This window comes from Stegostoma tigrinum, chromosome 1 (genome assembly GCF_030684315.1).
Source record: "Stegostoma tigrinum isolate sSteTig4 chromosome 1, sSteTig4.hap1, whole genome shotgun sequence".
Classification (NCBI taxonomy): Eukaryota; Metazoa; Chordata; class Chondrichthyes; order Orectolobiformes; family Stegostomatidae; genus Stegostoma; species Stegostoma tigrinum.
This window is the reverse complement of record NC_081354.1, coordinates 151523992-151767822: the sequence shown is the minus strand read 5'-3', so window position 1 is coordinate 151767822 and position 243831 is coordinate 151523992. Positions and strand designations below refer to the sequence as shown.

At 42.3% G+C, this 243831-nt stretch overlaps 2 protein-coding genes and 1 long non-coding RNA gene across 9 annotated transcripts; 2 read left to right on the top strand and 1 right to left on the bottom strand.

The window, feature by feature from the left end:
• The first annotated feature begins 22949 nt into the window (after positions 1-22949).
• LOC132210104 (uncharacterized) lies at positions 22950-29366 on the top strand. The gene is made up of 3 exons (XR_009446306.1): positions 22950-23056; positions 27002-27177; positions 29186-29366. It is a non-coding gene; the product is annotated as an uncharacterized LOC132210104 (long non-coding RNA).
• Positions 23646-102795, bottom strand: alpk2 (alpha-kinase 2). 7 transcript variants are annotated; one of them, XM_048545875.2, is made up of 13 exons: positions 102686-102795; positions 88286-88405; positions 75511-75628; positions 53908-57436; positions 50651-50798; positions 45837-45964; positions 45703-45738; positions 45339-45401; positions 38926-39197; positions 35506-35594; positions 32748-32965; positions 32060-32108; positions 23646-24563 (listed from the first exon to the last, which is right to left on the bottom strand). In XM_048545875.2, the coding sequence occupies exons 4-13, from the start codon at positions 57428-57430 to the stop codon at positions 24305-24307; spliced, it is 4785 nt and encodes a 1594-aa protein (XP_048401832.1). In that variant the 5' UTR covers positions 57431-57436; positions 75511-75628; positions 88286-88405; positions 102686-102795; the 3' UTR covers positions 23646-24304. The 7 variants fall into 7 exon arrangements, with proteins under 7 accessions (XP_048401832.1, XP_048401482.1, XP_048401573.1 ...); XM_048545525.1 differs by lacking the exons at positions 75511-75628; positions 88286-88405; positions 102686-102795 and adding an exon at positions 69720-70398; XM_048545616.1 differs by lacking the exons at positions 75511-75628; positions 88286-88405; positions 102686-102795 and adding an exon at positions 69720-70398 and having other exon boundaries at positions 32844-32965.
• Positions 102796-107494: 4699 nt separating this feature from the next.
• On the top strand, positions 107495-201020 carry malt1 (MALT paracaspase 1). Its single transcript, XM_048545836.2, has 16 exons — positions 107495-108074; positions 121757-121923; positions 124732-124856; positions 127533-127680; positions 148747-148925; positions 151236-151332; positions 155719-155745; positions 156282-156335; positions 159533-159736; positions 170599-170776; positions 171555-171629; positions 173190-173317; positions 177908-178057; positions 182472-182629; positions 187356-187481; positions 195909-201020. Exons 1-16 carry the CDS (start codon positions 107923-107925, stop codon positions 196410-196412), a joined length of 2472 nt encoding a protein of 823 aa, XP_048401793.1. The 5' UTR covers positions 107495-107922; the 3' UTR covers positions 196413-201020.
• Positions 201021-243831: the final 42811 nt, after the last annotated feature.

Here is a 243831-nt window from a genome sequence, read left to right as displayed (position 1 = left end):
TTCTGTTACGTGTTTTGAAATGTTCCACTGTTACATTTTTAATAGTTGACTCAAATATTTTGCCAACATCAGTGTTAAGCTAAGTGTGTAGCATTGGTAGTTTTCCAATCCCGTAGGATTTTTCCAGATTCTGAATATTCTTGGACAATTACTACCCTTGCATCTACTTTCTCCATAGCCACTTCCTTTAAAATCCTAAGATGCAACCCTTCAGATCCAGGTGACTTATAGGCCTTTAGCCTCATTAATTTCCCTAGAACTTTTTTATCTGATGGTTATTCTGTTTAATTCCTCCCACATTTTAGCCCTTTGATTACATAATATTTTTGAATTGCTTTTAGTGTCCCCTACCATGGAGACTGATGCAAAATATTTAATCTAACTGAGCTAACTATGCCATTTCCTGGTTCCCCATTATTATTTTCCAGCCTCATTCTCTAAGGAGATTATGTTTACTTAGGCCTCACTCTCTCTCTCCTATATCTCAGCCTTCCTTAAAGGAATGTTACCAACTGACTCTGCATATAAATCTCAAGAGAATCCTGAACTCAGACTGCTAAATCCCTTTGTGCTGCAGATTTCTGATGGCTTTGCCCATTTAGAAAATAGTCTATGCCTCTATTCCTTGGAGCATAACTTCTCACTTCCATGCATTGTATGCAAGGAATAGAATGGCATAATTAACAGATCATCTGTTTTAATGGTGTTAATTGAGGAATAAATGTTGGCTAGAAAAATACTGGAGAAAATCTCCTAGTCTTCTTTGAACTTCCATAGAAACATCCATGGGTTCCTGTTTAAGGATTCCTTCAAAAGACATCCCCTTGCACAGCAAAGCACTAGAAGTGCAAACTCGCACTGATTAAAAATTCATTGAAATGTTCCCTGCAAAATTTTGACTTGTGATCTCCTGTTTTCCAACCCAAGTGGAAATAATCTGGATGCTGATGCCCATGCAGACACCATTTTGAGGCCTTCAATGAAAACAGTTACAGTTCCCCTCATCCTCAAAATCCTGAATGTTCTCAGTGAGCCTACTTGACAAATGACAGTTTTAGCCAGAGATAACAAGGAGTGGAGCTGGATGAACCCAGCAGGCCAAGCAGCATCAGAGGAGCAGGAAAGTTGACGTTTTGGGCCTAGACCCTTCGTCAGCTTTTCTGCAGATGTTGGAGAATCCATTATCTCAGATTCTCCAACATCTGCAGTTTCTACTATCTCTGAGACATTTTTAATCAGTCAGTTTATTGGCACAGGATAAAGAATAAACAATAGAATTATTTTTGCCTAGGGGAAGCCATCCGGCCCATTGTGCCTACAGCAGCTCTCCAAATGAGCAACACTATCCTATTAACATTGCACGTTAATCTCCATTTCCTTACAGTGATAAAAATGCCTGTAGTATGGAAATGGAGTTCTCCACCATACACATTTGTAACTTGTATAGTAATTTGGTTCAATTGTTCCAAGGCTAGTTTAATATCACACAAATGGGAACTGAAGCAGGTGTGAGCTGGCCTTTTGAACAGAATTTCCACAGGCAAGGCTAGGAAGGTGGACCTATTTGAGGATTATCAAGCACTAGGAGAAATATTAAGGAACAGGTCCTCAAGGGTTATAATCACCAGATTACTACCTGAGCCACATGCAAATTGGCAGATGGGTATGAAAATTAGGGAAGTAAATATGCGGCTAAACAGAATAGAATATCCTTTATCATCACTTATACTCCAGTGTAAAAATACAGCTAATAATTCAAAAAGAAGGTATAAAATCTACCATAAAGACACTTTATCTGAATGCTTGTAGCATTCAAAATGTGATAGACAAGCTAACAGCACAAATCATTGCGAATGAGTACGATTTAGTAGCCATTACAGAGACATCAGGGTGGTAGTGAGAGATGATATAGGTTCTATAGAGAATAAGGTCGAATCTATTTGGGTGTAAATTAGAAATTCTAAGAAGAGAATGTCACTGATAGGTGTAGTCTATAGGCTGCAAAATAATATCACATTGGGACAGGCAATAAACAAAGAAGTAACTAATGCCTGTAAAAATGGTATGGCAATTATCATGGAGGATTTTAATCTACATGTCAACTGGTCAAAGCAGGCTGGTCAAGGCAGCCTTGAGGAGGAGTTAATTGAATGTATCCGCAACTGTTTTCTTAAACAGTATATAATGGAACTGATAAGGGAGCAAGCTATCCTGGATCTAGTCCTGTGTAATGACAGGAATAATTAACAATCTCACATTTAGGTATCCTCTTGGAAGGAGCAATCACACTATGGTTGAATTTAGAATACAGATGGAAAGGGTCAAGATAAAATTCAATACCAGGGTCCTGTGCTTAAATAAAGGAGACTACAATAAGATGAGGAAGGATTTGGCTAAAGTAGACTGGAAGCAATGATTTTATGGTGGGACAGTTGAGAAACAGTGGAGGACTTTCAAAGCAATTTTCCAAAACGCTCAGTGAAAGTATATACCAGTGAAAAGGAAGGACTGTAGGAAAAGGGATAATCAGCCATGGATGTCTAAGGAAATAAGGGAGGTTATCTGATTGAAAGGTAAGTGGCAAAGACCAGTGGGAAACTAAAAGATTGGGAAAACTTTAAATGTCAACAGAAAGCCACAGGAAAAGCTATAAAGGAAAGTAAGACAGATTACGAGAGTATACTAGCTCAGAATATAAGGACAGATATCAAAAGTTTCTACAAACATATAAAACGAAAAAGAGTGGCTCAGGTAAACATTGGTCCCTTAGAGGATGAGAAGGGGGATTTAATAATGGGAGATGAGGAAATAGCTGAGGCATTGAACAGGTATCTTCACAGTGGAGGATGTGAATAACATACCAGTAATTGATGACAAGGAGGCTAAGGTAGGTGAGGACCCAGACCCAATTATTATCATGAAAGGGGTAGCGTTGGAGCTAAAGGGAGACAAGTCTCCTGTCCCAATAGAATGCATCCCGAGGTATTAAAAGAGATGGCGGGAGAAAAAGCAAATGTACTTGTGGTAATTTTACAAAATTCGCTGGATTCTGGGGTGGTTCTAGCAGATTGGAAAACAGCAAACGTGATGCCATGGTTTAAAAAAGGAGATAGACAAAAGATAGAGAATTATACACCAGTTAGCTTAACTTCTGTAGTGAGTAAAATGCTTGAATCTATCATTAAGGAAGAAATAACAAGGTATCTAGATAGAAATTGTTCCATTAGGCAGATGCTGCATGGATTCATAAAAAGCAGGAGATGCTTAACCAACTTACTAGAATTCTATGAAGGCACTACTAGTGTGTTGGACAATGGGCACCCAGTAGATGTGGTGTATCTGGATTTCCAAAAGCCATTCAACAAGGTGCTGTACAAAAGCCTGCAGCATAAGATTAAAAATTGCATAGTAATACATGCAATGCATTAGTGAGGACAGAGGATTGGGTAACTAACAGGAAACAAAGAGTGGGGATAAATAAATGTTTTTCAGCTTGGCAATCAGTAGTGTGTCTAAGGGAACAGTGCTGGGATTACAATTGTTTACAATTTACATAAGTGATTTGGAATAGCAGATCATGTGTAAGTGTGTCAAAGTTTATAGATGACACTAAGATGAGTAGTAGAACAAAGTCTGCAGAAGACTCAAAGTTTGTAGAGGCATATGGATAGTTTAAAAGAGCGGGCAATGGTCTGGCAGGTGGATTACAATGTTGATCAGTGTGATGTCATCCATTTTGGTAGGTATTACAGTAAAAAAGGACTATTAATTAAACAGTAAAAAAAATTACAGCATGCTGCTGTGCAGAGGGACCTGAATGTCCTTTAATTGCAGAAGGTTGGCTTGCAGGTACAACACGTAATTAAGAAGGCAAATGGAATGTTGTCCTTCATTGCGAGACTGATTGAGTTTAAAAACGGGGAAGTTATTTTAGAGCTGTACAGGATGCTGGTGAAGCCACATCTGAATACTGCATGCAGTTTTGGTCCCCTTACTTGAACAGGGATGTAATGGCACTGGAAGGGGTCCCGAGGAAATTCACAAGGTTGATTCTAGAGTTGAGATGGTTAACATATGAGGAGAGACTGAGTAGACTAAGATTTATATGAAGTTATGAAGGCAATAGATCAGATAGAAGCAGAGAGGATTTTTTTCATTGGCAGGTGAAACTGGAACAAGAGGGCATAGACTCAAAATTATGGGAGCAGATTTAGGACTAAACTAAGGTGGAACTTCTTCACCCAAAGTGTTGTGAACTTGAGGAATTCGCTGCCCAAAGAAGCAGTTGAAGCTGCCTCATTGAATGTTTTTAAATCTAAGATAGATAATTTTTTGAACAGTAAAGAAATTAAGGGTTAGTGTGAGAGGGTGGGTATGGGGAACTGAGGCCATGAAAAGATCAAGACGTGATCTTATTGAATGGCAGAGTGGGTCAGAAGGGCCAGATGGCCCACTCCTGCTCCTGGTTCTTATGTTCACATGATCCCTCCTCCAGGTTGGTGTAGCACTTCCATGAAACTAGAATGAGGGTAAAGTGGTATGACAGGTCGGCACAACATCGAGGGCCGAAGGGCCTGTACTGTGCTGTAATGTTCTATGTTCTCTATGTTCTATAGTAGGAACTGCAGATGCTGGAGAATCCTAGATAACAAGGTGTGGAGCTGGATGAACACAGCGGGCTAAGCAGCATCTTAGGAGCAGGAAAGCTGACGTTTTGGGCCCACACCCTTCATCAGAAAAGCGGTTGATGTGGTGTATATGGATTTCAGTAAAGTGTTTGATAAGGCTCCCCATGGTAGGCTATTGCAGAAAATTCAGAGGCATGGGATTGAGGATGACTTATCGGTTTGGATCAGAAATTGGCTAGCTCTAGGAAGACAGAGGGTGTTGGTTGATGGGAAATGTTCATCCTGGAGCTCAGTTACTGGTGGTGTACCGCAAGGATCTGTTTTGGGGCCACTGCTGTTGGTCATTTTCATAACTGACCTGGATGAGGGCATAGAAGGACGGGTTAATAAATTTGTGGATGATACTAAAGTTGGTGGAGGTGTGGATAGTGCAGAAGGATGTTGCAGGTTACAGAGGGACATAGATAAGCTGCAGAGCTGAGCTGAGAGATGGCAAATGGAGCTTAATGTGGAAAAGTGTGAGGTGATTCACTTTGGAAGGAGTAACAGGAATACAGAGTACTGGGCTAATGGTAAGATTCTTGGTAGTGTGGACGAACAGAGAGATCTTGGTGTCCACGTACATAGATCCCTGAAAATTGCCTCCCAGGTTGATAGGGTTGTTAAGAAGGTGTACAGAGTGTTAGGTTTTATTGGTAGAGGGATTGAGTTATGGAGCCATGAGGTCATGTTGCAGCTGTACAAAACTCTGGTGCGGCCGCACTTGGAGTATTGCGTACAGTTCTGGTCGCCACATTATAGGAAGGATGTGGAAGCTTTGGAAAAGGTGCAGAGGAGATTTACTAGGATGTTGACTGGTATGGAGGGAAGGTCTTAATGAGGAATGGCTGAGGGACTTGAGGCTGCTTTCGTTAGAGAGAAGAAGGGTAAGAGGTGACTTAAAAGAGACATACAAGATGGTCAGAGGATTAGGTAGGGTGGACAGTGAGAGTCTTTTTCCTTGGAATGGTGATGGCTAGCATGAGGGGACATAGTTTTAAATTGAGGGGTGACAGATATAGACAGAGGTCAGAGGCAGGTTCTTTACTCAGAGAGTAGCAAAGGCATGGAATGCCCTGCCTGCAACAGTAGTAGATTCGACAACTTTAAGTGCATTTAAATGGTCATTGGATAAACATATGGATGCTAATGGAATAGTGTAGGTTAGATGGGCTTCAGATTGATTTCACAGGTTGGCGCAACAGAGGGCTGAAGGGCCTGTACTGCGCTGTAGTGTTCTATGTTCCATAACAACCTGTCACAGAATCACAAAACTGTCAGGGTGCAGAACAAGGCTACCTGGCCATGTCTGCACCAGCTCTCTGAACATTTTAACTTGGCGCCAGTCTCTTGCTTTTCCCCATACTTCCACATATTGTTTTGATTTACATAATGCCCCGTTGAATGCCTCAATTGAACTTGCCTCCATGGCACTTCCAGGCAATGCTTCCACAGTGACACAGTGTGACAAAGTCTTTTTTCTCACCTTGCATTTGCTATTTATGCAACACCTTTTAAAATGGTGTCCTTTGGTTCTTCATTCTTTTGTGTGTGGGAGCAGTTTCTCCCTATATACTTTGGCCAGACCCTTCATGAAATTGAAAACTTCCATCAGGGTTCCTCTGAACCTTTACTTCCTCAAGGAAAACAGTCCCAAATACTCCATTCTATCATCATTTCTCAAATTTCTTTTCCTGAAACCATTTTCATAAACCTTGTTTGCATTATCTGCACCCATCACATGCTTTCTGATGTGTGATGCATTAAACTGTACACAATACTCCAGCTAATGTCTAACTGGAATCTTATACATGTTCAGCATCATCTCCTTTCTCTTATATTCTATGCACCTATTACTGAATTCTACGATACTGTATGCCTCATTAACTGCTCACTATACCTGTCCTGCCACCATTAATGGCTTATGCATATATACATTCAGGTCTCTCTGGTTCTGCGCAAGAACTTTTAAGAATTTTTTTGCACTGTCTCTCCATTGTCTTTTTCTTATATGGTATAACTTCACACTCTTCCACATTGAACCTCGTCTGCCTACCCACCCACCGATTTGTCAACATCCTTCTGAACTTCTATTTTATCAATACAAACATGGCATGTGTAATTAGTCTAAAATATTTTGGCAGATATGGAAGCATACCCCACACAGGAGCTGAAAACACTGTGGTGTTATTAGTTATAAAGTGTAATCTCATCCTGACATGCACCAGGTATTGTGCACAGATTGTTCATAGTTTTAGTTGCAACGCTAGAAGTCGACTTTTTGCTCCATCCTTGAACCTTTAAAGCCAACTGGATCATTTATAGCGCCGATTAATTCTGATTGACACGGGAAACAATAGTTTAATGCAATTTAACTGATATTGATGTGATTAGAGAAAGTTGTCATTGTATAGCTTTACATAATCGATCCTTGCAATGTTTGCACTCCATCAACACTTTTCTAACGTCAAAACTTTAATGAAAGAATTCATTCATAAAAACAGAGAAATGTATTCACACGCTTGGTTTTCTGGGAGCGCCAAATGAATAAGAAGTGGCAGTTTTAGTTGTCGAGTGTTTTATTTATATATATATAATATATATATATAAAAAACTTCCCTAAATTCCCATCCACTCCGCCAGGGTGGGGCCCAATTCAATTTGAGGATAGAACTGCAGCTTTCTAAAAGAATGTCAACGTTATAAATCCTAAAGGGTCAGCAACACAGTTCGCAGGTCCAATAGAAATGCCAACATTGAGGTGGGGGGAGAATTGAGGCTAAATGATCTGGGGGAAATTTCAGGAAGTTTCACAAAAACAAGAATAACTTCAGTACCGAGTTAGCAGCCTCTATCTAGTGCAGGATTGTTTGATTAAAAGTAACTCAATCCCAAACATGACAAGTTGATCAATACTCCAACGTGACGCACTCGCGAGGGAACAAACCGTTTAAAGCAGCCGGCCACGTAAAGAGGAGACGGAGTTCAGTCTGCAAACTGGGACAAACAGATTTAAATACCGGCACCCGTTTCTTTCAATGCACAGAACAATTGCATTTTGTAACGCGGAATTGGAATAACTGCATGTCAGAAGAGAACAACTTTAAATATTACAACACGAACTAAGTGCTCCTTTGCACAGGTGAGTTTTTCTAAACAATACGAAAGTTTTTTTTTAAAAAGTGAAGATTCTGGTCGGAGCAAAGAAAGTCCGTAATGAAGAGAACTGGTTTTGGAAATGAGCGATTTACCTCTCCTTAGGGTGACGAAGGGGCAAAATTTCTAAACTAAACTCACACCCTTGACGATAAATGGAGCAAATCTGACATAGATGTTACAACTAAACATAGTTGCATTTTCTCACTGGTGCACGTTTTGGTGTATAAGGGGAAATTTGTGCTGCAAACAATTCGTCAACTATATTTCCATTCCTATTTAATCGTAAAAGTCAGTTGAAAAACTTTAATGTTTTCTGATGTGATTTGTGTTTTGTACCTTTTTTTGTTGAACTCTTTAGCTGTTTTAAACTAATGGTCCAAGTACTCTTAGAGAAGAAAAAATAAACACATTTAGTCTTTTGTGCCTATGACAATTTTTTTGCTTAATTTTATCAGGGACTTTTCCTCAAGGATTGAAGAGAGAAAACCACGTGGACCTGATGCCGTTGGGACTAGCCGTCAGTTCTGCCGTTGGCTCTGGAGTGTGACAATGGTGTTTGTGTAAAGTGAAATCAAACGCCATTATCACACTAAATAGCTCGGGTGGGAATCAGCTGCACACAGGCCTATTCTGCACAAAATCTCCCCAATCCCACCTATTCGGGCGCTTTGATCCGACGCGGGAATGTTAATTTTTCACCAAACAATGAAACAGAAGCGTGCTGTTCAGCAAAGCAATTACACCCTGGATACTGATAAGAAGACCTGCTTAGTCTTGTATTTAAACAAAGCCCTCCGTTATTACTCGTTTACCCTCGTCAATTTTGTAAATGATTCTAAAACCACAGCTTACTTTCAGAGTTTAAGGTGCTTCAATCTATGGCGAGAAATAAATTGATGTAATTACGGAAAATGATCGGTAAAACCAAATAACTTCGTTGCCATTACGTCTAATGGCACGTGAATGTTTTCTAATTATCTACACTAGCAAAACTATCCACACTGGCTGAAGTATCTTCACACAGCCTGCTAGGCATGGATATTGAAAAGTGGCAGACTCAGGATGGGATCACCCCACAATATCCAACAGGCTTTTGATGTCCTTCTGCCTACATGCACAGAGTCATACAGCATAGAAACAGACCCTTTGGTCCAAATCATCCGTGCCCACCAAGCTTCCCAAACTAAACTACTCCCATTTGCCTGTAATGTAAAAATTGCAGATGTTGTAAATCAGGAACAAAAGCAAAGTTGCTGGAGAAGCTCAGCAGGTCTGGCAACATCTGTGAAGGAGAAAACAGCTAACGTTTCTGGTCTGGTGACCCTCAAAACAGAGACCTGCTGATCTTCTTTGTTTTTGTTCCCATTTGACTGTGTTTGGCCCATATTCCTATTCATGTATTTGTCCAAATGTGTTTTAAACGTTGTACCTGGCAGTACATTCCACTTGTAAGCCACCCTCTGTGTGGAAAAGCCCCTCAGGTGCCTTTTAAATCTCTCTCTCTCTCTCTCTCTCTCTCTCTCCCTTCTAACCTTAAAAATATGCCTTTTAGTTTTGAACTCCCCTTCCCTGGAGAAAAGACCTTTGCTATTCAAATTGCCAATGCCTCTCATGATTTTATAAACCTCCTACACACCAGGCAGGAAAAAAAACACTTGTGTTGCAGAAGGTATCATTTGAAAAGGAAGTTTATAAGCCTATCCAATCAACAAGGTTTGTGTGGAATACCAGGAAGGCCTCAAATATGTGAATTTAGTTCAGCTCTACCTTGGGAGATTGCATTTAGTCAGAGTATGGACAATGAGCAAAGTGTGTGCAAGAATATCTGCTGCTGATGATAGGAATAGCCAGACTACAGACAGCCCACAATAGGCTGGCTTAGAAGTTTGGATCACAGCAGTATCATGGAGGAAAGCTGTAACTATGAAACTGTAGCCTGGGAGTCAGCATTATTAGGAAAATGGAAGGCACAATGGGTAGAATTTAAAAGTAATGTGATGGCCGTCTGTGTGTGTGCGTACAAACTGTCAGGTGTCTGGCCCAGCTGTTTGACAGTTGAGGTCCTATGTCAATTTTATCACCTATTGGATTGCTACTGATCTACTCCAGTTGTTTTCTAAAACCTACTTTTCCTCATGGCTTCCCCCACCCACCTCCTCATAGCCCAACACACGTTGTGCAATGTTCATGGACTTTTGTCTCTGACATTGAAAGGTCAACCTAATTACTTATGCTATATTACCCCATTTCCTCAGTTCACCAAGATTTTGCTTGTCCTTGTCCTCAGCTCTCTGTTTCTCTCCAGTATGACCTCCCTATCTGGTCCGTGAGATTTCCCTCAAGCTCCAATTTGTCACCCAACTGCTGACAGTTTCTAATGTGCTTTTTCTGGTCACCACACTAGTTGCTCTTGTTGATAGTTGTCTCTCTTCAGCATCTTTCTTTTTGAAAATCCTCTATCATGACCCCTCTGCTGAAAAAGAACCAACCAAAGGCACCTTTACTTTTCAAACTACCGTCTTTTCTGTTCCTTTCCCCAAGTCCTTGAACATATTACTACTTCCCAAGTGCACTCATCTCTCCCTTAACTTCATGCCTGAAGATTTCCAACAGCAGATCTCTGCTCATGCTACAGCACAGAGGTACTGCTAATTAGCGTGGAGGCGATCCTAAACAATTCCAGATCCCATCTACTGTGATCCTGCACCCTATGGCCTCAATCCGTCCTTATTTTTCCCTCAACTTACATGAAGACTTTACTGATGTTAACCACACCATTCTCTAAACATTTCCATTCAGCTGGACACTTTCCTATTCAGTTCCATTCTCGCTGACCAATCCTAGCCAGAGAACTTATGGAATTGCTTCTTTCCATATACGCACATAAAGTCATGTCTGGAATCCCCAAAGATTCTATCCCTTTATTCTCATCAATATGCTGCTCCTTGCTGACATCACTTGGGGAAAAAAGTATCAGGCTCAATGTGTACACTAGGAAAACTCAGCTGTAGTTTACCACCACCTCTCTTGATTGCTGTTGTCTTTTGTCCAGTATGTAATGCTGGACGAGCAGAAATATCATGTCACTTGACTAAACTTTGGGAAGTCTGTAGCCATTATTTTCATCCTTTGTTGGAACTCCTTGCTGTATTTGCTGATTGCTTCCAGCTCTCTGCCAAGGGAGTTATGCTACGCTAGACTTGACACCCTATTTGACAGTAAACACAACTTTCTTTTGAAGAATCATCATACTGGACTCAAAATACTAATGATGTTTTTTTTCCTCTCCACAGCCACTGCTAGACCTGCTTGGGTTTTTCCAGTATTCTGTATTTGTTTCAGGATCTATTGTCCTGTCTGTCGATAAGACTGCTTACTTCTGTAATATCACCTATAACTGTCTATCTGGTGCTAAAACTCTCAAATAGTTTTGTTTTAATTTGTTGAGGGATGTTCTCCTGATTGATGTCCTCTCTTTTGCCCTCCATAAAATGTATTTAATCTGAAGCTCTGTGGTCATAAGTCAAATTACACTATGTCCAACTCAGCCAACACCCCTCACCCATTCACATTTAAATAGAATAGAAACATCTGTGATGAAAGAAAGAGACTTTCATTTTAATCACACCTTCATTGGCCTCCAGAGCACTCCATTTAAAGTGAATTAAGAACTGTCATTGTTGTTAAATAGAAAACGCAGTAGCTAAAAAGCAAATATGTTCCACAAACAGCCTAGTGCGAATAAGCAGGTAATCCTTTTAATCACTTCTTGTTGAGGATTAAATATTAATTAGGATGTTAGTGCTGTTCAACTGCATTAATTCAAATTAATGTCTGAGAAACTTTGACATTCTAACCCATGGTTGGATGGTTTTTAGTTTCATGCTTCATCTGATAAATGCACATCTTCTATACTTTATTGAAGTGTTGGCCCAAATGTTGTACTCGCTTCACTGGTTTGGGATTGAGCTCTCAAATTTCAAAGTCAAGGGGTTGTGATGCTGGACCTCCTCTGCCCCACCCCAACCATTCTTTACAACTGCCTAGTCATAAAGATGTATAACACAGAAACAGACCTTTCGGTCCAACTTGTCCATGCCGACCAGATATCCTATATAATTCTAGTCCCATTTGCCAGCATTTGGCTAAGTACTGTAAGGAAGTGCTTAAATGGTAGGGGAATGGGAACCTGAGAAGGGAGACTCAAGATAGGAAAACAAAGATAGAAATGTAAAGCACAAAGCACCAATGGAAGACAAAGAAAACAAAGCCAGCGAATAGAAGATAATAAAATGTGAGGCTGGATGAACACAGCAGGCCAAGCAGCATCTCAGGAGCACAAAAGCTGACGTTTCGGGCCAAGACCCTGCGAATAGAAGTTTAGTGCAAAAATGACATGTAAAATGTTAAATATAAAAGTACTACATTTGAAGACACGGAGCATTCACAATAAGGTAGATGAATTAACAGCACAGATAATTTAAATAGACATGGTATGATTCTATTTTCAGAGAAGTCAGTTACAGGGTGACCAAGGCAAGGAACTGAATACCTTTTCGATTAATGTTTGGGAACAACAGGCAAAAAGAAAAAGACAGTGGGTATCCTTGTTAGTAAAGGGTGAAATAAATGCAATTGTGAGAGGATTTTGGCTTGGAAAATATAGGTATAGAGTGTATATGTGTGGAGCTAAAAAAGCAGCAAGCGGCAGAAAACATTGGTGAGAGTTGTGTATAGGGTTCCAAACAGCAGTAGTAAGGTAAGGGATGATCATAAACAGGAAATTAGAGAAGCATATAACAAGGGTGATATAGTAATTGTGGGTGACTTTAATCTAGATGTAGACTGGGCAAACCACATAAGTAATAATATTGTGGTGGATTAATTTCTGGAGAGTTTTTTTTACATTATTATGTTGAGAAACCAAACAGGCTATCCTACATTTGGTATTGTGCAATGAGAAAACGTTAACTAATAATATTCTTGCTTAGGGTTCTTTAGGGAAGAGTGACCCCGGTAAAATTCTTCACTGGGATGAAAAGTAAAGTAGTACATTCTCCAACTAGGGCCTAAATCTAAACAAAGCAAGACATGAAGAGTGAATTGGCTATTATAGATTGGGTAACTTAATTTAAAGTGGTGACGGTGGATAGGTTATGGTTGAAACTTTAGGAACAAACGCATACACTATAACAATTGTTCATATCTTTCTGGTGCAAAAACACAACAGTAAGGTTACCCAATTATGACTTAAAAAAATAAATTAAGACTGTATTAGATCCAAAGATGAGTCATATATCATTGCCCAAGCATGAGCACTGGGGAAAAAGTTCATAATACAGCAAACTAGGACCAAGAGATTGATAAGAGAGAGTAAATAAAGTTTGAGAGTTAAACGATGAGAGGCATAAAAGAGCAAACTTCTATAAGTGTACATGTAAAGAAAAACTAGTGAAGACAAATGTAGGCCCCTTACAGTCTGAAATGGGAGAACTCATAATGGAGAACAAGAAAATGACAGAGCAATTAAACAACTAATTTGGTCTTCATAGAAAAATATACAAAACTTCTCAGAAATGCTAGGAAACTAAAACAGAAATTGAAGGAACTTTTTTTTAATGAATACTATCATGCTGGAGAGATTGATAGGAATGAAAGCTGATAAATCCTGAGGGATTAGTAATCTATATCCCAGAGTATGAAAGGAGTTGGCCAGAAGAATAGTGTGTGTGTTGGTTGCCATCTTCCAAAAATATGTAGATTCTATCCAGCAGATTTGAAAGTGGCAAATATATTTTTAAAAGATGTGAGAGAGCAAACAGAGATTTACAATCTGTTATGCCTATCATCTGTAGTAGGAACAACTAGAGTCTATTATAAAATATATAATAACAGGGCACCTAGAAAATATCAACAGTAATGGGCAAAATCAACATGAACTTATAAAAAGGAAATTATGCTTGATAATGCTGTTAGGATTTTTGCAGAAGTAACTAGTAGATAAGATGGGAGAAAATCAATGGATATTGTGTATTTGGATCTTTAGAAAGCTTTTGATGAAATTGCACTTAAGAGGTAATTGTACAAAATTCAAAACACAGGGGCATGGTGTAATATACTGGCATGGATTGGGAACTGCTTAACTGACGGGAAACAGAAAATAGGGAAAATCTGCATTTGTGAAGAATGGTCTAGGCCTGAAACGTCAGCCTTCCTGCTTCCCTGATGCTGCTCGGCCTGCTGTGTTTATCCAGCTCTATTGTTATTTCAAAACGGAAGACAGTGATTAGCAAAGTTGTGCTGGGACTAGCCTTGGGCACCAGCTTTCCACAATTTATTGGAACATAAAGGAATCAATGCAATATTTCCAAGTTTGCTGACAGCACAAAAATCTCAGTGGGAGCGTAACTGGTGAGGAGGATATAAACAAGCTTTGAGGTCTTTTAAACCAGTTGAGATGATGGCAAAGACATAGCAGATGCATTATAATGTGGCTAATTGTGAAGCTATCCACTTCAGTAGGAAAAACAGAATGGCAGGAAATTATTTAAATGGCAATAGATTGGGAAATGATGCACAAAGGAACTTGCATATCCCTGTACAAGTCACTGAATGCAGGTTCAGCAAACAGTAACAAAAACAGAAGCTGCTGGAAAAGCTCAGCAAGTCTGGCAGCATCTGTGAAGAAAAAAAATCAGAGTTAACATTTCAAGTCCAGTGACACTTCCTCAGAACAAATGGGAAAACATCAGCTTACATGCAGAAAATAGGGAAGTGGATGGGGTAGAGAATAAACGACAGGATAGAGCCTAAAGAGAGAGAAGAGCAGTTGGACCGACAAAAGACTTAATCATGATCTGGCTGGGAGGGTGAATAGTTTGTTAATGGGGACTGTTAGTGATGGTGGGCTATGTGATTAAAAGGCCTGGTGTGTGGGGTAGGGGGCTGGGATATGGGAGAGTTTGGGGCCTAAAAATATTGAACTCGATATTGAGTTTGGAGGGCTGTAGGGTTCCCAAGTGGAAAATGAGGTGTTGTGCTTCCAGCTTGCGTTGAGCTTCACTGGAACACTGCAGCAAGCCAGAGACAGAGATGTTAGCCAGGGAACAGGGTGGTGCATTAAAGCAGTAGGCAACTGGTAGCTCAGGGTCTTTTTGGTGAGCAGAACATAGACATTCTGCAAGGCAGTCACCCAGTCTACATTTCATTTCTCCAAGCAGAGGAGGCCATATTCTGAGCAGTGAATGCAGTAGACTAGATTCTGTGAAGTGCAGGTGAAGTGTTGTTTCATCTGGAAGATATGTTTGGGCCCTTGGATACTGGGGGAGGGAGGAGGTAAATGGACAGGTGTTGCACCTTCGCTGGTTACAGGGAAAGTTGCAGTACGGCTGTGGGGGGAGGGGATTGTTGGGAGTGAAGGCCAGCGTGTCTCGGAGAGAACAGTCCCTGCAGACGGTGGACAGGGGAGGGGAATATGTCTCTGGTGGTGACATCTTGCTGGAGGTGGTGGAAATGGCATCTGTTGATTTTCTGGATGTGGGTGCTGGTGGGATGGTAGGTGAGGATAAGGGGAACCCTATTGCTGTTGCAGGAGGGAAGAGAAGTGAGGGAGATGGGTCAAACCTGGTTGAGGGCTGTGTCAACAACGATGCTATGGAATCCTTGGTTGAGGAAGAAGGTGGATAAGGATAAGGATTAGAGATAAGGAGAAACTTCTTCAGCCAGAGAGTGGTGAATCTATGGAACTCACTGCCACAGAAGGTTATGGAGGCCAATTCATTGAGTACGTTTAGGATTGAGATAGATAGGTTCTTGACTATCAGGGGAATCAAGGGTTACAGGGAGAAAGTGGGAGAATGGGGATGAGAAACTTATCAGCCATGATTGAATGGCAGAGCAGTTTCATTGGGCCGAATGGCTTAGTTTCTGCACCTATGTCGTGTGGTCTTATAGTCTTATGGTGGACATTTTGGAGGCTCCCTTGTCGAAGTTGACCTCATCTGAACATATTCGACAGAGACAGAGGAACTGAGAAAATGAGATGGAGTCTTTACAGGAAGCAGGGTGTGAGGGTGTATAGTCCAGGTAGCTGTGGGAGTCAGTGGGTTTATAGTGGATATTAGTGGCCAGTCTGTCCCCAGAAATGGAACCAGAAATATCAAGGAAGGAAAGGGAGGAGTCTGGGAAGACCAGGTGAGAGTGAAGGAAGAGTGGAAATCGGATGAGACAGGGAAGCAACATTGATGTTATCATCAATATATTGGAGAAGGAGTTGTCGGTAGGGGATGAAATAGGTCTGGAACAAGGAATGTTCCACATGCCCTATGAAGAAACAGGTACATACCTATGCCCCCCTCCCCTTAGCTGAAGAAAATGAGAGAAGACTTTAAAGAGAAGCTGTTGAAGGTGAGGAGAAGCTCATCCAAGTGGAGGAGGGCGGTGGTGGGTGGGGACAGTTCGGACCTTTGCTCCAGGAGGAAGCAGAGAGCCCTAAGACCCTCCTGGTGGGGAAAAGACATTTAAAGGGGTTGCACGTCCACGGTAAAGAGGAGGTCGCTGGAGCCTGCAAACTAGAAGTTTTGAAACAAGAGGTTTCTTGTCCAAAGCAAAGAGCACAGAGGTGAACACAGTGGAAGAAAACTTCGATGTCATGTCATGCCGAAAATTCATTAAGGTGGGGTCACAGAGGGATAAAACTGAGGCCTTTGCTAAGTACAGAATGGTCAGCATCAGAGAGCAGAAGGTTTGAAGGGATGGTGAATATTTGACAGGAGGTGGGGTTGGGAGAGGGAATGGACTCAGCGAGAAGGGAAGGAGACGAAGGCTGCAGAGTGTCATGGGTATCTTTGAGCTGTTGCATCTTGTGGTTCTTGATGCCTTTGTCCTCGCCCCTTCTCTTCCCTCCTGTAACAACGATAGGATTTCACTTGTCCTTACCTACCATCCCACCAGCATCCACATCCAGAAGATCATCAGACGCCATTTCTGCCACCTCTAGCAAGATGCCACCACTAGACACATATCCCCCTCCCTTCTCTTGTCCGCTTTCTGCAGGGACCATTCCCTCCAGGACACCCTGGTCCACACTTCCTGCACCCCCAACACCCCCCTCCCCCCACAGCCCTACGACACCTTCCCTTGTAACCCGCAATTTGCAACACCTGTCCATTTACCTCCTCACTCCCCAGTATCCAAGGGCTCAAACATACCTTCCAGGTGAAGCAACACTTCACCTGCACTTCCCAGAATTTAGTCTACTGCATTTGCTGTTCATAATGTGGTCTCATCTACATTGGGGAAATGGAGTGTAGATTGTGTGTCCACCTTGAGGAACATCTATGTTCTGCTCATAAAAATGACCCTGAGCTACCTGTTGCCTGCCACTTCAACATGCCACTCTGTTCCATGGCCAACATCTCTGTCTCTGGCTTGCTGCAGTACTCCAGCAAAGCTCAATGCAAGCTGAAAGAACAACACCTCATTTTCTGTTCGGGGACCCTGCAGCTGTCTGAACTCCAATATCGAGTTCAATAATTTTAGGGCCTAAACTCTCCGATGTACCAGCCTCCAACCTCACACACCAGACTTTGTTACCACATAGCCTGCCATTACACGCCCCCTGTTGTTAGTCACTAACAGGGCCCATTAACAACTATTCACCCTCCCAGCCTGATCGTTAGCAACTCCTTTGATTGTCCAACTGTTCTCTCTTTTTAGGCTCAATCCATTCATTTACTCTCTTCCCCACCCTACTCCCTTTTTTTCTGCATATAAACTGACGTTTTCCCAGCCACTGTCAGTTCTGAGGAAGGGTCGTCGGACCGGAAACACTCTGTTTTCTCCTTCTACGGCTAGATGCTGCCAGACCTGCTGAGCTTTTCCAGCAACTTCTGTTTTTGTTCCTGATTTATAGCATCTGCAGTTCTTTCGGTTTTTATTCAGCAAACAGTTGTTTGGCCTTTTTAAGAAGATTTGAGTGCAAGAACAAGGATATCTTTCTGCAACTGTACAGGGACTTGATGAAACTACACCTGGAATATTGTGTGCAGCTTTGGTTTCCTTAGCTAAGAAGGGATAGACTTACCATTGTGACAGTGTAGCATTCATTCACCAGACTGATGTCTGGGAAGGAAGATCATTGTGTGAGGGTTGTCTAGGCTTGTGTTCACTGGAACTTGAAGAATGTGTTGTAGAATCATACAGTATGGAAACAGGCCCTTCAGCTCAACCTGTCCGAGCCAACCATGTTACAGAAAGTGAACTAGTCCTATTTGCCTGCATTTGTCCCATAACCCTCTAAACCTTTCCTATCCATGTGCCTGTCCAAAAGCCTCTCAAATGTTGCAATTGTACCCACCTCTGGCAGCTCATTCCGTATACAAACCAGCCTGTGTGGAAAAGCATTGCCCACCTTTTAAATCTTTCCCCTCTCACCTTAAACCTATGGCCTCTGGCTATCGGACTCTCCTACCCCAGGGAAAATATCTCAGCTATTCACCTTGTCTATGCCACTCATTATTTTATAAACGTTTATAAGGTCAATCCTCAGCGTCCTAAGCTCCAGGGGAGGAATAACTGCCAGACTCTCCTTCTAACTCAAACCTTCCAGTTTCAGTAACATCCTTGTGAATCTTATTTATACCTGTTCCAGGTTAATAATATCCTTCCTATAACAGGGTGACCAGAATTGTACACAGTCCTCCAAATGTAAACTTTCCAATGTCTTGCACAGCTGTAATGTAACATCCCAACTTCTGTTCTCAATGCTCTGATTAATGAAGGCAAGTGTGCCAAATGCCTTCTTTACCACCCTGTCAACCTGTGGTGCCACTTTCGAAGAACAATGTACCTGTACCCTTCATCTCTCTGTTTAACAACATTCCCCAGAGCACAACCATTAGCTGTTTAAGTCCTGCCCGGCTTTGAATTACCAAAATGCTACACCTCATATTTATCTGAATTAAATTTCATCTACTATTTCTTGGCCACTGGCCCAGTTGATCAAGATCCCATTGTACTCTTAGACAATCTTCATCGCTGTCCCCTGTTCCACGAACTTTGATGTCATCCACAAACTTACTAACCAGACTTCCCATATTCTCATCCAAATCATATATAAATGACAAACAACAGTGGAGTCAGCACAGATCCTTGCAACATACCACTGGTCGTAGGCCTCCAGTCTGAACAACAACCACCTACAACCAGCTTCTGTCTCCAACCATCAAGCCAATTTTGTATCCAATTGGCAAGCTTTCCCTGGATCCCATGTGTTCTAACCTTACTAACTAGTCTACCATGTGAAACTTTGATGAAGGCCTTGCTAAAGTCCATTTAGACAATGTCTACCACTCTGCTTTCAGCTGTCTTCGTGGTCACCTCTTCCAAAAACTCAATTAAGCTGGTGAGACACCATGTCCCACACAAAAAGCCATTCTAACTATCCCTAATCAGTCCTTGCCTTTTCAAATGCATGTAGATCCTGTCTGTCAGAATCCCCTCCAACAACTTTAACCATCCAATGATGTGAGGATAATCAATCTGCAGTTCTTGCAGTCTTTCTTAAATAATGGCGCAACGTTAGCCATTCTCCAGTCTTCTGGTACCTTGCCCATGGCTGTTGATGATACAAATAGGGTCGATACTGTGTAGAGCTGGAGGACACAGCAGGTCAGGCAGCATCAGAGGAGCAGGAAAGTTGCTGTTTCGGGTTTACACCCTTCATCAGTCCTGATGATATCCAAAGATACACTTGATTAGGTTCCCAGGGATTTATGTACCTTTATGTGTTTAAGACCTCCAGCACCTTTTCTGTAATGTGAACCCTTCAAGACATCACTATTTATCTTCGCAAGTTTCCTACCTTCCGTGAAAGTGACAGGGTATCTCATTAAAACATATTACTTTTTGAGAGAGCTGAACGGACTGGAAGCAAGAATGAAGTTTGGTCAGCTGGGGGTTGGGGGTGGGGGGTGGGGAAGTGTGCAGTTGTCTTTCCAAAACAAGGGGTCACAGACTCAAAATACAGCCTATACCATATAGGACTGAGATGAGGAGAGGAAGGTCTTCACTTGGAACGTGGTAAACTGTGGAACCTCTACCACATAAGGCTATGGAGACTATATTGCTGAAAAGATTTAAGAAAGAAATAGATTTCTAAACAGCAAATATGTCAAAGGGTATTTGGAGACAGCAGGAATATGGCATTGAGGAAAAGGTCAGTCATGGTCATACTGAATGGCACAGTTTTGATGGAATGCCCAAATCTTGTGCCTACGTTCTATGTTTCGTCCCTCTCCAGCCACTCCCAAGAACATCTTTCCCACACCTTTCCTAACATTATGGTCTCTTCTGCATCCCTGATTTCTTTCACTCCACCGTTGACACATGTGCACGTGTTTTAGCCCAAACCTTCCTCTTTAAACATCCCTGCCTCACCAGTTCTCACTCTCCCCCTTCAAGATGCTCTCAGAAACCAACTCTTCTCATCAAGTTTTGGTTACCTCTCATGATATCGCCTTTAACTTGCTGCCAGTCATTTTGTCTCATTACTACCCTTTGAAAGGTTGTAATTGCAAGTTGTTGTTGGATCATTAACTCATCTAGCTTGTTCCTCAGATGTTTCTACAACTATTTAATAACTAGAACACAATTTCAGCATGGCAGTTAATACATTTTACCCATCTAGTTATTAATCTCCATCCATTGGCAACCTCTGACCTTGACAATTGTGTAGATAAAAACTGACATTTTAGCTTGGCAATTGAATTGTCGTATGAATTTGATGTTCTCTGCTGTGTGATTGAACTAACAACAATGCTAATACCTGTATTCTGTCATAATAATAAGTTATAACCAGTTGAAATTGGCATTAACCTTTCTACTTGTGCAGTATGACATTTAATAGAGATTCAATTTGTTATTTTATTAAGGCATTGCTATATATTCAAAATCAGTTGATTTAAGATCAAGCAGAGGATGTCCAATTGGTTTCCTCATAATTTCCCCCCATGGGCTTTGTATTATTATCACTATGCAGTTTATGATATCAAATATCAATTCTATTCAACTGACTTATTGAGATAGCCAAACGTTGACCATCTATAATAAAAATAGGAAGTATTGGGAAGCTCAGCAAGTTTGTCATTATCTATGGAAAGTGAAGCAGAGTCGCCATTTTGAACTGAAGTTATATCGGATGTGAAGCGTTAACTCAACTTCTTTCTCCACAGTTGCTGCCAGATTTGCTGTGTTTCTTCAACACTTCCTGTTTTTTATTTCACATCCTCAGCATCCACAGTATTTTGATTTAACTAAGCGTTATACATCTGGTGCAACTCACCGTTTGATTACTCACCATTTGTTATTTTGGATTGGAGGACGAGTATAAATTAAAAGTGGAAAGGTTTTCTTTATTCATTTAACAGGAGGTGGGCATTGCAGGTTGAGCTAGCACACATTACCCAATCCCTAATTGTCCAGAGGACAGTCAAGAGTCAACCACATTGATGTGAATCTGGACTTGCATGTAGGCCAGAGAAGTAAAGACAGCATAATTTATTCCCTCAGGGACATTAGTGAACCAGGCAGGTTTTCATGACAATTGCAGTGACTTATATGGTCACCATTGGCTAGCTATGCATTCCAGATTTTTATTGAATTAAAATCTCATCATTTACTATGTTTCTGTGGAGGGTAAGCATCAACATTGATTGGTTAAGTTGAAGGGCAGAAATTGCGAGAAAATCTCAGCAGGTCTGGCAGTATCAGTGGAGAGAAATCAGAGTTAATGTTTCAGGTCCAGTGACACTACTTCTGAACTTCAGCAGAACCTCAGAGAACCAAGGCCAGGAAAACCACTTCTCTCCATCCTCACCAATCTAATCATCAAAGATGCCTTCATGCGCAGCAGTATTTGAAGGAATTACTAAGCACAATCCCTGTGGATATAAAGATTTATTTTCACAATGAGGATGCTCCTGCAAATATGCATACTACCACCATGCTGAGCAAAATACATTCAGAAAAAATCTAGCATCTTAAAACTGGACCACCATAAGGTGCTGGAAGTCATCAGCATTAGCAGAATATTTTTTGGCCATAATCTGTAACCTTGTGGCTAAGCCCAGCAGTTTTGGGTGCAAGAGCTAGGGGTCCTCTTGGAGCTGTACAGGAGTTTTGAGAGTACTCCCTCCCAGAGCGATATGTACGGTTTTGGTCTCTGTACCTAAGAAAGAACTTGCCTGAGTGGATTTGAAACAAATATTGAATAGATTGATTCCTGGGATGAGAGACAATAGTGCTGCTCTCTTCTTGGAGACTGGCAGTGGTTTTACTGAGAGTCACTACTCCTCAGGCAAGGAGAGATTGAGAAAGAGAATCCTTCGTGGTAACCTTGACTCGTGTGGGAATTGAACACATACTATTGGTATCACACTGCGTTATCAGCCTACTATCCAGATAATTGAGCTAACTGATGCCTATGTTCTCATAAAAGGTGAGAGTGAATAAACATAGCCTACATACCTGAAGTTTAGAGATGTGATCTGATTGAAATATATGGGATCCTGAGAGGGTTTGACAGGGTAGCTCTGAGAAAATATGTTGCCGGCAGAAGTTTCTAGAACCAGGGGACTATGCTGGGTCAAAATCCTGGAATGCCCCCAAGCAAAATTGTAGGAGTACTTCGAACACACCAACTCCACTAGTTCAAGAAGGTGACTCATCCTTATCTCCTCACAATCAGCTAAAGATTGGCAGATTTTTCTTTTAATCAATGGAGCAACCTTATAAGTGTCATTTGAGTTTGGATTAAAACTGAATTATCCAATATGCATAAACAAAATGACATTCTTACTACTGACTTGTTGTCACACAGCAATTGGACCTTATGGCTTGGAAGTAGAATTTATAACTATTGGTTAGTCTAAGTTAAGAAAGTCCACATTATTAATATTCAGAAACCTATGCTAACTACTGTTTGAAAATTTTCAGCATAAATGATCAGCACATGAGAAATTACTAAACTTCTATCTGTGATTAGTGATTTTTATAATAACATTTTCAGTTGGCTAATCTTCTATGTTCTGTTCAGGAGTAAAAGAAAATCAAATTTCCATCTCTCACTTTCAATGTAAAGGCATTTCTGTTCATCTGCAACTCCAGTAGAGTTTTGGGCATGTGGCAATTATGGAGGATGAAGAATGGAAACTCAGTGAGGAAAGCATTAGGTATGTGAAGTTTGGATGACAATGGAATTTGTAAGTTTTTGAATGGCAGAGATGCTGAGGTAAGTGAAGAGATGGACAATATTCTGAACATGCAAGGCAAGTAGCCTTGGTAATGGAAAAACATCTGAGTTTTGAAGGACAGTTCAGGAATAGCAGGATGCCAAGGCTGTGTTGACTCTGGTCTAGCCTGGAGGTATAATCGCCAAGGGAGTGAAGTTTATGAAGGGGTTTTGTAAACAGTGGCTTCAGTGTTCCTAATGTTGAAATGGCACATTCAAGATTGATGTGAAGCAGTCCAGAAAAATGTTGATGAAATAGAGCTGGCTATGATTGGGTTCAGCACAGCAACACACTGTATTCTGGACTGACCCTCTGTCTGGATTTTAACTTGAAATTATCCCAACAAAATAAAACTGAAATAAACTAAAAAAAGTTCGAAGAAAGGCCCTTCCATATGCAACATATACACCATATCTTTATTATAAGCAGAGGTTCTTTTCACCTGATATAAACTGCTGGAGGTTGCAACAATTCAAATAGTCACAGAACCTTACAAAAGAATTATACTCATTTAAGACTAAATCACTGATTGTGATGGCTTTGCTTCTTATTTTTATTTTAAGAAATCTAAGTCAACAGATAAATTACATGGTACATAGCACCAGAAAAGCTGAATCAAAGTAAGAAAGCAGATAAGTCAAGAAATAGTAATTGGATGAAACCACAGTTGATATTAAAAATACTTAATAGGACAGGATGGTTGAGGAAAGGACAAGTTACAAGTTACAAGTCTTAGGGAAACTATCATGGGATGGCACAATGAATTTTTACTTTAATGCACGAAGAATGCTGAGTGCAGGAAGACTGTGTAGTTTGATGCATCAGGACGTTGATGGAAGTAAATAAAATTCATCAGAGCAGTAACCACAGCAGAAGCCATAAAATTCTGCGAAACAGGTAGCAATGAAGTGAAGGACTTTGGAGACTTAAGACCATCCAAGTAACTGATCATTAAGATTCTATTCAGGTTATGGTATCTTCCCAAATATAGCTACAATAGCTTAGTGCAGTGTGTTCTCTCTGGGTTTAGTCCCTCCTGAATGTCTGGGATTGATGAATTTATTCTTTTTTTTTCACTTGCATTGATAAGTTTGACAAAAATCTTTATGATAGACAATGTGATGCTACATAACCATCATAAATAAGATACATGGCCCATGCAGCAGCAGAACTGATTGTTTCTAGCATTTATAAATGTTTCTGTGAAGTTTTATCTCCAAATGTACTCCTTACAAAGCTTCGTCTTGTGCTCTGAGGACTTGATGGCATTTTCTTTGTAGATTTTGGGATTGGTTGTGATGCTTGGGTTTTCATTGGGGAAATCCTCTTGGGTTTATATTGATTCAGAGATTTCAGACCCATCATTTTACAATATACGTTACACTGATGGAGAGCTTTGAATTGGTCAATAAAGGAAATGGAACAGTTCCCTTTAAACCCTTTGTATCTGAAAGAGAAAAAACAAGAAATGAGATACACCACTGACTTGTTTTGTGTATTGTCCACCCTGTCTTCTGCAGCTGTGAGCAAGTCTACTTGTTGGTGCAGCAGCTTCTGTGTACTCATGTTCTACTCGAATTAAAGGAGCAGATAGATTATTGATAAAGAATTATTATCTGATATGCTGCATCTTCTGTTTTTCTTTGAAAAAGGTAGCTGCATAACTCCATCAATGGTAAAGCCTCCATCCATTGTGAATCTGAAGTGTAAAGATTTTGCCTTTATCATTTAAACAAATTTTGTGTAGCTTTAAGGGCCACCTGTTGAGATTTTGGTCATGCACTACCACAAATTTGCCACTAAACTGCACTGTTGCACTTTATCACTTTTTGGTTTACTCAGTTAAATGATAAATGAACTTGCCTTAAAATGGCCCAGCAAAACCTATTTGTTCCATTTGATATTTTTCTCAGCATAAGGAGAGTCAATCATTTTCTGCAAATAAATCTCCCCCTGCCTTCATTGAAAACAAAACGATAAATCTGCACATTCCTGATAAGTTCAGGATCTTTACTGGATTCTTCACTTTGCATTATCTGGAAAATAATTGCTGCAATTTCTCTGATAATTTCCAACCACTCATGATCGAAAATAGCAGAACAGAATTTTTTTAAAATTCTGAATTCTTCTATTCTTAAATAATGAGTATAATAATGTTCCCATTCGTTCACAAGTCCAAGAAAGCATACAACTTCAGTTTGCTGCTGTAAACAGGAATTTTGGGATATGTGTTACATGTTCCACAAAATAGCCTACTCCCAGGGGAAACGTCTGTCATCCTCCGTTTCTCCTTAGTCTGTATAATGGATAATGATGGGATAGTGTAAAGGGTGGGGCTTAGATTAGTTCACAGGTCGGCGTAACATCGAGGGCCGAAGGGCCTGTCCTGCGCTGTATTGTTGTATGTTCTATGTAAAGAGTGGAAATTGTAAAACTCTTTTTTGAAACATAGTGCAAAAGTATTATCCAATTTATTGCATTGCTCTGCTTCTTAGTGATAACTGCTTGGTTTAATGACAATGCAAGTAATTTGCTCCACAGCGCCGTACTTCATAACGTTTTCAAAATACTGGGAATGGTGGCAGTTCAGATACGATGGCAGGAACCCTACAATTGCAGAGAGAGGTGTTTATATGGAATGGGGTGCCAGAGAGAGTGGTTGAGGCAGCTACAATAGCGACATTTAAATAAACATTTGGATAGGCACATGAGTGCGAAGGGTTTAGAGAGAAATGGACCAAATGCAGGCAACTAGAACCAGCTGAGTGGGCACCATGGACCAGTTTGAGCTTCAAGGGCCTATTTCCATGCTGCATTAGTCTATTACTCTATCTATAGCATGTGCCAGAACTACTCATGGCAACAATAATCTCCTGTGGAAACCAAACGGGATGGGGCTGGGAGACAAATAAAAATAAAGCAATTAGAGGTTTTGCTATTTGGTTCCTGACCTGATCCAGCCAACTGGAATTTTAAACTGTAGGCAGAAAGCTTTTTGATTAAAACGGCAGCCATACATTTTTTGAGGGGATTAAAGCTGCAACCCAGAAAAGTCACATTTTTATTGAACGGTGGAGTTGACTAAGGGCCTATGTCTGCTAGGATTTTGTATGATTTTGAAGTACATCCATAAGGTGTTAGAGGTCTGAGGATGACTTGGATTGTTTTATTGAGAGAGAGGTGTGGATATTTATTCTTGGGGGACAATAACAGCAGTCTACAATGAGTGAACCCTGATCCTCCCGAAGTCCAGAAGGGTGTACAAATATTAAATTATGAAATTGTGTTGTGATCTATCTCATTGCCAAGATAAAAAGGAGTTGGGTTCAACTATGACAAATTAATATTTCTACTTCGATACACAGTTAATGTATTTCTATGCCATAGGAAAGAGTGTTGAGGAAGCCATTTTGAGATTGCGTTACAGACTCCAGGACAGTGGTACATCTGATGATTAGGAACAATCTAGCATGCAACAAAGGAAGGCCAAGAAACTAATAAGGAAAGTGAAGAGAGCAAGGAGCATAAAGATGGACTCAAAGAGTTTCTATTGATGTATAAAAGGGAAAAAAATTAGAAAGGATAATTGTGGGTCTGTTACAGGTAGGGACAGGAAAATTTATAATGGAGAACAGACAAATGGGGAGAAATTAAGGCCTTATGATGTAGGAGAGGAGTTGGGCCATTTGGCACATCAAGTCTGCTTCATCATTTGATCATGGCTGATATGTTTCTCCATCACATTCTCCTGCCTTCTCCCCAGAATACTGATCCCCATACTAATCAAGAAACTATCTATCTCTGTCTTAAATATACTCAATGACCTGGCTTTCACACTTCCGTTCCACAGATTCACCATCCTCTGCTTTCTATCCGTCTTCACAGGAGAAAATGCAGAAAACCTCTGAGAAATACAAAGTGTCCAAGGGCTGTGGAATTGAAAAGCTAAAATATATTAGTATTGGAAAAGAGGTGGCACTTGAAAAGTCACCTGGAGTGAATGCTGATAAATCTCTTGAATCAAATGGGCTACATCCCTGTGTTTCAAAGGAAGGTAACAAGTGAGTAATGGAGATAAGTGGATGGACTGATGGCTATGTTGTATAAATCTAAAAGTTTCTGTTGATTGGAAGGTAGTAAATGTGACCCCACTCTTAAAGGTGGGAGGAAGAGGGAGAGTGGACAATTATAGACCTGTTAACTTGATGTCCATTGTAGGACAAATATTAGAATGTTGTACAAAGCATGTGAGAGCTGAACATTTAAAAATAATCCCAAAATCGGGCATGGTGAAAACTGATTTGTGAGAAGGAAATCATGTTTTACAAACATATGCTTGAGATTTTGAGGACACCACTTGCAGCATAGATAAAGGAGAATTAGCAGACGTAGTATTTTTGGATTTTCAGAAGGCTTCGATAAGATCCCACACAGTTAGGAATCACCTAATAGACAGAAAGCAGGAGCGTTGGAAATAAATGGATCATTCTCAGGGGTGCCAGGCTGAAGTCAGTCAGGTACCACAAGGATCAGTGCTAAGCTCAACAGCTGTTCATAATCTCTGTAAGTAATTTGGACATGGGGATCAATAGGAATATTTCCACATTTGCTGCTAATTGCAAAACACACTAAGTTTTGAGGAGGGTACATGAGGCTTCAAGAAGATTTTGACAGGTTAAGTTAATGGACTGGAACATGGCAGATGGAATATAATGTAAACATCTATGAAACTATTCTCATTAGTAGAAAAAATCACAATGAATATTTCTTAAATGGTACGACAAATGTGGGTGCCCCAAAGGGTCAGGGTGATGCTGTCATTCAGTCATTTGCAAATGGTATGTTGGCAGTTATTTCAAGTGGATTTGGGTATAGAAGTAAAAATGTCTTGGGGCAGTTGTATAGAGCCATGGTACGACCTCACCTGCAGTACCAATTTCAGTTTTGCTCTTCTTATCAATTCTTGAGGTTGATTTGTGAGAAGAAATTGAGGAAACTGGGTTTGTACTCACAAGAGTTTTTAGGAATGAGAGGTAATCCAATTGAAATTCAGAAATTTCTTACAGGACATGATAGGATGGATCTAAATGTGATCTGGAGGTGCCAGTGTTGGACTGGGAGGACAAAGTCAGAGGTCATATGACACCAGTTATAGTACAACAGGTTTATTTGAAATCATAAGCTTTAACAATGTGGCTCCTTCGTCAGGTAAAATGACTTCACCTGATGAAGGAGAAGCGCTCTTAGATATTGTGGCTTTAAATAAACTTGCTGTACTATAACCTGGTGTCCTGTGGCAATTGGCGTACAATCTTAGGATGAGGGACAGGTTATTTAAGATTGTGATGACAAAAGTTTGTTTACTCAGGGTGGTGAAGCTTCATAATTCGTTACTCCAGGGAGCTGTATGGCTTACTCCTCTTCCTCTTAGAAGCTGGGAATGGCTGTGAAGTATTTTCTAGAAGAATTGCAATTTAATAGAGTGTGTGATGAATCATGAATAACAAGGAACATTTTAATAAAGTGTGGAGCTGGATGAACACAGCAGGCCAAGCAGCATCTCAGGAGCACAAAAGCTGACGTTTCGGGCCTAGACCCTTCATCAGAGAGGCCCGAAACGTCAGCTTTTGTGCTCCTGAGATGCTGCTTGGACTGCTGTGTTCATCCAGCTCCACACTTTGTTATCTTGGATTCTCCAGCATCTGCAGTTCCCATTATCTCTGATCACAAGGAACATTTTATATTTTATTTGCCAACAAAGAAAGTAATATTTAATCAGTCTTTTTTTTAGTCATTTGATATAATAATTGCTAATAAATGCGAAATCTTGATGCACATTTTTCAGCTACTAACCAGGAGTTTGATTCACTTTAATAGTTTATGGCCTCTATAGCAATCTGAACAATAGGAAATATCAACAAAAGGCATCTCAGGTCTTTTTTTAACAAAAGAAAGATATGGCAATACATAATTGCTGATACATCTTTTTGTTATTTATGTTGTTTTGTGTTGTGGTAACTTGGTGCATCAACTTTTGTTCATTTCTTCTCTATCACTTTGTATTTCAAGGTAGAGGAGAAAATTGGATGCATCCCAGAGCAGCTTCATTAGTTTTAATGGGAGCTGCCATTTTCTATCAGCACTGGGATGACGCTGGGCTGCCTGTGACTGTCTGATCCGGGGAGAAATCACATTACTGACTACCATTGTCTAGATTGAATACCTGCCATAATATTGCAGATGTGTGATTCACGACACCAAACAAGAAGAGTCATCATCTCTCTTCTTTGAAATAAATTTGGCTAATGTATCAATGATTATGAACTGAAGGTAGTTTGATCACCTGAATGTGCTAAATGTTTTGGGAAAAATTTCAGCTGTGGTTGCACATCTCCTTGAAAATGTGATATGTTCGGGTATCAACTTCAAATTTACAACTCTTTGGTAAAAAATAATCTCTGCGTGGTTAAATATTCCGGGTTGCCAGTTGTACAATACACATAATATAGGAGGGGGGAATGGAAAAATGTTTTCTTTTAACTATTTTTTTCATAAGATTTACATGCAGTTGCCAAAGCTAGCATGTATTGCCTATTTGTAATTATCCTTGAGATGGTGACACCTTCTTGAATTTCTGCACCTCATGCAGCATAGGCACCACATGAGCCTTGGCAAGCTGCTGCAGTGTATTTTGTACACAGTACACACTATTGTACTCCAAGCTAGTGACAGAGGAAGTGAATGTATAACGTAGTAGATAGGGTGCTGATCAAATGGGCTACTTTGTCCTCAATGGTATTGAGCTTCTCATGTATCGGGGGTTGCTGGCAATTGAATCAGCACAATGATTCTTGGATATAATGGCAAACGTTCTATGGTTGAATAGTATAAAATTGAATGAAAAGGTACAGAATCATTGATCTTTCATTTGTGAAGTTCATATTTCCTAAATAAGCTCCATATTATTTAATGTTTCCTCAGGATGCAGACAAAATTGGAAATGGGCATTTATTGCTTATTGCCATTTGCAAACAGTTGATTTTATGACTGAAATAGTTTGCTAGTCACTTCTGAGATTATTAAGCAGTATGGACTCGAGCCACGTGTAACCAGGTTAGGCAGGGATGGGAGGTTCCCTCACTGGAGGATATACTAAATCAGTGATAACAAAGTGTGGAGCTGGATGAACACAGCCGGCCAAGCAGCATCTCAGGAGCACAAAAGCTGACGTTTCGGGCCTAGACCCTTCATCTTTGTTATCTTGGATTCTCCAGCATCTGCAGTTCCCATTATTACTAAATCAGTATCTTTTTACAATAATCCAGGATTCAGGTCTTTATTTTTCTGGTGTCAGATATATTGAGGCGAATTTCATAACTTCCCTTGGTAAGATTTGATCTCATTTCTGTTGTCATGTCGCAGCACTACACATACCTTCTATCCAACAGTCATGGGACGGCAGTCATGCCAGCTACATAGACTTGAGTCGCACTTGGGAACACGCAGATGCACTGCTACAACTTATTCTCCAGGTATTACCCTGGAAGTTGGAACTTCTGATAGACAAGTGGATCCCTCCAAAAATATTCCTGACTGTGTCTTAGGATTAGAGACAAACTTACTTCCCTAGTTAGGCCAGGAAAGGTCAGAAGGATTAAAACTCTCTTTAAATGCTGGCTACCTCAAAACTACACCCTGTTTCCCACTGACACCCTCAATTGTCCCCATGAACACCCAAACTTCATCCCCTCCTGATCTAAACACCTGCCCTCCCCCTAGCCATCCAACTCAGAGAATCTCTGGCTGTAACATCAATCTATTCATTCCACATCCCCCAACCTGACTAAATCTCACCCCCCACCGACCACAACCACCACCCCCCCAACCTACAAGGCATGACACAGGCCACATCACATCATCCCCACACACACCCTTGGATATATACTTCCAACCTTCCCTGCCCTGCAACAACCCTCCAGTCCATTGGAAACATTGCATTCCTGTCCTGGCCACAGCCTCAGTGTTGGCCACTCAAGTGACAGTGATCACCATCTCCACCATTTGGCTAAGGGCATGCGTCATTGCCACCCTAAGTCCTGGGGTCCAGCGAAGGAGGAAAAGTACGGCCCAAAAGGCAGGTGTGAAGACGGGGAATGGAAATGCCCGGGAGGATTACGCAGCACCAGTGGGGTGGGATTTGATGTGGAATGGAGAAACTTGAGGGATGTGTCACTTCTTCCTCTCAAAATCTGAGGAGGGTGACATTCTGGGATTTCTCCTACCTGAAATCTACACATCTGCACAAGACTGAGGTTGGTTGGGATGTGCCTGTGAATATCCTATAATTAGCGACTAAGTGTTCGTCTTAGGTCTTGCCTGTCCCATGTAACATTCCAGGCAGGAGAACAGTTTGAAAATGCTCCATTCTCTACTCTCTGTCTAGAAACTAATTCTCCATCAATCCTCAGATATTATCCCTCAGTCCACAAACCCATATGTTAAGAAATAAATATTTTTGTGCCACCTTACTGACTGCTTTTTGGAAATCCAATTATATTACACCTACTGGCTCCCCTCATCTACTTTACAACTTGCAGCCTCAAAAATAAACTGTAAAGTACTTGTCAAACATAACCTTATGACCACTGTAATCAATGATAATGAAACTCAGCCCCGAATAGGTGCAAAAGGGGTGAGTTAAGCCTGAGAAAAAAATCAAAATTTAAACTTCCATTCTTTTCATAATATTCTTGATGGGGCTTCAACCCAGCACTTTTAAAATAGTCTTACTATTTCTGATTGAAACTTTCGTAAGTAATTTACAGTAATAGCATTACAGACACATGACATCCATCTAGCAACAGAGAAAATGCTGTTGCAGCATCATTAAGATACAGAGAATAAGCTACTGTAAAAGTAGAGCTCAACATTTTCTTCACGTACCCTTTTCGACTAGTTGCTATTCCAATGTCAGTTAATTTCATTCCAACACCTACAGAGAAACAATTGGAAAGAGTATGTTTTGTTACAAATGCTGTAAATATTCAGACAAACGTTATTCCTTTAGTGGAAACAAAATGAAAATCTGTGAATATTGAACATCTAAAATGGTGGCAATGCAATTTAGCAGGATCCAAATAAAAAATAGGTTAATGTGAAAGACTTGTAAAGTGAGCAGGGAATGAATCCTTGCTGTCTAAAATGTTAACTTCACATTTTCTTTCAGATACTGACTATGCCCTTATGCCAGCTGCATTTTATTTCAGTAAACAGGGAACTAATAAAATTGGCCTATCGGTGTGGGAAATCTGCAATGATGATAATGCGCTACAACAGTAGGTGCAGCACAGATTGAGAGACAGAACTTGAATACTTCCATTTTGACTAGGTTTATACATGAAAGATAAAAATAAATCAAGGGTTACGGGTAAAGTACAGGTGTAGCACTAATTGGATGGTTTCCTCAAAAGAGGAATAATGGGCTGAATGCTAATGCTTTATATTCTTATGCTGGAACAGTTAACACACTTAAACTGATCATCCTACATGTCTATGATTACGTGCATCCACAAACACAGACACACATACTAACACTCTTATAAATGGTTTCAAAGCAGTATATTGTATATACCTTGCATATCTGTGACAAGGAGGTTACCTTCTGTCCATTGATAAACCCAATGTTGAAATGTACAACATTTCAGACCGACATCAGATTCTTTCCTACCAGAATTCAGCTCTCTGCCATCCTTCACCGAGTACTTAACAAACTCCCCAATCAGTTCCTCTTCTACTGTTGCATAAGGGATGTTGTTTGCTGGCCGATGAATGAGATAAATGGGAATGACTCTACAAAAGAAGCATGACTGTGTAACATCTGTATAGGATGTGTAACTCTCGCCACTGGGTAACAAAAAAACACTTGTTATTTAATTGCAATAACTAAAAGGACATGAACTATAATCAGAAATCAGCATGATTCTTAATTAAATAATTCAGAAATGTGGAACTGAATCATGCAAGTGAGAAGTTCCCATGTTCGGTTTTGGGCTGCATGAAGTCATCTGAGAAAGGATGGCAGTATGTGAATTACTGGCCTCAGTGTTCCTGCAATGGGAATGTGTTCCATTCTCCAGATCTAATGTATCAAATTTTGATAAAGGAATCTTGCACTCAGCAACTCACTTCCTGACTCCCCAAAGCCTGTCCACCATTTAGAAGGTATAAATTGGCAGTGGAATACTCCCCACTTGCCTGGATGAGTGCAGTTCCAACAACTTTCACAAAGCTTGACATCATCCAGGACAAAGCAGCCTTTTTGATTGGCAAACATCCACAAGCATCCATTCCCTCCACCACTGATGCTTAGTGGCAGCAGTGTGTACAATTTACAAGTGGTACTGCAGGAATTCACCAAGGTTCCTTCGCTAGCACCTTCCAAACATTCAACCATTACCACCTACAGGGACAACAGATAAATGTGAATACCATCACTTGTAAGTTCTCTTCTGAGTACAGGCTTGGAAAAATATCATTGTTCCTTTAGTATCACTGGGTCAAAATCTCAGAAATCACATCTTAACCTTAATGAGCATGTATCTACAACACATGGACTGCAGCTTACCACCATCTTCTCAAGGGCCGCTAGGCATGGGCAAAAAATGCTGGACCAGCCAGTGACATCCACCTGTGCCAAAAGTAATAACTGTGCCACCAATGTTCATCAAAAACGGGTCCTCTATCATGCCCATATGAAATCAGCCCATAATAAGGCAGAAAGAGTGAAGATGGGTGACAGGCTGGCTGTAATTCTGCTCCTCATCCTTTATGTAGAGAGAATCCTGACTTTAATTGTCCCGAGGACTGGGTAACTGTTTTCAAACTCCTGAACTGGTACTAGATGCTGTCGCTGACTGAATATGCTGGGACCTCTTGACTGGAGGTTATCTCCCTTGACTTGGCTGCTGGAAACCATGACAAGCTTCCTGGCTTTGTGTCAGCACTAAATGGAAAGGCAGTATTGTGAGCCTGGTATCTCCAGCTGAGGAGCAAGGTGGTAAAAGGTAAGACAAAGCAGTGATGCTAGAGTATCTAGGTAGGCTCAAAATGAGCGAAAACTAAGAGAGCAAGCAAACAGCTTGGTGATGCAGCCTGAGCCAATCCATGAGCTGGTGCATGTCCACAAGTGCCAAGTGTCCTTGCTGCAGCATTACAATAATAGTTGCCGCTGAAGCACAAGGTGCAGTGTTGAAGTATAAAAGCACAGTCTCAGTATAGTGGAGAAGTGCTTTGAGGGTTCTTAGAGATTGCCACTTGCTGACTACCAATGTCCGTGTACGTGGGGTGCATGTTGAGATATTGCTGCGTGGAGGCTCATCTCAGCCAGCAATAAGCTGAAGTCATCAGGTGCCTGCTCCGAGTCCCAAGTCGAAAACTCTTGGCCGCTGATTTGCTTGCAGTGGATGATAAGTTAGAAATGAGGCAAGATTGGAATCTGGGCACCTTATTTAAAGAAGGATGTTAAAACCCTGGAGAGGGTTCAAAGGAGATTTACTTGGATGATACCAGAAATGAAACATTTTAGATACAAAGAAAGATTATAGAGATTGGGCTTATTCTCCCTGGAGCAGAGGAGATTAAGAGGTGACCTTGTTGAGGTGTTCAAAATTATGAACAATTTTGCAAGGGTAGGGAAGGATATTCTGTTTCTGCTAGTTGGTAAGTAGGGGTCACAATTTAAAGATTTTCAGCAAAAGGGCTAGGAGTGAGATGAGAAGAAACCCCTTTATACAGAGAGTTGTTAGGATTTGGAATGCACTACCTGGGAGAGTGGTAGAGGCAGGTATCATCAGCAGTTTCAAAAGTGAGGTGGATATATTTTTGAAAGTGATGAAGTTAGAAGGTACAGAGATAAGGCTGGAGAGTGGGACTAGCTGGGTAGCTGTTTCAGTAATTAGTAAAGATAGGATGAGTTGAACGGCCTCCTTCTGTACTGTAAAATTCTATGGTCCAATGTGCCATTAATAAGGTGGTTAAGAAGCAATTATTCTCCTTAATAGCAGGCCATCATAACTAGCAAGAATTTCACTGCATGTCCAGAGCTTAGCTGAGATAAGTCTTGCCAGACATGGGGCATGATTCTGCCAATATTTCTTGCCATAGCCCACATTTGTTCAGGTCAATTTATTAGATTCCACTAATGGAATGCAACTTATAAGACACGCTTGGATGGCAGCATTTTGTTGGCAGCATCAGAATTTACAGTATTGTGACCATTCTCATTACTATGCTCACTTCAGTTTTTAGAATCAACGTTAATACAAATGACTATGTGGTCTGATAGCACTGTCAACTGAATATTCACCCAGTAAAAAAACACATTTACTCACTCAGGAGCTTTGCCAAAGCCTTCTAACAATGTCCCCTCTGCAGAAAACATGTTGCTATATTGCCGAGCAGCACTCTGTACGTGGCATTCCTAAAAGTAAACAACAAGGTTTTTTAGTCTACTGTAGTAGAAACAGACATTTATCCTTGTGCTCTAGTTACAGTAACCATTCCTACTGTTGACACATTTAAATCAAATCTTTGATGGGACCTTCTCGTGCCACCTCTAGTAGAACAAGAGCAGTGCTGCATGGTAACATTTCCACCCCCAAGCTTCCTTCCAAGGCCATGTAGTATTCTGACACAGGACTATATTATCATACCATCAGTATCACTGGGTCAAAGTCCTGGAACTCCCTTCCTAACAGAAATGTTGGTATGCTTGCAACGACCCACCATGGACAGTAGTGGAACAAAAACAGAAGTTGCTGGCAAAATTCAGCAGGTCTGGCAGCAACTGTGAAGAAAAAAATCAGAGTTAACGTTTTAGGTGTGGTGATGTTAACTTTGATTTTTTCTTCGCAGATGTTGCTGGACCCGCTGAGCTTTTCCAGCGACTGCTGTTTTTGTTCCTGATTTACAGCATCTGCAGTTCTTTCAGTTTTTAAGTAGAGGTTTGAGAAGGCAGCTGAACATTACCTTCAGAAGGGCAATTTAGAGTTTAGCCAAAAAATGTTGTCCAAGCCAGCGATACCTACATCCCATGACCAAATAAACAAAATCAGTTGAAAATAAGACAGCATCACCGCATGAAAGTTTGAACACTGATTACAACACAGGAAAAGGTCACTCAACTCAATTAGTCCATTGTATCAGAGGTGAAGGGTCTAAGCCCGAAACGTCAGCTTTTGTGCTCCTCTGATGCTGCTTGGCCTATTGTGTTCATCCAGCTCCACACTTTGTTATCTCAATTAGTCCATGTTGTTGTTTACTTGGTCCATGTGAAAATACTTCTAGTCCAATTTGGCCACCCTGTTATGCACTTGCATGAGCTTTAACCCACTTTCCCTTCATATGCCTATCCAAACGGATCTTAAGTGTTGGTATTGCTTTTACGTCGACTACTAACCCTGGAAATGAATTCTATAGTCTCACAACTCTGATTGAAAAAAGTTTCTCCTTCACACTGATCTAAATCTTGTAGATTTCAGCTGTGTTGCACTTTCTCCGAAACATTAATATAATTATTGTATTGCAAAGCCAATCCTGCGCCTCTAACTGCAACCTTATAAACATTCTACATAGGCTTAGATCTGTTGGGTCTTAAAAATTTGATATCAATGGAACATAACATGGGGGCATAGGGAGGGGGAGTTGAGCTGCAAAACATTCAACTGACCCAAATCCACCCAGTGGGTTGGATTAAAACTGACATTTCCACATATACCCATGTCATGTCCAGTGAAAGCATGTCATATTCATGACTTTAAATTTGTAATCAATGCTCATATAGATATTTCTGGGACAGTCTTCATATTTAAGAATGGACACTGATGAACTGTTATGAAACGACAAGCGTTAGGTGACCTTTGTTTAGTCAAGATATACGAGCTCAGATTTTCCAGAGAATGTCCATTTAATTAAATAAAACAAACAGCTGTGGATGCTGGAGATCTAAACCAAACACAGAAAACAGAAGAGTGACTCTGGATTGGAAACATTAACTCTGTTTTCTCTCCACGGATGTTGCTAGATCTGCTGAGTTTTTCCAGCAGTTTCTGTTCCTATTTAATTAAGGTTGGATGGATACACCCTTCAGGAGATAACAGGAACTGCAGATGCTAGAGAATCCGAGATAACAAAGTGTGGAGCTGTCCAAACACAGCAGGCAAAACAGCATCTTAGGAGCACAAAAGCTGATGTTACAGGCCTAGACCCTTCATCAGAAATGGAGGAGGGGAAGGGGATTCTGAAATAAATAGGGAGAGAAGGGGAAGCGGATCAATGATGGATAGAGGAGAAGATAGGTAGAGAAGAGACAGACAAGTTAAAGAAGTGGGGTGGAGCCAGTAAAGGCAAGTGTAGGTGGGGAGGTATGGAGGAGATAGATCAGTTCTGGGAGGACAGACAGGTCAAGGGGGCGGGATGAGGTTAGTAGGTAGGAGATGGGGGTGCGTCTTGAGTTGGGAGGAGGGGATAGGTGAGAGAAAGAACAAGTTAGGGAGGTGGGGACGAGCTGGGCTGTTTTTGGGATGCAGTGGGGGGAGGGGAGATATTGAAGCTTGTGAAATCCACTTTGATACCATTGGGCTGCAGGGTTTCCAAGCGAATTATGAGTTGCTGTTCTGCAACATTCGGGTGGCATCGTTGTGGCACTGCAGGAGGCCCAGGATGGACATGTCGTGTGAGGAATGGGAAGGAGAGTTGAAATGGTTCGCGACTGGGAGGTGAGGTCGATTATTGCGAACTGAGCATAGGTGTCTGCAAAGCAGTCCCCAAGCCTCCACTTGGTTTCCCGATGTAGAGGAAGCCACAACGGGTACAGCGGATGCAGTATACCACATTAGCAGATGTGCAGGTGAACGTCTGCCTGATGTGGAAAGTCTTCTTGGGGCCTGGGATGGGGGTGAGGGGGGAGGTGCGGGGGCAGGTGTAGCACTTCTGCGGTTGCAGAGAAAAGTGTCGGGTGTGGTGGGGCTGGGGGGAGTGTGGAGCGGACAAGGAAGTCACGAAGCGAGCGGTCCCTCCAGAAAGCAGACAAGGGTAGGGAGGGAAAAATGTCTTTGGTGGTGGGGTCGGATTGCAGATAGTGGCAATGCGTTGGATCTGGAGGTTGGTGGGGTGGTACGCGAGGACTGAGAGAAGCACTGACAGCTGTTAGTGTGATTTAATGCGTAGCCCTGGACTGTACCACGATTGCTCTGTTCACTGTATCTGTGGAAGTTTGGTTTCAATTCATCTACTTTTCTACCAATCAATTGTTTGCTGCTCTTTCTTATAGTGCTTCTCTCTTCTCAATGACTGCTCATCTGCAAAAAGATATGTAACAAAGCCACACTGTATTCCATACTTTTAATTTTTACAATTTCACATGGACTCTCAGTGTCTAAGTTGGTGCTAAACAAGCTCTTCTACTCCCCCTACCTCATCCCAAAACCAGCCCAGCTCGCCTTTTAGGGAAAAAAATCTGTCATCCTTACCTGGTCTGACCTACGTGGCTCCAGGCCCACAGCAATCTGATTGACTCTTAAATGTCCTCTGGGTAATTTGAAATGGGCAATAAATGCTGGCTTAGCGAGCAATGTCGACACCTCATGAATAAGTCAAATAAATGATATAATATATTGTACAATTATTATCAACTTTGTTTGGCATATCATTTTAAATGCATGCTGAAACAATTCTTTTATTAAAGCAGTTTTGCGTGATCCATACAGAATATTTCAAGGAGCTGCTTTCTTATGTCAATCTGTATATTTTACCTGTACTGCCAGTACATAGTTCTGTTTGATGAGCTCGCTGTTTGCTTTGGTTCCATGCGAAATAGCATTGTGAATTTTTAAGACACACCTATGTCCAGGATCGAACAGAGGTAAAAGGCCATGAATAACTTTGGTCCTAAATGCTTTTCGGTGCAATCCTTCACCAAAATGTAACTCTTCTGTTGCAATACTGCCACACATCTTGACATTAAAGTTGCACTCATTTGTGAGATCCTTTTCAATTATGGGTTGTAACAACTCAATCTTCTCTCCTAAAAAATAAGAATGAGAAGATAATGTTATTGTAGTTTGAGATATTGACTATGAGATTATGAACCCACTTGATGGGCATCTCAACGCACAGTAAACATTCCTACCTGCCACTGCCAGTGCACCATGGGTGCAGCATATACAATAGACAAGAGACAATAGGTGCTGGAGTAGGCCATTCGGCCCTTTGAGCCAGCACCACCATTCATTATGATCATGGCTGATCATCCACAATCAGTATCCCGTACCTGCCTTATCCGCATAACCCTTGATTCCACTATCTTTAAGAGCTCTATCCATCTCTTTCTTGAAAGTATTCAGAGACTTGGCCTCCACTGCCTTCTGGGGCACAGCATTCCATAGACCCACCACTCTCTGGGTGAAGAAGTTTTTTCTCAACTCTGTTCTAAATGGCCTACCCCCTTATATCATCCACAAAATGTCATGCAGGAACTCACTGGGGCTCCTTTCACAATAGCTTCCACACATGCACATCTACCTCTACTGCCTAGAACTAAGAGGCCCGCAATTAATGACATCACCATCGTGAGACAGTTCCCTTCTAAGTCACCAGCTTGCAACAATTTCACCATTGCTTCATCATCACTCGTAGGGAGTCAATGGCCTGCTGGTATTATCGCTAGACTGTTAATCCAGAGATCCAGATAGTGTTCTGGGGACCTGGGTTCAAATCCCACCATGGCAGATGGTGGAATTTGAATTCAATAAAAATATTTGGAATTAAGAATCTCATGATGACTGTGAATCCATTATCGATTGTTGAGAAAACCCACATGGTACCCTAATGCCCTTTAGCGAAGGAAACTGCCATCCTTACCAGGTCTGGCCCATGTGTTACTCCAGGCCCACAGCAATGGTTGACTCTTAACTGCCCTCTGGGCAATTAGGGATGGGCAATAAATGCTGCCTAGTCAGTGATGCCCTCATCCTACAAATGAATCAATTTTTAAAAAATGTCGTTACCAAGTGCTCTTTCACCAGAAGCCTGCCAAGCCATGTAAATTGTTAGAAACTATACGAGTACAAGTCAAAATATTGAATGATATTTTGGGACAAGTAGCTACTGCTGAATATCCACTCAGTTAATTTAGTCAAGTTCATATTGGGTACTGAACATTTGATGTGTGTTCATTACTGCTGTAACTGACATTCCAGTAATTCTAAGATCAAGCATTACACCTTCAACATAATGAGAAAAGAAATGCAAGTTTAATACAGTGTTTTCAATGAAGACAAAGCATTTCCTTCCCTCAGGGACATTAGTGAGACAGATGGGTTTTTCCAACAATCATCAATAGATTAATGATCATCATTAGATTCTAAATTCCAGCTATTTATTGAATTCAAATTTCACTACCTGGCATGCCAGGATTCAAACCTAGGTCCCCAGAACATTGTCTGGTTCTCTGGATTACCCGTCCAGGGATAATACTACTAGGCCATTACCTTCCGCTAAAGGAATTAACTCCATGCCTGTCAATGATCTTTCTCCTCCCAGTCCATGGGGTTAATGTCTCCATGTTTTAGGGCAACCTTGATCAGAAGGTTTTCCCTTTTTCCCTCTGACAGCCCTTTGAGTGTTAGCCATTGAAGAGCTGGGAGAAGACCTAATCCATCTAACCCACTCATCGCTGGACACGGTGGGCAGTTTACCAAGGCCAATCCACCTAACCTGCACGTCGTTGGACTGTTAGAGGAAACTGGAGCATCCGGAGGAAACGCATGCAGACACGGGGAGTTTGTACAAACTGCACACAGACAGTTGACCAAGGGTGATGTCGAACCTGGGTCCCTGGTGCTGTGAAGCAGCAGTGCTACCTACTGAGCCACAGCAGCAGGGACGTCAATAGTTGCTGGGCCATTGTAAGTTTGATGCCTGACAGCTATTGAGGTTGAATAGAACCAACTGAGAAAAATCATAGAACATAGAACAACACAGCGCAGAACAGGCCCTTCGGCCCTCGATGTTGCACTGACCTGTGAACTAATCTAAGCCCCCTACCCCTACACTATCCCATCATTATCCATATGCTTATCCAAGGGCTGTTTAAATGCCCCTAATGTGGCTGAGTTAACGACATTGGCAGGCAGGGCGTTCCACGTCCTTACCACTCTCTGAGTAAAGAACCTGCCTCTGACATCTGTCTTAAATCTATCACCCCTCACTTTGTAGCTATGCCCCCTTGTACAAGCTGAAGTCATCATCCTCGAAAAAAGACTCTCACTGTCCACCCTATCTAATCCTCTGATCATCTTGTATATTTCTATTAAATCCCCTCTTCGCCTCCTTCTCTCCAATGAGAGCAGACCCAAGTCCCTCAGCCTTTCTTCATAGGGCCTGCGCTCCAGACCAGGCAACATCCTGGTAAACATCCTCTGCACCTTTTCCAATGCTTCCACATCCTTCCTGTAATAGGGCGACCAAAACTGCATGTAATATTCCAAATGAGGCCGCACTAGCATTTTGTACAGTTGCAGCGTGCCATCACGGCTCCGGAACTCAATCCCTCTACCAAATAAAACCTAAAACACCGTAAGCCTTCTTAACAGCACTATCAACTTGGGTGGTAACTTTCAGGGATTTATGTACATGGACACCAAGATCCCTCTGCACATCTACACTACCAAGAATCTTTCCAGTGACCTGGTATTCTGCCTTCCTATTATTCCTCACATTTATCGGTATTAAACTCCATTTGCCACCTTTTGGCCCAATTCTGCAGTTTATCCAAGTCTCCCTGCGACCTGCAACATTCTTCCACATTGTCCACCACTCCACCGACTTTGGTGTCATCTGCAAACTTACTAACCCATCCACCAATGCCAGCGTCCACGTCATTTATAAAAATAACAAACAGCAGTGGTCCCAACACAGATCCTTGAGGCACACCACTAGTAACCAGACTCCAGGCTGAATATTTGCCATCAACCACCACTTGTTGCCGTCTTACAGAAAGCCAGTTTTTAATCCAAAGTGCTAAATCCCATGCCTCTGTATTTTCTCCAATAGCCTACCATGTGGAACCTTATCAAAGGCTTTACTGAAGTCCATGTACACCATGTCAACTGTCCTACCCTCATCCACATGCTTGGTCACCTCAAAAAACTCAGAGGTTTGAGAGACACAAATGCTACCTCCTCAAAAGAAAGGGGACACACCCTCTTGCCTGACTCACAGGGCAGATTTTGCAGTATGTGAATGACATTGGCAATGGCAAGACACTTGGGAAAATACAGCAAAATTGGAAAATGAGAATCCTGACATTGAGAAAACAAAGAGCCAAATTTCCATTTAAGGCTCGAATAGCTAGTTGAGGATCTCATTTGTATGCAATGAAGGGCCTATTTGCATGCCTTTATATCTTATTAATTACTAATTTTGTATAATTTATCTGCCAGATACTATTTTCCAGCAACTAGTGAAAACCAGCCAGCGTTAATTCCCAACTTGAAACTCTGAGTGATTACCTGATGGCTATAGCCCATTGGCATCTACTTTAGAACTCCAGCTTGGCCAACATTACCCAATACCTTAGGGCATGCTCCATGGACAGCAGCAGCTGGCACTCTCAATCTATGGAAGGCTTTTTTAAAATTTATTCATTCACAGAATGAAGGCATTGCTGGTTAGGCCCGCATTTATTGTCCACCCCAAATGCCTGACGGGTATTTAAGAGTCAACTACATTGCTGTGGATCTGGAGTCTCATGCAGGCCAGACCAGGTAAGGATGGCAGTTATTTTCTTCCCTGAAGGACATTAGTGAACGACATGGGGTTTTCCTGACAGTGGTTTCATGGGCATCCTTACACTTTTCATTCCAGATATTTATTGAATTCAATTACCATGTAAAGGATTCAAACCCAGGCCCCCAGAATATTAGATAATAAAATGTGAGGCTGGATGAACACAGCAGGCCCAGCAGCATCTCAGGAGCACAAAATACCACGAGGCCATTACCTCCCCATAGCATTGGCAAAGCATCAATCTCACCATATTATCATGATGTGTCTTTGTCTAACTGATAATACAATTCCATACTTCAAGGCTGTACTTGGAGCTCAACATCACCTTCCATTTTAATGCTATTGCGAGGTTGCTGTATGTGCAGCAACAGGTACCCATCTCATGCATTAAAGCAGGGTACATTTCTGGTCTCTTAGTTTGCTCTTTTACCACTCACTCACTTTACACTTAGTTCAATGCTAACAACATCTCTGCCTTGACCTGCCTTACATTTTAGCGCATTGCCACTTAATTCAGAACTCAGAGACTCACAGTCACTCCATCTTGCCTTTCAGTGTCATCTAAAAGCCTGGTACCTCACCACACTTACCAGAAATCATCAGATAAGGGGGTGATCATTTTGCTGCATTGCAAGATGTTACACCAATATTATACTTATAGCGCATACCGGCAGCTGATGTGGTGAACAAGCTGTATGCATTTCAATCAAGTTTCCATGTCTGAGAATCTGAAGGGAGTCATGTCTAGATCAGGCAAGGGGAGCTGTAGTCAATAAGGGAGTGCTGCATAGTCAAAGGCATCAGCTGTTCACAGCCCAAAGGCTGCTTAATGCAATCAGGCCGCAAGGGTCGTGTCCTCACGGTTCAAAAAGTGAGCCAAGGTCAGTCCTGTAGGTCAAATCCAAACAGTCCAGACACTATTGGCAAGTCAATCAGGAAACTGCATAGAGATCAGTTCATGGTTTGGTCAGTGAGGGTTCCGTATTGTTCAGGAAATGGGACACGGTCAGTTCTTGGTGTTTTAATCCAAAACATCAAGGGCAGATAACAGGATGACAGTGCTGTTTTTGGAAAGTTGGGAAAGTCCATTGTGGGATTGGAGGCAGCATGCTAGGATGCAGAGATAAATGGGAAGGGTCAGGGTATTGCAGGAGTAGGGGGGTGGGTGGGGGGGGGGGGGGCGTCACTGACAGTCACCACAACCCTGGCTTCAATGGGGAAACAGTGCATGACGATGTTAGCTATTAGTAATGCAGAGCTTGCAACCTGAAGAGCTGGGCAGCCCTGCAGGTCTCCAGCTCAAGTTACATTGATCACTGCCATCTGGGTGGGTTGGTGAGAAAATTTTAGTATCTGTTTGACTGCGGTTGTCATTTAATGTACAGCTTATGGTGTGTTCAGCTATACTTTGGTTGTTAATTTATACATGCTTCCTGTTGGTTTTGGATGTTAAAATATGAGATAAATGATATTGACTGTTTATGGGCCCCTGCATAATAAAATGTTTATTGGCTATTTAAAGCTATTGCTTCTTGTGGCTTTATCCACTCAATAAGCAATTAGAATTTCAAATTTTATCTACTTTTCAACAAAGGTTACTGGTCATGAATGTTCCCTCCAACCTGCATGTGCAGCTGCTGTAGGCACACTGACTGGTGTGCTGACACATTGGAAACAATGCACAGTGTGGGAAAGAAAATGATAGGAAACATTGCTGATCAACAGCCTGATAGGCGAAAACATTTACAGGTCTTATCCGGTATCATTACAGCATGGTTCTTGAAATCTTCCCTTGGTGCATGCTGGATGAGTTGGTATTGACGGTCACATAGGGCATGAAGAGCCAAGCAGTGACAGTGGGAGGCATGGGTTGGCATTGTGTTGGCACAGAGGAAATGACGGGCCATGGGGCAGCACTGTTTTGGCATGGAGGGTATGAATGACCATGGTGGGTGAGGGGAGGTCATATGGTGGCCTTCAGGTAGCTAGGAGATGATGAGAGACAATCAGGTGGGTGTGATGCTGAGGTGATGCGAAAGCTACAGGACTCAACGAGTTCTAAAACAAGTCAAAGGAAATCCCAATGAACCAAGGCGGGTCTTCTCATCACTCTGTCTTGGCACAGAGCTGTCCATTGCCATTCTACCCTGCAACCATACTCGACAGGGCGAAAATTCCATGATTCAGGATAATTTTTGCATTGGAAAGTTCCTGACTCAAGCTAATTGTCTTGATATTGAAAATATTTCTACAACTGGACCATAGACAAATCAAATTTTTAGAGGCTTGTAGCAAACAGCATCATGCAGTCAATTCATTTTTAGACTGACCACATGTTAAAAACTTACAGACATCACATTATACATTAGTATCTCACCTGTCCCTGAATCAGGGAAAGCATGAAGATCATTGTAATTGTTTGACTCGATGCAGCCGTGCCCTAATTATTCAAACAAAAGGTTTAAAATCAACTAATTCAGGTGGCAGGAAAATATGTAATTATTTTTCAGCAAAAACCACCACTCTTTGAAATGCACTTATGAAAAATATTGTAAAATGTCAATAGTGCTTTGAATTCTATTAAACACATGTATATTCTGATGCCATTCTTTATATACTTGCAGCTTTTTAAGAAAGAGAATCAATGACATTAAACTGTATTCATTTGTTGTAACATATACAACCGAAACGTTTATCTCATCTACATAAAATGTAATTTGTAGACTTAAAAAGGGTAGTACCTTCAACAACTTGATAACTAAGAAGCTCATTCAGAACTGGGGAATAAAGACAAATTGATTATCAGTCCATGTGCACCTCTTCCATAATTTTATTGTAAAACTATAATCGGATATTTGGCATTTTTTTCTGATACCTTCAGTGGTGAAGTCAAACTCACAGGACACACTTCCATACATGTTCTTCAAGGAGCATTGATATAACCCTCGATCTTTCATAGTAGTTTGTACTATTGCCAAGGAGACAGGACTGTCATCTCCTGCGCTATAATTTGAAAACAGTTGGGACGGTAAAGTTTGATCACTATAATTGTGACTGGAGGAATGGATTTTGTTTTTAATTGTAAAAAAAATTGTCTTCACGATAGATTTTTTTCTTTTTTGATTTTCTCAAATTTGTAGTTTTAGATTTTTGAACAAAAATAAAGTGCAACAAATGCTTTGAAAAGCAACAAATAATTTTCATGACTCTTTACCAAGTCACATCATACAATATGTACAGTACCTAAGCAGTACTTTGGTTTAATTCTTTGTACTCTTAAAGTGTGTCCTCTTATATTTTAAAGATCACAGAATGATGATGATAAAGCTCTACTTTGTTGTAAAATATACATTTCTATGAGCTTGATTTTAAAATACACTGCATTCAATAAAAGCAAAATTATGTATTCTCAATATAAGTATTGTTTTCTGTAGCTAAATGTCACCTCATTGATCTATATGAGATTTATATGAGCAAAATAGCAGACATTTGTTTTCCAAGTAGTAAGTTAATTTAAATGCGTGTGAATTTGAATGAAGAAAGGAGTTACATAACTGAAGTGTTTGGGTCTGCCAGCACAGTTCATAGAAGATCATAGATCATAGAAACCCTACAGTGTGGGGGAGGCCATTTGGCCCAACTGCCCCTCTGAAGAGCATCCACCCAGACCCAGTCCTCATGTCTAACCCACCTAACCATCCCTGTGCAATTTAGCCTGGCCAATCCACCTAACCTACACATTTTTGGACTGTGGGAAGAAATCACAGCACCTGGAAGAAACCCATGCAGACACGGGGAGAATGTGCAAATCCACGCAGTCACCTGACACTGGAATCGAACCCAGGTCCCTGGCACTGTGAGGCAGCAGTACTAACCGCTAAGCCAGAGTGCTGTTATTTTTAATCACTCATGGGATGTGGGGTTGCTGGCTGGCCAGCATTTATTGCCTGCCCCTAGTTGTTGTTGAGAAGGTGAAGGTGAGCTGCTTTCTTGAACTGCTGCAGTGCATATGTCATAGGTTGACCCACAATGCCATTAGGGAGGGAATTCCAGGATTTTGACATCGCAACAGACAGCCATATATTTCCAAATCAGAGTGGTGAGTGGCGTGGAGGGGAACTTGCATCTGGTAGTGTTCCCATGTATCTGCTGCCCTTGCCCTGCTAGATGGAAGCTGCTGTCTAAGGATCTTTGGGGAATTTCTGCTGTGCATCTTGTAGATCATAAACATGCTGCTACTGAGTGTCAGTGGAGGAAGGAGTGGATACTTGTAAATGTTATGCCAACCACATGGGCTGTTTTGTCCTTGATGATGTCAAGCTTCTTGAGTGTTATTGCAGCTGCACCCACCCAAACAGGTGGGAAGTATTCCGACACAATCCTGAGTGTGGGTATTGAAAAGGCTTTGGGTATTCAGGAGGTGAGTTACTCACTGCAATATTCCTAGCTTCTGACCTGATCTTGTAACCACTGTGCCTGTGTGGTGAATCCAGTTGAGTTTCTGGTCAATGGGATGGTGATAATGGGGGATTCAGTCATGGTAAAACCATTGAATGTCAAGGGGTGGTGATTAGATTGTCTCTTATTGGTGATGGTCATTACTTAGTATTTGCGTAGTGTGAATGTTACTAATCACTTGTCAGCCCAAGTCTGGAAATTGTCCAGATCTTGTTGCATTTGAACAAGGGCTGCCTCAGTATTTGAGGAGTTGTGAATAGTGTTGAGAAATTTATGCAATCATCAAGAAACACCCCACTTCTGACCTTATGATGGAGAGAAGATCATTGATGAAGCAGCTGAGGATGGTTGGGCCTAGGACACTACCCTGAGGAACTCCTGCACAGATGTCGTGAAGCTGAGATGATTGACCTCCAACAACCACAACCATCTTCCTATGTGTATGGTATGACTCCAACCACCAGAGAGTTTGCCCCTGAAACCTATTGATTCCAGTTTTGCTAGGGCTCCTTGATGCCACACATAGTTAAATGCAGCTTTGTTGTCAAGGGCTATCACTCTCATCTCACCTCTGGAATTCAGCTCATTTGTCCACATTTGTGCCAGGACTGTAATGAAGTCAGGAACTGAATGGCCCTGGCGGAACTCAAACTGGGTGTCATTGAACAGGTTATTGCTGACCAGGTGATATTTGAAAGCACCACTGATGATACCTATTGTCTGGGCTGGATTTGTCCTGCTTTTTTGTGTACAGGATATACTTGGGCAATTTTCCACATTTTGATATGATGTTTAATGCAGTATCATGGGCCAAAGGGCCCATTCATCTGCTGTACTATTTTATGTCCACAGATCATAGAATCCCTACAGTGTGGAAACAGGTCCTTCGGCCCAACAAGTACACACCATACCTCACAGCACCCACCCAGATCCTCCTATAACTGTTCTAAAGTACACATCCCTGAACACTACAGGCAATTCAGCATGGTCAATCGACCTAGCCTGCACATCTTTGGACTGTGGCAGGAAACCGGAGCGACCGGAGGTAACTCACGCAGACACAGGGAGAATGTGCAAAGTCCACACAGTCAGTCACCCGAGTGCGGAATCAGACCCAGGTGCGTTCTATGTTCTATTGTCGGGTAGATGCCAGTGCTGCAACTGCACCAGATCAGGTACCGGACTAATAATCCAGAGGGCTAGAATAATAATCCAGAGAATATTTAATTTAAGTCCCACTGATGGCAACTGAAAATCTGAATTCAGATTTTAAAACCAACTAGAAATTTAGAAAAGCTAGTGAAGGTGGACATAAAGCTGTTGCATTGCTGTAAAAACCCAACTGGGTTAGTGCCTTTTATTGGAGGGAATCATTCTCAAATGATCTTGACCATGATCTCAAAAGGGTTGGAATATAAAAGCAGCAATGTGCTTCTGAGGCTTTATAAGGCTCTAGTTAGGCCCCATTTAGAATACTGTGCCCAATTCTGGGCCCCACACCTCAGGAAGAACATGCTAGCCCTGGAGCATGTCCAGCGGAGATTCACACGGATGATCCCCGGAATGATAGGTTTAACGTATGATGAACGGCTAAGGATCCTGGAATTGTACTCATTTGAGCTTAGAAGGTTGAGGGGAGATCTAATAGAAACTTACAAGATAATGTATGGCTTAGAAAGGGTGGACGCTGGGAAGTTGTTTCTGTTAGGCGGGGAGGCTAGGACCCATGGGCACAGCCTTAAAATTAGAGGGGATAAATTTAAAATGAAAATGAGACGACATTTCTTTAGCCAGAGAGTGGTGGGCTTGTGGAATTCATTGCCGCAGAGTGCAGTGGAGGCCGAGACGTTAGATGCCTTTAAGGCAGAGATCGACAAATTCTTGATCTCAGAAGGAATCAAGGGCTACAGGGAGAATGCAGGGAAGTGGTGTTGAAATGCTCATCAGCCATGATTTAAATGGCAGAGTGGACTTGATGGGCCAAATGGCCTTACTTCTACTCCTATGTCTTATGGTCTTATGATAGATTAAATGGCCTCCTCCTGTGTTGTATATGTCTATATGTGACTCCGTTGCCCACACCAATATGGATGTAGAAATGAAGATGATCCACCTCCACCTTTTCAACGACAAATTAAGGATGTGCAATGAACAATTGTCTAACCAGTGATGCCATCAACCCAAGAATTTTTTTCAAATTATTTTGTAAGCAATTTATACAATATTCAATCGTTGGAAATATTTCACCAACGCTTAGGACAAATATGTTAAGTTGTTAAAAAGTTCAAAGCAAGCTTTGTACTATGATGGGCATAAATTTGGGGTGGATTCTTGATCTGCCTTATTTGTATCAGCCCTTTAAACCTTGCTCAATGAGAGGAGTTCCACTTTAATCAGGGTGGAATGTCCAGGTATGTTCCCAAGTTTTCCTTGGAATTTGGCCATTTTACCCATATTAGACATCTGTAAAATACATGCCAGATTACTAAGAATCAATTATCATCATCAACGTGCACCAGAAAAAAAGGATTTTTAAAAATTTATTCTTAGTCAACAAAGAAAAATTGAACAGTGGGCTGTTTTAACCAGTGACACTTGGATTACAGCTCAGCCTGTCTTCAGATGCATCAGTCCTAGGGGAAGTTTCCAATCTTTAGTTTTGGACCATGCAGAATTCTATTGTAGTATTACGTCAATTTTTTTGCACTATTGCTAAGCATACAGGCACTTCAGGGCAGGTAAATCGGACTTGTAACTATACAAATATAAAAGAATTTTGAGGTATGTTTGATAACATATCATAGAAATCCATCATTATTGCATTCAGAATTGGCAGATGACAACGACATGATGAATGTTCAAAAATCCAATGCTACAATTATGTATGTTGATCTTCCATACCCCATAACTCATAAATCTTGTTACTTCTTCATAATAAAACATTTCTTAGCACAAACATCTGCACTGATAGCAACATCTTTGAACAAATGAAAACAGATTTCAATGACTTAAAGTTAGATTGGGAATGTCCTTGGAGTTGGTCACAATCCATTAGCTTAGACTGGATTTCTGCTGTAACTTTGACAAAGGTTTTGTGGCTGAACAGGAACAACTCTGAGGAAACTGCCATTCTAAGTTATAATGAGACAACTGATGTTCGAGTCACACAGTGGCCAATCCACAGTAAAATATCAGAAAAATCAATGACCACTAACCACCTATACATCTTACCTTCTTTCTGCTTTAGTCAATACAATTCCATTTTTTGTCCATATAATGGTGGAATCAGCATGGATGTCACAAATCAGGCACCGTAGTTTGACATTTCCTGATACATCAGGGAACACTTCAGCGTGGATTTTTTGCATCAGTTTTGGAGCTGGAAGAGAGTTCAGTTCTTTAGCTGCTATGGTGAGATTTTCAAATCCCCACATATTGGTACTACTAACTGTAGGGGAGTTGTGGTAATGTCATGAGGAAAATGACCTTGAACATTGTTCAATCCTACCATGATTTCTGGTTGAAAATAAATTGATGTATGAAATAATAAAATGTGGAACTAAACACCAGTCTTAGTGAATGTTGACCACGATAACCCTCATTGATTGTTATTAAAAACACATCTGGCACATTAATATGCTTGAGAAGAAAATTTGCCATCCTTTCCTGGTCTGGCCCATGTGTAATTCCAGACTCTCAAAAATGTAGTTGGCCCTCATCTTCACTCTCAAATGGCCCAGTAAACTGCTCACTCAGTTCAAAGTCATTAAAAGAATATCCACAGAAGAATAAAAAGGTAGAATATCCAATGAACACCACCACCTCGAGATGCAAACAGCAGAAATGAAGTTGATATCATTCTCAAGCAAAGGGGAAGCAGCTGCTATCTAAAGATGATGCTGTAGGATGCAAAATGAAGATTTACTTTGAAGTTGACCTCTTTTCTTTGCAGTATCTCTTATCTTTCTAAATAAAAACCAAAAGAACTTAGGATGCTGTAAATCAGGAACAAAAACAAAGTTGCTGGAAAAGCTTGTCGGTCAAGTAAAAAAACAGAGTTAACATTTCTGGTCCGGTGACCGATCCTCAGACTGAGGAAGGGTCGCCGGACCTGAAATGTTAAGTCTGTTTTGTGCCTTCACCAATGCTGCCAGACCAGCTGAGCTTTTCCAGCAACTTTGTTTTCATCCCTTATCTTCAGCCTGGTAGCAGCCTCCCTATTTCTCCCATGTTCTCTGTGGCCACCACATCCTACCCAGCATCTGCATCGCAAATGGAAATTGGCTCCTCATGGAAGTCTCTCCGCTTGCTCCCACAACTGGTGCCAACTTTTGTCCTTCACTCCAGATTCTCAGCCTTAGTCCACCTTGCTCATACTGACGAAATGTCACTGGACTCAAAACATTAACTCTGTTTCTCTCTCTGTAGCTGCCACACAACCTGCAGTGTTTCTCCAGCACTTTCTTTTCATGTTTCAGATTTCCAGCATCACTGCTCTAGGCATCTAGAATACTGTGAATAGTTTTGGTCCCTTTTCCTAAGGAAAGATATACTGGTATTGGAAGAAGATTCATTAGGTTGATTCTAGGTATAAAGGGACTTTCTTATGAGGACAGTTTGCATATGTTGGACCCTGTATTCAGTTGAGTTTGGATAAGTGAGAGGAAATTTCATTGAAAAATTGATATTGTGCTTGGGAGAGTTTCTTACAGCAGTATGTGTCCAATCGAACAAGGAAGAATGCATTGTAAAACCTGGTCCTGGGAAGTGAGGTGGCCTGAGTGAATCAAGTGTCAGTGGGGGAGCATTTAGGAGACAGTGATAATTGTATCCTAAGGTTCAGGACAGTATTGGAGAATGATACGTATCAATCCAGACTAAAAAATAAATCCAGTTGACAGACAGCTCACTTTAATGGGACAACAATATTATTGGGACAGCACAGTGGCTCAGTGGTTAGCACTGCTGCCTCACTGCACTAGGGGACCTGGGTTCAATTCCACTCTTGAGAGACGGAATGTGTGGAACGTTCTCTGTATCTGCGTGGGTTTCATCCCACAGTGCAAACACGTGCAGATTGCTGGATTAGCCATGGGAAGCACAGGGTTGCAGGGATAGGTTGGGTGGGCAGGTGGGACTCAGTAGGATGCTGTTTGGACGGTTGGTGTAGACCCAATGGGCCAAATGGTCTGCTTCCACACTGTAGGGATTCTATGAACATATAGAGAGGTTGGTGGGAAAAAGAGTAGCTGATCAATAGGCCGAGTTCAAAAAGATGATGATTCAGGTAGAGTTGAGATAAATTCCTCCTTATGGAAAAGTATGACAAACAAGCACAGTTCCTTGGATGAGAAAGTAGAAATTAACAGTAGAAACAAAACTGTACTGATGACAGGTGTAAGGCAGAAAATACATTTGTGAACGAACACAAATACTGAAGATTTAAGAAGGTGATGAGAAAAAAAATAAGAGAAACTAACAGCACCTATCAGAAAATATTAGTAGCTAACATAACAGGAAATCAGAAAGTCCTCTGTAGGAATATAAACTGTAAGAGAGTGGTTACAGGAGGAGTAAGGCCAATCAGAGGCCAAAAAGTAGATTTACACACGGAAACAGGGGGCATGGCTGAGATATTAAAGAATACTTTGCATCTATCTTTACAAAAGAGGAGGATGATATCTAGGTATTGGTGACAGAGGAGGAAACTGTATCACTGGAAGGGTTTAAAATTAAGAAGGAAGATGTTCTGGATGGATTGTTGACACTTGGTCAGAGAATCCCTACAGTGAGAAAGGAGGCCATTTCATTTAAAGTTGACAAAGTTCTGGGAGTTGATGGTGAGATGCATCCAAAAGTTTTGAAGGAAGTGAGGATCGAAATTTTGGAGACACATTCAGTCTCCCTTGGACTCATGGGAAATGCCAGAAGCCGGGAGAACTGCAAACGTTACAGCTTTGTTCAAGAAGGTTGGAAGGATAATCCCAGAAATTACAGACCGGTCAGTTTATCTTCACTGATGGGGAAACTTCAAGAAACAGTTATTTTTGGATTTCCAGAAGGTATCCAGACTTGTAAGGAAAGTTATAGGACAGGGTCTAAAAAAGGTCAATAACAGCATGGAAACAAAATTGGCTGAGTGATGGCTGAGTGAAACAAACAGTAATTGTTCATGGATATTTTTCATGCTGGAAAATGCTTTCTAGTGGAGTTACCCAGGGGTGGATTTTTTTAAAAAATCATTTAGTTATTATTTCACAGAAGCAGATGCATCTATGGAATGCTTGACAATAAAGAGCTGTAGAAGCTGGATATTGAGTATATTCAAGACTGAGGTAGATTTTTAATCAGATTATAGAGAATAGGGTAACCATTTCTAAAATTTGTTTTAATTTTACTGCAGTCCAAAAATGATTTAAGTCAATGGATTTTTATACATTTTAATGTGATGATTGCATGTTTGCCAACTTAATAGAGTAAGAACATACCTTTGTCATCATTCTTCAGAGGATGCTTTATGTTTTTCAGCTCCTTATGCTCAAACATGAGAGGTTGTTCTTCTGTTGACTTTTCATAAACTCTTTTAATGACAGCAAGATTTTTATCAAGATTCTCTTTTCCTGATGAAGAATATGTCTGTTTGCTTTTTTCCAATGGACACTTTCCCATGTAGTCAGTAGAAAGACATATACATTTGAGTGGCTCCTCCTTCTGCTTGTCATGCAGAGACAGAGGCAGGTGCCTGGTCTCTGTGGTGGCCCTTGTTAATTCACTGGATGTTCTAAGGAAACATGCTTTCTCAAGGGTTCCCGATATCAATTCTTTATTCCGTGCTGCTGATAATGGTTGTTTAATCCTCACAGCTGTAGCCTGCTGTCTTTTGAGCGATGGTATAGATGCAGTGCTCTTCTCACCTAAAGACTTGGTTGGAAAGGAAAAGGGTGGCATACAATTAAAAGTCTTCTTCTGTCCGTCACTGATGATACTCACTGTGTGAGTAGTTGGGGGCAGTCTTTGGCTTGTATCATTTTTAGAAGTTAGTGGGAAATTTTCAATTTTAGAAACAGTAGAAAATCTTTGTATAATGTCGCTTGGCAACGTAAACATCTGGCAAGACTTCCTTCTACATTCACTGCTGGTGTCAGTTTTGGTGTACTTCAATGGCACTACTGCTGCACAATTAACCTTGTTTAGATTATTTCCCCTGGGTCTTTTACTACAGTCTCTGCAATTTTCTTGTACATCAGAATCACCATTCATTTTTATACCTACAACGGGATGAGTAATTAGGCTCAATTCTATGCTGCTGACAGCAGCTGACTGGGAACAATCATTGTGTTGAATAGTTTTATTGTATTCTTCTGTGACTACTGCAGATTCTTTTTCCTTGTATTTTGCAAGATGTTCTTTTGATTGTATCCCTTCAATTTCATTCATATTTATTACAGAACACTTTGACACATCATTTTGATTTAACTTACAATCATTTAAGTATTCCACTTTTTGACTGTTTTCATTCAAGCCTATTGTTGTTGATCTAACTTCTAAATACTTAACCTGTTCAGTGACAGGTGGAACTTTCATCATTAAATTGATTGAATGTGTCGCTGATTCTAAATTTTCTGGGGTTGATCTCTTTTTGTCATTAACATGGCCCTGATCTATTTCACTACCACACCTTGGGGATGTTACGTTGTGATTTTCTGAGTTCTTCTCAGGATGGCCAAATTCACCTTGAAAAGCAACATTCTCATCAAAATATGATGAAGAATCTTCTGAACATTTAAAATCTGCAGCTACATTAATGCCAATGTCAGAGATTTTGTCTGTGGCAGTAGTTTCCTCTGCAGTTGGTGTTGACAAACATTCCAAATGGCTGTTATTTTGAAGTGTAGGTTGAAATTTCTGAGTTATATTCAGATTTGAGTCATCAATTGATGGAGATTTCAAACTGTCTGTCTCAACTGTTTCGATATCTTCCAAGTGTTGCACTTCTCCATACTTAACTTGCATATCAATTTCAACGACATGTTCCACTGAGTTCTGAATTGGTCTCGGTGCTTGCTGAAGGCTGTAGGATTGGTCAAAAATTGGTATACATACTGTTGATGGTTTTTCTTCATTTGGGACAGGATACTCCACACACTCCATGATGTCCCTTGCAGTGTTAGGTTCAATCTTAATCAATCTTTTTTGATTCTGTTCTGTTAAAGGAGAAATATATTGTTCTGTCAAACCTGGAGTAGATGATTGCAAGCCACTGAATTTCACAACTTCAGGCTCATTATTGGACTGAAGTGCTGTAAGATGATCTTCCAAATCCAACACAGTTTCAGAATTTGAATGTTGGACAATTCTTGACTGAAAGTTGAAATGCTCATTTTCAGTTGATGGATTTCTAACAGGAGATATGGCTGTTTCTGTGGAATTACAAAATTGCTGGTTCATATTCTCCTCATGAAAAACATCTCCCAGGTATTCATGATTTACATCATTTTCTATTTCACGAAGACCTTCATTTTCAATATATGACACGTCCAAAATATCTTCATAATTGATGCCTTTAGTAAAATCTCTTGAGCTCTTCCAATGAGGATTTTTGAAAGGAGATGGCTCATTATTTTTCAGTTTCTTGTTGTCTGTAAGTGTGAATGTGCTAGCATCTTGATGAGTAATGACTGAAGGTTCAGTAGTGGTACTGATTATTTTATATTCCATTTGCTGTAATGGCCAATCTGTGCCATCACTTTTACTACTGAAGAATACCAGTTTATTTGATTGGATTTCTAAATTACCTTCAAACAGTGCAGGTTGTTCAACAGGCTGCTGTTCCTCTTGTTGACAGGTTGCAGATCTGCTAGTTTCTTGGAAGCTGGATACTACTTTTTTATTATGGGCTTCAATTTCTGCTGTCTCAAACAACTGCATTGACTGATGTGTTGATCTATTTTCTTCACGTAATTTATTTTTCAAAGCATTTAAATTTCCTTGTAACCGTTCTTGTTCTTCTGTGCTGTTGAGAGGAAGGCTGAGGCTTTTGGCAGCACCTTCATGGCTTGTTCTATTCTCCTTTGCTGGTTGTTCAAATTCCTCAGTTAGTTCTTTGCATTTGTCAAGGTTTTGTAGCATTGCTTTTGGACAAACAACCTTTGAGTCTACATGTGCACACTCATAGCCACATGCATTCATCTCATGAGACTTACTATCTTGGTATTTATTGATTTGAAATATGTCTTCAGCATGTGCGGGCCCATCACTATCATTAGTGTTAACATTTGAAACTGATTTTAATTTGATTTCAGAACCTTTATCATCAACTAGGGATGCAGTGGAGCTGGTGTTTGATGATCCTGAAATATCCTGAATTTGAACAGGTACAGTTAAACATGGTGGAACGTCCAGATATGGATCTATGCTCACACATGTGTCTTCTACTTTGAATGTGTCAGACTTAGAATTGCTACAAACAATTGAAGGTAGAAGGCATGCATTGCGAGCACATAGTTCAGATGGTTGTTCTAAAGTTTCCAGTTCTTTATCATAAATGGGAGAGTTCTCACAATGCTCTAAATTCTCATTTTCTATACAGAAATCTCCTACTGAGGAGTCAGTAAGTGGTTTGGGGCATTGAGCCCTGTAGCCACGATTACTTTCTTCATATTTTTTGCTCATATACGTTAACACATCATCATTCATAATAAAACATGATGTTTTTTCCTGTACTTGCTTGTCATCCTGAATATGATACATTTCTTTAAAGTCACTGCTTTGTGAAGTGACATTGTCTCCAATCAGAGCATTATTTAAGATTTTGCAGTCTGTCCTGAGCCTGTCACATTCACATTTGCGGTCACACTTATCTTCTTGAGATGAAAGCATAACATACTTGTTCCAAGTCAAAAGATCTGTCTTTCTGCCATGACAAGCACTGGGATCATCTTCATTGCTTGCTGAGCTTGTAGCATTTCTAGTAAAACTAGTTTCTCCATCTTTTAAAAGTAAAGATTGCATTTCAGCCTATGAAAAACAAATGTACACATTAAGCATTATTTGTAAAGCAAGCACATCGAATTGTAAAATTTACAAGGAATGGAATGAGAAAATTACATATTACTGTCATTATTAGTGAACTTCCGGTGCCACGAATGACTGTAATATGTTGAGTCGGACAAAACAGTGCTAACGTCAACAATGTCTTCTGTATTTATTTTCTGTAATTTTGTCTATGTAACAATATTTCTATCTTTCTTCTAACTAATTATGTTTTAATTCTTCTTTTTGATCAAAAATTATGTTGTTAATTCCTTTAGTTCTGGTGCCTTTTCCTCAATTTCAGGTCGTTTATTTAGCTCTAGATAGAACTGGCACAGGGTGATTTGCTAGTGTAATAGAATGAGAACAAAGAACAAGGAACAAAGAAAATTACAGCAGAGGAACAGGCCCTTTGGCCCTCCAAGCCTGCGCCAATCCAGATCCTCTATTTAAATCTGTCGCCTATTTTCCAAGGATCTGTATCTCTCTGCTCCCTGCCCATTCATGTATCCATCTAGATACATCTTAAAAGATGCTATCATGCCCACCTCTACCACCTCCTCTGGTAATGCATTCCAGGCACCCACCACCCTTTGTGTAAATAACTTTCCATGCATATCTCCCTTAAACTTTTCCCCTCTCACCTTGAAATCGTGACTCCTAGTAATTGAGTCCCCCACTCTGGGAAAAAGCTTCTTGCTATCCACCCTGTCTATATCTCTCATGATTTTGTAGCCCTCAATCAGGTCGCCCATCAATCTCCGTTTTTCTAATGTAAATAATCCTAATCTACTCAATCTCTCTTCACAGATAGTGCCTTCCATACTAGGCAACATTCTGGTGAACCTCCTCTCCGACGCATCCACATCCCTCATGTGGCGACCAGAACTGTGCGCAGTATTCCAAATGTGGTCGAACCAAAGTCCTGTACAACTGTAACATGGCCTGCTAACTCTTGTACTCAATACCCCGTCCGATGAAGGAAAGCATGCCGTATGCTTTCTTGACCACTCTATCCACCTGTGTTGCCACCTTCAGGATAAAATGGACCTGAAAACCCAGGTCTCTTTGTGTATCAATTTTCCCCAGGGCTTTTTCATTTATAGTATAGTTCGCTCTTGACTTGGATCTTCCAAAATGCATCACCTCACATTTGCCTGGATTGTACTCCATCTGCCATTTCTCCGCCCAACTCTCCAATCTATCTACATTCTGCGGCATTCTCCGACAGTCCTCTTCACTACTCCACCAATCTTAGTGTTGTCTGCAAACATATTGGGAACAGTGTGGGAACTAGGCAGAAACATCAAGCTACACAGAATATGGGACAGACAAAAAGCACAAAAATTTGAACTAGTAAATTATTAGGTTGAGTCTGGCGAAGGGAGAAAGTAATAAAGCTTAAATTAGAATCCACAGAGGGTGTTAGACAAGATTGGGGAAGTAAAGGTGCTGATGCCACAGCTATAAGAAAGATTTTGCTCAAGTATCATAGAATGCCTACAATGTGCAAGCTGGCTATTCAGCCCATTGACTCCTCTTTGCCCCTCTGAAGAGCATTTCACCCTAACCCTCTATTTTCCATGGCTAATCCGTCTAGCCTGCGAATCCCTGGACATGAAGGGCAATTTAACATGGCCAATCCATCCAACCTACACATCCTCAGACTGTGGGAGGAATCCAGAGCACCCACAGAAAACCCACTAGAGTTTGCACATAGGGATTACGTGCAAACACCGCAGTTTGCACCGCAGACAGTTGCCGGAGGCTGGAACCGAATCCGGGTCCCTGGCACTGTCAGGCTGCAGCACTAACCACTGAGCCACCGGCCCACCCTATTAATGTTGTTGTCCCATTGAAGTTCAATTAGAAAGATGGTATTGATGGCTCTCGCAGTGAGATGGGTAGGTCAAGTATCAAGAGGACATGATTTAAGGAATAGTGTTCATTGTCCACTGTAAAAGTAATTAAATGGCAGAAAGCCAACTTCAACAGAGTAAAAATCGATCTGGGCCAAACAAATTGCAATTAAAAGCAAGTAAAATTTATCTTCATATTCATTCATGGGAAATGGGCATCATTGGCTGGGCAAGCATTTATTGTCCATTGAGAATTACCCTCTAGTTACCCATGAAAAGGAAGTGGTGAGCTACATTCTTGTGTTGCTGCAGTCTATTTGATGTAGGTACTGCCAGAATGCCTTAAGGGAGGGAGTTCCAGAATTCTGACCCAGTGACATTGAAGGCCTGGCAATATATTTCCAAGTTAGGATAGTGAGTGGTTTGGACTGGAACATGTATCTGATGCCTTTTTAGATAGGGATGGTCATAAGATGGAAAGTATGACCAAAGAAACCTTGTTGAATGTTTGCAGTGCACCTTATGGATCTTATGCTTGCTGTTTCTGGGTGTCAGCAGTAGAGGGAGTTAGTGTTTGTGGATGTGGTGCAGGCTGCTTTTCTGTGGATAGTGCCAAGTACTTTGATTATCGTTGGAGCTGCAATCATTCATACAGTTGGGGAATACTGTATTACAATTCAGAGTGTGCCTTGTAGATGATGAACAGACTTTGGGGGTCAAGAGGTCAGCAGGTAAGTTACTCACTGCAGGATTGGAGCTTCTGACCTACTCTTGTAGCCACAGTACTTATATGGCTTTACCTGTTCAGTTTCCATTAAAATGAGCTTCTGGAATATTAACAATGGTGGATTGATCGGTGGTAATGACATTGAATGTCAAGGGCTGATGTTTAGACTTTCTGTTGTTAAAGATGTTCATTGCTGGCATTTATGTGGTGCAAATGTTACTTGCCACTTGTTGGCCAATGCCTAGATATTGTCCACGTTTTGTTGTATTTGTACATGGACTGCTTCAGTATCAGAGGTGACATGAATGGTGCTGAACATTGTATAATCATTGCTGAACATCCCAATCTCTGACCTTATGATGAAGGGCAGATCATTGATGAAGTAGCTGGAGATGGTTGTGTCTCGGATACGACACTAAGGAACTCCTGCAGAGATATCCTGGAGCTGAGATGACTGACCTCCAACGTCCATGTGCCAGGTATGATTACAAACAGTGGACAGTGTTCTTCGATTCCCATTCTGTCCTAATTTGTTAGATCTGCTTGATACCATACTTGGTCAGAAGGGGCCTTGATATCAAGAGCAAGCACCCTCACCTCCTTCGAGTCAGGTTGGAATGAGGCCAGCAGGTAAGCAGCTTTGAAAAACCCAAACTAAGTGTCAGTGAGTTGGATAGCTAATCAACTGCTGCTTTAAAGCTCAGTTGATGACACATTCCATCACTTTATTGATGAGCAAGAGTACACCGATTGGGTGCTAATTATCTGTGTTAGGTTTGTCCTCTTATTGTGCAGGGCATACCTGGGTAATTTTTCACTTTGTCAAATTGATGCCAGTGTTGTAGCTGTACTTGAATAGCTTGGTGGTAGGTTCTGGGACACAAATATTCAGTGCTACTGCTAGAATGTTGTCAGGACCCACAGCCTTTGCCTCCAGTCATTTATTGATATCACGTGTGGCTCAGTTTGGCTGAGAATCTGTGATACTGGGGGCGTCTGGAGGTGGCTGAGATGGATAGATTTCTAATCATCAAAGGAATCGAGGGTTATTAGGATAAAGCAGGAAAGTGGTGTTGAGATCAACCAATGATCTTATTGAATGGCAGGGGAGACTGAATGACTATTGTGCCACAGAGGTTGGTGCTGGGAACTTTGTTATTTACATAAATACTCTGGTTGTGAATGCATAACGCATGATTAGTAAGTTTGCGAATGACACAAAATTAGGAGGTATCACTGATAGCAAAGAAGGTTATCAAAAATTACAGAGGGATCTTGATCAGTTGGGGAAGTGGCTGAGGATCAGCAAATGCAATTCAATACAGATAAGTGTGAGGTGCTGCACTTTGGAAAGTCAAATCAAGGTAGAACTTAATCAGTAAATGGTAAGGTCCTGAGGACTGTTGTGGAACAGAAGGACTTAGGAGTACAAGTACATAGTTCATTGAAAGCGGCTTCACAGGTGGACAGGGTAGTGCAAAAGGCATTTAGCATGTTTGCCTTCATTGGTCAAGGCACTGAGCGTAGGATTGGGGCATTTTGTTAAACTTATATAAGTCGTAGGTGAGGCCACACTTGGAATATTGTATACTGTTTTGGTTACCCTATAATAGGAAAGATATAGTTAAACTGGAAAATGTGCAGAGAAGATTTATGAGGATGTTGCCAGGACTAGTAGGCCTGAGTTATAGGGAGAGGTTAGACAGGATAGGACTTTATTCCTTGGAATGTAGGAGAGTGAGTGGTGACCTTATTGAGGTTTATAAAGTCATGAAGAGCATAGATAGGATGAATGCATTTAGTCTTTTTCCCAGGGATAGAGAATTGAAAACTGGAGAGCATAGGTTTAAGGTGAGAGGGGAAAGATTTAAGGACCTGAGGGGCAACCTCTTCACACAGACAGTGATGTGTATACTGGAATGCGTGGAAAGTTATTTATGTTGGTACAATAGCAACATTCAAAATAACATTTGGATTGGTACACGGATGGGAAGAGTTGAGAGGGATATGAACCAAATACGGGCAATTGGAACTAACTGAGTGGGCACCATGGTCAGCATGGACCAGTTTGGTACGAAGGGCCTATTTCCAAGCTATATTACACAATGACTCAATGACTGTATGACCCACATTTACTGCTCTGACTTATGGCCTTAAAACAAAGGCAGAAGTCATATGAAAGCGACATTACGGGCCTAGACCCTTCTTCAGAAATGGGGGAGCAGAAGTGTGTTCTGAAATAAATAGGGAGAGAGGGGGAGGCAGATATAAGATGGATAGAGGAGAAGATAAGTGGAGAGGAGACAAACAGGTCAAAGAGATGGGGATGGAGCCAGTAAAGGTGAGTGTAGGTGGGGAGTTAGGGAGGGGATAGGTCAGTCCAGGGAGGACAGACAGGTCAAGGAGGCGGGATGAGGTTAGTTGGTCGAAGATGGGGGTGGGGGTTGAGGTGGGAGGAGGGGATAGCTGGGAGGAAGGACAGGTTAGGGAGGTGGGGGCAAGCTGGGTTGGTTTAGGGATGTGGTGGCGGGTGGGGGGGGGGGGGGGGGTGGCGTGTGCAGATTTTGAAGCTTGTGAAATCCACATTGATACCACTGGGCTGCAAGGTTCCCAAGCGGAATATGAGGTGCTGTTCCTGCAACCTTCGGGTGGCATCATTGTGGCACTGCAGGAGGCCCATGATGGACATGTCATCTGAGGAATGGGAGGGGGATTTGAAATGGTTCGCGACTGGGAGGTGCAGTTGTTTAGTGTAAACTGAGCGTAGGTGTTCCGTAGGTGTTAACTACTAGCCCCATCCCAGCCCCTTGACCTGTTCGTCCTCCCTAACTCCCCACCTACACTCACCTTTCCTGGCTCCATCCCCGCTTATTTAACCTGTCTGTCTCCTCTCCACCTATCTTCTCCTCTATCCATTTTCCATCCGCCTCCCCCCCTCCCTATTTATTTCAGAACCCCCATCCCCGCCCCATTTCTGAAGAAGGGCCTAGGCCCGAAACATCATCTTTCTTGCTCCTCTGATCCTGCTTGTCGTGCTGTGTTCATCCAGCTCTACACCTTGTTATCTCAGATTCTCCAGCATCTGCAGTTCCTACTATCTCAGAAGTCATATGAATACCAGTTTATAGTATGAAGGAGCAACACTCCAAATCTTGTGATTTCAAATAAATGGTTGGACTATAACCTGGTACTCATGTGACTTCTGACCTAGTCCATCCCAGTCCAACACCGCCACCTCCACATCATGATTGAAATAAAGCGTATAATTCTGAAGAGAGTGCAGGAACAAAGTTAAATGTGTGTATCTGTGCATAAGTCGTTGAATTCTCTCTCAAACTCATCAGGGATTTTCAGTTAAGTGCCCAGTATCACAGGTTTCATTAATGGCATTCAGAGTTAGAAACAAATGAAATGATGTTAAATTTGTACAGAACACCGATTTGGTCTCAACTAGAGAACTGTTTCATTTCTGGCCACTCTTTAGAAAAGATATGAAGGCATTAGAGAGTCCAAAAAAGATTCATGTGTATGGTTCCAAGATTTTGGAATTACAGTTACGAAGATAGATTGGAGAAATTGGAAACAAAAACAGAAGTTGCAGGAAAAGCTTAGCAGGTCTGGCAGCATCTGTGAACAGAAATCAAATTTAATGTTTCGGATCCAGAGATCCTTCCTTAGAACCGATTACTCTTCACAGATACTGCCAGATCTGCTGAGTATTTCCTGCAGCTTCTGTTTTTTCACTCCTGAATCACAGCGTCTGTGGTTCTTTCAGTTCTTTTTTGAAGAAGTTGGAACTGTTTTGCTTGATGAAAATTATATTGAGATGACAAAGTCAGAGTTTAAAAGAACGACAGTTGGGCTCATTGCAACTTACAAAATTCTTAATGGGCTAGAAAAGCTGGATACTGAAGAGATGTTGCCCCATCTGGGACAGGTTTTAAACTAGGGAACAGGCTCAGAATAAGGAGCAAACCACTTAGGACTGGGATGAGGAGGAATGTTTTCAATTTGAAGGATAGCGAAATTTTAAAAATTTTCTGCCTCAGGGACCTGTGGAAACTCAGTCATTGAAATGTTAAATGCAGAAATTGATAGGCATATTAGATATTAATGACATTTAGGAAAATAGGGATGGCCCAGAAAAATAGTACTGATGTAGATGATCTGATATGGTTAAGAGTGGGTGGCTAGAGGAGCTGAATGGCCTATTCCTGTTACTATGTTTATACATTTCTAAGGGAACGTTGAGAGGAGATTTGATAAATTTATTCAAAATCAGCAGGTGTCGAAACAGTGTAGATAGGGAATAACTATTCCCATTGGTGGAAGAATTGAGAACAAGAACACACAGATTTAAGATATTTGTCAAAAGAACTAATGCAGTCATGAGGAGAAATTTTTCACATAGCAACTGGTTAGGACCTGAAATGCATACCCTGGAAGTGTGTTGGTGATAGGTTTAATGGAGGCATTGAAGAGCACAGCATTTAATATGACCAAGCAGAGTCAGCATTTACTTCAAAAGGAATGAAGTGTAAAAATGGAAAGGATTTGCCAAAACTATACAAGGCATTAGTCAGACCGCAGCTGGAGTACAGTGTACAGGGGTCATAGTTTTGGGATAAGGGATATCAGATGTAAACCAGAGAAGAGGAGAAATTATTTCCCTGAAAGGGTTCATGAATCTGTGGAATTCATTACCATAGAATTCAGTGGATGCAGGGATATTAAGGAAATTTAAAAAGATGATAGTCAGATGTTTAATCAGTAATGGGTCAAAGACATACGGTCATAGAGTCACACAGCAGGGAAAGAGACCCTTCGGTCCAACCAGTCCATGCCAAACATAATCCCAAACTAAACTAGTCCCGCTTGTCTGCTCCTGGCCCATATCCCTCCAAACCTATCCTTATTGTGTACTTACCCAAATGTCTGTTTAACATTGTAATTGTACCCACATCCACCACTTCCTCAGGAAGCTCATTCCATATACGAACTTAGCACTGTGTGATAAATTTGCCTTTCATGTCTTTTTCAAATCTCTCTCCTGTCTAAAAATGTGCCCCCTAGTCTTGAAAGCCCTTGCCCTAAGGAAAAGACAACCACTGCTAACCCTTCCTACACCCCTCATGATTTTATGAACTTATCTAAGGTCACCTCTCAAACTCCGACAGTCCAGTGAAAAAAGTCACAGCCTGTCCAGCCTTTCTTTATAACTCATGCCTTCCAAAACCAGCAACATTTTGGTAAATCCCTTCTGGACCCTCTCCAGCTTAATGATATCCTTCTCGTAACTGGGCAACCAGACTGAACACAGTATTCCAGAAGAGGCCTCAATAATGTCCTGTATAACCTCAACAATGACTTCCCAAGTTCTATACTTAAATGACTGAGCAATGAAGGCAAATATGTTGAATGCCTTTTTGTACGTCTACATGTGACGCAAACTTCAAAGAATTATGTACGCAAATCCATATGATCCTCTGCTCTAAAAAAAAATTTAGGCTATATAATTAATTGTATAAGTCCTATCCCTGTTTATTCCACCAAAATGCAATACCTTGCATTTATCCAGATTGAACTCCATCTGCCGTACATGACATGTTAGATGCAGAAAGGTTGTTTTCCTTGTGGGACAGTGTAGGATCCAGTGGCATAATCTCTGAATAAGGGGTCACCCTTTTAAGACAGAGATGAGAAGAAACTTTCTTCTCTCAGAAGGTAGTGAATTTATGATATTCTTTACCACAGAGGCTGTAGCTGTTGGGTCGCGTTCAAGGTCGAGATAGATTTTTACTCAGCTGGGTGTCAAGGCTTATGGGGAACAAGAAGGGGGAGTGGAGTGGAGGGTTATCAGGTTTGCCATGATCTTATTGAATGGTGGAGCAGACTTGATGTGCCGAATAGCCTACTTCTGCTCCTTTGTGTTAAGGTATTACGGAGTACAAGAGGAAGAAGTTATGTTGAAGCTTTAATAGATATTAGTTTGACTTCACCTGGAGTAATTAGGAATGATGTGAAGCATTGGAGAGAATCTAGACAGACTTACAAGAATGGTTCCAGGGATGAGAAACTTTAGTTTTGAAGACAGATTAGAGAATTTAGGTCTATTTTCCTTCTCTAGAAGGGAAGGCTAAGAGGAGATATGATTGAATTTTTAAAAATCTGGGCAGAACATGTAGGGAGAAATTATTTCCACTTATAAAAAGAACAAGAGGGTACAGGTATAAAATAATTTGCAAAATAAGTAAATGAGAAAAAAAAGATAACACAGCGTGGAGCTGGAGGAACACAGCAGGCCAGGCAGCATCAGAGGAGCAGGAATGTTGACTTTCAACATGCTGTGTTCCTTCAGCTCCACACTGTGTTATCCCTGATTCCAGCATCAGCAGTTCTTATAATCTCTAAATGAAAAAAAATCTTTTTTGTAAACCATGTAATTAGGGTCTCGAATGAATTGCCTGGTAGTATGGCGGAGACAGTTCAATCAGGTCATTCAAGAGGGCATTGTTTTGTTTAAAAAAATCACCTAATGTGCAGGCTTGACAGGAAAAGGGAGGAGAATGGCAATCAGGCAAAAACGGACTTTTTTGTGCATTGTACAAATTTTGTTTCTGTAATTCAGTTTTAGGCTCTTTACTTAGGGAAGAATATACCTGCATTGAAAGCAATCAGAGAAAGTTCACCTTGTTGATTTTTGGAATGAAGGGTTTAGGAGGAAAGGTAGAACTGTTTTTTTCTGTTGTGTTGACTTTGTTCAGTGTTATGGAGACACATTCATCCAGTATAGTGGAGAGTATCCATTCACACCCTTGACTTGTTCTTCGCAGATGTTGAACAAGCTTTTGGGAGTTAACACCAGAATTCCAGCCTTTGACGTGTCCTCATCGTGCCCTTTCTGTGTCTCACAGCTGAGCTGGAAGATCTCAAGCTGCCAGGTGTTGTCAACAGTCAACTCAATCTGTCTTAAAACATGGACCGAGGAATTGAAAATGCGCCTGAATCACAGAGTGCCATAGACACTTATGGCACAATGAAGGTGAAGGCTTTCACTGGCCAACAATGGTGAGATCCCACCATCCCATGCAGTGGGCGTAAAAGCATGCCAACTCACCTGTTCTATCAGGAAGGTGAAGCATGAACATATGTAACATGATTCCAAAAGTGGTGAACTATGCTTGGTCAGGGGAAAGCCATACAAAGCTCTGGGAAGGTCTGTATAGTCCTAATGTCTAAATCAGTTGTCTGACCTGGGGTTGTGGGTGAAAGATCAAGATTATGACACGTTTTGATGAATCAGATATAGAGAAACTGTTTCCTCCTGTGGGAAAGCCAAGTTAGGTAGTCATCAAGAAATCCAATAGAGAATTCAAAATAATCCCTACTCAAAGAGATTGTTGAATTTACTATCTCAAGAAAACTTAAGTCATAAAATAAGAGCCAACAGTGTCAGAGATAGTATATTGGCATGGGTAGAGAATTGGCAAATGGGTGGAAAACAGTGAACATGGATAAGTGATTCTTTTTAAGGTTGGTAACCTATAGCCAATGAGGTTTGACAGGGATCAGTTTTGGGTCCCAAGCTGTTTATCAGATGGAAGTAAATGTATTATAGCCAAAACTGCAGATGACAGAAAAATAGGTGGAAAGGCAGGTTGCTAGAAGGATACAAACAGTTTACAGGGAAGAGATAATAGGAACTGCAGATGCTGGAGAATCCGAGATAACAAAGTTTAGAGCGGGATGAACACAGCAGGCTAAGCAGCATCTCAGGAGCACAAAAGCTGACATTTCGGACCTAGACCCATCATCAGAGAGGGAGATGGGGAGAGGATTCTGAAATAAATAGGGAGAGAGGGGGAGGCGGACTGGAGATGGATAGAGGAGAAGATAGATGGAGAGGTGAGTATGGGTGGGGAGGTAAGGAGGTGATAGGTCAGTCTGGGGAGGATGTACAGGTCAAGGGGGCGGGATGAGGTTAGTAGTTAGGAAATGGAGGTAGGACTTGAGGTGGGAGGAGGGGATAGGTGAGAGGAAGAACAGGTTAGGGAGGCGGGGATGACCTGAGCTGGTTTTGGGATGCAGTGGGGGGAGGGGAGATTTTGAAGCTGGTGAAATTCACATTGATACCATTGGGCTGCAGGGTTCCCAAGCGGAATATGAGTTGCTGTTTCTGCAACCTTCGGGTGGCATCATTGTGGCACTACAAGACGCCCAGGATGGACATGTCATCTAAGGAATGGAAGGGGTCTTGAAATGGTTTGCAACTGCGAGGTGCAGTTTAGGGGGAAGTATCATAGGTTAAGTAAGTCGGCAAAAAAATTGGCAAATGGTGTGTAATGAGGTGAAATGTGGAATTTTTCGTTTTGGAAGTGAGAAGAAAACAACAAAGTATTATTCAAATAGAGAAAAACTGTAGAAAGCTGCAGCACAAAGGGACTTGAGGTACTTGTGCATGTAACACAGAAAGCTAGGGCAAAGGTAAGCAGCTAATAAGAAAGGCTAAGGAATATTAGCCCCTAACTCAAGGAGGTTAGAGTGTAAGAGTAGGTAAGATTAGCAACTGTATAAGATGCTGGTGAGATCACATCTGGAGTATTGTGAGCAGTTTTGGTCGCCTTACTTAAGGAAAGGTATTTATCTGGACACAGTTCAGAGAAGGTTCATGAGGATTGTGATACAATTAAAGGTTAAACAGGGCTCAACTGATTGGAATTCAGTAGAATGAGACGTTATCTCACTGAAACATTGAGGATTCTTAAGGAACTTGACAGGGTAAATGCTGAGAGGATGTTTCGCCTTTTGGGACAATCTTGGTCCCGAGGGCTTGGTCTCAGAATGAAAGGGCACCAATTTAAGACTGATATGCGGAGAAATTTATTCTCTCAGATCGTTGTGAATCTTTGGAGCTCCTTGCCTTGGAAAGCTGCAGAGGCAGAGTCCTTGTGTTTATTTAAGGCTGAGATAGACAGATTCTTGATCAGTAGGGGAATCAAGTGTTATGGGAAAGGGCTGGAAAGTGGACATGAGGAATTTGGGATTAGACACGATCCTATTAAATGGAGGGGCAGACTTGACAGGCCAGACGGCCTACTCCTGTTCCTATTTCTTACGTTCTTATGACTACCACAGGGAGTGGATGAGGAAGGGTCATCGGACTTGAAATGTTGAGTCTTTTTCCCTTCACAGATGCTGCCAGACCTGCTGAGCTTTTCAGGCGACTTCTGCTTTTGTTCCTGACTTACAGCATCCACACTTCTTTCAGTTTTTATAAATGCCTGGATGTACAGGTTGGGTTGAATGGTCTTTTTTTGTGCCATGCGAAGTACTCCTGCCGAACATCTGGAAAGACATATATGCTTTGATTCGGATAATATTTTGAAGACCTGTACATTTAATGGGAATGCAGTTGGACAACATTGATTACAACCCTAAATCTACTCACCCACAAGTGTTTGTTAGACAGTGACTTAAACTCTTAATTCCTTCGGCGCACGATAACGTGCGGCACTAAATCGATCCCTTATAAAGATCAGTTCTTTTATCGGTGTATTGATCATCTAAGCAAGGTAATTTTAAAAAAGCCTGAAGCGCAATGTTTCAGAAAAGGTGTAAACCGTCCTGTGGTTATATCGGCTTTTAATGTGCAGATCAAAGAGTTCGAGGTTTATGAGCCTACCCTGACACTCCAATGGTCAGTGCTGTCCTCAGAACCCATTCGCGCTCCTCCTAGTCCCCCACGATCGCCAGCTGCCGGCTGTGCAGACGGAGTTGAGTTCTTTCCCAGGTCGGGTGGAGGGCTGACAGGATGCTGGCGGTGGTTTGGGGCCAGCCTGCTCTCCGTGTGGCGAACCGCCCCCGGGGTCGGAGTGCCGCCGTCCGTCGCTCGGCGTGGGGGAGGAGAATGCCCGGGATCCGAGCCGTCGGCTGCAAGGATGGCCCCGGCTGCTGGTCTCCCTGCCCCGGCGCCTCTCAGTCCCTGAGGACACGCACCGGTCACCGCCACGTTTGGAGCCTCACCCTGGGTCAGGCAGTTCTCGGGGACGAGGAGGAGAGGACACGGACAGCCCAGGCGGTGCTGCCATCGCGCCTTGTCCTCGTCTCTCAGGACATCCGAGCACGCCAGAAAGTCCAAGTAGTACTCGTCCTCGCAGCCCTCGTCCATGGCGGGCCGCCTCCCTGACCCCGTGCGGCCGCTCTCGAAGCTGCTGCCGCCGCCTCCTCCTCCAGCCCACGCCCCCGGCGGGAGGGGACCCCCGGCGCCCTCTCCCTGCTCCTGGCCGGGCTTCCTGCCCGTATTTGGGAGTCGGGGGGCAGCTGCCGAAGGGCTGATCTCGGTGAGCCCGCCCATCGGCCGGGCGCGGGTAAAGCCAGGAGAGATTGCAGCATCCCGGCATCCTCCCCGCCGCCTGTCCCCTTCCCCTTCCCTGGAGGGCGCGCCTGGATTTCCAGCCGAGAGGCTCGCAGCTGAGTTTGTAAGGCGATCGGTCGAGCTTTCGCAGCAACGCTTCCCGCTCATCGGACCATCTGATTCTGGCGCCTTCTTGGCTTCGTTTCTCGCTTTGAACTCCTGCATCATTTTTTCCCTGACCTGAGCTGCCGTGACCGAGCCCACTTGTAAGAGCGAGGAGCAGATGGCAATTCCCTTGGAGTTTGTGGCAGATACTTGGTAAATGGCGGCGTCGTCTTCTGTGCACCTGGAAGTCAACGAAATGTTACTTTGCTTTGGAACAGTCATTGAGGAAAAGCTGCGTGTGGCCAACCGGCGGCTTGATGTACAAGAAGCACGTTTTCAGTCCCGAATTCACATTTAGAGCTCACATTCCCAGTTATAATCCATACTTTGGCATCACCTGACAACCCTTTGCCAGTGCGGTAATGTAATCTTGTGCGCCAAGACACATCCCTTTAAAATGGGCCAACGGCTAAGGTGCACAGCCCAAAACTTAGTTGGAAGTAAGACACTGAACTGCTTTGCAAGAGGTGGGTCTGGCTGAAAAGGTTCGATTCTCATAAATTGGGTGGATCGGATTAGCGGCGAGACCCCAATCCCAGCAGCTCAATGAAATGGTCGTCAAGTGATCCATATTACAACTGGTGGGGCTTCACCAGAGAGTTCACCACCCACCAGATTATACGAGTTGTAGTTGCCTCGTGTTGAAGATGTTGTAAGCAAGTGTAACATGCACGTTGTAAAAGGGTAAAGGAACGGAAGGCTGTTCAGAAAATCTCGCTTAGTATCACATCTGGTGGTACTGGCAGTCTTGTGCCGGGTTTAAATCAAATGACCGTCAATTTAAACTCATTATTTAAGAGTGAGGAAAATGTTCAATAAACGTGTTTCTGAAACGAGGGATATTACGTCGGAAGGAGAAGTTAAGGCGAAGAGATGTTTAAGGGGAAAATGGATAAATAGTTGAAGCACGGGAAATCACAAGTTTGTGAATTTTTGGTTACTCCAGGCTAGGTGGATTGGCAATGCTAAATTGCCCATATTGTTCAGGAATGTGTAGATCTGGTGGGTTATAGAGGGATGGGTCTGGGTGGGATGCTCTGAGGGCCGGGGTGGACTTGTTGGGCCGAAGGGCCTGTTTCCACACTATAGGAATTCTATGATTCTATGATCTAACAAAGAACAAACAGAAGCTTGATGTGAGGAAGACCCCACAGCCTGTGAACTCTCATATCCTATGGTCAAGTCCTGTAGAACTGGTTATAAAAATGATGTCTTAGTCTTACTAAATTTCAGAAATTCTTTGGAGAGAAATATACTGGATTAGAAAATGGAATTAGATAATGTGCATTTTCAATTCAGGAAGTGTTTCAACCATCTAGTTGTTGGTGGATCCAAGATGAATAGTCATGTCCTATGCCTTAGATGAGCAGTAGGCCCTTTGTTCAAAAAGTAGGACATTTAATGCCAGTTTCAGACTCCCTACCTGGGACTGAACTAATCAGTGGTTCTGAAGAAGGTCAGGGACTATCACCAAAACAATAAAAGGAAACTTCTGACTGTGAAAGCCGATAGAGCAACAGTATAGTCTCGTAGACTGTTGCTGATCCTCATTCAACCACCATTCCAATCATCACCTCCCCCTCCCTGGACTTACTCGAGGTTTGCTCTCTCAAGTTGATCAGCTCATATTTATCCTTATGGAACTGCTAAGCTGCCTCTGATCATCTCCTTGGCATCTGCAGCTGACCAGCATTTGCTGGCATGGCCTGAAACCCAAGTACAGCCTTTGGGCCTATGGTCCTACCATACTGCTTATTTCAGGCCTCAATTCAGGGCAAAAGAAATGTTGAATCTCACTATATTTTTGACAAATTGATGCCAAACTTAAGTCAATACCTTACAGCCAAAAGTCAACAGGTGGTTTACTCTACATATGGCAGGCATGTTCTCTATTTATAGCACATGGTGTACAATTTGGAAATAGATATGGTTACTGATAAGTATATTTTAGAAGAAAGTTACGGCTGCCTTAGGAATTTTCCACGTGCAAAGACGCATAAAAAATTTCTGAGAATAACATTAGATCACAAGATTACATGGAGTTCTTGAGTATTAGTTAAACTACATTTTAGCATCTGACCTGTGGATATCAAATCAGAGGGTAAACAGAATCTGAGAAGAGATATTTTATCAAGAAACATGACTGGGTGTTGAGACATAGAAGAAGGCGATTTATATGTGAGGGGATGCCAAAATTGTAGAATCATACAATGACAGAACAGTGAAGGACACCATTTGGCCCACTACATCTATGTCAGCTCATGGTAGAGTTGTACCATTAATCACACTTCTCTGCTCTGTCTTCACAGCCCCATGTTCTAATTCCTTTCAAACACTTATCAGAATTTTTAAAAAAATGTTTCCACTGAATCTGCCAGCCTTTCAAATCATGTACGTAAATTTCAATGTGCTTGTGTAAAATATAATTTCATCGCAATAGCTCTGGTTCTTCTGCCAAGCAGCTAAAAGTTTGGTCCTCCAGTTATTGACAGTTTATTTTCTGTATCAAAACTGTTGGCGATTTTGAACACCTCAAACAAATTTCTTCTTAACCTTCTCTGCTCTAAAGACACTCCCAGCTTCTCCAGTTTCTTTTCACAACAAAAGTTCCTTACCCATTATGCCATATTGTTTTTCTACTCCAAGTACTGAACTTGAATATGCAGGAAGTTGGAAATACCAAAGTTTATTGTGGAATCTGGAATCAGCCAGAATTTTTTCTATTTTAGCATTGGGAAACATTTAGCTATTATCTTTACCCTCCCATGCAGGTTCCATAGTCTTGCCACTAATGCCATTCACCTCTGAAATCTATCAGACTGAACTTGAAACATTTACATCCCTGCAATCTCACTGAACTGTAGTCTTCCCCCTAACAATACCACCTAATTCAATTCCTGTTACAACACCAACTTTTGCTTTTATTACAGCATGTAATTGATGAAACTGTAAGACACACATTTGAAAAGGTTATTGATTGGGACAGTGTGAATGGCATCTTCCATTGTGATGGTGTCAGAGATTACATGATAGAGAGACTTAAGAGAAAGGACCAGTAATGGGTTCAAGCTGTCTGTTGTTTCTTATTGTGTAACAGGCTAGTCACTATTTAAGGCTCAGGAATCTCTCCTGACTTAGATTAGCCAAGTATGCAAACATTACGGCAGCTGTGAAGGACCACAGGGAACTTTGGATAGTCAGGCCTGGTGAAAGTGGCACCAAAACTGCAGACGTCAGGAAAAGATTGTAGGAAAAATCCAAAATTGCTTAATGCAAAGAAAGTCACAAAATGGATTTACAAAGACATTCAGGATATAATAAACAGGATGGTGGTCGATGAAGGAAATTCTAATCCAGCATTCACAGACTTCAAGGCAAAAGAATCAAACAAAGCTCAAGAAACTACTGAGCAACTCCCAAACAGGATTTTTTAAAAAAATCAATTTAATACAGCACTAGGCAGGTAAATACAGTTCCAAGAGAAAGCAACTTAAAATAAAAAAAACCAATCCCAATGCTGATGCCATTACACACAAGACAGAAAAGAAATGTGAAATCAAAAAGTGGCTGCAAATATTTGATCTTCGGAACCAAGCAAGAAAGAAATTATTTAGGTAAAGTACAGTAAGGCAGTTTTTAATGTCTTTAAAAGAAATATCAGCCTAGCAGGGGAAGACAATGCAAGACCGATCATAGTGGAGAAGCTTCCAATACTGTAAAGTAAATTTAGAACATCAAGTGCATTGCATAGAAAGTTTAGAAAACCCACAGATTCTATACTATACTTCCTCAGATCATTGGAGGAATCAAAACTAAAACTGGATTTTTGAGGTACGTAATTGCTTCAATGTTAGACAACAAGTTAAATAAAACAAAGAACCGTGGATGCTGGAGATCTGAAACATCAGCAGAAATTGCTGGTGAAAATCAGCAGGTCCAGCAGCATCTGTGTTCTGACGAAGAGTCACAAGACTCAGAATGTTAAATCTGCTCTTTTCCCCACAGATATTGCCAGACCTGCTGAGTTTTGCTGGCAATTTCTGTTTTTGTTACATTATAATTCATAAGAACAATAGCTGATGAGTTAAATCATAGCCAGATAAATTTAACAATATTTTAAAACCCCTTAATAGTTATTTCAATCTGAACAGCAGGAAGATTCTACAAGAGGCAAATTCAACAGAACAGTCCAGAAACCCATGAATCATTTTATTCCTGCATGGGATGTAAGCTTGGTTGGCAAGACCAGCATTTATAGTCCATCCCTAATTGTACTGAAAACGTGTTGGTGAGCTGTCATCTTGAACCACTGCAGTCTTTGGGTGTAAGACACTCATAGTGCTATTAGGAAAGTATTTCAGGATTTTGTTCCAGCAACAAGAAAGGAGCAGTGATATAGCTCCTAATTAAAGTGATGGTGAATAAACACTTAAGGCGTTTGTATAAAATTATTCTCAATATTTATGTGTAGGTGTTAAAATACTGGACAAAGAAATGTACTATAAATATATTAATCATTTGTCCATTAATGTTAGTAACAAAAACCCCTAAATTGTAGTTTATTAAAAATTAAAAAGTAGTGACATAGGTTAATATGGGCACAAGGAAAGCACTGAGTTCATTTGTACAGTGATAAAATTTAAAATCAGAGAAGTTATGTGAAACATATGTATAACTTATGTTTAACCAAAGTTAAGAGTACAAATCTAGTCAGCATGTAATTTTTTAAAAAAAGTTAAGATGCAATTGAGAAGGCACAAAAAAAGTCAATAGTCTAATGCCAGCACAGAGAGGTTATTCTTGCTTGGCATATTGGTGATGTAGCTGCCTAGTGTTTGAATGTTGCATGTGGTGATACATTGAATTTCTGGGCCTGCACATCTATCAAGATCTGTCATAAAATTAAAATACATGAAGTTTTTTTCCACCACTACCATGCAGGTCAGCCAATCACCTGTATAGTTTGAGTGTGTGAACCTGGCCATCCTTAACCACTTCATATTTAAGAACTCCAAGAACCTTAGTAAGCTGCTTGTCTCCTTTGTACCAGGTTACTTCTGGTTCTGGATTACCTGTGTAGCAAATACATAATTACAAAATAAAACTAAAAAAAGTTTATCAACATGTAAAACACAAAAATGTTACAACCGTTAAGATACTAATAATTAGAAAGACAAATTAGCCTACAACCGCAGTCACTGATAAGTGTTGACCGAAACTCCATCTTCCTATGCTATCTTGTGAGTGTCAATGAATCACTGAAGGCTTACAAACAGGTGCAGTGAGCCATTAGGAAGGCTAATGTGCAATAGCATTTGAGTTTGGACTTGCTTTAATTGAATTGAAACTTGGTTAGACTGCACCTGGAGTTGTGTGTGTAATTTAGGTCTCCTTGTCTCAAGAAAGATATTATTGTCATAGAGGTAGTGCAACAAAAGTTCTCTAGACTTGTTCCCGAAATGACGGGGCTGTGTATGAAGATTGATTCAGAAAACTGGGCAAGTATTCTCCAGAGTTTTGAAGAGTGAGAGAGTGTCTCATTGAAACTTACAAAATATTTACAGGGATAGACAGGGTAAGGTGCAGGTAAGATTTTTCCCTTGATTGGGGAGTCAAGAACCAGGGGCACAATTTAATCATAAGGAGGATGCCACATAGGTCCAAGATCAGGAGAAACATTTTTACTCAGATCGTTGTGAGCTTTTGAAATTCTCTACCACATAAGGGCTATGAAAACTCAATCTTTGAGAGTGTTTAAGGTAGAGATTGATAGATTTCTGATCGCTAGTCACAAACAGAGTTATGAGGCTGGGGTGGTTAAAAAGTATTGAAATGTTTGATCAGCCTTGAAGAATATTGTGGCAAGCTTGACGGACTGAATGGCCCACTACTGCTTCTATGTTCCTATGAATCAGAGGAAGACATAACAAGATTGCTCATGTAATTTAAAAGAAACTATAGGAATACAGCAGGGTGTATAACCCTAGCCATACATGACGTGGATGTAAGAGAATACTGTCCTGTAAAACAGAATCCTTATCGAGTTTTGAGAAGATTTATAGCTCAGGTTGAGGTTCTGGATGTGAATTTGCTCGCTGAGCTGGAAGGTTAGTTTTCATTTGAGTAAGACTTACTCAAAAAACTTCAAAAATCTGGAGAATTAAACAAGAGAGACGTCCAAAAAATGAAACCAGATGGATCCAACACACCACGCTTCTACGGACTACCAAAAATTCACAAACCAGGAGCCCCCCCTCAGACCCATAGTCTCGCTACCTGGAACACCAACCTACAGATTAGCCAAGGAACTACACCAAAGACTAAAACACCTAGCAGATGACTCACGCCACTCCATTCGCTCCACCCAAGAATTCCTGAACACCATCAAAGACACCAAGGTAGAAGAGGATGAAATATTGGTCTCCTTTGACGTAACAGCCCTGTTCACATCCGTCAACATCAACCTAAACACTGACGACACTATTAGAAGAACCAAAGACACATACATCAGACACCACCAACCTCATCAGCAAGGACTACATCATCAAGCTAGTGGACCTGTGCCTTACCACCCACTTCACTTTCAATAACAAACCTACAGACAAACCAACGGTACACCCATGGGATCTCCGATATCAGGGTTCTTAGCAGAGGCAGTAATGCAGAGACTCGAACAAACAGCTCTGCCAATCATCCAACCCAAACTTTGGGTCCGCTACGTGGATGATACCTTTGTCATCACTAAACAAAACAAATTAGAGGAAACCTTCAAGACCATCAATAATACCCTTTACTGGCATAACATTCACAAAAGAGGAGGAAAACAACAACAAACTGCCATTCCTAGATGTCACAGTCGAGCGAACAGCCAATGGGGAACTTCAAACCAGCGTCTACAGGAAAACAACACATACGGACCAAATACTGAACTACAGGAGCAACCATCCCAACACCCACAAACAAATCTGCATCAGAACATTATTCCAACGAGCCACCACACACTGCAGCACAGAGGAACTATGAAGAGCAGAAGAAAATCACCTATACAGTGTATTCAAAAAGAACGGGTACCCAATGAACACAGTCCGCCGATTTCTCAGCAACAAACCCAAACAAACAGACAAAACAGGCTCAGAAACCATAACCACGCTCCCCTACATCAAAGACATTTCCGAAATGACTGCCAGACTACTCGGACCACTTGGCATCAGGGTAGCCCACAAACCCACCAACACACTAAAACAGCAGCTAATGAACTTAAAAGACCCTATACAGACAACAAGCAAAACGAACGTCACCTACAAAATACCTTGCAAGAACTGTGACAAACACTACATTGGACAAACAGGCAGAAAGCTAGCCACCAGGATACATGAACATCAACTAGCCACAAAACGACATGACCCACTATCACTAGTATCCTTACATACAGATGAGGAAGGACACCACTTTGATTGGGACAACACATCCATCCTAGGACAAGCCAAACAGAGACACGCACGAGAATTCCTAGAGGCATGGCATTCCAACCGGAACTCCATCAACAAACACATTGACTTGGAGCCAAACTACCATCCTCTGAGAAAAAAAACAGGAAATGACATCACCAATGCAGGAAATGACATCACCAACCCAAGGAAGCCTAAATAGATAAATAGAAAGCGGGACATAACACCAGCGCTTCATCGGAGACTCACTGATGATGTTACCTAGAATGGTGACGAAACATCTGGGAAAAAACCGGCAAGCTCAGTGAACTAGCTTACATCTGGAACACAATAAAGACCCACTCTCTTGTGGACTGAGAGGAGGAGAGTGCTGTCTTGGAGGTGAAAGGACGACGTTGGGTTGGCTGTGCACCCTTGCGACCAGTGGATCTTAATGCTGGCTTCGGCCTAACGCTGGTTCAGGGGAGCAGCCAACCTGCAACGATGGCTGCGGCAAGTGCTCGTGCCCCAGGTCAGGGGGTCCGGAACACCATCCGTGTTTCTGTAAAGAAGGTGGATGAAGGTGCACCTGTGGACCGCACCTTCTTTGTGAAGAGGGTCCTGTTGGACTGTTGTGGGTTCGCTGCTGCGGACATTTACTGCCTGCAGGATTTCCCCGCAGGAGGTTTTTACGATGTGACCTTCAGGAGTGCCAAGCTTTGCGAGCGCTTCCTGGAGGTTTTCAAGGAGAAAGGAGGTGAGGGCCCCCTCTCTGTATTGACCGCTGTCCCGCTGTTTGTGATGCCAGCACAGAGGAGCCGTATGGTGACTGTACATATGTACAACCCGCATGTGCCAGCAGTTGATGTCCTGACCTTCCTCGGAAGGTCTGTGAAGGTGGAAGGGGACCTAACTGACATCGTGGGCCCCTTTGGCATCCGGACGAGTAAGAGGCAGGGCAAGGTGACGCTGAGGATGGGCGCGGATGGGAATGTCGTACACCCACCGTCCAGCTTCGCGATCGGCGGGAGCAAGGGCTCCCTGACCTATGCAGGGCAACCTAAAGTCTGCCATGCCTGTGGTAGGTCAGGTCACGTGGCAGCCGACTGCAAAGCCACCATCTGCAGGAACTGCAGGGAGGAGGGACACCTTGCAAAGGATTGCCCACAAGAGAAAAGCTGCAACCTTTGCGGGGAAGCGGGCCACCTCTATCGGGCATGCCCGCGGCGGGGGACCACCTACGCCCAGGTCGCCGGCAGGGGCAATGCGGGGCCAGCCCCCCCGGAGGAGAGGAAGGCACCAGGGCCCAGCAAGGACCCCACTAATGTGCAGGAGGGCCAGGCCGTGCAGGAGGGCCCAGCCCCGCAGGATGGGCGCGAGGCCAGTAAAGCACCCCTGCAGGCTCCGATCCCCCCGACAACCCGGTGTCGATGGAGGCGGCGACAGGCGACCCAGGAGAGTGGACAACAGTCCGGAAAGCGAGGAGGAAGGTGCGTCGACGGGCCCAGGAACCGCAACCATCAGGCGGGAAGAGGCAGCTACAGGGGGGCTATAAGAGCTCCTCTGACGAGGGGGATTCGGAGAGGGCCCACCCGAAGCAGAAGTTAAAGATCTTGAGGGGGAAGGAAAGCAGCACCCCGCTTCCAGGTGATGGGAGGCGTCCTGAGGCTCCCTCCGACACCCAGTCAAGTGCCGCTGGAGCACTGGAGGGCCCCCTGGAACTTCCAGGCGGGAAGGAGCAAAAAGCGCGTCCCCAGCCTGACCCGGAGCCGGACCCTCCTGCCTCCGCACCCCTGACTGGGGGATACCACCCGGAAGGCAGCACGGACGGTTTCCTGAGCCCGGAGAGCGTCCAGCAGTTAGCCCGGGCAATGGGCGTGAAGGGACAGATGGAGAGGCTGGACCTTGGACTTGGGGAGGGTATTGCGATCACTGCCCACAATGGGGGTATGAGTTGCGAGCATTAATGTGCGCAGCGTTAAGTCAACCACAAGATGTGTGTCCACGTTGGCCTACCTGACCACCATCAAGGCGGACCTCCTGTTTCTGCAGGAGTGCGGGATACTGCACCTCGGCAGGTATGGGAAATGGTCCGGCGCCTGGACCTTTGGGCCTTCGATCTGGTCGGGGGGTAACGACTGTCGCTCCTCGGGCCTGGCTATTCTGCTGCGGGGGCTCAACTTCACCATCTCTCAAGTTCAGGAGGTGGTGGGGGGGGGCGCCTCCTAGTGGCTGACGTCACCTATAGGAACACTCCCCTGAGGCTGATCAACGTGTACGACCCAGCGGTACGGAGTGAGCGGTTGGCCATCCTGCAGCGGCTTCCACCTCTGCTCGCTACGTCCAGGCCGGTCATCCTAGGCGGAGACTTCAACTGCATCATTGATGCAGATGGAAGATCCGGCGTGGGGACAGTGGGTGGGGGGAGTCAACTGGACGTCACGTCCAGATTCCTGATGGGCACGTTGAAGGATGCCAAGCTGCTCGACGTCTTCAGCACCCCTGCAGACGGAGCGCAGCAGAGGTACACCTGGTCGCGGCCAGACGGGTCTATCCGCTCAAGGATAGACTTCCTGTTTGTGTCACGGACGTTCTCGGTCAGGTCCACCGGCGTCGAGCCGGTGTTCTTCTCTGACCACTGCCTCCTGCTGGCCGACTGTCACTTACAGGATGACCAGCCGGCCGGCAAGGGGACGTGGAAGCTCAACACGACTCTGTTGACCCCAGAGAACGTCGAGGAGCTTAAGAGGGAATACGCCGGTTGGAGAACCGTGAAACCCCTCTTTGAGTCTCCAGGCGACTGGTGGGAGACGGTGAAGGAGAACATCAAGAGGTTCTTTGTCCTCAAGTGTGTTCAGAAGGCGAGAGAGAGGCGGGGAAAGCTGTCGCGACTCCAGAAAAGGGTGCAGAACCTGCTCCTTCTGCAGTTGATGGGGGTCGATGTCACGGAGGACCTTCGCGAGGTGAGGGGCCAGCAAGACTCACTCTTCGCCGCGGAGGCCTCCCGGATAATCTTCCGGTCCAGGGTCCGCTCCGTGGAGCAGGACGAGACGTGCTCGCATTTCTTCTTTCAGAAGGTGCACAAAGAGAGCTCTGTGCTCAGCCGGCTGAAGGAGGACGACGGCTCGGTGACGTCGTCTCGGCCCGACATTTTGAGGATCATCAGATCCTTCTATGCCGGATTGTACGACATGAAGCCCACGGACAGCACGGCCTCCGAGTCGTTCCTGTCGTCTATCACGGAGGTCTTAGACGACGGCACGAGGGAATGGCTGGACCGGCCGATATCCCTGGACGAGCTGACCAGAGCCCTCAAGTCCTTGGAGAGGAATAGGACTCTCGGAAGCAACGGCTTACCGGTCGAGCTGTATTCCGCTCTGTGGGGCCTGGTCGGCCAGGACCTGCTGGAGGTGTACAATAGTGCAATTCGGGCAGGGGAAATGTGCAAGTCCATGAGGAAGGGCATCATCACCCTCATTTACAAGAGGAAGGGGGAGAGGGAAGAAATTAATAATTGGTGTCCCATTTCACTTTTGAACGTGGACTACAAAATCCTGGCCAAGGTCATAGCTAACCGGGTCAGGTCTGTCCTGGAGTCAGTGATTCACCCTGACCAAACCTGTGCTGTGTCGGGCAGGAAGATCGCTGAGAGCCTCGCTCTCATCAGGGATACGATCGCCTACGCACAGGACAGGCGGGTGGACACCTGCCTCGTCAGCCTGGACCAGGAGAAGACCTTCGACAGGGTCTCTCATGCTTACATGAGGGACGTCCTCTCCAAATTGGGGTTCGGGGAGGGCATCCGCAATTGGATGCGGCTGCTCTGCGCCAACATCGTTAGTGCAGTCTCGATCAACGGGTGGGAATCAGACAGTTTTCCTGTTAGATCTGGAGTCAGTCAGGGTTGCCCGCTCTCTCCTGCCTTGTTCGTGTGCTGTGTGGAGCCCTTCGCCGCCTCCATCAGGAAGGACGTGAGCCTGAAGGGCGTGACTATCCCAGGCAGCGGAGGCCTTCAGGTCAAGACCTCCCTGTACATGGACGATGTCGCCGTCTTCTGCACCGATCGTCGGTCGGTGAGTAGACTATTGGACATCTGCGCCCAGTTTGAACTGGCCTCGGGTGCCAAAGTCAATAGGGCTAAGAGCGAGGTCATGTTCTTCGGGAACTGGGACGACCGCTCCTTCATCCCCTTCACCGTCAGGACAGACTACCTGAAGGTGCTGGGTGTTTGGTTTGGTGGAGCTGGGGCGTGCACTAAGACTTGGGAGGAGCGTATCACCAAATTGAAGCAGAAGCTGGGCAGGTGGACGCTCCGGTCCCTCTCCATCCCGGGTAAGAACCTGGTTGTCAGGTGCGAGGGGCTTTCAGTACTGTTGCAGGCCTGGCCTGTTCCCTGGACCTGCGCCGCTGCGGGTCACCCGGGCCATCTTCCACTTCATTTGGGGGTCGAGAATGGACCGGGTCCGCAGGGACACCATGTACAAAGACCTGGGAAATGGGGGAAAGGGCGTACCGAACGCCACCCTCGCCCTGACGGCTACCTTTGTGTGCGGCTGCATCAAGCTGTGCGTAGATCCTCAGTACGCAAACACCAAGTGTCACTACTTACTGAGGTTCTACCTGTCCCCGGTGTTGCGAGGGATGGGCCTGGCCTCGTTGCTGCGGAACGCTCCGAGTCGTTGGACCGTTCCATACCACCTGTCCTTCGTGGAGAAATTTTTGAAACAAAACACCTTTGACCACAAGGCCGTCAGGCAGTGGTCAGCACGTCGTATCCTTGGGACCCTTCGGGAAAAGGAGAGGGTGGATCCCGTCGTGTGTTTCCCCACGCAGACTGCCAAAGTCGTTTCGCAGAACGCCTCATCGCCAGAACTTTCAAACAAGCACAAGGACTTTGCTTGGCTGGCCGTGAGAGGGGCTCTGCCAGTCAGATCCTTTATGCATGCCCGGAATCTCTGCGCCACTGCACGCTGCCCTCGAGGTGGCTGCAGGGGGGACGAGACTGTTGATCACCTCCTTCTGGAGTGTGCCTATGCGCAGGAGGTCTGGAGGGGGATGCGGTGGTATTTGTCGAGGTTCGTCCCGAGCAGCTCCGTGACGCTGACTCCATGCTCTACGGGCTGTTTCCGGGGACGCACACCGAGACCAACATCAACTGCGCCTGGAGGACCATCAATGCTGTGAAAGACGCTCTTTGGTCTGCCCGCAACTTGCTGGTCTGCCAGCTGAAAGAACTGACCCCGACCGAGTGTTGCAGACTGACGCACTCCAAGGTCCAGGACTACGTGCTGAGGGACGCGCTAAAGCTTGGGGCAGCCGCCGCCAAGGCGCGGTGGGGAAAGACCACCGTATGAACCCCCTCGTCCAGAATAGAAAAAAAGGGCCCTATCTGGTAACTGGGCCCAGCTGGCGCCTTCCCCAACTGGTCAGGGGGCCAACTGGGACTGTGCAGGGTGACGACTGCCGGGGTATTTGCTTTGTTTCTTTTTTTCCTCTCTGTTTCGTTTTTTCCTTTAGTTGGTGTACGTTCCCCCTGGGTAACCCGGAGCGGCTTGCATGACTGGGTAGGTGTATAAATGTTTTATTTTTTGTACATTCTATGAATAAAGTATATTTTTTCAAATAAAAAGAAAGGTGACGAAACGTCTGGGAATGAACCTTACCGCTCAGCGAGCAAACTCACATCCAGAATCCTTATCACTCGGGTCTAGAAAGGCTCAGGTGAAAGCAAAATTACAATATACGTTAGAAAACCACCCAAGTGAACCCAGCATCTGGAGTTCCCTGCTATGCATAAACTACAGAAAAGACAATGCAATAACAATGATAGATTCCCTACTGAATTCCTCATTTGGAATACTATATTGATGGAGATGACAGTACCAGAGCTTTTACCGAAATAAGATTTTTTTAAAGGGATATTGGCAGGTTCCTTAAACACTCAGAGCTCATTAAAAAAAAAATTCTTCATAGATGAGGATGTCACTGGCTAGACCAACCTGGTGGTGATCTGCCTTCTTAAACTACCACAGTTCTTGTGGGTTTGGGACACTCACTATGCTGTTAGAAAGGGAATTCCAGGATTTTGACCCAGCAACAGGGAAGGAATGGCAACTTGGCTCCCAAGTCAAGATGGTGTGAGACTTGGTGGAGAATTTGCAAAGGGATTAAATATTAAATGTGGTGGATGTTGTGCTGAACTAACTGACTGCTTTGATGTGAATGGTATAGAGTACCCTGAGTTTTGTTGGAGCTGCAAACATCCGGTAACTGGGGAGTATTTTATATTTATTTGTAAAAAATTCATTCACCGGATAAGGGAATTGCTGGCTCGGCAGCATTTATTGCCCATCCCAAATTACCCAGAGGGCAGTTCAGAATCAACCCACCTTGCTTTGGGTCTGGAATCACATGTAAGGATGGCAATTTCCTTCCCCAAAGGACATTAGTGAATTAGATAGTTTTTTCCAACAATCGACAATAGATTCGTGGTCATAATTAGATTCCTCCGTCTAGATATTTACTGAGTTCAAATTCCACCATCTGCCATGGTGGGATTCATAGAGCATTATGTGGGCCTCTGGATTAACAGTCCAGTGATAATACCACTAGCCCATCGCCTCACCAAAAATATTCCATCAGACTCTTTATTTGAGTCTTGTAGAAGTGGCCTGGCATTTGGTGAGTCAGAAGGTGAGTTACTGGTGACAGAAGTCCTAAACTCAGATCTGCTCTTTCAGCTATAATATTTATATGGCTAGCCTGGTTCAGTTTTTGGTCAGTTGTAAACCCCACTGTGGCAGATTTAGTGATGGTGGTGGTATTGAATATCGAGGGACAATTTTCTCTTGTTGAAGGTGACCATTGAGTTGCACTTATATGTTCCAAATGTTGCTTGCCATTACCAGTCTAAGCCTCAATATTTTCCAGGTCTTGCAGTGTATGAAAACTGACTGCTTCAGTATCTGAGAAATCATGAATGGTGCTGTCCATTGTGCAATCCCAAAATCTGACATTATGATGGAGGAAAGGTCATTGATGAAGTAGCTGAAGATGGTTGCATGATGTCCTCACATTGTGATTATTGATGCAAGGTTGGCATGGTGGTGCAGTGGTTAGCACCATTGTCTCACAGCACCAAGGACCTACGTTCACTTCCAGCCTTGGGTGATTGTGTGGAGTTTGCACATTCTCCCTGTATCTGTGTGAGTTTCCTCCAGGTGCTCTGGTTTCCTCCCACAGTCCAAAGGTTTGCAGGTTAAGTGGATTGGCCAAGCTCAATTCCCCATAGTGTCCAGAGATGTGTAGTTCAGGTGAACTAGCCTTGAGAAATGCAGGGATTAGGTAGTGGTGGTGAGTCTGGGTGGGATGCTCTTCAGAGTGTTGCTGTGGACTTGTTGAGCTTAATTGCCTGATTCCACGCTGTAGGGGTTCTATTAAACAACCATATGCTTTGTGCAAGGTAATGACACCAAATTTGCAGGGATCCTTAATGATGTAGTTAATCAAATCACTCTCTAGAGTTCAGCTCTTTTGTCCACATTTGGGCCAAGAATGTAATGAAGTCAGGGACCGAGTGACCCTAAAAGAATCGAACTGGGTGTCAGTGAGCAGCTTATTACTTTGTAAGTACTGCTTGCTAGCGTTACCAAACCCATTTGCATACTTTGCTGATAAAAAGAGTGGACTGGTAAAGGTGGCAAGTGGTAGTGTTGTATTTGTATTCATTCCTCAGCTGATGTGGGATGGTGGGTGGTAATTAACAGGAGGTTTCAATGTTCTTGTTTGACCTGATGCGTTGAGGCTCCATGGGGTCCAGACTCAAAGTTGAAGACATCCAGGACAAATCCTCCCTGTATTTATGCGGCAATGCCACAACTTCTAAACAGCCTGTCTAGCTACTGGGACAAGGACGCACCCAGAAATAGTGATGGTGGTGTCTGGGACATTTTCTGTAAGGTGTGATTCTGTAAGTATGGTTATACAGGCTGTTCTTTGACTAGACTGCAAAGCATCTCTCCAAATTCAGAACAAGTTCCCAAATGTTAGTAAAGATGACTTTGCAAGATTGAGAGGGCTGAATTTGACATTGTTAGTTAGTGCAGGGTGGGCTATCTGAATCCATTGCTTTGTTTTGACTTCATAGAGGTTTCATGCAATTGAATGCCATGCTGCTCTATTTTATAATAGGATGAAGAGTTGGCTACAATAATTCTGAATCTATAATCACATGTCGGCCAGACCAAGTTACCATGACTGATTTTGTTTCCTAAAGGACATTCCTAAAGTGAACAAATATATTTTTACAACAATTAACAATGGTTACATGGTCTCCATTACACCAGCTGTTAATTCCACACTTTATTGCTTTCAAATTTCACCATCTTCCACAGCAGATTTTGAAATCATGTCATTTTGGTTTTTTAGTCCAGTGGCATTGCCATGACACTATCACCTCATTTTCACAAAAAAATCACTAATTTTGTTTCCTTTTATTAATAAAACTTTATTGATAGATCATTGTATTCTAAAATTTATATATAGACAAAGTATATAATTGGCCACATTGGTAACTAGGTAAAACATTTATACTTATGTTGTGACGTGTGGATTTGTAGAACTAAAGAAGGACTCCATACTTGGTTGTAACAATACTGGGGAGTGAAATATGCATTCTGAGGCCATGAAGTCTGCTTATGAGAGTAACTGATGAAATTGGACCTGAGATAAATTTAATGAAATGACTAAAATTTGTGATGTTAGTGGCAATTTTGTTTGGATTTCTGAATCAAAGTAAAAACAATCAAAAATTTGAAATTATGATTGTAATGAGTGAAATTTTAAACAATTGAAACTTTTTGACAAGGAGAGTGAGGTGTCTTAGTTAACTGCATAAGAGAACAATGGACAGTAAGTGTTCTGCTTAGAAATATTGAAAGTAGAATTTGAGCAAAGTACAAGAGTAATGCAGAGGAAGAAGAACTACATAAACAAAGATAAACCATATGTTCACAGTCTGCAGCTTAATGAAGCTGATGAGAAGGAGAAAGAATATTTGCTTAGCTTCCAACTGACAGAGAAAAATATTGACAGGCATTTGGAGGCAAATTGTTTGTTCATTGTGGAAAAATCAAACAATTGGAAATGCAATCCTAAAAGCTAGAAAGAAACCATTAAAACAAAAAGGACTAAGGAAAAATGTTTTCAACCAAAGCATGACGAACAAATGGAATAAGATACGGAGAATGTATCAAATGAACAGTATAAATTCTCAAGGGACAGCTAGGTAGGATTTTGGAGACATTATTTTACTAGGCAACGACAGAGGGTAATTGTGACATAACCTGTGGGCTGACACCTTTTACCATGATGATCAGTGGGTATATGGCCTTAGCATCTCGCACTGAAAGGATAAACAACAATCCACAATGCCCCCTGTCAACCAATTCATATGTGGCATTTGTAACAAATTCCTTCCTCTCATGGATTGGTCTCTTCAGCCAGCAGCACAAGTGCATTACATGAGGCTGCCCTCTCTCCAAGGGATTTTCTACAACATCCATAAATTTACATTGATAGAAGGGTGCCGGCAATGTTTCTTTCCAGGAAAAAAAATGAATGGGTTGAGTTCGAATTGGCTCTTGGGCTTATTCACCTTTTTTTGTTTATGTATTCTTAAAGTGATTATTATTTTGTTTAGAAATGTATTTTATATTATGTAAACAAGATAGCCGCTAAAATATTGACATGAATGCCTTGAAATAAAATCATTAGAATTGACTATTTCTATGAACAAAACTATGATACCAGTTTAGTCTAAGAATGGAGAACAGCCTTTGGATTAGGATACCCTACCAAACTAAGATTTGATGTATTGCAGAAGAAGAGGACAGAAATATAAAATATATCTCCATGGCCATTATATCTGCCCACTGTTTTGAATTTGCAGTTTGTTTACTTTACAATATATTATTCTTAACTGTCTAGATTTAATTTGAATCCTGTTTGTCAAATTATAAGGATGATACTTTAGCCTGTTACTATAATTCTTCAAGCTTTTGAATTAATTTTGTGATTTTTTTTGGAGAATAGTTGGTCATTATGGATCCTGCCCCAAACAATGTTCTGCCAAGCTTTTGCAAAGCCACTGTTAAGATTCGAAATGACAGATCGTTCTCTTTCAGCATTATGGGATTTAATAAAGTGGTTTCAATGGATAATCCATGATTCCCCTCCATGAGGAACATACAATACAAACTGATTACATTGTTCTGTGATATCAAAAGGATTAGCATTACTTACCAGACACTGTGCAGGAGAGTCTGACATCAACATTCTTAACCACTTTCTGAGATTTCAAAGTACTGATGAAATGAGGTGATGATTCTGTTACCAATTTTGCTGATGTTTTGGGAAACATACCTACAATTTGGAAATGAACAATGGAACAAATACAAAATAGTAAATTTCTTTGCAAAAGAATGCTAAGATTCGCAGCAATGTCAGTTTGTGACTTTTTTTGTACTTTAGCTCTTCATTTACTGCTTGAATCAACAAGTGTACTTTGATTTCACTGCAGTAAAACAATTAAAAATTCAAACATTTATACCTCAATGTTTGACTTTGGCAAATCCCAGACTTGACTATTCCAACAACAAACTAAACCTGAAATTGTTGGACAAACTCAGCAGGTCTCGCAACATTTATGGAGAGAAAACAGAGTTAGCACTTCAAGACCAGTGACCTTTCTTGAGTTTCTCCAATAATTTCTGTTTTTGTTTCAGATCTCCAGCATTTGCAATTCTTTGTTTTATTGGACTATTCTAATGCTCTCCTTATCAGCCTTCTATCATCCAGCCTGTAGAAAATTAATTTCATCCAAAGCTCTGCTGCTTATATCTTGAATTATAATTATTTACCTGCCACGTTTGTATTCTTCGTCCTAAATTTGTTTCAAGATCAGCAGTGTTTCAATTTTTTAATGTTTATGTTGAAAGCTTTTCTTGGCCTTGCCTTTCCCTTGTTCTGTTTCCTCCTTGAAACCATCAGCCTTTGGAAATTCTTGAATTCCTCTAATGCTAGCCTGTTTCAAATTCCCAGTTTCCATTTTGTTCCTGTAGTGTTGGCTAGGCCACCAGCTCTCTAGATCTTAACCATTCCATGAACTTCTCTACCACTTCACCTCTCTGTTCTCCTTTCTACTGCCCTTCTCTTTGCCTTTTTGAAGAAGTCTCTGCAGTTTTTTCTCAGCTCGAGTCAAATGGTTGAAATATTGATTTTTGTCTTTCTTCTATTATTCTAGAATTTTATCTACTCTTGCAATTTCATGTACCTCTTCCTTGGTTTTATGGTCTGTATGGGTGGATATATAGGAACATTACCACCTGAAGCTTTCTCAAACCACTTGTCACCCTAAATTCAAAAATACTGCTGTTCCTCTATGATCACTGGATCACTGGAACTGTCTCCTTAATGGCATTGTGGGCAAATAGATTGCAGTGATTCAAGAAGGCAGCTCACTACCGTCCAGTCAAAGGCAACTAGGATTGGATAATAAATGGTGGTCAAGCTAGTGACACCAACATCCTTTGAATGAACAAGTAAAATGGATTTTTTTTGCATGCATCTTGGAATTCACATTCAAAAAACTTTCTACCATAGATCTTCATTATCCAGGTTTTGGAGGCATGCAGGAAAGTGGATTGAATCTTATGAGTTTCTTCCTTGCTCCAAGCTTGAGATTTTTTTATTGTTAACACATCTTTCATTTTCATAAAATTATTATGAAATTCAGGTTATCGCTATCATTCAAAGGCCTTTATCACACCAGCCATCTTTTGTTATAAATAAATATACTTATCCACTTGTACCAGAGTGATACCATCCATTTCAAGCTTTGTTATGAATGTAAATTTTCCAGGTTTCTTGGGTGGGATTTGAACATGCATCCTTGGAATGTTAAAATGTTCCTAGTCCTCTGGTTTACGACTAGTCTTTGCTGTACTGTACATTTTTTTCTTTAAGTTTGGTATTATTGGGTCAATGGAAAGATTCTTGGCAGTGTGGAGGAGCAGAGGGATCTTGGGGTTCATGTTCACAGTTCCCTGAAAGCTGCCACCCAGGTGGATAGGGTTGTTAAGAAGGTGTATGTTGTGTTAGCTTTCATTAATAGGGGGATTGAGTTCAAGAGCCATGAAGTTATGCTCCAGCTATACAAAAGCCTGGTTCAGCCACATCTGGAGTATTGTGTCCAGTTCTGGTCATCTCATTACAGAAAAGATGTGGAAGAGTTGGAAAAGATGGAGAGGACAGGTGACTTGATAGAGGTGTACAAAGTGATCAGAGGTATAGATAGAGTAGATAGCCAGAGACTTTTTCCTAGGGTGGAGGTAGCTTTTATGAGGGGACATAGTTTTAAAGTGCAAGGAGGAAGATGTCGGGGAGATGTCAGAGGTAGGTTCTTTACTCAGAGAATGCATTGCCGGAGAGGGTAGTGGAGTCGCCTTCATTAGGGACATTTAAGCAGCTATTAGATAGGCATATGGATGATAGTATAAGGTAGCAGTGGAGGTTAGATACATCTTAGGCTTCGCGTAAAAGTTCAGCACAACATTCTGGGCCAAAAGACCTGTACTGTGCTGTACTGTTCTTTGTTCTATTTTAATTTCCTTGATTAACAATAGCTAGTTTATCCTCTTTATAGAATCCTTCTATTGTCCTAAACAATTTTCTTAAATGTCTGTCATTGGTTATTAACTGTCTTTACTGCTAAATTCCTTGCCCAGTATATTTCTGGCTTGGGTTTCTCCTTCTCAACTGACTGTTAAATTCTATCATGTTATTATTAATGTTTCCTAGAAAACCACTTACTCTGAGATCATTTCTTCAAACTGCTCCATCACACATCTCCAGATCCAAGATAGCCTGATTCCTGGTGGGTCCACAACATATTATTTCTGGAAATTGTCCCACTTGCATGCTATGAATTGTTCCTTGTAGCTTCCTTTGCCAGTTTAATTTTCTCAGTCTACATGCAGATTAAAGATATCCATGATTAAGGTATTGCCTTTTTTACATGTCTTCACCATCTGCTGACTCATTCTCTGTCCTACAGGCTATCGGCTACTCCCAACAATATTTTCTTCCCCTGGTTATTTCGTACCTTCATCCGTATGGATTCTACACTTTCCAATTCCAAGATCATTTCTTGCTATTTTCCATATGCCATCTCATATTAACAAAGTTACCCCACTGCCCTTTTCTTCCTGTCTGTTCCTTTCAGAAAGTCACAAACACCTGAATATTTAGTTTTCATTTTGGATCTCCTTGAAACCATGACTCTGTGATGGCAATAAAATCATAGCTATCCTTTAATTTTGATGCTAATTCATTTATTTTGTTTCAAAAACTATGTGCAGTTAATCAAATAACCTTTTTCCCCCTTTCTTTTACCATTCATTGTCCCTTTAACCAATATTCTCTCTAATTTTTGTTTAAGTGCACAGATCTCCGAGACCCATCCTGGCAGCAACTTCCAAAACATCAATATCAATGCTTCAGCAAGCCAATCACAGTGATCACCTTGCACAGAATCAAGGAGGAAACTCAGAGCTATTGCACTTTGTGAAGCTTAGAAGGAACATGATCTCGGCCCTTTTTTTAAAATTATGTCTGTATACTCTGTTCCTTCCTTCTGGGTATCATTGCCTGATGAGCTATTTTGCAGTGAAGGTTTATCCTTTGGTTTTTTAACATCTGTAACCCTCTTCAGAACACCGAACTCTCTACTTATTTTAAATCCTTTTTAACCTGAGGTATTCAATTCACGAGGATGCTGGTCCCAGTAAAGTTCAAGTGAAGTCCATCCTATCAGAAGACCTCTCTTCTAAATTTGTGTAACGTGCAAACGCCCATGAAGTGAAACCCATTCCACCACACCGATGTTTGAACTATGCATTTAACTCCTTGATTTTACTTATATATGTCATTTTATCCATGGCTCAGGTAGTAATCCTTGGAGGTTCTGCTTTTCAATTTAGCTTCTAATTGTTAAAATTCTTTCTAGCCTTATCAATGTCATTGGTACCAATGTAGATGCTAACAATTGGTCTCTCCCATCCTGCTCCAAGTTTCTCTCCAGCCCAAAGCAGACATCCTTACTCATTGCAAAATACTGCAGATGCTGGAAATCTGATACAAAGAGAATGCAGTAGAAACAGGCCTAGCAACATTTTTGGAGAGAAAAACCAAGTTAACCAAACTTCCACACTCTGACCTTATTAGGAAATGAGAATCATTGATGAAGTTGCTGAAGATAGTTGGCCAAGTACATCTGAAGCATTCTTGTGGTGACATTCTGGCTCTGCGGTGATTGGCCTCCAATGACTTCAACTGTTTTTCTTTGTGTGAGGTATGACTCCAACCAAAGGAGAGTTTCCCCCAATTCCCATTCACTTTACTAAGATTTGTTGATGCTGCATTTGATTAAGGGCAGCTACTCTTCCCTCTGTTGGACCAAGAATATAATTGTATCTGGAACTGATTCGCACTGATAGAACCAAAACTGATTATTGGCAATAAGCCTATTGTTGGGGAAGTGCCACTTGTCATAACATCAGTGATAACTTTCCTCAACTTGCTAATATTCAGATTGTACATATTATGTGGTATAGCAATTTGCAGTGATTTACAGCACAAGGTGGGTAACAGTTGCAATGGAAGAGTGTGTTGTTAACAATTATACTTTGCCACACCCCAGCAATAAAACCAATCTTCATGAAACAGTGTGTTGATACTCAGTCGTCCTGCACAGGTACCCTTGCTTTCATATCAGTAAAAGCTCTGTGGTGCAGATTTGGTGTGAATTTATTAAAAACAACCAATTCACATTTTAGATTGAGAGATATTTAATTCAATTAAGCCCTTCTTCAGCTATGCAGCGCTAGGATAATAAGCCCAAGAAAGACATGCTGTAAGTAAGGATACGATATAAGCGACAATTATTTCCACAGTCATTATGCAGCAAACATTCTGAAAAGTGTGAAGACAAGTGCTAAACAGTTTGTTAACTGGTATCGGAGCACCTGATCATTCAAAGGCCCATATTAGAACACATGGCACCTTAAATGACATTTTACGAGAGACAGTAAAACTAGATTATAGCAAGTTTTGAGAAGATTTGTAGCTCAGGTTGAGGTTCTGGATGTGAGTTTGGTCGCTGAGCTGGAAGGTTAGTTTTCAGACGTTTCGTCACCATTCTAGGTAACATCATCAGTGAGTCTCCGATGAAGCGCTGGTGTTATGTCCCGCTTTCTATTTATCTGGTTAGGTTTCCTTGGGTGGGTGATGTCATCACCGATGCAGGAAATGATATCACCAACCCAAGGAAACCTAAACAGATAAATAGAATGTGGGACATAACACCAGCGCTTCACCGGAGGCTCACTGTTGATGTTACCTAGAATGGTGATGAAACGTCTGAAAACTAACCTTCAAGCTCAGTGAACCAGCTTACATCCGGAACAAAATAAAGACACACTCTCTTGTGGACCGAGAGGAGGAGAGTGCTGTCTTGGAGGTGAAAGGACGACGTCGGGTTGGCTGTGCACCCTTGCGACCAGCAGATCTTAATGCTGGCTTCGGCCTAATGCTGGTTCAGGGGAGCAGCCAACCTGCAACGATGGCTGCGGCAAGTGCTCGTGCCCCAGGTCAGAGGGTCCGGAACACCATCCGTGTTTCTGTAAAGAAGGTGGATGAAGGTGCACTTGTGGACCGCACCTTCTTCGTGAAGAGGGTCCTGTTGGACTGTTGTGGGTTCACTGCTGCGGACATTTACTGCCTGCAGGACTTCCCCGGAGGAGGTTTTTACGATGTGACCTTCAGGAGTGCCAAGCTTTGCGAGCGCTTCCTGGAGGTTTTCAAGGAGAAAGGAGGTGAGGGCCCCCTCTCTGTATTGACCGCTGTCCCGCTGTTTGTGATGCCAGCGCAGAGGAGCCGTATGGTGACTGTACATATGTACAACCCGCATGTGCCAGCAGTTGATGTCCTGACCTTCCTCGGAAGGTACGTGAAGGTGGAAGGGGACCTAACTGACACCATGGACCCCTTTGGCATCTGGACGAGTAAGAGGCAGGTCAAAGTGACGCTGAGGATGGGCGCGGATGGGAATGTCGTACACCCACCGTCGAGCTTCGTGATTGGCGGGAGCAGGGGCTACCTGACCTATGCAGGGCAACCTAAAGTCTGCCATGCCTGTGGTAGGTCAGGTCACGTGGCGGCCGACTGCAAAGCCACGATCTGCAGGAACTGCAAGGAGGAGGGACACCTTGCAAAGGATTGCCCACAGGAGAAAAGCTGCAACCTTTGCGGGGAATCGGGCCAACTCTATAGGGCATGCCCGCGGCGGGGGACCACCTACGCCCAGGTCGCCGGCAGGGGCAATGCGGGGCCAGCCCCCCCGGAGGAGAGGAAGGCACCAGGGCCCAGCAAGGACCCCACTAATGTGCAGGAGGGCCAGGCCATGCAGGACGGCCCAGCCCCGCAGGATGGGCCCGAGGCCAGCAAAGCACCCCTGCAGGCTCCGATCCCCTCCGACAACCCAGAGTCGATGGAGGCGGCGACAGGCGACCCAGCGGAGTGGACAACAGTCTGGAAAGCGAGGAGGAAGGTGCGTCGATGGGCCCAGGAACCGCAACCATCAGGCGGGAAGAGGCAGCTACAGGGGGGCTATAAGAGCTCCTCTGACGAGGGGGATTCGGAGAGGGCCCGCCCGAAGCAGAAGTTAAAGATCTCGAGGGAGAAGGAAAGCAGCACCCCGCTTCCAGGTGACGGGAGGCGTCCTGAGGCTCCCTCCGACACCCAGTCAAGTGCCGCTGGAGCACTGGAGGGCCTCCCGGAACTTCCAGGTGGGAAGGAGGAAACAGCGCGTCCCCAGCCTGACCCGGAGCCGGACCCTCCTGCCTCCGCACCCCTGACGGGGTGATGCCACCCGGAAGGCAGCACGGACGGTTTCCTGAGCCCGGAGAGCGTCCAGCAGTTAGCCCGGGCAATGGGCATGAAGGGACAGATGGAGGGGCTGGACCTTGGACTTGGGGAGGGTACTGCGGTCACTGCCCACAATGGGGGTACGATTTGCAAGCATTAATGTGCGCAGCGTTAAGTCAACCACAAGATGTGTGTCCACGTTGGCCTACCTGACCACCATCAAGGCGGACCTCCTGTTTCTGCAGGAGTGCGGGATACCGCACCTCAGCAGGTATGGGAAATGGTCCGGCGCCTGGACCTTTGGGGCCTTCGATCTGGTCGGGGGGTAACGACTGTCGCTCCTCGGGCCTGGCTATTCTGCTGCGGGGGCGCAACTTCACCATCTCTCAAGTTCAGGAGGTGGTGGGGGGGTGCCTCCTAGTGGCTGACGTCACCTATAGGAACGCTCCCCTGAGGCTGATCAACGTGTACGCCCCAGCGGTACGGAGTGAGCGGTTGGCCGTCCTGCAGCGGCTTCCACCCCTGCTGGCTACGTCCAGGCCGGTCATCCTAGGCGGAGACTTCAACTGCATCATTGATGCAGATGGAAGATCCAGCATGGGGACAGTGGGTGGGGGGAGTCAACTGGACGTCACGTCCAGATTCCTGATGGGCATGGTGAAGGACGCCAAGCTGCTCGACGTCTTCAGCACCCCTGCAGACGGAGCGCAGCAGAGGTACACCTGGTCGCGGCCAGATGGGTCTATTCACTCAAGGATAGACTTCCTGTTTGTGTCACGGACGTTCTCGGTCAGGTCCACCGGCGTCGAGCCGGTGTTCTTCTCTGACCACTGCCTCCTGCTGGCCGACTGTCACTTACAGGGCGACCAGCCGGCCGGCAAGGGGACGTGGAAGCTCAACACGACTCTGTTGACCCTAGAGAACGTCGAGGAGCTTAAGAGGGAATACGCCGGTTGGAGAACTGTGAAACCCCACTTTGAGTCTCCAGGCGACTGGTGGGAGACGGTGAAGGAGAACATCAAGAGGTTCTTTGTCCTCAAGTGTGTTCAGAAGGTGAGAGAGAGGCGGGGAAAGCTGTCGCGACTCCAGAAAAGGGTGCAGAACCTGCTCCTTCTGCAGTTGATGGGGGTCGATGTCACGGAGGACCTCCGCGAGGTGAGGGGCCAGCAAGCCTCGCTCTTCGCCACGGAGGCCTCCCGGATAATCTTCCGGTCCAGGGTCCGCTCCGTGGAGCAGGACGAGACGTGCTCGCGTTTCTTCTTTCAGAAGGTGCACAAAGAGAGCTCTGTGCTCAGCCGGCTGAAGGAGGACGACGGCTCGGTGACGTCGTCTCGGCCTGACATTTTGAGGATCAGCAGATCCTTCTATGCCGGACTGTACGACATGAAGCCCACGGACAGCACGGCCTCCGAGTCGTTCCTGTCGTCTATCACGGAGGTCTTAGACGACGGCACGAGAGAATGGCTGGACCGGCCGATATCCCTGGACGAGCTGACCAGAGCCCTCAAGTCTTTGGAGAGGAATAGGACTCCCGGAAGCGACGGCTTACCGGTCGAGCTGTATTCTGCTCTGTGGGGCCTGGTCGGCCAGGACCTGCTGGAGGTGTACGATAGTGCGCTTCGGGCAGGGGAAATGTGCAAGTCCATGAGGAAGGGCATCATCACCCTCATTTACAAGAGGAAGGGGGAGAGGGAAAAAATTAATAATTGGTGTCCCATTTCACTTTTGAACGTGGACTACAAAATCCTGGCCAAGGTCATAGCCAACTGGGTCAGGTCTGTCCTGGAGTCAGTGATTCACCCTGACCAAACCTGTGCTGTGCCGGGCAGGAAGATCGTTGAGAGCCTCGCGCTCATCAGGGATACGATCGCCTACATACAGGACAGGCGGGTGGACACCTGCCTCGTCAGCCTGGACCAGGAGAAGGCCTTCGACAGGGTCTCTCATGCTTACATGAGGGACATCCTCTCCAAATTGGGGTTCGGGGAGGGCATCCGCAATTGGATGCGGCTGCTCTACGCCAACATCGTTAGCGCAGTCTCGATCAACGGGTGGGAATCAGACAGTTTTCCTGTTAGATCTGGAGTCAGTCAGGGCTGCCCGCTCTCTCCTGCCTTGTTCGTGTGCTGTGTGGAGCCCTTCGCCGCCTCCATCAGGAAGGACGTGAGCCTGAAGGGCGTGAATATCCCAGGCAGCGGAGGCCTTCAGGTCAAGACCTCCCTCTACATGGACGATGTCGCCGTCTTCTGCACCGATCGTCGGTCGGTGAGTAGACTATTGGACATCTGCGGCCAGTTTGAACTGGCCTCGGGTGCCAAAGTCAATAGGGCTAAGAGCGAGGTCATGTTCTTCGGGAACTGGGATGACCGCTCCTTCATCCCCTTCACCGTCAGGACAGACTACCTGAAGGTGCTGGGTGTTTGGTTTGGTGGAGCTGGGGCGTGCACTAAGACTTGGGAGGAGCGTATCACCAAATTGAAGCAGAAGCTGGGCAGGTGGACGCTCCGGTCCCCCTCCATCGTGGGTAAGAACCTGGTTGTCAGGTGCGAGGGGCTTTCGGTACTGTTGTATGTGGCGCAGGCCTGGCCTATTCCCAGGACCTGCGCCGCTGCGGTCACCTGGGCCATCTTCCACTTCATTTGGGGGTCGAGAATGGACCGGGTCCGCAGGGACACCATGTACAAAGACCTGGGAAATGTGGGAAAGGGCATACCGAACGCCACCCTCGCCCTGACGGCTACCTTTGTGTGCGGCTGCATCAAGCTGTGCATAGATCCTCATTATGCAAACACCAAGTGTCACTACTTACTGAGGTTCTACCTGTCCCCAGTGTTGCGAAGGATGGGCCTGGCCTCGTTGCCGCGGAACGCTCCGAGTAGTTGGACCGTTCCGTACCACCTGTCCTTCGTGGAGAAATTTTTGAAACAAAACACCTTTGACCACAAGGCCGTCAGGCAGTGGTCAGCATGTCGTAAATCCGGGACCCTTCGGGAAAAGGAGAGGGTGGATCCCGTCGTGTGGTTCCCCACGCAGACTGCCAAAGTTGTTTGGCAGAATGCCTCATCGCCAGAACTTTCAAACAAGCACAAGGACATTGCTTGGCTGGCGGTGAGAAGGGCTCTGCCAGTGAGATCCTTTATGCATGCCCGGAATCTCTGCGCCACTGTACGCTGCCCTCGAGGTGGCTGCAGGGGGGACGAGACTGTTGATCACCTCCTTCTGGAGTGTGTCTATGCGCAGGAGGTCTGGAGGGGGATGCAGTGGTATTTGTCGAGGTTCGTCCCAAGCAGCTCCGTGACACGGGACTCCGTGCTCTACAGGCTGTTTCTGGGGACGCACACCGAGACCAACATCAACTGCGCCTGGAGGACCATCAATGCGGTGAAAGACGCTCTTTGGTCTGCCCGCAACTTGCTGGTCTGCCAGCTGAAAGAACTGACCCCGACCGAGTGTTGCAGACTGGCGCATTCCAAGGTCCAGGACTACGTGCTGAGGGACGCGCTAAAGCTTGGGGCAGCCGCCGCCAAGGCGCGGTGGGGAAAGACCACCGTATGAAACCCCTCGTCCCGAATAGAAAAAAGAACCCTATCTGGTAACTGGGCCCAGCTGGCGCCTTCCCCAACTGGTCAGGGGGCCAACTGGGACTGTGCGGGGTGACGACTGCTGGGGTGTTTTCTTTGCTCTGTGTTTTTTTTTCCTTCTTTGTATTTTTCCTTTAGTTGGTGTATGTACCCCCTGGGTAACCCGGAGCGACTTGCATGACTGGGTAGGTGTGTAAATATGTCTTTTTTTTTGTACATCTTACGAATAAAGTATATTTTTTCAAATAAAAAAAAGTGACGAAACATCTGAAAACTAACCTTCCAGCTCAGCAAGCAAACTCACATCCAGAACTAGATTATCTTTTCAGAATGCTCATATTGTCAACACCTTGAACTCTATTATATAACAGGCTAAAATGTCTGCAAGAGAATCATTTGGAATCATTTGCTACCTATTTCTGCTTCCATTCAAATTGTTAGAAATGCCAAAGTAAAGCTGAGGAGCAAGCACATGTCTGCAGAGATCATGTATGAAGCTGCTGTCTCTGTGCAGTGTGGTAAATACTGCCTTCAACTCCTCTGCCTTTTGACAATTAAACTCAAAGATGTGGTGGTAACAGAGTGGACCCGCTCATGTGGCAGATGTAGTTGCATGACCGTATCATGACAAGCAAAAATTAATTCTGAGATTCCTTGACACCAATCAGCCATTTCATTCAATCTTTTCAATGGGAAACACTAAAATTTGTAAGTAAAATATTCATAAAATCCATCATCTGAAAGAAATAATTTCCCTGCTCTGTTAACCTCTTGGAAAGACCTGTGTTACAGTTAATTTCTTTGTGATGTTTTTTAATCACAATCTACATGTGTTTGTCATAATGAAAACAGTTCTCCTGTGACTTGATCAATAAAAATCCATCCTATCCTTATTCAGTGTATACACTGAACACTCTGACCTCAGGGATATCACCCAAGTCCCCATTCCTCAGAAATTTTTGCCAATAATTTCAAATCCTATGACATCATTCCACCCTACTATAATCTTTTTCGATTGTTATATCTTAGTCACACCTTTAACTCTGGCGCACGTGCACACTGATTACACAGCCTCAGAGTGAGAGGAGTGATTGGTCAAGCCCTACAACTAATGAAGGTTGTTTCTTTATCAGTGAAATGGCAAATATTGACAGATCCTATTGTGAGGATAGTGATTTTAAGAGGTGTGTTTTGTCCAGGTTTTTTCTTAAGAGAGAGAGAGACTGGGGGATAGATGCCAATCAGTCTATCAGAAGATGAACAAATTGTGAGACTTTGGGTATCACATTGTGGAGCTGGAGGAACACATCAGGCCAGGCAGCATCAGGGGAGTGGGAAAGCTGACATTTTGGGTTTGGACCCTTCTTCAGAAATCTCTGTTTTCCTTTGGTTTCGTATCTGCATGAAATCTGTGATGCAAGTTGGATATGAATTTGACATGACTGATGCACTTCACCTTTTTGGTTAAGACTGATTTATATCAGTTTTGTTTCAACTGGTAAAACCGCATTGTGACTTTTAAAAGGTCCCTGAGCAATCTTGTTTGTTCAACTGTTATGTTTTTATCAGACAGATCAGTTTTAGCTCATTGTAAATGATTGAATGTCTGACCAGCATTTGATTTTAGTGAATGAAGATCTGTACTTGTGTAATTCTATCCACTGGCCAAGGTCAAATTTAACTGAAAGGATTTCAGACAGCAGAATAACATTGGTCTTTCTACCTAATCCAGACAAGTTGCATCTTGAATGGTTTAGGTAATGTAATGGTGCAAAATATGCATGCAAATCAGTAAGATGTGCTACTTCAGCTAGTTCCTAAGTGTGTAGTTCCTAATGAGCTTCTTTATGCTTATCAATATGTAGTAAATTTGACCTTGGCCAGTGGATAGAATTACACAAGTACTGGTCAGCTTCTTCTAAAGTGGAGGCAATGGCCTAGTGGTTTTATTGCAGTATTGTTAACCCAGAGACCCATGTAATGTGCTGAGGACCTGGGTTCAAATCCTACCATGGCAGATGGATGAATTTGAATTCAAAAAAAGAAATCTGGAATTAAGAGTCTAATGACCACGAATCCATTGCCAGTTACTGGGAAAAAATCCCATCTGGTTCATTAAGGTCCTTTAGGGAAGGAGACTGCCATCCTTACCTGGTCTGACCTACATGTGACTCCAGACACACAGCAATGTGGTTGACTCTTAACTGCTCTCTGGGCAATTGGGGTTGGGCAATAAATGTTGCCTAGGCAGTGACACCCACATCTTGTGAACCTAAAGGACATTTAAGGTGAGCGCCAGAAACACATGTAGATTGATATTTGAGTAATTTTATTATTAACCCAGAAGGTGATGGGAATCTGGAACTCACTGGTTGCAGGGCTGGTAGAGGCAGAAGCCCTCATAACATTGATGAAGTATTTAAATGTGCAGTTCTACATCCCAGGGCTCTTAAGGAAGTGGCTCCAGAAATAGTGCATGCATCAGCAGTCATCTTCCAAGATTCATTAAACTCTGGTACAGTTCCTAAAGATTGCAGAGTAACTAATGTAACCCCACTATTTTAAGAAGGGAGGTGGAGAGAAAAGAGAATTATAGACCAATGATTCTGATATTGGTGGTGGAGAAGATGCTTGAGTCCATTACTCATCATTTTATAGCACAAAACGTAGAAAACAGTGGTGGGATCAGCAACAGTCAACGTTGATTTTTAAAAAGGGAAATCATGCTTGATAAATCTACTGGAATCCTTCGAGGATATAAGTAGTAGAGTTGATTGAGGGAGCCAGTAGATGTTGTTTATTTGGACTTTCAGAAGGCATTCAACAAAAGTGCCACATAAAAAATTGGTGTGTTAAATTAAATTGCATGGGATTGGGTAGCGTATTGATATGGATAAAAAAATTGGTTAGGAAATGGGAAACCGAGTAGGAACAAATGGGTCTTTTTCAGAATGGCAGGCAATGGTTAGCAGTGTACCACAGGGAATGGTACTAGGACCACAGCTATTCACAACATAGGTTAATGCTTTAGATAAGGGAACTGAACGTAATATCTCAAAATTTCTGTATGACACAAGGGTGGAACTGTGAACTGTGAGGTGGATTCAAAGAAGTTACAGCGTAATCTCACAAGTTGAGTAAATTCCCAATGTGGGGAAGCCCAGAATTAGTGGTCATAGTTTCAGGATAAGGGGCAAACTTTTTAGGGCTGAGATGAGAAGATTTTTTATTACCCAGACGGTGGAATTTGCTGCCTCAGAAAATGCTTGAAGCCAAAGCATTATTTGTTTACAAGAAGGAGGAAATAAAACTCTCTTGCCAAAATGGACCAAGGGATATGGGGGAGGGTAGGATTACGCTATTGAACTCAATGATCAGCCATGATCTAAATTATGAAGGCATCTTCGGTTCTGAACCTGGATTTTGGTGGCCGCGGGAGGGGGTGATGGGGGGAGGTGGTGGAATCTGAAACTTGATCCTTTTCCCATCAGCTTGACTTTGCCCAACTTTCCAGTGTTACTGCAGCTCTATATGACAACTAGCTGAGCGTGCGGAGGCTGAAGGAGTCCAATGGCCTCCTCCAGCTCCGAGTTCCTCTGTTTCTATGATGTGATGCCAAAGCATACAAAATTATGAGCCAAGTGCTGGAAATTGGGATTCAAATAGTTAAATGTTTATTTTTGAGAACTGCAGATTCCATGGGCCCAGACCTCCATGACTCCAATAACTAAAGCCATGTTGATAGAGTTTATTTAAATTTTTCAAAGCATAAAAGGATCTGAAAGCAAATTTTCGTCGCCCTTCTATTTCTTCAATACATTTAAAGCTTTGCAATCACAAGCCACTTCTAAGCTCTGCAGAGAAATTTTCTCTCTCCACCTCTCAGATTACAAATAAAACCAGGCTGACAGGAATCCAATATTTTACACATAATAACATATGCCAACTCAAAAACAACCGGAAAATCGACAAAAAAACACAGCGCCAATTGTAGATTATACAATGAAAGCAATTCTACCATTGGTTTAAACAGACATTGGGCTAGATGTGCAACTATAAAGATATTGAAAAGCCCAGTTGCTGGCGAACAAAGAACCTCCCTGCCCATAAACAAAGTGACCAGAAACTCTGAACATACCTTATTTATATGTTATTTAACATTCAGCACGGTGAACAGGAAGATTAGCAGCCGTGTTTGATCCACACTGATATACTGAAGCCCATTTGATCTATTTTTGCATCTTATACTCACGAACTTGTAATAGAGACTGTGTACACACGCTCTGGGAGTTATCATATACAGCTGCAGTAACACTGGAAAGTTGGGCAAAGTCAAGCTGATGGGAAAAGGATCAAGTTTCAGATTCCACCACCTCCCCCCACCACCCCCCTCCCGCGGCCACCAGAATCCAGGGTCAGAACCGAAGATGCCTTCATAATTTAGATCGAGCAACAGTTGATGATTATTACTATTCCTTCTAAAATAAAACAAAAGAACTGTGATGCTGGAAATCTGAAGAAGGCTCGCTGGAGCCGAAACTTAGACTCGGCTTTGTCTCCACAGACCTGTCAGTTTCTCCAGCTATGAGTGATAATGGGAACTGCAGATGCTGGAGAATCCAAGATAACAAAGTGAGAAGCTGGATGAACACAACAGGCCAAGCAGCATCTCAGGAGCACAAAAGCTGATGTTTCGGGCCTAGACCCTTCATCAGAGAGGGGGACGGGGAGAGGGTTCTGGAATAAGTAGGGAGGGAGGGGGAGGCGGACTGAAGATGGAGAGAAAAGAAGATAGGTGGAGAGGAGAGTATAGGTGAGGAGGTAGGGAGGGGATAGGTCAGTCCAGGGAAGACGGACAGGTCAAGGAGGCGGGATGAGGTTAATAGGTAGGAAATGGAGGTGCGGCTTGAGGTGGGAGGAAGGGATGGGTGAGGGGAAAAACAGGTTAGGGAGGCGGAGACAGGCTGGGTTGGTTTTGGGATGCAGCGGGGAGAGGGGACAAACTGGGCTGGTTTTGGGATGCAGTGGGGGATGCGGAGATTTTGAAGCTTGTGAAGTCCACAACCCAACCTCACCATCAAGCCCGCAGACAAGGGAGGCGCAGTGGTAGTATGGTGCACAGACCTCTACATCGCCGAGGCCAAACACCAACTCTCTGACACCTCCTCCTACTGGCCCCTTGATCATGACCCCACCCCCCCAAACACCAAACCATCATCTCCAACACCATCCATGAGCTCATCACCTCAGGGGACCTCCCACCCACAGCCTCCAACCTTAATTTTCCCCAACCCCGCACGGCCCGTTTCTATCTCCTTCCCAAAATCCACAAACCTGCCTGCCCTGGTCGACCCTTTGTCTCAGCCTGTTCCTGCCCCACCGAACTCATCTCCACATATCTGGACTCCATTTTCTCCCCTTTGGTCCAGGAACTCCCTACCTACGTCCGGGACACCACCCACGCCCTCCACCTCCTCCAGAACTTCCAATTCCCTGGTCCCCAACACCTCATTTTCATCATGGACGTCCAGTCCCTATACACCTGTATTCCTCATGCAGATGGCCTCAAGGCCCTCCACTTCTTCCTGTCCCGCAGGCCCAACAAGTCCCCCTCCACCGACACCCTCATCCGCTGAGCCGAACTCGTCCTCACCCTCAACAACTTCTCATTTGATTCCTCCCACTTCCTACAGACAAAGGGGGTGGCCATGGGTACCTGCATGGGCCCCAGCTATGCCTGCCTCTTTGTAGGTTACGTGGAACAGTCCCTCTGCCGCACCTACACAGGCCCCAAACCCCACCTCTTCCTCCGTTATATTGATGACTGTATTGGCGCCGCCTCTTGCTCCCCAGAGGAGCTCGAACAGTTCATCCACTTCACCAACACCTTCCACCCCAACCTCAAGTTCATCTCCAACACATCCCTCACCTTCCTGGACCTCTCAGTCTCCACCTCAGGTAACCAGCTAGAAACTGATGTCCATTTCAAGCCCACTGACTCCCACAGCTGCCTAGAATACACCTCCTCCCACCCACCCTCCTGCAAAAGTTCTATCCCCTATTCCCAATTCTTCCGCCTCCACCACATCTACTCCCAGGATGAGGCATTCCACTCCTGCACATCCCAGATGTTCACGTTCTTCAAGGACCGCAACTTTCCCCCCACAGAGGTCGAGAATGCCCTTGATCGCGTCGCCTGCATTTCCCGCAACACATCCCTCACACTCTGCCCCCACCACAACCGCCCCCAGAGGATCCCCCTCATTCTCACATACCACCCCACCAACCTCCGGATACAACACATCATCCTCCGACACTACCGCCATCTACAATCCGACCCCACCACCCAAGACATTTTTCAATCCCCACCCTTGTCTGCCTTCCGGAGAGACCACTCTCTCTGTGACTCCCTTATCCGCTCCACACTCCCCTCCAACCCCACCACACCCGGCACCATCCCCTGCAACCGCAGGAAATGCTACACTTGCCCCCACACCTCCTCCCTCACCCCTATCCCAGGCCCCAAGATTACTTTCCAATATTAAGCAGATGTTCACCTACACATCTGCCAATGTGGCATACTGTATCCATTGTACCCGGTGTGGCTACCTCTACATTGGGGAAACCAAGCGGAGGCTTGGGGACCGCTTTACAGAACACCTCCACTCAGTTTGCAATAAACAACAGCACCTCCCAGTCGCGAACCATTTTAACTACCCCTCCCATTCCTCAGACGACATGTCCATCATGGGCCTCCTGCAGTGCCACAATGATGCCATCCGAAGGTTGAAGGAACAGCAACTCATATTCTGCTTGGGAACTCTGCAGCCCAATGGTATCAATGTGGACTTCTCAAGCTTCAAAATCTCCCCTTCCCTCACTGCATCCCAAAACCAGCCCAGTTTGTCCCCTCCCCCCACTGCATCACAAAACCAGCCCAGCCTGTCTCCGCCTCCCTAACCTGTTCTTCCTCTCACCCATCCCTTCCTCCCACCTCAAGCCACACCTCCATTTCCTACCTACTAACCTCATCCCGCCTCCTTGACTGGTCTTCCCTGGACTGACCTATCCCTCCCTACCTCCCCACCTATACTCTCCTCTCCACCTATCTTCTTTTCTCTCCATCTTCGGTCCGCCTCCCCCTGTCTCCCTGTTTATTCCAGAACCCTCTCCCCATCCCCGTCTCTGATGAAGGGTCTAGGCCTGAAACGTCAGCTTTTGTGCTCCAGAGATGCTGCTTGGCCTGCTGTGTTCATCCAGCTTCACACTTTGTCATCTTAAACATACGCCCTCTAGTTTTGGAGTCCTCAATGTTGAGAAAAAGCATATTCACCTTTTTCAAGTCCCTTGTGATTTAATAAACTTTGATGACGTTCCTCCCTCTGCCTCCGACGCTCCAGGGAAAATAGCCCCAGGCTACTTAGCTTCTCTCTATGGCTCAAACACTCCAATCCAAGCAACATCCTTGTAAATCTTTTCTGCATCCTTTTGTGTTTAACAACATCTTTCCTACAGCAGGAAGACCAGAATTGCACACAGTATTCCAAAAGTGGCCTAACTAATGTCCTGTGCAGCTGTATTATGACTCCTATACTCAATACACTGACCAAAAAGGCAAGCACATCAAATGCCTTTTTCACCACCCAGTCTACCTGTGATTCCACCTTTGAGGAATTTTGTTTTCATGTGTCCTCGTGTTGATCTCTGTTTCTTCAAGAATCTGAACATCCGTTTTTGTTTCTTGAGTAACTTTCCAAGAAGTTTCTCTTTTGAGCTGGAAGTGCACTAGACACTGAAATGCTTACGTGTTTGGTATTGAAGAGGAAAATTTCATTTGTTTGTTTTTCCTCCTTTGCAGGAAGACTATTTAAACATCAATGTGATTCCTTGGAGGTGACATTAGCTTTGATCTAAGATCTGTTGGCTAAGACAAGTCCTTTTATATATAAGGACTTCCCGGCTCCTCTAAAAAGCAACGCAATCCTCTCCATCTCCTTGGACCTAATTTCTGTTTCTATATTTGTTGTGTTGTCATTTTGCTTTGCCTGGTGCCTTTGTCACAACTTAATCATTCTCACTCTCATCACGGGCTGTTCCTTTTCAATTCTGCACTGATGTGGTTTACAGGGATGTTGTCAGGATGGCAGGTTTGAGCTTTAGGCCAAAGCTAAATAGGCTGGGGCTTTTGACCCTGGACCATTGGAGGCTGAGGGGTGACCTTATAGAGGTTTATCAAATCAAGAGGATAGAATGAATAGTCAAGGCCATTTCCCCAGGATAGGGGAGTCCAGAACTAGAGGGCATAGGTTTAAGGTGAGAGGGGAAAGATTTAAAAAGCGCCTAAGGGACAACCTTTTCAGCAGACGGTGGTCAGTATATGGAATGAGCTGACAGAGGAAGTGGTGGAGGCTAGTACAAATACAACATTTAAAAGGCATATGGATGGGTATATAAATAGGAAAGGTTAAAAGGGATATGGGCCAAATGCTGGCAAATGGGACTCGATTAATTTACCATATCTGGTTAGCATGGACGCGTTAGACCGAAAGGTCTGCTTCTATGCTGTACAACTCTATAACTTTACGTCCGTGACTCGAGAGGCTGTTATCACACACCATCCAGATTGAGGAATACATATATTGCGGTGCCACCATTCTCGCTGGGTCAAAGCATTGGAACTCATTCCCTAACCGTAGTCTAGGTGTTACTTATACACCCCATGGACTATAAGGTTTTATTTCCGTGACTGCCCGTCGCCTTCTCAAGCAACCTTGGTTACAATGGAACTGCCTGGGTGACTGAAGGAGCCGAATCAATGTAAGTTCTGTTGGAAGACCGTTTCTTTTTCCGAGTCAGTTTCGCACGATGAACCACACTTCCCAGAGGCCTTTGCACATTTTTGGGTGTAGGTGCCTTTACTTCCTGCTTCAGTAGTTTATCGCCAAAGTAGCAGGAAGTGTTGTAGACGATTGGAATAAAGTGCATTCACTGGAGGGTTTCACTGTGTTTCTTTCTGTGTGTACCGCCACGTTATCCCAGACAGAACGGGGACAATTTTTAGAGATGGGGGCACTCCTGCTTTATAACGGAGAGTCTGACTTTTGACGTGCAACAGTGTGACCACAATCCCTTCAAATTTCTTTTGAAACCAGAAGTTTGAAATCTCAACGTTTCACTTTTAAAGGAAAAAAAAATGTCTGTTTAGAAAGGCGTTGGATTGAGGTCATCTTTAGACGGTTGAGCGGGGTCGTGTTTTTGTTGGCTGGATTCTGCCCGGGGAGTGGGTGAACGGAGAGAGGAGCAGACGGCTGTCACCCAGGCTCTGGTATTGTTCAATGACAGCAGTAGCACCACTGGGAAACAGGACTCGCTGCAATGGCAGAGTCCACGCAGGTCACGCCGATAAACATCAACAGCCTGAAGGAACACACGCTGAAGAAAATAAGCGATCTGCTGGACAAGACCAACAACCGGGGATGGAGGAAACTGGCGGAGATTGTGGGAGCTGACAAGCGTTTCAGACTCACGTAAGTATATGTACAAGAGTACGTGTGTATCGCTCCCCGTTCTCCAGACCAACGTCCCGCCCCAAACATAAGTAAATCGTTCACTTTTGGCGGCGTTAAATTGAGTTCTCATTGTCACATTTTCTTTATCATTCTGAAGTTGGTCGAATCCGTTATTCAGTCTTACAGGATAATCAACTGTGGTGTGCATCACAACCAAATCATACACTGACTTGTCGAGTGCAGTTTCCTGTCAATGTTTTACAGGAGCCAGAAGCCTGATTGTTTTCACCTTTCTCCATAGTCTGGAAGCTACTTGTAGATTTTCAAAATATTAGAGATGTTATTTATACAGTCCAAAGACGTGCAGTTTGGCCATGCTAAATTGTCCATAATGTCCAGGGATGTGCAGATGAGATGCGTTAGCCATGGGAAATGCGGCGTTACAGGGATAGGTTAGGGATTCGGGTCGGCGTGGGATGCTCTTCCTAGGGTCGGTGTGGACTTGTTGGGCCGAATGGCCTGTTTCCACTCTGTAAGAATTCTATGGATACCTCTGGAGCAGGCAAAACTTGAACCCAGGCCTCCTACATCAGAGGTAGGGACAAAACAACTATGTCACGGGAGGCATTTACCACTGCTTTATTTTGGTAAACTGCCTACTTTTGGGTCTTAAGCTGTATCTGTGACCATTCTTGAAGATTCTCAAAGCCTGAAACTGAGTTTTTAAACTTTCAGATTCGATAAAGTAGCATTCACCCTAAAAGAGACAAAATGTACCCTCTTTATTGGGAAAAGAGAAACTATTCAGGAATAACTTTCTCACCTTGTTTCAGAGTTTTCAAGGTGATGATGTTTGTTTGCCCATCAGATGATTAATTGGGGGCAGGAAGAGCCCAGCAGATACTAGGTTTGTAAACTGGGATCCTCATGGGGAAATAATGCACTATGAGATGTCGCCATTGGATGAGATGTGAAAGTGAAATCCTTCTGCTCCCTTGGAGGATGTAAAGTATCCTGTGTCACTATCTTGAAGAATAGATGAGTCACCTCTGGTATCCTGGCCAATATTTATCCCTAAATGTAACAAAAATTGATTACCAAATCTTTATCAGCATGCTGTTTGTGGGAGCTTGCTGTTCACGTAGCAGTTGATGTGATTTTCAGATTGTTTGACATTTTCCAATCCCATAGAAACAACTTGTATCAAAATTAATGTTTAAAAAAAGGAAAGAACTATGAGTCCTGGAGATCTGAAACAAACAAAAACTGAAATTTCTGGAGAAATACAGCATTGTCTTGCAGCATCTGTGGGGAGAAAGCAGATTTAATGTTTCAATACTGTTCTGAAGAAGGGTCACTGGACTCAAAACATTAGCTTTCTGTTCTCTCCACAGATAGTGCCAGATCTGCTGAGTTTCTCTTGGAATTTCTGCTTTTATTTCTTTGTAAAAATTTAGATTTTGACTTTTCAGATCTTTATGACATGGTAATGTAGACATGAGCTGTAAATCGTTGGAATCTGGATATAGAAGCACTTGAGTATCTTGCCTCTTATTGTGGGTTAAGTTCTAATGCCCAGAGAACTAATAATATCAGGTAAAATTTGTGAATAATTAAAAAAAATGACAAATCAATAAGAGACAGGATGGTTTTCCAAAGAGATTTAGATAATTGGTACAATGAGGGCCATTTGGTCTGGGTTTTGCATCAAGGTTTTGTGATCTTGAAGTCATTGACTGCAATGGTGTTTGGAGTAAACTGAACACGAATAACTTTCAAAAAGGAATTGGATAATTATTTTAAGAAGGAAAAACAAATTAACAGCTCTGGGGAAAGGATAGGGGGATATGGACCAATTGAATTACTCTTTCAAAGAACCAGTACAGGTACGATGGACTGAAGGGCTTATTCTCTGCTGTATCATTCCATGAGGACCAGCTGTGCTTGTTTAAGTTAACTGATTGCTGTAAGGCAATAATAAATCATAAAATGGATGTCATAGTTGCTGTCTGTATGAGCTTTCAATGAGTGTTTCATAAAATGACTCAGAATAAACATGATAAAAATTAAGGTGCATGATTTTATTAGGGTTCTAATCAGAAATATTGCTCTGGAGCAGAATGCAAAGAGCAGAAGTGATCAAATGCTTTTCGATTGGGGTAGGTATATATGCCAAGAATTTGTGCTGGAACCTCTTTTGCTTTACACTTAATTAGTCTGAAGCGGGCAAATATTGAAGATTCATTTCAGCAAATTGGTTAAAAGTTGACTAACTGTGAGGAAGAATAACAATGTTTACAAAGAAAGTAAACAGTTTACTGGAATTGGCAGACAATTAAATATAATTCAATGCAGTGAAAGGTATGGTAGTATCTCTTGAGAAAACTAACATGTAAGATCACAGCATACAGTATGTATGTATGTAATACTACTTCTACACAATGATTCAATAACAATGAGGCTAGATTTATCTAGAAAATCAAAGGGGAAGCTTTGGAAAAAATTTGTTGCACAAATAGCATCCCTTTAATGTTTCCCTTTATGTTGGAAAATAAATCTGGAATTATAAATGTGGAGAATTTCTATTCGTATCAATGTACATTTTCACAAGTTAGTTTTTTGACTACATTTCTTTGATGTGGGTGCTGCTGGCATGCCAGAATTTATTCCTTAATTGCCCTGGAGAAGGTGGTAAGTTGCATTCTTAAACCACTGTGGTCTTTAAGGAAGAGGCACCCTCAGTGTTGTCAGGGAGGGAATTCTCGAATTTTAAATTTGAGACAATAAAGGCAAAACAATACAGCTCAAAGTCAGATGGTGTGTGACTTGGAGGGGAACCTTTGCATGTGGTGATGTTCCCATGTGTCTGCTATCTTCTCCTTCTGGCTGTTAGAGATTGCAACTTTGTAAGGTGTTCTCAAAGGAGCCTTGGTGAGTTACTGCACTTGCTGCATTTTGTAGATGAAGTACACTGCCAATGTGCATCAATGGTGTGGGGAGTGAATGCTGAATGCGAATGGGATGTTGTCAGGCAACACTGTTTTGTCCTGAATCATGTCAAATTTCTTGAATGTTGTTGAACTTACAATCATCCAGACAACAGGCAAGAACATTTAGATATAAATTTATATTTAGGTTTTATTGTCATGTATACTCAGATGTGTGGTATGAAAAGTGTACGTTGCCTCACATGATGCCATCTTAGGCACAAAGTACTGGGTACAAAATCTTAGTTACAGAATTAGAAAAATAAAGAAATAAAGTTTTAAAAAGTCAAACATTACAGTCCTTTTTTTAAGCCATAGGCCTGCACACGCTCCAAGCTGGGCATTCTCCAGAGGGTTCGCTCCCTCTTGCACTGGTCTATGACCTGCCTATGCTCACCAGCTGCCTACACTGCTAACCACCACTGTTGACCTCCATCAAGCATGCCAGGCTTCGCCGTCATTCACAAGGCTTTGGCCTTGACCGCCTCTGCTGCCACCCTTCATGAATGACCACTGCCACTGCCATCTTCTGCCACTGCTGCCTTATCAGTGACTGCCACTGCCATGATCCAGCTTGTGCTGGGCCTCAGTCACTGCTGCGCTCCCTTGCTGCATTAGCCATATTGCTGCAGAATCCTGTTCTGGGACTGCTCTAGACATCAATGATGCGCTGCCGTCAACCACTCCCAGCCACTACCGTCACTGCCACTGCCTTGATGATCAAACTCTAATGACCAAAGAACTAAAAGAAATGGAAAAAAAAGTGAGAAAAAAAGAAAAAGAGAAAGAAACAGTCAGAGTGGACAAACTTCGTTGAGGAGCTCTACTCTGCTGCCATCTTGCCTGGAAATATTCCATTACAATCTGGGCTTGTGTCTCGTTGATGCTGTTAGATCCACAGAGCAGCTCGCCTCTGACCTGCTGTTCTAGCCACAGTATTTCTGGAACTGTTCTAGTTCAGTTTCTAGTCTATGGTAACTCCTTGGATGCCGGTAGTAGAGAATTCGGTGATGATAATGACATAGAATGTCAAAGGACAATGGTTAGATTCTTGCTTTTTTGATATGGTCATTGTCTGGCACTTTTGTAGGATGACTATCATTTGGCAGTCATCAGCCCTAGCCTTTGCATGGCACTTGTTGCATTTGGGTATAAGCTGCTCAGCATCTGAAGTCACAAATACTAGTGAACATTGCACAATAATCAGCAAACATTGCCACTTTTGGTCATGCGATGGAAGGAAGGTTGTTGTTGAAGTATCTGAAGATGGTTAGGTCTGAGACACCACCATGTGAAACTCCTACGTGGTGGTTTGGGATTGAGATAATTGACATTCAGCAACCTCACACTCAGCACGAAGGAAGCTGGTTATCTCCAGCCATGTGAATAGATTTCTCCTGACTGCCAGTGAGTTGGGTTTCAATTAGACTCTTTGTGCCACTCTGCTCAGCTATTGCCCTGGTGTCATTAGCGTCACCTTGAATTTGTTTTAGTGAGATATGTTTTACATTGGTTATCTCTCTGATTCCCTTTTATTAATTGACCTATGTCGTTCTGACTAATTCACTTGACCTTGATTTTGCATTATTTCAGGTTCTGTCTTTCAGAGATCCTTTAAACCCAAATCTTAGCTACCTTGGCCAAACCGATCAAAAACCCATTAAGTGGCCACTTGTCTCACTTTCTGTTAATGCAGTGTTATTCCGTGCAAGTTGGCTGGTATGTCTGCCAACAAAACAGTAATAAATTGCTATTATAAGTAGTGTGACTAATTTTGCTTTTCATTTGTGGTTAATTTCGGTAAATGAAGATTAATTGCTATAATATTTTGAGGTTCATCTACCACTTCTACAGTAGTGTGATAATTTTAACAAAAAAATGTCAACAGAAATTGAAAGCAAAGCAGTGTAGGCTGTATGTCAAGCCAAGGCCAAAACTGAGGTGTATGATCACAGATTTCTTTTGGGAGCTGGAATTACTTGTATGTCCCACTCATTATGTACAACCTATACAAAAACTACAAATGAGCAAGCCAAATATTTATGATCAGTTAACATCTTAATGGCTGAAAATGTATTCATTGTTTAGCTAATTTTATAAAGCTGTTTGGATTTATTCCCTATAGTTACAGAAAGACATTTCAGGTAATTAAAGGGACCTGGATATAATTTTTTTTGATGCTGTAATTAAATGAGGTGAAATGCTGGAAAGTCCCCACTGGAAAGTCCTTAATAGAATATCTGTACGTGTGACCAAATATGGGGAAGTCCCACCAGAAACACAGTGGCATCTCAGACTGGTTAATCCATAATGTATCATTGCAGAAATCCTTATTGACTCGATAACAGCTGGGCAAGAATGACCACCGTCATGTTCGTAGTGGATTCTCAGCCTGTTCAGTAGCCAGTGAAGCCTTCAATTATTTCATGCTGTTCTCCAAACTGAAAATATGAAAACAATTGAAAGTATGTCAGTGGGAGGCTGATAAAATGCAAGCAAGGCAATAGGTTCACACTGTTCAAAGGAACATGCCTCAACAAAGCACTGTGAATACCTTTAAGTTCAAAGAAAACCTTTTCATCAGATCTGGTTTGTAGCCTACCTTAAAGTTTTATTTAAATCTCCACAACAAGGTGCTGAGCATTATGATGAAGGCAGTCATGAATTCAGTGCTGTGCCTTGTCTGTTGTCTCAGTGCCCCTTTCCACTGATTGAAGTTGAGTGGCAGGAATGATGTCTGAGCTGAGACTCCAGCGCTGAAATATCATGTTCAACACCAGAGCATTAGATATAAAGGTGGTTGTCCAAGCGGAAATGAAGAATATTTTTTCTGAGACTAATTTGGGAAAAGCTCCCCTATCCGTTGAATATCTTTGTATTGTCATGTTTTATTGCAAACCACGTTGTTATGACTTGTTATGCATATTAAGGTGTAATGGGAGTTTTTTGTAGGTTATTTGAGGGGAAATGCATACAATATATTTGCTGTGACATACACATTAGTTTCACCTTTAACGCAACAACACTCAAGAAGCTCACTAATATCAAAACAGCAAGTTAATTGGCATCCCATTCATCATCATAAACATTCACTCCCTCCACTACTGGCATGCAGTAGTATGCATCATCTGTAAGTGTACCATTTGGAAGAATGTGGGCAGCAGGTACTGGGTAGTACAACCACCTGCAAATCCCCCTCAAAGTTTCGTAGCATCCTGTTGTAGAACTATATTGCCATTTCTTCACTGTCACTCGGTCAAAAACTTCCCTTCCTAAAAGCAGCAGAAGGACTGTAGTGGTTCAGGAGGTGGCTCAGAATCACATTCTCAAGGTCAGTTATGGACTGGCAATGAATGCTGACCCTGCCCAAATCTTGTGAAAGAATTACAAAATAGAACTTGCTGTAGTTCTCTCTTTCTCTACTCACTTGGAGCAAAGCTCCTACTAAAGCATGACTATGAAGCAATGAGAGTTGAGAATTTTGATTTTAATTTCAAGTGTAAATTCCTGCAATCTGAAACTTCACTTGACAAAACGCTGTGGCATCATAGTTCTAATTCTCTAATCCACACTCACTTAATTAATGCCATGAACACTGAATTTATATTGGGGTAACTACCTTTGGGTACAGAGATAGTGGGGGGTACAATTAGACTGACTTAAAAGATTAAAGGATTAAATACGAGAAAGTGATGTCTGAAATTTCACATCTGCCTTTGTGTTAACTGTAATGTTCTCAGGAAGCCTGTGGATTTTAAATTTGTGCAACTAAACCGGGAATCCATTGCACCTGAATGAAAATCTTCATTTAGAAAGAAAAGTTAGCAACAGTGAAGAACTGAATGCAGCAGAGGGGTAAAAATCGAAAGATCTGCAGATGCTGTAAATCAGGAACAAAAACAAAATTGCTGGAGAAGTTCAACAGGCCTGGCAGCATCTGTGAAGGAAAGAACAGAGTCAATGATTTGGGTCCAGTGACCCTTCTTCAGAACCGGACCCGAAACGTTAACTCTGTTTTTTTTCCTTCACAGATGCTACCAGACCTGCTGAGCTTTTCCAGCACTTTGTTTTTGTTGCAGCAGAGAGGCAGACTTTTGTGTGTGTCTTGCCTCCAATAGGGGTATTTTACTTTTTAAAAACATTATTCCTTTACAGAATATGCTTTTCTTTTTAGTTCATGTGAATATGGGTTTCACTGGCCAGGCCAGCATTTACTGCCCACCCATAATTGCCTCCATTTTTGAGAGTCAACTACATTGCAATGGATCTGGAATGACATTGTAGACCAGACGAGGTGAAGGTAGCACGTTTTCTTTCCTAAAGGGAAATTTAGTGAATCAAATAGGTTTTTATGACAATCGGCAGGTTGCCATTAGGGAAGCTCTATGTTCCAGATTTTTAAAATTAAATTTAGACTTCACCATCTGCCACAGTGGGATTCAAACCAGAACATTAGATAATTAACCCGAGGTTCAGGACTACAAATGCTGTAACATTGTCACTGCACCACTAACTCCAAGTTACGTGGAGTTTGGCAAGGTTGGGTGGTATTTATTTTAGTCCAAGGAGTCTGACAAACAAAGTGGATGAGTTGAGGGCACGAGTTAAAACATTGTGATATGAGGTAATTGTTATCACTTAGACATGCTTGAAGCGGGCAGGATTGGCAGCCCCATGTTCCAGGATATAGGATCTTCAGACAAGAGAGGGAAGGAGAGAAAAGAGCAGGGGTTGTTGTAGTTTTGATCAGGGAATCAATTACAGCACTAAGGAAGGATGACACTTTAGAAGGCTCCTCAAATGAAGCCGTGTGGCAGAACTTAGAAACCAAAAGATAGCAATCACATTGTTGGGAATGTGCTCTAGGTCCCCTAACCATCTTAAAGAAATCGAAGTGCAGATATGTAGGTAAATTTCAGAGAAGTGTAAATTTAATAAGTTAGAGATTATACGGGGATGTCAACAATCCCAAATTAGATGTGGTAGTCATAGTGTGAATGATTTGGAGAGAGCAGAATACTTAAAATACATTCTTTTTAAATCAATAAGTCAATTGCTATAGTAGTGAGGGGCAGTATGTTCTTAATTTTAGGTAATGACGCCAAGCGAGTGATTGAAGTATCAGAGATGAAGCATTTTCCAAACAGTGATCATAACTTCATTATACTTCATTGTTATAGAAAAGGACAAATCAAAGCTCGAAACTGAGGAAGGCCAATTTTAACAAGATCGGGTATGGTTAGGTTAGACTGAACTGAGAGCAGATACTGTTAGGTATATCTGTGTCAGAGCAGGGGGACACATTCAAGCAGGAAATAGAGAGAATACAGGCATAATCATGACAAAAGGTGGGACCAATAAATCCTGTGAACCCTGGATATCAAGAGTTGGATGAAGTTAAAAAAGGAGGCTGGTAGCCGAAACTAACGATTCAAAACAGCATTCGCCCTAAAAGACATGTGCAAAGGGAAACTTAAAAAGGAAATCAGGAAAGAATGGGGGAGAAAAGTGGAAGAAATAATGGCAGGTAAAATAAAGGTGAATCCTATGTTATTTTACAAGTACATTGGAGGTAAAAGGAAAGCAAGGGGAAGAGTTTCATTAAGGACCAAAGTGATAATTTGTGCCAGAGGACATAGGAAAGATTCTAAATTAATACTTTGCTTTAGTGTTCACTAGAGACAAATGATTTGGGTATAGAAATTATGGTATACTTAAAGAAATTAATATGGTCAGAGAGGAAATTCTGAGTAGCCCGGCAGACCTAAAAGTAGATGAATCCCCAGGGCTTGGATGAAATGTGGCCCAGAATGTAGAGTGAGACAAAGTAGGAAAGAGTGTTGGCAATAATTTTCAAATCCCCCGTGGCCACCAGAGGTGAGGAGGACAGGCAATGCGGTACCGTTATTCGAGAAGGGAGTGAGAGATACTGGCCAGACAGTCTAGCCTCAATGGTGGGGAAACTATTGGAAGCAATTCTGACAGCTAGAATTAATTTGCACTTGGAGAGGCAAGGAATTCTGCTGAACAGTCAGCGTGGTTTTGTAAACGGGAGAACATGCCTGCCCAACATTTTGAAGAGATAGCTAAATGTGTAGATGAGACAATGTATTCATGTTGTCATGTAGACTTCAGGAAAGAGTTTGATAAGATCCCAATTAGGACACTGACAGTGAGGATCCAATGGGATACAAGGAAAGTTGGCTGATTGGATCCAGAATAGCTGAGTGGCAGGAAATAGAAGGTGATAATTGAGGTGTGTTTCCATAATTGGGAGTCTGTGTCCAGTGGAGTTCTGCCGGAATCAGCCCCTGCTGTTCATTGTATGTATAAACAATTTAGATTTGAATGTAGGAGGACTGAGTTTGTGGATGGTACAAAATTGGTGTGGTGGTAAATAGTGAGGGGGATGAATGATAATCCCCTGGGAAGCACCGCTGATCAGAGGGACCTTGGTGTGGATGCCCACCAATCCCTTAGGTAGCTAACCAGGAAGACAAAGTGGTTAAGAACGCAAATGGGATACTTGCCTTTATTAGCTGAGGTATAGAGTTTAAGATCAGGGAGGTTACACTGGAATAAACACACATAGAAGTTGCTGGAATAATGCAACATTGAGTTTAACAATTTCAGAGCATTAACATTCCATTCCTTATCTATTATCTACCCTACAACCCAGGTCATGTCATGAAATGCGTTGCTTTCAACACAGCCAAACAATTTTCAACTATTAATTGTCCCCATTATCACTCTCCAGCTTTTCTTATTCCTTGGTTTAATATCTACAATCCTTTTTAAATGCCTTCTCCTTTTTTTTCCCTCCCTCTCTGGGCTGCCTGTCCACCTATCTGTTCACTCCTATTCCTCCCAACTCTCTGTCATCAGCATAGATGCCGCCTTTTCCTAGATGCTATCAGATCCAAAGAAGGGTCACAGGATTCAAACAGTAATGCTGTTTTCTCTGCACTGATACTGCCAGATCTGAGTTCCTCCAGCAATTTTTGATTTTGTGTTTGTTTCTGATCTCCAACATCTGTACGTTTTTTGTTTTATTTAGAGGTAAAGATAACTATTTGAAAGGTTGATTAGGCTACAGCTAGGGTATTTTGCACAGTTCTGGACTCCACTTTTTAGGAAGGATGTGATTATGTTGGAGAGGGTACAGAGGAGATTTACCAGGATGTTGCATGGACTGGACAGTTCTAATTATGATGAGAGTTGGATCAACTCGGGTTGTTTTTGTTCAAGCAGAAGAGGCTGTGCGGTGGTATGATTGTATAAAATATGAGGGCATAGACAGTTAGATAGAAAGAAACTTCCCCTTGAAGGAGGGATCAATAACCAGTGGGTACAGATTTAAGGTAATGTGCACCTGGCTTAGTGGAGATATGAGGAAGTTTCCTTTTCACTCGGAGGGTGTTGGGAATCGGGAATACATCGCCAAAAAGGGAGGTGGAGGCAGAAATCCTCAATACATTTAGGAAGTATTTAGATGTACACTTGCATACAAGGCCAAATACTGGAAAATGGGATTGGAATAGTTAGGATTTTATTTTCTGACCAGCACAGACTCAATTGGCCAAAGGGTCTTTTCTGTGCTGTAGATCTCTATGACTCTCTATGTGAGCTATCCTATTACAAATAATAAATTCACAAGCATATTTAAGTGTCTGTAGACATAATATTAACTTAATAGATTACAACAGAGCAGCATACTTTCAATAGTATATCCTGCTTCAAATGAGACCCTTACAACCACAGGTACCGTAAAGGAGGTGATGGCCTAGTAGTATTATCACTGACCTATTAATCCAGGGACCTAATTAATGTTCTAAGGACTTGGGCTTGAAACCCATTAGACTTTGAATTGATGACCATGAATCCATGATTGAATGTTAGGAAGAACCCAACTGATTCACTAATGTCCTGTAGGACAGGCAATCTGCCATCCTTACCACTTCTGGACTACATGGACTCCAGACCCAAAGCAATGAGGTTGGCTTTTAACTGCCCTCTAGTTATTTAGAGATGGGCAATAAATGCTGGCCTAGCCAGTGACACTCTCATTGTGAATGAATAAAAAATACAGATGATGAGGTAAACACAACATCCCTTTTTTTTCCAAAGACACAAATTATCCCAAACATTATGCATGGTTGTACATAGACACGAGCATGCAATTCATTAGTCATATAAACAGGTTTAAAAAAATGTTTACAATTAAACCATTTCAGGTTTTAGTGTAACGTTTTTGGAGGATTAACAGCTTGTTCTGATCTGGTGATTGTCTGCAGGTTTGAAGAGCTATGTGTTTTTTTTTGTTGCACTTCTGGAGCAGTGGAACTTGAACGTGGGCCTTCTGGCCCAGTAATAGAGACGCTGCCACCCTTCAACCTAACTTTCTTATTTTTTATTAACCTATTTTTCTAATCGACCTTTCAGAGATGTTATTATACACCTCCTAGAACAGGTGGCACTTGAACCTGGGCCTCCCAGTCCAGGATTGAGAATTACTGTGGCATATATCTCTTTTATTCAAGGCAGGGTAAATGAGAATGTCCTATGTCTCAGAATAAATGTAAAATTGGTTGCTCGGTAAGGTAGCTTGCACTTGTGTTGCTAGTGTAAATTGTACTGGGAATGGTAATCTCTTCATTGTGTTGCACAAAAATGTAGCAATGCAATGCAACAATCTGGCTTTGAGATATCTGACTGCCGATGCTGGATTTCCTGACGAAGGGTTTCAGCCCAAAACCTTGACTTTCCTGCTGCTCGGATGCTGTCCAACCGGTTGTACTTGTCTAGCTCCATATTTATCAACAATTTGGCTTTGTTGCTCAGCAGGTACTGATAATGCATTAAATGGTCATTATCATCTGCTTTGCTACCATTTGAAGTATGGACGATTGGATGGTGATATGATTTGGGTCTGTCCCATTCAGCGCACAAGTTATCTAACAAGTGGATTGAAAATAACATTCATCGTCTAGAGTAGTCACGCTTGTATGTTGCAAAACCACTGAACAATGGGAAATTTTTAGAGAAGTAATCTCTACGTCACAAGGATACAATCTTTCCCTTGCACTGTGAATAGGTCTGTTGATAATTTTGCTCCAGGACTGGATGAAACATTGTGTGGATGTAAAGACTCCCTCCACCGCTGGGATTGATAGATTTGGAATACGCCGCATGCATTCATGAGTTTTTGAGTATTCTGATTCCTCCCTCCCTGACCAATGCAAAGATTCACTTGCTAATTGTCTTGTGCAACAAGTACCTATGTGTACCACTATAACATGGACATGATATCTTGGCATTATTAGAACTAGTTTGACATTGAAAACAACTGTGATACACCAGGTTCATCTCTGAAGGGCAAAAATCAATCAATTCTTCTTAGCAACATCTTTAAGACTGTCAGGCTAACCCTGGACGGTGATCTTTTGCAATTGTAAGGTGCTGGTGAGCTGCAAGGTGCAGTATTGGAGTACAAAAATACAACATTGCCTCTAAGTTTCTTTATTGGTATGCAATCTTCCAAGATGCATCAGTTCCAAGTGACTTCAAAACATCAGTACAGGCATGCAGTGAATCTTGAAGCAGCTGTATGGCGCATTAGTGGGAATGTTGGTGAACTATTACAAGTGAGCCCCAAATGTGCTATGATGATCTAATGATAGCTGGTGCCAACACAATGGAGGGTGTAGGTGGCTGCTACCCATGCAGCATATCCTGAGCTGTTGGGGAATGCAGGCTAAGATGGATGCCCAAAGAAAGTGCCAGAGAGCTGTGGCTGCTAGGTAACTGCTCTGAATTTCATGTCAGGAATTGGCCCTCACTAGTCTCTCTCCATTAAAGAAGAATAGCAACCTGCATGCAAATGAGGCAAGATTAGGAAATAATGAGACGTTGACATATGTGAAGGGATTGCTCGCCACTCACTAGCGAGAAGCTCAACAAACTGTTGAAACCTTACGCAGGAAATTTGGACTTCTGTTACTCAACTCTGAGAATCTCATTTATCAATTCTTGTCGTATTTTTCCAACTGTCTCATCATTGTCTATGTCATTCAGGGACTGGGAAAATTCTGTCTATCGATTTTGTTTCAGATAGGCCTTTGTCTTCTTATGAGAAACTGCCTCTTAGCCGTAGGTACATGTGTTGACAGAGAAACCTGGATTGTAGTTGCAGTCTGACACAGTGCTTGTGCAACCACCATTTGACCTTAAAATGATAGTTCACAAGAAAAGGTTACTTGACCCAATAATTCACCATCTGATCTATTGTTTTCAACCATTATGCCCCTATGCTTTTGTAGAAATACCATAGAGATATACAAAACAGAAACAGACCCTTCGGTCCAACTCATCCATGCCGACCAGATATCCTGTATAACTCTTGTCCCATTTGCCAGCATTTGGCCCATATCCCTCTAAACCCTTCCTATTCATATACCCATCCAGATGCCTTTTAAATGTTGTAATCGTTCCAGCTTCCACCACTTCCTCTGCCATGGTTGCTTCTTGAATACATTTAGCTTTAATTGATTCAAAGCTACTCATGATGAATTGCATTACTTGACTTGGTTATTTTTTGTTTCCCTGTTCATTTCTCACTGAGTTTTTTTGTTATTCAAATGCTTTGCAATGGTTAACAGCTCATTTCTTTGTGATCCAATGGTTTGAAAAATGTCTTTTTTTGTTTCCTAACAGCTCGGAGGACCTAGATAAATGCTCATTGAAGGTACTGGACCCAGAAGGAAGCCCCACCCGGAGTTTGCTCCATGTGATGGGCAACCGGGGTGTGACTGTGAAAGACCTGTTGGAATTTCTTCAAGCTTTGGGACAGACTGAAGCCTTTCAGCTGCTGAGGTCCTCAGGTTAGATTAAATGGCATTTTGTTTATGGAGATTAGCTAATCAGTTTATTTTATATTATAGACTTATTGATTCCATTTTCAGGACCAGATGATTGGAAGAGGGTAACAGAGAGTTGTATGGGTACCGCACCATGCATTCATTCCTACATGTGATATGAATGAAGGGATTTCTGATCCTTGGTCACAATGGGTGACCGGGCCATTCACCTGTTTGGGCAGGAGGGCACTTTTAATGTAAAAATCTAGAGCTGACACAAATTGAAGGATCCAGGGTTATTTCAAGATAGTTCATTGTGTGCCACAAAGGCTCAGTTAATCGCTACTAAGCACTTGACTGGCTTAACCAGCCATTCTTAAGGGGTGAGCTGCAGATTTTGCATATAAAATTTAATCAGATAACTTACTTGTAAATGGTATGTGTTCTATTTTGCTGCTCGGCTTTAACATGCAAGACTGGATTTTCGCGTGGGGCATGTTTCATGTGGGGATATTAATTTAAGGTTGGGGAATGCAGAGTGTAATGAGTTTCCAGCAGTATTTAACTGCATAATATTTTGAAATATTTTGCTGTAGTTTTCTTGGTCACAGCCAGCTGTTTAGAGGGGTGACCTGTCAGGTGGGGATCCATGCAGTGTAAGGTCACAGCTAGGTTAGCACGGAAGCATCCAGGCAGATGGTGGAAGATCAGAGCAGGACACTAATCAGGGGAAGGTGACCATAGGCATGTAGATAGTGGTTGGGGTGCATAACTGTGGTTGTGGGTTAGTGTTGGGAAGAGATTTGATTGGTGTGAGGCTTTAGATACTTTTGAGTGTAGTCGGGTAATGGAATATGATGGTGGTCATGGGGAATATACTGAGGTGAGGAAACAGTTGTTGGCCGTAAGGGGTGAGGTTGGTCCAGTGCCTGTTGTGGAGGGTCAGTTGGTGGCCCTTGAGGGGTGGGGGAAAGGTGGTGAAGGAGAGCAGATATTTGCTGCATTGTTGTGGGGAGGGGAAGAAATGTTTCTTGGTCTCGGGAAGCACAAATGTTGCTGAGAGCGACTGGGTTGTGTTTACTGAGTAATAAATTGGGCTTGGAAAAATTACTGCTGCTCTTCTTGGACCAAAAGCAGTCCTGCAAAGGCCCTGCCTTTATTCAAACCTACACACCACCATTAACTCACCAAGTTTCCTGAGGTGAGGGACACCTGATCACTTGAGGTAAAAATTAAAATCAAAATTAAACAAAAAGACATGCAGCCCTGTTAAAATATTTAAATAGATAACTTGCCCTATGTGAGGGGTTGGTTATGTGCCTGTCATCGTGCCTTTGTTTAAAGTAGAAGTGTGTGGTTTTGACAATGGGGAGGGGGTTTGTTTTGGGTCTCTGATTCAATATTTAAAATATTTGACTTCTGATCTGACCTGCGTACCTGTTTTGGAGGTTGAGATTCATCCAAAAGGTGCTGCCGGAATTCACCAATGCAAAGTCCATCCAGAGTGGAAGAATATCCACATTTCCACACTTCTGTTATGCACATCTGGCCATGTCAGTGTAGTTTCTAATTTAGATCTTATGAGTGAGGGATCTATCGTAACAACTGGAATTCTGGTTTTGGTTGTCTAATATAGATGATGGGAGCCTAACATAGAAAGTAGCTATTAGATGTTTACTCTAACTATTACAGGGCTTCTTTTGAATGTTGCACCTGCTGAAGATTGATCTGCTGGGCAACCTAGCAATGTGTTTACAGCAGTGGAACAGGCCATTTGGCCAATAAGTCCATGCTGGTGTTTATGCTACTTTTGTGACTCATTGAATTCCTTTTCATTTAGCCCCCTTTTTTAAAATCTAATTTTTCCTTTGAAAACATCTCTGCTATTCACCTTAACCACTTCCTGTTGTAGTGAGTTCCACATTCTAACTGTTGCAGAGTCTAGGTAATTTTTTACTGGTTATCTTACATTTGAGGCCCCTGACTCTGGTGTTGCACACAAGGGTGGGAATATCTTTTCTCTGTCCACCCTACCAAGTTTTCTTTTTATAATCAGTCAACTTTCAGTCTTCTGTATCTGGAGAAAGGACCTGTCTGTTCACTCTTTGTTGCTGAATATAGCCTCCTAATTCAGATATCATTCTCATAATTTTTAAGTATTTTTATACCCTTTTGTATAACGTAGATATCAGAATGCTTCCCAGGGCTCCAGTTCTAGTTCAAACAAGCTTCTTTACAGTTTTAATGTAACCTTTATTACTTTTCAAATTTATCCTTATGTAAATAAAACCCAGTAGATTTTTCAAACCTGCATTGCTACTTTTATTGATCAGTGTAAATGCATTCCAGATCTCTGTTCCAAAATCCCATTTTACACTTAGTTTCCGAGGAACACATGGCCTCCTTATGTTCCCAGACTTTCTCTTTTCTCTGCTGATATTCATTGACCAATTCTGCGTCCATTCTGCGTATTTATTAATTCAGAGTCTATATGATTTATGCCAATTTTACAAGAAAGTAAAGACACAGTAAAAAGATTCAATTAATGGAAGTAAATTGCCAGGAATGATTACAAAAATGAAAGCAGAACCATGTTGCGTCAGAAGTAATTTAAAATCTTTTGAAGTGAACAAGGGTATGCCTCTCAGTTATACAAAAATCTTTGTTTACGAAATACACGAGCATCAATGGTCGGCACAACATCGTGGGCTGAAGGGCCTGTTCTGTGCTGTACTGTTCTATGTTCTATGAAATGGTTTACTTTGTAAAATTAGTATACGAGTACATCTTGAATGTTAATTTTCATTCATTTATAAATTATTTTTATTTCAGCTTCATTGAAGATACTCATCCAGCCAGTTTCCCAGGCTGTACTGGCTGGTCAGGCAGTGAGACTCTTTTGCCAAGCTGCAGGGCATCCGAATGTTGAATATCAGTGGTTTCGAAAGGATATAGAGGTAATGGCCACAGAACAGTCTTCCCATCGTTCAATTTAAATCAACTTCGTATATTTTTCAAAAGAGCTGAATGCAAGGCGGGCATATAACAGTGATTAAAGTTAACATTTAAGAGAACATTTGACCAAGTGTTGCATTGGTATGGCTGTGAAAAAATTGTAGTCAATGGGAATCCGAAGAAAGCTGGTTAGAATCATCCCTAGACTTCTTGGTTATTAGAGGCTAATCATCACACCCCTTGGTCATCTACGTAGGAGTTCCACGGGATAGTAGTCATGGCCCAACCATCTTCAGCTCTTCCATTAATGACCTTCCCTTCATCATCAGATCAAAGGGAAAAGATGTTTGCTGAAAATTGAGTACCAATTGCATCGTTTCAGATTTTGATGAGTCCCTGTCCATATACAACAAGACTTAGATAACATTCAGGCTTGAAATGATAAATGGCAAATAACAGTGATCACAAACAAGTGCCTGGTAACAATATCTGTGACAAAAGGGAATCTGACCATCTCCCCATAACATTTAATTGCATTACCATTACTGAATAATCCCAAACCAGCATCCTGGAAGTAACCATTGGCCTGGAGTTGAAATGGACCAGCCATATAAATCGATGGTTAGAGAGCAAGTCAGAGGTTGAGAATTCTGAGCCAAGTAAGTCTGACTCCCTAAAGCCTGTCCACCATCATCTACTCGGCACAAGTCAGAACGTAATAGCATCTTCTGCATTTGCCTGGATGACTGCGGCCGCAACAAAACTCTAAGTTTGACAACATCCATGTCAAAGTATGTCCTTGATTGTCATACTCTCCACCAAATTTTAAATATTCACTCTCTCCTTCACCAAAGTATAGTAGCCACGCTACCTACATCAGCCTGCCTTGGAACTTTATTGCTATTCCCTTACTGTTGCTGGATCAAAATCCTGGAACTCACTTCCTATTAGCACTGTCCAACCAGCTGCACTGCACCATACTGCAATGGTTCACAATGGCAGCTCACACCACCACCTCATGGGCAATTAGAGATGGGGAGCATTTTCAGGGTGGCAAATTGTAACTATCGGAATGCCACAAGAATCAGTACTGGGGCCTCAATTATTTACAATATATATTCATGACTTGAATAGTGAAAGTATCACCAAGTTTGCAGGTGACAGAAAATAGAGATGAGAAGAGTTGTGGTAAGGATGATACAAAGAATATCCTGAGGGATAAAGACCAGTTGACTGTGTAGATGGAATATAACGTGGGCAAATGGGGTGCCAGGCACTTTGCTGGGAAGAATTGAAGAATGAAATATTATGTAAATAAAGAATGAATGCAGAAAGCTGCAGTGCAGAGGAATTTTGGACTCCTTGTGCTTGAACCACTAAAAGTTAGTATTCAAGTTCAAGGTATTATAGGGAAGCCAAAAGGACTCTAGACCTATATTTTAAAGAAAATGGAGAATAAAAGTCAGGAGAATTTGCTAAAATTGTACCAAACATTGGTCAGACCACAGTTGGACTACTATGAAGCGTTTAGGACCCTTTATCTAAGAGAAGGTTCATTCAGTTTATCCCAAATATGAAGGCATTTTCTTGTGACGAAAGGTTGAGTGAGTTGAGCCAGCACTCATTGGGGTCTTGGAGAATGGGAGGTGGCTTCATTGAAACATCTAAGATTCTTAAGGGGCATGAAAGCATTAATGTGGAGAGTTTGTTTCCCATAATGGGAGAGCCTAGGACAAGAGGAGGTAATCTCAGAGTAAGGAGTCAATAATTTAAATCCAAGATAAGGAGGAAATTCTTCTGAGTGTAGTGAATCTGTGGAATTCTTTACTGCAGAGGTCTGCAGAGGCTGGGTCATTAAGTATATTCAAGACTGAGATAGACAGACTTCTAATCATTGAAGAGTTGAACATTGTGGGGAAAAGACAAGAAAGTAGACTTTACAATTCTCAGATCAGCCATGATTTTATTGAATAGGCTCAATGGGCCAAATGACCTATTTCTATTCCCACTTTTTGATCTTATAGTCTTCAGACGCTTACTTGTATTGCCGCCATGACACATCGCAATGTAAAGAAACCTCACTACAAACCTTAAATGATGTATCCTCACCTATCCATTGTTTAATGAGAAGAATATGTAACACTAATGAGAAGAATATGTAACACTAATGAGAAGAATATGTAACACTAATTAAATTTGAGGTGAAACCATGGCTCAGTGATTAGCACTGCTGCCTTGCAGTGCCAGGGACCTGGCTTTGATTCCAGCCTTGGGCGACCGTGTGGAGTTTGCACATTCTCCCTGTGCCTGTATGGGTTTCCTCTGGGTGCTCTGGTTTCCTCCCACAGTCAGGTGCACATCTGGCCATAGTAAATTGCCCAGAAATGTTTAGGTTAGGTGTGTTAGACATGGGAGCTGCAGGGCTAAGGGATTGGTTCTGGGTGGGATGCACTTCAGAGGGGCGGCATGGACCTGTTGGGCCGAATGACCTGTGTCCACACTGTAGGGATTCTATAATTATATGAAAATGAAACAGTCCAAAACATACAAACATCTTGGCTATCATACAGTGAAAAATGAGTCAATGGATGGTCATAGATGTGATGCAATCAATTGAATATCTGTAAAAGCTGATGCATATTTTTGGAATCGGATGAGTTTTCTGTTCTTTGACACAGGTTCCAAATGGCAATACCCCAGAGCTTGTGATTAATCCAGTCTCTGTGAATGATACCGGGTGGTACATCTGCAGAGTGAACAGTGGCTGCTTTTTTGAATTTAGCCACTGGATGCAACTTGAAGTTTATAATTTCAGTACTGTCTATGGTAAGTTATCATGTCTATTGTAAATATACTCTGTGGCTTAATATTTATTCTTTGTCCCATGCTGTATATCGATACTGGATAGGATTGAAAGTTTTCCTGCTGACTTAATTTGAAGTGTAGTAGCAGTGTAGAAACAAGACATACTGACTAGGAAAGAATCAATTTTATAGGATTATCTAAGCTAGGGCAGAAACTTGCTTTGAGATGGGGGAAAAATATCAACCAGGCTTTCTATCTTCATTGTGACCTCTTTCTTTAATATTTGTTCATGTATTATGACAGAGATGGAAGAAGTCTGTCATTCTAGTTTTATTACTTCATAGGGGTCAGAATTAAAATAAAAATAGTTTTGCCCAAGTCCCAGTATTGTGCACTTGCTCCATAGAAGACTTTGATTGGAAAGGTCCAGCCTTTTTAATAAATGCAAAATTATTATTTATTACAAAACAAAACTCATTCAATGAAGATACAAAATTGGTTAACACAGAGATTGTATATGTATGTATAAATCTTTACCCCACTATATAACTCAAAACACACTAACAAACTTTAAATGAAGAGAAAGTCAAACAGATTTCTCTCTCTAAACATTGATTTTTGAAAAGTTCTAACTAATGGTGGCTGCTTTTGAAGGCAAAAAGAATGAAACAGATAAAGATAAGGTTCCAAATTCTGTTTGATCTGATAGTCTTACATGTGTGGTCAAGTTACAAATCATGGACAGTTGCCTCTGGGGTTTTGCCAAGCTCAGTTTGCACAGGAAGCTTAATACTGCAAAGTTCTTTCAATCACTCTACTAGAACAAATATCACGTTTCATCCTGATCTCACAGCAAGTGCAATTCAGAAACAGGAGAGCAGATCTGGGAAGTTGCTTTCTCTTTAGCTGACTTCTCTCCAAATAATTATGAAACCAAATGTTCTTGAAGCCAAAAGCACTGTTCAAATGGCCCTAGCAAGGATCACGAGCAATACAAGCAATTATCACAAGTTGCGTGATTTCCAAGAAGCCTTGTTTATTCCTTTCAAAAAAAGATTTTACGGACTGAAGGCTTTTCAGTGACTTATTTTGAAGCCAAGTAGGATCTGCACATAGAGATAATGGGGACTGCAGATGCTGGAGAATCCAAGATAATAAAATGTGAGGCTGGATGAACACAGCAGGCCAAGCAGCATCTCGGGAGCACAAAAGCTGACGTTTCGGGCCTAGACCCCTCATCAGAGAGGGGGATGGGGTGAGGGTTCTGAAATAAATAGGGAGAGAGGGGGAGGCGGACCGAAGATGGAGAGAAAAGAAGATAGATGGAGAGAGTATGGGTGGGGAGGTAGGGAGGGGATAGGTCAGTCCAGGGAAGATGGACAGGTCAAGGAGGTGGGATGAGGTTAGTAGGTAGGAGATGGGGGTGCGGCTTGGGGTGGGAGGAAGGGATGGGTGAAAGGAAGAACAGGTTAGGGAGGCAGAGACAGGTTAGACTGGTTTTGGGATGCAGTGGGTGGAGGGGAACAGCTGGGCTGGTTGTGTGGTGCAGTGGGGGGAGGGGATGAACTGGGCTGGTTTAGGGATGCGGTGGGGGAAGGGGAGATTTTGAAGCTGGTGAAGTCCACATTGATGCCATTAGGCTGCAGGGTTCCCAAGGGGAATATGAGTTGCTGTTCCTGCAACCTTCGGGTGGCATCATTGTGGCACTGCAGGAGGCCCATGATGGACATGTCATCTAAAGAATGGGAGGGGGAGTGGAAATGGTTTGCGACTGGGAGGTGTAGTTGTTTGTTGCGAACCGAGCGGAGGTGTTCTGCAAAGCGGTCCCCAAGCCTCCGCTTGGTTTCCCCAATGTAGAGGAAGCCACACCGGGTACAGTGGATGCAGTATACCACATTGGCAGATGTGCAGGTGAACCTCTGCTTAATGTGGAATGCCATCTTGGGGCCTGGGATAGGGGTGAGGGAGGAGGTGTGGGGGCAAGTGTAGCATTTCCTGCAGTTGCAGGGGAAGGTGCCGGGTGTGGTGGGGTTGGAGGGCAGTATGGAGCGAACAAGGGAGTCACGGAGAGAGTGGTCTCTCCGGAAAGCAGACAGGGGTGGGGATGGAAAAATGTCTTGGGTGGTGGGGTCGGAACCCACCACCCATGATATTTTTCCATCCCCACCCCTGTCTGCTTTCCGGAGAGACCACTCTCTCCGTGACTCCCTTGTTCACTCCACACTGCCACCACACCTGGCACCATCCCCTGCAACTGCAGGAAATGCTACACTTGCCCCCACACCTCCTCCCTCACCCCTATCCCAGGCCCCAAGATGGCATTCCACATTAAGCAGAGGTTCACCTGCACATCTGCCAATGTGGTATACTGCATCCACTGTACCCGGTGTGGCTTCCTCTACATTGGGGAAACCAAGCGGAGGCTTGGGGACTGCTTTGCAGAACACCTCCGCTCGGTTCGCAACAAACAACTACACCTCCCAGTCGCAAACCATTTCCACTCCCCCTCCCATTCTTTAGATGACATGTCCATCATGGGCCTCCTGCAGTGCCACAATGATGCCACCCGAAGGTTGCAGGAACAGCAACTCATATTCCCCTTGGGAACCCTGCAGCCTAATGGCATCAATGTGGACTTCACCAGCTTCAAAATCTCCCCTTCCCCCACTGCATCCCTAAACCAGCCCAGTTCGTCCCCTCCCCCCACTGCACCACACAACCAGCCCAGCTCTTCCCCTCCACCCACTGCACCCCAAAACCAGTCCAACCTGTCTCTGCCTCCCTAACCTGTTCTTCCTCTCACCCATCCCTTCCTCCCACCCCAAGCCGCACCCCCATCTCCTACCTACTAACCTCATCCCACCTCCTTGACCTGTCCATCTTCCCCGGACTGACCTATCCCCTCCCTACCTCCCCACCTATACTTTCTCCACCTATCTTCTTGTCTCTCCATCTTCGGTCCGCCTCCCCCTCTCTCCCTATTTATTCCAGAACCCTCACCCCATTCCCCCTCTCTGATGAAAGGTCTAGGCCCGAAACATCAGCTTTTGTGCTCCTGAGATGCTGCTTGGCCTGCTGTGTTCATCCAGCCTCACATTTTATTATCTAGGATCTGCACATAACTGGAAATAGATTTCATTTTCCATAATTCTTCAAAACTCAAGGAAATATTAAAGAGTCAATTTCATAACACAGGAAGTGGGCATACTTGGAAAATCCAGCATTTGCTGCCCATCTTAATTATCCTTGAGAGCAGCTAAAACTCAACTGCATTGTAGGTTTCTTTCCCTAAAGAACTGTGATGAACCAGATGAGAGTTTTACCCCAATCTACGATTGTTTCATGGTCAACATTATTGCCACTAGCTTTATATTCCAGAGTTTAATGAATTCATTATTTGAATCCAGATGATTAATCTGGAACTCTGGAATGACTAGCTCAGTGATGTTACTGAAATGCTAGGATCTCTCTTGCTTTGGAACATAGTACATAGAACAATACAGGCCCTTTGGCCCATGATGTTGTGCCGAAATTTTACCCTAAGCCTAAGGTCTATCTAACCTCCAGCCCCTACCTTATACTATCATCCATATGCCTTTCTAATAGCCGCTTAAATGCCCCTAATGAGGCCGACTTCACTACCCTTTCTGGCTATGCACTCCACGCCACGACCACTCTCTGAGTAAAGAACCTACCTCTGAAGTGTCCTCTATATCTGCCCCCACTCACTTTAAAACTATGTCCCCTCTTAATAGCTACCTCCACCCTAGGAAAACGTCTCTTGCAGTCCAGTCTATCTATATCTCTGATCATTTTGTATACCTCAATCAAGTCACCTCTACTACTTCGTCGTCCTAAAGAGAAAAGCCCCATCTCTCTTAACCTTTCCTCGTAGGACCTTCTCTCCATTCCAGGCAACATCCTGGTAAATCTGCTCTGCACCTTTTCCAACACTTCCACAACTTTCCTTTAATGAGGTGGCCAGAACTGGACACAATATTCCAGATGTGGCTGAACCAGGCTTTTGTATAGCGGGAGCATAACTTCATGGCTCTTGAACTCAATCCCTCTATTAATAAAAGCTAACGCACAATACGCCTTCTTAACAACTCTATCCACCCGTGTGGCAGCTTTCAGGGAACTGTGGACATGAACCCCAAGACCCCTCTGCTCCTCCACACTGCCAAGAATCTTTTGTTAACCTTGTATTCTGCTTTCAAGTTTGTCCTTCCAATGTCGTTGCTGCAAATTGTGTGCTTGTGGATGTTGAGCAAATAATAGGACACATTTGGCCGTGCTGTGCCAAAGAGATGTCCCACATTGAGAAACACAGTATGAACCAATGCTGAGGCATATGTAGTAGGATTTATGCTGCATGACTGATTTTGCAACCCGTGTTTATCACAATGAGGTGCCTGTCACTTCTGTCTTGTTGACAGCACTAAATGCTTATTGAAGCCTTTGAAGTGGGGCTATGAATACAAGTAATTGTTTTCATAAGAAATTAAGTAGTTGAAGGAAGTTAAATGTAGTTGATGAGTGTTTATAAATAAAATGACTTTTTGAATTCATCAAAAGGCAGTTAAGAACTCAGCATGGGTTCTGAGGCCTTGCCCTTGGTAGATATTGAGTGTGTTGTCATGAAGAGTGTAAGGGCAAAGGGTGATGAGCAGAGAGCATGTGTTGGCATGAGTTGGCACTTAGTTGGCTTGGGGCTATAAAGATGGATATAAGAGCCTTGGGGGTATGAAGTGGCATTGAAGCTGGATAGTGGGTCATGGCTTGAAATGGAGATATGAGGGACCAAGAAGCAGCATGAGTTGGCATGGATGGAGCATGGGGATTGTGTGTAGGGTGATGGGTGGAATTTTTTTTTAACAACTACAACAAAGTCCCAGATCACAGTCTACCTCCACATCAGCAGCCCCATCTTCTACCTCCAAACTCTTTGTTCACCAGTGGGCCCAGTTCCAGTCTTTTAAAATATTCATTTGTGGGATGTTAGTGTTTATTGACTGGGCCAGCATTTCTTGCCCATCCCTAATTAAAGGCACACAAGAGTAAACAATTTTGCTGTGGGTCCGGAGTCACATGCAGCCAGATTCAGTAAAAATGGCAGATTTCCTTCCTAAAAGAACATTATTCATCCAGTTGGATTTTATGAAAAGCAACTGCGATTACATGATCACCATCTGGCTTTTCTTTTCAATCTTTAGATTTTTGTTAATTTCACATTTTACGATCTTTCATTGTGGAATTTGAACTCCTGTTCCCAGAATGTTTACCTGGCCCTCTGGATTACTTGTTCAGTGACATTGCCACCATACCACTGCCTCCCCTGTTAACACCAGCAAACTGTCAAAGTGTTAAAACTATATCCCAATGAAAGTAAAACTGTTCTTATTCTGTAGGTAAGATACTGCACATATCACATCTTCAAACAGTAACGTCTCCTCACCATTTTTGAATTTTTTATCGCTACTTGGAACAGACTGCCTGAGCCTAATGGGCACTCATTCTAACCACAGTTCAAGTTGTTCTATCATAACAGTCCATTTCAAACTGTGTGATTCAATTAGAGGAATTAATGACGGGTACCTCGGAAAAATAGTTGACTTAGGAAATGATACAGCTGTGTTGTTACTCATATTTCAATGAAGTAAATGGTGTGCATGTCCACAAAAATTGTTGAAATTATTGAGCGATGCAGTTATTGTATTGGGACTTCCAACTTTTGGGTTAGATCTTGAGGGAAGAAACCAATCTATTTTTGCCAAGTGTGATAGTCTACCATTTGAAGGCCTGTCATTGTTGCTACTAGTGGTAAGTGATATTTGAAGCAAAAAAACAAAAAATTGCACAAGTATGTTAGGATCGACTTGAGCAGAATTAGCTTATTTTCTTAGGGTACCAACCTACCACTGCAGGTATTAGTAACCCTTGCCTCTGTTTAAAAATGAACAATCAAATACCGGAATGCATTGCATTAAATATGGTTTTATTTTAAGCATTACAAATAAATTACATTAGAACTGTAAGCTGTTCATATTTTATAAGAACTGTTATACTGTATTCCACTAGAATTGCTTTAGAATGGAATGAGACAGTAATGAATATTCAGTACTTTTAATAAATGTGTCCTGTGGTCAGTTCTTTTTATATTCTCCATTCTCTTTTCTTTTCCTGAAAACATTGGCATTTTCTAGAGCAGGCTTCATATTAACAATCCCTTGTTATTTAGTCTGAATGGCATAATTTTCTATGTAAGCCTAGAAATCCATCCACACAGCCACCATTCTCTGACTGCTAAAATGAAGGGAAGTCTAGAGACTTTTAAGCGACTCTCGGATAGGCACATAGAGGATAGTAAAATGTAGGGTCTGCTAGGTAGATTGATCTTAGTAGGGTAATAGGTAAGTACAATATTGTGGGCCCACGGGCCTGTGCAGTACTGTGCTGTACTGTTCTATGTTCTGTGTTCAATTAAAGAAGAGCAGAAAGTACATCACCCACCATATTGGTAAAGGTGAAAAATGTATGAAAGCTTGGATTATTTTTCACATTAAAGGAAATGGATAATATTAGAGATATTGCCTACTCTGGTGCCAGGCAGATGGTGTTGTCGTACTCAGGTAAACTGGACAACTTGCAGGCTAACCACAGTACTCAAAGATGTCACGAATTAAGCTGCAACCAACAAAGTAAGTAGTATTTTTAAAAGTGCTTGCCTGAATGGGAGGAGTGGGAGGAGAAGTGCGGACCTTCAAAAAGCTCCTTTTTTCTCCTACCCTCCACTACCAGCCTCCCCAAGAAAAAAAGTGGTTGCTAAATATTTGAATAATTGGGATATTCGTGGTCTGTTCATTTTTGAAAGGCATCGCAGTTTATTTGATTTTTATCCCGTTTTGTATGAACAATATATTAACATGTACAGAAACACTGGCTCCCCCATCCCCACCCCCACTGCCCTGGTCGAGTATTGCAAAGGCCAATCGTTGCACCCTATTTGCTACTACAAATCTTCTGTAGCACATCTGTTTTGATTAGTTATTCCCGTGTGAGGCAACTGCTTAGTTAAAGAGTTTAATCTGTTTTAAGTTACTTCAATAAGTTACCTAATTGAAAGGATACGTCTTGTATTTATCATAATGCAGATGCGCCATTTGCTAGGCAGTAGGAATACATTGATCTCACATTCCACTTCCTGTTTTTCTTTTAAGTTTGCTAAAGTATTATTGTTGAAATCAGTTGCGACAATAGCATGTACTCCACATGGGTAGAAACAGACATAATTAGTTGAATCAGAATGTCCTAAAATAGATGATTACCCAAAGGCAAAACTTCTAAGAAAACAATGATCTGTGGAACTTCATGACTTTCCGAGATAAATTTCCTGTCAATTAAATGTATTGGCATGTCTTGGCATAGACATCACTCAATCTTGATGGGATATACCTCTGCTGCCTGGCCTGCTATGTTCCTCCAGCTCCACAATGTGTTATCTCTGACTCCAGTGTCTGCAGTTCTTAATATCTCTGGGATGGATTTAATATGCTTTTTCCATGACTCCCTTCAATTCTTTGGCATATTTTATTTTTAACTAAATTTTCATTTCGTTGCAAATTTCCCCAATTGATATGTTACAGAGGATGTAATACGTGCTGTGAATAAGTGGGGGGGGGGGCATAGATTTCCATAGGTGAAAATATGTGCCATTTCAAACTTAATTGCAGAGAATAAAAGCTTATTATTCAGGGGGTAAGATGTTGGCATGAATAGAAAATTGGCAGCCAACGGGTAATCAAGCATAGTCATAAGTGTGTCATTTTCAGATTGGCAAGATGTAATGTGTGGGGCATGAGAGGTATTAATGCTGCAGTCTAAACTCTTCACAATTGATATAAATGATTTGGATGAAGGGACCAAAGATATGGTTGCTAAATTTGTTGATGATGTGTAGGAAAGTGAGCCGCACCCCCATTCCCTACCTACTTACCGCATCCTGCCCCCTTGACCTGTCTGTCCTCCCTGTACTGACCTAACTCCTCCCCACCTACACTCACTTTACTGCCTCCATCGCTGCCTCTTTGACTTGTGTGTCTCCTCTCCACCTATATTCTCCTCTATCCACCTCCCCCCCCCTCCCTATTTATTTCAGAACCCCCTTCCCCTCCCCCATTTCTCATGAAGGGTCTAGGCCCGAAACATCAGCTTTCCTGCTCCTATGATGCTGCTTGGCCTGCTGTGTTCATCCAGCTCTACACCTTGTTATCTCCCCATGTCTGTGTTGGTTTTCTCCGGGTGCTCCGGTTTCCTCCCACAGTCCAAAGATGTGCAGGCTAGGTGGACTGGCTATGCTAAATTGCCCATACTGTCTGGGTGGATGCTCCTTGAGGGCTTGATGTGGACTTGATGGGCTGAATGGCCTGCTTCCTCACTGTAGGGATTCTCTCAATTTCTTCTGAACCCTCTCCAGCTTGATAATATCCTTCCTATAATTGGGCGACCAGAACTGGACATGCTATTCTGGAAGAAACTTCACCAATGTCCTGAACAGCCTCAACTTAATGTCCCACTGATATACTCAAACGACTGTACAATGAAAGCAAGTGTGCCAAACATCTTTTTAACAATCCCGTCCTTATGTTACGCAAACTTTAAAGAACTATGTACCCCGAGGTCCATTGGTCCTCCAACACTACCCACTGCCCTACCATTAACTGTATAAGCCCTACTCTCATTTATTGTATGAACATTCAATAACTTGCATTTATCCAGGTTGAACTCCAAGTGCCATTTTTCCGCCCATTGACCCATTTGATCAAGATCTTTGTAATTTTAGGAAACCTTCTTCACTGTCTACTATGCCACCAACTTTGATATCACCCACAAACTTACTAACTATGCCTTTTATATTCTCATCCAAATCTTTTATGTAAATGATAAACTAAAGAGGACCCAGAATCAATCCATGTGGAACGCCATTGGTGACAGGTCTCCAGTCCAAATAGCAACCCTCCACTATTACTTTCTGTCTCCTGCCATTGAGCCAATTATGTATCCAGTTGGCAAAATCACCCTGAATCCCATATGACCTAATTTTGTGTATTAGACTGCCATGCGGAACCTCGTCAAAAGCTTTACTAAAATCCAAACAAACAATGTATACTGCCATCATCAATCATTTTGGTAACTTCCTCAAAAAAAAACTCAATCAAGTTTGTGAGACATGATTTTCCTCACAGAAAGTCATGTTGGAGGTAGTTCAGGGTATGTTTATTAGGCCGGCACCTGGAATGGTTGGGTTATCTTATGCAAAGAAGTTGGTTAAGCTAGGTTTGTGTACAGTGGAACATAGAAAGGCAACTTGATTTAAACATATAGGATCTTAAAGGGTCTTGACAGAAAGCAAACGTCTTCTTGTAGGATAATCCAGAATTTTGGATCAGTATTTAGAAGTAAGGAGTTGCCCATTCAAGATAGAGAACAGGAGTTTTGTTTTTGTTGTTGTTGTGAGGGAATCTTAGTTCTCTTCCTTGAAAGGTGGTGGGAGCAGAATATTTGAATATTATTAAACAGAGGTAAACTGATTTGTACCAAGCAAGAGAAAGAAAAGCGATTGAGAGTAAGCAAGAATGTGGAATAATAAGATCAGCCATGATCTCATAGAATGGCAAACCAGGCTTAAGGAACAAGTGGCCTTTCTCTGTTCCTAATTTATAAGGACCTTCCTGACATCAACAAGCTTACAGTTCCAGCCAGGGTTGCTTCTCAACTAACCTAGAACTCTTGCCCTCCAATTCCTGGACATCTATGATGATGCATCCAAAGCCTTTGAGCTCCAGGTCATGAATCTAATGTATATCAGGGATTGAAACTTTATCTGTCTTGCTATATGTGGCCTAACATTACTCCTAGCAATATATTCTACCACAAGACATGCATTTTAGTGACCTCATCAGCAAGATTGTCTACTTTTGCTAAGAAATAGCTTTTGAACGTAGAACAATACAGCGCAGAACAGGCCCTTCGGCCCTCGATGTTGAGCCGACCTGTGAACTAATCTAAGCCCCTCCCCCTACACTATCCCACCATCATTTATATGCTTATCCAAGGACTGTTTAAATGCCCCTAATGTGGCTGAGTTAACTACATTGGCAGGCAGGGCGTTCCATGCCCATACCACTTTCCGAGTAAAGAACCTGCCTCTGACATCTGTCTTATATCCATCACCCCTCAATTTGTAGCTATGCCCCCTCGTACAAACTGACGTCATCGTCCTCGGAAAAAGACTCTCACAGTCCACCCTATCTAATCCTGTGATCATCTTGTATGTTTCTATTAAATCCCCTCTTAGCCTTCTTCTCTCCAGTGAGAACAGACCCAAGTCCCTCAGCCTTTCTTCGTAAGGCCTTTGCTCCAGACCAGGCAACATACTGGTACATCTCCTCTGCACCTTTTCCAATGCTTCCACATCCTTCTTGTAATGGGGTGACCAGAACTGCACGCAATATTCCAGGTGAGGCTGCTCTAGCCAAAGATCCCATGTATCTCCGTGATTTGCTTTATTATCATGACACTTTCAAAGACATGAGTAGTGGGCCTTTTAGTTGAAGGCATCCAGTTAGGAATCCACCACCAGAATTGCTGTCCAATTTGGGATGGCAGGCAAGTTGAGGAGTCAAGACTTTAAATCAACACTGATTTTAAAGGGCCCTTTTACAATGGTTGCATAGCGATTAGAACAGAGTACCTTAGAGGAGCTACTTCGGAGAACACTGAAAGGAAGACATAGAGTTAACAGAAGTCTCCAATAAGAATGGCTCAAGGTTTTCAAGGTTGCTGTTATTAATATTAGCCTTAATGAAATGCTGCTGTCATTGTAAATCCTGATAATACACTTGCCATATCCCTCCAGCACCTGTAGCTCTTGCTGACTTGCCTCTTCTAAGTGCTGTGTTCCAGACACTTAATGTGATCTGTTCACTATTGCCAAGTAGCTACCATTGTCTTTCCACTAGTACCTTGCAGAATGCTTTGGGAAAGATGGAAGAAAGCAAGAAGGTGTTAGAATATAATTTGTGCAATTCAAAACAAAAACCTTTCCACTCTGCACTACCCTTACCAGGCAAAGTTCCTTCCAAAAATTCTGGCTGGGTTTAAAATAGTGATCAGAGATAATGGGAACTGCAGATGCTGGAAAATCCAAGATAACAAAGTGTGGGGCTTGGTGATGCTTGGCCCGCTGTGTTCATCCAGCCCCACACTTTGTTATCTGGGGTTAAAATAGTATGTTTTATTGTGATTATAAGCCTAAGTATTTTTTGTATTCTGTGCCTCTATTTATAAAGCCTAGAAACCCATTTTGGCATAAACACTCTAGGCCTCTCTCCACGTGAACCATTGTCAAATCGCACTATTTGTATGTATTGTCTCTCGTCATTCTTTTCACACACACACACACACACACACACACACACACACACAGTTAGCCATATCTGCACATTTTTAGGTAGATTTTCCAAAACAGAAACGTTCATTATTCTCTACGAGGGGGTAAAGCTTTAACTGGCTGACCACAAAGGGAGTCACAAACAGAAGCTTCAATAGCTTGCGAAGTATTTCTGGTTATTTTATATTATAATAATATGCACACATTAATTATGCAGATTACCATGGTGGATGTTAAGATCATGCATTTTACAGACAGCAGAAAGGAAAGGATCTGTGCCTCTTGCCTATGGTAAAAAGCCGTAGGCATAGTAGAAATTCAAATTATACTTCCTGCTTTTTTCTATTACATAGAGAAAATAGTATTGTGAGTACGACTAATGCAATTATGCAAAGGAGGATTTGCTGTTTGATTGTGGGCTACATAAGGTGACAGGAACTAAGAAAAAGATTTTTGGGAATAGTGAGAGCTGTGCATACTTCCCTGTAAAACACATCTTGATTAGGAAGCTTCTCTGCTGTGGTGATTCTTTAAAGTTTTACCACTAAAATCCAAGTCATTAATTTATCTGTAACAAAAAGTGTTGCTTATTCTGGTGGCATTCAGATGCCAAGGGGGGGGTGAAGTTAAAAATTAGGATGTTAGAAGGTGTGGCTTGAGGGGCCATGTGGCCTACTGCTGCTAGCTTTCTTTTTGTGTTCTGAAAGGACGCAAAGGAAAAATGCACATTTGTAATTTATTCTGTCATGGTTTGTGGTGTTGCTGACAAAGGAACATTTGTTGCCCATCCCTAACATTTGCCCTCAAACAAAGAGGCTTTCAAGGCAATTTCAGAAGAGTTGAGAGTCAGTCACCGTGAGGACTAAAGGAGAGGCCATAACAGTGATGTGAGGAAAAACCATAAGATGTAGGGGCAGAAGTAGACCTTTATTTGTTATTCATTCATGGAATGTGGCCATCAATGGCTGGGCCAGCATTTATTTCACACCCCTAACTGACCAGAGGGCACTTAAGATTGAACCACATTGTGGGTCTGGAGTCAGATGCAGACCAGAACAGATAAGGTCCTTCCCTAAAGACATCAGTATTTTCCTGACAATTGATAACGGTTTCATGGTCATCGTTAGACTGTGAATTCGAGACTTTTTATTGAATTCAAATCTGCATTTACCGTGATGGGATTTGATCTTGAGTTCCTAGAACTGGGAATTTCTGGATTAGTAATAAAGCAATGTTACCACTAAGGTAACAAAGTGTGGAGCTGGATGAACACAGCAGGCCAAGCAGCATCTCAGGAGCACAAAAGCTGACGTTTCGGGCCTAGACCCTTCATCATTACCACTAAGGTCTTGCCTCCCTCATTCAGCCCATTGAATCTGCTCTAATATTCAATATAATTATGGTTCATAATTCCCCATCTGCTTTCCTACCTTTTCTCCATACCCTTAATTTCCTTATTGATAGACAGTTTTAATCAATCTCAACTTTGAATATAATTGGTGACCCTGCATTGATAGCCCTCTGTGGTGAAGAATTCCACAGATTCACTAGCTTCTGTGAGGAGCAATTCCTCCTCATCTCTGTCTTAAGTGGATGATCCCTTACACTGAGATAATGCTTCCTGGTTCTCTCAGCATCTGCTCTGTCAAGTCCCCCAATAATCTTTCAATAAGGAAAGATAATGATAAGTTCTTCAATAAAGTTTCAATAGGTCGTCTCTTATTCTTCTAAACTCCAATGAGTATAGGCCCAAAATACACAACCTGGTTTCATAAAATCCATCCATACTCAGGATCAATCTAGTGAAACGTCTATGCATTGCCTCTATTACAAGTATTTTTCCTTAGAAAAAGGGATCAAAACTGTTCACAGTATTCCAACTGTGATCTTACTGCTATCTTGCATAGTTTTATCAAGACCTCAGTATTTTTATACTCCATTCCCATTGAAATAAAGACCAACATTTCACATCCTTCCCTATTACCTGTGGAATGTATATCCTGTTTGCAATTTATACATAATGATCCTACATCTTTCTCTGCTGCATCTTTCCGCAGTCTTTCACTATTTAAGTAATATTCAATGCTTCCATACTTTCTGCCATCCTTTTTATTTTCATAAAAAGGACGTTTGGGAAGAAGGGAACAAATCAGTAGGGAGACCAATCAGCAAGATAGGCTTATATAATGAAAAACAAAAATTTCTGGAAATCCTCAGGACAAGAAAGCCTTTATAGACCAAGGAACAGACTTGCATTTCAGCTGCTCCTGGAGCATACTCCCCAAACCCTACTGCCTCAGTCTTAGCCTTGTTAAAAAAGCTTGCCCACAATCTGTAAATTTTCCATATGTTTTGCCAGCTACCTAGTTCCTCTGCACAGCTGCTTAGAGATTAGTCTTGTATTTATTCATGAATTTGTGGGTGTGATGACCCCTGCAAGGCCAATGGGGAATCACTTGTGGAGTATGTTGAACATAGAACATAGGACAGTACAGGCCCTTGGGCCCACAATGTTGTGCCGAACTTTTACACTAAACCTAAGGTCTATCTAACCTCCACCCTTACCTTATTGCTATTATCAATATGCCTGTCTAATGGCTGCTTAAATGCCCCAAATTGAATATGAGTTCCTTTGATAACAAGCAATAGTCTACCCTGCTGGAACTCCTCACCGAAGCCCTTAATAAAGCAGACAGGCCTGTGGTTATGTTCATGTGTAGGTGTCATTGGAGAAGGAACATGTTGTGTCCATCAATGTTTAGAGAGAGGTATTCACAATGGGGGATACAATGCTTTATTTCCTTCTCCAACTCCATTTTTATTTAGCCCTTTCCGTTGCTCCCTACTTATCCCACACATTTCATGGTTTGTATTGCCCTTAACAGGCTTTGCACGTAAACACTGAATTGACTACACAAATGATTACTGCTAGTAGTTAAAGAGACAAAAAAATGTCAAGGTGATTTTGGGGGTGAGAAGTCACTCAGTTGTGCATGATAGCACTTTGAAGTATAGAAATGAGAGAATAAAATATAAAACATAGCCAGTACATGGTTATGTTCATCCCCAGGTGTCACTGGAGAGGGAGCGTACTTGTACATTAATGCTGTCAATGCCTTTAGGGAGAGAAGGGAACCACAGGGAATACAATGCTTTGTTTCTCCTTCCAATTTTATTTAGCCCCTTTCCAATATCCCTGCCCCACCTCACTTTGATAGTTTGCATTGCCCTTTTATTGGCTTTGATGTAACTTTCTAATTGACTGCATGGGTGATTTGCTGATGACCGTTAATAGGTTAAAACAAAAAAAAAGGCATGATGATTTGGAGGTGGGAAAGCTGTTTGGTTGTGTGTAAGAGCACTTCTGGATATGAGAAGAAAAATACAGCAGAGCCATGGCTGGTTGGCTGAAATGATTAGAGCGTACTTAAAGTGGCATGGTTATGGGTTCAACCCTCCTACAACCTAATGTTGCTGGCCTCCAACTGAGACTTTGATTCTTAGGGCTCTTCTGGCACAGTAGTAGTGTTCCTACTTCTGAGCCAGGAGGCCTGGGTTCAGGATTGTGCTCCTGAGGTGTGTAAAAACATCCCTGAACAGGTTGATTTGATTTTAGAAAAAGCAGAGCCAGGGAACTACAAGAGATAATACGAGAATTTGAGATAACAAGGTATGGAGCTGGATGAACACAGCAGGACAAGCAGCATGTTAGGGGCAGGAAAGCTGACGTCTTGGGCCTAGACCCTTTATCAGAAATGCCATCCAAAAAAACCTCCTCCCACCTAGCTTCCTGCAAAAATACCATCCAAAAAAAAATCTCTTTCAATTCCTCCCACTTCCTACAGGCAAAGGGGGTGGCCATGGGCACCCACATGGGCCCAAGCTATGCCTGCCTCTTTGTAGGCTACGTGGAACAATCCCTGTTCTGTAGCTACACTGGCCCTAAACCCTATCTCTTCCTCCATTACGTTGATGACTGTATCGGCGCCGCCTCGTGCTCCCACAAGGAGCTCGAACAGTTTATCCACTTCACCAACACCTTCCACCCAACCTTTAGCTCACCTGGACCATCTCTAAAACCTCCCTCACCTTCCTGGAACTCTCTGTCTCCATCTCGGGCAACCACCTAGAAACCGATATCTATCTCAAGCCCACCGACTCCCACAGCTACCTAGAATACACCTCCTCCCACCCATCCAGCAAAAATGCCATCCAAAAAAAAGCATTTCTGATGAAGGGTCTAGGCCCAAAATGTCAGCTTTCCTGCTCCAAAGATGTTGCTTGGCCTGCTGTGTTCATCCAGCTCCACACCTTGTTGTCCAGGAAACTACTAGGTGTCGAGTACTTTATTTCCCCCTTTGATTCCATTTTGATTTAGCCCCTTCCTGCTCTCCCTACCTCCTATCAACTTTTGCTGCTTTGCATTGTCCTTAATGAGTTTTACATATAAATATCTAATTGACACGGGTGATTTACTGGTGTCAGTTAATAACAAAAGAAGTCACAGTGATTTGGTGTTGGGGAAAACCATTCAGGTGTGTGCAAGAGCCCTTCTGGATATAGAAAAAGAAAAGGAAAGCAGAGCCAGGGAGTGAGCCTGCAGAAGTGTAGGGACACCCACCATGTGGTTAGGAAGGGCGGGAGTACCAGAATTTTGTCCCAATGACATTGAAAGAATGGTGATATAGTTCCAGGTGAATGTTGCTGGAATTGCAATCATTCGGGCAAGTGGGGAGTATTCTCTTACACTTCTGACTTGATTTGTAAATAAGTGACAGGAATTGGCAAAGACAACCTACTCCCAAAAGCATTCCCAGTCGCTGACTGCGCTTGTTACAACAGTTCAGTTTCTGGTCAATGGTAATGCCCCAGGGTATTGATAATGGGGACTCAATCATTGTTATGCCAAACAAAGTCAAGAGGTGATGTTTAGATTCACTCTTGTTACAGATGGTCATCAGTTGGCTCGTGCGGTACCACTTATCACCCTAAACGTGGATCTTGTTCAAGTCTTGCTACATCTACACTTCTGTTGACTGCTTTGACACATTTAATGATACTAAATACACTGTAAACTTGAAGTACATGAATATTGACTTGGACAAAGTATTCCAAGTGAACACATCCTGACAATTGATATTTAAAAAGTTCCAAGCAGAGATGGTGAGATCGCCTTGCCCTGTTTTTGCTGACTTGTAAAGAATGAAGAACATGAGCATAAAAAATGTAACTGATGATCAGGGATAGGACTCTGTAAATCCAGCAACAAAATATGTGGGTTTTAAATCATAGAATCCCCACAGTGTAGAAACAGCCCATTTGGCCCAACAAGTCCACACCACCCCTCTGAAGAGCGCCCACCCAGACACATCTCCCTACCCTTTCCCCGTAACCCTGCATTTCCCATGTCTAATACACCTAATTTACACACTCCTAGACACTATAGGCAGTTTAGCATGGCCAGTCCACCTAGCCTGCACACCTTTGGACTGTGGGAGGAAACTGGAGCACCCTCTGAAACCCCCGCAGACACAGAGAAAATGTGCAAACTCCAAATAGATTGTTGTCCGAGGGTGCATTCGAACCTGGGCCACTGGCAACATATAAGTGCCGCCCATAAGTGTGGAACACTTCATGAATTTGTGTGTGTTCAATGGGATTCTGTTTTGACAGATGAATGAACAATACAACACAGCGCAATATTCATTTGACTACATTTTTAAAATTCCAAATAATTCAAGTTGCTTTCTTTCTTAACGTAGGCCTGAAACTGAAGGTCAGTTACTGCAAACTCATCTGGCCCGATACCCACAGCTAGGTAGCACTGACTTCAAAAGAATTAGTTCAATAGGTATTAATTTTGAGCCTGAAGTTGATTGACTATGACTCTAACTGTGGACTGTCCTTTTTTTTAAGCAATAGTCATTAACTTCCAAATTGACTATTTCAAGCCCCTTTTCAGCTGTCAATGAAAGTCATTACCATAGACTACAACCTTTTTTTTAATGTGTCCAGGTTTGTGACCACTTCCTCAGCCATCCTGAAGCAAAATCAAAAAGTAAATCTCTGAAAATCAGCTGAGGCATGTTACTACATTTACTTATAAAGTCACCATCATCTCACCAAACCATAGGGTAGCCCTGTCATTAAAGAGCGATGGCTAGTTTTGATTTGATTTATTATTGTCACACGTACCAAGGTACAGTGAAAAGTATGGTTTTGCATGCTATTCAGACAAATCATACCTTGTATGAGTACGTCAAGGTACTAGAATAGAATGCAGAATATAATATTACAGCTACAGAGAAAGTGCAAAGTTAGATCAACTATAATGTATGAGAGATCCATTCATAAGTCTGAAAACAGCAGGGAAGAAGCTGTTTGTGGTGGCTCACGCTGATGGATCATAACCACAAAGTTAAGGTTCGAGAATTTGGGCTTGTTCCTGCTGGAGCAAAAAAGATTGAGGGCAGATTTGATAGTGTGTAGAAGATTCTAACTGGTTTAGGACAACAATGAGAAGCTGCTTCAGTTAGCTCATGATACATAGAGCTAGGAGATTCAGGTTTAAAGTGACAAGTAATGTGTGAGGAAGAACTTTCTGTTTAGGAATGACCTAGAATTTGCTGCCCACGTGGATGGTGAAAGCAAAGATGATCAATAATTTCAAAAAGAAATTTCATGTTTGTTTGAGGAAAATCGTCTTTGGGAGATTACAGGGATAGAATGGGGAAATGAGCCAGGTGGAATAGCTCTGCAGAGAGCTGCTATGGACTCAATTGGCTACTTGGTCAGTTTTTGTATTGTGAAGAGTCAATGACTTCTGATGAAGATTCCTGGTGGGAATTGGTAGCCCCTACCATTGGTTTATTACTTTCTGGGATATGTGCCTTTTTTTTAAAATAAGCAGTCAGGGGATGTCAGCCAGCATTTATTTATCATCTCTAATTACCGTAGAGATGATCGTGATGAGCCGTTTTCCTAAACCACCTTAGTCCTTGGGATGTAGGGACGTCAACAGTGCTTTTGGAAAGGGATTTCCAGGATTTTGACCTCACAATGTTGTTCTGAGTCATGGTTTTGTGTAAGCTTGAGGGTGTTAATGTTTTCATCTACCTGCTGCCCTTGCCCTTCTAAGTGGGAAAGGTTATGGGTTTGGAAGATGCTATTGAAGGTTTGATTAGTGACTGCCTTGTATCTTATAGATGCTACATACTGCTGCCACTGTGCATCAGTGGTGAAGGTGTTAAGTGTTGATTGTGGTGGATGGTGTGACCATCAAGTCAGCTACATTGACTTGGATGGGGTTAAGCTTTCTGAGTGCTGTTGGAGCTCCACTCATCCAGAAATGTGGAGAGTATTCTGCCACACTCCTGCTTCAGTATCAGAGGGTTGTGAAAGATGCTGAACATTGTGTTATCAACAGTGAAATACCTCCTTTTCCAACTTTGTGGTGGAGGAAAGATTATTGATGAAGCAGCTGAAGGTGGCTGGGCCGGGGGCACTGTGCTGAGGAACTCCTGGAGTTGAAATGACTGACCTTGAGTCACACAATCACTTTGCTTTGTTCCAGACATGACTCCAGCCAGTAAAGAGTTCTCGTCAGATTCACATTGACCCCAATTTTGTTATAGCTCCTTGATGCCAGACTCCTGTCAAATGCACCCTTGATGTTAAGGTCAATCACTCCAACATTAGCTCACATGTCAAGTTCAACTCTTGCCTCCATGTTTGGACCAAAGTTGTAATAATCTGAGCAGCTCTGGCAGAACCCAAGCTGAGTATCAGTGAACAGCAATTTTCCCTGTCATATTTCCTGTTATGTGCAGACTCTGAGGTCCACCCACAAGCAGAAGCTATGCATTGGTACACCAGTCAGTGTGCATGGCGCTTTCAAATGGCTGCACAGCTCTGCAGCTTAGAGTGAATTTTGCTCAGCAGATTATTCATTTGCAAGCGTCATCCGATGGCACCATCACTGACCCTGCCCATCAATTTGCTGATGATCAAGAGTAGACTGATGAGTTGGCAATTGGCTGGGTTGAATTTGCCCCACACTTTGTAGGCAGGACATCACCAGGAAGCAACAACGTCGTGTCAATGCCAGCATTGTAGCTGTATTGGAATAGCATGATAAGGGATGCATCTCAACGTGTGGTTCATTTTTCTTCCTGTGCTGCATTATGTGGTGCATGTTTAAATGAATTATATCCCAACAGTCTCACATTCTTTCTCCTGTTATGTTTTCTATGTTCCATAGCCATTCAGTTTATATTTGCAGTCTTAATTTCCATTATCTTTCCTTGTTGTCTTGGATTTGAGTTTCTTCTCAATGATAATCCCCAGGATGTTGGTAGTAAGGGATTTAGCGATGGTAATGCCATTGAATGTCAAGAGACAGTGGTTAGATTGTCTCTTATTGGAGATTTTACTCACCACTTGTCAGCCCAAGCCTGGATATTGTCCAGATCTAGGTGCATTTGAACACAGACTGCTTCAATACCTGAGAAGTTGCTGAACATAGTACAAAACTTGGTGAATATCCCCACTTCTGACCTTATGATGGGGTAAGGTCATTGAAGCAGTTGAAGCTCATTGGGCCTAGGACACTACTGTGAGGACCTCCTGCAGAGATGTCCTGGAGCTGAAATGATTGACCTCCAACAACCACAAACATCATCCTATGTGGCAGGTCCAACCAGCAGAGAGTTTGACACCTGATACCCATTGATTCCAGTTTTGCTTGGATTCCTCGATGCCTGACCTGGTTGAATGCAGCCTTGATGTCACGGGTAGTCACTCTCACTTCACCTCTGGAGGCTAGCTGTTTTGTCCATGTTGAACCAAGGGTAATCAGGTCTGGAGCTGAGTGGCCTTGGCGGAACTCAAACTGAGCATCACTGAGCAGTTTATTGCTGAGGAGGTGCTGCTCTGTAGTACTATTGATGATACCTTCCATCACTTTACTGATGATTGACAGTAGACTGTTGGGGCAGTAATTGGCCAGGTTGGATTTGTTCTGCTTTTTGTGCACGGTCCGTATGTCGGCAATCTTCCACATTGTTGGGTAAATGCCACTGTTGTAAATGTACAAGAAGAACTTGCCTTGGCGTTCGGAAAGTTCTGGAGGACAAGCCTTCAATACTATTGCCAAAAGTTTGTCAGGGCATGTAGCATTTGCAGTTTCCATGTCCTGAGAATGAATTAAAAAATGCATGTTAGACACACTGCCCAGTACTTTTTTGAGCCATCCCCATACTCTTCTTAAAAATTTGATGTTGTATTAGCTACTTTCTGAGTTTTAGATAAAGCTTATATGTTTGTTAATTCACTGAAGATAAACTCTGTGAGTGATTTTGCAATTCTCTTTAAATATGAAATCCAACTAAGCATGGTAACTTGTCTTGCTTTATTATCCTTATCTTAGCAGTGGCAGTCTTAGAAAGTTTTGATTTTATTCAGTATTCCCTTCCACATTTCCTCATGAAGTTCATTGTTTGTGGCATTGCCTTGTTTTGAAAACTGCTACTGGTGTCTATAATAAAGTAGACCAAGCTCACATTCATGTCTTTAAAATTGAAAGTACAAATATGTTTGTTAACAACTTGTTGAAAATAGAATTATTTTCCCGCTAGGAAGAAGATTCTATACCTCTGAGACCAGTCTTCAGATTATAAATCAGCCAAAAACCCAGAAACTGAATATAGGAGATACACTCACGTTGGAATGTACTGCGATTGGAATACCGATGCCACGTTATCAATGGATGAGAAATGGACTACCAGTCAGCAATGGTTGTGAAAGACACTACAAAGTAAGTTCCAAGTGTATTTATTATTGGTTAAGTGTACCTTGTGAAGAATATATCCTCTCTCAACTTACAACTTTCTTTCTCTTTCTTCCGTCAATTAGATTAGGTAGGCACAGATGACGAAGGATGAAGAAAGATGCAAGGACAGGTTTAGAATGTCTATGTAAACACAATCTGTGAGTGAATAAAGTTGATGAGCCACAAGTACAGATATCTATGTGGGAATATGATGCTGTGGTAATAATAAATGTAGCTGATCAGTGCTGAGGACTGAATACTTCATATACAAGGACATAAAATATTCGGAAAAGAAAGCAAAGAGGTACATGAAACCTGATACTGATCAGGGAGAATATTGTAGAAAGACCAAAGAGATGCCCATAAGGGGGCAAGAACAAAATACATTTGGTTCGAGTTGAGAGATGACAAGGGGACTACTATGCTACTGGGTATATTCTAAAGACGTCAAATAAAGGAACAAATCTGCAGGGGAATCATAGAACTGTGCAAGTACTACATATCAGGATTTTGGCAGACTTTAATTACCCAAATATCAATTGGAAATATTGTTAAAATTCTGTAAGAATATAAAGAATAAGAAGATGAAGGCAATCCCTAAAGTGTTCTGAGGAAGGGTCACCTGACCCGAAACGTTAACTCTGTTTTCTCCTCCACAGATGCTGCCAGACCTGCTGAGTTTTTCCAGCGACTTTGTTTTTGTTCCTGATTTACAGCATCCGTAGTTCTTTTGGTTTTTGTTTGAATTAATGAAGGTGTTTGGATGGATTTGTGAAAGGCAAAACATGCTTGGTTAGTCCAGTTGAACTTTTGCTGAAGAAGGTTGACTGAATGGATTTTAAGCAAGTGACAAATTACCATATAAATGCTACTCATCAAAATTGAGACTTATGAACCAGGAGAGTTGCACCCGTTGAGAGGCTAGAATACTAAGATTGTGAGGTCACTGCATTGCTAACCAGTGTTCCAGCAGTCTCCCAAAAGTTAAAACATAGCCCCACCTTATACTTAAAAAATAATTTATCCATCATTGCTCATTTTGTTGCACTCATTCCTCTGACACAGGAGGTCATGGCTTCCGAGTTATACTTTCTATTCACTAAATGCATAATTAAAGCTGTTACCCCAAAACAGATTCCGTCCAATTAGGGGTGCTGTCAAATGCATCTGGCCTTCATCTGTCACTGTTAAACTGGCAAAGGAGTTCCTCAAAGTCATGTGGCCAATATCTATCTCTCAATTAATTTTGCTAAAATTTTCACTAATCTTATTTCTCTTTGTGTGGCTTATCTGTGTGTATATTGGTGGTAGTCACTTCTCTTCAATAGATATTGTCTGTTAGTTTGGGTCAGTCAGAGATTGTGAAAAACAAAAGTTGAGACAACTTGCTGATCTCTTAGGTCAAGATGTTTCTTTCTGACAATTAAGTACTCTCAGTTGTCTTTGTATATTTCTTAAAAAAAAACATGTATTATCTATATTCAGAGATAGTAGGAACTGCTGATGCTGGAGAATCTGAGATAACACGGTGTGAACCTCTGATGCTGCCTGGCCTGCCGTGTTCATCCAGCTTCACACCCTGTTATCTGTATTCACACTGCCTGGGGGAGATTTGCATGATGGGAATGCATTTTGTAAATCATGGAGCAATCGCAATCAAAATAGGGCCTACTGACCTGTGAGGATGTGCAGAGACTTTTCAGACGATCCATGACACAAGATCTGCTTTCAGGTGGGCACTGTAAGAGTAGGCTGGCTGAATGAAAACTTTGCTCCACCTATGTTACTGCTCTCTCCCGCATTCCTACCATTTCCAAATTCCTGCTCCCTGTGAGTTTCTGCACCCTTTGGTAAACTGTTTCCTTTAAAGTCCTGATTACTTTGGGATCTGCGCTGTCTGGGCTCCTGTCATTGATAAAGTGTTAATAAACACCTAATATGCAACAAAAACAAAATTGCTGGGAAAGCTTAGCGGTCTGGCAGCATCTGTGAAGGAGAAAACAGAGTTAACGTCTCAGGTCTGGTGACCCTTCCTCAGAACTTAGTATGCAACACTTTCATCCAGGAATATTTTATATTCATTTATTAATATATTCGTAAATTTAGAGAAAGGCTCCTTGGTTACTAATCCATTTCAACTAGGAATGTTTGTTTGAAAACCATTGTAGTAGACCGCACTTGAGCAGTCTCCTGATTTATACGTCTTCTGTGCAAACATAATCACTTCCACTCTCTAATCTCTGTATGAGATGTGTGTATAAGTAACTAATCCAAACACCATTTATTTCAAAACAGATAAGTAACATAAACCGGGACAACCAGGGGCGGTATTGTTGCCGTGTGTTCAACGACAAGGCGGAACAATGGAGTATGGAAGCAAACGTATTTGTGGGTAAGGAGTTACACTTTTTGAAATTTTTGATAAATAATAGATTGAGGGTTAATATTGTATGACATAACAAAACATCAATATGAAACAAAATAGAAACAAATTGCTGGACAAGCTCAGCAGGTCTGACAGCATTTTTGGAGAAAAATCAGAGTTAACGGTTTGGGTTCGGTGACCCTTTTTCAGAACTGAGCTGAGCATCAATATACATTGCAATGTGATGCTTCATCTAATTTTCTTAAAACTACAATTTTGGGATATTGAAGATAAGAGAGAGAATATTGTCTTACTGCATTCTTCAGACAAAAAATGCATAAGAATTTACAATTAGAAAGCCAGGAGCATAATGATTTATTTTCACTTGCTGGGGATTCTAGAACTAGGGGACATAGTCTGAGAATTAGGCCCAGACCATTCAGGAGCGCTATTAAGAAGCACTTCTACACACATAGGACTGTCGATATTTGAAACTCTATTTCACAAATGACAGTGGATGCAGGATCATTGCTAATTTTAAATCTAAGGTAGATAATTTTTTGTTAAACAAATGTAAGTAAAGGCATCTGGGTCATAGGGAGTTAGGTCACAAATTGAATGGTGGAACAGGCTCAAGGGCTTAATGTCTTACTCCTGTTCCTATGTTTAGAAGGATTGTCTTGCTCCATTAGTCAATCCTTTGACTGGAAACTATATTCCTGATTTCATGCACAAATGCTGCCTGCTGTTTGAAATGACAGAGCTGAGGTTATATGTCTCTTGCAATGAAATTCCAACTTAGCTCTGATTGGAATAGCTGTAAACTCAATAGATAGGCCAGGTTCTCACCTTGGACAAAATTTTGTCATAGGGGTGGGGATAGACTAGATGTTAGTGGGATTTGCTCCCAGCAGGAATATTTATTCAAATGTCACAGCAGCTAATGATGAAGCTGGACTGTAGGCTGCGGGGGGAGGGATGGGTGGTGGTAGCATTTAGATCAACAATTGGAAGATTCCGCTCCATGTTTTAGGTAGCGATCTATCTTCAAAGCTTGTGAGCACTCATCAGTTTTGATGGAAGGTCATCAACCAGAAATATTCTTCTCTCCACAGATGCTGCTTGACCTACTGAGCGTCTTTAGTACTTTATATTATTATTTAACATTTTCATATGTTAACGATGTCAGAATTGTCTTCGAGTTCTGATGAAGGTTTCCAGCTGAAGGTCAAACCTTCCTGAAAAATAACAGAAATATTATTCTGTTTTTTTCTGGTTTTATTTCAGATTTCTAGCACTTGATGCTCTCTCTTTTAAAAGCAGCAAAAAGAAAGTTTTAGGGGTGGGACAACTTCTGAATTAGACAGTTTGCATAAACTCCTGAGTATCAAGTAAATAATGTTGCGAGTATTAACCAACTGCTTTCATTCTGATTCTTGGAAAAAAAAGGTTTATGACGAGGAGGTTCACTTTGTCTTTGAACTATTGTTGTTTTTCCTTTTCTGACTAATCGTTTTAAACTCTAGGTGTGGCACGACATCTGTTAGATCTGAAAAGTATTGAAAAAAACAAAACATTATTGAGCAAAGTTTGAGTTCACAGTATGGGCAGTAACACACTAGTATGGATAGAAGATGGGCTGACAGTATAGAGTTCCTACAGGGTGGAAGCAGGCCATCCAGCCCACCAAGTTCACACCCCCCCCCCCCCCCCCCCCCCCAAAGAGCATCCCCACCCAGACCCATTCCCCTACCCTGCATTTCCCATGTCTAACCCACCTAACCTAAACATCCCTGGATACTATGGGCAATTTGGCACAGCCAATTCACCTACTCTGCACATCCTTGGACAACAAGAGGAAACCAGAGCATCCAGAGGAAACACATGGGGAGAATGTGCAAATTCTACACAGACAATTGCACGAGAGTGGAATCGAACCCAGGTCCCTGGCGCTGTGAGGCAACAGTGCTAACCACTGAGCCACCGTGTTGCTGTAAATGGACAGGATGTATAAATGGGTCTTCATTTGTAGGATGCGATGAGTGAAGTCCTGCTGTGCTGAGGCCTGTGCTTTTTACAATGTATGTCACTGACCGCGATGAGGGCAGTGAAAGCAATGAAACTAAACTCTTGATGACATAGGAGATTTGTGGTGCAGGAGGAGAACATTAATTACACTGTGCCTGTACCAGCACATTAAGTTAGCTTCATTATCTAAGACCAACACTAGTTTATTCTCATAACCTTGCACACTATTTCTACCAAAATAATCATCCATCCTGAATGCCTCAATTGAATCTGCCTCCACCACACTTCTAGATAGTGCATTCCATACTTTAACTAATTGTTGAGTGAAAAAGTTTTCCCTCATACTTCGTCCTTCATTTGCAAATCAATCTAAGTCAATAATCTCTTGTTCTTGTTCCTTTTTACTTGTGGGAACAGTTTCTCCCTATCTACTCCAATTAGCCTACTCCTGATTTTGAAAACCTCAATCTGCTCTCCTCTTTGCCTTTCACCCTCCAAGGAGAACAGTCCCAGCTTTTTCAATCTTTCCTTGTAACTGATGTTCCTCATCCCTGATGTAACAAATATCTACCACACTCTTTTTTTCAATGTGTTCACATCCTTCCTTTCACATGGCAACCAGACACCAAGAGAATTTGAATGCCTCTTGTGAAGAACACCTCAGGAGATCGCAGATGGATATAGATCCATTTAGTGGGTGCGCAAAAATCTGGCAGGTGAAGTATAATGTGGGAGACTGTGAAGTTCTTCATTTTAGCAGGCAATAAAAATAGCCAAGTATAACTTGCACTGACAATGATTGCAGAACTCTAAGAAGCAGAAGATCTGGGTGTTCAAGTACAAAACATTAGCATGCAAGTACAGCGAGTAATTACGAAGGCTAGCTAATTGAATGCTATCCTTTGTTATAAGTGGAACTGAATGTAAAAGTAAGGATTTTGTGCTTCAGCATATTAGGTGAGACCACATCTCAAATACTGTGTGTAAGTTTGGTGTCCTCATTTAAAGGAAGGATATAAAAATATTAGAGGTATTTCAGAGGAGATTTGGTAGAATGATAGCTGGAATGAACTGTATGTTTTTGGTGGGATAAGTTGGACAGACTGGGTTTGTTTCCTCTGAATTTTAAGAATGAGGGGTGATTTGAAATAAAAGCAAAGGAATGTTGGACAAACTCGTAAGGTCTGGCAGCACCACAGAAACATCGAAACCAGGAGTAGGCCATTCAGCCCTTTGAGCTAACTCCACCATTCAACATGATTATGGTGATATTCTACCTCAGTGCCATACTTTAGCTTTTTCCTAAAACTCCTCCATGTCTTTAAAATTTATAAATGTATCTATCTCTTTCTTGAATATATTCAGTGATTTGGCTTCTACAGCCTTCTGCGGTAAAGTATTCTACAGGTTTACAACTCTGAATGAAGAACTATTTCCTCATTTCAGTTCTAGTTGATCTACGCCATATCCTGAGACTCTGTTCGCTGGTTCAAAATTCCCAAACCAGGAGAGAGAACCACCCTGCATCTAGTCTGCCCAGCCCTATTACAACCAACCTTTCCTCACAGAACAGCCCTACTGTTCCAGTAACAGCTGAGTGAACATCTGCTGTACTTTCTCTATGGCAAGTATATTCTTTCTCAGGTAGGGAGACAGTAATTGCTGGCAGTATTCCAGGTGTGATCTCACTGAGGCCCTGTATAACTGCTGTAAGACATCGCTACTTCTAAACTCCCATCCTCTTGTCAGAAAGGCCAATATACCATTTGCTTCCTAACTGCTTGGTACACCTGCCTGTTTACTTTCTTTGACCAATGTACAAGGATACCCAGATGCCTTTGTGCATCTACACTTCCCAATAAATCACCATTTAAATAATATTCTTCCTTTCTGTTTTTCACAATGAAGAACATCCAACTGTGGCATTTCTTCAGAATTTCAAGACACTAAAGAAGAGTTATATTGAACTTGAATTATTAATTCTGTTTCTCGCTCCACAAATGCTGCCAGTTGTGCTGAGCTTTTCCAACATATTCTGTGTTTTCTATTTTTGATTTCCAACATCTGCTGTCTACTTTGCTTTTATTATGAGTGGTGGTTTTATGTGAATATCTCAGGTCCTGAACGATCTTGACACAGTCAAGCCCAGAACTAGACAGCAGTGTTCCGAAATTACAGGTCACTCTTTTAGACAGAAATGACAAGAAATGGGAACAAGGAATTCAAAACGCATAACAAAGCAGACACAGATCAACCATGATCTTAGTGAATGGTGGAGCTGCCAGGCAGGGCCAAATAGCCTACTTCTGCTCCTATTTCATACGTAAAATCAGGGATTAAATTTTTAGCTTTTACTGAACTTTTCCTTTGCTGAATCTCTTTCAGATGAATGCAAATATCCTCGAGAAACAGGCAAGTGTGTGTTTTTTTTTGTGTCCCAGTCCTTCCAGAAATAAACTCTAATATATATGTTGGCAGATGTTGTGTGTATTAGATCCGCAGATCCACCTCAGTGATGGTACTTTTGTCCTCATCAAGCAATTGAAAGTGTAAATTATTTTAGTTCTACCATAATTAAAATCTGAATTAATGCTTTTTTGAGCACTGCAGCCATGGAGGTGATGGCCTAGTGGTGTTATTGCTCGACTATTAACCCACAGGCCCTGGTAATGTTCTGGAGACTTGGAGTCAATTCTTGCCACAGCAAATAGCGGGCTTCAAATTAAATTTTAAAAAAATGTCCTCTTCAACTTACAGGTAGCCTTGTTTAAAAAAAGAAATCTATGCTAGTAGTTTCTGAAGTTAATTCAAATCATAGTGAGTTGGTAGTACAATCTACAAATGGATTGAATAGCTGAGGCCTGAGTATGATTGTGGAAAATTGCAGTCATTCTAGAAAGGAAGGCCTTGAACTTCTATTAAGTATTACCTATCTTTTATTATCTCAGGTGAACCCGTTGAAGTTGGACCACTAGATTTAGGATTTAACCAAAGACATTATGGTGAGTGAAGTTACCTTCTTTTGTTCTCTCTGTGTGGATGTTCTATAAATGTGGCAAGTCATTTAGTATAATATTTTATTTTTTCCTAAAGTAAATTTTCAGTACACTTAGTTAACTGATGCAACCAACTTTAATAAACAAGTGCTTAATGAATAGTATTTATTCATTCATGTATGGTCTGCCAAGAAAGTTTCTTGACTTGTTATCTGCTGATGTTCCATACTGATCTATTTTCTTGGCAGTTTTCCTCTCTCTAAGGCAGTGAGGAAGCACGTTGTAAGCCTGCCTTAACTGGAAAAGGAACCGAGCTCATGCTAGTTCTGTTATTTTGAGCTACCTGCTAACCATTTAACTTTTGAGATCTGCAGATACTTTCTGGTCAAACCAGTGCCCTTTGTTTTGGTGCAGTGAAAGAGTTGCCTGAAACTTCCAAAAACACACTCTGCAGCAGACCTTGTAAACGAAACAAGAGGAAAATGTTTGCTCACTCACCAACACTGCCTTCATTTTGTGTTATGCTAATCCCCCAGAAAAGTAGTTGACTTCTACAATTGATGTTTTCAGATTGCCCAGAGGTTAGAAACACATTTAATAGGATCATTCCAAAGGAGGAATTGGATGAATGTTTGTGGGTGAAGAATTTTGCATCAGAGTAGCTGGTTATTTTTGGGGTTATTTTTCTAGGAGTAGGGAAGATTGAGAGGAGATTTGATTGAAATATTAAAAATCATCAGGGTTTTCTCACTGGTGGAAGGATCAAAAAGTGGAGAAAACAGATTGAAGGTAAATGACAAAGAGGTGGAGACTTGTGGAGAAACAATTTCAAGTAAGAAATGATCAGGAGCTGGAATACGCTTCCTGACAGTGTTGTGGAAAAAGGTCAATTAAGGCATTCGAAAGGGAATTGGATTATGATCTGTAAAAGAAGGACATGCAGAGTTACAAGGAGAAGGCCAAGGAGGAACACTAAGAAAATTACAACCTTCAGAGTGCTAGCACAGACAAGCGGGCCAAGTGGCTTTCTTCAGTGGTCCAACCCAATTTTGACTTGAGATCAGAAAAAGTTCACAACATTAGACTATCCTTTCTAACAAATGCCATTGTTACCACTGAATAAGTGGGGAAAGACTACAGAAAGCTATAGAACCCAGAGATTTGGGGGTTCTTCTTCATAAATAACAAAAAGGTAGCATCTGAATTCAACAGGTAATAGGGAAGGCAAATGGAAATATGGCCTTTAATTCAAAGGGAATGGAGTATAAAAAAAATGAAGTCTGGTTGAAACTGTACAAAATGCACACATACTACTCCTGCAATACTATGAACAGTTTGGTCCCCTTATCAAAAGAAAACAAATGAAATTGCAAGCAATCTAGAGAAGGCTAAATAGCTTGATCCAAGGTATGGAGGGATTTTCTGGTAAAGATATGTTGAAGATAAGTTGTTTAGATTGTGCTCGTACTCATTAGAATTTAAGAGAATGAGAGGTGGCTATGTTAAAATACACAAGATTCTTAGAAGGCTTTCCAGAGTAGATGCAGAGGGGTTGCTTCTTCTTGTGACAAAAACAGAAATTGCTGGAGAAACTCAGCAGGTCTGGCAGCATCTATGGGAATAAAATAGGAGATAGTGTTTCGAATCATGCAACTCTTCATCAGAACTGTTAGTAGCTAGGAAAAGGTGGTTATTATGCTGATGGCAAAGTGGTGGATGGGAATGATGGGGTGAAGAAGAGAGGTGAACAGAAGGTGGAGACGGAGCCCAGAGAGAGAGAGTGAGAGAGATATGAAAGGGGTAGATAAACAAGGAGGTAATGGATAGCTGGCCTAGACAGAAGAAAAGGTGAATAAGTGGCAGTAAGAGCTAAGAGTGAGAAAATGGGTTAGCTGTGCTGATTGCAATTTCTACAGCGTGATCATGGGCCTAGGAATACTTGGGAATGGGTGACTATGCTGAAAGCAACCTATGTCATAACAGTCCTAATCAACATTGACTTCAATAAAACATTAGAGCCTGATTCCATCCCTCAACTCATTTTACGCATTCCATTCCTAGTCCTGCTGTGAATTGATTAGATTAGATTAGGTTAGATTCCCTACAGTGTGGAAACAGGCCCTTCGGCCCAACAAGTCCACACCGCCCCTTGAAGCATCCCACCCAGACCCATCCCCCTATAACCCACACACCCCAGAACACTATGGGAAATTTAGCATGGCCAATCCACTTAGCCTGCACATCTTTGGAATTGGGCATATTCAACGGGCTGAATGGTGTACTTTTGTTCCTATATTGCATGGCCTCCTGAAATAGGATCAGGATAAATGAAGGTTCAGAGAGAAGATACTAGGCAGAACTGAATGGGGCTTCTGGGAGCAGAAAACTAGTGGGCAGGTGGGAAATTGACATTTTTGGGGAGATGAAATTTTGCTCTTTGAGGTGAGGTTGTGTTCCTGAAACGTGACCCAGCTGTGTATCAGCAGTAGAGCAGATGTCAGACTGCGTAGTGGTTGGAATCTTTTTTCATGCTTTCCATTACCAAAAATGTCCATTAAGTGGAAAGGGAGTGGGGATATTTCCAAAAGTGATTGATAGAGGCTATAAAAGAGAATGCAGGCTGTAGGGCAATGCTTTAATTGCCTTCAAGTCTCCTCTATGTGGGTTTTTTATTATCTGCTTCAACCTATAATTATACACACTGTACATTGTACTGTTGTTGTATGTGTATCAGCTCGGATGCTGAACACGAATGGAATTGGCTCATATTTCTAGTTATACTGTTGAAGGAAATGCACCCTTTTCATTAAGTTCTACCTACTGTAAACTTTAGTGCTGTGAATTTCACCCAGCTAATTTTCAAGAATTGCATTTGTTCTTGGGCTGTATATCCTAATTCTGTGTAATCAAAGCACACCAATTTAAAATAATTCACAAAAAGATCCATCAGGTAGTTGAGGAGAAACATTTTCTACAGTGAGTTGTTATGCCCTAGACAAAAGATAAGGGCAGCAGATTTGGAATTTTCAAAAGGATAATTGGGTACATACTTGAAGAGAAGAGATTAGAGTGATACTCTTGCAGAAAATCAGCACAAGGAAGCTCTTGAAATGATGGGCTATATTGTATCGTTCTATGATTCTATTTTATGACTTTGTTGTGGTTTTAAAATGATTATTACTCTAAATATTATATCTTTGTAGCAACAGACAAGGTGGCTCTTCTGATAGGCAACATGTCGTATCTCAACCACCCCAAGTTAAAGGCACCAATGATGGATGTATATGAACTGACCAATTTGTTGAGACAGCTGGATTTTAAAGTGGTATCTCTGTTGGACCTCACCGAATCAGAGATGCGTAATGCAGTGTATGAATTCTTACTCTTGCTGGACAAGGGTGTATATGGTATGTCCATCTTTCAACACATTGCAGTGTGCTCTGGCAGTTAATTTCTAGTAGCTTCTAGAGAGATAAAAATTGTTTGTGTTGCATCATGATCAATTATTTGATAGTCTGGGCTTTACAATGATCAGGTTCAAAAACTTACTTATTTTTTAAAAAATAAAATGACTCTATTTGGTTTTATTTTGAACAGTTGACATGTCAGAAATTTATAGAATATGATCCCATCTCCCATTCTCAGGCTTCCATACCCTACCAATCAGGTTGCGTCTCCAGCCACCATCCAGCCCTCCTGAAGGCAGGTTTCCCACTTCTGATTCCAACACTCAATTATACCCTTATTTTGGAGACAGTGCAGATTTTTCACCCACCAAAACCAGGCTTATTTCCTCTGAAGTGAAATCTAGTTGGTTCCAGATTCCACTGCTCTTTCCTCCTCTCTGTCAGTCTATTTCCATCTAGTCAAATGTCTATCCAATTTTCTTCTGAAATCATTGAGCATCTGTTTCCACCAGGTTTTCCACAAATCTGTTAGAATTCTTTGAGGATGTAATGAGCAGTTTAGACTAAGGAGAGCCAATGGATGTTATCTACTTGGACTTCCAGAAGGCTTTTGACAAGGTGCCACACAGGAGGCTGCTGAGTTAGTTAAGGGCTCATAGTGTTAGAGGCAAGGTACTAGCATGGATAAAAGATTGGCTGTCTGGTAGAAAGCAGAGAATGGGGTTAAAAGGACCTTTCTCAGAATGGCAGCCAGTGACAAGCGGTGTTCCACATGGATCAGTGTTGGGACCTTTTTACTTTATACATGAATGATCTAGGTGAAGGAACATAGGGCAATCTGGCTAAGTTTGCAGACGATACAAAGATTGGTGAGGTGACAGGTGGTATTGGGGAAGCAGGGAGGTTGCAGGAGGATTTAGGCAGGTTAGGAGAGTGGGCAGAGAAGTGGTAGACGGAATATAATGTGGGAAAGAATGAAGCATGCACTCTGGTAGGAAGAGTAGAGGCATAGACTATTTTCTAAATGGGGAGAAAATTCAGAATCTGAAGTGCAAAGGGACTTGGGAGTCCTATCTGGGATTCACTGAAGGCTAACTTGCGGATTGAGTTGATAGTTAGGAAGGCAAATGCAATGTTGGCATTTATTTAGAGAGAACTTGATATAAAAACAGGGATGTATTTCTGGGGATTTATAAGGCTCTGGTTAGAATATTATGTGCAGTTCTGGGTCCCATACCTGAGGAAGTTTGTACTGGCCCTGGTGTGGGTTCAGAGGAGATTCACAAGAATGATCCCAGGAATGAAAGTCTTAATGTATGAGGAACATTTAAGGACTCTGGGTCTATATTTGATGGAGTTTAGAAGGATGAAGTGGGATCTAATTGAAACTTACAGAATATTGAACAGCCTGGACAGAGTGGACATTGGGAAGATGTTTCCATTAGCTGGAGACACTAGGACCCGAGGGCAGCCATAGTGTAAATGGAACAGAGATAATGGGAACTCCAGATGCTAGAGAATCCGAGATAATAAAGTGTGGAGCTGGATGAACCCAGCAGGTTTGTGCACTTAAGATGCTGCTTGGCCTGCTGTTTTCATCCAGCTCCATATTTTATTAACCCTTTGGAACAGAGTTGAGGAGAAACCTCTTCTGACAGAAAGTGGTGAATGTATGGGATCCATTGCCACAGAAGGCTACGGAGGCCAGATTATTGAGTATGTTTAATACAGAGATAGGTAGGTTCTTATTTGTTAAGGGGATCGAAGGTTATGGGGAGAAGGCTGGGAAAATGGGGTTGAGAACCTTATCAACCATGACTGAATGGCAGAGCAGACTCGGTGAGCTGAATGGCCAGATTTCTGCTCCTGTGCCTAATTGTCTTATGGTTTAATACTTAAAGGAAGTTCTTTCCCACATTCCCTTTATCTCTTTCCAAGATCTTACATCTGAGTCTGCCCTAGTCTTGTACCATTAGCTGATAGAGCTGCTTTTCTATGTCCACCTTGTGGAAAGGTGTTGAAACTTTGTGCACCTTGATCAGATGTGTCCTCAATCCCCTTTCCTCTAAGGAGAACAACCATCACTTCTCTGATTATAGTCCTGTATCTAAAATATTTCCACCCACCCGATCCCCTCACCAGGAATTTAAAAGTGACCTCCGCAACCCCTCTCATTTTTCGGGTTTCTTTTCCCAAAGGACCCCAGCTGGAAATTCCTGTCATTATATCATCCTCCCACCCATCAGCCAGGTTGTTTGCTCAGCTGGACCATGGACTGGAAGCTGAACTACAAAATGCTAATGAGGTTCCACTGACCATAACACATTTGTTGTCACTTCGCCCACGTCTCTGTTCCCTCCATGCTGTGTAGTTGCTCAGCTGCTTGGAGGTTACACACTTACCGATTGGTGTGCCAATACTCTGATTTCTGACTCTGGAAGCTGCTGCCACAAACAGACCTTGGAGGTTTGCAGACTGAGAAAATTCCAGTGTGTATAGGATGGGACCTCAGTGCCTAAGGCCACTGATACAAAATGAGCACTTGACCAAACATCAGCGATCTGCTGTTTAATGATCCAATTCTCCACAAAGGATAGGAGGGAAAAAATAGGAATGAAAATTCAAGGAGAAACTTTAATTATTGAAACTGCACAAGCTCGTTTCATCCTACAGAGCATATTGAAAAAAATCAATTTAGTTGTCTGATTTTTATCACTAAAATTGTATAAAGTAACTAACTTAAAGTCAGCCTCAAATGTTTTGCACAATTAAATTAATTTTAAAGAATCTGTATAAACATGGTTTAAAATGTCTGTTGTAATTGTTGTAAATGGTGTACAATTGGGAAGTTGCAATTATAATGAAAAACAATAAATTTATATCCATCTTGAGGAAATGATGAACTTGGAACATGCCAAGATTGGTGTATATTCTGCAGCAGAAGTTATTCTTATCTCAACATGATATCTTTTAAGTGGGGCTATGTACAAACACCTTATAAATTGAGATTGCAAGAAAGATAGCTGAATGCATGAACATCAGAGCCTGAGGCTGCAAGTGCCTGCCAATGCATCTTGCGGCTGTTGTTAAGAAGTTTTCTTTAGTGTTCATAAAAATCTGTCTATAGTTGACAGTTTGCCTCTTTGTTATGCTTTTAAACCTGCAGAGAGCAGAATGGAAAGTTTTGTATTTTGCACTCCTTAAGTAGCAAAATTATTCTGTCTTTCACCCTTGCAGTGATATCAAGATTTCTGTGCTAGATTTTCCTTCCCAAATTGCCTAACCCTGATTTTATAAACCAGATGATATAACCCAGATCAGGGATTGAAGCAGTCTTTGTTCCTGTCTTCCTTAGAGATCAAGCAGATTTTCACTTTAGTAATCATATTTCCTCCAGTAGTTGTTGATACACATCGTTTCCATTGAAAATGGAAGGCTGCAATTTGGGATGCATGTCTCAGTTCCCAATGAATTTTGTTCCTCTTTGTACATGCGATGAACAAAATAGTGTTGTAACATTAGTGAACCAGTACATAAAATAGCCCTGTAAGTACTCTGACAATATCTGTGACTACCTAGTATACTTCATGGGCTATCCTTTCCTTCAGGCAAATGATTATTTAAATATACTTAGTATATTTTTTGGTTAGGATACTGATTTATTATGCCTTGAACAGTTATCTGGGTACATAAAATTTGATCTGGTAGTTAATAAAGAAGCATCACTACTGTCATGTCCATTGTATTATTGCACAGATCTCAGAAACAAACTGTACCTTTTAAGCTAGTTAGATTGTTACATGATGTGATACTCCAGTATAATAAGTTTTCGTTTAATTTCCTATGTTCAGTTTGTTGGTCAGCAACAGTCAGTCAGTCAACCATTCATAATGTAACAACAACATAGGTAAGTACAGTACCTAGACAATATTCAAGTCTGTGAAGTTATGTTTGTATAATGGTTGGTTATTAATAAACTTCAAGACCTCTGTAGACCCCAGATTGCTTCGGTACATGTTACAAAGGCTAAACTACAGGAACTTGTGTTACGTCAGTCAGAATCTCCTGGTGAATGACATTTTGATTTTCATAAAAGTCGTTTGTGTTGTTTTTCTAATTTATGTTGAGGTGCCTAATCAGCACATCTGGATGAATGAACATTACCTGATATATTTATAGGTGGGGGACCAATGTTAACTTACTAAAATTTAGTGTAGGATTTTATTTCCATTTTCAAGAAGTTAGTAACCTAGATTTTCCAATCTATGTCATTTAATGTCATGGTGACCAAGTTACAACAACTTGTTCAAAATGGGAAAATCTAGTCTGTAATCTCACCAATAAATCAAAAGAAACTTAGAGTACACACTATTACCTCCAACTTCTAGCCACCTGAAGCAATTTATGATGAACTGAAGGATTGCTGAATATTTTTGTTTTAATGACATGAGTGAAAACTTCTTGATATTAACTTGCAGGCATTGTAATATATTATGTGTAATTTCATTTTTAAAATTTGAAAAATGTAAAGCTCAATTCCAGCAAGCTGATAAATCACACAAACCAGTTTTTGTCCTTTAAATCAAGATAATTATTGGTACACTTCTAATACCATGGTGCCTTGACCTTGGTATTTCTGTTGAAGGAGTTTTAAACTTTTCAAGTTGCCACATTCCAGTCTGAACAGATGCAAAGCTGAACCATGAGGGTATAAATAGCAATGATTGACTCTGCAAGCAAACTATAAAAGCATTTTGTTCCTCCAGATTGATAGTCTGTCAAGAAGGTGAAAATTAAGCATGCATACAAGGCACATTGACTTGTGCAACAGCTTCAAGTCACTTGTCAGCAGTGAGCATGATTCACTTGCATATCAAGTAACATGGCTACATGTTCATGTTCCCAAGTTTCAATTGACGTGTGAAGCAACTGGATTCTCAATTTGTTTCATTAGTTAATGCAGCTCCTTACCAGCCAATGTATAATTTTTGTTACAATATCTTCCTCCATTTCTCCACCTCACTACCATCTTTAAGACATTCCTGAAAATAGAATCTGTGCCACTTTGGCCGTGCCTTTCGTCATTTGACCAAATATCTCCTTGCCTAGCTTGATGATGGTTTTTTTTTTATATAACATTCCTGAAAAGCATTTTGGGACTATACATTAAAGGTGGTATGTAACCAAAGTTTCTTGTAATATTGGTAAAGTGTGGAACTGTTCTGTCAATTCACACATCTCATGCTTTTTTTTAATGAAAGCCAATTAAATACAGGTTAAGGAGAGCCATTCTGGCACAGAAAGATCCCACAAACATATACAAGATAAATAGTTAATATTTGTTGAGAACAACCTATTGACCTGAATACTAGATGAGCTCCCCTACTTTCAGTCAAAGAGTGCCTTGGGATCTTTCGCACCCTACTGAGTGGGAGATGGGTCCTCAGTTTAATGTTTGATCCAGAAGACTGCTCATGGAGCAGACCATCCTTCTCTCACCATTCCAGTGAAGTGTCAGGGTGGATAAAGTGCTCACTGTCTATGAGATGGGGACTTCACCTCCCAACATTTGTCTCCTGGGTCAAGATGTTAACACTGAGCCAAGACTGATATTCCATTATTTAGTTTTCAAACATCCTTGGAGGTAGATATGTACCTCAATCATCCTTTTTTTAGGCAAAGTCCTGTGACCAATGAGTTTCACAAACTCTGATGAGCATGTGGCATATAGTCACCAACATCCCCTTTCTCTCACTCCCTCATATTCTATGAATTATCAGTGCTTGTAACTCAGTATTTCGTTCTTTTAAAGCAAAAGCATCAGGTGTGGTGTATGAACGTTAGAAAGGTCCTGATTTCAGGTGTGAGTTTAAGGGGTTTTGGGAGAACAGCATAGCAAAGAATGAGATCAAGAAGCAGAATGCTGCATGTAGTGATTGTAATCATAGAATCCCTGCAGTACGGAAACAGCCCATTCAGCCCAACAAGTCCACACCAATGCACCCCCTCCCATTCAATCCCTGTTGTCCTGCATTTCCCATGGCTAATCCACCTAGCCTGCATGCCTTTGGATTGTGGGAGGAAACTGGAACATCCATAGAAATCTGGCCTTTGTGGAATTATTTCACTGAGAATGTTGGAAATCTGAAATAAAAACAGGAAGTGGTGAAAATTCTTAGAAGATCTTCCATGTCTGCCAAAGAGAAGTGGATTTAATGTTTTTGGTCAATGACAGTTCATCAAAGCTGGGAAAACTTAGAAGTTTAGTGGGTTTCAAGCAAGGCGTGGCATAACATCCAAGGCTATGGGCCTTGTGCAGGAAAGTGGAAGTACAGGTATTAGTATATTTTTGGCTGTACAGACTTGATGGGCCAAAGGGCCTCTTCTGCACTGTCCGACTCAGATAAAAGGAAGTCTGTGATGGGGTGAAAGATGAATAACAGAAACGTCAATCTTTCTGAGCCAAAGGGAATGATAATGAGGAGGAATAAAAAATACAGAGAAGTGCCTAGAGTAGATGTACCACTGTTGAAAGTGGGAATAAGGGTATTATGCAAAGTAAAGGAAACAAAATAGTGGGACAGAAATTATGGTCTAATACTTTTGATCTCAGTGTTGTTTCTAGAAGACACTAAGGTGCTCAATCAGAATGTGAAGTGCTCAACTTATGTTGAGCTTCACTGGAACAGTACAGCACTCAAAGGTCAGAGATGTTGGTATGAGAGCAAAGTTGGAGAATTAAAATGGCAAGCTACTAGAAGCTCGGGATCATATTAGTTGATTGGCTGAAGGTGGTTACCCAATCTGCGTTCCCTTCTTTAAATTTAGCCTATTGTATTCTTTACCCGCAATCTTGTTTCCATTACCCTGCGGGACCAAACACAGATTAGGTAACAAGAAAGCAGCAGGATGTTTGCCAGTGTTTCAATGAGAAATGGTTTTTGTTGACCAAACACCAATCCTTGCAGTAAGCAGGGTTAACACTTGGAGGGGTACTCACTGATGGCCCTTGCAAGCTGAGCCTAAGTCATTCCAGGTTCTATAACTGGAGTATATCCCTGAAAGCATAAGGTGCTAAGAACCCTACTTTAAACAAATAGAAACAGTGTTGTGGGGATTTCTCAGTTGTTTGCTTTAATGATTCCTAAGTGTTGTGACCAGTTTCCACTTTTGATAGCCCGTCAAATGAAGAAGCATCTCAAAGGATTTGGCACAATGAATAATGTATTTGTGATTGTTGTCATAAGCTGAGGGAGGCAGACATTCTACAACAAGAGTGTCTCATAAACAGCAATGTGGGGAATATGAAGTTGATCTGTTTAACTCCTGCTTCATAAAAACCGAAAGAACTGCGGATGCTGTAAATCAGGAACGAAAACAAAGCTGCTGGATAAGTTCAGCAGTTCTGGCAGCAGCTGTGAAGAAAAAATCAGTTAACGTTTTGGGTCCGGTGACCCTTCCTCAGAAGTTCTGAGGAAGGGTCACTAGATCTGAAACGATAACTTTGCTTTTTTTCTCATACCTGAGGACTGGAGAGAGGCAAATGTAATTCCTCTCTTCAAGAAAGGAAATAGGGAAATCCCCGGCAATTACAGACCAGTAAGTCTCACGTCTGTCGTCTGCAAGGTGTTAGAAAGGATTCTGAGGGATAGGATTTATGACCATCTGGAAGAGCATGGCTTGATTAAATGCAGTCAACACAGCTTTGTGAGGGGCAGGTCATGCCTCACAAACTTTATCGAGTTCTTTGAGGATGTGACTAGAAAAGTTGATGAGGGTCAAGCTGTGGATGTGGTGTATATGGACTTCAGCAAGGTATTTGATAAGGTTCCCCATGGTAGGCTCATTCAGAAGGTCAGGAGGAATGGGATACAGGGGAACTTAGCTGTCTGGATACAGAATTGGCTGGCCAACAGAAGACAGCGAGTGGTAGTAGAAGGAAAACATTCTACCTGGAAGTCAGTGGTGAGTGGTGTTCCACAGGGCTCTGTCCTTGGGCCTCTACTGTTTGTAATTTTTATTAATGACTTGGATGAGGGGATTGAAGGATGGGTCAGCAAGTTTGCAGACGACACGAAGGTTGGAGGTGTCGTTGACAGTATAGAGGGCTGTTGTAGGCTGCAGCGGGACATTGACAGGATGCAGAGATGGGCTGAGAGGTGGCAGATGGAGTTCAACCTGGATAAATGCGAGGTGATGCATTTTGGAAGGTCGAATTTGAAAGCTGAGTACAGGATTAAGGATAGGATTCTTGGCAGTGTGGAGGAACAGAGGGATCTTGGTGTGCAGAAACATAGATCCCTTAAAATGGCCACCCTAGTGGACAGGGTTGTCAAGTAAGCATATGGTGTTTTGGCTTTCATTAACAGGGGGATTGAGTTTAAGAGTCGTGAGATCTTGTTGCAGCTCTATAAAACTTTGGTTAGACCGCACTTGGAATACTGCGTCCAGTTCTGGTCGCCCTATTATAGGAAAGATGTGGATGCTTTGGAGAGGGTTCAGAGGAGGTTTACCAGGATGCTGCCCGGACTGGAGGGCTTATCTTATGAAGAGAGGTTGACTGAGCTCGGACTCTTTTCATTGGAGAAAAGGAGGAGGAGAGGGGACCTAATTGAGGTATACAAGATAATGAGAGGCATAGATAGAGTTGATAGCCAGAGACTATTTCCCAGGGCAGAAAAGGCTAACACGAGGGGTCATAGTTTTAAGCTGGCTGGAGGAAAGTATAGAGGGGATGTCAGAGGCGGGTTCTTTACACAGAGAGTTGAGAGCATGGAATGCGTTGCCAGCAGCAGTTGTGGAAGCAAGGTCATTGGGGACATTGAGGAGACTGCTGGACATGCATATGGTCACAGAAATTTGAGGGTGCTTACATGAGGATCAATGGTCAGCACAACATTGTGGGCTGAAGGGCCTGTTCTGTGCTGTACTGTTCTATGTTCTATGTTCTAATACGGTACAAATGACATGAACTTTTTAGCAGCCTCTCAGAACAGCAAATGGCATCTTGACAAGGTTGGTGAGCCACCAGCTTTATTGTTTGCTTTTGTATTTTTTTTTTTGATCGACAATCGCCTTTCAGCCTCAGGTATTTCACTGTTTGAACCTTTGCAAGAAAGTTTGTTCTTGTTTGGGGTCATACATCTGATCCTGGCTCTGTTCTCAGCCAGATTTTGTTGTAGAAATCCCTAAAAACATATCACAGGTAAAGCCTGGATATCAGTGAGAACACAGTCAATTGTGGCCCCTCGGCCCTGCTCTGGCTGTGATTAGCTAACAACATGGGTCAGGAGCCAAAGCTGTGTTCTCACAAGGCAGGGTAAGAGTGTGCTTAATTGCAGCTGGGGCATATTTGAACTTAATCAACCTTGATAATGGGATGGGAGTTGGATAAGAACATAAGAAATAAAAGTAGTCTCCAGAATAATAACCAGAAAACAACTTTTTTTAAAATTCATTCAGGGGATGCAGGCGTCACTGGCTTGTCCAGCATGTATTGCCTGTCCCTAATTGCCCAGAGGGCACGTAAGAGTCAACCACATTGCAGTGGCTCTGGAGTCACATATAGCCCAGACCAGGTAAGGATGGCAGTTGCTGCCCTCAAGGACATTAGTGAACCCAGTGGGTTTTTCTGACAAGTGACGATAGATTCAACCGTCAGTTGTAAAAAGTAATCTAGTTCTCCAAAATCCTCTGGCAGAGAGTCACCACGGTTCCCTCGAGAGCAGCTTCCAAACCCACAACTATTACCATATAGAAAGCCAAAGGCAGCAGATGCATAGGAACATCAACACCTGGGAGATCCCCACCAAGCTGCACCCTATCCAAACTTGGACATTTATGTCATATATTTGATCCAATGTTGCTGGGTTAAAATCCTGGATCTCCCTCCCTAGCAGGGTGTACCCACACCAAATGGACTGCAGCAATTCAAGAAGGCAGTTCCTCTCCATCTTCTGAAGAGCAACTGTAGATGAGCAAACAGTGCTGGTCTGACCAATGCTACTCACATCCCATAATGAATTTTACATGTGACTCCAGACCAAGAGCAAAGTAATTGACTGACATCAACATGGCCCAGCAAGTCACTTAATTCAATGGCAATGATGGATTTGCAAGAAATGCTGACTTTGCCAGTGACACCCACATCTTATGAAAGAAGGTGGCCTCAGTGGCACTTTCTTGTCTGTCCTCATAATCATTGGTCTTGGGGAATCTCATCTCATTGTTATGACACCGTTTCAGGTGAGTGTCTATACAAGTAGCTGGTAAGGGACCAATGATGTACAGTGGTATGTACACTAGACTGGTCATTGGTTCATATCCCACGAAGGAAATTGCTGGAATGTAATTTAATTCATAAATTTAAAATGTTAAGTTAATTTTCATAATGGTGACCATAAAATTACTGTTTGTTTTTCTTTGTTTGTTCACATGATATAGGCCATTTGGCTTGGCTAGCATTTATTACCCATCCGTAATTGCCCAAAATTATTGTAACACTTCCTTCTGGTTCACTCATTTATTTTTCAGGGAACCAAATCCACTATCCTTACCTAGTCAAGCCAACACATGACTCCAGACACATAACAATCTGATTTGACACTTAACTACCCATGAAATGGCTTAGCAAGCAACAGTTTCAGGGCAATTTGGGATGGACAACAAATGCCACTGTGATGGTACATTCTTATGACAGGACGTCCTCAAATCAGAGAATTTGAGAAGTAAGGATGGAAAATCTGCGAAGGTCTCAACACATAAGTCAAGTTTTTTTTATCCTGCTGCCTGTTGGCCAGTAGGTGCTTGGTCGTAATAATTGCTATGTTTGACTTAATGTATACTTGTACTAATTATTGCAGGTTTATTGTATTACGCTGGACATGGGTACGAAAACTACGGCAACAGTTTTATGGTGCCAATTAATGCCCCAAATCCATATAGATCAGCAAACTGCTTGTGTGTGCAGAGCATCCTAAAACTAATGCAAGAGAAGGAGACTGGACTGAATGTCTTCCTGCTGGACATGTGCAGGAAAAGGTACATGTAACAACCAGAGAAAATTGTACCATGTATTATTTAACAGCACAAAATATATTCCTTTCATCATCAGCTTCCGTGTATTGATCTTCATCTTTGTAGCCAACCCAAAGTCAGTTAGACAGTAAGAGCCAAACAGCTGTGATAGTGAGTTGTCCATATAGTTTGAACTGACATAGATTTAGGGGGCCTACTCTAATAATTAACAACCTGTCCCAAATTTATTGAAAGTACTAATCTATTCATCTAGAACTAGAGAAACATTATTTCTAACAACAATTTTCTTAATTCACAAATGCCTTCTCATTTTATTTCTTGTTTCTGCAAGTCAACCTCATCAGGCAAGAGGTGATAAATTTGTATTTATAGTAGACCGTGTGTTGAGATCTCTATCTTAGCTATGCTTTTGTAGAGAGCTGCTATAGTGAGCAGAGGACACAATAGAAAATTAAAGCCGCAAATACTGGTGTCAGAGCAACATTTCAGCAGCTAAGTGGTAATCGTTTAACTTCCCTCACAATTCAGGAGGTTCTGTGGTACCAGGAAAAAGGAGAGTGGAAATGGCTAGTGATTAAATGCATCTTTCTGGTTTTATAAATACCAAGAAAATCTGTCACTTCTTGGTCTGTGCTGAATGAACTGGTCTTAGCTGGGCTTGTGACGATATCCTATGGTTAGCCTCTACACAGGGAGGGAACATGGGTATGGTGCATGGTGAGGGGCTAATGGGGGTATAACACACTGCGAGTAATAATCTACCTGTTTCGTGTGTTTGCAGGAACATGCATGATGACACCATTCCAAATATGGAGGCCTTAAAAGTTACAGCCAATATTGTTTTTGGATACGCAACGTAAGCATTTGTCTGTCCTGATGCAATTTCACCTTCCATAAATTTTATAAAGTCATCCTGACTTTTCTCTTGAATGTGCAAAATTTAAGCAAATGAAAGTCAAAGGCATCGAAGCTCCAAATAAGTTTCACTCGGAGATAATGGGAACTGCAGATGCTGGAGAATCCAAGATAACAAAGTGTGGAGCAGGATGAACACAGCAGGCCAAGCAGCATCTCAGGAGCACAAAAGCTGACGTTTTGGGCCTAGACCCTTCTTCAGAAAAGCCCGAAACGTCAGCTTTTGTGCTCCTGAGATGCTGCTTGGCCTGCTGTGTTCATCCAGCACCACACTTTCTTAAATAAGTTTCACTGTTTGGTTTTTCGTAAAAATGTCCAATTAGAACCAGCGGTGGTTTGGAAACAGAATTCCTGTCACCTCTACGTTTTGCAAATGCTGATTTATTGGATTTATTAAATGTTGCTATGTTCCCTGTGGATACAGATGACTTTGAAAAGTAATTCAAGTTCTCATAACCTATAACAAACTAAAATCAATATTGCCTAAACACTAGTAGCCAATCTATATAAACTAAACAACAGAAGAGACGTCCCATTTAATAGTCAAAACAACCAAATATCTCCCTCTGGGCTATGTTTTATGCTGCTCCTTAAGGAGATCACTGTTCCTAAAACCAGTCCATAGCGATTTTTAGTTTCATGTGGTTTGCTTGATTTCTTTTCCTTTTCCAACTGTAATTCCTAACTATTGAACTGACTTAATTTTGAAGTGACTTTCAGTATGCTGGATAACCAGGAGACCTATCCTTCTGGCCAAAGTTAGGTGAATCTTCCACTTTTGTTCAATTTCTCATGAATTTAGTCTCTTTAATCTAAGCATGAACTCTGGATCAATTTCTTGTATGGTGAACCGTAGAATGTTTCTGCCTTTATCTTCCTAATATCTCCCTCCCACCTCATTTTAGTCTTGCAGATTTTCATTGTGAAGTTTAGTGATATTTTAAGCAAATACACTAAGTCAATCATTACGATGATTTCCTATGAATTCTAATCCACCAAACACATTTTTCCCTCCTCACCCTTATGTGCTTTCCGGAGGGACCTCTCTCTCCGTGACTCCCTTGTCCACACCACACTCCCCTACAGCCCCACCATATCCGGCACTTTCCCTGCAACTGCAGGAAGTGCTACACCTGCCCCTGCACCTCCTCCCTCGCCCCCATCCCAGGCCCCAAGAAGACATTCCACATCAAGCAGATGTTCACCTGCATATCTGCTAATGTGGTATACTGCATCCACTGTTCCCGTTGTGGCCTCTTCCACATCGGGAAACCAAGCGGAGGCTTGGGGACCGCTTTGCAGAACACCTACGCTCAGTTTGTCCCTGCTCCTTTGATGCTGCTGGGCCTGCTGTGTTCATCCAGCCTTATCCCTTGTTATCTCAAACAAAGTAATCTTTGTTTAGTGCTATACTTAACCATGTAACTACTGTCTGAGGTTTATAAACTGTACGCTAAAAGTAATGAAAGGAAAAAGTATTGTCTGTTTTCTATATTTGAAGATGTCAAGGTGCAGAAGCATTTGAAATTCAGCATTTCGGATTAGCAAATGGCATATTTATGAAATTTCTAAAGGAACGCCTGTTAGAGGATGAAAAAATCACGGTGTTGCTTGACAGAGTTGCAGAAGGTAATTGCGTTATTATATTAAAAAGGTTTTTTCTCAACTACCGAGGTGGCATGGTGGCTCAGTGATAAGCACTGCTGCTTCACAGCGCCAGGGACTCAGATTCAATTACAGCCTTGTGTGACTGTCTTTGTGGAGTTTGAACATTCTCCCCGTGTCTGCATGAGTTTCCACCAGGTGCACCAGTTTCCTCCCACAGTCCAAAGATGTACAGGTTAGGTGAATTGGCTGATTTGGCATTGCTCACATCCACGTTCCTGCACTTTCCCTGTAACTCCCTTACTGATCAAGAATCTATCTATTTATCTCAGCCTTACATATGCACATGGACTCTGCTCCAACAGCTTTGTCACAGGCAAAAAATTGAGAACTGAGAGAAAAGAATTGCTCCTCATATCAGTCTTAACTTGGTACCGCATTGCTCTGAGATGATACCCTCTAGTCGTAGACTCTCCCATTTGGGGAAACAGCCTCTCAGTATTTATCTTGTCAAGCCCCTTAAGAGTATGATATGCTTCAATGAGATTACCTCTCATTCTTCTAAACTCCAGTGAACAGAGTCCTAAACTGTTTAACCTTTGTTCATAAGACAAGCCATGCATGCCAGAGATCATCCTAGTGAATGTTCTCTGAACTGCTTCCAATGAAATTCTATATTTTCTTAAATAAGGGAACCAAAACTGCTCACAATACTCTCGATTCAGAGATAGTGGGAACTGCCGATGCTGGAGAATCTGAGATCACATGGTGTAGACTAGGATGAACACAGCAGGCCAAGCAGCATCATAGGAAGAGGAAGACTGACGTTTTGGGCCTAGACCCTTCCTCAGAAATGGGGGAGAGAAAGGGAGTTCTGAAATAAATAGGGATAGAGAGGGAGGCGAATTGAAGATGGATAGAGGAGAAGATAGGTGGAGAGGAGACAGACAAGTCAAAGAGGTGGGGATGGATCCAGTAAAGGAGAGTGTAGGTGGGGAGATAGGGAGGAGATAGTGGACTTCACAAGCTTCAAAATCTCCCCTCCCCTGACTGCATCCCAAAACCAGCCCAGCTCGTCCCTGCCTCCCTAACTTGTTCGTTCTTCCTCCCACCTCAAGCCCCACCCCCACCTCCTACTGACAAGCCTCATCTCCCCCCACCTTGACCTGTCCGTCTTCCCTGGACTGACCTATCCACTCCCCACCTACACTCACCTTTACTAGCTCCATCCCCACCTCTTTGACCTGTCTGTCTCCTCTCCACCTATCTTCTCCTCTATCCATCTTTGATCCGCCTCCCCCTCTCTCTCTATTTATTTCAGAACCCCCTCCCTTCCCCCATTTCTGAAGAAGGGACCAGACCCAAAACGTCTCCTGCTCCTCTGATGCTACTTGGCCTGCTGTGTTCATCCTGCTTTATGCCAGGTCATCACAATACTTTCGATGTGTGCTTATAGCACGACGTACAGTTACAGTCAGTCTTCCCTACTCTCAAACTCCAACTTCCTTGAAATAAGGACCAACATTCCATTTGCCTTCCTGATTACCTGCTGTACCTGTGTGCTAGCTTTCTGTGTTCCATGCACATATACTCCCAAGTCCCTTTGTGTTACAGCTTTCTAGTTTTTCACCATTAAATAGTCTGTTTCAAGCTGATACCAACTTTAAAGAATTGGTTAGCAGGCTCAGTATAAGTTAAGTATAACTGCTACATAAATCTAACAGTGGGAATCTGTGTCTTGCAACATTTATGCTTGTTTGGACAAGGCTTCTTGAAGCGATATCTTTGAGAAAATAACGGCAAAAATGGAGCGTGGAAGTTAATTTGTTGTTTTTTTTTTGACAAGATTTTCATTTCCAGAACCAGAGGACACAGTTTAAAAATAAGGGGTAGGCCATTTAGAACAGAGTTGAGGAAAAACCTCTTCACCCAGAGAGTGGTGGATATATGGAATGCTGTGCCCGAGAAGGCAGTGGAGGCCAAGTCTCTGAATACTTTCAAGAAAGAAATGGATAGAGCTCTTAAACATAGTGGAATCAAGGGTTATGGGGATAAGGCAGGCACAGGATACTGATTGTGGATGATTAGCCATGATCATAATGAATGGTGGTGCTGGCTCGAAGGGCTGAATGGCCTACCCTTGCACCTATTGTCTATTACTCAAGGAAATACACTCATATCAAGGTTCAGATTTAATACTGCAAATATTCAACAAAATAATTAATAGTTGGCAACAAAATGTGCAAACGTTTAGGAGCAGTAGTGAGCCATTCAGCCTCTTTCTGACATTAAACAAGATCATGGATGATTGGGCCGTAACCTCAAAACCACATTTCTGCCTAACACTGAGAACCATTCACTTCCTTAACAAGAATATATCTGCGGTTCTTGAGTAAATTTGTAGCTTGGGTTGTGGATGCTGTGGTTGGATCGCTCACTGAGCTGGTTCGTTAGTTTGCTGGGTAACACCATCAGTACAGCCTCCAATGAAGCACTGTTGTTTTTTATCCCGCCCGGCATTTAAACACTGGGGCCCATTGGCGTTGATTACTTCATTTCCGGTATTTCTTCGCAGTGGTGTATATATAAAGGGTCTAAGTCCTTCTGGGTGGAGAACCAGGCCTCCAGAAATTCTCGTGCTTGTCTCCATTTGGCCTGCCCTAGGATTCTGATGTTGTCCCAATTGAACTGGTGGTTCTCCTTATCCATGTGAATGGAGACAAGAGAGTATTGGTCATGTCTTTATGTTGCTGGTTGGTTTTCGTGTATTCATGTGGCCGGTTTCCTCCTTGTCTGTCCAAGGTAATGTTTGTCACAGGCCTTGCATGGAGTGTTGTACATCGTGTTGGTTGTGTCCATAAGGGGTCTTTGGTTTGAGTTGGCAGTTGGCGTAGGATTGACATATAGGTTTGTGTGCCACTCTGATGCCCAGTGGTCGTCGGAGTCTTGTGGTCAGTTCGGATATGTTCTTGAAGTACTGTACTGTCACAAGTATTCACGTAAATACTACCAAGTATTTAAGGACAATGCATACCCGAACAGCTGGGTCTGATGATGCCTATCACACAAACAACAACAGGAAGATACAGTACTCCCTGCCACATGTGTCATGTTACCATACATCAAAAATGTATCTGAACTGACCACAAGACTCCTAAGACCATTGGGCATCAGAGTGGCACACAAACCTGCATCAACTTTACGCCAACTGCTAACACAAACCAAGACCACTATGTACAGAGCCAATGTGATATACAAGATTCCACAAAGGACTGCGACAAACATTACCTTGGGCAGAAGGTAGCTGGCCACAAGAATACATGAACACCAATTAGCAACAAAAAGATATGACCAATACTTACCAATCTCCATTCACACGGATAAGGAGAACCACCAATTCAGTTGGGGCAACATCAGGATCCTAGGACAGGACAAACAGAGAAAAGCACAGGAATTTCTAGAGACCTGGTTCTCCTCCAAGAAGGCCGTCAATAAACATGTAGAATTCGACCCTATGTATACACCACCACGAGGAAATACTGGAAATGAGGTAATCAACTCCAACGGACCCCAGAGTTTAAATACCAGGTGGGAAAGCACAACAAAACACAACACACCTTCCTCGGAGGCTGTACTGATGATGTCACCCAGCACGAGTCTGCGAACTAATGAACCAGCTCAGTGAGCGAACGTACCGCAGCAAGAATATATCTCCCTCTGCCTCAAAAAATATTCAAGACTCTTGTCCTGTGAAGGTAGTGGGAGTCACTATCAATAATGAGATTATTGATACTCAAAATTGATACACGATTGATACTCAATATTCCTACAATCAGTAGACTTACTATTAATACTCAAAGACAAAAATAACCTAGACTCTGTTTCAAATAGGCCACCCTTGATTATTAAACAGTGACTCATCGTTCTTGATTCTTTTGTATAGGAAAGATCCTTTCCACATCCAGCCTGTTGAGACCCCTCAGACTTTTATACATTTTAGTCCAGCTGTATGTTACACATCTGAACTCCAATGGATAGACGCCCGGCCTGTCTAACCTGGTCATTCTGGGTAAACTTGCTCTAAACTGCCTCCAGTGTGTTTACATCCTTCCTTAAATAAGGTGACCATGCACAGTACTCAGATGCAGCCTCACCAATGCCCTTTATAACTGAAACATGACGGAGTTACTTTTGTATTCAATTCCCTTACCAACGGACAATAACATTTTTTAGCTTTCTTAATTACTTGCTGACCTGCATACTAGCTATACATAATTCTTGCACTAGGACAACTAGACCCTACTGAGTTGCAAAGATCCACAATCAAATGCTTGACTAAATTTCATGTTTTCCTACATAGTACTTCATTTGCCAATTGGAAGGTTGTATCGAGAGGAATGGACAAGCATAATTTGTAATTTTTAAAAAATGACTTATTGAAGTTTTGGACTCATCTTCCTCCTGCTTCCAGTTCGAATGAAGGGTGCTCACGTCAATTTTCAGATGCTACCAGATTTGTTGCTTATAGTCAGGATTTAATTGATTCTGTTGTAATTATTTTCATGTATGGTGTACTTTCTCATCCTAATGCAGTCCTGACGTTTTAAATTGCAGACATGGGAAAATGTGACCTCACGAAAGGAAAACAAGCTCTGGAAATTCGCAGCAGCCTCTGTGAGAAGAGAGCCTTGACTGACCCAATCCATTCATCAGGCTGCTCTGCTGAGTCGCTGGCACGTAATCTGCAGTGGGCAAAGGCCCATGGTAACATATTCCTCATCTCTGGATTGTAACCCAGTTTGTGACAGCTCTTGTTATTGTTGAGTTATTTCAAGTATGCAATAAACATGAAATCTGAGCCAGTGGATTATTTGTGACCGCTTGGGTGGGTTAGGGAGTGGTTTAGATTTCATAAATCAGTTCTCTCGGGTCAGAGCTTTGTGTGGTGAATATTTGCACACTCCTTGCACAAGTTTCTGTACTGAGGATACAGTATCTTACAAAGGCATACTGATTTTTGGACTTGAACTCCCCATGTACACTCTTGCTGCACAAATGCTGCACTGGGAATGTAAAGCCTACCCCTGGTATCTCAAACTAAAAACCTCAAGTGAAGAAGTAAGTAAAGGGAGTTCAGTAATAGGTTTGTTATTGGTTACTTTTTAAAGTCAGTTTGGTAGATTTTCCTCTTAGTGTAAAAGTAGCAATAGTAGGGGTGGTATGGTTTCGTCCTATGGGAGTTGGGTTTAAGTTGACTGCAGGAAATGTTGTACATTTCTCCAGTGATGCTTTTCAGTCTAATGAGGAGGCGGTTGCACAGTGGTAATGTCACCAGACTAGTAATCCAGAGCTCTCAGCTACTGCTGCCACTGCCTACTGGAGTTGGTGGCATTTAAATTCAGTTAATAAATCTACAATTAACACTTGTCTGATGGAGATGGCAAGGCCATTGTCCATTGATGCAAAATCCATCTGGTTCACTTTCTGGATAAAGAGTTGCTGTCCTTAATTGGTCTGGCTTTTATGTGACTCAAGACTCAAGCATGTGTTTGACTATTGACTGGCCTCTGGGATTGCCTAGCATTGCATTGCAGGCATGACTAGACCCCAAGGACTGCAGCAGTTCAAGGAGGCATCTCAATGCTCTGTCCCCCACATTTTGAAGAGAAATGAGAGATGGCAATAGATGCTGATGAGTCAGTGATGCCCACATCACATGTGAAATAACTCCACAGAGGCCAGAATGCTGTCTCCATGTCAACCTTTATTTATGTAGAACATAGAACGGGACAGCACAGTACAGGCCCTTCGGTCCACAATGTTGTGCCAAACTTTGACCCTAAACCTAAGGTCTTTCTAACCTCCACTCCTACCTTATACTACCATCCATATGCCTGTCTACTAACTGCTTAAATGCCCCTAATGAGGTCTACTCCACTATCCTCTCTGGCAATGCGTTCCACACCCCTACCACTCTCTGAGTAATGTATGTGCATAGTATTTGACATTGGTCTGGCTTTCTCAGTCCCAGCTCTGAGTGAACAGGGTGAACCTCTGATAGGATAATCGGAACAGCATGTGCTACAGTCAGAGATAACACAGTGTGGAGCTGGAGGAACACAGCAGGCCAGGCAGGAGAGGAGCAGGAAAGTTAACATTTCAGGTCCCAAACCGAAACATCAACTTGTCTACTCTTCTGATACTACCTGGATTGCTATCAAAAGAGCAGACAAGTTGACGTTTCAGTTTGGGACCTGAAATGTTAACTTTCCTGCTCCTCTCCTGCCTGGCCTGCTGTGTTCCTCCAGCTCCACACGGTTATCTCAGAACTTTTGACGCTACTGTTTATATCTGTCAACCAGAGCTCCTTGATTGGTCCAGATTAACAGCCCCGATCAGGGAACTCATATTCTACAATGCCCACCTGGCTGATGTTGTTGCAATTACTAGAACATGAAACAAAAAACTGAAAAAAGCAAGTAACTCGCATCTGAGCAATGTTTCAACTACAGCCAATTTGGCATAAAAACAAGCATAAATACTGGCGTGAATCAAGAGGGTCAAGATAGCCTGAAGTTGGGCCTTATTTTCACATTTGTTTGATTCTTTGTCAGATGTGAGCATTGCTGATAGCATTTATTGCCCATCCCTAACTGCCCAGAGGCAGTTGAGAGTCAACCACATTGCTGTCGGTCTGGAGTCACATGTAGGCCTGACCAGGTGAGGATGACGCTTTCCTTCCCTTCAGGAAATTATAGTCCCAATGGGTTTTTCTGACAAATGGCAATAGATTCTTAGTCATCAGTCGACTCTTAATTCGAGATCTTTTTTATTGAATTCAAATTCCACCCTCTGCCATGACAGGATTTGAACCCAGGTCCCCCAGAACATTTCCTGGGTGTCTGAATTAATAGTCCAGTAAGAATACGCTAGACCATTGCCCCTCATGTATGTTTAAGTTACTTCCATGTATACTGCAACGCATCAGAATCATAATCACACTTGCCTCAATGTTCCTTTTATTTTTGTTTATTTGCAAAATTTGCAAAGGAAAATGCAAACAAGTTTGTTGTCTGAATAGTGTATTGCTAAAGTTGCTTCAAAAATTTGAACTACAGAAACTTCAACTAAGATTAATTATGCCAAAGTTAATTACACTGGAGCGCCCAATTCCATTTTTCACAGAGCTTCAAAGGAAATGTATATCAGTTACCGGCTTATATATTTAATAACTAATTAAGTTCTGGATTGATTGCTGTAGGCTGAAATGTGGCTTATGTTGTTTTATTTAAGAAGAGTCAGAAATCAAATCCTTCTAATTATGTGAATTTAATGCTGGTTAGAAAAATAGCTTGTAGAAGGTAATGATTTAGATCACTTGGAAAGTTCAGCAGCTATTAGGGATTCTGAGCATGATATTTGTTAATTTTGATGCTGCCTCGATAATCTAATTGAATTCTGTGAAGAATGGTAGATGAAGATAATTCTGTTCCTGTCATAAACTTTAGCTTGTAGACTGATTTCGACAAGTGAATAAAACCAAATACAATCAATGGCATTAAATTGAACATGTGTAGTGTTCTCCACTTAGAGTCATTGGGTAGAACAGCATGGAAACAGACCCTTCGGTCCAACTCGTCCATGCCAATCCTTCTAAATTAATCTAGTCCCGTTTGCCAGCATTTGGCCCATATCCTTCTAAACCCTTCCTATTCGTATACCCATACTGATGCCTTTTAAATGTTGCAGCTGTACCAGCCTCCACCACTTCCTCTGGCAGTTCATTCCATACATACATCACCACCTGCCGGAAGATGTTCCCTTAGGTTCTTTTTAAATCTTTCCCCTCTCACTTTAAACCCATGCCTTCTAGTTTTGGACTCCCCTATCTTGGGGAAAAGACCTTTGACTATTCACTTTATCCATACCCATCATGATTGTACAAACTTCTCTAAGGTCACTGCTCAACCTCTGATGATCCAGGGAAAATAGCTCCAGCCTATTCAACCTCTCCCTATAGTTCAAACTCTCCAACCCTGGCAACATCTTTGTAAGACTTTTCTGAACCCTTCCAAGCTTCGCGACATTTTTCCCCTAGCAGGGAGACCAGAATTGAACACAGTATTCCAAAAGTGATCCAATCAAAATCCTGTACAGCCTGACCTCCCAACTCCTATACTCAATGCACTGACCAATAAAGGCAAGCATACAAAACACTCTCTTCACTACGCTGTCTACCTGCAACTGCACTTTCAAGGATCTATGAACCCTACACTCCAAGGTCTCTTCGTTCACAACACTCCCCAGGACTTTACCATTAAGTTTATTAGTCCTGCTCTGATTTGCCCAACCAAAATGTAGCGCCACACATTTCTGTAGTCACTTGGAGTGAACAAACTCCAAGGGTTGCTTTATCATGCAAGAATGTTAGTTAAGCTGAAGGAAAAAGAGACATTCAAGAGTCCAGGTTTGTTGAAGGTGCATTGTATGTGACGATTGTGTAGAAAGCAAGTCAAATGTAGCATTAAGTATGAAGCAAAGGCTGGAAGAGGCAGGCAGGGCACCTGCTAAATTTTATGAACATCTTGGCTTTCAAATCCACTGATGGAGTGTGGAATCTAACCCTTGGGAAAATGCATTGGAATGAAAATGTTGTTCCTGTAGAGTGGTAAATCCAGTATGTAGAATCCTTGTGTAATTTAGTCATCAGGCACTACTTCGGTTTGGCAAAAAAGTTACAGCCCTTGACAACAAACTGCTGAAATTTCTGATGGTTACAGAGTTGTTAGAATCTATTAAAAGCAACATGATATGAAACACAAAGTGCTTCCTTCAACTTGCAGAAAAATTTCTCCAAACATTTTCTAAATTCGCTTTTTTATGTCATTCCTTCTTTCGTCTCTCTGGAGAGATAATGAGTCAACAAATAGCACTGAAGGCAGCACTGTTGTTTAGATACGGTAGGCAACATGAGTGTCTTGTTTCAGAGATAGTCTAGGCCCAAAACATCAGCTTTCCTGCTCCTCTGATGCTGCTTGGCCTGATGTGTTCATCCAGCTCTATCGATTGTTTCATGTGTTTGTGCTCCTACAATCTCATGTCATTTTCACATTATGAAATTGAAAAGCACATATATGTCTGCCAGTCATTAACTGCCAACTGAAATTTGTGTTTTCAGAGCTACCTGAAAGTATGTGGCTTGAGTTTGACTGCGGTGTCCAAATTCAACTAGGTTTTGCTGCCGAATTTTCAAATGTCATGATAATTTACACACGTATTGTGAAGAAACCAAAAGGAATTATGATGTGCGAGGCATATGTCACAGATTTTCCACCGGTAAATTTTGTTTTTTTTCCAAAAGTAATTTGTTGCTGCACTGGATGGTTATTTACACTAGCATGGTTTAAGTGGCATGAGTTATAATGTTGTGTTGGGCAGGTAGTTGAATTCTTGGTTCTGCAAATTGAATTGAACTGAAGTGGGCAACAACGTGCTTTTGATGTCTGAGCATTAAAATATCCTTTGTCTATTTTCTGCATATCTTAGACTTGCATGTTTACTCTGTGCTTACTACCTTACATTTGACTCCTCATTAAACAATGTCTCTTTTAAAATTTGTGCCCTGGCTTTTCAAATCTGTCTGTGCTTTTCCTACTTCTTATCACTCTAACCTCTTCCAGTCTCCAAGATCTGTGTGGTCCTCCATTCCTGGCCTTTTGGGTATATCATTTTTAATACTGAGGCCATTAATACCACTATTCCTTCACTTCATCTCTGTCCCTTTCTTTCATTCTTAAAGATCAGTGTCTGGTCAAGCTTTTAGTCATCTGACCTAAAACCATCTTATGTTGCTTAGTATTACATTTTACTTGACAATGCTCCTGTGAAGCACCTTGGAGGACTTTACGATATTAAAGAAGCTATTTAAATACAATCAGTTGTTATATCAACAGGTGAATTTCTACATTGCCACATCACCCTCCTCACCCAGATTTTAAAATCTAGCTTTTCCTTTTAGGAGTAAATTATTAGGAAAATAGGACAGCATAAAGTAGGTGCTGATATGGAAGAGGAACAATTGAGGGTTTTGTACTAAAGTACACATTGGTACAAGAAGTTGTGTAGATGGTAATCAGAAGTTACAAGGGGACAATCACAGGTGAAGTGATATATGTATGGAAACTACACATCTGATCTTGGGGAACAAAGTTCATATTTTCTCAATTGTTTACAGTTAAGAACAATGGAGGAACAAACTGATTTTGGTGGCTTAAGGGCACACATAGCTAAAACGTTGGAGACAAGTAGAAAAGGTGATCACAAAAGCTAATGGAATGTTAGCCTTTAGTGAACAAAGGTTGGATTTGAACGTGAGCAAGTGGTGCTTCTGTTGTACTATGCTTCCTGTTGTCTGTGAAGAAATTCTGGGCACACTATACAAGAAATTTAATGGAAAGTTGTGGATTGTGTGCCTTCAGTTTTCCAGCATGTGTGCAAGGTGGGTGACGCTCCCTTCTGATAATCTGGACTCAGAAAATTACCCCATCTGAGTCTGACTTCAGTGCTTCAGTACTGCTTTTTACTGAAGATTTGTTTATTTTATGTTGGGGATATAGGAGATGTAATTGGCTAGGAGCATTCAGTGCCCTTACGAAGTTTCCTTCGGCTAAATGATCTTTCAAAACTACAGGGCGAACATTGCAACGTGACAGCAGAGGACTTCACTATATAGTCAGCAGAATATATTTTGTAAACATGATCACACGCACTTGGTTTTGCATCTTGAGTATCTTAAAATAGAAGAGATGGAATTTAAATCTGTAAAGAAGAGAAATCTAAGTTCTCTTGTATTCAAAGTCCCTCCAAATGAAGTGCTTTCAATCTTAAATGGATCCTTGAGCTAAGTGCAGAGTAGAATTTGCATGCATACTGAGCAGGATTTGGCAATGAGCCCAAGTCTGTTCAGATATCCAACACCAACTGCCCGCAGAATGGTATGAACATTGGATGCAATATGAAACCATCAGTCTACTAATCCCCTTTTACCGTTGAAGTTCAGGGTGGGAAAGATAAGCAAAGTATAAGAAATGAGATTTTTTATATAATAGTAAGGTCTATGGAATGTCTATTTGAATGCACATCCATTACTCGTAAAATAGCAAAAAATTCTAGATGCAAAGACAGAAAAGGTAACCAAATAACAAAACAGTTGTTATAATAGTAAGGTCTATGGAATGTCTATTTGAATGCACATCCATTACTCGTAAAATAGCAAAAAATTCTAGATGCAAAGACAGAAAAGGTAACCAAATAACAAAACAGTTGTACAGAGATAAATGACAAAATAGTTCAGAAAGTATATGGTTGGGAAAATTGCAAGTCTTTCACATTTTTGGGAGAATATTGAAAACTGCAAATGTCTAATTGCTAAAAGCACAAATTTAATCAAGGTTTAAATAAATGTATGTGACATTTATTCAAATCATAACACTGCCAGCAATTGAGGAAAGTGTATTTTCTGCTAATGTTGACTTTGTGCTAAGTTCTTCTGTAAATTTTTTTCAACGCAATCACTTATCCATTTGAGATAACCAGCACAAATATTTTCAAAAGTGTTCATATGAGAACACTCTGACAGAATGCCCACTGGGGTACGATTGCACTTACTCAGAATATTTACATGACAAGGTGAGTTTACAAGGTGGATGAGGCTCCCTGCTGATAATCTGGACTCAGAACATTACCCCATCTGAGTCTGACATGTGCTTCAATATTGCTTTTTACTTAAGATTTGCTTATTTTGTGATGGGGGTATAGTGGGTGTAATTGGCTGGGAGCATTCAGTGCCCTAATGAACCTGTCTTTGGCTAAATGTCTTTCAAAACCACGGGACCGATATTGCAGTGTAACATTATGTAGCAGTAGATGAATTTTATTTGTCAATATAATGGTTGACTCTGTCATGCTATGTGTTTAGTATAGGAAAATTAATAATTAGCTTTTCATTGTACAGGTATTTCACTTTTTCTGTTGAACTATACATCCGACAGGACTATGTGTTAGATATGTTTAGAAAATAGAAATAACTGAAGACATTGTGGAGGCCTTTAAGAACTCTTCCTGAGGATGGATAACAGCAAATATTGTTTCAATTTGAAACAATATCAGGGAGTTAACAAAAGATCTTTAATAGAAGTAATGTTTGTGGGCACCATGCATGCATTATAAAATTCAAGTGAGGCACTAGAGAAGATTTACCAGAATGTTACCAGAACCAAGCTCTGCATGTCAAGAAAGATTGAACATGTTGGGATTCTTTTACCTCAACAGGTGAAGGCTGAGGTGTTGGTAGAATGGTGAAAGTGTTTTATTAGGGTAGATGTAGGTAGATGTTACCTCCTGTCAAGAAAATTAGTACTAGTGGTCCTAGAAATGAGGACCACTAATTGAATCTAGTCTTAAAGAATTTCTATAAACTCAGTATCCACAAACATTTGTTGAGCGAGAGATCCAGATCTTTGCTGCAATTTATACACAAAGAGTGTTTCAGAATGTCTTGCGTAGGTAACCTAGCTCCAATTTTAAGGTTGTGTCTTCTTGTTCTGGATTTCTCCACCAGAGGACAAGGTCAAAAATCACATGACATCAGGTTTCTGACCCTGTCCACCCCAGTCCAACACCGGCACCTCCACATTATGCTCACCAGAAGAAACAGTTTGTTTATGTACCTATCCACTTGATTCCCTTTGTCACTTCCAATATTTCAGTTGGATCAGTCCTCTGATATCTAGGAAGGACTAACCAAGATTATTTAAGCTCCTCATAATTTGACTCTTAAAATCTTTGTATATTCCTATTGGATTTGTATTGTAACCCTTCACAAGACCAATATGTATATATATCTTTCCTGAGGAGCAGTATCTAAGTGGGGGATAATATTTCAGATAGAATCTGTCCAAGGCACAACTAATGTATAACTGCCTCAAGTCAACAACTGTGATTATTCAATGCAAATAAAAATACATTGTATGACAAGGCTGCTGGAGCAGACCTCCTTGTCATCCAGTGGGAGTATATTAATTTACCACTGCATGATTAATTTCAGTAGGCAGAAACCTGGGGCAGTACCCATTCAGGCTAAATGAGACTGTTATGAGGAAGGCTAAACATGTAATCGGATCCACTGCAGGGTAAATTGAGCAATACTGCACGTTGGGCCAAAAGATTTACCTGACGGGAGATGAGACTGCAATGGTAAAGAATTAATTATCTGATGCACAGTCTTGTAGAGTGAAACACCCAGCTATTAGAGCAGGATCAATGAATAAACCCTTGCCTGTGAAGAATTTTTAATACATATAAATAATTTATGAAGGATCTGTTTGAATGTTGGAAGCTTTATTTTGTCTGCAAAACCACAAGCACATTCTTTATAAATGCACATACTGTGTTTGAAGCAATCATTTCACCAACACCTGCATTATGCAAAGTCTTTCAAAAATACTTTCAAAATCTTTCAAATCCATGTTGGTGCTGACAATTTGGAGAACAATAAGATTAACTTCTTATTCAGCACAATATGCAGATTAAACCGATGATGCCTTTATGACAAAAATGTGTTATATTTGGACCAATGAGGTGAAATGTCTGTGTAGTGTGCGTTTATGTGTATTTAATTTGCCTAATTCATATGCCTAGGAGTATGTCACACTCAGTTTCATTTTATTTAATTATGTCACTGAATGAAAAATTCACATCTTTCTCTGAAATGTCACCGGTAACAAAAAGAGATCTTACCTATTTCCATTTTTTCAGTGTTGATATCTGTATTATAGTAACAGTAAGTAGAATTTTTTCCTTTATTAATAATAGTAGGCAACTATGTTTTAGACTGTATTCAGATTTCAGGCAGATGAAGTAATATTTTGAAACATTTTTTATTTACATTTGAAGTTGAAAGACAACTTGCAGCATCTGAAACTGAATGTTACTGCAAAAATCTTATTGGAATTAATTTTGAACTTGCATCTGTTTGTGTTTTTTGTTTGCATTATGAGAGTAGGACCTAGACATTGATCCTAAAAAGACAAACAAAGGAACACCAGAAGAAACAGGAAGCTACTTACTCTCTAAGGATTTACCAGAGCAATGCCTTTACACCAGACTAAGTTCTTTACAGAAACTGAAGGTAAGATCTTTATGTCCCAAATGCAGTTATTGAACAATTCAACGCACAATAGCTTAATTTTATTCCAAGCTATTTAAAACTAAACTGGTACAGTTTACTGTGATAATGGGAACTGCAGATGCTGGAGAATCCAAGATAACAAAATGTGGGGTTGGATGAACACAGCAGGCCAAGCAGCATCTCAGGAGCACAAAAGCTGACGTTTCAGGCCTAGACCCTTCTTCAGAGAGGGGGATGGGGAGAGGTAACTGGAATAAATAGGGAGAGAGGGGGAGGCAGGCCGAAGATGGAAAGAAAACAAGATAGGTGGAGAGGAGAGTACAGGTGAGGAGGTGGGGAGGGGATAGGTCAGTCCAGGGAAGATGGACAGGTCAAGGAGGCGGGATGAGGTGGTAGGTAGGAAATGGAGGTGCGGCTTGAGGTGGGAGGAAGGGATGGGTCAGAGGAAGAACAGGTTAGGAAAGCAGAGACAGGCTGGGTTGGTTTTGGGATGCAGTGCGGGTAGGGGAGATTTTGAAGCTTGTGAAGTCCACATTGATACCATTGGGCTGTAGGCTCCCAAGCGGAATATGAGGTGCTGTTCCTGCAACCTTCGGGTTGCATCATTGTGGCACTGCAGGAGGCCCATGATGGACGTGTCGTCTGAGGAATTGGAGGGGGAGTTGAAATGGTTTGCGACTGGGAGTTGCAGTTGTTTGTTGCGAACCGAGCGGAGGTGTTCTGCAAAGTGGTCCCCAAGCCTCCGCTTGGTTTCCCCAATGTAGAGGAAGCCACACCGGGTACAATGGATACAATATACCACATTGGCAGATGTGCAGGTGAACATCTGCTTGATATGGAAGGTCATCTTGGGGCCTGGGATGGGGGTGAGGGAGGAGGTGTGGGGGCAAGTGTAGCACTTCCTGCGGTTGCAGGGGAAAGTGCCGGGCGTGGTGGGGTTGGAGGGGAGTGTGGAGCGGACAAGGGAGTCAGGGAGAGCGTGCTCTCTCCGGAAGGCAGACAAGGGTGGGGATGGAAAACTGTCTTGGGTGGTGGGGTTGGATTGTAGATGTAGGAAGTGTTGGAGGATGATACGTTGTATCTGGAGGTTGGTGGGGTGGTATGTGAGAACGAGGGGGATCCTCTGGGGGCGGTTGTGGCGGGGGCGGGGTGTGAGGGATGTGATGCGGGAAATGCGGGAGACGCAGTCAAGGGCGTTCTCGACCACTGTGGGGGGTAAGTTGCTGGTCGACCACTTTGGGGGGAAAAGTTTACTGCTCTTATTTAAAGTCAGTTTGCTAGCCTACTTTATGCTGCAATGGCATTTATTTAAACAATTTTTTTTGGATCTCTGTGCCCACTTGTTGTAATTCTTTTTCTACCAGTACCGTTATTTTCACCGATTAGCATTCAAACGTAATTCCCTATATGAGTTGTCAGAAAGATACAGTTCAACAGTAAGTTGCATTTATGCAGTACCTTTACTTTAAAACATCCAAAGGTGCCTCATAGAAAGTTATCAGGCAAAATTTGACATCAAACCACATAAATGAACATCAGAACAGGTGAGGTTAAAATTGTGATCAGAGATAATGGGAACTGCAGATGCTGGAGAATCCAAGATAACAAAGTGTGGAGCTGGATGAGCACAGCAGGCCAAGCAGCAACTTAGGAGCACAGAAGCTGACGTTTCAGGCCTCGACCCTTCACCGCAACATCAGCTTTAGTGCTCCTGAGATGCTGTGGCCTGCTGTGCTCATCCAGCTGCACACTTTGTTATCAGAACAGGTGAAATCAGTTTTAAGCAGCGTCTTAAGAGAGGTAGAAATGTGGTGAGATTGAAGGACGGAATTCCAGAACTTACAGCTTCGGCTGACAAAGACATGGCTGACTATGGTAGAATGCATAGAAAGGAAGGAATGCAAAGATCACGGAGGTTTGCAGCAGTGAAGGAGGTTACAGAGCTAACCTAGCGAGGCAGTGCCAGACTGGCAGCTAATGTAGGTCCATAAGCAAAGAGATTGCAAAGCAATTCCAGTTCTGTACCCCTCCACTAACCAAGATGCTTCACTATTTAAGCAAGCCAATTAGTGAACTTTAATTTAAAATTCATTTAACTGCCTTTTCTCCACCTAATCTTGAAAACTTCAGTTAATCAACATCCACAACCTTTAAGGGTTAGAGTTCTGGATCTCTACTAATTTCAGATAGTGAGAGGACTATCTAAATAGTCTGTACTTCAAACACACCAGAGCATTATTCATTAGTTTGTGTTCAGAAATGGCCAGAGAAGTAACAGAGATGACCTTACTGTGCAGCTGTTTGGTTTTCTCATTCATGTCAGATGTTGTAATATCCATGATGAAAGGATCCTGGCTGCATCAGTATAAACATGCTTTGAACAAGGTCACAAAGAGACATTTGAAACTGAAATATTACAAAAATAAAGTTCCACTCATTCTCTAACACCATCATTCGGTATTTGTTAATGTTTCATTAACTAAGGATAAACAAAAATAAAAGCTGACCTTTCTTTTTATAGATTCTGAGATCTTGCTTCATGTAGCTGAACATCACTCTTTTGCCAAAGTGTTTTTTTTGAAACCCTGGTCGCTTCCTAAGTTGCTTTTGCCATTAAAATCCTTTAACCTTCTAGTCTGATGAAGAGGTTACGTTTACCCTTCATGCTTGTTGCTTAAATTATAGATCTATCTGTCCACTGTAAATCATTAACAAAGTGTTATCAAACAGCAGTCATAAAGGACCTGCTCACCAATGCTCAGTTCGCATTTCACTGGGAACATACAATGTCAAACGTTGTTAAAGCTTCAAATAAGAAAATCAGAGAAGTTCCTGAGATGAGGTGATAGTGATAGCAAAGTGTGAAGCTGGATGAACACAGCAGGCCAAGCAGCATCTCAGAAGCACAAAAGCTGACATTTTTCACATTATCTCTGATAGTGATTGCAGTTGTTTCTACGAATGGAAGCATGCCTGAAATAACAAACTTGCATTGAGACATGTGAATTAGGAGAAAGAGTAGGCGACTTGGGGCCTTGAGTCTGCTCTGCCATTTAGCAATATCAGGGCTGATCTGATCATTCCACATTCCCATCTCCTCTGAAAACAATTCACACCCTTGCTTATCAAGAATCTCTACACCTTTTACCTTGAAAGTTTCTAAAGTTTTTGCTTTCACTGTTTTTATCAGGAAGAGAGGTCCAAAGACTCTCAATACTCAATGAGAAACAAAGCTGTCCTTACCTCTATCTTGTACGGGCAACCCCTTATTTTTAAACAATTACTACTAATTCTAAATTCTTTCGCAAGAGGAAGCATCCTTCCCACATGCATCCTGACTAGATCACTGAAGGTCTTATATATTTCAATCAATTTGTCCCTTACTCTTCTAGCAGCAGGTATGCACTTAGCCTGTCAACCCTCTCATAAGACAGCATACTTATTCCATGTATTAGACTGGTAAGCCTTCTATGAACTGCTTCCAATACAGTGCCATCCAGTACTGCAGAAGTGACCTTGCCGATTAAAAGCAAAGCATTACAGATACTGGCAATATGAGATAAAAGTCAAAAATCCTGTAGAAACTCACCAGGTCTGACAGCATCCAAGGAGACAGAAAGAGAATTAACATTTTGAGTCCTCTATGGCTCACCTTTGGAACTGATGTGTGGTCTCACCAATGCTATGTACAACTGAAAAATGATCTCTCTCCTTTCAGTTTTGAAGAAAGTTCATCTGGTCCCATAATGAAAATTCAGTTTTCTCTCCACAGTTGTTGACAGATCTGCTGAGTCTCTCCAGCAATTTCTGCTTTAGTTCCCTATTTTTTTATTCAATTCAACCCGCAGTAAGCAATAAATTTTCATTAGTTTTCCTAATTACTTACTGTATATGTGTACCAGCCTTTGGCGATTCATGCATTAAGCCACCCAGATCCCTCTGCATTTCTGAGTTCCTCAGTCTTTCACCATTTGGATAAAAAGCTTCTTTCCAAAGTGGACAATTTTTCAACTTCGCATATTATATTGGATTTGTCAGATCTTTTCCTACTCACTCAAACTAACTATATATCTTGGTATCAGAGATAATGGGAACTGCAGATGCTGGAGATTCCAGGATAATAAAATGTGAGGCTGGATGAACACAGCAGGCCAAGCAGCATCTCAGGAGCACAAAAGCTGACGAAGGGTCTAGGCCCGAAACGTCAGCTTTTGTGCTCCTGAGATGCTGCTTGGCCTGCTGTGTTCATCCAGCCTCACATTTTATTATCCTATATATCTTGGTAGCCTGCTCATGTTCCTTTTACATCTTAATTTCATTCCCATCTTTATGACATCATCAATTTTAGCAACCATGCTTTTTTTTAAATTCACTCGCAGGATGTAGGTGCCACTGGCTGGGCCAGCTTATATGGCGTAAACCTAGTTGTTCTTGAGAAGGTGGTGGTGAGCTGCTTTCTTGAAACTCTGTAGTCCATGTTCTGAAGATAGATCCACAATACTCTCAGGCAGGGAATTCCAGAGTTTTGACCCAGAAAGACAGCAGGAACACTGATACATTTCCAAATGGAGATGGTGAGTGGCATCGAGGGGAATTTGCAGGGTGGTATCTGTTCCCCTTGTCCTTCGAGATGGTAGTGCTCACAGATTTGGAAGGTGCTGCCTAAGGAGCTCGAATGAATTTCTGCAGTGCATCTTGGAGATAAGACACGCTGCTGCTACTCAGTGTCAGCTCTGGTGGGACTTAATGTTTGTTAGTGGATGCCAGGCAAGTGGGCTGCTTTGTCCTGGATGGTGTCTAGCAACTTGGGAGTTATTGGAGCTGTATTCATCCGGGAAAGTTGAGAATATTCCAACCTTTCCTCCACAATAAGGTCAAAAATGGGGAAGTTAGCTAACTAATGCACAGTTTTTAGTGCCATTCACCTTTTCTCAAGTAACAAAACTGTCTGTGCCAGCATGCGGAAATCACTGAACAACATTCAGGTGCCCCAAAAAGGCAAGCAACAATTAATGACAATGAGGTGGAGGTTAACCACCCTTTCTGAAATGCCCAAATTATTAATTATCAACACCTTGAGTGGAAACTCAGCTGAGGCACTCACTTAAATGCCATGAATACCAGAACATCTTGAGGGATGGATATTTTATGGCAAATGGCTCATCTGTTGACTTCTTCTAGCCTCACAACTACCTAAAGATCTCATGTCCAAGCAGAATATGATGGAATACACTTACTTGATGTTCTAGGTAGACCACACATCCTTTGCAGAGTTCTGGGCAGTATTCATTCAGAGTAATCCATTGGTCTTGGAAAGAGTGCAGTGCAAAATAATCAGAACTCCAAAGGTTAAATTATGAGGAGAGATTAACAAACTGGGTCTTCATTCCATAGGATTCAAAGAGATCAGGTTTGATTAGATTCAAACTTCCAAGATGTTAAAGGATATGGACAGGATAGCTAGAAACTATTCCTGCTGGAAATGATGTTTAGTTCAAGGGGGTGTTATCTAAAAATCAAAGTCAGACCTTTCAGATAGTTCATGGTTCTGCATCTACAAAGACTGGTAAAAGTCCAGAACTCTGTTCTGAATGCAACAATAGAAGCTAAATTATTTATGTAAAATTTAAAATCTGAGACTGATCGATTTTTGTTAACCAAAGGTCTTCAGGAATGGGCAAAAGTGATCATATGGAGTTAGGTAACAGATCAGCCATGACTTTGCTGAAAGATGGAGCAATTTTGTGAACCATACTATGACAGAATGGTTATAACATGAAAGGAGGCTATTCAGCCTGCCATGTCTGTGCTGGACCTCAAAAGGAACTGTTTACCTCATGCTATTCTTTTACTACTCCCTGCACTTACTTTCTTTTCAGATAATCCAATTCCCTCTTGACTACTTCAGGTGAACTTGTTTCTTCTTCCCACAGCACATTTAGGTAGCACATTCCAAATTTTAAGCACTTGCTGCGTGAAAATGGTTTTTCTTCATATCATTGTCACTTCTATTTGTCCATTACTTTAAATCTGTGTCCTTTGATTCTCAATTCTTCCACTAATGGGAGCAGTTTCTTCCAATCTACTCTGTACACATCTCTTTGAATACCTCCTCTCAACCTTCTCTTGCCAGAAAAAAACTTGACTCAACTTCTTCAATTTTTCAATTGTACTCAAGTTTCTAATAACTAGATAGAATCTCATTAATCTTATCTGCACTCTAGGAAGATGTGAAGCCATTAGATAAAGGATGGTGGCCAGAACTGGACACATTTTCAAGTTTTGGCCAAACCAGTGTTTTATACAAGTTTAACATAACTTCCTTGCTTTTGCACTCACTGACCCCAGTGAGAAAGATCAAAATTCTTTTATAAATATTCTTTACTAACTGCTCCCTCAGCCTGTCCTGCTTTCATGCTTCACAGATACACCTTGGTCCCTCTGCTCCCACATGCTGTTATAGTTGTACTCTTTAATTTATGTTGTCTCTTAAAAATTTCTGTCAAAATATACCACATTACAAACATTCTCTCCATCAACAACTCCTCATCAAATGTCATTGGGAAGCATGTGACCACCACATGTAATTATGTTCTGCAGAGATAATGGGAAACTGCAGATGCTGGAGAATCCGAGATAACAAAGTGTGGAACTCGATGAACACAACAGGCTAAGCAGCATCTTAGGAGCACAAAAGCTGACCTTTCGGGCTTAGACCCTTCTTCAGAAAAGGGGGAGAGGGCTCTGAAATAAATAGCGAGAGGGGGGAGGCGGATCGAGGATGGATAAAGGAGAAGGAGAGGAGATAGATTACAAGAGAGTTGCAATGGAAGAGAGAGCTCCTGAGGTTTGTCCGGATGGAGGAGGGTAACTTCTTCAGGTTAGGCATCCCTGGAAGAGGCTTCACAGTGAGGTTAAAATTGTATCAGAGCTAATGGGAACTGCAGATGCTGGAGAATCCATTATCTCTGATCACAATTTTAATCTCACTGCAAAGTCTCTTCCAGGGATGCCTAACCGGAAGAAGTTACCCTCCTCCCTCCGGACAAACCTCAGAAGATCTCTCTCCCACTGCAACTCTCTTGTAATCTATCTCCTCTCCACCTATCTTCTCCTGTATCCATCTTCGATTCGCCTCCCCCTCTTTCCCTATTTATTTCAGAACCCCCTTCCCCTCCCCCTTTTCTGATGAAGGGTCTAAGCCCAAAACGTCAGCTTTTGTGCTCCTAAGATGCTGCTTGGCCTGCTGTGTTTATCCAGCTCCACACTCAATTATGCTCTGTTACCTCATCGAAAAAAAAACTTGTGGAATTTAGTTTAAAATGATTTTATATTAACAAATAAAGGAAGGTGTAAATAGACAACTAATTTACTATTGACAACTATTTTAAGGTGGTCAAGTTCCATCCCTCTGCCAACTTTGATTGTAGATGTTTGCTTATTTATTTACTATTTGTCATGGGATGAAGGTGTCGCTGGTTAGGCGAACATTTATTGCTAATTCATGATTGAGAATCAACCACATTACTGTGGGTCTGGAGTCACATGTAGGCCAGACCAGCTAAGGATTGCAATTTCCTTCCCTAAAGGACACTAATGAACCAGATGGGTTTTTCCTGAAATTTCCTGAAATGGATTTTTGATCACCATTAGACTCTTAATTCCAGATTTTTATTGAATTTAAATTCTACCATGTGCCATGGCCAGATTCGAACCTAGATCCTTACAACATTCCCTGGGTCTCTGGATTAATAGTCCAACAATAATACCACTAAGCTATTGCCTCCCTTATAGTTTATATGTGTATTTGTATATGTTTATATGTATAAATATATATTTTATATATAATTGGAATTTAAACATTGTTTTACTGCTAACAAAATTGTCACTTGAGATGTATCGATAATCTACAATCGCATTTTCTAAATTGAAATATATGACACAAGGTCATAATGCTTTATCTGAACATTTCCATTTCACAAAATAATAAGTTCTTTTTGATGGAATAACACTATTCCAGAAGATCTGTATTATTTTCCTTTCTTTACGTTAATAAGTTCATGATTTTAAAAAAAATTTAAGTGGGATTTCAGCTGATCTTTCCCTAAAGGTTAACGAAAGCAGGAAGGTTCAAAAGAACCCCCTGGTGGTTTTGCCTCTCTTTGATGACGCACAAATTTCAGCCTTGGATCTCTTTAACATTTTGAATAACTGTGAATATACAATATTAGACTACAAGAAAAACATACCATATGTGCCATGTTGAAAATATGCGATACTATAAGCTTGAGAATCTTGTCTTGAGTTACAAACTTTAGAATGCTATCTGGTTTCCTGCTTCAAATTATCACTTTTTTGTTATATTTAGCTTTTTGAAGAAAAGTGATAGAAATAAAACAATTGTAAATTCATGTTCTTCTGCTGTAGGAACGACTGGTCTTCACAGCCTGCCTGCGTTATCAATATCAAGGACTTGATGAATTTGTAGAAGAAGCCAAGGAGGTAGACGTGGGAAAGCCACTCATCGCAAAGCTGGACATCCATCGCACCATTAGGAGAAATAGCTGCCTAGTGACCTGTCCTATGCCTCATAGCCCATTGCACAGCCCAGTGCATAGCCCATCCCACAGTCCAGTGCGAAGCATGGCTTACAGTCCTGAATTTGAGCATTACCACCACCACCACAACCAACATTATCAAGCTAACTCTCACCTTGGAGTCTACAACCCAAATTCATCTATGATGGGTGCAGTGGGCTGTACAATTCCTGCTGACAACTGTAAATACAACACCTATACACATATGTCAGAATGGGGTCAAAGACCTCACTTCTGTAGCAGTAACATAAGGGAAATCAATATTCCAGTTGAGAATGATATCAATGATCTGCAGTCTGATTTCAATACCTGTCTGCAATTCACTGAGCATTAATTTACAAACAATCGTTCAGAATGTACTGAGGAGGATTTTCCACTGGAACAGTGCTAGCACCCACTGGAAGTAACAAAATGTAGACAATCTCCATCCCAGCAATGCACCAATAATGAGACTGTCCAATGTATTCTTCATTTTTTGCACAACTGAAATGCTGGACACAAAGAATGGCAAGCATAGTCTGGGCAGTTGTGAACAATCGCATAGAATTGGGCCACCTCAAAGGTCATCAACTGTTTCCCATTCCTTCCCAGGCTGTCTTCTGTGAATCTGGACATGGAGGCAAGACACTTAAACTTATAACATCATGGTGGAAATTAACCATTATGTTGTCAATGAGAGTATAGCCCTTTAATTGTTTTCTGTGCTGCATCAAACATTTAATATTATCTGCATGCAATCATTTTTGTGTGATAATTTATTAGCAGTTTTATGATACAGAAGCCACGAACCTTAATGTATTCATAGTAGGAAATGAAGTCAGTTTGGAAGTGGTGAGAAGGAGATTCGAAAATTGGATTTAAACATTTATAGAGTGTAGAAGGAAATAATTTAGCTGGGTAACAGGTTGCATTGTTTTGAAATCCATGGAGGGAAGGTTAGAGCAGAGGATGCCATGGTTAGTTTTGATTTCATTACAATGAGGGCATGATAGATTTATTCATAAGGTATTCACATTATAATTATAGAATCATACAGTAAAGAGGAGGCCCTTCGGCCTATCAAGCCTCAACTGCCAAAACGACTCCCAATTTATACTAGTCCCACTTTCTAGCATTTGGCCCATAGTCTTGAACACTAAAATCTTTCAACTGTTTGTCCAAGTAAGTTTAAAGATTGTGAAATTTCCTGTGTCGGCTACCTTCTCTGGCAGTCCATTTCCAAATTCGCACCAACCTCTGGATGAAACGTTCCCTCAAATCTTGTCTAAACCTCCTTTCACCTTAATCTGTTGCCTCTTGCTGACCCTTCAACTAACAGGAAGGGTCTATCCACATTTATATCCACTCTGCCCATGCCTCTCATCATTTTATATGCTTCAATCCCATTTTATCCATCTCTGTTTTTAAAGAAAACAACAGAAGCTAATCCACACTCTCTACAGACCTAAACTGCCCTATCTCAGGCAACAACCTTTGCATCCCGACCAGTACAATGACATTTTCCCTATCGTGCTGTTACCAGAACTGCACACATTACTCCAGCTGTGGCCTGATCAAAGCTTTGTACAGTTCCAACATAACATGCCTGCTCTTATAATCTGTGCCACGACTGATAAAGGTAACATTCCCATTTGCCTTGGTAGCTACCCTATTAACCTGGTCTGCCACTTTCAGGCATCTGTTGACAGATAATTAATATCTTTTCAGCATCCCTATGCATCAAATTTATTCCAATATTTATGTTAGAATGAAAATGGAAATCATTGCATAGACATTCCAGAAGTAGCACAAGTAGTAGTGTCTTAGAGGAAGTGAGATTTTAGTATCAAATACGATAATATCACAAGGATACATTGTAAGGAAGATTTTCTTTGTGCGCTGTGAAGTGAAACACTAAGTTTGTTCTCTTTGAACCATTTATGATCTTACTTATATATACACCGTACATGCAAGGAGAGTCACCAACCTGAAACTTTGGGTAAAACCACCAATTAAGCTCATTTGCCAGTTCACTTTTCCTTGCTTTTCTTTCTATGCCTCATTATTGTCCTTGTTTAAGTAATAAAAAAAGTCTCAAACCAACTCCTCTCTCCCTCAAACTGAATGTAGAATTAAATCATATTATCATTTCTGATAAATAGGGTTTATAATCTTATAGCAAAAGCATTGCTACATGTGAGGTCTAGTATAGTCTGCTCTAGAAGGTGCTGTTCTCAGAAACAATCACAAAAGTACTTCATAAACTTGGCATCCATACTGCTTTGCTCACCTGACTTTTCCAGCATACATGTAGATTTAAACCTACCATGATTCACATTGTACCTTTCTAACAGGCTCCCATCATTTTTCCTATATGGTCCACTTTCTATTATTATTATTATTATTATTATTATTATTATTATTATTACTACTAATACTAGGGGGAAACAGTAACTAGGGAGAGAATAGGGCGCCTTAAAGATCTCTGAGGTCATCTGTATATGGAACTACAGGAAATGAGTGAGATCCTAAAAACAAATTTCGCATCATCAGTATTTACTGTGGAGGAAGGTAGGGAAGCAAGGGAACTTAGGAAATAAATAGTGATATCTGGAAATGAGTGCAGACTACAGAAGAGGAGATACTGGAGGTGTTAAAACACATGAAGATAGCTAAGTCTCAGGACAATGTGGGAAGCTAGGGAAGAATGTGCAAGACCCCTACTGGTGAAAGTTGTATCATTGACAGCCAAGAGTGAGATGTTGGAAAACTGGAGAGTGGCTAGTTTTGTAACTAGCCAGGAAGTTACAAGGAAAATCCCAGGAACTACAGATCGGTGAGCTTGACAACATTGGTGGGTAAGTGGTTGGAAGGCATTCTGAGAGATGGGATCTACACGCATGTGGAAAGGCAAGGACTGATTAGGGATAGTCATCAGGGCTTTGTGCATGGGAAATTGTGTCTCTTAAACTTGATTGAGGTTTTGAAGAGGTGACCAAGAGGAAGGCAGAGTGGTAGATGTTGTCTACTTGGGCTTTAGCAAAGCCTTTGACAAGGTTCGTTATGGTAGACTGGTTAATAAGGTTAGATGAGATGGGACCCAGGGAGAGCTAGCCAATTGGATATAAAATTGGCTTGACGTTAAGAGACAGAGGGTGGTCATAGAGGGTTATTGTTCAAACTGGAAGCCTTTGACCAGTGGTGTGCCAGCAGGATAGATGCTGGGCCTACTGTTGTTCATCTTTTATATAAAATGATTCGGATGAGAATTTCAGAGTCATGGTTAGTAAGTTTGGGGTTGACATCAAAATGGTGGAATAGTGGACAAAGAAGAAAGTGTTCAAAGAGTACAATGGGATCTTGATCAACTGGACCAGTGGATCTAGGAATGGTAGATGGAGTTTAATTTAGATAAATGAAAAGTGTTTTATTTTGGTAAAACAAATCAGGATTTGTGTAGTTAATGATAGGGCCCTGATTTGTGTTGTCCATCAGAGATCAGGGAGTGCAAGCGCATAGTTCCTTGGAAGTGGCACCACAGGAAGACAGGACGGTGAAGAAGGTGTTTGGCATGCTTGCCTTCATTCCTCCGAGCATGAAGTACAGGAGTTGGGACATCATGTTACAGCTACACAAGACATTGGTAAGGCCACACTTGGAGTACTGCATATAATTCTGGTCACCCTACTTTTGGAAGGATGTTATTAAACTGTAAAGGGTGCAAAAAAGGATCTACAAGGATGCTTCTGATCCTGGAGCATTTGAATTATAAGGAGAGGTTGGATAGGGTGGGACTTTTATCCCTAGGAGGCTGGGGTGTACTAAACAAACCTAAGATGCTGTTAAATCTTTAATCAGTTATAAGGTTTTAATTGATTAATAGGTATGTGTAAATCCTCAAACTCCTTTCAAGTCATGGTCCTGAGAGAGCTAAAGGTTTTATCAGTGTAAAGAAGAGGTGGCATCTTAGGTCAGACGATGCATATTAGTGTGTGAGACCTTGTTTAGAATCTGTTTGTGTTTTAGTTTGGAGTTAGACTGGTTTTATTTCTTAAGTAGGAATTTATAAAACACCATATTGACGGGCCAACTATAAATTGTGCACAATACTGGCACCTCCACAGCAGGTGGAAAGATAGTGAGAGTTTTTGATAAATACTTTTGGTTTTCATATCACTCTACTGTACCCCTGAACCACCTCCTCTAACCTTTCCCTCCCAAGGGAGCAGATATGAACTCATGCTAATACAATACAGTTTCATGCACCCTTTGTCCTAAAAGCTGACCATTGCAAACTCCTTGGGAGGTCAAAAGGAACAAAGGCCTGGAGAAAATTAGAGGGAATACTCTTCAAATAATTAGGAGGAAATAGTCCAGAGAAAGAAAATGCTGGCTATTTTGTTGTTTCTGTTCCTCAATGGCCCATGCAAAGTTCTCAAAAATTGATCCAGCTGCAGATATCAAATAATTTTATTACACATTGTGTTGTCTTATGTAAAAGTGCTCAAACAGCATTATTGTCACATACCAATAGCAAACAAAGGTCTTGCAGTACTGGAAGTAATACAGCTATAATGTTAGCTCTTTTAAAATATTGATAATATTGAAATTTATGTTTTTATTATGGAATCTGTTCTATATAGGTGTGATTTTAGTATTTCTTAATGTTATGATTCTGTAACAATGGGTCAGAAAGACCTATTGGAGAGTAAGTGACGCTAATTGACTTGTTGCCTAAATTGCTAAATTGCTGCAAATTGCTGAAATTGAGAAGCAATGTCAATGTTGTGATTTGGGACCACATGAACCCCTCGCCTTTCAGCAACTTGAGGAAAGGATGGAGAAATGATGATACAAGAAACAGCATATTGGAGTTAAATTGGCTACAAAAATAATGTTTTGAGAGAAATTTAAGAAATGACTAAAAATAAAAGTAATAAAGAACAAATACGAGAGATTATAAGCTGTTTGTTTTTGTGAATTGGCCCTTGAGAAGTTACTGACTAAATGGAGTAGTAAGTGCTTGAAAGTCCAAACATTCTTCTGCCATTAATTGTTGAATCCAGTGCTCCCATCACTCTTGGTCGGGTAGAATGGAACTGCTTTCATGGGAACATCAGAAATGACTGATTATTTTTTTTAAATGTTCACCTACCATACTGTTGGTGATGATCAGTGATCACAGATCAGAATGATTAATATGTAAAAGAAGGCTCTTCAGTCCCTTGTGTGTGTACTTTCTATCTCAGCATTTTGACTTGGTGCTAATCTTCTGCCTTTTCCCCATTACCCTACATGTTGTGTCTATTTAAATACTTTTCCAGTGCATCTCAATTGAACTTGCCTCCACATTTCCAGGAAATACATTCTAGGCACAAACTCCTTGCTGTGGGGGGAGAAATAAGTTTGTCATTTTGCATTAGCTTCTTTTATAAAACCCTTGAAACTGTGCCCTCTCATTTATAAACCTGTTACAAGTAGGAACAGTTTTCCCCTGTTTTCTCTGGCCAGAGCCCTCATGATTTTGAAAACTGCTTTGAGATCTCCTCTTTGCATTCTCCTCTGTAAGGTAATCAGTCTCAACCTCTCCACTCTATCTTTACATCTAAACTTTGTCATCCCTGAAACCATTCTCATAAACCTCTTCTTCATACTTCAGATGTGTTTTTGTTCTTCCTGAAGTGTGGTGTGCAGTGCTATACAGAACACTCTCTAGCTGCTGTTATTATTGGAACCCAAACAGGTGTTTGGCTTGATAGATCATATTTTGAAACACAACAGAAATTGCTGGAGAAACTCAGCAGGTCTGGTAGCATCTGCAGAGAGAAAAAAGGCAGAGTTAATGTTTTAACCTAGTGACTTTTTTTTCAGAACTGAAAGCAACTGGGAAATGGTGGTATTTATGCTCATGACAGGGGTGTGGTGAGGATGGTTTAGTTTGGGGGAGGGTCAAGAAGTGAATCATTGAGACTATGCCCAGAGAGAGGAAGAAAAGGAGAGGCAGACAAAGGGATTGCTGATGATAAACCAAGAAAGAGATAAATGCTGAATAGGTGCTAACAGGAGGTGAGAATAAGTGAAAATGAGTTGATAGCTCCCAGCACAATAAGACTCAGAGATGTGAGAGTTGGTAACAAATATGGAGGAAGATGTTCACATGCTGAAATTGTTACACTCGATGTTAGCTGCTGAAGGCTACAAAGTGTGGAAGCAGAAGGTGAGGTGTTGTTTCTCCAGTTTACGCTGACCTTTACTGGAGCACTGTAGCAGGCCTGAGATAGAAACAGAAATTGCTGGAAAATCTCAGCAGATCCGGCAGCATCTTTGGACAGAAATCGATATTAACATTTCCGGCCCAGTGACCGTTCTTCAGATGCTGCCAGACCTGCTGAGAATCTCCAGCAACTTCTGTTTTCCTTTCAGATTTCCAGCAATCCCAGTTCTTTTGTTCTTTTTGTCTGCGATAGAAATGTTATGATGGAAACGTGGCGGCACGGTGGTTAGCACGGCAGACTCACTGCAAAGGGTGCAAAAAAGGATCTACAAGGATGCTTCTCAGGGACCTGGGTTCGATTCCAGCCTCGGGTGACTGTCTGTGCAGAGTTTGCACATTCTCCCTATGTCTGCATGGGTTTTCTCTGGGTGTTCCAGTTTCCTCCCGCAGTCCAAAGATGTGCAGGCTAGGGGGATTGGCCATGCTAAATTGCCTGTAGTGTTCAGGGGTGTGGGGGTTATAGGTGGATGGGTCTGGGTGGGATGCTCCAAAGGGCGGTGTTGACCTGTTGCATAGTGAGGAGGGAGGAAATAAATGGGTGAGTGTGACACCTTCTACAATTGTATAGGAAGGCGCCATGATGGTGGAGCAGGAGTGGGCCATGTTGTCCTAGAGGGAATAGTACCTGCGGAATGCGAATACGGGAGGGGACTATGTGTCTGATGGTGGCATCCTGCTGGTGATGAAACTGGTGGCTTATGATTTTTTTGGTGAGAATGTTTTGGGCCTACCTGCACCAAATGCATTGCAGTGGTTCAAGAAGGCAGCTCACCAAGTCCACACCGACCGTTGGAGCATCCCAACCAGACTCATCCCCCTATAATCCACACATTGCTGAGCACTATGGCAATTTAGCACAGCCAATCCACCTGTGGGAGGAAACCCATGCGGTTGCGGGGTGATTGTGAAAACTCCGCACAGACAGTCGCCTGAGGCTGGAATTAAACCCGGGTCCCTGGTGCTGTGAGGCAGCAGCGCTAATCACTGAGCCACTGTGCCACCCCCTTTCCTTAGTTTTTCTTTGATAAAATCCAGTTCGATGCGTCAGGAAGCATTGATATGAAACATGGGCTATCTTTCTCCTCACAGCTGCTGAGTTCATCTGTTCTGTTTTGTTTTGAAACAGCAATTCAGGACCCTGAACCCTCAGCTGTGAGGAAGCAGTCATTCCTTTTGATTTTCGGAGATAATGGGAATTGCAGATGCTGGTGAATCCAAGATAACAATGTATGGAGCTGGATGTATACAGCAGGCCAAGCAGCATCTTAGGAGCACAAAAGTTGACATTTCGGGCCTAGACCCTTCATCAGAAAAAAGGGATGGGGAGAGGATTCTGAAATAAATAGAGGTAGAGGAGGGGATAGGTCAGGTCAAGGGGACGGGATGAGGTTAATGGGTGGGAAATGGAGGTGCGGCTTGAGGCGGGAGGAGGGGACAGGTGAGAGGAAGAATAGGTTAGGGAGGTGGAGTCGAGCTGGGCTGGTTTTGGGATGCAGTTGGGGGAGGGGAGATTTTGAAGCTTGTGAAATCCCCATTGATACCATTGGTCTGCAGGGTTCCCAAATGGAATCTCTTATTCCTTTTGATTTTCACAGGAGTGCCCTTTTAGTTGGGCTGCAGACAGGTTCACCATCCAATTAGGGACTGGTGAACACACAAATCAGAGGCTTTCCAACCTGAAAGGGGCGCAGGAGGCATTCAGTGCTAAGGTAAGGCAGAGTAACTAACCCGAGTGGAGAAGAAGGCTTTAATCTGTTTATTTAGGTGGGTCTAGACCAAGTTGTTAAACTCAACCACTTTGGCCAAAAAGACTGGGCTGAGGAGAGAACACCACCAACGATTTAGTCTAATCACTGGAAACAAGGAGCCTAGAATTGCTGTTTCCCAGCTTGCAATGACCAAATGTAGCACTGATTGGTTTGTAAACAGACATCCTGTGATATCAAGCTATACCTTTGCATTAAAAAGGACACAGCCCTTCCAGAGTCAGGCTGAATGGATAACATTGAGAAGAGAGTTGTGGGCCCTCTTTTTCCAGCTGTTCTGCAGTATGTGCCCTTTCTACACATGACCAGCTAAATAGAGCATGCAGTACTTTTAATGTCAGCCAAGTAGGCCCTGACCTCAAAGGAAAAGACAGAGAGCAGATAATTTAAATTCTCTTGATGAATCCAGAGAAGTTATGAATACAACCCAGACTATCCAAACCACAGGTTATTTTTTATTGTCCTAGGAATGTGGGCATCACTAGCTAAGCCATTATTTATTGTCCATCTCTTATTACTCTGGAGAATATGGTGATGAGTGGCCTTTTTTAATCGGTACAAGTTTTAGGATTTAGGGAGACCACAGCGCTATTGGGGCGAGTGTTCCAGGATTTTAACTCAGTGACACCAAATGCTCAGCAATATAATTCCACGTCAGGATGGTATATGCCTTAAACGGGCTTGTTCCCAGGTATCTGCTGCCTGGGTCTCATTTTCAGGGGTGCCTGCTGTTATTGTTGCTTGCATGCTCTTCTACATTATTCATTAAATGGCGGTTGGTCGTCTGACCTGATGATGATAAGACCACAAGGCTACGGAGCAGAATTAGGCCACTCAGGTCACTGAGCCTGGTCTGTCATTCTGTTGTTGCTGACATGTTTTTCAACCCCATGCTCCTGCCTTCTCCCCATAACCCTCAATCCCCTTAGCAAACAAGATCCTATCTAACCCTGTCTTGAAGACACTTAATGACCTGTTCTCCATAGTCTTTTGCAGCAATGAGTTTTACAGACTAACCATCCTCTGACTGAGGACATTCCTCCTCATCTCAGTTCCAAAGGGTCATCCCTTCACTCTGAGTTGGTGCCCTCATGTCCTACATGTCTGTCCTACTGGTGGAAACATCTTCTCCATGTCCGCTCTGTCCGGGCCTCTTGGTATTCTCTAAGTTTCAATGACATCTCTAAACTCCATCAAGTACAAACCCAGAATTCTCAAACGCTCCTCATGACAAGCCTAACATTCCCAGGGTCATTCCTGTAAACCTCCACTGGATTCTCTCCAATGTTAGTACATCCTTCCTTAGATAGGGGAACCAAAACTCCTCATGATACTCCAAATGCTGTCTGTCCAGATCCTTATACAGCTACAGCAGTACATCCCGGTTCTTGTGTTCTTGTCCTCTGGAAATAAATGCTGGTGTTGCCTTTGTACTGCCAGCTGAACTTTCGAGAATCCTGAACTAAGACTCTTAAGTCCCTTTGTGCTTCAGATTTACAAAGCCTTTCCCCATTTAGAAAATAGTCTACTTCTATGTTGCGGAAGTGAGGAAAGTGATGGCCTGTGTGTTTAGAGATTGCAGTGGAATGCCCACAGTCATGGATTATGGATGCCCCATTTTGAGCTGCTCGATCCGTTTTCTACTCCAACTAATATGTTGGTAATGCCGCATCATACAGAGGAAGGGCACTCTCCAACAAAGGCTGTGTGGTGCTTCCTCATGTTGCTATTGCTGACAGATGTAACTGTGACATGTAGACTGGTGAAAGCAAGGTTGTAAGTTATTCCTTCATGCTGGTGGCTATTTTCAGCCATTATGATCTTAGAAGGGTCAGTGGTAATATAATCGTGTCACAGAGTCATAGAGATCGACAGCACAATGAAGGTCCTTCAGCCCATCGTGTTGTGCCGATCGAAAACAACATCCTAAGTCTTCTAATCCCATAAATAAGAACTTGGCCCACAACCTTGTATGCTGTGGCATCACAAGTGCACGTCAAAATCCTTATCAAATGTTGTGACTGTACCAACTCTTGTTAACACATCAATGATGTAGATTCTGGTGATGGTTTGCTGAATTATACCCAAGCTGTCTCTACAGCAGTTTCAGAAACAGTACTTTCCAATAGCTCAATACTGACATCAACAAGAATTTCGTGGTACTGCTGTGAACTGTATTCACAAATATATGATTACAGGTTTCTTAAAATGCAAATGTAATGATATCAAGAATTAAGCAGTTTTTAAAATAAGTTTTAGAATATTCCTGGGCTTGTGTTCATGAAAAGAAAGCTTTCATAGAATGATTTTAAAAAATTGCAGCATAGAAGGATGCAAATCGATATAAGTCCTGGAGCTGTGCTTTCTCCTGCAACCCCTCAAATCCTTTGCATTCCTCATTTTGAAATATCAATCTTATTCCCTTCAATACGATATTTTGGCATTTCTCTAGGGAACTACAGAAATAAGTGTCAATAGAATGCTGTTACTATTCCTACATCGTTGACTGGGTTTGAGAGTCTGTTTTGTTTACAGAGCTAGAGGAGCAATCACTAATACGTCTTTATAAGGATTGGCTCTTGTCTAAACAGAATGACATTTATTACATGCTAGCAATTAGGTACAAGTCGAATTTTTTATATTCCCTCATGGGATGTGAACGTCGCTGGCTTGGCCAGCATTTATTCCCAATTCTTAGTTGCCCTACAGAAGGTGGTGGTGAGAGATAATGGGAACTGCAGATGCTGGAGAATTCCAAGATAATAAAATGTGAGGCTGGATGAACACAGCAGGCCCAGCAGCATCTCAGGAGCACAAAAGCTGACGTTTCGGGCCTGGACCCTTCATCAGAGAGCTCTGATGAAGGGTCCAGGCCCGAAACGTCAGCTTTTGTGCTCCTGAGATGCTGCTGGGCCTGCTGTGTTCATCCAGCCTCACATTTTATTATCTTAAGAAGGTGGTGGTGAGCTGTCTTCTTGATTTGCTGCAGTCTATGTGCTGTAAGTTGACCGATAATGTCTTTAGGGGAATTTCTAGGATTTTGACGCATTGACAGTGAAAGAACGGTGATATATTTCCAAATCTGGATGGTGAGTGGCATGAAGGAGAGCTCATACGTAGTGGTGTTGCCATGTATCGGTTGCCCTTGTCCTTCTAGATGGAAGTGGTCATGTGTTTGGAAGGTGCTATCTAAGGATCTCTGATGAATTTATGCAGTGCATCTTGTAGATAGTATACACTACTGCTACTTATCATCGGTGCTGGAGAGTGTGAAGGTTTGTGGATGTAGTGCCAATCAAGCGGGCTGCTTTGTCCCGGATGGTGTCAAACTGTTGTTGGAGCTGCACCAATCTGGGAAAATGGGCAGTGTTCCATCATATTCTTGACTTGTGCCTTGAGTTGGTGGACCATCTTTGGGAGTCATGGAATAAGTTACTTTCTGAAGGACTCCAAGTCTGACCTGCTATTGTGGACATTGCATTTAAATAGTATTTGCTAGATAAACATAGTTATTAAGACTTTAAGCAGAAATCCAACACAAACTACAACCTCATGGTCTGGTCTATCCCCCACTTTACAATTACCATCAAGCCAGGAGATCAAAACCTGCTCAATGGAGAATGCGGAGATGGCCTCAAGGCCCTCCGCTTCTTCCTGTCCCACAGGCCTGACCAGTCCCCCTCCACCGACACTCTCATCTGCCTAGCGGAACTCGTCCTCACACTCAACAACTTCTCTTTTGACTCCTCCCACTTCCTACAGACTAAGGGGGTGGCCATGGGCACCCGCATGGGCCCCAGCTATGCCTGCCTCTTTGTAGGTTACGTGGAACAGTCCATCTTCCGCACCTACACAGGCCCCAAACCCCACCTCTTCCTCCGGTACATTGATGACTGTATCGGCGCCGCCTCTTGCTCCCCAGAGGAGCTCGAACAGTTCATCCACTTCACCAACACCTTCCACCCCAACCTTCAGTTCACCTGGGCCATCTCCAGCACATCCCTCACCTTCCTGGACCTCTCAGTCTCCATCTCAGGCAACCAGCTTGTAACTGATGTCCATTTCAAGCCCACCGACTCCCACAGCTACCTAGAATACACCTCCTCCCACCCACCCTCCTGCAAAAATTCCATCCCCTATTCCCAATTCCTCCGCCTCCGCCGCATCTGCTCCCACGATAAGACATTCCACTCCCGCACATCCCAGATGTCCAAGTTCTTTAAGGACCGCAACTTCCCCCCCACGGTGATTGAGAACGCCCTTGACCGCGTCTCCCGCATTTCCCGCGACACATCCCTCACACCCCGCCCCCGCCACAACCGCCCCAAGAGGATCCCCCTCGTTCTCACACACCACCCTACCAACCTCCGGATACAACGCATTATCCTCCGACACTTCCGCCATTTACAATCCGACCCCACCACCCAAGACATTTTTCCATCCCCACCCCTGTCTGCTTTCCGGAGAGACCACTCTCTCCGTGACTCCCTTGTTCGCTCCACACTGCCCTCCAACCCCACCACACCCGGCACCTTCCCCTGCAACCGCAGGAAATGCTACACTTGTCCCCACACCTCCTCCCTCACCCCCATCCCAGGCCCCAAGATGACATTCCACATTAAGCAGAGGTTCACCTGCACATCTGCCAATGTGGTATACTGCATCCACTGTACCCGGTGCGGCTTTCTCTACATTGGGGAAACCAAGCGGAGGCTTGGGGACCGCTTTGCAGAACACCTCCGCTCAGTTCGCAACAAACAACTGCACCTCCCAGTCGCAAACCATTTCCACTCCCCCTCCCATTCTCTTGATGACATGTCCATCATGGGCCTCCTGCACTGCCACAATGATGCCACCCGAAGGTTGCAGGAACAGCAACTCATATTCCGCCTGGGAACCCTGCAGCCATATGGTATCAATGTGGACTTCACCAGTTTCAAAATCTCCCCTTCCCCCACTGCATCCCTAAACCAGCCCAGTTCATCCCCTCCCCCCACTGCACCACACAACCAGCCCAGCTCTTCCCCCCCACCCACTGCATCCCAAAACCAGTCCAACCTGTCTCTGCCTCCCTAACCGGTTCTTCCTCTCACCCATCCCTTCCTCCCACCCCAAGCCGCACCCCCAGCTACCTACTAACCTCATCCCACCTCCTTGACCTGTCCGTCTTCCCTGGACTGACCTATCCCCTCCCTACCTCCCCACCCACACCTTCTCCACCTATCTTCTTTACTCTCCATCTTCGGTCCGCCTCCCCCTCTCTCCCTATTTATTCCAGTTCCCTCCCCCCATCCCCCTCTCTGATGAAGGGTCTAGGCCCGAAACGTCAGCTTTTGTGCTCCTGAGATGCTGCTTGGCCTGCTGTGTTCATCCAGCCTCACATTTTATTATCTTGGAATCTCCAGCATCTGCAGTTCCCATTATCTCTGTACCTAAAAATGATGTGTCAGCCTGGTGAAACCACCAGACAGGACTACTTGCACACCAAGCAGTAGAAGCAACAAGTGACAGACAAAGTTAAGTGATCCCTTAACCAAAGGATCAACTTTAAGCTCTGCAATCCTGCCACATCCAGTCATGAATGGTGGTGGACAATTAAACAACTCACTGGAGGAGGTGGCTCCACAAGTATCCCCATCCTCAATGATGGGAGAGCACGCAGGTCAGTGCAAAAATAAGGCAGAAGCATTTGAAACAATTTTGATCCAGAAGCGCCAGAGAATGATCCACTTCTGCTTCCTCCGAAGGTTGCCGGCATCACTGATATCAGTCATCAAACAATTTAAATCATTCCACATAGCAAGAGATGGTTGGTGGCACTGGATAATGAAGTCAGAATTAGATACTGGATCAGAAACTGAAATGGACTCACCATATGAACACATGTGACTACAACAGCAGGTCAGAAGCTAGGAATCCTGCAACAAGTAACTCACCTCCCGACATCCCAAAACATTTTAGTCCTACAAGGCACAGGTCAGGAATGTGATGGAATACTTTCCACTTGCTTTGATAAGAGCAGCTCAAAAAACACTCAAGAATCTTGACACCATCCAGAAAATAGCAGTCCGTTTCTTTGGCAAAACATCCACAAACATTTACAGTAGGAGCAGTTTGTACCATCTACAAGATGCACCACAGAAATTCAACAATGCTCCTTGGGAAGCACTTTCCAAACCCATAATCCCTACCACCAGAAGAACAAGGTCAGTGAATACATGGAACACAATCACCTGCATATTTCTCTGCAAATCGCTAGCCAACCTGATGTGGAAATATATCACTGTTCCTTCAGCGTCATTGAATCAAAATCCTAGAAGATTCTCCCTAATGCCACTGTGGTTGCACCTACACGGTATAGACTACAACAGCTCACCATCACCTTCTCAGAGGCAATCACCCCTCATTGATGAGCAATAAATGCTGGTCAAGCCAGAGAAGCCCATATTCCCTGAAAAAATGAACCATAAAAGCTAAAGTGTTCTCTGAAAGCTTCAAAGGTGTGATGCAGATTGATACCAACAAACAATCAAGATCTTCATCAAATGGAGTAGTTCTTGGGGCTTTTCTCTTTGCCTTGCCCCATAGCAATACAATTGTATAAACAGTCTTTGGGCGATGAAGACATTACATCAAGAAAGAATGTGCACTTTATTGTTTTAGACATCTCTACCAAACCCATGAAATCCTGCCCTTCAAATCTTTCTTGGCACCTCGGCTGGTTCGAGATGGCTTTCATGGACCCTCATGTGAACTGTTTCCAGAGTATATACATCACTCAGAAGTTATAGGTGTGGCCAAAATAATCTACAAAATAACCTACATACCTTATATGCCATTGTATTGGAGTAACATTTTCCGTGGTGTCTCAATGGAGATAAGTTCATGTATTGCCCGTCATTGTTTGTCGTTGGTAAGTGGAACATGATGTCATTGCATCTACAGTGATGTTAGACAAGTTGGATACCACATGCTGATCAGAGGTGATTTGACAGTGAACACTTTTTGTAAAAGTTATTTTTTTCTCTAGTAATTCTTGGGATGTTTAGTAAGAGATATTTAATAAACTGCTGACGAACATTGTTGTAAAAGTTTTGCATCCCCGTAGCCAGGCATTTCGTCCACTAGATGGCAGCAAAGTGTTGACCCTGAGTCTAAAAAAGTAATTCATGACCTTTTGAAAGTTGACAGCTTTGGAAAAAAAGATGATCGCTCCTAGAGAAAAAAGGAACTGTTTTTCCTACCTGGAAGGCATCCCAAAGTACCTCCATCACATTTTTGTATCCTTGGGGGTGTCCAAATTCAATTTGAAGGGATCCTGGATTGTACAATACAGAAACCCTATTAACAACACCAGCATCAATAATGGTATTTACAGAAAGATTACCATAAAATATGAAAAAAAAATTACCCTGTCAACTCACAGAATTAAAATCATTTTCTGTATGAAACCAAACACAATGTAACCTGTCCATACACCTTAGATGCTCTGATTACACAAACTTTCCACTTCAAAGTGTTTTCAAATAATAAATACTTCTTGTCTAGTTCTTCTTGTCTGGTACTTAAATAAAGTCATAGTCATACAGCATGGAAACAGGCCCTTCTGAACTCTTCTCCATGCTGACTAGATATCCTAAACTGATCTAGTCACTTTGTCAGCATTTGGCCCATTTCCCTCTAAACCCTTCCTTTTCATACACCCGTACAAATGCCTGCTAAATGTTGTAATTGTGCCTACCTCGAACAACTCCTCTGGCAGCTCCGTCCATACACGCTTCACCTTCTGCATGAAAAAGTTGCCCCTTAGGTCCCTTTCATTTCTTTCCCCTCTCACCTTAAACCTATACCCTCTAGTTTTGGATTCCCCTACCCCAGGGAAAAGACCATGGCTATTCACCCTATCTATGCCCCTCATATTTTATAAACCTCTATAAGGTCACCCCTCAGTCTCTAACACTCCAAGGAAAATACCCCAATCTATTCAGCCTCTCCCGAAAGCTCAAAATAAGAAAGGTTTTTGTGTGCAAAACCAATAAATAAGTTCACGACATTGGAAAAACAACAATAAATGAAATTAGATGTTGCTCAAATAGCACTACAGGATGAAAGGCTAACTTTCAGAGCATAATAGTCTTTCATGGGTGGGATAAAATCATGTTGGACATATTCTGAGAAGAATTTTCAATCTGCACTTCAAAGGCTTGGCCACTAGTCATCTATCAAGGAGATTCCAAAATAATGTGAGTCAGAGAATAATAACTTTTGGCAACTTGTTTTATTGAATAATCTGAATGTTTCTCAACACGTTTCTTTCGTATTGGTAATGCAGCTCTGCACTCTCTTCTTGACAAAAAATTTTTCTCATGATTTTGGCAATGCAAGCAAGGCACCATTTATTTCCTATCTTTCACTTTACGAGGAATGCCACTGTGGACCTTCACAAAATCACAGAATAGTTAATGTGCAAGAGGAGACAATTCAGCCACTCACCCTACAAAAAGATTTTTGCACATGCTGGAAATCTGAAACAGACACTGAATTTGCTAGAGAAGCCCAGCAGGTCTGGCGGAACTTGTGGAAAGAGAAACAGTGATAACATTTTGAGGTCAGTGTGACTCCTCTTCAGAACTGTCAGAAAAGTGCAGCTCTCTCTTAACTTATAAAGGGGTAGGGTGACAATCTGCGTATGGCTGACCACTACTGGGGAAATCTGACCTAATGTCTACTGCAAAATAAAGAAATGTGATGTTAGCAAAAGCTTCCTCCCACAGTGAGTAGCTAAGGTTTTAGGTCATTGATTCGGCCACCATTGGAATATTGCGTGCAATTCTGGTCTCCCTCCTAAAGGAAGGATGTTGTGAAACTAGAAAAGGTTCAGAAAAGACTTACATGGATGTTGCCAGAGCTGGAGGGTTTAAGCTATGGGGAGAGGCTGAATAGGTTGGGGTTATTTTCTCTGGAGCATCGAAGGCTGAGGTGTTATCTCATCAAGGTTTATCACATCATGAGGGGTGTGGATAGTGTAACTAGGCAGGGCCTTATCCTCAGGGTGGGCAAGTCCAAAACTGGAGGGCTCAGATTTAAGGTGATAGAGGAAAGATATAAAAGGGACATAAGGGGCAACTTTTTCACAATTAGGGTGGTGCATGTATGGAATGAGCTGCCAGAGGAAATGGTAAAGGCTGATACAATTACAACATTTAAAAGGCATCTGTTTGGGTACACGAATAGGAAGGGTTTAGAGGGATATGAGCCAAAAGCTGGCAAATGGAGCTAGATTAATTTAGGATACCTGTTCGACATGGATGAATTGGACCAAAGGGTGTGTTTCTGTGCTGTATATCTCTATGACTCTATGATTCTATGAACTCACTCAATGAGGCATCCCAGAGTGCATTAGCTTAATTATTTAAATATAAACTAAGTACAAGGGTTATGGGGAGGATGGCGCTGTATCTTAAAGTTCATTCAGAGAGCCAGTGAAGATGTGATAGTCCAAAAGATCTCCTTTCTGTTTTCTAACAATTGTGTAATTCTGTAAACTTTTACCACATCTTGTTAGGAAATGTTTTCAATAAGCAACAATTGCACCTCGGTTAAATCTTATCGACTATGATGCAAAGAATGTGTTTTAGGGAGCAGCAATACCTTTAGCCTCAAACCAACACTAGTTAAAAACAGAAAGAGCTGCAGATGCTGGAAATCAGGAACAAAAACAAAGTTGCTGGGAAAGCTCAGCAGGTCAGGCAGCATCTGTGAAGGAGAAAACAGAGTTAACATTTTGGGTCTGGTCCCTTCTTCAGAACTGATGGTGGCTGAGAAAACGTCAGTTTATAAGCAGAAAATAGGGAGGTGGGTGGAGTAGGGAGTAAACATTAGGATGGAGCCCAAAGAGAGAGTAAGACAGTTGGACAGACAAAGGAGTTGCTAACGATCAGGTTGGGAGGGTGAATAGATGTTAATGGGGACAGTTAGTGACTAACAACAGGGGTTGTGTAGTGGCAGGCTGTATGGTAACAATGCCTGGTGTGTGGTGTGGGGGGCTGGGACATGGGAGAGTTTAGGCCCTAAAATTATTGAAGTCAATATTAAGTCCAGACGGCTGCAGGGTCCCCAAGCGGGAAATGAGGTGTCGTTCCTCCAGCTTGCGCTGTGCTTCACTGGAACACTGTAGCAAGACGGAGACAGAGATTTTGCAAGAGAGCAGGGTGGTGTATTGAAGTGGCAGGCAACAGGTAGTTCAGGGTCTTTTTTGTGAGCAGAACATAAATGTTTTGTGAAGCGGTCACCAAGTCTACGCTTTGTTCCACCAATGCAAATGCAGTAGACTAGATTCTTGAAAGTGCAGGTGAAGTGTTGCTTCACCTGGAAGGTACGTTTGGGTCCTTGGAAACTGGGGAGTGAGGAGGTAAATGGACAGGTGTTGCACCTTGGCCAGATACAGGGGAAGGTGCCATAGGGCTGTGGGGAGGTGTTGGGGGTGAAGGAAGTGTGGACCAGGTTGTTGCGGAGGGAACAGTCCCTGTGGTAGGTGGACAAGGGAGGGGAGGGGAATATGTGTCTGGTGGTGGCATCTCGCTGGAGGGGGCGGAAATGACGATTGATGATCTTCTGGGTGTGGATGCTGGTGGGATGGTAGGTGAGGATAAGGGGAACCTTATCACTGTTCCGGGAGGGAAGAGAAGAGATGAGGGTGTAAGTGCAGGAGATGGGTCAGACCTGGTTGAGGGCCCTGTGGACAAGGGAGCTGGGTAATCCTTGGTTGAGGAAGAAGGTGGAATTTCGGAGGCTCCCTTGTCAAAGTTGGCCTCATCTGAACATATGCGACGGAGATGGAAGAGCTGAGAGAATGGGATGGAGTCTTTACAGGAAGTGGGGTGTGAGGATGTATAGTCCAGGTAGCTGTGGGAGTCAGTGGGTTTGTAATGGATATTGCTGGCCAGTCTATCCCCAGAAATGGAAACAGAAATGTCAAGGAAGGGATTGGAGGAGTCAGAAGTAGACCAGGTGAAAGTGAGGGCAGGGTGGAAACTGGAGGTGAAATTGATGAAAGTTTCCAATACCAGACAAGAGAGGAAAGCAACAATGGTGATATCATCAATGTAGCAGAGAACGAGTTGTGGATGAGGGCTGGAATAGGACTGGAACAAGGAATGTTCCACATACTCCATGAAGAGACAGGCATAACTTGAGCCCATGCGGATACCGATGGCAACTCCTCTTACCTGAAGAAAATGAGAGGAGTTGAAAGAGAAGTTGTTGAGGGTGAAGACAAGCTCGGCCAAGCAGAGGAAGGTGGTGGTGGGTGGGGGTGGCTCAGATCTTTCCTCCAGGAAGAAGTGGAGAACCGTAAGGAAGGGTCACTGGACGCGAAACGTTAACTCTGTTTTCTCCTTCACAGATGCTGCCAGACCTGCTGAGTTTTCCAGCAACTTTATTTTTATCACTACTAGTTAAGTTGGAATGTAACTTTTTTTCTAAATTACTGAGCATAATTGAAAGTATAAACTTTGATTTTCATTTTAGATTAAATCTGTTCGATCTTAATGCCCTGTTTGAGCCTGAGGTGTGCTCCTGAACACCTACCCCTCCAAAACACCAAGATGATAGCTGACGTAAGGTTCCTCACCCTTTTCAAGGAACAGCCTGCCAAGTTGGCAGGGAGCAAGGGGAAATATTCCTATGCTGAAGGCAGATTGGATCTTTATAGTTATCTGGTGAGACAGGTTCCGATCTGCTACTTCAAGTTGCACAACTAGTGTCAAAGTCTTAATATAACCTTGGGTTAATCGTGGAGACTAACAAATTTGTATATTCTCTGCAGCCTCCAGATCTCAATGGTAAGACTGGACATAAAAAGCCACTGACCCCAGGCCTATCTCTAGCAGGCCCCCACAGCATTCAGCTGAGGAAGAACAGTCAGGACCCTCAGAGGAAGCATCATCAATACCCTACTTCTATCTTACACCAGTACAATAGATCTAATTATGAACCTTTGATAAAAAACGGAGTTACCATTGATATTTCTCACTAATAACATCCTGAGGTGTTACCATTGGCCAGAAACTGAACTGGACTCGTAGCAAAGCACAATGGCTACAGGAGCAGATCAGAGTCTAGGAATCCTGCATCTACTAACTCACCTCTTGACTCCCCAAAGACTGTCACCATGTCAAGGCACAAGTCAGGAATGTGATGGAATACTCCTCACTTGCCTGGATGAGTGCAGCCCCAACAACACCCAAGAAGCTTGGAATCTTGCAATATGAAGCAGCCCACTTGATTGGTACCAAATGAATGTTGTTGACTAAGATAGTAGGAATTGCAGATGCTGGAGAATCTGAGATAACAAGGTGTAGAGCTGGATGAACACAGCAGGCCAAGCAGTACCATAGGAGCAGGAAAGCTGATGCTTTGGGCCGAGACCCTTCTTTAGAAATGTTGTTGACTGTTACCTTCACTGGACCAATGCTAGTGAACACAATGATTCCAACCTGCATTGTTACTGAACCCTACTTCATTTGTCACTCATCAGTTTAACACCACAGCATAAAGTCAGGTTACAAACAAAGCTGCCTCAGACTCAGACTGAGGTATTACCATCACTGGTGAGATCAACCGCCTTCTCTTCGTAAAGTTCTGAGTTGGCCTGGCAAATATCTCACTGAGATTTCTTGCTTCCACCACTGCAATATTTCTTATCCCTGTCCCTACCTTAATCCAACTATACCCCTCAATTCATTTGTTCTTGGCAATGGGACATCATTTTTCCCTGATTACATTCTTTCGAAGACCTTTGAAATGTGTACAAGCTTTGATGTGGATTATTGATTTGTTGTCCACAAGTGAGATTAACAAATCCCTGAGAAATGCTATAGACATCAGAGACCAATTCACAAGGATTCACAATCATCGGAAAAATAATCCAAACCAACTATATTTTGGCACTTTCTGTACACATTCTAAATCAGGGTATGGGCATTGCTGACAAGGCCGGGATGTATTGGGATTCTTTAGATTGCCCTGAGGGTACTACAATTGAGTGACTCGCTAGGCCTCTTCAGAGGGCAATTAAGAAACAACCACTTGGGTGTGGGACTCACAAATAAGGACCAAACTAGGTCTGGAGAACAGGCTAAAGGACATTCATGAATCAGGTTCCATTCACTGATCCTAGTTTTTTATTTCCAACATTACTGGGGTTGTTAATTCAAGCCAGCAATTGTACTGCAGTATTCCATTGTTACCAGCAATTGTACAGTAGTATTCCACTGTTACCAGCAATTGTACTGCAGTATTCCATTGTTACCAGCAATTGTACTGTAGTATTCCATTGTTACCAGCAATTGTACTGTAGTATTCCACTGTTACCAGCAATTGTACTGCAGTATTCCACTGTTACCAACAATTGTACTGTAGTATTCCATTGTTACCAGCAATTGTACTGTAGTATTCCACTGTTACCAGCAATTGTACTGCAGTATTCCACTGTTACCAGCAATTGTACTGTAGTATTCCACTGTTACCAGCAATTGTACTGCAGTATTCCATTGTTACCAGCAATTGTACTGTAGTATTCCACTGTTACCAGCAATTGTACCAGTGTTCTTACACCAAGTTATGACCTGTAATGCATACAAAGTTTTGATTACAATACTTTGATATTTTAAGATCATGGAAGTATTTTCTTTAGTTTCCCTGTAATGACTGTCAAAATTCTAATTATCTTTCCACAATGACACTGATTATTTCCTTAACAATGAGGTTGTTAGAATGCTGGATTATTTCAAAATGTGTTCCTCTAGATTTGCATTGGATCTGTGTGAAGTGGAAAGCTGTTATTGCAATCCTGGCAGGAATATCTTACAAATACAAAGTTTATGATCAGATTGCGGTTTTAATGTTCATCAGTTATACTGAGATCAGACCACAAATGAAATAAATGTTGCTTGGATTGTAAATCTTCAATAGATTTTTTTCCTATAAGCACTAACAGTATTTCACTGACTTTAAAAAAACACTAACGTGTTTGGTTGGGAGGGTCAAGGTTACTAAATAATACCTACATTATCAATCATAATAACTATTGCTGACAAATTACATCACATTGCATTCCCAAGGCATGACTTTGAGATTAATGCCACCTCTGACATACATTTAGTGAAATATTACGTAATGATGTTTTTTGAAAATGCTTTTGTGCACAATTGATTATTTTACCGCAGGAATTTTGTCACTTTTTATTTCTTTATTTTTCTATTTTTTTCCCCCGAAGGATTTGTACTTACAAATCTGTACCTGGATACCTTTGTACCTTAGTTGGTTCTGTAAATGGGGACTTGTAAACTTTTCACTGTATTCATTTGAGTACACATGGCAATAAAATTAATTATTAGATTGTAAGAAATATAATTTCAGTCTAACCTGACTGCTCACTGCATATGGTAGCGTATAAGAGGCAGCAAACCATACTTAGCAGGTTACTTTCTGAATGTCATCAGAATCTTCTGTTCTTTGCACTGCAGTTATCTTGTTGTATCATTGACATTATTAATACTGGTAATTTGTTTACATATAATTTGATGCCTTCGTTAATTCCAAAGTACCAGAAATCCCCAAATAGCATTGGGCTATTTTCAGGGACTTTGTGCTGAATAAGCTATGCTCAACGATGACTGTAATGCAAATGCAGGAAATCAGGAAACTACAATAACATCTTTGGATGAAATGTGATAATACTGAGATTTATTTTTAAAAGCAGGGACCAATTATAATACGTGTTTCATATACTTCACTATGACCTCACATTTTGTCATTATTTTCAGACTAAGCCTGACTATGTAATTTATATTTGCACAACTGCATTTAGGGAGTAGAGTCATCACTGCTGGACTGACCCCAGGATTAGTAGGCAGGAACTTAGATCAGATTTGCAACAGTGCATTGATTTTAAGGCTGTTTTCACCTGTAAATGAGCACCAGCAAATTACATTTGTACAAGTGTATCTTCAGACTTCATAGGTTACACTGAGCTATAATTACTTGTGACTATTTTACAATTTCCCAACAAGCTTGTGAAACAATATTAAATATGAAACTTCCATTATTGATGGCAATCACAGATTTCCTGAATTAATTTTTTTTTGCTATTATTCTTTTTTAAAAAAAAACACAGTCCAAACTACACTTTTCTAATTCACACTTTTTATGCATGAAATTACTAATCCTACCAAGGATTAGAAGAAGGGTCATGACACGAAACATCAACTTTCCTGCTCCTCTGATGCCTGGCATGCTGTGTTCCTCCAGCTCCACACTATGTTATCTCTGGCTCCAGCATCTGCAGTTCTTGCTATCTCAATAAACCTTTTTAAAACCATAAAACAGTCTAGCTTTGTCTAGATAGATCAAATTACCATAAATTGGCAGAACTAAATGAATAGCCTTAAAATATACCACTGACCATACCTATGGCCACTTTTGCTTTGGAGGAACTCTGGTAGCCATGCGTTATAGTAGCTGCAGCTATGCTTGCGCGAATTCTACTCCCCACACTAATTCTTGCCTGCCTGGATGACCCTACTTGAATTCTGTATCTTCTTAGATCTCTGTGACATTGGGTGTTCCTGGTTGTGCTCAAGGTGATTTTGCTTGCATCTCTAGTTTGTCCTTAAGAGTAAGGCTCTCTCACTCTTGGATATACTGTAAACCTTTTATATGCCCAATGATGTACATTGTATTGAATACAGCTGTCAAATACAATGTTGCTCTTCTTTTTGTCTTAGTGTTTTAAAATGTTTCACTCTGCTGCGCTGATGTCAGTGCAGCATCAACATTTACATCATCATAATTAACATATTCGTGTCCTATTATGATACAACCGCTCCTAATAGCTCTTTATTTGACTGTCAAGCTAAATTTATCTGTAAAGTGCCTTCTGAAGCTTTACTTTGTTAGAGGCAATGTACAAAGAAAAATTCTACAAAAATGCGAGGAAAAAATCACGGGAGTGTCAACTTTGTATCAGCAAGAATTCCTGCACACTTGTAAAGGATAACAAGTAAAGTATAAAGGCAGTTCACCATGTCAGGTGGTAAATATTGTGAGGTATTTCTCCATTCATATCCGAGCCTGTACTTAATCTATAGGGCTTCATTTCAATTCCAGCATCCACTGACTACCGTCTGAGAGAAAACAAAATTTATCCTCAACTCAGTCTTAAATGGACAATCTATTACTCTGAAATTATGCCCTTTTGTCCTAGGCGCTCCTCAAGGTCAAACCACCTCTCAGCATCTATCCTGTCAAGCTTCCTAAACTTGTTATATGTTTCAAAAAAGATCTCATTTCATTCTTCTAAACTTCAATGCATACATGCCCAATCTACTCAACCTCATTATCAGGCAATCACTCAATAACCAGAATCAACCTAAAGTACCTTTCTGAACAGCCACCTATGCCAATCCCTTTTGATAAGGGGATCAAAACTGCTCACAAGTATTCCAACGGTGGGCTGACCAGCGCTTCATATAATTTTACAAAGCCCTCCCTATTTTTATACTGCAGACCCTTTCAAACTGAACCCAAATCCTGTTTGCCTTCCTTATCTCCCAATGAACTAGAAAGCTAGCTGTACTGCAGCCTTCTGGATTCTGTTCCCATTTATAAATATTCAGCCCTCCTATTCTTCCTGACAAAGTGCATTAAATCATGGCTGCCAAAGCAGGCCAGAAGCTAGGAATACTGCGGCGAGTAACTCACCTCCTGACTCCTCAAAGACTGTTCAACTCCTAAAAGGCACAAGTAAGGAGTGTGATGGAATACTCCCCACTTGCCCGGATGGGTGCAGCCCCAACAACACTCAAGAAGCTTGACACCATCCAGGACAAAGCAGCTCACTTTGCACTACATCCACAAGTGTCCACTCCCTCCACCACAGATGTTCACTAGCATCATTGTGCAGAAATTCACCAGAGATCCTCAGACAGCATCTTGCAAACTCATGACCACATCCGTCAAGAAGACATATGGGAACAGCACCATCTCCAAGTTCCCTTACAAAGTTGGTGAGACAGCTCTCCCAGTACTGGCACTGACCCCATGTTAGTGGGGAGGACTTTACATGGGCGGCAGGGCTGTTTCTGCCGTTGTCATTTCTGGTGCCTATGTTGATGCCAGGTGTTGCATCAGGCTCCATTTCTTTGAGACTTTGTAGCAATTGTTAGAACTGAGAGGCTTCCTAGGCCATTTCAGAGGGCAATTGAGAGTCAACCACATTGCTGAGTGTCTGGAGTCACATGTAGGCCAGACCAGGAGAGGGTGGCAGATTTTCTTCCCTGAAAGACATTAGTGAACCAGATGAGTTTTTCTGTTAATCAGCAATGATTTCTTGGTGATCAGTAAATTCATAATTCTCGACCTTTATTCCTAATTATTAAATTCAAATTCCACCATCTGCCTTGGTGAGGTTCGAACCTGGATCCCCAGAACGTTTGTCAGGTTTCTGGAATAAAAATCTAGCAAGAATAACACTAGACCTTAGCCTATCCTGCAAGTACACAAATTTGAAGTCTGTCCCAGTTAGCTTGATGATAGCAAAGTGGAGCTCCAAAGGATCTGGACAGAGCAGAAAGCTAGGACTTCCTGTTAATTGCCACTTTGGGATAAGACTAGGAGATGGGCCTAGAAAGCACACGTCATGTTTCCTTGCACATTTCTGGATTTTTGCCACATATATAAGGTATTCTGAAGGGGATGTATTATATGGTGTTATGCTTATTGATTGAACACTCTGATATCTGTGGAAGGCATGAGGTCAGGTATGTTTTTCCTTCCCATCAGTTCCTTCACCACCTGCCACAGCCCAAATCTAGTCGCTCTGTCCTTTAGAACTTGTCCAGCTCAATCACTAGTGGTGATTATTGTTGCTATGCCAACATTTATGCTTCAGGCTGGCTCAATGCTCCAGCTGGGCTCAACGCAAGCTAAAGGAACAACATCTGTTCTTCCACCTAGACACCTCACAGCCTTCAATTTTAATAATTTCAGATAGTGAACGCCTTCCTCTATTTTCATTAGTCTCCCGTAGGCCCCTAGGTCCTTTTCTTTTACTGGTTGTCCTTAGCAAAGCTAACCCATTTTCAACCATTTACACCTCTCATTAGCATCCTATCCAAATAAGGAATCTTTCATTCCTACCCATGTTGTTCCCCCTCCATCTCTCTGTCTCTTTCTGGGCTCCTCTCCATGTACCATCATAACTTCCCCATCCGTCCCATCATCAGTATTAATGCAATTCTTTCCTACTTATTTTCAGCTCTGACAAAAGGTCACTGTACTTAAAACATTAAACTCTGTTTTTGTCTATAAAGATGCTGCCAGACCTGTGGAGTTTCTCGAGAAATTTCTGTTTACGTTTCTGATTTCTAGTATCCTTGGTTCTTTGTTCTTATTACATGAGACAATGCAGTGCATAGAAGACTGTTGAAAGCCTGTGTTTTATTCACTGCAGCCCAGCATCGTTCTTGAGCCTGGAAACATAGCTTGACCTGAACAGAGAAGCTTGGGAGATTGATAGCATCTCAGGGAACAATTGGTCCAGAAATATTGATCTGTCCAAACATTTGTGCATGATCAAATCATCATTGGCCAACCAGTCAAGAGACAACTCAAATATATTGTTAGGCTCCCCAGACTAATGGTGGAGCCCAAACAAAATAGTCTATCAGACTAACAGCTGAGTTCAAGTTGGCATAAGAGAGCTGTTTAACATTGATAACATACAAGAAAGTTCAACATAGTGAACGGAAATATTCAGTTCTCTGGCTTTTGAAACAAAGTAGTCAGTACCAGTGACAGAGATAAGTGCTGAGCGAGCAGCAACCTATTGTAAAATGACTGAGCCTGTAAACGTTCACTTCACTAATCAAACAACAATAATGGGCAAGTGAAGATGTCCAGTATGACAAACAATTTGAGACCCCTAGAATGAGGAGCCAAAACCTAATGATCAAGTAGATTCAAGAGGTGGTCCAGACTAATTTCTAATGGCAGTCAGAAAGCACACATACAGTACACATTCCCTTCTTAGAACACAGCATTCTTGCAATGCTACAGCTTTGAGAAAAATGGTTATATTTACAGACAATAAATGGATTCAACTTTATAATAATTTATTCTAAAAAAATTTGGTTTGCAACTATTTTTCCACACAATGATTCACTGAATCTCACATGGTGACATTTCTTTATCAAGTGCACCATCCAATAACAGATATAATTTGCAACTATGATGAAGTAACAATCGTATGTATTGATTTAAATGCAAATCCAGGTCCTAGTATTTATCAGTAACTGAGTCAGAGTCCATTTGCCTGTTGTTATTTGACATTTTCTTATATTCAGAAGGAAGTCTACATACAGTAAGTGACTGTTTAGAAAGGTCAATCTAATTTCCTCAGATTGAAGAGATAATATTGCAGTTAGTTCACAATTCCTTCAGAGAGCCAACACTGCAAACAGCTTCTAGGTTGGTTTTATTATGACTTTCTTTCATTGGCTGTACCTTTTGGGGCATGGAATTATCTGCAAGCTCTTCAAAATAATCTGAATATGCACATCTTGATTATAATTTGAAAACGGCCAATTTTAGATAAGGGCACTTACAGTTCACATATTTTCAGGTTTCTGTGGAAGTTCAGTCAAATAGTTCTCTAAATTTTAAACATTGTGATGATCTCTCATTTGTGATATAATTGAATCTTATGAACGCAGTTTCTTCCATCTCTCAGACCCCAGAAATCTAAAGTAATTTCAGTATACTGGATTGCTGCTATTTGAAAAGGAAACATAATTTCCTTTGCTTTATGTTGGAGGATAAAGATGCTAATTAACTTTTCCATAACCTCTAATAGTGCTCTTACAGAAAAAGTGATAAGCCTCCTTGAAATCATAGTGATTTTAACAAAGTGTTGCTGACCTCAAACAAATGTACCGTGCGTCATATGTTAAATCCAGGCAGATTTCCTTTTTGTGGCTACATTTCTTTAAAAATCAATTTTAACTGCCCTATTTGCTGTTATTGTGCCTTTTGTGCAATTGGCTTTCTGAAGGCAACTACGTATCAATTACAAACGCAAATCACAGCTGATTTTGGAATCTGAAATGAAAACAAATAGAATGGCCAAAAGGAATAGCAACGGGGCACATAAAGAAACAAAACAAGTTCCCAGAGGTGGTGTAAATGGCAGTATAACTGTTATTTGAGCAAAAGATAAGAGACAAGAGAAAAGAACTAGTGAGAAAAATGAGTTCAAGATGCATGGAACAAAAATTTTCCTGGATACAAGTTGTTCAGAGAAGATGGAAATGGAAGGAACGGCTGGCAGTATTGATAAATGAGAATGCTGCAATACTGGAGAGAGAGGATGTCTCAGAGCAGTGACGAATAGAGCGTTTGGCTGTAACTAAGGAACAAAAACAGTGCAATTACATTTAAGACTATATGAAATAGGAACAGGACAAGGCTGCTTAGCCCTTGAGCTTGGTCCACCATCCAATAAGATCAAAGCTGATCCAAAATTCTTCCCATCCACTTTCCTTTCCTTTCGCCATAAACCTTGATCAAGAATCTATCTATCTCAGCCTTAATATGAACAAGAACTTTGCCTCCACAGCTCTCCTTGGCAAGGGGTTTCAAAGGACTCACAACCCTCTGACAGAAGAAATTCCTCCTCATCTCAGTCTTAAATTGGTGCCCCTTTATTGTAAGACCATACCCTCTGGTCCTAGAGTCTCCAATCAGGGGAAATATCCTCTTAGCATTTATCCTGGCAAGCTCATTAAGAATCCTATAGTTTCAATGAGACTACCTCTTATTCTTTGAAACTCGAGTAGAGTCCCAACCTGTATAACCCTTGCTCAGAAGACAATCTCGCTATACCAGGGATCATCCAGTGAACATTCTCTGAACTGCCTCTAATTAAAATATATACTTTTTAAATAAAGGGACAAAACCTACTTACTGTGATTCCGACGTGGTCTCAGAAGCACCTTGTGCAGTCACAGTAAGACTTTCCTACTCTTATTCTCCAACCTCCTTGAAATAAGAGTCAAAATTCCATTTGCCTTCCTAATTTCCTGCTGCACCTGTGTGGTAGAAGTACTATTAGTTATGATACTTGATCATACAGTTATAGAGCCATAAAACATAGAAACAGGCCTTTCAGTCCACTGTCCATGCTGACCAACAAACACTAAGCTACACTAATCCCATTTACCTGAACTTGGCTCATAGCTGCCTGTACCCTGACATTTTGAGTGCTCATCCAGATACATATTAAATGTCGCCAGAGTATTAACGTCCACTATCCTCTCAGGTAGCATGTTCCATATTTCTACGCCCTCTGAGTGAAATCGCTTTTCTCAAAACACCTTGAAACCATTATGACTCATCTTAAACGTATGCCTTGTTGTCTTAGATATGTCTGCCATAGAAAAGAGATTCTCATGACCTACTGTGTCTATGACTCTCATAATTTTGTTAACCTCAATCAGATCCCCCTTCAGCTTCCTCTGCTCCAAGGGAAACAAGCACAGCCTATCCAGTCTCTCCTCATAACTGAGACTTTTTATCCCAAACAACATTCTGTTGTATTTCCTTTGTATTCTCTCCAGTCCATTTACATCCTTCTGATAGTGTGGGGACCAGAACCACACCCAGTATTCCTTTTGTGACCTAATCAATGTTTTATAAAATTGTAACATGACGTCTTTGCCCTTATTGCTAAAATGTGGAGCTGGAGAAGTACAGCAGGTCAGATAGCATCTGAGGAGCAGGAAAGTCTATGTTTTGTGTCTGGACCCATCATCAGGACTGGGGAGGGGGAAGGAAGCTCAGAAGTAAACAGAGGGAGGAGTGTGGGCTGGGAGAAAGGTATGACCTTCTATCCTTTGCCTTCTTCACCTTCAAAATAAGACCACATGTAAACTAGAGGAACAACTTCTGCCTCAGGAGTTTACAACCCAATTGTCTCAATGTAGACCCACTTCCTACAGACTAAGGGGGTGGCCATGGGCACCCACATGGGCCCCAGCTATGCCTGCCTCTTTGTAGGTTACGTGGAACAGTCCCTCTTCCGCACCTACACAGGCCCCAAACCCCACCTCTTCCTCCGGTACATTGATGACTGTATCGGCGCCGCCTCTTGCTCCCCAGAGGAGCTCGAACAGCTCATCCACTTCACCAACACCTTCCACCCCAACCTTCAGTTCACCTGGGCCATCTCCAGCACATCCCTCACCTTCCTGGACCTCTCAGTCTCCATCTCAGGCAACCAGCTTGTAACTGATGTCCATTTCAAGCCCACCGACTCCCACAGCTACCTAGAATACACCTCCTCCCACCCACCCTCCTGCAAAAATTCCATCCCCTATTCCCAATTCCTCCGCCTCCGCCGCATCTGCTCCCACGATAAGACATTCCACTCCCGCACATCCCAAATGTCCAAGTTCTTTAAGGACCGCAACTTTCCCCCCACAGTGATCGAGAACGCCCTTGACCGCGTCTCCCGTATTTCCCGCAACACATCCCTCACACCCCGCCCCCGCCACAACCGCCCTAAGAGGATCCCCCTCGTTCTCACACACCACCCTACCAACCTCCGGATACAACGCATCATCCTCCGACACTTCCGCCATTTACAATCCGACCCCACCACCCAAGACATTTTTCCATCCCCACCCCTGTCTGCTTTCCGGAGAGACCACTCTCTCCGTGACTCCCTTGTTCGCTCCACACTGCCCTCCAACCCCACCACACCCGGCACCTTCCCCTGCAACCGCAGGAAATGCTACACCTCTCCCCACACCTCCTCCCTCACCCCTATCCCAGGCCCCAAGATGACATTCCACATTAAGCAGAGGTTCACCTGCACATCTGCCAATGTGGTATACTGCATCCACTGTACCCGGTGCGGCTTCTTCTACATTGGGGAAACCAAGCGGAGGCTTGGGGACCGCTTTGCAGAACACCTCCGCTCAGTTCGCAACAAACAACTGCACCTCTCAGTCGCAAACCATTTCCACTCCCCCTCCCATTCTCTAGATGACATGTCCATCATGGGCCTCCTGCAGTGCCACAATGATGCCACCCGAAGGTTGCAGGAACAGCAACTCATATTCCGCCTGGGAACCCTGCAGCCATATGGTATCAATGTGGACTTCACCAGTTTCAAAATCTCCCCTTCCCCCACTGCATCCCTAAACCAGCCCAGTTCGTCCCCTCCCCCCACTGCACCACACAACCAGCCCAGCTCTTCCCCCCCACCCACTGCATCCCAAAACCAGTCCAACCTGTCTCTGCCTCCCTAACCGGTTCTTCCTCTCACCCATCCCTTCCTCCCACCCCAAGCCGCACCCCCATCTACCTACTAACCTCATCCCACCTCCTTGACCTGTCCATCTTCCCTGGACTGACCTTTCCCCTCCCCACCTCCCCACCTATACTCTCTCCACCTATCTTCTTTACTCTCCATCTTCGGTCCGCCTCCCCCTCTCTCCCTATTTATTCCAGTTCCCTCTCCCCATCCCCCTCTCTGATGAAGGGTCTAGGCCCAAAACGTCAGCTTTTGTGCTCCTGAGATGCTGCTTGGCCTGCTGTGTTCATCCAGCCTCACATTTTATTATCTTGGAATTCTCCAGCATCTGCAGTTCCCATTATCTCTGTCTCAATGTAGAATTCATCAGTTTCAAAATCTCCCCACCCCCAGCCTTATCCCATGTCCAGCCCTCCCTCTCATTCCCGTCTCCATGACCTGACACAACCTGTCTATTTTGCTTCTAACCTATGCACTCCACCTTCCCACTGACTAATCTCTACATCCTCCTCCCTGCAACCACCTGTTACCATCTGACCTACCTTTCCTCCAGCACTCTCCCTCTCTCTGTATTTATTTCTGAGCTCCCTTTCCTCTTCCCAGTCCTAATAAAGGGTCCAAACCTAAAATGTTGACTTACCTGCTCTTCCAATGCTGTCCAATATGTTGTGCTTCTCCAGCTCCATGTTTTATTGACTCTGACTTCCAGCATCTCCGGTCCTTACTATCTTCTTTGATCCTATACTCTACGCCCTGGCTAAAGAAAGCCAGCATCTCACATGCCTTCTTCACTATCCTACTTACCTGTGCTAACACATTCAGAGAACTGTGGACTTGTACAACAAGGTCCCTTTGTTCCTTCATACTCCCTAGGAATCTACCATTCATTGTGTTTGTTCTTCCCTTATTAGACTTAATAAATTGCATCACCTTGCATGTATCAAGATTAATTTCCATCTGCCATTGCTTTGCCCAATTTATCAGCCAATCAGCATTAGACCATAACCTGAGACCATCATGGGAAGTTTTAGATTATTAGATGTCCTCAGAATTCCTCAAGTTACTTTTCTTGCAGCTCTAAGTTGACAGAAAGCACACAGACCAGGTTTCTGTATTCGGTAAGAATAACTACTTTTCATAGAATCCCCACAGTGTGGAAGCAGGCCATCAAATCTGCACCAACCAACTGAAGAGCATCCCACCCCACCCACTGCATCCCAAAACCAGTCCAACCTGTCTCTGCCTCCCTAACCGGTTCTTCCTCTCACCCATCCCTTCCTCCCACCCCAAGCCACACACCCATCCACCTACTAACCTCATCCCACCTCCTTGACCTGTCCGTCTTCCCTGGACTGACCTATCCCCTCCCTACCTCCCCACCTATACTCTCGCCACCTATCTTCTTTACTCTCCATCTTCGGTCTGCCTCCCCCTCTCTCCCTATTTATTCCAGTTCCCTCTCCCCATCCCCCTCTCTGATGAAGGGTCTAGGCCCGAAATGTCAGCTTTTGTGCTCCTGAGATGCTGCTGGGCCTGCTGTGTTCATCCAGCCTCACATTTTATTATCTTGGATTCTCCAGCATCTGCAGTTCCCATTATCTATGAATCATCAACATATTACTCTACTCGTTAAAACTCATATTCTCTTATAAGTTCTCCTTTGCACATGTACACGTATGCACATACAAACACACGTGCACACACATACAAGACAAGAAAAATCTTGAATGTTATGGGCAGAGGGAAAGACTTGGAAGGAGCCCCATCCACCTGGTTTGCTGAAATGATTCTTGTGCTGATCAGAATGCTGCCTGCTCAATCTTCCTTCTCCAGATACTTTTGCCTGTTTACAGGAAGCACAGGGAGACTGATTCTACTTGTACAGATCTTTGACTTACTAATTTAAAATCACAACTTACAGTCACTGGAAAGGGGAACTAAGTTGGTTGACTTCAGGTTTAAGATGCTTTTTTAGTGCAGAGCATAAAGAGCTCCTTCTCCTCCAGAAGCCTGTTTTGTGCTAAGCTGTTCAGATACTTCAGACCCAATCTTTGGCAGGCAGAAAGCTTTTATCATCGATAACTGGTCACTACATAACAGGCCAATGAGCTATTTGCTGTTAGCCAAAGCTCCATTCATACATTTGACTTGTTTCCAGTTTGTCTGCAAAATAGGTTTCCAGGACTGCTTGAAAGAGAAGCTGTGTAAACAGCACCAAAAATGATTGTCAGGTTTTGTGTTTCTAAAATGTAAAGCAATCCTTCAACAATCCTTGTTTTTGAAGATAATTCTCTTCAGACTATCATCAGAAATATGGAAAAATAAATTATATAGCTTTTAAAGCTCGAATTTCTTGACTGTGTGAGCAGATCAGTAATAAATTTCAACAGGAATTTGGATCTGTACTTACAGACATAGAGTCATAGAGCTGTACAGCATTGAAGTAAAATGATTTGCTGTGTGATGAGGAAACCTCAGGGAAATAGGCAAATTAGATAGTTCTGATGGCCTAGCAGAAATGCAGTGGGACTGAACAAGCAACTTCTATGCCGCTTGACTTGCTGTGTTTTTATTCTGTCATTCAATTGCTGTCCCACGGTGGATAAAATATTGCTACCTTTTAATATCTGAAATTGACATTTATTTTTCTGCCATTTTCCACTTGACTTTCTGAATTCAGTTCAAAATTACTAACCTCATCATGCCAGCAGCAGAGCCTATTGCCTGATTCCATTATCTTTCATTGGTCACACTGATCCTCGAAGAAACAAAGCATTTTATTTGCAAATGTGACATTGATAGACAGCTGTAAAGATGCAGCAGTGAGTGTGCAGACTGCTTGACAGAGATGTCACAATATAGCAGTGCGGTTTCAGAATCAGTGGGCTATTGGGTGGAACATAATAAAAGGAAAAGAAAGCAGCTGTAAAAGTAAAATTGGTTGAAAACGTTTCAGAAGAGGGTGAGATTAATAATGCAGGCCATCAAAAGGAGAATTGCATTAACACCAATAGCTGCTTTTTTTGAACTTAGACCATTAAATATTAAGTGTATCAGTGTGCAATCTGCACATTGTTTTCCCCTTGATAGCTACCCAGCCAGTCCTGATCTGCCTGAATGTTTACAGGATCAGGGGATGTTTAGATAAGCTGCCTGCTCTTGAGTGTATTATGACCCTCATTTGGCCAACTAACCACCACTTAAATGTCTCATCTTGCAGCAGCTAGACAATACCTATGGTGGAGGGAGGGCCAGGACATGCATGCAGCTTTACCTTTGCAGGCTGGTGTCAAGTAAGAGAAAGAACTTCCTTTGTAGGTTCCTGGAGCCCATTGGTGTCAGCCATCCCCATTCTCCCACTCAAGACAGCCCCTCAGCTCCCCTCTGCTAGCCTCTAGAACCTGGACCCTGACAAACATCACTTAGCTGCACTTCTTGGCTTGGTGAGGGTTGCCTGTACTTCCAAAGGTGACCACCACCCTTACTGTGCTACTAGATTATCATGGCTGCCAGACAACCCAATTGATCGGTAGCTTTTTAAGGTGGGAATTCTGCTAGAGATAGGGATGGAAGCTCACCTTAAAGCAATTGACCCTCTTAGGTTTTTGAGCAGTTTAGTAGCTTGGGTTGTGAAGCTTAGATGCAAGGTCAATTCCAATGAAGCACTACCAAGTTAGATAAGACGTGACATCTAACTCGGTTTTTTATAGTCTATACATTGGAGGTGTGCAGAGTTATGTCAAAGTACCACTCTCTGCCCGGCTAAAATGTTACATGGAGAGACTGCCCACAATCTCAATGGCTGCTCTTTGCAATAATCTGATACTGCAAGAGTGTCAATTGGGTTTGCAGACATGCTCACCCAGCCGGTGCTTTCGGTTGCAAACTTTTTGTCACCCTGCTCGGTAACATTGTCAGTGCGCCTCCAGTGAAGCATCAGTGTTCTATCCCACTTGTCCTGGAACTCCATTAACAAACACATTGAATACACCCTGTGTACAAACAACTGAGAAGTAGAACTGGAAGTGGTACCAAACACCCAAACAAACTGAGGCATACAAATGACAAGCGGGACATAATACAGACGCTTCATCGGAGCCGCACTGACGATGTTACCTAGCAGGGTGATGAAACATTTGCAAATGAACACACCGGCTGGGCGAGAATGTCTGCAAACCTAATTGACACTCTTGCAGCCACAGATTATTGCAAAGAGCAGCCATTGAGATCGTGGGCAGTCTCTTCATATAATATTTTAGCCGGGCAAAGAGTGGTACTTTGACATAACTCTGCACACCTCCAATCTATAGACAATAAAAAACCAAGTTAGTTGTCATGTCTTCTCTAACTTGGTAATGCTTCATAGGAATTGACCGTGCATCTAAGCTTCATGCCCTCTTGTGGTGCAATAGTAGTGTCCTTACCTCTGGACTGAGAAACCTGGGTTTACATGCCACCTGTTCCAGGAATATGTAGTAAGATCTCTGTACAGGATGATCAGAAAAGGAACAAAAAATGAGGGTATGAGAACAAAGAAGTTATATACCTCTGGTTGAAGTGTACAAAATGATCAGATGTAAAGATAGAGTGGACAGCCAGAGACATTTTCCTAGGGTGGAGGTAGCTATTACAGGGGGACAGTTTTAAAGTCAGTGGATGTAGATATAGGGGAGACAGAGGTAGGTTCTTTATTCAGAGAGTGGTAGGGGCATGGAATGCATTGTCGGAGAGGGTAGTGGAATCAACCTTATTAGGGGCATTTAAGCGGCTATTTAGATAAGCATATGGATGATAGTAGAAGGTAGGGGTGGAGATGAGATATATCATAGGTTTAGGGTAAAGGTTCGGCACAACATTGTGGGCCGAAGAGCCTGCACTGTGCTGTACTGCTCTATGTTCTATGCCAGTCACTGATTCATTGGTTTTGCTTGTCAGTTAAATTATGGCTTGCACTATAGCTAATGTCTAACAGATGTCTAAATTAAAGGATGTGAACTCCAAACTAACAGTGTCCATGGTAGATATATACTTAACTTGCCACTTCATCTTTGAATAAAGTCTTGTCAGAGAACATTTGACTCAAATTGATAGAATACTCATAATGTGACATTTCATAAATGGCTGGAAAGTACTGAATCTCAAGGCTGTTGGCAGATACTGCCTGCAGATCAATACTTTCACTGAAAAGTCTCCCCAGCAATTAAATTGTGAAACTATTGTTGAATTTACTCAACAAATATTGCAGAATACAGTGTATATTTAAATAGAAAATGTTCTTCTTGGTTTATAATTATAATTAACAATGGCAGATGGAATTTAATGGCCTTGCCTGTGATAAATTTGGTAGTGAATTTCAGGTGATTTCCAATCATAGTGTTTCATGGAAGAAGAATAAATTTAAACAAAAAAAGACCAGATGCTAAAAACAGTCAGTAGATCAAGCAGCATCTGTTGCCAAAAGAAACAAATGAATATTTCAAGTGTAGGCCCCTTGTTTGAGCTAGAATATCTTGTTGTCAAGGACGATTGAAATAATACATATTTGTGATTTCATATCATTTTAGTTATTGACCCGAGGCAATTGTGTATATTTTTATTTCATTTTAGTTATTGACCTGAGGCAATTGTGTATATTTTTATTTCAAAATAATATATACTACCATAAATCAGGGGCAATATTCAGAAAATTTATTAATTGTTATCAATGAAATGAAATTCAATTTCTTCTTAATTGTATGCTATTGTGAAATAATTGGGAGATCCCAGCCACACTATATTTTTACTATCTTTTAAAGGGAGAACCGATGGGCAACCAAGTGCCTTCATTTTATATCTTCCACCTGGAATCACTTTATTGCACAATGATGAGTTTTGTGTCAAGCAGGGAAACGTAGAGACCTAGTATTGGTCAGCAGGAGATAATGAGTTCAAAGAACACTTAAAACCGTTCAAGAATTAATGGGTTAGTTAAGTAGTATTGTGACCCCAGCCTCCTCTAATTCTGAGATGCTATCATATAGTTTTACATGGCAGTTTGAGAACCAGGTGAATCTGTAAGGAATCTGTAAGGTGATTTTTGACGAGGTCAAGATGACTGGCAGAGGCATGTGATGGTTTAACCTTTAATAAGATGCTGAAAAATGTTTTGTGAGTGGAATCAATGATGTAACCATGCAAAAGCACCTGCTAGCTGAAGCTCAACTGGACTTCAAGCGGGCACTACAATTGGCTTTATTCTTGGAAAATGTGAAATGTGGAGCAGATGAGTTACAGGGTATGCCAATGGAAATGGATATCCTAGTTCAGCCAACTGATCTTGGGGACACCACTTAAGTGAAGGCAATTGCATGGCCTCACTCAGGGCATATTCTGAACAGAGGGACTCTAGGTTAGCCTGCAGCAAAACACAAAACAAAGCTAAGCCTTGGCCAAACTGTTAAAATTTTCTTCAGCATCCAGGTCAGCAAGTCATTATGGATGCTGCCAGTGTGCAGACTCGAGACAGCAAGGCAGATGCACTATGCCTCAAGTGAGTAAGAGAACTCATAAGCCGATGTCCAGGAGAATGCACAGTCTGGAAAGTTCACCTATGTCAGGCTTGAAACAGTTGAATTGCTTAGCAATATCCAAATCAGAACCATTCAAAATAAATGAGATAACAAAGCGTAGAGCTGGATGAACACAGCAGGCCAAGCATGATCAGAGGAGCAGGAAAGCTGATGTTTCGGGACTAGACCCTTCTTCAGTAAAGAAGGGTCCGAAGAAGGGTCTAGGCCTGAAAAGTCAGCTTTCCTGCTCCTCTGATGCTGCTTGGCCTGCTGTGCTCATCCAGCTCTACACCTTGTTATCTCAGATTCTCCAGCACCTGCAGTTCCTACTGTCAGTCAAAATAAACTTCTGTTTGAGTGGTCACCCAGTTCTAATGGAGGTCGATAGAGGTGCAGCTGGATCAGTGATTGCAGAACCAGTCTTTAACAAAATTCACCCTGGGCTCCAAAACTTAAGTTTGCATGAGACCTTAGCTAATCTGAGAGCCCATAACAAGGAACCTTTACAGATTAAGGGTACAACGTTGGTTCCAGCCTCTTATGAGACACAGCTGGTTCAGTTACCACTGATTATAGCAAAAGATTCATGCTTAAGTCTGATGGGACGAAATTGGTTGAGAAAGATTCACCTTGATTGGCTCAACATTTTTCAGTTAGAAAATGGCTGCCTGAGTGAAGCTCTAATTAAATTTTTCAGGAAGGTCTATGAACTAGAGCTAGCACCACTTTGCATGTTGACCAGGAAGCAATTCTACGATTCTGCAAGGCCTGCCCAGTGCCATTCGTCTTATGGGCAAATGTAGAGGCAGAAATCAGGAGGCTGAAAAGCAAAAGAATCATCAAACCAGGCTGGTTTGCAGAAAGGGCAGTGCTGGCATTTCCTGAAGTCGAATGGTAGTTGGCATGGAATGATGGCTCCATACCATCCATTGTTCAATGCTCTGGTGGAAAATGCAGTCCAAACTTTGAAGGCGGGTTTAAAGAAACAGCCCACAGCTTCACTTCACAGCAAACTGTTCCCCTTCCTATTTGATTATAGGACCACCTGCCATTCAACTACAGGGATAGCTCCAGCAGAATTGCTAATGAGGAGCAGATCAGTTTAAATCTGATCTTCTGGGATTGGGGGAAAGGGTGAAATAGCATTAGGAACACCAACGCTGGACACAAATTCCGCTAAGCGTGAGAAACAGTTTACTTCAGGGGATGAAGTTTGATGCCAAAACCACGGGCATGGATCTGTGTCGGCAAGAGACATGTTTGATGTAAGATCAGGCCCAGTGACATATAATGTTCGAGTAGGTGAGGCAGTTCTGAACAAGCATGTGGACCACATGAAAGCTGAAAACTTGCACACTGGGCAGGAGCAAAACATAACCAGCCCCTCAGAACAGATGGAAATGCTGGTGGAACCTATGGGTTCTCCCCCTCTGTCTAGCATTGAAGAAACCTCGGAGTCTGAAATGATGCGGCAGATGTTGCAGCCTCAACACTTTCACTGCCTGAGGAAGAGGATCAATTTCTTCCACGACACTCCGGGCGCAAGATGCTGGCTTCAGTTTGGGACACGCTGCCTCTTTCCAACGTTAGTCAAGGAACCAGAGCTGGTGCGAAATGCCTAGGAGAAGCTACCAGGAAAATAGCAGCTTACGACCCCGGCCTTAGAGAGGGAAGGATGTGATGATTGGGAATGGGAGCAGTCTCAGCCCTTCCTGTGCCATGTTGTTTGCCTCTGGTGGGAAAAGTGGAAGATGGTTTGCACAGACCCCAAGTGAGTTATTTGGGTGAGGTATTTGAGAAGGTAATCAAAGTCTTCTTTCTACTTCTGTCAGCTCTGCTCATGGCTGTGGCTTGACCAGATGGAGAAATGGCCTGATAAACCCTGACAATCTCCCAGCAGGGGCAGCTTCCTTACTGGATATTTTTCAGGGCTAGTAACTCAAGGGGCCCCTCCACCAGCAGCATGTCCCCTTTTAATATCAATGCTGGCTGCCTCCTCAGCAATAAACCCATTATTACCCCTGTGCCTTGGCCTCCCTTGCCAGGTGATGAGGATATACGTTTATCACTGCACCCCCTTCTTACGGGTTCAGTCCCAAATCCTGATGTTGAAGCGTTAGACTCCTGATTGTGGACTAGTAGCTCCAGGCTGGGAGGGGAGGGGAGACACAAGGTAGAGAGTAATGGGCCACGAACCTTAATTAAGTAACTGCTGAGTTCAATGTGCTGCAGCAGTCGCACTGTGTGCTGAAGTGGGTTCCCTCCAATCTGACTCCCTTCCTCCCTATCCCTGGTTCAGGTCCCCTCATCTGAAGTTTACATAAACTCAGCATGATTCACTGGCCATGATAGGTGTTGGATTTCCAGGGCATTGTTACCATTGTGATTGAGCTACAAGGCACAGCCTGCAGATAGAGTCAGGGATAAAAAAAACAAACAACTAGTAATGATACTACCCTGAAATCTGCAGAGTTTAAGTGAACAGAAGACTGATTTTGAACATTAGGAAAAGGACTCAAATTGGCAAAGACACTCAGAAGAACTTAAGACTTTTTAATGATTGAGATTCTCACAATTAAACCGAGACTTTGCCAGGAAGAGGTTTCAAGTTCACAGCTGAAGAAGATTATTTTTGAAGTTGTACAAGGAGACTTGCTTTGTGTTTAGGCTTTGAAGCCCGTGAAAATGTCCATTTTATACTCATGGAGTTGGGAAAGCCACCATCTTGGCTGCAAAAGGCATGAATCAACATTCTGATTTTTCTGATACTATTTAGCTATTGAGCTGAAACAGAGCTTGAAAGAAGTAACACAATACAGTTAAAGTTGTTTAAATTTGTACTGTGAGAATATCATGCAGTATGACTGCAGAAGATTTTGAAAATTTGAAAGCAGAGTTTAAAAATATCTCTTTACTCCTTGCTATTCATTTCCTGCATTTTCTTAATAATCAGAACCTCCAAAATAAAGATTTTCAAACTCCTTCATAAATATCATTGATAAAATAGACTCATCAATGACTCCAACAACAATTCTGTCTCTGATGAATTCTGATTTCGAAGCTCCAGAGGTGACAATTTTCCACTAATTGAGGAGCCACATAGTTTACTTCTGCTCCAAATCATATGTTCGGAATATTTTTCTTAGAGTCAAAGGAAGATTGAAGAAAGCTATTCAATCATGCTGGAAGCAAAAATCAGAAAGCCTCTCAGACAGATTAGAAAAGTGGGAAATATCCTAACATGAGATAGTAGGAACTGCAGATGCTGGACGATCTGAGATAACAAGGTGTAGAGCTGGATGAACACAGCAGGCCAAGCAGCATCAGAGGAGCAGGATTCTTGTAGATGGATAAGTTTTGGGGAGTCAGAAGCTAAGTTACTTAATGCAGGGTTTCTAGATTATGACTTGCTTTTATAGTGACTGTATTTATGTGGCTATTCCAGTTCTGACCAATGGTAATCACCAGGTTTTTGATAATGCGGAATTGTATGAATAAGACGCAATCTGATTGAAAAAGTAAAATTTCGAGCAGACTTGACAAGGTAAAAGCTTGAAGGGGTGTTTCCCTTTATGAAAGACTCTAGGGCCGTCGAGCATAGTCTCAGGGTGAGGGATCCCCAGTTACAACAGAGACGAGGAGGAACTTGGTTTCTCTAAGGGTAGTGAGTCTTTGTAACTCTTTACTACAGAGAACCGTGTTGTAAGTATATTCAAAGCTGAGAGAGACGGATTTTTAGATTTAGATTTGAATTTATTTAATATTGTCACTTGTACCTGGATACAGTGAAAAGAGGACAATGTTGCCACTTTCCTGTGCCATATTGGATTACAGAATAATTTACTGAATAAATTGTATAAATGGTAAAATACTGAATAAATTAATATTAAATTGACATCATTAAAACTGAAACAGCTTCAAAAGTTCATCTTTCCCTTTCCATAGACTTCACCCTCTCTGCTCCTCCGGAAGCCATTGTACAACATCATCCCCAGGGGTCATGGCAATGTGATCTTTTTCTGCAGTCACCAGTACCGTCACTTCCATTTCTACCGCCTCCAAGCAGGAAATGGTCATGTTGTGCGGGTCCTGCACCTCCTCCAAAGCTGGACATAATTGATGGGATAACAAGGTGTAGAGCTGGATGAACACAGCAGGCCAAGCAGCATCCGAGGAGCAGGAAAGCTGACGTTTCAGGTCCAGACCCTTCTTCAGAAAAGAAAACCCTGAGTCTCCACCCAGACTCACCCCATCACCCTGCATTTCCCATGGCTAATCCACCCAACCTGCACATCCCTGTATAGTATGGGGCAATTTAGCATGGCTAATTCACCTAACCTGCATATCTTTGAACTGTGGGACAAAACCTATACGGATACAGAGAAAGTGGGTAAAATCCACTCAAACAGTCACCCGAGGGCGGAATTGAACATGGGTCCCTGGAGGTGTGAGGCGGCATTGCTAACCGCTGAGTCACTGTGCTGCCCCAGACATTCAGCAACTCCAGCAACAATTCTCCATGTGCGTACCTAGGCATTCACGTTAGTCAGGTTATTTTCAAAGAATAAAATTACAGCCAGCTTTCTGCATGCTGCTACACTCTAGCAGGTCCAATTGGGCTTGGATAGCTCCATTGCCTGGACATGATACCAACAATGTGGATTCAATTGCCACACTGGCTGATGTTGCCATGGAGGTAATGCCTTCTCAATCTTGCTCCTCATCTGAGGTGTGGTGTCCCACATGTGTATCTCATTGTGAGTCATCTCTGTCTTGAGTGGAACTATGGAGACTCTCTCTTCTACCTTTACACGAAAATAATCAGACTGATTTTTATCTGTGTGCACAGTGCTATCGTGTCCTCTTGTAACCACAATTAGAACAGCAAGATCTGCGGGTTCAGATACATAATTCTTAGAAATTTGTGTTACAAGTAGACAGGTTGGGTAAGAAGGCATTAAACACGATAACCTTCATTGCTCAGACCTTGAGCATAGGAGTTGGGACGTTGTGTTGATGTTGTATTGGACCTCTTCTGGAGCAGTGCAAGCAGTTTTGGTCACCTTGCTATACGAAGGATATTATTAAATTGGAAAGTTTTCAAAGAATTACCAGGATGTTGCTGGGAATGGAGAGTTTAAGTTATAAAAACAGGCTGGATAGGCTGGAACATTTTTCACTGGAGTGGAGGAGGTTGAGGTGTGACCTTATAGAGGTTTATAAAATCATGGGAGGCATAGATAAGGTGAATAACAAAGATAGTTTTCCCGGGGTTTGAAAGTTCAAAACTAGGGAGCATATTTTTAAGGTGAGAGAAAAGAGTTTTAAAAAGGTCATAAAGGGAAGCTGTTTCATATGAAGGGCAGTCCATTTATGGAATGAACTGCCAGAGGATGTGGTGGATGCAGTTACAATTGCAACTTTTAAAAGACACATGGATAAGTACAGGAATAGGAAAGGTCTGGTGGGATATGGGCCAATTGCAGGCCAGTGGAACTAGTTTAGTTTGGGAACTAGGTTGATGTGAACCACTTGGATCAAAGGCTCTGTTTCCATGCTGTATGACTCGATGACTGTAATTATAAGAGAATATACACACATAATCTGGAGGGCTAAAGTTATGTTTCTTTTTTGGGTAATAGTTCAAAATCTGCTGATATCCAGCTCTATGGAGCAGATAGCATGCAGACTGTCATAACTAGTACATTAACAAGTTATCACATAGCTTGCCATGCACACCACTTATTGTTAGCCACTAACAGTCCCTGTTAATAGCTATTCACCATCCTAGCCAAATTGTTATCAATTCCTTTGTCTAGTCAACTGTTCTTCATCTTACAAATGTCAGAGGTAGATTCTTTACTCAGAGGGTAGTAAGGGCGTGAAATGCCCTGCCAGCAACACTAGTAAACTCGCCAAGTTTAAGGGCATTTAAACGCCATTGGATAAACATATGGATGATAATGGAATGGTGTAGGTTAGATGGGCTTCAGATTGGTTTCACAGGTCGGCACAACATCGAGGGCCGAAGGGCCTGTACTGTGCTGTAATGTTCTATGTTCTATGTTCTTTGTTCTACGTTCTCTCTCTTTGGGCTCTATTCCCACCTATGATTTACTCCTTATCCCCTCCCCCTGCCCTATCTTCTGCGCATAGACCAACATCATCCTGGCTACCATCAGTTTGAGGAAGGATCACCAAACCTGAAATGTTAACTCTGATTTCTCTTCACAGATGCTGCCAGACCTGCTGAACTTTTTCAGCAATCTCTATTTTTGTTTCTGATTAACTGAACCCACAGGTCCTCCGGTTTTTAATTTGAGATAAATGCTAAATGGGTACGAGCAACCCAACACAGTATAGGCCCTGGAGGTGTGGGGTGAAAGATGATTGTGGAGGAAAATGTTCAATTTCTGAAATTGTTAAATTAAAAGGTACCCAGGCAAAGGATGAGGCGTTTCTCCAGCTTGCATTGAACTTCACTGGAGCAATGACCTGAGACAAATGTGATCGCCAAGGAATATATCGGTGTGTTGAAGTGGCAGGCGACTGGAAGCTTGGGGTTATTTTATGGATAGAGCAGAGCTGTTCTACCAAGCTGTCACCCAGTCTACATCTCGTCTCTCCATTGTAGAGAAGACCATTTCTCAGTAATGAATACAGTAAACTAGGTTGAATGAAGTGCAGATAAATCGGCTGCTTCATCTGGAAGGTGTGCATGAGGCCTTGGATAGTGAGGAGGAAGGTAATAAACAGGTAAGTGTTGAACTGTCCGTGATTGCTTGGGAAGATGCCATGAGCTAATACCTTCTTACCATCAGTATTGAGGTCACACACATACACTGATAGCATGTTGTATACCAGCTGCACATTTACGGCATGGAACCGCTTACAGATCCTGTACCTTTCCCCACTGACACTGAGATCCAAAGAGTCATGGGCATGTCGTTGACAACAGTTCCCTGTTCCCCTGAAAAATCCATGCACCCTCTCCTTGTCTCTTTCCTTTAAGACAAAATGATGAAATTCACTGTCCAGGCATACAGGATCTGCATGATATCCTTAATGGAATGATGGGTGGCAAACTGGTATATGTTCACCTGCAAGGATCAAGTTTTAGTAACACTTAAAAAAGTCCAACAACACACCACAAACCTTCAGAAACAACAAAATGCAGAGTGTCGAACAAGTTTGCAATAGAAGTTAGTCAAATGCATTTCATGTGCAAATCATGCCAGTGGTGGATTTCCTTCCTGTAGCTGAATACATGTCAGCTATGAGTGACTAGCCTGCAAGATTTTATTTTCAGATTGTACAGATCAGCCAGAAACATTGTCTGATCTGAAAATCTGCCATGTTGAAAGCTTCTAGTGTGCCAGTTTCATGTGAGCCTCAAGAACAGCTTCTTTCCCCTGTTACCAGACTTACAAACAGATCTCTCATATATTAGAGTTGACCTTCAGATGCACCCTCTCTAGTTTTAATACTATATTCTGCATTCTGTTCTATTACCCTGATGTACTTAGTCTGATTTGTCTGGATAGCATGCAAAACAACACTTTTTGTTGTAATAAAAACCAAAAGAACTACCTTAAATCAGAAACACAAACAGAAGTTCCCGGAAAAGCTCAGCAGATCTGGCAGCACTTGTCGTTTAGAGGAAGGTCACTCAACCTGAAATGTTAACTCTGATTTCTCTCCATAGATGTTGTCAGACCTGCTGAGCTTTTCCAGCAATTTTAATACTTTTCACTGTATCTCAGTACGTGACAATAATAAATCCAATTTAAACAAATCAAATCAAATCACTCTGCATGACCAGAAATATAGTGAGCACCGTAATCTGACTTTAGGCTTCCTCCAACACCAGACCCCAGAGTTGCGACAGAACCCAATATCACAGCTGAAATCTTCCAGTTTGTTTACTTGCTTTGGCATTGCTCAGGATTCCACTGGATCCTGCATTGACCTGCAAAACTACTTTCGGAAAGGTCAAATGTGCTGATATGTTGTTACAGTGGAACTGAGTGAAGAGGTGATATATCATTCTCTTTTAATGGCCTGGTCATATTTTGCTATTACTGTTTTTACATTAGACTCCGGTAAAATTCTGCTGGCATTTATTAATGACACAAATAATGACCAATTAAAGGGTAGTACTGCAATGGTTACTGCAATAAGGTAGCAGCCAAGATGAAAATCCCACAATGCGATACAATGGAAGTGAATTAGGACATGTCTGCAGGAGTTCCTCAGCGTAGTGTCCTCGGCCCAACCATCTTCAGCTGTTTCATCAATGACCTTCCCTCCATCATAAGGTCAGAAGTGGGAATGTTCACCGATGATTGCACAATGTTCAGCGCTACTCATGAATCCTCGGATACTGAAGCAGTCTGTGTTCAAATGCAACAAGATCTAGTCAATATTCAGGCTTGGATTGACAAATGGCAAGTAACATTTGCGCCACACAAATGCCAGACTACGACTATCATGAATAAGAGACAATCTAACCGCTGTGATTTGACGTTCAATGATGTTACCATCACTGAATCCCCCACTATCAACGTCTTGGGATTATCATTGACAAGAAACTCAAATGGACTCACTCATAAACACAATGTCTAGAGAAGCAGGACAGAAGCTAGGACTACTGTGATGAGTAACTCACCTCCTGACTCCCCAGAGCCTGTCCACCATTTACAAGACATTAGTCAGGAGTGTGATGAAATACTCCCCACTTACCTGGATGCATACAGCCCCAAAAATACTCAAAAAACTTGACACCATCCAGGACAAAGCCACCCGCTTGATTGGCACTACATCCACAAGCATCCACTCAGTCTAACACCAACACTGAATAGCAGCAGTGTGTACAATCTACAGGATGCACTACAAAAATTCACCAAAGATTCTCAGTCAGCACCTTCCAAACCCATGACCACTTCCATTGAGAAGGACAAGGATGGTAGATTCATGAGAACACCACTACCTTCAAGTTCCCTTCAAGGACACTTAATAAGATGGGATGGTAGTGCACTTGATCCTCACCATCTTCCCACCTCTGCCAGGATTTATAGCCTGTGTTGTAACTCATACCAAACCGTGTTTGCCCATCATGAAGTGCTTGCAGATTGATAGTGGCTCCTGATAAAGCAACAGCTCAATTTTGAAATTCTTATCCTTGTTTACAAATTCGTCCACAGCAGCTTATCTCTTCATCTCCATAATTGGCTCCAGCCCTACACTCTGTGATATTTATGCTCCTACTTTGCAGCTTTCCTGATTATAATCACTCCATAGTTGGTGACTGTGTCTTCGGCTGACAAATCACTTAATCTTGAATTTCCTCCTAATATTTATTTGTCTGTCTATCAATCTTTCTTTAATCCTTTAACAAGCTCCTTAAATCTATATCTTGGGCCAGGTTTTGTGGTTTGATGGTAGATTTTGCTCCAGTGTGTTTTGTTTTATTTACCTCTTCCTAGCTTCTTTCCATCCTTAGCCTCCAACCCTCCCGCACTATCAGAGCAGATGTAATGCAGTTCTGGCAATCACATTCCTGACTAGCTGTGCTCAGGCCTGTATTACTATAGGTTCCTTTAGAACTTGGTTCATTTGCAGTAGCTATTTGATCTTTTTCCCAGTGACCTTGGCTTCCCATTACTCTTTATCTTCCACCTTTTTCCTCCTCACCCTCATCACCTCAACTCTATTTTCTCCCTTTTAAGCTCTGTTCCTTTAACTCTATCCTTCATCTTCCAACTGCTCTAACTACCTCCGGTCCCTGATCTTTTAATCTTCTCACTCCT

Excerpts from the sequence above, each read along its gene's own strand:
- alpk2 (XM_048545525.1), bottom strand. The coding sequence starts at position 70,391 with ATGGGCGGGCTCACCGAGATCAGCCCTTCGGCAGCTGCCCCCCGACTC. Across the intron at positions 32,109-32,747 it reads CCTTGTCACAGATATGCAAG|GTGTTGGAATGAAATTAACT; the intron begins GTATATACAATA and ends GTTTCTCTGTAG. Across the intron at positions 24,564-32,059 it reads ATAGCAACTAGTCGAAAAGG|ATACAAAGGGTTTAAAGGGA; the intron begins GTACGTGAAGAA and ends TTTCTCTTTCAG.
- malt1 (XM_048545836.2), top strand. The coding sequence starts at position 107,923 with ATGGCAGAGTCCACGCAGGTCACGCCGATAAACATCAACAGCCTGAAG. Across the intron at positions 159,737-170,598 it reads GCTGGACAAGGGTGTATATG|GTTTATTGTATTACGCTGGA; the intron begins GTATGTCCATCT and ends TAATTATTGCAG. Across the intron at positions 173,318-177,907 it reads GCTTGACAGAGTTGCAGAAG|ACATGGGAAAATGTGACCTC; the intron begins GTAATTGCGTTA and ends TTTAAATTGCAG.